This window comes from Ovis aries, chromosome 23 (assembly GCF_016772045.2).
Source record: "Ovis aries strain OAR_USU_Benz2616 breed Rambouillet chromosome 23, ARS-UI_Ramb_v3.0, whole genome shotgun sequence".
Classification (NCBI taxonomy): Eukaryota; Metazoa; Chordata; class Mammalia; order Artiodactyla; family Bovidae; genus Ovis; species Ovis aries.
In genome coordinates this window covers 33587440-33875797 of record NC_056076.1, presented here as the reverse complement: position 1 = coordinate 33875797, position 288358 = coordinate 33587440, and the positions used below count along the sequence as shown (strand labels likewise).

The 288358-nt window shown below is 45.2% G+C and overlaps 3 protein-coding genes and 1 non-coding gene across 16 annotated transcripts; 3 read left to right on the top strand and 1 right to left on the bottom strand.

Annotated features, from left to right (window-relative positions):
• Positions 1 to 27586: 27586 nt before the first annotated feature.
• Positions 27587 to 130362, top strand: CABLES1 (Cdk5 and Abl enzyme substrate 1). The gene is made up of 10 exons (XM_015103631.4): positions 27587 to 28511; positions 74737 to 74808; positions 81840 to 81932; positions 94813 to 94890; positions 109005 to 109101; positions 111216 to 111372; positions 112560 to 112663; positions 124952 to 125058; positions 127049 to 127256; positions 129237 to 130362. The coding sequence occupies exons 1-10, from the start codon at positions 27649 to 27651 to the stop codon at positions 129375 to 129377; spliced, it is 1920 nt and encodes a 639-aa protein (XP_014959117.3). The 5' UTR covers positions 27587 to 27648; the 3' UTR covers positions 129378 to 130362.
• A 16881-nt stretch (positions 130363 to 147243) lies between these two features.
• Positions 147244 to 263665, bottom strand: TMEM241 (transmembrane protein 241). Of its 12 annotated transcripts, XR_006057819.2 has the most exons (16): positions 263516 to 263665; positions 261138 to 261184; positions 254913 to 254990; positions 234086 to 234167; positions 219854 to 219931; positions 216484 to 216509; positions 212136 to 212187; positions 209638 to 209686; positions 208852 to 208897; positions 205902 to 205937; positions 202389 to 202423; positions 196160 to 196229; positions 191229 to 191322; positions 177415 to 177540; positions 174507 to 174605; positions 160732 to 160796 (listed from the first exon to the last, which is right to left on the bottom strand). XR_006057819.2 is itself a non-coding variant. In XM_004020478.6 (15 exons), exons 1-15 carry the CDS (start codon positions 263585 to 263587, stop codon positions 150015 to 150017), a joined length of 891 nt encoding a protein of 296 aa, XP_004020527.2. In that variant the 5' UTR covers positions 263588 to 263665; the 3' UTR covers positions 147244 to 150014. The 12 variants fall into 12 exon arrangements, 8 of the variants coding, with proteins under 8 accessions (XP_004020527.2, XP_011958878.2, XP_060261210.1 ...); XM_004020478.6 differs by lacking the exons at positions 174507 to 174605; positions 177415 to 177540 and adding an exon at positions 147244 to 150075; XR_006057820.2 differs by lacking the exons at positions 160732 to 160796; positions 177415 to 177540 and adding an exon at positions 149964 to 150075.
• On the top strand, positions 220695 to 220767 carry TRNAG-CCC (transfer RNA glycine (anticodon CCC)). Its single transcript has one exon. It is a non-coding gene; the product is annotated as a tRNA-Gly (tRNA).
• A 3359-nt stretch (positions 263666 to 267024) lies between the features above and the next one.
• On the top strand, positions 267025 to 287746 carry RIOK3 (RIO kinase 3). Of its 2 annotated transcripts, XM_004020476.5 has the most exons (13): positions 267025 to 267235; positions 272910 to 273025; positions 273650 to 273795; positions 273889 to 273996; positions 274183 to 274292; positions 275488 to 275631; positions 276289 to 276416; positions 280986 to 281183; positions 282414 to 282573; positions 284121 to 284201; positions 284290 to 284379; positions 285236 to 285343; positions 286196 to 287746. In XM_004020476.5, exons 1-13 carry the CDS (start codon positions 267173 to 267175, stop codon positions 286301 to 286303), a joined length of 1560 nt encoding a protein of 519 aa, XP_004020525.1. In that variant the 5' UTR covers positions 267025 to 267172; the 3' UTR covers positions 286304 to 287746. The 2 variants fall into 2 exon arrangements, with proteins under 2 accessions (XP_004020525.1, XP_011958875.1); XM_012103485.5 differs by lacking the exon at positions 267025 to 267235 and having other exon boundaries at positions 272908 to 273025; positions 273557 to 273795.
• The last annotated feature ends 612 nt before the right edge of the window (positions 287747 to 288358 follow it).

Here is a 288358-nt window from a genome sequence, read left to right as displayed (position 1 = left end):
TCCCTGGGATTCTCCAGGCAAGAACACTGGAGTGGGTTGCCATTTCCTTCTCCAGTGCATGAAAGTGAAAAGTGAAAGTGAAGTCGCTCAATCGTTTCTGACCCTCATGATAGCCTGAAACAAATTACTGTGTTTCTTCTAAACATGATTTTTTATTTATTTTTATTTTTTGACCTTGCCACACAGCCTATGGGATCTTAGTTCCCCCAGCAGTGATCAAACCTGGGCTCTCTGCAATGGAAGTACAGATTCTTAACCACTGGACAGCCAGGAGGTCCCTAAACATGATTTTAAAAAACTACGTATCATACATCTTTTCTGCCATAAGTTACTGCCATTCACAGTGCTGCAATTTAAAGAATATTTTTTTCCTCTAAAAATCAAAACTGTACTTCCTAGTAAAATACCCAAGTAGACACAAATTATGACAGGGTTGGCCACCTAACAAAAATGCAATAAAATAGAGTGCCCGTGGAGGCGGATGAGGTGAGGGCGAGCTGAACGCTGTGCTTTTTCTTTGTTTACCGGCGCTGCCAACATGAGGTTTGGGTTCGTGGGTTGGTATTTATCTGAAATCATGTTGATACAGGCATGAATGTTCTGAGTTTGTGAAGGATAAGGATGTGTGTATGTGTGTGTGTGTGTGTGGATGAGCTCTTATTGTTGTGCCTGCTGGAGCACATTCTTCTTTTTTTTTTAAGTAACTTTATTTCTTTGCTTATTTTTGGCTGTGCTGGGCCTTTGTTGCTGCACGGGCTTTTCTCTAGTTGCGGCGAGTGGGGGCTCCTCTCTAGTTGCGGTGCGTGGGCTGCTCCCTGCAGTGGCTTCTCTTGTTGAGGAGCACAGGCTCCGGGGCGCCTAGGCTTCAGCAGCTGTCGCACATGGGTCCAGGAGTTGCCACTCCCGGGCTCTGGAGCACAGGCTCCATAGCTGGGGCACACAGGCTTAGTTGCTCTGCAGCATGTGGAATCTTCCCAGATCTGGGATCGAACCTGTGTCTCCTGCATTGGCAGGAGGATTCTTTACCACTGAGCCATCAGGGAAGCCCTGGAGCACATTTCTCTTAATGAAGAGACTTGGAAAAGCTATAAACATTGCACAACATAGATACTTGATAACAACCGCATGTTTTCCTTGGGAAAAACAACTGGCAGCTCAAAGCAGTTGATGCTGTTTGTGTACTACCATTGAGAGAGAGAGAGAAAAAAAAAAAACAACACTCTGGGAGAGGGAAACTAGACAGTTTCTATGAAGACAGTTTTGCAGGCAGTTTCTGGGAAGATCACATCTTGGACACATCACTTTAATGTGCTGATGAGTTTTTAGAAAGACCATCCTCAGCTCTTTCAAGTTTATTTTGTTCCATATTTTAGTAGATTCTGAATTGCTAATACTAACGCAAATTGATGAAGGGATTTTTCCTGAACATGAAACTAGAAAGAATACTTTTCCATAGAGTCCCAACAGGACATGAGGTAATGATTCTAGCCTAGCATTTTCTACATCAAAGTTTCTTCAAGTAGTCACTCAAAAGTCTGTTGATTGATCATTAGGCAAAAAATAGATCAAAGACAAGTATTAAAATGAGTTATGAAGTTCAGGCTCATTCAAACCCCAAGCACATGGAGTTTTGCTCATTGAGAAAGCAAGTGTGCTTCTGTCTAAAATCTTGTTCTGGTTTCTTAAACATTCTTCAGCTATGGTTAGAGAATATGTTATGAACTCATCTTTGCATAGTGAACATACTTAATTCTAAGAAACATAAATTACAAATAGAATGTTATTTTTATATGGCATAAAGGTATGTGAAGAACTTTGAATGTTAGGTACATATTATGGACTTGTGAAACAGCCTCTGCTGGACTTGGCTTTTCTGCACAGGATGAAGAAAACAGATGAACAAACCACAGCAGTGCGTAGCCTCCCTTGGCCCGGCTGGGAAAACATTTTTCAAGCCTGTGGTCTACAGCCCAGCTGTTTGTCCAGCAGCATCAACGTAGCCAGCAGGTCACTTCTGGATCCCAGGCTGCAGAGTGTCTCCCACTGTTGACCAAGCCAGGACAACATCGCCAGCATGACCCCCACAACATGGTGTAGGGGTTAACAGTTATTTTATCTTAAAAAAAAAAAATAATAAAACCACTCCCCTTAAACCTCAAACAAACTTGACAGCCTTATCAAACCGGCTGTTTAAAACCATCTTCCTTTATCTGCTTGTCCAAGAGTGAAAGAACAGAAAGAGCCAAAAGGCTAATAATTGTCCCCAACTGCTTTATTCAAAACCGCAGTGCTTATTGCTTCAAGGTTCCAGAATTTTCAGTCCTCAAAACAGGACTCCTGTTAAACCTTTTTTTTTAATTGTTACTGGAATGCAGTTGATTTACAATGTTGTGTTAGTTTCAGGTGGATAGCAAAGTGAATCTGTTATACATATACATATCGTCTCTCTTTTTAAGATTCTTTCCCCTATAGGCCATTACTGAGTACTGAGTAGAGATCCCTGGGCTACACACTAGGTCTTTATCAGTTATCTATTTTATATACAGTGCTATGTATATGTCAATCCCAATCTCCCAATTTATTCCTCCCCCTCTTACCCCTGTTAACCATAAGTTTATTTTTTACTTCTGTAACTCTATTTCTGTTTTTTAGGTAAGTTCATTTGTAGCCTGTTTTTTAGATTCCACATGTAAGAATATCATATGATAATTGCCAAAAAAAGAATACTTGTAATGAGGTGTACAGTTTCCATTCATACCAAATCTACAGTAAATGAGGTTTTTTCACTTAACTCTGCACCAACCAATTTTCCAGCTCTTCTCGCATCAACTGGGTGTCCTACAATTCCATTCCATTCAGTTCTGACAGTAACCACACTGAATTAGTGCAGACCCCAGAGGTTTATAGGGCTTCCTAGGTGGTTCTACTGGTCAAGAACCCGCCTGCCAGGTAAGAGACATAAGAGACCTGCGTTTGACCCCTGGGTCAAGATCCCCTGGAGGAGTGCATGGCAATGTACTCAATAATTCTTGCCTGAAGAATCCCATGGACAGAGGAGCCTGGTGTGCTACAGTCCATGGGGTCGCAGAGTTGGACATGACTGAAGCGACTCACACACACACACACACTCACACATTCACACAGGAACAAAGCCCATAATTCCCTTCTTCTTGCTTCAATACTTCTAATCTCACTTGGAAAGCTGGCTGGCAGACAAAAGTTGGCGCTGAGAAATGGTTTCTAGAAACCTCCTTCAGCTTCCCTTCCCTTCTGGCTCTTGTGAGTCAATTGTCTCTTGATCGGTCATCTTGTTAAAAGCAGATCAAAAATGGGTACTGAAAATGGTCAGGATGCCCAGGCTTATTAAATCCCAAGTACAGGGAGTTTTGCTCATTTAAAGCCACCTTCATCTACAGATCAAGACCGCTTTTTTCACTGACACTGGTCTTCCCATTGGTCACCAGCTCCCAAGCTGTTCAACCAGAAAACTCCTATGGCCCTTCAGCCCCAGGAAAGTGGCGTTTAGACTCTCACGGGCTCAGCAAAGTCAGGAGACCTACCTAAGAGGGACAAAAGGAGAGAAGATGCCCCCTCCCTCAAATTATTTCTATAGATACTTTAAAGTCTCCTCCCTTCCTGCTCTTCCCAGCCCCATTCCCAACATTCACCAAAATTACTCGCAGATTCTCACCTGAAAGTGGTCATTTCTGAATTTTATACAACAGTAATCTCTAGACAATCTGGTCATATATTCACACATACACTTTGGGATTTGTTTTTCTCAGAGCCTTTGAAATACTTCCTGCTACATGGGGGGTTGCCTCTAGGTTCTTAAGATAATGTGAGTTTTAAGCTTAGGTTATTGGTCCCCGCCCAAATTGTCAGAGAGAACTGGGAAGATCCAGAAGCAAAAGACCCCAGAACGTGGGACTTCTCTGGCAGTCCAGTGGTCAAGACTCTGAGATTCCACTGCAGGAGGCACAGGTTCAATCCCTGGTTGGTGAACAAAGATCCCGCATGCTACAAAGTGCGGCCAAAAATTAACAAAAATGTAAAACATAAAGACCCTGGAACAGATGTGGGCTTTGAAACTCAGCAGGGCTGAAAACATTCCAAGAGCAATGTCATAGTCCTCCACTAAAGATCTCCCAAAAAAGCACCATGAGAAATAAAGTGACTGTGGAGACAAGGATGAGCCCTCACACAACTCTAGGGGGCACCATTCATGGGAAAACAGTGTGAGTGTCCCCCTGGAACTAGGCAGATACAGACCTCTGAGAACAAAAAAAATGCTTTTTTCCACAGTGTCTGTGTTGCCTGAGACAAACACCACAGGGAGCTTCCTGGGAGAGAGCTGTTTCCTGTCCAGAGCGCAGAAGCCGCCTGGCAAAGCTGAGAGGATGTGGCTGTCGATAAATATGACTTAGTTCGGTCCCTCACCACCCCCACCCCCTAGAGCCCTCCCTGAAGGCCTCCCCTTGCACCTTGGAAACAGTCCAAGCATTGGAATGAGGAATTTTTTAAAAAAAATTTGCACCGGGTCATAGTTTTTCTATGAGAAGAGAAGCTAAAGGCAAAGGAGAAAAGGAAAGATATACCCATTTGAATGCAGAGTTCCAAAGACTAGCAAGGAGAGATAAGAAAACCTTCATCAGTGATCAATGCAAAGAAATAGAGAAAAACAACAGAATGGGAAAGACTAGAGATCTCTTCAAGAAAATTACAGATACCAAGGGAATATTTCATGCAAAGACGGGCACAATAAAGAACAGAAATGGTGTGGACCTAAGAGAAGCAGAAGATATTAAGAAGAGGTGGCAAGAATACACAGAAGAACTATACAAAAAAGATCTTCATGACTCAGATAATCATGATGGTGTGATCACTCACCTAGAGCCAGACATCCTGGAATGTGAAGTCAAGTGGGTCTTAGGAAACATCACTGAAAACAAAGATAGTAGAGGTGGTAAAATTCCAGTTGAGCTATTTCAAGTCCTAAAAGATGATGCTGTGAAAGTGCTGCACTCAATATGCCAGCAAATTTGGAAAACTCAGCAGTAGCCACAGAACAGGAAAAGATCAGTTTTCATTCCAGTCCCAAAGAAGGGCAATGCCAAAGAATGTTCAAACTACCGCACAACTGCACTCATCTCACACACTAGCAAAGTAATGCTCAAAATTCTCCAAGCCAGCCTTCAAAAGTACGTGAACCATGAACTTCCAGATGTTCAAGTTGGATTTAGAAAAGGCAGAGGAACCAGAGATCAAATTGCCAACATCCGCTGGATCATGGAAAAAGCAAAAACATCTAGTTCCAGAAAAACATCTACTTCTGCTTTATTGACTATGCCAAAGCCTTTGACTATGCAGATCACAGCAAACTGTGGAAAATTCTTCAAGAGATGGGAATACCAGACCACCTGACCTGCCTCCTGAGAAATCTGTATGCAGGTCAAGAAGCAACAGTTAGAACTGGACATGGAACAACAGTCTGGTTCCAAATTAGGAAAGGAGTACATCAAGGCTGTATATTGCCACCCTGCTTACTTAACTTCTATACAGAGTATATCATGCGAAATGCCAGGCTGGATGAAGCACACAGCTGGAATCAAGATTGCCAGGAGAAATATCAATAACCTCATATGCAGATGACTCCACCCTTATGGCAGAAAGTGAAGAAGAACTAAAGAGCCTTATGACAAAAGTTAAAGAGGAGAGTGAAAAAGCTGGCTTAAAACTCGACATTCAAAAAGTAAGATCATGGCATCTGGTCCCATCACTTCATGGCAAATAAATGGGGAAACAATGGAAACAGGGATAGACTTTATGTTCTTGGACTCCAAAATCACTGCAGATGGTGACTGCAGCCATGAAATTAAAAGACACTTGCTCCTTGGAAGAAAAGCTATGACCAAGCTAGACAGCATATTAAAAAGCAGAGATTACTTTGCCAACAAAGGTCTGTCTAGTCAAAGCTATGGTTTTTCCAGTAGTCATGCATGGATGTGAGAGTTGGACTATAAAGAAGGCTGAGCCCTGAAGAATTGATGCTTTTGAACTGTGGTGTTGGAGAAGACTCTTGAGAATCCCTTGGACTGCAAGGAGATCCAACCAGTCCATCCTAAAGGAAATCAGTCCTGAATATTCATTGGAAGGACTGATGCTGAAGCTGAAGCTCCAATACTTAGGCCACCTTATGCGAAGAACTAACTCATTTGAAAAGACCCTGATGCTGGGAAAGATCGAAGGCAGGAGGAGAAGAGGGTGACAGAGGATGAGATGGTTAGATGGCATCATTGATTCTATGGACATGAGTTTGATCAAGTTCCGGGAGTTGGTGATAGATAGGGAAGACTGGTGTGCTCCAGTCCATGGGGTCACAAAGAATTAGCTATGATTGAGTGGCCGAACTGAACTGAACTGAAATTTTCTTGCACTGCGTCTTAGTTGTGGCAAGCAGGATCATTTGTTGTGACATGTGAACTCTTAGTTTCCACATGTGGAATCTAGTTCCCAGACTAGGGATTGAACTCAGCCCCCTGCATTGGGAACACAGAGTCTCAGCCACTGGACCGCCAGGCAGTCCTTGGAATGAGGAATTTTGAAGACTGGTTCTGCTGCTTGTGAGCTGTGTGAATTTGGCTAAGTTATCTTCCCTCTCTATCTCCAGGTTTCTCATCTGTCGGGTGAATTAACCATATCTAATACTTGGAGTTACAACACCCAGTAAGAGAATTTTATCTTTCCTGGTACATGCTGGGCTTTGTGTGTGGTGTTAGACTAAAGGAGGAAATTGAGAAAGGCCAAGGTAGGTTGATTTGATTTATAGCGGAAGAGCAGAGAGAAGGAAAAATCCATCGGAAAAAGATGAGGAAAAGGAGAGAGAAAAAAAGAGCCAAGGTAGGCCAGGCTGGGGGGAACTTGGGGAGAGTGTAGAGGAAAGCAGGAGAGAGATTCCTGCCTCTTATATGCGAACTATATTTAGAGAGAGGTAGTCGGGGGGACTTTGTGTGACCATTAAATTGTCCTTTAGCATTTTTAGAGCTGAGTTGAATAAGCAAATAGTTTTATCACAGAGGTGGTTGAAAACCATTTCCTTCTGCTCACCCAAGAATAAAATAAGAATGGAAATAGCCAGAAGCCTATTAAAACGAATGTCCCCTCTCTGGCTCCATCCTCACCCCCAACTATAAACTCCAGCAGGTCAAAGGCTCTAACACACCACACCATGAGAGTTTGTGGGTGTGGTTGCTGGCCCAGGGAAGACACCAGTCTGATTTGTCACTGAATTTATTGTCTTTTGTGGTGTTTCCAGTTTTCAAGTCCAAAGAAGGTTGAGAGAAAGCCTCCTTTGATTTTCATTGTCATGGGCCTTGGGTCCCATGAGGTGTGATGTGAGGCTGACCACTCTCTGGAAACTTCGAAGAAGAGCCATAAACCTTCTAGAAACATCTGTACAGAGTCATTTGAAGCTTCCTGAATCCAAAAGAAATCTCGTAAAATGTCAGCAAAGCCACTCACGCATTTGAAGACATTCCCTGAACTTTTATAGTGTGCTCAGTCGCTTGGTTGTGTCCGATTCTTTGTGGCCCCATGGACTGCTCCTCTGTTCATGGAATTTTGCAGACAAGAATACTGGAGCGGGTTGCCATTTCCTCCTCCAGGGGATCTTCCCAATCCAGGGATCTTTTATACTAGCAATAATAAAATGGAGAAAAGATCCCTTGGAGCAAAGGAAATGCTTTTGTTTGTACCTATACACAGGTGGTATTCTGCGTTGTGAACTGATCACATTTGATGTGAGCATCTAAACACACAAATTTTTTAAAACTTTTCCTTTTTTCTGTCCTATAATAGTCACTTGTTTTAGTGGTCCCCAGAGTGAAAAGGGATGGTCTTATACAGGGAGGTTTTATATAGGTTTTTATATACAGGGATTTACATTTGGAAACACGGTCAGAGGAATTCATGAAGGCTGAACCACTGGTGATGTTACTTTTTAGTTTTAGAGACTATTCCCATCAGACTTCTTTGTATAATTTTTGGGTATCCTTGTAAAACTAAAGGCCAAATGAAGGAGAAAACCAGTCAACTTTGCTTCCCCGTGACTGTCTCACTTCTCACACCCATCTCATTTTTACTTTGCTGCGGAATGTTGGAATTCACTGCAGCTCCACCCTCAAGTGCAGTACACACAACTAATTGTATCAATTCTTTATTTCCATCAGGAGCCAAAAAAAAAAAAAAAAAAAGCAAATCACTTGCCCATGAAACTGAAAAGCTCCTGATGGGGTTGGAGGTACATATAGACTAATGAAGCCCTCCGTTCACAGATCTTTTCACAAGACAGAGACAGACAAAGAAGCCTGACATACACTCGTCAGCTCTACAGAACGCAAAGCACCTATTCCCACAGTCCTAAAGATTTGCTACAGGTTGAGCTGCAAGCAAAAAACATTCACCCCAATTCCTCCCACACCCACTCTATCCTCAGGACAGAATGGGCTCTTATAAATGTGTGCCCATGGCGCCTTGAGAGATTTTCAAAGGAAGCAATCAGAACTGGCATTTCCACCTTCCCTGCAGGGGCAAACTTCTATACAGCTTAAAAGAAATAATGGTATTTTGTTTTTCCTGAATATAAAAGAGCATTAGTGTAGGAAACTTTAAAACGCAAAAAAAGGTAAGAAAAAATAAAATCACAGAATCCTAAAAATTTTGGTGTAAATCTTTCTAGGCTTCTTCTATGCATCTTTTTGATGATGGAAATATATACATGATGAAAAAGAACATGACTCTACATTTGCTCGACACATTGAATCTTTAACTGTATAACATGAATATGTTCCCACTTCACTAAATATTATTTCAGATCAGCACTTGAGATGATTATATAATGTTATATTACAGAGTGGTGTTATGATTTATTTAACCAATTAAATCCCAGCGGCTGGACATTAATCCCAATTTTCTGCTATTAAGATCAGTACTTCATGAAGTATCTTGTATACAGATCTTGGCAAACTTCAGCAATAAATTCTTAGGCATAAATTTGGGGATGTTAAAATGCTGGATGTTCAAATGCATGCCCATTTGAAAGGTTTTTGACATGCAACTTTAAACATCAATTTTCAGCCTTCCTAATCTTGCCAAACATTGCAGATTATCTTAAGGAAAATACTTTGCCAATTTGATAAAAGCAACATGTTATTTTAGTGTGGTTTTACTATGAATTTCTATGATTGCTAATGAGGTTGAAGGTTTTTTCCCTTTTGTTCACTATTTACATTTTTTGTTTGTTTCGAGTGGTTATATTGTTTCCCTAACTGAAAACTATTCATCTTTTTTTTTGACATAGAATATCTCTTGAAATATTAAAAATATTTTATATCCCTGCTAATATATTGACAAGTTTTTACTGGCTTTCCATTTGCCTTAAAAGCATATTTATGATTTTTTTAATGTGCAGAAGTGTTTCATTTTTATGCAGTACAAACAGTCTTCTCCTTTATATTTTATGACTTTGGTTATATAGGCTTAGAAAAGCTTTCTCTACATCCCACAAACTTTTGTCAACAAATCATAATCACATACTGCCTTGTGATAGCTCTTTCATTGTTGGGCAAGGCATAAACAGTAACTGAAGGCCAAGACCAGCTCTTATGCTTACTTCCCCCTTACATGTCCTGCAGTTAGTAGATCATGATCCAGTCACTAAGCACATGTATTAATTGAGCAACTGCATTCCAGGGTTATTAAATATAGGTAAAACACACAGGGGACACAATTGCTTCTTCATGAATTCCACCAGCACACACGGTATAATAGACACCACACATGAATAGTGCAAAGACCAGGGCAGAAAAGCAACAGAGATGAATCAAAGAAAAATTCCTGTTCTTGAGAAATTTATAGTCACTGGACTCCATGCATATATAGAGAGAGTTGGGCAAATCCATATATTCTCAAGAATATATATAAATATACTTGAGGGATTAACGAGATGTAAGAGTTTAAAGAGTTCCAGTGGTTAGGACACCATGCTTACACTGCAGGGGGCACAGGTTCAATCTCTGCTCAGAGAACTAGACCCTGCATGTTGCAACTAAGACCCAGTGCAGCCAAATAAATGAGTTTTTTTTTTTAAAAAGAAATGACCCCAAAACATAGCTTAAAAATCTATTTCATCTACCCATCAATTTTGGGGTTAGAAATTCAGAGGCAGCATATAGCAGGAAAGTTTAGTTCCTACTTTACCATTTTGGGGTCTGAGCTTGGAAGACTCAAGGGTTGGGAGCAACATGATGGCTGGGGCTGGAACCACCTGGAAATGTCCTCATTTATAAATCTGACAGTTGACTCTGGCTAATCACTGGGACCTCAGCAGAGACTGTCAACTGGAACACTTAATGTGGTTTCTCCATGTGGCTTGAGCTCCTTATACCATGGCATTGTTGGCGTAGTTGGACTACTTACATGGCAGCTCAGGGCTTCAAAAGGTGAGACTATCAGTAAACCAGGTATTTCCTAACTTAGCCTCGGAAATCATTCCCACCTCATTCTCTGGGCTACCAGAGAGTTAGAGCCTGCCAGGATTCAAGGTGGGATGAGAGGGTGGTCGATATAGATCCCTTCTCTCCATGGAAAGAGCGTGAAGACCACATTGTAGATGAGCATAGAGGGTGGAGACATCACTGTTGGGACCAACTCTGGAAAACACAATATTCTACAGACAGTATTAATTTAGGGCCTTGTCACTGGATGAGGTCACTTAGGAATTGAGTATAGGCAGAGAAAAGAGGTCCTGGATTGAGCCCTAGGTGTCAACATTTAGAGATTGGGAGGAGGAGCCAGTGGGCAGAAGCAAGCCTGGAGCAAATGCCGTATCTTGCAGCAGCTGCCACTTTCTGCTGAGATTCCTTAGGGACCAGGGTCAGAGCATGTTCTTGCATCAGCATCAGTTGCAAGCCAGGGCCAGGACCAGCCCTCCCCAAATGGACACTGCCTGGGGCCTCTGCTGAGCCCAGCTCCTCAGCCCCACCAAGGTGATCAGAGGGTCCCTACCTGTGAGCATTGACTCAGTACTCTTAATCTTTCATGACACAAGGCAAGTTAGAGAGGCTAGTGGAACTTAGAGCTCCCCTGTAAGGAGGGGAACACCAAGTCCAAACAAACCCACCCTTTGAGAAAACCTATTTTTGCCTCTTCTTCAAGAGCTAGAATATCCTCCAATTTATTCAAATCCAAAGAAAATTTACCATCCATACAGTAGCATCTGGATTGAGGTTCAATTTGACTTCAATTTTCTCTGAGAATAGTGGGCGGAGATTGACATATTGGAGAATTACCAAAACTAAGAGTCCACCTCCAGGAAACTAAACTGCCAGGAATCCCCTAAGTGGCAGGTCCCAGGAGATAATACAAAAGAATGAAGTTCCTCTTCACACGGACCCTGCTATAGCGGTTAAAAGAAACAGATCATGTGTTGGTGATGGAGATTCTGTTACTATATAAATGTCTTGCTGAAATGGGTCTGACCTCTACAGAGATTTATAAAGAACAAGGCACGTGCTGTTCCTTAAACGTTAGTTTTGCTCATGCAAATGATGCCCTGTTAAACCCAGTGATGCTTAACTACTAAGTTAAAAAACAACTACAGAGCACTTTGGACCACTCCAGGGTCCCCCTCACCGTTTTGAGGTTTTATGTAATTCGTATATTGTACACAAGAAGACTTGACCTGGAGCAGTCAGCAAGAAATGTGTAATTAGAAACACTTCCCAAGGAAATTAGGGTGACAAGTGAAGGCTTGAGGATTTCCGCAGAAGCCTGGAGCTGCAGATATTCATTATAGGTACTTGGGAGGCTCTGCTGCCCTGCTGAAAACTGTGTCTAATTGCTGTGTGGCTGGATTCAGGCGTGGAGGACAGCCCAGAGCCAGGAATGGTGTCTATGGCAACAAAACGCTCCATTTTTAAACTTTTCATTTCACAAAAAGAAATTGCTTAGGGTTTGGGGTTTTTTTTCCCCTCTTTCTTCCTGCTAATCTTAGAGTTTGTACCAGCACAGATTACCCTCCAGGTCTAACATTTTCCCTGGTAGCTAATGACTAGCTGGGTTAAGTGCCTTTGCTTTTACCTCTGGTGTTATCAGCTCCAGCTGATCATTAATTACTGCACCAGGAAGCATTTTTCCAATCGAATTGTTGTTTAACCAAAACAAAAGAAAATGAACACTTGCTGCTGTCAACAACAATTATCAATTCTCCTTGAGAGTCTAAATGGGAATAGTGAAGGTTTTATACTTAAGGAGATACGTCCTTCTGGGAGGGGGGTTTGGTTAAGAAGGGCTTTCTCTAGATACAGTGAAGATGCCTAAAACACTTCTGAGGATGGTTCACTATGGGTGAGAAGGATGCCGATCCCCAGGCAGGAAGACCCAGTCAGCTTATACTCACACTTCCCTGGGCCTCCAGTCATTCTTCTTTGTTAATGTCCATCTAACCTTGCTGTTGGGCTGGATACTCCAAATGCTTCTATGGGAGTGTCTGAGGGAAAAAGATTGCTTTCAGGAGCAGTAAGTGAAGCGTGCATGCATAATAACAACCATGTTTCCCGAGTGTAGACAGCGTGCCCCATGGCTTACACACACATGGTCCTGGGTGAATCTGATAATGCACTCCCACCCCAAGAAGAGTACATTGGTATCCCTGTTTCACAGATATGGAGACTAAGACCTAGAGAAGTTAACCTGGTCAAGATCTACAACAACCTGGTCAATAGCAGAGTTCATACTTGCTTCCCAGTCTTTCCATCAGTGCCTTCATTCTGTTTTTGAATTTCTTTTTGTGCTAAAGTACACTTGACATGAAATCTAACATCTTAGCCATTCTTAAGTGGCACTAAGTACAGTAGAGTGCAGTACAACGGCATTAAGTACCTTTCACGGTGTGGTGCAGTCCTGGCCGCTGTCCATCTCTAGCATTCTCTTTATCTTGCAAAACTGAAACTCTGTCCCCATTCAACAATAACTCCCCATTCCCTTCTCCCCAGCCTCTGGCAACCACCATTCCAATTCCTGTCTCTCTGAATTTGACTGCTCTGGAGACCGGAATCCAATAGTATCTGTCTTTTTGTGACTGGCTTGTTTCACTTAGCATGATGTCTTCAAGTTTCATTCACACGTTGTAGCATGTGCCAGAGTCTCCTTCCTTCCTAAGACTGACTAATATTCCACTGTATGTATGGACCACATTTTGGGGCCCATTCATCCATGGCAGGACACTCGGTTTGCCTCTACCTTTTGGCTATGGTGAACAGACTGCTGTGTTTAACTCCTCACCCTTAAGATATATTGAGACTTGGAGGGTGAGTTTTACAGAAAGGTGAGCAGCCATGGACTGCTTGACATGCCCCAACCTGAGCAGATCAACCAAGTACCACATGGCCCACTGGCCCTTGGAGAAGGTGCTACCTCACTGATAGGGGTGGAGGGGGCAGGGGAGAGTGATGCCAGAGGCCAAAACCTCCTGCAGTTCAGCCATCAATTGGAGAGCCACAGTGCCACGCTGGCACCCCTGATGAGGAACCTAGATATTCAATGCCTATGTGTTTTCTGAGTCTTCGTTTCTAGGAAAATCAAGGTTCTTCAATTCCAAACTGCTCAGTCCAGACCCAATTGCAGGATTCTTCAGCGGGACTGTGCATGCCCTGGGACTCCATTGCTCTTCCACCAAGCCTTGCCTTCCACTTGGTGGTTCTGAGGGTGGCTACAGATGAGCAGTGTGCCCACTCAAGGTTACCATCCTAAGGGTTTTAGAAATGGGAGGGGCATGTCTAGTTGTCATAATGATCTGAATGGGGAACACTACTGACATTTAACATGTGGGGCCAGGGACGAAAGGCGCCTGCCATGTGTGAGGCAGTCGCCTAGGACAACGGCTTGTTCTGCACCCTGAATCACTTCCTAACCTGTCATTAAAACATATATTGTAAGTAAACCAAAAAACCTCATTATAATCATATGGGCCTAAAACCTAACTGTGTTTTACAAAGGAACAGAAAATAATTTTGCATGGTTTTTATATGCACTAGATTTTCCAGGAATGCAGCTATTGAGTAGATGGAGGGAGACCTTTTTTTTTTTTTTTTTTTTTTTTGGTATCAGGACTTCACCTACAGTTACTCACCATTTTGGAAAATTACAGCAATGTCACTCCTAGTATTTGAGTTGCAAAAAAGTATATACAACTTTATCGGTTTCATTTGAATTGCCACCTTCAAAAGTCTACTTTGGGACTTCTCTGGTGGTCTAGTGGCTCAGACTTTGCACTCCCAAGGCAGGGGGCCTGGGTCAGGGAACTAGATCCCACATGCCTCAATTAAAGAGTCTGCGTGCCACAACTAAGACCTGGCATAGCCAAATAAATAAATGGATAAATAATAAAAGCACACAAACAAGTTATTAAAAAAAAAGTCCACTTTAGGGTCCACCCCCACCCCATAGGCTGAGAAGGAAATGGCAACCCACTCCAGTACTCTTGCCTGGAGAATCCCTGAGACAGAGGAGCCTTGTGGGCTGCCATCTATGGGGTCTCACAGAGTCTGAAGTAACTTAGCAGCAGCAACAGCCACCCCATAGGAGGGGTGTCTACCCCAGTTTGTGTTAAGCCTTCTGGTGTAGTCCTACCCTAGCATTTACATAATGAAATATGCATTCTATTTTTATACATTTCTATTCTTTGATTTCTTCTTCTTTTATACCCAGGGCATTATGCTATTTTTATTTTAGACATTACCTGTATTGGTCCTTTAGATCACAAATCCTGGCAAAACTCTTGGGGCTTAATGTGTTTCAGAACTCACAAGTTTCCAAATTTTAGAAAAGCAGCATGGTGCACCTGCTGCTGCTGCTGCTAAGTCGCTTTAGTCGTGTCCGACTCTGTGCGACCCCATAGACAGCAGCCCACCAGGCTGCCCCGTCCCTGGGATTCTCCAGGCAAGAACACTGGAGTGGGTGGCCATTTCCTAGGTTATAGAACCCCTCAGCAGTGTCTAGAATAACATCCTGTAATCAATCACACACAGCAGAATCTATATACAGACACATGGAGTGAGATCAATAAAGTCTATGAGTAGCTTCAGATCAGCTCAGGGTGGGTTTTGTTGACAAAATTTTAAAAACCAATTTAGGATTTTGAAACCATTTACAGATCGTAGCCCTCCATTATCTGTGGCTCTCAGAGATAGTATTTATAATGAAGGGGGCGGTTTACCAAGGAGGAACTGGACCTGATAGGCTGCGAGCTCGGCTCCGCCCACATCTCACAGTTAGCCTTTGAGGTGGGGATGGGTTCCAAGTGAGGCCCTCCCTTCCTGCAGCCTCCTCTCTGTTCAAGTGAATGCGACCTGGCTGTTCTCTTTCCTATCTGTCAGTTTTGGACCTTTTTGAGCTCACTTTGTCAGGTAGCTGCCAACACACCCAATGCCCACAGAGGTAACTGACCACGTGATGGTTGCCCCAAACAGGACAGGGGGCTTCCCTGGTGGCTCAGCGCTAAAGAATCTGTCTGCCAATGCAGGAGACTCCGGTTCGATCCTTGGGTTGGGAAGATCTCCTGGAGACGGAAATGTCAACCCACTGCAGAGTTCTTGCTTTGGGAAATCCCACGAACAGAGGAGCTTGGTGAGCTATAATCCATGGGGTGGCTAAGAGTCGGACAGCACTGAGCCTGCTAAGCAGGACAGATAGGTGTTCTATGAGCTCCTCTCCCTCCACTCTTCTGTCCAAAGGTAAGTTGTTCTCTCTGACTAAAATCCTGTTTTATCCCCCCTTGTCCGCCAGGTGTTTTGTTTTGTTTTTAAATTTCTGGTCAACCTTAGTTCCCCAGCCAGGGATAGAACTCATGCCCCTTGCATTGCAAGCACAGAGCCTTAAGCCCTGGACGCCAGGGAAGTCTGGGGGATTCCTCCTTAAAGCCCCAGGCTAAATGTCATCTATTTATGGGACTTCCCCAAAGCTTTCCAACAGCATTTGACACCACCCTTAGGCAAGATCCCCCCCGGTAACTCTTGGTACTTTCATTCACTCCGGAAATGCGAATGCTTTTTTTTTTTTTTTTTTTTTTGAGTGTTTACTGTGTACAGAGGACTGTGCTAGGTTGAAGAATGTGGACCCTATATGACCTTGGATTTCCTGGTCTCCCAAGGCGCTGCTCCCAGCACCAGCCGTTCATCAGCCTGTTGCCCTTGCCAGGGGAGCGGAGATTCCCTCCAGCTCCTCTCCCAGAGCATTTCCTTTCCCACAGACAGGAACTCACATTTGTAGGGCAGCTTCGTGACGTGCCAAACACCCTGCAAAGTTCTGTTCTCTTCCGAAAGGGGCTACTGCTGTTGTGCCCAGCAGACCAAGTCCCGGGATAAATGCGCTGTGTCTTCTCCTGAATTTTAATTTCAGAGATTTGGGAGGGGGAGTTCATTAGCATAACCTAAGTCAGTTAAAACCTTTTCACATTAAATCAATTGTGGATATACTTAGGGGCAGAATGCTCAATTAACCCACATTGTTCTTAATTTACTATTTGAAGAGATAATACATGTCCGTGAAGCAAAATTCAAAAGGTATCAAAGAGTTGAGAATGAAAAGTTACCCCTCTGTTCTCCAACCACCTGGCTTCATTCCCAGGAAGCAACCACCATTCCCATATTCTTGGGAATTCTCCAAGAAATCATCTCTACACAGTACAAGTAAGTATGTATGTGAGTTGTTATTTGTTATTTAGTATAAGGAGTATAAAATACGCATTGTCCCTGCAGCTTTCTTTTTTTCAGATGACACTACATCTTGGAGACTTTTTCATAAATATTCATAATGAGTTATTTCATTCTTTCAACAGCTGCACAATTTTTCATTATGTGGATGTGCCAAAATTTGTTAACCAGCCCTGTGATGGTTTTTTCCAATAGTTTCCTATTACAAGGAACATTCCAACAAATATAATCCTGAATATTCTTCATCTGTACATGTGTTAATATATCTGTAGGGCAGATTCCTGGGAGTAGGTCACAGGGCAGAGTGCATGGTCCACGTGCTCTCTGAAGAGTGGTCCCAGTCTACACTTCATCAGAGTATCTGTTTCCGATCCCTTAACCAAGGCACAACAGACAATGTGCTTTCAACCTTTCTGACCTTGGCCAATCTGATTGGTGAAACTTGTTTCCCGTTAGAGTTTTCTTTCTTTTTTTTTAAATTATGCAGAAGGAGGAGTAGCCTTTTATTTTCTGAATGTGCAAGACCCACTTGTATTTCTTATTCTGGGAGCTATTTCTTCATATCATTTGCCCATGTTTCTCCTGGATTTTTGGCTTTTCTTTAATTGACATTTAAGATTTCTTTAAATATTAAAGAAAGGTGCCTTTTGCAAAGTGAATTTGCAAATATTTTCCTCCAGTATGGTTGTCTTTTGATTAGTCTGGTTCCCTTGCCCCGCCCCACGTGTGCCACTTGTGGAATCTTAGTTTCTAGGCCAGGGACTGATCCCAGGCCACCAAAATGAGAGCATCAAGTCCTAACCACTGGACCATCAGGGAATTCCCTACCCATTTTGTTTTTATTATTTTAAAAATCTTTTAAAAATAATCGTTGCCAAGCCATAGGGCATGTGGTATTCTATAACAGTTCCTCTACCAGGGATTGAACCTGTACCCCCTGCATTGGCAGCACAGAGTCTAAATCACTGGACCCCCAAGGAAGTCCCAATTTACCTTTGCTTTCATTGCTCTTGGGTTTTATGTCATATTTACAAAGGCTTCTCCCCTATCTGAGCTGATTTTTTAAATATTCTTTCATTAATTCTTTTCACAAAAAATTTATTAAGTTCTGACACTGTTCCAAGCACTGCTTTAGGGGCTGGAGTTTCGGTGCTGAACAAGGCAAACCATGAGTACAGGTTCTGAGCTCTTTTGCTAAGGTCTTTGGCACTTTTCCTAACTACTTACGTGATTTCATTTTTTTACATTTAAATATTTCTTCCATTGGGAATTTAACCTGGTATAAACTGTGAGGGATCTACTTTTTTTTTTTTCCCAACTGGCAACCCAGTCAATCTTGGCATCACTGGCTAAATAATTTATCTTATCTTTACTAATTTGAGATGTCAGTTATCATATGCTAAATTCTCCTAGCTCACACATTTTTATGCTAAAAAAAGACCTCAAATAAATGTTCTGCTTTCAGCTTCACCAACAGACCCCTCAAACTATCAGTTTTCTCTTTTCTAACTTTTTTATTTATTTTATTTTTTGACATCATGGTGCAGCATGTGCGATCTTAGTACCCCCACCAGGGATTGAACCTGCATCCTTAAAGTGGAAGCACCAAGTCTTAACCACTGAATCACCAGGAAAGTCCTAGTCTCTTTTTTGCCTGCAGAAGCACTTGGTGGGAAGTGTGAGTACCAGCAATATCTTGTCATCCTCTCTGAAAGTGAAAGTGTTAGCCCCTAAATTGTGTCTGACTCTGCATCCCCGTGAATTGTAGCCCACCAGGCTCCTCTGATACCCCACCTGGGATATCCCAGGCAAGAATACTGGAGTGAGTAGCCATTCCCTCCTTCTCCAGGGGATCTTCCTGACCCTGGGTCTCTTGCATTGTGTGTGTGTGTCGGGGTGGGGGGGGGGTGGGGGGAGGTGTGGAATATCTGAGCCACCAGGGAAGCCTTTTCATCTTCTTTACTCTTTAAAACATTTTTTTTTTTTTTTTTTGCTTTGCTGGGTCTTCCTTGCTGCCCAGGGCTTTGTCTAGTTGTGGTGAGTGGGGACTGCTCTTCTTTGTGGTGTGAGGGCTTCTCATTGTGGTGACTTCTCTTATTGTGGAACACAAGCTCTAGGTGCACAGGCTTAGTAGTTTGTGGGGCATGGGCTTAGTTGCTCCACAGCATGTGGAATCTTCCTGGACTGGGGATTGAACCCATGTCCCCAGCATTGGCAGGCGGATTCTAAACAACTGGACCATCAGGGAAGTCCCATCCTCTTTACTCTTTACAGTAGTAACCTCCAAGATGCAGTGTGTATCTCCATTTTCCAAGCAAGGAAATTAGACCTAGAGAAGTTAGAAAAGTGTCCCAGTAGGCTAGACTTTCCTATGTTACCTGCCCCGCCCTTCCTTTCTTCTGGGAATGCACCTCCCGCTGTGACCATCCTCTGCCTCTGGGAGTGAATGCCTGTTAGCCAAGATGAGAAGTCCAGGGCCTGCTCCACACAAGCTCTGCCAATCAGTCCTCCTTTGTAAATTTGAGATGGAAACCCAGGGGGCCCAGACTCTGTAGGTTATAAAGGTCCAGCCCGTTTCTTGCCCAGTGGACTAAAGGAACAGAATCTGCAGAGGGAGTGTGTGAATCAGGAGCTAGGAAGGTTAAGGGGGCAAGAAAAGGCAGGCTCCCAAGTGTCCAAATCCACATACTCTCTGTGCCTGGGACCCACCTGTATTCCTATTTCTGTGTCTCTTGAGACCTTCATATACCCTTATTTTTTAAAGACTTTTTAAAAATATGAACCATTTTCAAAGTCTTCATTGAATGTTTTACAATATTGTCTCTGTTTTTATGGCCTGTTTGATGAGAGGTATGTGGGAGCTTAGCTCCCCAACCAAGGTCTGAACCCACAACCTTTTCCAACTCCCCCTGAGTTGTAAGGTGAAGGCTTAACCAGTGGACTGCGAGGGAAGTCCAGAAACCTTCCTATACCTTTAGATATTATAAATATAATAAATTCTCCTTAAGCCACTTTGACTTGGGTTTTGGTCACCTGTGATCAAAGGGATTCTTGAATGTGGCTGAAATGAGCCCAGTTCTAGAAAGGCTTATTTCTAACACCTTCTCTCAGGTACATCACAAAAGGGGGCCGGGATCCTGTTTTTACTCTGAACTGTGTCTCAAAGGGCAAATGAGGAGTGATTATGGCCAGCGTAGGGGCTCCAGAGACCCATGTCCTCTGCCATTCCCCTGCGAGCCTATCTGTAATCAGCTTAGGGGGTTGTGACAATGCAAACACAGAATCTTCTCATTCTATCTAATTAAGTTATGATTTAGTAAAATGAGACCTTCCGACCTTTCCCTGGGCCCCTGTATGAGAGTATAGACCAGGAACTCCTGCCAGAATGCAGCCAGCGTCTTCCCCTCTCATCTGGACTCCCCTTCCCAGGGTATTGTTGCCTTTTTCAGGAATTACAGCTGCCCCCCAGGTTGGAAATCTGGAAGCCAGTTTCTCCTCAATGCCTCATGCCCTTGACCCTTTTTTTCCATTCTCACTGCCAATTCCAAGCGCTACTGCCTCGGGCCCAAATTGTTGTAACAGAGTCCTAACATTATTGTCCTTGTGCCTTTGCGTGGCCTGAAATGCCCCTTCTCATATGTACACTAAAATCCAAGTTCAAATACCACCTTCACTGTAGGGCTTCTCTGACCCCTAGGATTCAGCTGCTCCCTGTGACATGGACCTGCACCCTAAGATGTTAAGGAAAAAATTATCCAGGGACCAGCTTAATTATCCAGTTAAGCATGACCCCAGAGGCTTAACTTGTCTGAGCCTCTATTTCTATACATATTCGATAGAATCAACAGCAGGGCTTTGATGAGAATTCAGTCAAACTATTAGGTAGAAATGATCGTCTCGGGGCTTGCACCTAAAAGGGAACCCATCCTCGTTCCCTTTGCTCTCTCTCGCCAGTTTTTTCACCAGACTGCTAACTCTTCGAAACTGGAACCTTGCATTACAGAGAGCATGGCATAAAGAAGCTCAAAGCACGCTGAGTAAATAAACACATAAATGAAAGATTGAAGGAAAAAACCCTCTCCACTCTTGACTCTCTGTTCAATCCCATGTGCATAGTTGCCAAATTAATAGTCCTTCTTATAGTCCTTCAGTTTGGCTCTCAACACATGCGTCACTTCTTGTTCAAAAAAAATCACCTATGGGTCTCCAGTACCCATAGGTTCAAATTTCTTCCTTTAGATTACGGATCCCTCATGATCTGGCCCTAAATACTGTTTTTTGGTGTTATTTCCCATTATTCACTGCCGCAGGTTTTGGGTTTTTTTTTGGTCATGAGGCATGTGGGATCTTAGTTGCCTGACCAGGGTCTGAACCTGCCCCCACTGCATTGGAATCACGGTATCTTTACCATTGGACCACCAGAGAAGTCCCTGCTACAGTCCTTTCAATGTCGCTGTTCTGGGAGGTCTGTTCATTGCCAGCCAGTTCCAAAAAGTCCTTTCCTTTCTTATCCCTGGCTCAGCACCTTCATTCATACTTGGTTTCCTTCCTAAAAGAATTTCCTTCTCTTTGGCTAACCACCTCCTACCCATCTGTAGCAAAGAAAGCTAGTTGCTTCCTAATATCCCTAAAGAAATTGAAAAAAGTTCCCCAATAATTCCACCAGTTAACATTTGACCATATTTTCTTTCAAGCTTTATTTCCAGTCATTTAAAAAATATTTTAAAAAGTATTCATTGGAAAGCAGCTTCTATAATGACCACACACTTATTTCTATTTATATAAACAAAAAGAAGCAAATAAAAATCACCATAACCCTTCCCGTCTTAGCCAGTTATTTAACCTTTTGGTCACATGCACCCTTTAGGCACATATTAATATTTAAAACTATTCTATTTTTTCACAAAGTTGAGATATTGTGATCTGTCTAGTTTCTATTCTATTCTGTTTGTGTTAGCATTGTTTCAAAAAAACATTTTTTCATGTCATTAAGAAAGCTTGGTAAAGATAATTTTTAAAAAAATAGAAGCACAATATCCCATTGTTTGAGAAAACCATTTTTTACTTACTTTTTCCATTGCTCCACATTTAGGGTTTCCTTTTTCCAAGTTTTCTTTAAACAATGCTGTGATGAATATTTTTGTGCATACATGTTTGACCTGGTTTCTCAACAGCTCCTAAGAATTATTACAGTACCTGCATTTCTTGAGTGGTTACCTTTTCCATGCATTAACTGCACCATTACTGCTCTGAATCCTAGTAACAATGCTATCAATGTTCAAAGTAGATATTACCATTCCCATTTCATAGGTGACAGAACTGAAGCACAAAGCATAGCATACTCAATGTTCTCACAACTGTGATGCTGCTGCTGCTGCTAAGTCGCTTCAGTCATGTCCAACTCTGTGCCACCCCATAGACGGCAGCCCACCAGGCTCCCCTGTCCCTAGGATTCTCCTGGCAAGAACACTGGAGTGGGTTGCCATTTCCTTCTCCAATGCATGAAAGTGAAAAGTGAAAGTGAAGTCAGTCGTGTCCGACTGTTTGCGACCCTATGGACTGCAGCCTACCAGGCTCCTCCGTCCATGGGATTTTCCAGGCAAGAGTACTGGAGTGGGTTGCCATTGCCTTCTCCGAAAAACTGTGATAGTGGGCCCCAAATTTAACCCGGGCAGTGTGACTCCCAAGGCCAAGCGCTCAAGCATGATTTTAAGGCTCATGATACCTTTACCAAATGACTTTCCAGAAAGGCTGTTCCAATAAGAATGTCCATCACTCATTTCTTCTTTCAAATGCTTGGTAGCCAATTGCATTTCAGTTGCTCTGAGCTGTCTCTTCATGTGGTTTGCCCACCTATCAGTGAAGGTTACTACGGACCACTAATTAGCCCAGCTATCTCCCCAGCAGCAAAGAAGTGATGTTTCCCTCAGAATCTGGCCACATTCATCCCACTCTGATGTGAGAGTGACCTGAGCAAACGCAAATGCTATAAAATAACGCTTTTATACTGGGAGACACAGAGCCTTCTAGTCCTGTTGTTCGGTGCACAATCTAGGGGAGCCTTCATCTAGAAGCTGGCACCATATGTAATTTGCATGTTCAGGAGTTATAATTACGTGAGAAGTGCTTTCTTTGTACATGTGTGCATGCTCAGTTGCTTCAGTCATGTCCAACTCTTTGCGACCCCGTGGACTGTAGCCCATCAGGCTCCTCTGTCCACGGGATTCTCCAGGCAAGAATACTGGAATGGTTGCCATAGCCATCCTCCAGGGGATCTTCCCCACCAAGGGATCGTCTTCTGCACCTCCTGCATTGCAGGTGGATTCCTTACCGGTGAGCCCCTGGGGAAGCCCCTTCTTTGTACATGATATGCTTATTCACGCATCAGTTCAGTTCAGTTCAGTTCAGTTCAGCCGCTCAGTCGTGTCCGACTCTTTGCGACCCCATGAATCGCAGCACACCAGGCCTCCCTGTCCATCACCAACTCCCGGAGTTCACTCAGACTCACATCCATCGAGTCTGTGATACCATCCAGCCATCTCATCCTGGGTCATCCCCTTCTCCTCTTGCCCCCAATCTCTCCCAGCATCAGAGTCTTTTTCCAATGAGTCAACTCTTCGAATGAGGTGGCCAAAGTACTGGAGCTTCAGCTTTAGCATCATTCCTTCCAAAGAAATCCCAGGGTTGATCTCCTTCAGAATGGACTGGTTGGATCTCCTTGCAGTCCAAGGGACTCTCAAGAGTCTTCTCCAACACCACAGTTCAAAAGCATCAATTCTTTGGCGCTCAGCCTTCTTCACAGTCCAACTCTCACATCCATACGTGACCACAGGAAAACTCATAGCTTTGACTAGACAGACCTTAGTCAGCAAAGTAATGTCTCTGCTTTTGAATATACTATCTAGGTTGGTCATAACTTTTCTTCCAAGGAGTAAGCGTCTTTTAATTTCATGGCTGCAGTCACCATCTGCAGTATAATTTTAAAAAACACAGGTTAATTTCAAACAAAATAAAATCAAGTTTGTTATAATTCAAGTATCAAAGTAATACAAAGAATTCATTGATTTTTAAATGCCAATATCATAAATATTCTGCAATTTTAGCATGATGAGCATAAACAATTTCCTTTCGGAATACTGAGGACACCTCAGGGAAGCATCTGAAATGTATTTTCTTAACATAGTCATCTCAAAGTAAATTTTCAGACTTTTTGGTCTGCTGGATTTTTTTTAAAAGGGTCAGTGATTATTTGTATGAATAGGCTCTTTTTCTCTCTTTTTTAATTGACTCCCATATATGTCAATCAAAACAGTTTGTGCATGCAATTACAGTTTTCAGAATGGGTGCTTGGAAGGGGCAACATGAAAGTAAATTAAAAAAAAAAACAACTTGGTAAACCAGAAAGAATTAGACTTCAACTTCTAGTTTTTTGTGGTTGCAGTCCACTAGGAATTTGCAGAATTTTCTCTTCCTGAATTGAACTTCTTCCTTCCTCCATTTCCCAGGTCTTGCCTGAGGCCTCGCCTCAAATAAAAACTACTTCAAACTATGATAACATGTATAGACAGTCCAGTCAGATTGCTCAATTGATCACTTAATCAGAGTCCATCTTACTTCAATGTGTCCTGGGCTTTTGGTTTTTACTACTTCCGGTGTCAAGGGCACAATGGTTAAAAGCTATACTTCTTTTTATCCCTTTTGTAGCGGGACAGTGCTGTGCACATAAAAGTTGCTTAATAATACTTAATCCATGTATAAATAGGTGAAAAATAAGTGAATTTGGAAAAATTCAGGGAGCAAGTAGATGAGTATGGTATACATAACAGACATTTGAAAAAGTACCTTAAAGTTTATAAATCTCATTTATACCTCAAAATAACCCAGAGGAAACTGGCTTGGAAAAGTTAAGAGACTTGCTCTTGACACCCGGATCCCTTCCTCCAAAGTTTGTTTTAGTGCCGTTATAGTTGACCTTCAGTAAGAATATGAAGTTAAATGTGCAGACTGCACCCCCCCATAAAACGTGCTCACCAGCAGAGGGCGCAAGAATATGCATGGGTCTTCGAATAAAATTTGCATCCTGGCCCAGGCTCTTTAAGAGCTACTGACCTTGGGCTAATCTAATTTTTTTGAGTCTCATTTGTAAACTATTGATGATAACCCCCCTCCCCCCATTGCAGTGTGGTCATAAACATAAGAATTAGAAATATTCTGTGGCTAGCACATAGTAAAGTGTTAGTTGCTCAGTCATGTCCGACTCCTTGCGACCCCATGGACTGTAGCCCACCAGGCTCCTCTCTCAATGGGATTCTCCAGGCAAAAACATTACAGTGGGTAACCATTCCATTCTCCCGGGGTCCTCCTGACCCAGAGATCGAACCCTGGTCTCTCACATTGCAGGCAGATTCTTAACCATCTGAGCCACCAGGGAAGCCCAGCACATAGTGGGTGAACAGTAAATTGTATCTCTCCTGATCACCATAAGATCACAGAACCAGTTAATTCTTATTTGATGCTTACTAAATATTTGATATTAGTTTGCATATTTAACCCTTAAAATAGCCTGAATGGGCAAATAAATGAATATTGATGAAAAAATCTAATACCCAATGCTGGCAAGAGTGAGGAAGCAGATTGTAGCAACTTTTCTGGATAGAAAGCCTTAAAAACATGATCGGGGCCAGATCATCTTGCCCCAGCATCTATTTAACCTAAGAAAATAATACTGGATAAGTAGCAAGATTTAGAAAAATAGAGGATGTCATCGTCACTCTTTATAACAGCAAAAGGGAAACATCCTAAATGTTCAATGTAGGGCATAGGTTTAATAATTATAGTTTCTCCATCAAATTGAACACTGTGCAGTCATTAAAATGATGCTAAATAAAAATAAATACAGTGATGCTATAGAAAAATATTCTTAAAAGGAGGATAATTGAAACACAGCAAGTAAAGATCACAAGAGACAAACAGCTTGCTTTAACCTGTTTAATAAACACAGGACAGAAATCAAAATTGTAATAGTTATTTCCATATGAGACGAGATTGTTAATGAAGCTTTTTTCCCCCTACTTCTCTTTACTTATTCTGTAAATGTTCTGCAATTAATATATACCACTTTTGTGATTTAAAAAGTCTTTCTTTTACATGTGCAGTGGAGGTGGGTTTTTTAAACACTGCCTGCCAGCACAACCAGAACAGTGGTCAAGTAAATTAAGTTAGTTGTAATAGAGTAACTTGGGAGTTTCAAGAAGTTAAACAGAGTAATTAAAAATCCTAATGAAATTACACAGAGCTGGTGACTTAGCTGCAATAAGGCTGCTCTATATTCTTGGTTCCAGTTTTTCAAAAGGCCTAAAAATGGCATAAAATAAAAAATGAACAATTGTTCACGTAAAGGGCCATGTGCCAAGTTTGGCCTAAGCCACTGTAACCTGAACTCGCCCATATCTCCTCCTCCAGGCTGGCTGCATGTCTCTGGAAGGGTGTATTTGCCCTGCATTACTCAATTTACTTTCCTGAACTTGAAATGGAGTGGAATTTCAATGTAGAGTTACCCATTAGCTCCAAGGCTAAATTTAAACCTTTAATTAAATTAATCACTTGATCTTAAACACATTGCTTCTCCCTCAGGAAAGTGTAGAGAGGTTTCTTAGATGTCAGAGAACTCGTCAGTGTGACAACTGTTACTACTGCCTTTGATAAGTCACCCAAACCGCAGAGGGAAATCTGCAGGCATTTTCAGATGGTCCATGGTAAAGCCCCCTCTACCCCAGAACTGAAGGTTGTTGGCGGTGGGGCTGGGGTACAGCATACTGCCACCCCTCCCAGATCCGTCCTTGCAGCTCTGGAAGGGTCACTGCATGCATCCTTGGACAGGCACTTATTTAATAGAAGACACTGGTAGGGTTTGGGGTTCTTGTGCACCCCGGGGTGTGTATTTATAACAGGAGCTGCGTCCTCAGCCTGCAAATGAATGAGACACAAACTCAACGGTCAGCGACCGCTTGCTGGTGGGACTGTCCACATAAAGGGGTGTGGCCTTACTCGTGTAACTATTAATAAGGACTTATTTCTCCGGGCCCAACAAGGGCAGCGCGGGATCCAGTTAACAAGTTCGCGGGCCAAATCGCTTCAATTCCAGTAACTCGTCCCGCAGACCTATAACCCTCCCGGGACCACATCCTCACGCGTGACTCGGAGCTCTGCTCACGCTCCGTAATTCCCAGTCCAAGCGCGACGGGGAAGCGTGCTCGCCTCCCGCACCTGGGCGCGCGCCCCGGCAGGGAGCCACCAACTCTCCCCGCAGTCAGCTAGGACTACCTGGACCGCCAGGCCGATCCCCGCCCCGCCACCCGCTCGGTTTTCCCTTCCTCCTCCTCTTCCTCCTCCGCCGTCTCCCCCCCGCCCCCGCCCCCGCCGCCTCCCGCTGCCTGCCTGCGCGGCTGCCGCCTGCGGCTTTGTTTTCCTCCCAGGTTTCACCCCCCCCACACGTGATACTGTGGTTTTTTTTGCATAGAGCTTTTCGCAGAGCGAGCGCGGGGCGCGCGCACCTATAAATACCGACCCGGGGGCCAGGGAGCCGGAGATCGCGGGGTCCGGAGGGCCCGGCACCGATCCCGCAGGCGGGCGGGCGGGCGGGCAGACGGCCAGCGAGCCAGCCAGCAGCCGCGCGCGTGGGCTGGGGCGGCGGCGCCCCCCGCCCGAGCACCGAGGGGCGAGCATGGCCCGCCCGCTGGGGGGACGGGCCGCCGCGCACGCCGCCCGCGCCCCGCGCCCTGCCCAGCCCGGGTCACCGGCGCTCGCGCCCGCCGCTTAGCACTCGGGCGCCACTCGCTTCTCCGGGGGCATCGCGGAAATCTCGCCGCAGACGGACACAATGGCGGCGACTGCCGCCACCACGGCCGCCACCGCCGGCACGGCCGTCCGCAGCAGCAGCACCAGCAGCGCCTGCACCGACGCCGCGGGCACTGGCAGATTGCAGCCGCCGCCGCAGCCCCGGCCCGCGGCCGCAGCGCCGGCCCAGCCGCCGCTGCCGCCGCCCGAGCCCCCCAGGAAGCCGCGCATGGATCCGCGGCGCCGCCAGGCTGCCCTCTCCTTCCTCACCAACATCTCGCTGGACGGCCGGCCGCCGCTGCAGGAAGAGGAGTGGGCCGGCGGCGAGGACAGCGGCGCGGCCAAGCCCGGCAGCGGCTGCGGCGCGAGGACTCGGCTCAGCCTGCTAGTCGCCGCCGAGCGGGGCGGCTGCGGCGCGCTTTCCGCGGCGGGCGCGGCGGCGGCGGCGGCGGCAGCGGCGGCTGGATCGGGCCCCTGCCTCCCGCCGCCCTCGCCGCTGCCGCCGCTCGTCCCCGGCGGCCACGCGACCGTGCTCGGCCCCGGGGCGGCCCGGGGGTTCGCTAGCCCCCTGGGCGCCGGCCGGGCGTCGGGGGAGCTGTGGCAGCCGCCCCGGCCCGCGCCTTTCGCCGCCGGCGTTCAGCTGCAGCCGCCAGACGGGCCCGGGGACGCCGGGCCGGAGGAGCTGGAGGAGGACGATGCCTTTACCGGAGTGCACGTGCCGGCGGCCGCCTTCCTGAGCTCCGGGACCCCCGGGAGCGGGAGCGGCAGTCGGGGCCGCCTCAACTCGTTCACTCAGGGAATCCTGCCCATCGCCTTCTCCAGGCAGACCTCGCAGAACTACTGTTCGCTGGAGCAGGCGGGCCCGGGGAGCGGCTCCAGTGCCTTCGAGCAGCTGCAGAGGTCCCGGTGAGTAGCCAGGACGCGGCGCGCGCCTCTCGTGACCCTGCCCGGCTGGCGCTCTGCTGCGGGACACCGGGCGCTCCCACTTCCCGCGCCCTGCTGGATCCCTGGGCTTCTGGCGCGAATTCCAAACCGCGAGGGCACTCGGAAGAAGGAAGGTCTCTGGGGAGCGCGTGTATGTGTTCACACGTGTGTGCACGAGCCAGCACTCACCGAGAAGCACCGTGCTCATGCAAAGGGGGTTGGAGGTAGAGGTTGCGGGAGCCCAGCACAAAAAGTGGCATCAAAACCTCTCATTGCAAAGAAAAGAGCACGAGCTTTCAGAAACCCGGGCCGGACCCGGATAAGCACTCTCCTCACGCCCGGCAAGACTAGGCAGGACGCAGAGTCCAGCAGTGGGTCCGGCAGCCGGCCGAGCGGCGCGTGTGAGCTTTAACTTGCCGCAGACACGCCGCCGCGAATGCCTTCTGAGAAGTTCTGCCTGCGCTCCAAGTATTCCAGTGTCCCAGGAGCGCTTGGTATTTTCCTTTGCTTTCCTAAGAAAAGGAAAGCCCTTCTTATGTGCCCTTGAAGGCCTTGAGGTTGGGGGACAGAGAGGAAATAGGGCTTGAGGATTCTATTTTGCATCCCAACGTGAATTCGCTGAAATGAGTGAAAAAGTTTTTCACCTTTCGAAAGGTTGTGTTTGGTAGCTTAAGTAATCTCCAGGTCTTAAGCATCTTAGCAAAACCGTGAAATGCTGGACACTTGCCCATTCAGGAAATGGCTAGAGCTTGTTCCAGGCACCCTGGGCTGCATCAGGCAGGTGGGATGGGGGCCGAACAGGAGAGAGCAATCGGGAGGAAGTGCAGGCCTGGTTCCTGGGAGGGAACGCCCAGGCTAGTTAGTTAGGAAGGCCTCCTATGGCTCAGTTATGTCAGCTTCCTGGGGCCTCAGTTTCCCTTTCTGGGATAGGAACTTGCCAGTCCGTTGCAGGCCTGGATATGAAAAAGGAGAACCTTTTCTGTTACAGCCTGTCTCCTGTGATGCTCCTCTGAACACTTAGGCTTTTTCTGGTCTATTAAGAAGGTGGTCTGTTGGAAAACTTAACTTCCTCTCCCAATGGACAGATGGTGATGAATGGACCAGGCTCCTTCAGAATTTTGTCCGGAGTCTCTTTCCTCCCAAGTGTTGAAATAAGGACCCTGTTTGGTGTGTAGCATCGTAGTTGAGTGCACATGTCTGCAGACAGGGGTGTGGACCTGTCAGCCAGCCTTGTGATGTCCCCAGATGATTAGTGATGCTGGGCACAGGTGACCATCTGGGTCTGAGTTTCTTGTCAGGGCTCACATCTCCCCCATAGCATAGCAGGCCAGTGGGCGGGAGGGAAGGAGGATCCCTTCCTTTCTGGGCGAGTGGCTCAGACTCAGCAGTTTCCCAGTGGCTTGACATCACACACTGTTTCCTAATGACTCTGTAGTTTGAGCCTGAGCCCAGCTTGTCCAGTGGGTCAGGGCAGGAGTGGTAATAAACATAGGTGTTATTCTAAGCCATGTGCCAGACTGGCCTGTGTCTCATGCTTGACAGATGTGTTGCCCTGCTTGCAACAGCTGGAGATCAAACGACCTCAGACTTCGTCTCTGAGAATCTCCTTTAGACGATCTTGTGTGTTAATATTTCTGATCCCCCAAATAGCCAGATTTAACTGCTGATCCTATAAAGATGAACCCTATGGATGTTTTATTGATCCCCTCCCCCACACACACATTAAGATGAGTGAGTCAGTGTGATGCTTCCTTACTTGACAGTCGCATTCATCTTATGACTTTGGAATTATCCGTATCTGGCAACTTCACAGGCTTTTTAAAAAATTACAGCTGTCAACAGAAACCGTGTCAAATTTAATATGCAGAGAGGAAATAAATCGGTGAGACTGAGATTGAAGAAAGGCCTTGAAGTGCGAGCATGGCCATTTCTCATGTCCAGAAACTTGGAATCTCCTAGGACACTTTGCTTCCTACACTGCACTGCTTACAGGAGTTTTGTCAGAAGTGCGTTGTTTTTTCTGATCCCTAGAGAGAACTTTCACATGCTTAGATGAATTGTGATGTGGCATATAGACTCATTTGAATCAGGCCCAGGGCCAACTTAAAGAACTTGGGGTAGTTTAAAGAATGTCATTTACTTTCCTGGTGTGCCTCGCTTTAAGAAATACTGCTTGCCTGGGTGGTTCCATATACTATTTCATGCATGTTCTCCTGGGGTGTCATTTTTAAATCATATATTTTCCTTGGATTTGTTTCTTGCAATTTAAAGAATTCCAAACAGCCTTGCTGCTCAAAAGTGAGTTCTTGGACCTTCACAAACCCTCAGGTCCCATTCTGGATTACTTGAGTACAAATTTGCATTTTAACAAGATCCCCAGGTGATTCAATACAAGTGAAAGTTTGGAAGAAGCTGCCCTAGTTCATCTGAAATCTGCCTCCTTTTTCCCCATGAACTTGGAATTTCACGTATTCAGTTTGTTAATGGCTATATAAAAATCAGAATCTCCTGATCCGAAATCTTATTTATTTTGTTACTTTCATCTGGACACTTACAAGACTAATCACATTTATGACTTGTACTTCAAAATCTTGAAATATGACAGGAAAATGTGTGTGCCCAGACCTCTGCACAGATGTGTTGATGGATTGATGACACCGTCTCTGTGCTCTGGGCTGGAGAGTTGATATTTGTCACAGTGAATTCTCACAGCCTCCCTATGTTAGATTCTTTCTCAGACCCAGTGTTGGCCAAGATAGGACTCCATATCTTTGAGATCCAAACCTGACATCCTTCTTTCTTTCTTGTGTTGTTTTTTTTAAAAAATATATATTTATTTATTTGCCTGCACTGGGTCCCAGCTGTGGCATGCAGGACCCTCGAGATCTTCGTTGCGGCATACAGAATCCTTTTAATTCCGGCATGTGGAATCTGTAGTTATGGCATGTGAACTCTTAGCTGCGGCAGGTGGGATCTAGTTCCCTGACCAGCGATCAAACCAGGCCCCCTGCTTTGGGAGCGCAAAGTCTCAGCCACTGGACACCAGGGAAGTCCAGGACTTGATGCCTTTCCTCTGCCCCTGCATGGATCACTGTGCCGGGCATGCATAGGCCCAAGGAGACTTTGGGAGCTATGCACCCTACTAGATGTTTGTCCAGGACACATAGCAGGCCAGTGGTGCTTGTGTGATTCTGCACACCCTCTCCGAGTCATCCTCCCCATATTTAGCTTTGCTGTTCGGGGTCCCCGGCTTTGCTGCTACTTACCAGTCTCTACTGAAGTGCATAGAGACCCCAGGACCACAGGCCTCATGGATGGGGCTCCAGGGATGGGAAGCCAGTGTGCTGGGGTTTATGCTGGGTTTGCTCTGTGGCTAGGTGTCAGAAGGGGAAGCCAGAAAGATGCCTTCTAGCTTGACACCCTGTTGTGTTCTCTGCCGAAGGAAGGCGTTAATAGGTGAAAGGGAGTGTGTTTCAAGGGTTTCTTTCACTTGAAAAGGTTCCCCTTAGGTAGCAGCTGGCAGCAGTCCTGGGTTCCTCCACTTCCTGGTGCTGCTGAATTGCAGAATGGGGCCCAGGTGAACACGTGTGCACCATGCGGCCTGATGAAGGGGTACGTGGGGACCAGGGTATTCATTTCAAACAAGGTGAGGATTTTGCTTCTTAGAACATCTCTGCTAACAGTGTGCCTTGTGGAGACTCCGGTCTTAAATGGAAACAGCCCGTGGTGCAGAAGAGCCCCAAGCCTTGGATTCCAGTCCCCCCACTTTGTCACCTGTCTGCATTGTGACTTTGTGACACTGTGTTTTAGCTGTAAGCCACCTGACCTTTCTGGATTTTAGCAATAAGCAAACCCAAGTTATTGTTGAGCCATCTTTCCAGCAATGTGCATTGTGGATGCCAGGGGTACAGCCCAGGCTGGTCTAGGCCTTGGTCAGGATGCTGCCCTGTGCCTCCTCCCAGGGCCTGAGACAAGAGCCCAAGGTTCACCTGCTGCCCTCTTCCTTACACTCACCAGGTTGTCAGGTTGTGGGTGAACTCGGAAGGGGAAGTGCATTGGAAGCCTGCCCACTGCTGACAAGTGCCCAGGGAGGCAGCAAGTTCAAGTGTGATCCTTTGTCCTCCGGGGAGGGTGAGGAAGCCACAACCTGGCTCTGCACTGTGTCGCCATAGCCACCCCAGGGAGCCCCACCTGCCTGGACTTTTTTCCCCCCGGGAAGGAGAGTTGTTAGGTAGGGAGAGGGCAAGGGGCAGGCGGCCTTTGAACACACTGGGAGGGAGCAGTAGGTGAGGCTGGATGAGGTGACAGCATGTCGACCAGGAATGCCAAGCTGGTACCCTGCCCCTCTAGGCTCAGAGCCAATCCCGGCCCTGGCTGGCAACCAAGGGCAGGTGGCTTCACCTCCTCACCTCAGTTTTCTTCTGGGATGAAAGCGCTGGGACAGTGCAGTGGTTAGTGCCCTGTGACCTGCCTTGGAGGCCGGGCATAATGCCTGGGGACGAGTGGATAACTGAATCTCAGCTTCAGATGAAGAGGTGGAGATAAGTTTAATCCCGGGTGGCTCCCACAGGCAGGATGTGCGCTGATGGATGAAGGAATGGGTTTCCCGGGGTGGCAGGGAGGGTCAGCTCTGCTTCTCTGGCTGCGGAGCTGTCGCAGCTGGCCTGCCTGCTCCATCCAGGCTGGAAGCCACAGCCACTGAGGCAGTCCAGCCCCATCTCTACGAGCCCCAGCACAGAAGCGATCCGTGGTGCCCTCCTCTGGGGAGGATGGACCGAAAGGCCATCAGGGTTACACAGTGCTTTAGTAGATGTTGATTTCGGGTCCCGACAGTGTGGAGAAGCAGGAATCCAGGGTCACAGAGTGAGCAGAGGATGACCCTATGTTTTAGGGTTTTATGTCCTGGAGGAAATTCTAGTTTGGGGACCTAAAGCCTTGTATGATTTATTCAACAACATAATGAATATCCTTGTTCCAGGAAACAAGGACAGGGGACCAGCCCACATCTCTAGGGACAGAGCCCTGGGCGGGGGCATAGGTCTCACCCATTTCTATAAGAGTCAGAGAACAAGCAGTTTATCAACAACGTGATTTATTCATGAACGTGATGAACATCAAGCAAGACGTACCAGTTATGGGAGGTACAGGCATGAACATAGTCTTCGTCTGTTGGGAGGCACATATCGACAAGACGGTTTTTCTGGTGATGAGAGCTTGATTAGAGCTGAGCCTGTTTTCTGAGCCCTAAACAGGGCAGAGACACTTCATGTGCCCTCTGTGGGACCTGGCTCAGCGCCTTGATGCAGTATTTGTATTTAACTACCACGTCCCAGGTATGGTTCTAAGGGAACAATGCATGAGCCGGTTCACATTTATAACAGCACTTACACAGCCTCACCCTTATTCTGAAGCACAGAGAGGTTAAGTTACTGGCCGAGGGTCGCTCAGCCTGCTTGTGGGCAGTCTGGCTCCAGGATATGTGTCTGAACGCGCTTGTCTCTGCTCTGCTGTGGTTTGAGTCAGGCTCCTAAATGCTTGTTCCACTGGCTTCAGCTGGACAGGGGTGAACGTGGCCTCCGTGATCTCTAAGAGCAGTGCTGGCCCTGCGGTTTCCTTATTTAGGCCTCTCTCCTCTGTCCGAGTCTACAGGGATCCAGTCTGCCACGCCCCTGTTTCTCGGCCACACCCGTCACCTTTGTTACCTGTTTAGTCCACCTGGGCTCTGTGCCTCAATGGGAGACAGGAGAACCAGGAGCCTGGCGCCCCTAGGAATTGGGTGTATGGTGGTAGTTCTCCCACTTCCTTAGTGCTGAGGGTCTCATCCGTGAAATGGGAATGATAATACTACCTCCTTCCTGGATGTGTTTCCTTTTTTTGGACCCTTGGTGTCTTTTCAGCATCGCCCCTTTTCCCCAGCTCAGGGGTCAGCACGCTGAGGCCCAGGAGCTGCTTATAAATGATTTTCTGGGAAACAGCCGCTGCTGTTCATCTCTGCACTATCTTGGGCAGCCCTTGTGCTACAAGCAGAGTAGAGTAGCTGTGGCAGAGGCCACATGGCCCGCAGAGCCTGAACTGTTTGTCCTCTGACTCTTACAGAAATGGTCGAGACCTACGCCCCCGCCCAGGGCTCTGTCCCCAGAGATGTGGGCTGTTCCCCTATCCTTGTCTCCTGGAAGCTCCTGGCTTCTGTTTGGACCCGCCATCCTTTCTTCCCAGCTGGCAGAGGGACCTTTCTGAGGCCCACATCGGATCCCGGCAGTCTTAAACTCCTTTTCTTTCATGTGTGGCCAGCACGCTCCCTGCTCCTCTGCACGCCTATCTTCTGCGCTGGCTTCACAAAGGGCACCTGGGTTCTGGCACCCACCGGCCTCTCCATGGGATGCTTCCCCACCAGACGCCCCTTCTTCCGTTGCATCACCCATCACCCTGCAGAGGCCCCAAGTATGGCACTGAGCACGCCCTCCTAGGGATGACTTTCTTCCTTCTCTATGGGTCTGAGTGCACCTGTCCCTGACTCCTTGGTGGCTGGGGGACTTGCTGGTGACAGGCCTGGAAGTGTTCCCCCCACCTAACTTTCTGGGTCTTTTATTTTTAACCAGAATCACTCTCAACATTTTATTTGGAAAATTAGCCACTCTACCACCTCCTCCCTCAGTCCTGCAGCAACGAACCTCCCTCCTTGAGTGTCTCTCCTCTCCCCCTGCGTCATCCACCCATCCACCAACCCCACCCCATCCACGTTGGCTTCTCCCCGCTCTGCAGGGAGGGGAAGCAGCACCTTCCTGCGTGCTATGGGCTTCATATACATTGTTTGTTTAGTCGCTAAGTCATGTCTAACTCTTTGCGACTACGTGAATTGTAGCCCACCAGGCTCATCTGTCCATGGGATTTCCCGGGCAAGAATACTGGAGTGGGTTGCCATTTCTTCCTTCAGGGGATCTTCCCAATCCAGGGATTGAACCCAAGTCCCCTGTATTGGCAGGTGGGTTCTTTACCACTGAGCCACCAGGGAATCCCCTCATATGCATTCTTTTGTTTTATTTGTGTGGCAATTCTAAGACAAAGGGCTTATACACATATTAGAGCTGTGGACCGTGAGGCTTGGAGGGCTTAAGGAAGCTTGCCAGAGGCCTCATAGCTGGACTCTAGAGTTAGAATTTGAGCCCTGGTCTCTCTGGCTTCTGATCTGGGTTTCTGCCAGAGCTGAGCGTATACTGGACCAAGGAATCTTCGCTGATGGGTAACTGAAATCAGTCATAGTGGGAGCATTTACACCACAGGAATCAGGCAGTGGTTATTACAAGCCAGGGCTTGGCTTTTTCCCTTTCACAGAGCTGGTTTGTCTGCACGTGTGCCAGGGCCTCACCACACGTCTCTTGGTTCCATTCTCCCCTGGGGGGCTGTGCAAAATGTGGTCATCAGAGGAAGAGTGAAAAAACAAACATTTTGATCAGAATCTGTTACTTGACATGATTCTGTGAATTTCTCAAAAGGTCACCACCATCACCACCCATTTTACACCTCAAAAAAATATCTAACAACCCTTCACCTCATGTTTCAAACTGCATGCAATTTAGAAACTAAACTTTCAGACACTAAGTCTCAAACAGATTGTAGTATTATCTGTAGAAGTCATAAAATCATTACCTGTTATTCTCCTTTACAAACTATGTGATACATTTTTATTTTTGTTTGGTTTTTAAAAGTCTCTGAGATAATACATTCAATCAGGGTTTCCTGTTTTGTTTTGTTTTTTTCCCCTCTTTTTGTTTGTGTTAGCATTTTGGATAATTGCACACTAGTTTATGTTTAATGGGATTATTATTAATGTGGTTTGGAGTTTATTGCTGAACATTTGATCACAAAGACAAAAGCTGATAAAACAGAGCTTGGGAATACTAGACATTTAGGACTTGGAATATTGTAATAATGTATGTGTTCGTGAAAGGATACAATCTTATCCCCAATTTAAAGGGTAGGAGTGTACTTAAATCTAAGTTTAACCCATGACAAATAGACGGCAAGCCATTCAGGAAGAGACTAACAAAATATTGGAGAATGCCAAAGATTTGTGTGTCTAGCACGCTGGTTTTTATTTTAAAGCATTTTACTCATTGACCCAATGATTTATAGAACAAAGTGTCTAGTTTGATCATCTTAGGAAGGGGATGGGGGGTTGTGAGAGATGGAAGAGCAGCCAAAGTCTATAATGTTTTGCTTAAGGACTAAAATTGGCATGTTGGCATGGGGGGTGTGGGTGGGCAAAATAGGTGAAAGAAGTAAGAGGTGCGCATTTCCATGTTTTTAAATGCCGAACCACCAGGTTGTACCCCTGAAACCAATGTAACAGTGTATGTCAACTATATTTCAATCGAAAATAATTTTAAAAATTGTGATATTAGGGGATAAATGGTCGATATGATGTGGAAAAGTGGTTCTTGATGCAGTTTTTTATGTTTTATTGAATCAAATAAAGTTTTCTATTAAAGAGGGAGATATGAGGAAAGAAGATGAGATTACAAATTACAAAGGTGATTGTGTAAATCCTTGAGGATTCAGTTTATCCACCACAAGACAAACTTCTGATTATTAAGTTCTACGTACTTGTTTGGGGCTTTGCAATTTACAAAGCGCTTTCGTATATACTAAATAGTTTTCAGAAAGGCAATGTGGTAGCTGTTTTATAGACTAGAAAGTTGAGACCACGAAGAACGAAGTGGTCATGTCCACGGTCACGTACCCCGCAGATGGCAGAGCTGGAATTTTGAAACCTGGGTTTTCTGGTTCCAAGCCGAGAGTTTTAAAAATAAACCACAAGTTCTAATGTACTTGTTTCACTTAAGAAAAACAGAGAACTCTATTAAATGCTGTAGAACTTTATTCTCCTTCCTGCCCGCAACTTCCACTTGTATATTAGTTAACCTCCAGAGAGCAAAAATACTAGGGCCTCATGTATTTCAGACCTATGGGCTAGAGTCAACCAAAGTCAGGATGTTCAAGTACAAAGAAATATTGTGCTGTAGTTTTGGCCAACAACACTGTCTCATCAAGCAAGGATTCTGACTTTCATATGATAACCTCAAGGGACAGGCCAACAGAGAACCTTGGTTTGGGGCCCGAGTTGTGGAAAATTTTCCCAATAACAACAGCTTTCTCCAAACAGTAGTTTGATGTTGGTTCCTCCTTTCCCACACCCCTGCTGCTCTGCCTCCTTCCCAGAAAATTGAGCAAATAGATTCAGGAGTGGATGCCTCAACCTTGGAGTCAGACAACTCTGCCACATAGCAACACATTTTGAGGAAACTCTTGCAACCCCTCTGAGCGTCAGCATCCTCACCTGTAGGATGGGGATAATAATCCCTGCCTGGGGACTTCCAGTGGCTGAAACTCCCCTCTCCCAATGCAGGGGACCGAGGGTTCGATCCCTGCTCAGGGAACTAGATCCCACATGCCATATCTACGAGTTCACATGCTGAAACTGAGACCCAGTGCAGTCAAATAAAGAAATAAAATTTTAAAAACTTCCCGCCCTTTTCAGGGTGTTGTGAGCATGAACGTGAGAAGCACCTAGCAGAGGTTTGGTCCTTGGTGGTTGACTGGTAAGACCGTAGCTGTTTTGTGCACGGTTGCCCTGCTCTGCCCTACACCATCAGTCAAAAAGCAGTTGGGAAGCCTGACAGGGTCTGCTTAGATCATCCAGAGGGGAGCTTTTTGCTTCCAGATGATTTACCGCATTGGTTCAATTTCATAAATAGTAAAATAAGACCAGAGCAGCTGAGGACACCACCACCCCCTCCCTTAGCGTTTTTGTCCTTTTGTTCACTGGAAAACAACAGTCTCGAGGACAGGGCAGCAAGAAGGAGGTGAATCACACATTCGGTGTCATCTGCTTAGAGCAGCACAGCGGTGCGGTCAAGAGCAAGAGCCGGTCCGGTCCACACCCAGGCGTGCAAGACACTGCCTTGCCCATCGGGACTGCAGGAGGGGAGTGCTACCTGCCAAGACAATTCTGGAAGATGCGTCTCTGCTCCCTCACCTCGCAGAAGCCGTGGCCCTCCTCCTGTGGTCTGCCTGCTGCCTGCTCAGCCGCCTTCTCTAGGCAGGACACCCCTGGAGTCTGAGGGCTCTTGGGGCACCCTCAAGGTCCTGGGGCCATGACCATGGAGTCGGTTGAATGCTGCTTTGCTGATGGACTTGGCATCCCCTCCCTGCTCGCAGGTCTCTCTGCACCTGGCTCTTGCCTTTGCTCTTGACCCCTTGGGAAGACAGAGGTGGGGCTTGTCCAGGTCCCCGGTGTAACCCATGTGGCATGGGGTCAGCAGCAACCTACGCCCCTCCGCATGCCAGGTTGTTCACACGCCTGTGTGTGAACCATCAGGTCACTTGGTGGTTCAGGGATCAATGGACCAGCACCTACCTTCCAGAAGAGAGAAGAACTACAGACCGAGGCAGCGGGGCTTCCTGGTCCCCCTCTGGAGCGGGCGGTTGTCCTGGAGGTGGCCTCGGAGCTGAGCCTACAGGGACTGGCGGCCCAGTGCTAAGCGCCTGGTGATGGAGATGAACTTCATTTCAGAGGAAGACGGGAGGCCTGTGAGCAAGGACAGGTGTGAACAGAGCCGGGGGTTATGCAAACTGGAGGCAGATTGGCTGGAGGAAGGAGAGCAGTGCCTTTTGTATTTAACCCTTTTGGCATCTTAGTCATCACTTCAGAAAGAGGAACTCATGCCCATGAAAAAATTTTCTGTTCTGGGACTTCATCTATTTTTATACAGAGAGAATTTTAGAAAGAATTTCAGGAGGTTCATGGACACTTGGAAACTTCTGGAGGTAGGGAGACCAGCGAGGAAGCTGGCGTTAGGAGCCCCAGAGAGAAGTGGAGACCGGAAGCCTCTGCCGTCACTAACCCCCAGCACTAACTTGTCACTGTGATGCTCGGCGACCACGTGGATTTGGGGCCCTGCCTGTGCTCCATGAAGTCCTTCGGGTCACCCATTTCCGCAGCTCTTGTGGGTATGGGGTTCCCACCTGGAACCTTAGAAACATTCTGACCTTATTTGCAAATATGGATGCACCTTGGAGATACTGCAGGTTCAATTCAAGACTAGGATGGAGACAGTGAGGGGATCACTGACTCAAAAAGAAGATAGAATCGACAGGCTCCAATTCTGGTAAAGAATCTGCCTGCCATCGCAGGAGACCTAAGAGACGTGAGTTCAATCTGGGTTGGGAAGATCCCCCAGAGGAGGGCATGGCAACCCACTCCAATATTCTTGCCTGGAGAATCCATGGACAGCGGAGCCTGAGGGGCTACAGTCTGTGGGGTCACAAGGAGTTGGACACAGCTGAGCATGCACGCACACGCGTGACTTGGGTAGTCGCTGCCAGCTTGTGTCCAGTTAGAGGCTCTGAAATAATCACCCGCAGGTGTAGGGCTGCAACTGTGGTGCATGGCCAGAGGGGAGGGCCTTGGTCCCCTCAGGGCCTGCGATGAGCACCATGGTGGATTTGACCTGCTTGTGGTGGGGAGGGCTGGCTTCTGGAGGTGTCTAAAGGGTGAACACGGGCTGGGAGGAGTGTGTAGACCACAGGACCAGCCTGGGCAGGGTCTCTGGTGGGAAGAAGCAGGAAATATGAAGGAAGTAGACAAAGGGCAGGCTGTGTGTTTGGACCACAGGCAGGATTTTGATGTTCATCAGCAGAGCAATGTGATGTCACCAGCCAGGGGGAACCAGAGTAAGACCTGTGTTTTGAAATGATTGGGCCAGCGGCAGCGTGGAAGGACAGTTAGATGAGAGAAGCCACAGATGGGAGGAAACCACAGTTTGTAGCTACTGTCCTGGCAGAGGATGGTGGCGACTGGGCTGGAGTGGCAGTGATGAGGGAGGGGAGAAGGGGGTGGATCCCATAGGGATTTAAGGTGCAGCGGAATGAACTTGGAGATGGACTGGTTGTGGAGGGCGGAGTGCAGAGGCATCAAGGGACCCCCCCACACACATACACAGGTTCCAGTGTGTGGACTGATGGGATAGCAGAGCCATCTCAGTAACAGAGAGGATGGATGTGAGCACAATCCAATGCTATGCGTTTAAGAAATACTCTCTAGAAGAAAAAACTGCAGACCTGAAGATGACCCTGTTTCTTTCTTTATTTAATATTTATTTATTTGGCTGTGCTGGGTCTTAGTTGCAGCATGCAAGATCTTTACTTGCAGCATGCAAACTCTTTTGTTGTGGCATGTGGGATCTAGTTCCCCGACCAGGGATCAAACCCAGGCCCCCTCCACTAGGAGCTCAGAGTCTTAATAACCACCGGACCACCAAGACTGTTCTGACCCTGTTTCTTCTTGTTGTCTTGTTTCTCATAACATTGTGCCTTTACTCTCCAGATAGCTCGAGGTGAAGTATATAGGGTCATAAATAATGTATTGGTTGAGGATGTATACATTTTCAGCTTCAAGAGAAACCAAGTTTTATGCTCATTGGTCTTTTGGTCTAAAAATTCTAATGTTACCTTTTAAGGTAAATGCTGAGCATGTCAATTAAAAAAAAAAGTCAGATTTTGTGCATTTCAGTTAAGACGTATAATTTCTTTTTATTAAAGAAAAAAAGTACCCTTGAGCAAGATCATGAGTTTTTTTTTTTTTTTTCAAACAGTTCCTGGGTTCAGCTTGTGCATGTTTGCAGCTAATTACCAGGTGTTGAAGTCTGAGTGATCTTGAGTGTGGAGGATAAAGATATGTTCTCAAGAGAAGGGAAACATGCCTTTGCAAAGCTGCATAATAGTCTGCTGCAGTAACTAAACAAGCACCCAGTGTCTAACGATTTTGTACTTACTCTGTTATTCAAAGTAAGGCCAGGATGCGGTCTTTTTTTTTTTTAAGTTATTTATTTATTTGGCTGTGCCGGATCTTAGTTGTGGCATGTGGGATCTGGTTCTCTGACCTGGGTCTGCTGCATTGAGAGCACAGAGTCATAGCCACTGGACCACCAGGAAAGTCCCAGGACACAGTCTTAGCATTCCAGTAGCAATCTCATCTTTTTCTTGTTTTACGGGTTGTTTTTCATAATCACGGTTTGCTTATTGCACGCTAACGTGATGAGCTGCAGAGCCATGTGGAAATAGCCTCGTATCTCAGATCTGCCATTTCCCGGGTGTGCCCTTAGGCAGATTCCAGAATCTCTGTACGAGTGGGACATATTAATAATTACAAACCCCATTTCAGTATTCTTGCCTGGGAAGTCCCATGGACAGAGGAGCCTGGCAGACTACGGTTCATGAGGTCACAAGGAGTTAGCTACAGCTCAGTGACTAAACAACAGCAGTTTCATGGCGCAACAGCCAGGATTAAATCTGATTTCTCTGAAGTACTTTGCACAACGCTAGGTACATATATTGTTGTTGTTCAGTCTCTTAGTCATCTCTGACTCTTTGCGGGCCCATGGACTGCAGCATGCCAGGCTTCCCTGTCCTTCACCATCTCCCAGAGTTTGCTCAAACTCGTGTCCATTGAGTTGGTCATGCCATCCAACCATCTCATCCTTTGTCATCCCCTTCTCTTCCTGCCTTCAGTCTTTCCCAGCATCAGGGTCTTTTCCAATGAGTCAGCTCTTTGCATCAGGTGACCAAAGTATTGGAGTTTCAGCTTCAGCTTCAGCATCAGTCCTTCCAGTGAATATTCAGGATTTATTTCCTTTAGGGTTGACTGGTTTGGTCTCCTTGCTGTCCAAGGGACTCTCAGGAGTCTTCTCCAGAACCACAGTTCGAAAGCATCAATTCTTCGGCACTCTGCCTTGTTTAAGGTTCGATTCCCACATCCGTACATGACTACTGGAAAAACCATAGTTCTCAGTAAGTATTCAATGTAATTATTATATCCCAACTCCTCTACTGATGCTCTTTCATAGAGGCTGACATTACTATGTAAATGAGGGAATTGAACTCCGTGGAGCTCACTTTTCTCTCCAGTGCACAATGGAGTTTGCAGAGCTGGGATCCTGTCTAATCCTGAACCACACTCTCGCCACTGAGTTTGATTGCCTTTGTCATGTGTTAAAAGTTCATCCAAACAAGTTTTGTGACCTTCCTGAGCAAAACAGGTTTTGCTTTAGGGTCCGGATGGTTTTCTGGACACTTGAACTGTCCAAGAATATGTGCAGGTCTTTATCAGGTACATATCTAGCCCATGTTTGGCTATGTGTCTGTGGGGAGCTGCCCTGGGTAGCTCAACCAGATTTTTTATCTGACCCTGTTTGTTCCAAACACAAGCAGGCAGATTGGAGGAGATGGTAAGGGAATATTTCAGTCCAGTCACTCATCTAGATACACCCTCCCTCTAAGCTGTATTTCACAGAGCTAGAATGAATTTAGACAGTAGATCTTTATTAAGAGGTGCAACATTTGTTATCTGTAACTTTAGTTCTTTGAAGCCAGAAAAAAGAAAAAAGAAGTCAAGACTGAAATATAAGGAAGTCGATAAGATACATGCTGGCTGGTGAAATATGGAATTTTTAAAATCTTTTTTTATTTATTTTTTAATTAACTTATTTTAATTGGAGGAAAATTGCTTTACAATGATGTGTTGGTTTTAGCCATACTACAACGAGAAACAGCCATATATTATATTTAATGCATATATATGAAATCTGAAAAAATGATATTAATGAGCCTATTTGCAGGGAAGGAATGGAGACACCGATGTAGAGAAGGGACTTGTGAAATTTTTTTTTTAAGTGTATTTACATGGGAGTTAGGCTTTGATTTTATATTGTCTCAAATTGATACCAGATGCCTGCCTTCCAGACAGACTCCCAAGCTGATCTCAGAGTGTCAGTTGGAAAACAAATCACTTTGCCATTTGGAATGCCAATTGATATTTTAGAAGTTTCCTTTTGTTTTCAAAGGGGAAATAATGCATATTCCAGACCCGGCAAACAGAACTTTTATAAATGGCAATTAACAGAGGATGCCCAAGGGAGGAAGTCTCCAGTTTCTTATTATAACGCTGGCAGATGTAATCGAAGTGACATGTTATTAGTATTGGCATCTCCTGCTTGCCCTGGGAGCTGGTTCAGCCTTGTGTAGCCATGGTCACAGCCAGGAGCTTCATCCCCATCCTACTTCAACCTCAGGTCGGAGGAAGAACACAAGAGCACTGTGTCCAGGGCAGCTGGCATCGTGTCGTCTCCGCAGGACCCCAGGCTCATGGGTTGACTTGTTCATTCCCTCCACCCCTCCCCGCAGTGGCTTAAAAAAGTGGCTTTTTGTTTTGAGTCTTACTTGGGTCTCAACAGTGATCCCTTCTCCTCCAGGCAGTTTTTCTCCCTGGCGCTGGCCTGGGAATGACTCATAGAGTCTTGAGTAGCCTGACACCTCTGCTGCATTCCTTGAGTGCTTTCTTAAAGGTGCCTCTGTGTAAGGATGTTTGCTGACTTTCCCATTCGAGGTGTTAGAGAATCTCCCAGATGACCGGGAAGGCCGAGTCTGATTCTGGGTCCTCAACCTGGACGCCGGCAGACTTGGGTGAGAATCCTTCTCGGCCTGGAAGAGAGGACTGGCAGAGCCCGGTGGCTTGGGTGTTCACAGGAGTGGAGTAGAGGGGAGTTGCCTAGAGCAAAGGGGCTCCACGCCCCCCAGGCCTTGGAATTTCCTACAGCAGCCGGGCTCTAGACTTTCAGATGGACGAGAAGGGACCTTGAAGAGGCGCAGAGTGGTAAGGTTACTGTGGAATGAAAGGATGAGAGCCCTTGACCCTGCTCGCTGAAGCTAATAGTGGCCAGAGGCTCCTGGTCTGTGGATGGATACTCAGGGGAGGGGCTGAGACTGAGCTCCAAGTACTTAAGTCTTAACTCTTTAGAACTCAACTTCATCCTCCTGTGTCAGCTGCCTCTACTCCAAGGGAGTAAATTTGTATTATTTATATTATTAATATAACTTGTATTATTAATATAAAACTTTGAACTGATATGGTGGTACAAAATTATGTTCTGTCAAGTGGCCCTGAACCCCGAATCAGCTGCAAACACTGACCACTGGACCATTGTTCCCAGGGAAATGCAGGGTGTGGGAGGGCGCCTTCCAGCCTCTTGTCATATTTTCATCATCCAGTCAATACACAACCTGGTTTTATGTGTGTCTCTGCTTGAAGATGCCTTGGGTGTGTATTGGATTGCATGCTCAGTCTTGTCCAACTCTTTGCAACCCCATGGACTGTAGCCCACCAGGCACCTCTGTCTGTGGAGTTTTTCAGGCGAGAATACTGGAGTGGGTTGCCATTTTCTTCTCCAGGGCATCTTCCCAACCCAGGGATTAAACCCAAGTCTCTTGTGTCTCCTGCCTTAGCAGATGGATTCTTTTATCAATGCACCACCTGGGAAGCCCTGGGAAAGGAAGATACCATAGTTAATAGATAGTGTTAATTCATTAACATTGAACTCACAGCCAGCAGTAACTCATTCCTGGACAAAACTCGCTCACAAATTTGCCCTGTTGGCCACTTGGTCTGGACACCGTTTTAAGCGGTGAAATCACCGACAGCAAGCGCAAAAGTACAATAAGTGAGGCACTCAAAGTACCTTGAGTTACTCGTGGCAGTCTGAGAGCTGAAAACAGGAAGGCCAGCCCTCCTTTTCACCTCAGCTGTTCAAAATTTTCCCTGCTTTGCACGTGCACATGTCCATGAATGATTGTGAAAGTCCTGTGAGTATTGATCTGGGGTTGCAAATAAATATTAACAGGTATGCAAATAAATGTTAGCAAGGAGATGAATGCACAGCTGCAAAATCTGTGATTAATGAGATTTGCCTGTACTTAATTCAGGTATAGGACTTCTCTGGTGGCTCAGATGGCCAACATCTGTCTACAATGCGGGAGACCCAGGTTCGAAACCGGGGTCGGGAAGATCCCCTGGAGAAGGAAATGGCAATCCACTCCAGTACTATTGCCTGGAAAATCCTATGGACAGGTATAAGTAGATGCTGTGTGCTGGGGGCTTCCCATGCTGATCTGAGTTGGGAGGTGTGGAGTTTTTCTGTTTGCTGTTTTACAGATGCCTGCCCCATCCATCTCATATTTATTCCCATTAATACCATTGAGTGGGGAAGGGCTGGAATTACTGTGTTCCCTTTATTGATGAGGAAACCAAGAACCACAGAGCAGACAGGACTCGAGTGTCCCCCAGAAGTGAAGCCCGACTTTCTGGCCATTTTCTTCCCACTCTGCAGGGCAGGCACAGCACAAGAGTACTTTTTTTTCCCCCTCTTAAAGTTTTTATTATGGAAAATTCTAAAACACATAAAAGTAAAAAGAAAAGAGATTAGCACCCACGTTTGTTGTTTAGTCGCTCAGTTGTGTCTGACTCTGCGACCCCATGGACTGTAGTCTGCCAGGCTCCTTTGTCCCTGGGATTTTCCAGGCAGGAATACTGGAGTGGGTTGCCATTTCCTTCATCAGGGCAAGAGTGCTTTAAACAACGGAATTGAAATGCTGACATCATAGTTTAATACTGTTGAAAAAGTTATCTTCCTAATGATTTTTCCGTGATTTAAGTACATAATGGCAGTATAGCATTGTGGCTAAGAACATAAATTCTGGAGCCTAAAAAATAAATCCTGGTTTTGCTACTCCCTATCTGCGTGACTTTGGGCAATTTCTTAAATAAAGTAAAACCTTTTCTGGCTTTTGGTTTCATCTTTTGTAAATCGAATATAGTATGAACACCCAGTGTGTGTGGTTAATGTGAGAATTCTGTGAATTCATTCACAGTCAGTGCTTAGACCTGTGCTTGCCTTAGACCCTCTGTGCATTAGCCGTGATGATTATCGAGCTGACAGGTGCTCAGGAAATGAGTGTCCGGTCATCAACGATGGCTCTTAAATTAGGCAAATGGTAAAGTCTGCTTGTAATTGCACGGCCCAGAGCCAAGAGGAGATTTTGCAATTTTCCAGTCCTTTTGATCCATTTGGGTTATGTAGTTCGGACCTGGAAAATCTGTTTTAGAGCTTTATTTATCCAGTTTGACTGTCAGCAGTCAGCAGATTAAACAGACTTTTGTCAAGTCCCCACCATTTTTGATGAGTGGACAGCTAATCAGATGAGCAAATATTAGCAGGCACCTGCTGGGTTCCAGGCACCCTGCTGGCTTTGATAGTCCCTGTCTGTGAACATTCAAGTGGCAGAGGACAAGAATATGAGATGTCACATGGGGGGAGCATAATTAAGGCATGTAAACAGCAAATTTCCATGTCACCACATACCTCCATCTTTACAGCTCCTCAAATGTATTTAAAACCACTAGAGTTTTCTTTCCCTTCCATCTGCAACTCAGCATCTGGTACCGATGCTAGTCAAAAGCAATCCTGTGTCCCACAGCGGGGGGGAGACCAGATCTTATGGGGCCCCCCAACCTGGATTCATCTCAGGGCCCATCACACATGCACCTTTCTAAGCAGACCCCAGGCAGACCCTGCCTGTTTCCTTCGTAATGCGTTTCATGTCACCAGCAGAAAATAAAGGATGTCGCTTCATTTCCACATCTGGGTAATCATGATATGGAGTGATTTGGAAAATCAATTTTTTTCCCTCTCCAGAATCTCAGCTCTTGGGCAGTCAAGTTGGTTTCTGCATTTCTTCCCTCCCTCCACAGACCTAGGCTTCACAGCTGAGTGGTACAAAATTAATCTTTTGGAGGAGGGGCTGCGGCACAAGGACAGACAGCAGCTGACTGTGAGAGCGATGTAGGAAACTCCTGTTTGCTTTCTTGAAGCAGAGTTTGGAAGTTTTTAGTCCTAGGGGGTTGGGATGGGGCTTTCTGTTATTTGCCTATAAAAAGTTGCAGCCCTAAATTCATATTTGTATTTGCATGGAATATTAAACTTGGCCTAATAGGAAAAGGAGTACATCAAGGCTGTGTATTGTCATCCTGCTTATTTAACTTCTATGCAGAGTATATCATGAGAAACACTCGGCTGGAAGTAGCACAAGCTGGAATCAAGATTGCCGGGAGAAATATCAATAACCTCAGATATGCAGATGACACCATCCTTATGGCAGAAAGTGAAGAGGAACTAAAAAGCCTCTTGATGAAAGTGAAAGAGGAGAGTGAAAACGTTGGCTTAAAACTCAACATTCAGAAAACTAAGATCATGGCATCTGGTCCCATCACTTCATGGAAAATAGATGGGAAACAGTGGAAACAGTGTCAGACTTTATTTTGGGGGGCTCCAAAATCACTGCATATAGTGATTGCAGCCATGAAATTAAAAGGCGCTTACTCCTTGGAAGGAAAGTTATGACCAACCTAGATAGCATCTTGAAAAGCAGAGATATTACTTTGCCAACAAAAGTCCCTCTAGTCAAGGCTATGGTTTTTCCTGTGGTCATGTATGGATGTAAGAGTTGGACTGTAAAGAAAGCTGAGCACCGAGGAATTGATGCTTTAAAAAAAAAAAATTATTTTAATTGGAGGCTAATTACTTTACAATATTGTATTGGTTTTGCCACACATCAACATGAATCTGCCACAGGTATACACGTGTTCCCCATCCTGAACCCCCCTCCCACCTCCTTCCCCGTACCGTCCCTCTGGGTCGTCCCAGGGCACCAGCCCCAAGCATCCTGTATCATGTATCGAACCTGGACTGGCTATTCGTTTCATATATGATATTATACATGTTTCAATGCCATTCTCCCAAATCATCCCACCCTCGCCCTCTCCCACAGAGTCCAAAAGACTGTTCTATACATCTGTCTCTTCTGCTGTCTCACACACAGGGTTATCGTTACCATCTTTCTAAATTCCATATATATGCATTAGTATACTGTATTGGGGTTTTTCTTTCTGGCTTGCTTCACTCTGTATAATTGGCTCCAGTTTCATCCACCTCATTAGAACTGATTCAAATGTATTCTTTTTAATGGCTGAGTAATACTCCATTGTGTATATGTACCATATAGCTTTCTTATCCATTCACTTGCTGATGGACATCTAGGTTGCTTCCTTGTCCTGGCTATTATGAACAGTGCTGCGATGAACCTTGGGGGTACATGTTTCTCTTTCAGTTCTGGTTTCCTCGGTGTGTATGCCCAGCAGTGGGATTGCTGGGTCATAAGGCAGTTCTATTTCCAGTTTTTTAAGGAATCTCTACACTGTTCTCCATAGTGGCTGTACTAGTTTGCATTACCACCAACAGTGTAAGAGGGTTCCCTTTTCTCCACATCCTCTCCAGCATTTATTGCTTGTAGACTTTTGGATCGCAGCCATTCTGACTGGCGTGAAATGGTACCTCATTGTGGTTTTGATTTGCATTTCTCTGATAATGAGTGATATTGAGCATCTTTTCATGCATTTGTTAGCCATCTGTATGTCTTCTTTGGAGAAATGTCTATTTAGTTCTTTGGCCCATTTTTTGATTGGGTCGTTTATTTTTCTGGAATTGAGCTGCAGAAGTTGCTTGTATTTTTTTGAGATTAGTTGTTTGTCAGTTGCTTCATTTGCTATTATTTTCTCCCATTCTGAAGGCTATCTTTTCATCTTGCTTATAGTTTCCTTTGTTGTGCAGAAGCTTTTAAGTTTAATTAGGTCCCATTTGTTTATTTTTGCTTTTATTTCCAATATTCTGGGAGGTGGGTCATAGAGGATTCCTGCTGTGATGTATGTCGGAGAGTGTTTTGCCTATGTTCTCCTCTAGGAGTTTTATAGTTTCTGGTCTTTCATTTAGATCTTTAATCCATTTTGAGTTTATTTTTGTGTATGGTGTTAGAAAATGTTCTAGTTTCATTCTTCTACAAGTGGTTGACCAGTTTGAACTGTGGTGTTGGAGAAGACTCTTGAGAGTCCCTTGGACTGCAAGGAGATCCAACCAGTCCATTCTAAAGGAGATCAGTCCTGGGTGTTCTTTGGAAGGAAGGATGCTAAAGCTGAAACACCAATACTTTGGCCACCTCATGTGAGAGTTGACTCATTGGAAAAGACTCTGATGCTGAGAGGGATTGGGGGCAGGAGGAGAAGGGGACAACAGAGGATGAGATGGCTGGATGGCATCACCGACTCGATGGACATGAGTTTGGGTGAACTTCAGGAGTTGGTGATGGACAGGGAGGCCTGGCGTGCTGCGGTTCATGGGGTCGCAAAGAGTTGGACACGACTGAGCGACTGAACGGAACTGAACTGAACTGAACCTGCTTGCCTTTGTAACATGAGCTTGCCAGTGTTCTGTTAGAAAACTCCTATTTTCCAGTTCCTCAAAAAACTAAAAATAGAGTGGCCATGTAATCCAGCAATCCCACTCCTGGGCATATACCCAGACAAAACTGGGACTCAGAAAGATACATGCACCCTTCTGTTCATAGCAGTGCTATTTACAGTAGCCAAGATAAAGAAACAACCTCAATGTCCACTGACACATGATGGATAAAGAAGGTGTGATATGCATGCACACACGCTGGAATACTACAGCTGTTAAAAATAATGAAAGAATGCTATTTGCAGCTACATGGATGGACCTAGAGATTATCATACTAAACAAAGTATGTCAGAAAGAGAAAGACAAATATCGTATGGTATGACTTACATGTGCGATCTAAAATATGACCACAGTGAATGTATGTACGAAACTAACCAACTCACAGACGTAGAGAACAGGCTTGTGGTTGCCCAAGGAGAGGAGAGAATTGGAAGTTTGGGATTAGCAGATGCAAGCTAGTAATATATAGGATGGATAAACAACAGGGTCCTTTTGTATAGCACAGGGAACTAGCTACATTCAGTATCCCGTGATAAACCACAATGGAAAAGAATATGAAAAAGAAAATGTAAAAACTGACTCACTTTGCTATACAGCAAAAATTAACAACACTGTAAATCTACTATACTTCAGTAAAAGTTTTTTAAAAAGAGAGAAAACTCCTGTTTCCTCAAGGGGAAAGGACACCTTTCCTATAAGCAAGTATTTTGTGACACATTTCAAGTAGACATTTTCCCCTCAATGGTTTTTTCCTACTGTGTACACTTTTATCAGTGAACAGTGATTCTTTCTTCCATGTCAGTGTTTATTCAGCCCAAGGCGTCAGTGCGAGATATGCTGCTAAATAGATTCCAGTCAGATGATCCTGGCTGTGTGAGCTTATAAAAGACATCTGTTGAAGTTTAAAAATAAATAATTAAAACACATGCACAGACAAAAAGTTGGTTGCTCCTAGCGAGATTAAAATTAGTCTGCTATTCCAAAGACTATATTTTTCTCAAGAGAATTTATGATTTTTTCACTATTTTTATCTCATCCTAAAAATCTAGGTAGAGAACATGATGAAGGTTTGACTGTTTTTTTAAAAACTCATTGTCAAGTTACACCATTAAGATAGCCTTACCCGGAGCTAGGTTTCTTTCTTGTCTCTGGAGAATTAATCAAGTAATACTTGTCTGTGGCTGCTCTTCTCTTTCTTGTTCAGTTGCCAAGTCGTGTCCAACCCTTTGTGACCCCATGAACTGCAGCACACCAGGCTCCCCTGTCTTTCGTTATCTCCTGGAGTTTGTTCAAATTCATGTCTATTGAGTCGATGATGCCGTCCAACCATCTCATCCTCTGTCATCCCCTTCTCCTCCTGCCCTCAATCTTTCCCACCACCAGGGTCTTTTCAAATGAGTCAGCTCTTCGCATCAGGTGGCCAAAGTATTGGAACTTCAGCTTCAGCATCAGTCCTTCCAATGAACACTCAGGACTGATCTCCTTTAGGATGGACTGGTTGGATCTCCTTGCAGTCCAAGGGACTCGAAAGCGTCTTCTTCAGCACCACAGTTCAAAAGCATCAATTGTTCAGCACTTAGTTTTCTTTCTAGTCCAACTATAGTCAGCAAAGTACTGTTCTGATTTTTAATATGCTGTCTAGTCTATGGGGTTGCACAGAGTTGGACATGACTGAAGCGACTTAGCAGCAGCAGCAGCAGGTTGGTCAAAGATTTTTTTCCAAGGCGCAAGCGTCTTTTAATTTCATGGCTGCAATCACTATCTGCAGTGATTTTGGAGCCCAGAAAAATAAAGTCTGTCACTGTTTCCATTGTTTCCCCATCTATGTGCCATGAAGTGATGGGACCGGATGCCATGATCTTAGTTTGTTGAATGTTGAATTTTAAGCCAGCTTTTCCACTCTTCTCTTTCACTTTCATCAAGAGGCTCTTTAGTTGGTTTTCACTTTCTGCCATAAGGGTGGTATCATCTGCATATCTGAGGTTTTGATATTTCTCCCGGCAATCTTGATTCCAGCTTGTGCTTCATCCAGCCCAGCATTTCACATGACGTACTCTGCATAGAAGTTAAATAAGCAGGATGACAATATACAGCCTTGATGTACTCCTTTCCCAATTTGAAACCAGTCCATTGTTCCATGTCTGGTTCTAACAGTTGGTTCTTGACCTGTATACAGATTTCTCTGGAAGAAGGTCAGGTGGTCTGGTATTTCCATCTTTTTAAGAATTTTCTGCAGTTTGTCGTGATCCACGCAAAGGCCTTGGCATAGTCAATAAAGCAGAAGTAGATGCTTTTCTGGAACTCTCTTGCTTTTTCTATGACTCAAGTTTTACATTAGAACTTGCCAGGAGGCGCTAGTGGTAAGGAACCCACCTGCCCGTGCAGGAAACAGGAGATTCAGGTTCAATCCCTGGGTCAGGAAGATCCCCTGGAGGAGGGCATGGCAACCCACTGCACTGTTCTTGCCTGGAGAATCCCCGTGGACAGAGGACCCTGGTAGACTACAGTCTGTGGGGTCACAAAGAGTCAGACACGACTAAAGTGACTTAACACGCACGCACACAACCCTCTTAGCCATTTTTGAATGTACAGTTCAGTAGTGTTCAGTTGCAGTTGATCTCCAGAACATTCTTCATTTTGCAAAACTGTAAGTCTGTACCCATTAAACAATAAGTTCCTATGCCTCCCTCTACCAGCTCCTGGACGCCAACATTTTACTTCGTGTCTTTATGAACTTGACTGCTCTAGGAGCCCCATATAAGTGGAATTGTGTTGTGTTTTGTGCTTTTAGAACTGGCTTATTTCCCTTAGCAATTAAGGTTCATCCATGTGGTACCATGTGTCAGAATTTCCTTCCTTTTTAAGGCCAGATAATATTCTGTTGTGTGTATATCACACTTTGTTTACCCATTCATCCATTGGTGGACACTTGGGTTGTTTACACATTTTGGCTATTGTGATTCATACTGCTGTGAACCTGGGTGGACACAACTAAAAGATTTTGCTGTTTTTTCCCAAACTGTCTGGAAGCAAACTCTCACTTAGAGGTGATTTACAGAAGGAAAAGGAAGGTTGGTTTGAATGCAGTGATTCCTCATCAGACTTGGTGCCTGAAAGTTCACAATTCAGGGGAAATGAGTGATTTCCTGTCTGCTGGAAAGAAGCAATTCTAGGGATTTTTTTGATATGTGTGTGTGAGCCACTGGCCAAGAAATCACTTAATCAAAAGGGTTGTCTTATCAACCTTTAATTTCTTGCCTTTCCACCTATTTTCTTCAATAATGGCACCAGTTGACTCTTCCCTATTGCCCAGAATGCAATCACAGTGTGCGCGCACACACACACATACACACACACACACATAATATATATTTATGTCTCTGTGTAATTATACATCTTTTTAAAAACTGTATTTTTTTCCCTGATAACAGAAAGGAATACCTGTGTGAAACATTTAGAAAAAAGCCAAAAATTCAAATTACCCATAAGTCTATTATTACCCAGAAATGACCAGTTACTGTTTTTGGTGTAGGGCATGGGGCTTCCCAGGTGGCTCAAGTGGTAAAGAATCCGCCTATAATGCAGGAGACACAAGAGACGCAGGTTTGATCCCTGAATCAGAAAGATCCCTTGATGGAGGAACTGGCAACCCACTCCAGTATTCTTGCCTAGAAAAATCCCACGGACAGAGGAGCCTGGCGTGCTACAAGTCCACGGGGTTGCAGAGAGTCGGATGGGACTGAGCATGCTCGAATACACAGAGCTGGGTGCTTTACAGTCTGTCAACTGGTTATAGTGTGTGTATATATTCTCTCTCTTTTAATAGAGACCAAACTGCACATACGATTTTGCAAGTTTCCTTTCTTCACTAAGTATCACATTATGAATACCTCCTCTTGTTATGAGGTCGCATCCTGCACCTGTCTGTTGGTGGCTGTGTTTGCGGGTGCTCATGGAATTCTCTCTGTGCTGTCAGAAGTCAGGGCATCCTCCAGGTTCTGTGTCGGGCACAATTTCTCTGCTGACAGTCTTCACGGAGGAGGAAGGGCAGCAGTTCCCTCGTTGTAAAGTAGAAAAAGCAAGGAGTAGGAGTTATTTCTGAATGACTGAACCAGGGCGCGGGAAGCTGGGAATAGAAAGCCGATCCCTTGCTCTCTGCCTGGTGCCTGAGTCACTCCATAAAACTGACCTCAAGATCACTATCAGCGGAAATTATTTTCCCTATTCTCCTGGGAGTGTGCTTTCATATTTTCATGTTTGCTTAATGTTAATTTCAATTCTGTGTCTATTTTTTTTTCCACTTAAAAAATAAAAACTTTCCAGGCTTCTTAGGGAGACTTCCTGGATTTTTCCCCTCATGTGTCAGGAAACAGAGCCTCAGAACAGACAGAGCCTGGGACCCTACCAGCACCACCCCCACCGAGAATCTTCCAGCTCTGAATGGTCCAGCTGCAGACTAATTTTTTCAAAAAGTTATTTGGAAATTCATGGTCTGTGTTATTTGCCAGATGCCCCTTTTTTGCAGTTGTGTTAGCTCATTCAAAATACACTTGAAAAGGCTAGCAAGGTGCCATCCTTAGGAAACACGTATTGGGTTGATTCTATCGGTGATAATTTATGTGGTGTTCATTTGGGGCTGTTTGGGGAGTTTTGAGGAGCCAGTTATTTTACCTTGTTCCATCGTTCAACAGTGCCTGGAGAATTCCGTGGACAGAGGAGCCTGGCGCACTACAGTCCATGGGATTGCAGAGTCAGTCACGACTGAGCGACTAACGTTTCAACGGATATTTATTGTGGACCTAAAATGCATTAGTGTTAGTCGCTCAGTCGTGTCAGACCCTTTGCCACCGCATGGACTGTAGCCACCAGGCTCCTCTGTCCACGGAATTCTTCAGGCAAGAATACTGGAGTGGGTTGCCATTCCCTTCTCCAGGAGACCTTCCCGACCCAGGGATCGAACCTGGATCACTCACATTGCAGGCAGATTCTTTACTGTCTGAGCCACCACCTTTGGTAATATGCGTTAGTCCTGGACTTCGGAAGCCCGGAGTCACCTAAGAGAGCCAGATGGGAAATCCACCAGGACGGTGCAGGGCTGCCGTGACAGAGCCGTGTCCAGGATGTCACGGGAGCTAGGAGGGGGCTCTGCCTGCAGAGGGGGTGAGGGGGAAGGAGGGAGGATGGAGATGCTCCACACCAGGGCTCCAGCCGCCCACACGTGCCCTGAGGGGCTCAGTGGGCGGCTTTCCTTTCTTGGATGGAAGAGTATGTTTGGGGCAGGGAAGGAGATGGGCATGTAGGGGCTTGTGCCCTTTCGCTCATTCCCACACTTAAAAGCACCAGGCCGGCTCCCATGAATACCGGAGCTTCACTGGCAGCTCGCCGGGAGACACCTGTGTCTGTGTGGGCAACCCCCTGGGGACTGCCTCCCTTCCTTTCACCCCTCCGGGCCACCCAGGGGCAACCCCAGGGCATCTGATAGGACTGATGCCAGTTTGCCCATTCAGAGTTCAAACAACAAAAAAGCCAGGCACGGAACTGGAACAGGTATTTGCCCACCCACGTGCATAGCAGCGTTATTCACGATAGCCGGAAGTCTCGGAAGTGATTAAAGTATCTATCAATGGATGTGTGTTTGTGTGCTCAGTGGCTCAGTTGTGTCTGACTCTTTGCGACACTATGGACTATAGACCTCCAGTCTCCTCTGTCCATGGGATACTCCAGGCAAGAATACTGGAGTGGGTAGCCGTTGCTTCCTCCAGGGGATCTTCCTGATGCAGGAACGCTTGTCCCCTGCCTTGCCAGTGGATTCTTTACGTGTGCCATCGGGGAAGGCCTATAATGGATGAAAACTCAACAAAACGTGATCTGTATTACTTATTCAGCTTTCAAAGGGAGGAGATTCTGGTACATGCGACTTGGATGAACTATGCCAAGTGAAATAGGGCAAATACTGTATGATTCCACTTAGATGAAGGACCTGGAATAGTCAAATCCACAGAGACAGAAAGGAGAATGGTGGTTTCTGGAGTGGGGTTGTGGGGAGGGGAGAGTTAGCGTTTAATGAGTACAGAGTTTAGGCTGGAAGATAGTAATGGTTTTACAACAATGTGAATGAGTTTAATGCCACTAAACTGTATGCTTAAAAATGGTTAAAATGCTAAATTTTAGGTTGTGTATATATGACTGCATGGACTATACCCACCAGGCTCCTCTGTCCATGAGATTCTCTAGGCAAGAATACTAGAGTAGGTTGCCATTCTCTTCTCCAGGGGATCTTCCTGATCCAGGGATCGAACTCAGGTCTTCTGCATTGCTTCTTTACCATCTGAGCCACCAGGGAAGTCCTGTATATTACCACAATAAAAAAATTTTTTCAGTGGAAAAACTAGGACACAGAGCAAAGCTGAGCCCCAGGGTGGGACTGACAGTTGAACCTGGAAGAAGAGCCCCCTGCCTCTACACTTGAGCCCTGCCCCCACCATGATGAGGTCCACAGTACAGGATCTCCATTAGACTCCAGCCTCTGAAGTCTAATGATTGATCTAGTGATGTGTTGATCTAATGATTCAACACATTAAGCCTGGCCTGTGAGGGACTTCTCTGACGATCCAGTGGTTAGGACCCTGTGCTTCCACTACAGGGGACCCAGGTTCTATCCCTTGTTGGAAACTAAGATCCCACAACCCAGGCGACCAAAAAAACAAAAAAGCCTAATCTATTAGGAAAACTCAGTTATTCCTAATGTGAATTGAGCCTTGGAGTTCCAAGAGTGAAGCTCTTCTATGCACAATCAAGGTTCCAAAGTGAATTTTTTTTTTTGAAACCACCATTCCTACATAGTTTGGTAAAGCTGTCTTATTTCTTTGACAACATAGCTTTCATTTGAAATAAACTTTGAAGTAAAAGAGCTTTCTTTCAAACCTAGCAGAAACTGTTAGAACTTCACTTCTTTTGAAACAAGCATCTGGAGAATGCATCAGAATTTGAAAGGACCATGGGGGCAGATGTCCTGGTGTTCAGATAAGTACATGAGGGGGTTTAAAGCTGCGTGTGACATGCAGAGGCTCTCCCAGACTCCTTTGAAACCTGGGGGTTCCCCCAGATTGAAGCCAGCCCCGTGGGATCATGGGAGACCTCAGAGCGGTGGCTCCTTGTGGGGCTTGGCGGTGACGATGATGAGCCGCCAGCCCTGTGGGAGGGGGAACCACTGAGCAGCCCTCCATCCCTCCTGACTCCCCTCTGGAAGACAGCCCACTCCTTCCTCCATCAGGCTATGAGCTGCTCCTTCTGGAAGAGATCCAGGAATCAATCTCCTTTGCAAAGCACCACCTCAGAGTGTTTTCTATGAAAGTTCCTTATCTGTCAATACCACCTCCCAGCTCTGGGACCGTGGGAAAGTTACATACCATGTAGGAACCTCAAGTTTCTCCATCTGTGAAATGGGAGTCAGAACAGTACCTACCTTATAGAGAAAGTGAGAATTAAATGCAGAGATGTCTTTAAGGGCTTCCCTGGTTGCTCAGATGGTAAAGAATCTGCCTGCAATGAAAGAGACCCTGGTTCGATCCCTGGGTCGGGATGATTCCCCGGAGAAGGGAATGGCTACCCACTCCAGTATTTTTGTCTGGAGAATCCGATGGACAGAGGATGTCTATAAGCCCTTGGAGCGCTTAGGATGTGATATTCCTGTAACAAGGCCCTGCCAGCCTTTTGGTCTGGTCTGATGTCCCTGCTGAGAGCCTGGTTGCTGTTGGAGGGACCGTCCCAGCCATACAGGAGGAATGCTTTCCACACCTTCTCTCTGGCCTCTGGCAGGGTGGGCGGTGGGGGTGTTTCTGGTTTCCAGGACCACACACCCCAAGCTTCTCGGGCTGCCTGTGGCTGGGCCGTGGGTCCCTTTATGCCTCGTGCTTTTTATTAGTCTAAACTCAGAAGCCGGACTGCTGCTGGGTTTATGAACCTGGGAAAGTGGGCTCCTGATGATTATGAGGTATTAAACCTTGGCGCCAATTTAATAGGCACAGTCCAGCCTCAGGGTGAGCCTCGCGTGTCCTGACGCCTGACAAGCTTCCGTTTTAAAGGACTCGGGTTGAAATCCAGACATAAAATCTCCCAGACTGAGTGGGGGGCAGTTGGAGGGGATGATTTGCGTTGCGGAGAAACAGTTAAGGTCGCCTTCTTAACCTTCATACGTGCTGGCTGCAGAGAAGGGCAGAGTTGCTGTTCCCTCTGGAGATGACCTGGTGGTGTGGTACATCCTTGGGAGCTCCTCCTGGGGCTTTGCTAACATGTGACTCTTGCAGCCGGACAGTGTGTGGTCTCCTCACCTGGATGAGTGATCTGCAGGGTCTGTCCAAGCACTGACACCCAGGAAGCCTTCCTGGGACTCCTTCCTGGCCCTGCCCTGGGGTTCCCCCTTCCCCTTGCCCCCACAACACATCCTCTCCCTTTTTATAATCTCTCTCTTTTTTTTCTTTTTGTTCAGCTACATCTCGCGTCATGTGAAATTTCCCCAACCAGGGATGGAGCCTGAGCCCCCCTGCAGTGGAATCTCAGAATCTTAACCACTGGGCCACCAGGGATGTCCGTAATCATTGTTAAGGTGTCTCCCCATCAGTTTGTCCTTGGAGGCGGGGACTGTGCTCCGTTCATTCTTGGTCCCTCAGCTCCTTGTCGTGGGTACTTAGTAAATGCTGGATGGACGTTTGAATGAGCAAATGAATAATAGTTTATAATTCAGGTGAGCTTTGTGCCAGTGATGGAGGAGTAGGTTCATGTGTGTGGAAACTTTCCATAGTATATATGCATGCTTCTTGTCTGCTCTGCGTGTCTTGATTCGTGCTTCCATTTCGTTGTTTTTTTGTTTTTTTTTTTGGCTGCACCGGATGTTAGTTGCAACATGCAGGATCTTTAGTAGGGCATGTGGGATCTAGGTCCCTGATGTCGACTAAAAAAGATGCACCATGTGAGAGTTGGGAGTTAAGTTTTAGCTGGGGCCAAATGAGGACCGCAGCCCAGGAGGCAGCGCCTCAGATAGCTCTGAGAGACTGCTCCGAAGAGGCACTGGGGGGAGGTCAATATATAAGATTTTGGTGAAGGAGGAGTTCAATGCAATTAAGTACTCATTTTATGAAAGGTTTTCTGCTTGTCGTGAGGAGCTGACATCATCATGAATGGATTTAATGCTTTTCTAGATAAGAGGAGATGCAAGGATTGGGATTACGAAATCAGTTCCTGACGATATCTAGCTATCTGAAGACCTGTCCCACCAGATTGCCTGGAGCACAGAGTGCCTCACTCCACCCTGAACGCCTGCAGTGGGTGTTGAAGGTCAACAGCTGTAGCAACATAGGGCTCAGTCTGCAGAGGCAGATGGCAGATGCCCTTGTTGTTCAGTCACTGGCAGTGCTTTTGGAAAGAGCCAGTTTGTAGTTGACATTGATCAGAGATCAAACCCAGACCCCTTCATTGGGAGTGTGAAGTCTTAGCCACTGGACCACCAGGGAAGTCCTGAGCATCCCTTTCTTGGTAACGTTTTTACAAAATCCTTCTGTTTTGCTACTCTCCTTTCGCTAGATCAAAGTGTTATTATTTCTCCCGGGATCTTTAGAGTCTACCCAGCTTTCACACTCTACCCTCATCTCTGCTTTGACCATCATCCTTCAGCTTTTTCCAAGATTCCTGCCACCTATAAAACCCTAGCCACCTGGGCTCCATGCCTCCCTCACCAAGCAGAGCCACAGGCTCTGCAGAGAGTCACCCTCTACACGCATCCTCAGTGGAACTCTGGTTCCCCACAAGCCCGTCAGCCTTGCCTCCCCTGCCAAGTGGGCATGGCTCAGAGCTCACCTGCATTTCATGCTCTGGCTTGTGAGTACTTGATCAAATTCTCCAAGCCTCAGAGCTGTGTTTGCCCTGTCTCCATTATAGTCATGAACCACCCAAAACAGGAACCAGGTCTTACATTTTGTTGCTTTTCTCTGTATCTCCACCACCCAGGACTGAATATTTGTGTGTATGTACTGATGACATTGATAATGGTAACACTGATATCTTGCTTCAAGTTACATAATAAGGTCAGAACTGGATCTGGTGCTCTGCCCTGTCACCCCTGCTGGCATCATTCTTTGCCTAGTAACAGTGGGTTCTAATCTTTTCTTGGGATCTCATAGATTCTCTTTTAGAAGAGAGTGTGGACACACATATATGCGTGCGTGCCTTACATCTGATTTTAAAGGTATGCAGGCAGACCCCCTAAGAGATCCCAGAGATTCAGCATAAGGATCCTGCCTTAAACAACACCAGCGAACATCCTTAGGAAGATAAAATGGCAACTGGTTGCATTTATTTTAGCCCATTGCTTTTGGAAACATTAGTTGAAAATAATATATCCCTCACCTTGGAGGTTGTTAAAAATATATTATTTGTTATATATCACACATATGGACACAATGGACTACTACTCAGCCGTAAAGAAGAAGTAAATTTTGCCATTTGCAGCAACATGGATGGACCTGGAGGGTGTTGTGCTTAGTGAAATAAGTCAGAGGAAGACAAATACTGTATGTGATCACTTATATGCGAATCTAAAAAAATGAACAAATGGATTATAACAAAACAGAAACAGACTCACAGGTATAGAGAGCAAACAAGTGGTTACCAGTGGGGAGAGGCATGATAAGGGTAGGAGAGTTAAAAGACAAGGATATATTGTACATCACAGGGAATATAGCCAATATTTTAATAATAACTTTAAATGGAGTATAACGTGTAAAAGTCTTAAATTACTCTGTTGTGCACCTGAAACTAATATAATAACTATGTGTGTGTACGTGCTCAGTCCTGTCGGACTCTGTGACCCCATGGACTGTAGCCCACCAGGCCCCTCTGTCCATGGAATTTCCCAGGCAAGAATACCGAAGTGCGTTGCCTTCCTCCTCCAGGGGATCTTCCCGACCCAGGGACTGAGCCTGCATCCCTTGCATCTCCTACATTGGCAGGTGGGTTCTTCACCACTGCGCCACCTGGGAAGCCCTCAATACAAATGTTTAATAAAAATATATTATTTTCCATAATAACCGTGGAGTATCACACCGAAGTGCTGGCATAAATTGCTGCTCAGACCTCTGGATTGGACTTTTGCCAGAGCATCCAATAAGCAGTTGGATCCACAGGACACTTAAGTGAATGTCCATGTGGTTTTCAGCATAGCTCTCCGACTGCACATTCACTTTGGAAACCTTTCCTGAACAGCCTGGTAATTAGAACTGCAGTTGCTAATTAGGTAGACAGTGAGACCGATGTGCTAATAATGTATTTTCAAAGGGTTCCGAATAAGCTGTTAAAAAATTAAACTACTTCCCCAGACGCTGACAGAAGCACCTCGGAGGGTGTTTTGTCTTTCTTCTTGCTTCTTGGAAGTTGCCCCCAGGCTCTGTCCTTTCTAGAAAACAGGATGAGCCAACTCATTGGAAAAGATCCTGTGCTGGGAAAGACTAAAGGCAAAAGAAGGGGGCGGCCGAGGAGGAGATGACTGGATGGCATCACTGACTCGATGGACATGAATTTGAGCAAACTCTAAGAGACAGTGAAGGACCGGGAGCCTAGAGCATCACAGTCCACAGGGTCACAGAGTCGAACACAATTTAGTGACTGAACAACAAACCACAATTCTTGGGTTTTAGTATATTCATAGACTTGTGCAACCATGCTCTAATTTAGAGCATTTTCATCACCCTAAAAAGAAGCCCTGTGGCCATCAGCAGTCATTTCCCATTCCTTCTGCTTCCCACACCAGCCCTAGACAACCTCTAATCCACTTTCTGCCCCTGTGGAGTTTGTCTAATTGGACTCATACACTATGTGGTCTTGTGCAGCGGTCTCCTTTCACTTTGCATAGTGTTTTCAAGGTCCATTTGTTTTGTAGCCTCTGTCAGTACTGCGGAGAAGGCAATGGCACCCCACTCCAGTACTCTTGCCTGGAAAATCCCATGGACAGAGGAGCCTGGTAGGCTGCAGTCCATGGGGTCGCTAAGAGCTGGACACGACTGAGCGACTTCACTTTCACTTTTCACTTGCATGCATTGGAGAGCAAAATGACAACCCACTCCAGTGTTCTTGCCTGGAGAATCCCAGGGACGGGGGAGCCTGGTGGGCTTCCATCTATGGGGTCACACAGAGTCGGACACGACTGAAGCAACTTAGCATCAGTACTTCATTCCTTTCTATGGCTGAAGAATATTGCATTTTATTCATCCATTCATCAGTTGGATGGAATTTAGGTTGTTTTCACCTCTTGGCTGTTATAAATAATGCTGCTGTGAACATTCACATACAATTTTTTGTGTGACTATAACTTTCATGTCTTGGATTATGTCTAGGAATGGAATTGCCACTTATATGGGGTAATGTTTAACATTTTGAGGTATAATGTTATACACTTATAATGTATACATATATATAAAGTGTTTTTAAATACTGCTGAGAAATACAAAATCAGTAGCTTTCTATAGCAAATCCTATCATGCTGGTGACTGCCTGTACATTAATTTTGCTTTAATTATGCTGCCAGAGTAAGTTGATTTTATGCAACTAAGTTTAACTGGCCACATCTATTTAATTGAAGTGAGTCTTGAGATGTTTGAAAATAGTTACCATAGGTACCTACTTATGTGTATCAACTGGGATTGTCTCCATACTGTACAACCACGATTAAAAAGACATAAACTAGACTCTGACATTGACCTCAGGTTAGAAATATCATCTGTAACTCCTCATTTCAGATTTGCTTGTGCATCAAAATAGCTTCACTGCTCTAATAGTGATGGAGTTATACATTTGAATGTAAAAAAATTACTTGTAAAACTTACCGTTACTCTAATCTGTTTTATATCTCGGGACCTGATTTAACATTTAGTTTGAAAAAAAAATTCTGCTGCTCAGAAGTTTGACCACCGATGATCTCTGTGGTCCCAGCTTTCATTTGGACCTCATTCATAATATGGTTTGGGCCTCTGCTAGTTTTTTGAGAGGACTCAGAAGAGCCCCCCTGAGCAGTGTTCATCTGACTCCTTGGAGCAGTTAAGATCTATCCTTGCTTCTTGTGAGCCTGCTGTAGCTGCAGACAGCTGTTATGACAAGGCTTTGTGCTAGTCATTAAGGAGGATTCAAAGAAGAGAAGACAGGATCTCCCCTCGTGGTCCAGTGGTCCTTCCAATGCAGAGAACACAGGTTCAATCCCTACTTGGGGAACTAAGATTCCACGTGCTACAGAACAACGAAGCCCACAGACTGCAACTAGGTAAAGTTTGCACACTGCAGTGAACAGCCCATACGCCACAGCAAGGACCCAGCGCAGCCAGAAAAATAGAAAATAGAGAAGGGAAGACATAATTATCTTTCCCAGGTATTTGCAGTCAGATTGGAGATACGGGGACTTCCCTGATACCTCAGCAGGTAAAGAATCCACCTGCAATGGAGGAGACACAGGAAACGCAGGTTTGATCCCTGTGTTGGGAAGATCTCCTGGAGAAGGAAATGGCAATCCACTCCAGTATTCTTGCGTGGAAAATCCCAAGGAGAGAGGAGCCTGGAGGGCTACAGTCCATGGGGTCGCAAAGAATCAAACACGACTGAGCAACTAGGCTTGCATGCATCATGGAGATACAGGGCGTAATAAGAATAAAATCAATCATTCTACAAGTATCTAGATATCAATATTTCCATGTAGTATGGTTGTAAGAACTCAGAAAATGTCAGAGACAGCTCGGCAGGGCAGGTAACACTGCACGGTGCCTTAGGAGGATGGTAGGATTTGGATGAAGAGCAGGTGAAACAGATTCTGAGTTTTCTTTTGAATTAAGATTTGGTCACCGTGGCACATTCCTTACTCCGTAAGCCCCTTATGAGCCCAGCGATTCTGTTGTGCCCAGTCCCCATCAGCTTTCAATAAAGAGACTAAACCTCGGTAGCCAAGGAAAAACAAGGGATTTTTTAAAAGGCTCCAGAGACAAATGAGGTCATCTGAGTCCCTCAGTGGGCAAGAGGAGGCTGATGCTTGAAGCTGGTAAGACAAGGGCGCATCTGTCTTCGTTTCTGTACGCTGTGACTGAGTGCAGGCCATGGTTAATCGGAAAAACCAGAAAATAAAGATTGATGAAACCCCATCCATCCCAAATTTGCTATAAATAATTGCCTGCTGTTTCCGAGCTGTCAGAATCCATTTCTACTGAAGGCCCTTCAGAGCAGAGAAAGGTCAAGCTGGAAACCAAAGGAGAAACTCAGGGGAACGATTAGGCTGGAAGGCGGCCTCAAAAGGTTCTGTGAAATACTGGCATGGAAGTCACCTGCCCCGCCTGTCTCTGCTGGTTCTAATTAAATCAGCTTCCACTGACATCCCAGCTCTTCAAACGGAGAGGCAGGGAGCGGACCTCACCTCGCGGGGTAGGGCTCGACTTCGTCCTGTCCGTCTCCAGTCTCTGTGCTGCAGACCCCAGAGTGCTGGGCATAGAGGCCCCACTCTGCCTTCTGATGGCTTGGAAGGTCTTCTCAGTGATTTCCTGTTTTGGCTGCACAGCATGCGGGATCCTAGCTCCCTAACCAGGGATAGAGCCTCTGCCTCCTGCGTTGTGAATTCACAGTCGTACCCACTGGACCGTCAGGGAAGTCCCAGAAGGTTTTTAGCATGGGAAGGCATCCTTGCAAAGCAACAGTTAAGTCCTAAGGACTGGGAAAGAAAGGTGAGGTTGCTGATAAATGCACACACAAGTGCACGCATGCTTCTGGGTGCGCATGTCTGTTTCATCGCACTGCGGTGCAGCTCCCAGCCCACCCATCTGCATGTTCTCTTGACTTTCGGGGTCTCACCAGCTCCTCCTGGAACCGCCATCTGATTGGGACCTGTCTGGCTCCTGGCTTCTGTTGGGCTTCTTCCCTGACGTTCCTTCAGGGAATGCCTCTATGTCTTGCAAAACCTGGTGCTCTGTCCTATCCAGCTCCCGTGAGGCATGTGTGTCCATCCTTCCTGAGTTTACCTTTGAACCTCCTGTCCTAGACCAGCTGCTCCTTCCAGGAGGTCCTCTCCCAGTTAAATCTTGGCTCTTGTCTGAGCTCACTAGCACCCTCCCCTGCCTCCCACACGCTCCGCACCTGGCTCAGGGCACCCTTTACACAGACATACCTGGATTTGATTCTTTAGATTCTGGTTCCTACCCAGGACAAACGTGAGTTGGCCCCAGACTCCTTGAACTGGTTCTTTTCGATCGACAGGGCTCTTTCCTTTCTAGTATGAAGCTGATTTTTTTATTTTGAGTGGTCTTTTTATTGCTCATGTTTCCTTTCCATCCTCACCCTATCCTGGCTTGGGCCCCCCTCTTCACCCCCCATGGGTATCTGGCATGTTCTTTTGAAGGACACTGTTGTTTATCTCATCAGTCACACAAAGCCTCAAACCTTTCTGGGTCCTGACTTTAAAACAAAAACACCTGCTCTTGGTTCCTTTTCTGTACATTTGGCCAACTTGCTCCCTCCAGCTGCAGTGCCAGGCCCTTCCCTCCAGGATGGGGTGGAGGGGGAATTAGAATGTGGCACTATCAGCTCGTGGCCCTGGCCGAGCCCCCCACCTCAATTCCCTGGGACCCCAGGAATGCCCCCAGGAGACCTGCTTTCAGGATGGCCCCTTGTGCTGTGTCTGCTCTGTCCTCTGACCTCTAGTCAGAGGTCTTAGTCCCTTTTTAAGAGGAGTTTGAACTTGTTCCCAGGGAGAATCATTGCGGATCTTCAAATTAGGGAATGACATGATGGAAAGGGGATTTTGTAAGATCAGCAGGGCCCAGTGGATAGGGTGGACTGGGAATCTGAGGTGTAAATACCTGGCCAGTTATTAAACCCTGCCCGCAAGTCTGTCTGTGCATAGCCCTCCGTGCCAAGATGACCTCACACCTTGGTTTTCCAGGTTTTGGTGAGTCTGATGAGAACCTTGAAACAAAAGCAGACTCAGACAAACTGAGTGCCTCCCTATTCCCTGTAAACACTTGGAGTTGCTTTGTTGACAGGAGTATAAAAATGTGGCAACAAGAACTAAATACGTTTACAGATGACTTAAATGTATTCTGAGAGTGTGCGTGCGCTCAGTTGCTCAGTCCCATCCGACTCTTTGCAACCCATGGCTTGTAGTCCGCCAGGCTCCTCTGTCCATGGGATTCTCCAGGCAAGAATACTGGAGTGGGCTGCCATTTCCTACCCCAGGAGATCTTCCCCACCCAGGGACTGAACCTGTGTCTGCTGCGGCTCCTTCTTTGGCGGGCGGATTCTTTACCACTGAGTTACCTGGGAATTCCATCTTCCTCGTAGCCCCACGGTATTATTAGGTCATTTGTTTTCTTCCCCCTTTGTGTTAATCTCTTTCACAACTAGAATTATTTTACTTGTTTCTTGTCTGTTCTCCTGATCGTAAATGTAAACTCCATGACGGAGGGGACAGTATTTATACACTGCTGTCTCTCAGCATCCAGCTTGCTGCTCGCTATTTGATATTCCATTAATAAATAAATGCTTGCAAAAACAGGAAATAAATGGCTGAATTTTTAAAACATAGAAACAGATCTTAGTTGAACAAGGTGATTGGCATCTCAGCATATTGATCTCAGTGTGATTCTTTGCCCAGCTCATCAACTAGAGACTCTTAAAATGTAGTCAGATTGAAAATCAGTTTCCTAGCCTTTTTTTTTTTTTTGGTCTGTTTCTGGATCCACACAGCTCTTCTTTTATTAAAGATGATCTATTTTCTTCCTTTGCAAGGAAACCTCCCATGATCCTCTGGAGGTGTGAACTGTGTCCATCAGTATTCTGAGGGTGGATCTGGCTATACATGCATTATGCTGCCACCGGGGAGAGGGTTTTTTCCCCTGCTCAAGCAAACCAGCCATGCGCTTTGCCTAATACCCCTGCAGGGCCTGACTGGTCCAGGCTGGGGGTTCTGCAGTCACCCCAGCTTAGTGACCTGGCCCAGCCATACTGTGATGTCTGAGTCCCCTGACATCACAGAAACTCCTCTGGAGTTTCTTCTACAGTCTGACAAGTAGCTGTTGCCACATGAGCAAGCTAGGGCCTCACTCAGTTCCACCAGCACCTTTGCTGTGAGACAGATCGCTTTAGATCTGTGGAAAGCAGAACTGAGCATGCGTCTAACGAACAAACACATCTTCTGGCTGAAGCCAGGGCCGTTTTGCTGTAAGATTCTGTAGCTTCTGTTGAGAGGTGGCAGCTGACTTCTCTTCCTTCATCTGTGAACACATATGTACTGGTGCAAAACAGTTTGCTTCTTCAAGGAGCACAATCTGACAATTTCTGCTACAGAAGCATCTGGGATCTTGGCTTTAAAATTTGCCAAATCACGACCAAAATCATCCCAATTTAGATGCTGAGTCTGGAGCTCGAGCTTCTGGTGCTATGACCTGGTGCTGTCAGAAGCCGTGTGAGAGAATGAAGGAAAGAGCAATGGAACATTAGCACTTGACCTTGAGAGCCTGGTGTTTGAAAGCCAGCATTTTCACAAAAGCTGTATCAATGAAAGTATGATTCTGGATTCATAGGGGTTCTTCTCCTTATGGCTTAATGAAGTAATAAGCCCTCTTTTGTAGGTGAGATATGTTGACCAAGGGATGGAATCTTATGACATTTTGCAAAGGGATTCTCTACCTGATAAAAAAGTCCATCTCTGGGACTTATCTTGTGGTCCAGTGGTTAAGGCCTTCTGATGCAGAGGACTTGGATTTGATCCCTGATCAGGGAACTGAGATCCCATGTGCTTCGGGACAACTGATCTCACATGTTGCAACTGCTGAGCCCGTGTGCCACAACTAGAGAGAAGCCCGAGCACCAAAGCCAGAGAGGCCCGTGTGCTGCAGCTAAGATCCGATGCGGCCAGATAAGTAAAAAGTGTACGTCGGAAGGGCTTTGCAGGCGGCTCTCGTGGCAAAGAACCCACCTGCCAGTGCAGGTGGACGTAAGAGGCGCGAGTTCGATCCGTGGGTCGGGAAGATCCCCTGAAGGAGGGCATGGCAACCCACTCCAGTATTCTTGCTGGGAGAATCCCATGGACAGAGGAGGCTGTGTATGTGTGTGTATATATATATATATATACACACACACACATATATAAATATACATATATATATACATACATATATATATATATATATATTTATGTTTACAAGTATATGTGAAACTAGGAGCAAGTCTGAAAGGACACATGCCAGACTCTTAGAGGGTGTCCTCTGGACCCTGGGGTTTGCAGGTCATCTCCTCAATTTCTACTTCACACATCTTCGAATTTTTTTAAACAATGAAACTTATTACTCTTATAGTCAAAAAGCAAGTGGGAAATGAATGTTTAATAAACTCATAAGAAATCCATTTTAAACAGATCAGGCCTTCTCCCTGCACACTGCTGGGCTGTGCTAGGGGCACTGGCCCTTCTCCCCATCCCCCCTGCCCCCCCCCCCCCCACCGTAGGGGTCGGGTCTTCTGCCGTCTACTGCTTCCCACTGTAGTGAGGCTATGGGATGCTTTCTGAGGATGATTTTTGGGCTCTGGTGATCAGACTGGGATCTGGTGGATTGAACAGAGAAATCCCAGTAATAACTGTGTATAGAGAAGCCTTGAGTGGGAGGCCACGAAAATGCTGTCTGGGAAGATTCCCCAAACACCCACCTGCTGATGGCGAACTCTATGAGTTTGTTCAGCTGGCCTCGATCGAGTCCCTGCTGTTGGCTAAGTACACTCCACCCCTGAGCCTGCACAGGTGAGGGGAGCGAGTGCTTCGCTGAGCAGCTCAGTGGCGGGAGGGGCCATTTTTTTTGTTTTTTTTTTTGTTTTTTTATAATTAAGTTTATTTATTTTTAACTGAAGAATAAATGCTTTACAATATTGTGTTGGTTTCCACCATATATCAACATGAATCAGCCATAGGTATACATAATGTCCCCTCCCTCCTGAACCTCCCTCCTACCTCCCTCCTCCTCCCACCCCTCTACATTGTCACAGAGCCCCAGTTTGAGTTCCCTGAGTCATATAGCAGATTCCTGTTGGCTATCTATTTTACATATGGTAATATATATGTTTCCGTGTTATTATCTCTGTACTTGTTTTGGTTTTTTAATTTTTCCTTTTTGGTCACACTGTAATGTATGCAGGATCACAATTCCCCGACCAGCAATCAAACCCAGGCCCCCCTGCAGTGGGACCACCTAGTCCTAACCACTGGACCACTGGGGAAATCCCCTGGAGTCGTCACTTTTTTTCCAACGGGAAGGAGGTGGTCAGCGTGAGAAGGACACAAGTAACAAAGCATATAAAGTACAACTGTATGGGTGTCTGGTGACTAGAGGGAAAAGTTCTTTCTGTGGTTGGAGGTTTTGTTTGTTTGGGGTTTTTTGATCATGATAACTGTCTAGATGGATTTGAGGTAATTATGACCTCAGCTGGCACATCCCCTGTGTAGCTGAGCGATCCGTGGGGCCTCACGCCCTGTCCAGCGGCCTGTCTTATAGCCGGGAAGGGGGTTCCTTACATGGGGAGAACCAGAGCCACACAAGATAGCGATGTGTTGGCCCAGGTGGTCAGGGTCCCTTCTTACTCTCAAAGCTTGAGTTTTTCTCCCAGAGATGGTGAGCATTCCCTGGGTGCAGCCAGGGTGGAGAGCATTGATCCAACCTGACTTACTTGTCGGACCAGGGATCACCTTCTTTATCCCCTCTTGGTCCTAAATCGGGGAGCGCTGTCCCTGCTGGTGCCCACTACCTGACACTGGATTTGGGGCCAAGCTGCTGCCCTGGGCCACCCCATAAGGGAATTACTCTGAGCCAAAGGGTCCAGGATGACCCTGCCCTGGCCTCACTGGTCAGCAGGGACATCCATGAGTCCAGTGTCCACTATGATGAGGCTCCACTGCCAGGACTTCCACTGTGACCAGCCCTGGGTACTAGGTGACTTACACCACCGTCAACCATTAGCCCAAACAAGAAGTGAATTATTCGGTCCATGTAGGTAAATCTAGGTAGACAAACACATCATGTATTGGCATTTCCTTGCCCCGGCAGAGTCCAGCCTTCAAAGGATAATATTCTAAAATGAGCCTGGGGGCTTTAGGGAGGCTGACTCACCTATGAGAGTTGAATGTGAACCACATCAGCCTCAAAAGTGTTGGTGGTCAGTGTGGAAGGACCCAGATGATAGTTGTCAGACAACACGGGGACCCTGAATTCTGAGGACTCAGCCATCCATGTAGTGATGTCGACGCAGAATGCTTGGGCTGTTATTGAATGTCTGCTTGGTTAATAAGGGGGCATGTTGTTTTGGTCCAAGACTGAGTATTCCTCATCAGTCATTAAAATATGCAAAGACCTCTGCTTGTTAACTGTTCCCAATGGTTAGGAGTCTGCACAGTCATGGACTTGGTTTATGAGGCAGCCACCTATTGTTAGCCGTCCCTTCCATTTGGGGCTTTCTGAGCATAGAAGGCAAGGGAAGAGGTTCTTACACAGCCTGGAAGGATGTAGCCGGGTGTTAGGGGGCAGAGATGAGTGATCACCACAGGGCAGGCCCTTTGTGGCAGGAAGGGCAGGGATCACATCTTTGTTTTCTTGGTGCCATATAACAATTTTTTTTAAACTTTTTATTTTATATTGGAGTATAGCTGATTAACACTGTGATACGCTGGTAGACAGCATATCCACCAGCCATACATATATACGTATATATGGGTCTCAGCCAAACATATCCACGTATCCATTCTCCCCCAGACTCCCCTCCCATCCAAGCTGCCACGTAACACTGAGCCGAGTTCCCTGTGCTATTTCGCGGATCCTTGTTGGTTATCCATTTTAAATATAGCAGTGTGTACATGCATATGATGGTTTCTTTATAAGGAACCGTGGTAGTTCTTTCCAAGCTCTATATGTGCATCTTAAAGAGTATATAGCTTGGTTCTGTTCATGAAGATGGGAGGCACGTTTGCTGAATTTAAAGGAACAGTTGGGCATTTGAGTTTTTGCATTTTTTTCCCTTTAAGGAATCCAGACCTTAAGAGTGCCTCTGTGTGTGTGAGAGAGAGAAAGAGAGAATTTATAGCTGTTCAACTCATGAAGAGAATCTCTGATTTAATATCTTTTAGAAAACAAATCCTTATAAATACATAGAAAGATGTATTCTAATTTGATGATTTTTCAAAGAGCATGCTGGGTGTGGCTTTTAGATTAGGAAATTGTCAGATTGTGTGCTTGTGGGAATGGACCTAGTTTTCCAGGGTGAACCTCCAGGTCTGAATGCTGGACAGGAGCCTCTGAGCCTCAGGGTACCCTACAGGGCTTCATGTGTCCTCTGTGGGTTCACTTGGCGTTCGCAACTGGAGGACTGGCCTCCCCATTTTAGAGCTGGGAGGAGGGGCAGCCCCAAATGCCAGAAGAGCTCAAGGGATTGTTAATGGAATTCCCTGCTGATGGTCCCACGGATTCCCCCTTGAATATGAGCCCTTGAGGAGACAGGAGTCAAGCCGGGGTCAGCTTTGTGGTCCCAACAGGCCAGGCTCGCTGTTGGTGTGGTCAGAAGTGTGGGCAGAATGCACTTGCTAGGCCTTTCCTGCAACCTTGGTGGTATCTTTGCTGCCCAGGGCTGACCACAGGGCTTCCTGGTTGACCTCTGTCAGGATGATTGTAGGAACGGAGATCTTGAAGCTGTACGGTCATTGCAGTCACCCTGGTTGCAGGTTGAGCCAAACATCAAATATCTGTTTACCCGTCACCTGATTTTGACGGAATTTGTTGGAATTTTTCAGGGTCCGAAACCCATACACTTATTTCTGCCTGTGAATAGGTTGTCTAATGACAGTCTAGAGATTCATACCTAAAATAATATTTCACTTTTTATTTAAAAACTCAGAACATTATCCAGAAGTAGACAGAGTAAATTATCATTTTAATCACATGCCCATTGGAGAAGATGTTGGTATTAAGTGAGAAGCAGCACAGAAGTGTGGGGGCGCTAGTTTTATAGGTGGCCGTTGCATCAGCACATGTGACACCAAGCTAGTTCTGCTTGGAAGGAGGGGTAGGAGTGGAGGAGCACGTGTCACCGGTTGACTCAGGCCCAGGGTGTTTGGAGTGACAGCATAGACACTGGCTGGGGTTGGAGGAGCTGCCAGGGCTAAGAGAGCCAAGCTGACCCCATCAACTGAGTGGGGAGGGTTATGGGTCAGGGTGCAGCCTCAGTGTCAGGAACTGGAGTGATAATGAAAACCCAGGAGCTCCTAGTCATGAACTGTTCTGTACCATGGACTTTATGTCTCTCTCTTAGTTTTTCTCATCTCCCCATTTCATAGATGAGGAGACTGAGGCTCAAGGATTAAGAAGTTTTCTAAGGTCCCAAAGCTTCCAGACTCCAGGATTGAAATCTATCTGCCCCAGCACACATGCTGCTTGTAGCATCACACCGTCCCTTGGGTGGGGAGCGTGGTGACGCCTATCTCTGGGAGCTCTGGTGGGTGGGACTGGGACTAACTAGGCCCCCATCCCAGCCTGCAGCTCCATTCCAGCCAGACCTGGCACCCGGAAGAACTGCACCTCAGTAGATGAAGTGGACCCTTCCTTCAACCACAGGGTCACAGGGGTCCTGGTGAGCCGAGTCCCCGGACTCATGGGGCTGCATAGAGAGGTCCTGCTTGCTCAAGAATCGGGTTCCTTTCAAATCCCCACCTATAAAATCAGTTCCCCACCCCTCAGTTAAGACCAGTGTCTCCCCAAGGCCATTGCCTCCAGTCTGGCTGACTGTTGGAAATCTGGCAACATTAGAGAAATGGAAATTCAGTGTAAGTTAACTGTGGAATAAAACTGCATATCTTACAAAAGGTCAGCATGTCGTGAAGACACTGAAGGTGATGTCGGAGTGCTTCCAGTTCTCACACGTGGACAGAGAAGGGTCACTGGAGAGAAAAGCAGGGAGAACATGCTGAGTGTTTTAGAAAGGACTTGATGTCAAAATATGAAGACGGGACTTGCCTGGTGGTCCAGTGGCTAAGATGCCACACTCCCAATGCAGGCGGCCCGGTCAGGGAACTAGATCCTGAATGCCACCTTAAAGATCAGAGATCCCATATGCTGCAACTAAGACCCGACATAGCCAAATAAATAAATACTTTTTAAAAAGATGAAGACAGGCTCTGAGAAAATCAATGAAGCCCTCAAATGGTTTGCAGAAATGACCTTTCTTATTTAATATGTGAAACAAAAAGGTAGCCACATGGTTGGTCAGAAACAATACACACGGAACAAAGCAAAAAACATTTCATTTTTTTTCTTTATGACAAATTAGACCGTGGTTATAATTGCATGTCCATTTTAAAGGCGATCAGCCCTGGGTATTCTTTGGAAGGAAGGATGCTAAAGCTGAAACTCCAGTACTTTGGCCACCTCATGCGAAGAGTTGACTCATTGGAAAAGATTCTGATGCTGGGAGGGATTGGGGGCAGGAGGAGAAGGGGACGACAGAGGATGAGATGGCTGGATGGCATCACAGAATTGATGGACATGAGTTTAAGTGAACTCCAGGAGTTGGTGATGGACAGGGAGGCCTGGCGTGCTGTGATTCATGGGGTCATAAAGAGTCGGACAAGACTGAATGACTGAACTGAACTGAACCTAACTGTTGTCAAGTGACTATAAAATAGACTTATCCTTCTAATTTTAGTCCTTTCCAAGGTAAAGACTGAATCAGATTTTTTTCTGATCACTACCACCCCCCACCATCAGCCAAATCAGCCTATTTTACTATGAAGTGATGGTCTTTGTTCAAATGGATTTACTGTGAAATTGCCAACCATCACCCAGCCTGGTCCCTGTGTCAGATATTCTGAGTTATCTAGGACCCATTCTTATTTCAGTTGGACAAAAGAAGATCAAGGAGGTTTGGACAGGTGGTCTTCAGTTCTTTAGCATCTGGAAAGCATTTGTGTTTTGCCTAGTTATGTCCTGATGTATATTCTTAATGGTCGCTGAGAAATTCTCCCGGGGGAATGATGTCATCTGTGTTTCTAGTTGCTTTTGAAATCGTGGCCAACCAGAGACCGTAAGTTTTGCTTGTTTGGTTTTGTTTCTCATCTTTTGGCTGTGCCACAAGGCGTGTGGGACCTTAACTTTACAAACAGGGATGGAACCTGAGTCCCCTGCATTGGCAGCATGGAGTCTTACCTACTCGACCACCAGGGAAGTCCCTGAGACCATAAGTTTTATTTATTGCCTCCTAATGATTTTGATATTTTATTTAGTGTGGTTTTAAAAGTTAATATTTATCAGCTAAAGCTGGTTCAGACCACTGATATTTCAATAATTAACAGTATTTTAATACTAAAAACATTTCTAACGCTTTAGAAAAAGTGCACTCAGTACCAGTGGGCTTCCCAGGTGGCTCGGTGGTAAAGAATCTGCCTGCCAGTGCAGGAGATGCGAGTTAGGTCCCTGGGTCAGGAAGATCCGCTGGAGGAGGAAAAGACAACCCATTCCATTATTCTTGCCTAGAGAATCCCATGGACAGAAGAGCCTGGAGGGCTACAGTCCATGGGGTCTCAAAAGAGTGGGACACGACTTAGCCACTGAGCACACACTTACACACACAGTACCAAAATTATATGCAGTAAGAGGCACCTTGTCCGGTTTTGTTATTTGGCAGCATAAAATGTCTCCGTCACGTCTTGTTTCTTCCCAGGGAGAACATCAGGATTCAGCAAGGCAAGATGGGCTTGGCATTCAGGGTACAGTCTGGGAGTATGACAGCCTCTTAAAGACACCTTTCATTTGATTTTTTTTTTTAACGGACTTTATTTTTTAGAGCAGTTTTAGCTTTATGGAAATTCCTGATCCATTTCATGACGCAGTTTTAACACCTAGATTTTTTTTTTTTTTTTCCTCTCTCTGCAGACGTCGCCTCATCTCCCAGCGATCATCCTTGGAGACCCTGGAAGACATTGAGGAGAATGCCCCTCTACGGAGGTCAGTTTTTCTGGTTGCGTTTATGTGTATGTGAATGGCCTGCAATACAAGAAGGAGGCCAAAGTTTCCTTTTCCTTTCCAGGTCTTGATTTACAGAATTAAATTCTAAAAATGACAATCTGATCCCCAGACTCAGTTTGGAAACCCCAACCCTTTGGAATATTAGAACGATTTCATGGCTGTGAAATCCCAACCGTGTACCAGAATAGCCCAGTTCGCGTGTGAATTCGGGTGCTATGACCCTTTCTTTTTGAAAATTGTTGCTGGATGGAGAAGAACGTGTCCCTGCTCTGGCTTTCCCAGAGGGAACACAGGCATTGCAGTCTCTGACTTGGTTAACAAGGGCCACTAAGTTCCTCCACGGTCAGGTTCTGGGGACAAGGTTAAGACAGCTATGAGTGCTCCCTCAGGGCTTAAAGTGTTCTGTTTCTCCCTCTGGATTAGAAAAGTGCTTTCAAGGCATCTTTTTTGGGGGGGCCGGTGGGCAACAGCAGTTGCGGAGCTGTGCCTGGCTTCTGACTGGCAGCTCTCCTTCCTGTCCTCTGTGCTCAGTTCCCCCACCCTCCTGGAGTGCAGGGGACCCACACCACGTTTCCCTCAGTCCTCACTGAAGCCCCAGCTGGGCTGGCCAGTGGAGGAGCAGCTGAGGGAAGACGGGGGCAGGGCCAGGGGGTGGGCAGGTAGGATGGTGTGCTGCGGGTTTATGGGGGATGCTGGCAGGCTGAGATGGAGGGAGAGTGTCTCCCTGGAGCCGGCCCCTTCCCTGCACGGAGCCTCACTCCCAGGCCACAGGTCATGTCCACAGACCACCTGGTTATAAAGCGTAGAGCATAGACAGGCCTGGGATCTGCTCCAAAGCATCCATGACTGTGAGTCTCATCACCGACATCATTCTGAACAGAAAGTCAGGGCCAGACAGTCCGGTTTCCACTTCTGAGGGCTTTTTGAAAACATCCAAGGGACTTCCCTCCTGGTTCTGTGGCTAAGACTCCATGCTCCCAATGCATGGGGGCCCAGGTTTGATACACAACTAAGCCCTGGCACGGCCAAACAAATAGTAAATAAAATAAATATTGAAAAAAGAAAATGTTCATAACTTCCGGGGCCACGTTAGGCTGATGGCGTGTGGCTGTGATCCATGTGGCCCAGGGGCAAGTGTTCTCCTGTCAGTCTCTGTTAAGTGGCCCAAGTTAATCAGCAAATGTAGAGGAGAAACGTCTTCAGGTGGCACCGAGTGGCTTCAGCATTTGAGCACAATTGATGCCCATCAGTGAACAGAACTGCAAAGGCCCTGGAGTTTGGAGAGGCTGCAGGGAGCATGGTCATTCGAGCAAGGTGGTACCTGTGACCAAGGAAACCAGGTTTAAAAAAAATCTCAGGCTCTAAATGTCACCTCCGTAGGGATTCCTGTGGTAGAGAGGGGGCGGAGGAGGACCCGGGTGCCGTATTCCTGGTCCGATGCCCCATCACCCCTGTACCCTCTCTCAGCATCGCCCAGGCTCATCCTTTGTCCTCTGGCTCTCAGGCCTATGATGCCACAAACGGTCAGAGTAAAGATAGAATGGCTGATTTGCCTTAACTGTAAATTCATCCAGCTTCTACTTACAGAGTGCTGTACTTAATTTCCAACAAATGTTGTGTAAATATAAAGTTTAAAAAATAAGTCAAAATCAAGGGAGTTGGGCAGTCTAAGAAGTTTAGATTTTCCCTAGTGGACTTCCTTTAATTAAAAAATTTCTGATGTTTACCATAGAAACAGACATAGACATCAAACTCATGGTTATTGCAGGAGGTTGTCTTGTTCATGTCCAACTCTTTTGACTATAGCTGCCAGGCTCCTCTGTCCATGGGATTTCCCAGGCAAGAGTACTGGAGTGGGTTACCATTTCCAACTCCAGGGGATCTTCCTGACCCAAGGATTGAACCCATTGGCAGGCAGATTCTTTACCACCGAGCCAGCAAGGAAGCCCCAGAGTGGGTAGGGGAGGGATAAATTAGGAATTTGGGATTAGCAGATACAAACAACCATGTATAAAATCAACAACAAGATCCTATTGTAAAGCACAGGGAACTGTTGTCAGTATTCTGTAATGAGCCACAATTGAAAAGAATAAATACACACACACACAGATACATATGTGAATCACTTTGCCATATACCAGAAACCAACACACAGTTGTAAATCAACTATACTTCGATAAAAATTTCTGATATGTACTTAGAATCTTGTTCCTAAGAGATAAAAGTCACAGAAGGGGCAATAGTTTGGGAGTCAGGGGATTTGAATTTTTGGCCCCATTTTTATACTAACTGCTTGGAGAAGGAAATGGCAACCCACTCCAGTATTCTTGCCTGGAGAATCCCATGGACGGAGGAGCTTGGTGGACTACAGTCCACTGGTCACAAAGAGTCGGACATGGCTGAGAGACTTCACTTTCACTTTACAGGGCTTTGGAAACTCATTTACTTATGCTGAGGCCTCCGTTTTCCCACCTGTAAAATGGAAGGGACAAATTGACTGATCTCTGAGGTTCTTACCAGCCTTTCCATTCTGTGAAATGAATGTACCAGTAATGACGCCAAAGTGTTTTGGGAACTGCGGGGGCGGAAGGCTATTAGCCCAACTTGCTTTCAAAGTCAGCACTCAGAACAAACTGCTCAAAGGCATCTATTAAAAACCTTTTGCATAATTAGGTGTATCCTGTAATCAGTGCTAACAAGAAAGAGCTAATCTTTCATTAAATTAGTTTTTAATTTAATTCTATCCTAATTTAATTTTGCATCACTTAAAATGTATGGTTTTAAGTGGGTATTTACATATTAATGCAGGCAGCTTTGAAATTAGTTTCTTCCTTGCTTAACCTGCTTAAACCTGAGTGCTCAGTCTTCCGGTTTCCCTGGCAATTGTTGCCAATGCCACAGTTCTCTTAAAGTGTTTCTTAGGTTGGGGGTGGTGATAGCTGAAGGCTTTAAAAACACACACACACAAGACAACAAACAGCTTGCAATTCCAAGGGCTAGACCATTAGCATTGTTGTTGCGTAGTCACTCAGTCGTGTCCAGCTCTTTTGTGATCCCATGGACTACAGTGGGTCAGGCTCCTTCGACGTGTCCACGGAATTTCCCAGGCAAGAACACTGGAGCAGGTTGCCATTTTCTTCTCCAGAGGGATTTTCCTGACCCAGAGATCTAACCCGCTTCTCCTGCATTGTCAGGCAGATTCTTTACCACTGAGCCACCAGGGAAGTCCCTTTGCAGTTAGAATTGTATGCTAATATAGAAATAAAGCACCTCTTCAGTTATCTTTTTGGGCCTTTCCCAGGTGGAGCTAATGGTAAAGAACCCACCTGCCAATACAGAGACGTAAGAGACACAGTTTCGATCCCTGTGTTGGGAAGATCCCCTGGAGTAGGAAATGGCAACCCACTCCAATATTCTTGCCTGGAGAATCCCATGGACAGAGAAGCCTGGCGGGCTCCAGTCTGTAGAGTCACAAAGAGTTGGACACGACTGAAGCGACTTGGCACTCAATTATCTTTTTAAAAGTTTTGCTTTTCTCTTGCACATCACAAGTTAGTTTCTTGTATCCGCCTTGAACTCCAAGACTTGAGCATTAGCCGTGAGAGCGTTTAGATTGGGATTTTCCACATTGTCTGGTGGTTACCTGGTCTCCCGGAAATAAGAACCTAGGCTGTCTGTTAGGTGTCCAGAAAAATCTCTGTTTGGCTACCGCAGGTGTGGCAGCCATCACCACCAGCCCTGTCTCCAGCCTGTCTGGGTTGAGGTGTGCCGTCTGCTGTACCATTCAGTAATTACCAGTGCCAACGCACACCAGTGGCCTTTTGCCAACTTCCAGCTCCAGCTGAAGACTGAAAGATTTTGTGTCTAAATCCGAGGGTAACAGCACCTCTTTCTGCAGGCATGGAGACTGGTTCATAGGAGGGCGTCATCACAGTGCAGCTTTTAGCCCACTGCCCTCATCTAGAGTCGGGGGCCTGGAAACTCTGCATCTGGTTAGGGGCAGTGGGGGAGGGGGGCGGGGGCACAGGGTAAGCGTGTAAGGTTGCTCCTGAACGCCTGTCTAGAAACCCGTGGAAGCAAGCATTTATGCCTTCAAGGACCCTCCTCTCTCCAGTGACTACATATTTCTAGAACTTTCTGCCATGTGTGAGAGAGACAGTGGGGGACCTTGAGTGGCCTGCAGACTCTAACAGTCATTCTGGGGGTAGAACTGAGACCCTTCAAGGTGCTGGGTGTGCTTCCGAGTGCGGCCTTGAGAAGGCAGAGTGAGGCTGTAGCTCCTTGGACCCCAGGAAGGCTGGATCTGGGTTTGGAAGCTCAGAGTGGGGAGTGGGACCAGTGAGTATCTTTCCTGATTTAAACCCTTCCTGAGGTCCACAGGAAGCATCTATAGCATCCCCTCAGGTAGGGCACTGCCTGTCTTTAAAAAAATCTATTTAAAAACCAAGAAATCAGGACCCTTAATAAAGGCTGCAGGTTTTTTTTGTTTTTTTTTTTTTATACTTTTTTTGGCCACATCACACAGTGAGTGGGATCTTAGTTCCCCAACCGGGGATCAGATCCCCCACACCGTATGCATTGGAAGCTCAGAGCCTTAATCACTAGACCATCAGGGAAGTCCCAGGACTACAGTTTTAAGAATATAGGAAGAAAATAGTAACAAAATATGCACCCTTTGTAGTTAAGTTTTAATAATAATCACAACACTTGAAATGTGTATATGAATATTTACCTGTGTGTACATATGGGCCTTCCCTGGTAGCTCAGACAGTAAAGAATCCACCTGCAATGCAGGAGACCTGGGTTTGATCCCTGAGTCGGGAAGATCCCCTGGAGAAGGGAATGGTTACCCACTCCAGTACTATTGGCTGGAGAAACAGAGGAGCCTGACAGGCTACAGCCCACGGGGTCCCAAAGAGTGGGTTTCCCTGACTGCTCAGATGGTAAGGAGTTCACCTTCAAGGCCAGAGACCCAGGTTTGAGCCCTGGGTTGGGAAGATCCTCTAGAGAAGGGAATGGCTACCCACTCCAGTATTCTTGCCTGGAGAATTCCATGGACAGAGGAGCCTGGTGGGCTACAGTTCATGGGGGGGTTCCAAAGAGTCAGACACAACTGAGCGACTAACACACGCACATATGTATGGACATGAACGTGTGTATTTGAACGTATCCCTTGACAGCATATGAAGCTCTTATAGAAATCTTCATGTGTAATTGTCACAAGAGCTGCAGGGGATATTACTAGTGATCGATCTCTAGGGTTGGTAGTGAGTTGGGATGGTTGCTGGCAGGGCCACTCGGGCTGTGGCCATGAGCTGTGGACACTTCATTCCAGTGAAGTGGGCATGACTGGCAGGGGATCTTCCTGCCTCTAGACCCAATGCCCAGGGAACCCCCCTTTCCTGAGGAAAGTCACCAGATACGCTACCATGTCATTGCTTTGACCACTCATTCACTTCACTGTATTTTTTCCAAGATAAATTATATTTTAAGGTGCTGTTTCTATGGGAAAAACATAAATAATTTTCAGTGCTCCCTAGGAAGCAGCTTCTAGGAAGACTGGCCCTTCCTGGAGGGCAGGTAAGGGGGTTTCAGGGGAATGTACACCCTGAGGTTCTAGACCGAGGCTGTCCCCTAATTTCCCTTCAGGCCCCTGCCTGCGTGCATGCTACGTTGCTTTTGTCATATCCGACTCTTTGCAACCCCCTGGGCTGTAGCCCACCAGGCTCCATTCCAGGGCAGCCATTCCCTTCTCCAGGGGATCTTTCCAACCCAGGGATCAAACCCATGTCTCTTAATGTCTCCTGTATTAACAGGTGGGTTCTTTGCCATTAGTACCACTTGAGAAGCCCGCGTCAGGCCTCCGAGGGAGAGTAAAGATCAGAGCTGAGGGGCAGGTGTGTGTGACTCTGAACATTCCTTAATCCCTTGCCCCCCAAAGGGCCCCCACACCCCACTGCCTTCAGCTTTACCTCCTGTTTGGGTCACCTTGCTGTTCTCTTACCTGAAGCCTCCAAGTTCAGAACTGACTGAACTCAGGTGACAGCCCAGCTCAGACACTCAGTGTGGCTTTGGAAACCTGGGCACCACTTCTTGACACGTCTGATCCCAGAAACCAGCCCTCGGGGTCTATGGTCAGAAAGGTTTAAGTAAACAAAAAATCTTGACAGCAAAAACCCAACTGGAGAGGACGTTGCTCCCTTTCTCAAGACAAGACCAAACTTCAGATTGTCATTTGTTGGGATTTTGCTTTTTATCCTAGCTGTTATTGCAGTTACGTGTCTAATTTTACCAGGTAGCTTTGAAAAAATATATACATAAATAAAACCTTTCTGTTCTGTTTTTCCTGCAGTGCATGTTCATGCCATATATTCTAGGGAAAATTAATTAGAATCCAAGTCAATTTGTTCAACAAATATGTATTTAAAATTTATCTAAAAAAACAAAAACAAACAGCCACTAGCCAGGTCTCTGATTCCCATTCAAAGTAAAGCTGTGACTTCCAAGCATAGCCTAGTTGAGTGTTGAGGCAGTAGTCCAGGTGATTCAAGCCAGAGTCCTGCTATAGCAGAAAATGATTTGGGGTTGTTTTTAAATTGAATTTGCCAGTGTTTTTCTCTGCCTCTGAATTCGTTGAATTTGCAGTTTTCCGTTCCTGATACCTGTGTTGATACGGGAGGATTCTTTTTAAGATGACAGAAACGAATAATGTCTTTGGAATCCATGTAGGTTATGTTATTGCAATTGAGGGCAATAGTTTTCATTAGCTGGCTCTTCAGAGCCATATAAATTATTATCAGTATTATCAAGGAAGTTGTCTGTCTTTTGGGTTGGTTTTTTTTTGTTGTTGTTGTTTGTTTTTTTAAGCTTCCTCGCTTCCAGCCGCAAGGTCCTCGTTATCCTTGGGGTGACTCAAACCTTTTATCTGGTCTTTCCTTCCTGTCTTTGTGTAGAGATGTCTCAGCTATCTAGGACCGACTGACTGTTTTTGAAATGGCTTTGTTTTTCAGATGTCGAACTCTCTCAGGTTCGCCCAGACCAAAGAACTTTAAGAAGATTCATTTTATCAAGAATATGCGGCAGCATGATACCAGGAATGGCAGGTACCGTACTGACAGAAGCTTTGGGAGGGGGCTGGTCCCGTAGGGCAGGGAAGGGGGGACGCTTTGCATGGCCAAACCTCACGGAGTGAAGCCCACTGTAAAGATGAACATGATCTCATGTAACCTTCCCAAACAGACCATTCTTTCCACCCCTCTCCCACCAGAATCATGCAAAGAAGTCTGTAGAAAATGCTGCTCTCTAATGGTAACCCAAGGCTTGGTTTTTTTAGACTAAAACTGAATTTTCAATAGTACTGAAATATATTTTTATTAGGAAACTTTGAACAGAAAAACAGTTGAGTTTTTTTGGCGAGGGTTTGTCATCGTTTCTTTTTCTGCTTTGTTGGATTTTGTTTTCTGTTTTCACCAGGGCTCTGTGCTCTGGTCAGTGAATATTCTGCTAGATCTTGGGCCTAAAGTCGGGTTTGGCTCTCTCTCTCTCTGATGATGTTCATTAAGAGAGGAGGATCCTGATTTTGCCAGCAGATTCGTCCCGGGCGCCAGTTCAGACTCCTGGGCCAGCTGACGTCTGGGAGCATGTGTTTCTCCAGCAAAGAGTTGCTCTTCGGGAAAGCGCTGTTAAATGAAAATTATGGTTAACATGTATATGTTGTTGTTGTCCAGTCGCTCAGTCATGTCCGACTCTTTGCGACCCCATGGACTGTAGCACACTGGGTTTCCCTGTCCTTTAACATTTCCCGGAGGTTCCTCAAACTCACATCCATTGAGTCAGTGATGCCATCCAACTATCTTATCCTCTGTCGCCCCCTTCTTCTCCCGCCTTCAATCTTTCCCAGCAGCAGGGCCTTTTCTAATGAGTCAGCTCTTTGCATCAGGTGGCCAGAGTATTGGAGCTTCAGTTTCAGCATCAGCACTTCCAGTGAATACTCAGGGTTGGTTTCCTTTAGGATTGACTGGTTTGATCTCCTTGCAATGGAAAGAACTTGCAATATGATCTTGGCATTAAAACTGTCCTGGTGACAAGTGGACATGAATCTTTGTTGCCAGCATAGATTATGATTGAATGGTGAAGCCTATTAATGGCAGCCTCACGGTAGTGCTAGGAATAGGGCTCTAAGGCCTCTTGGGATCCCCGAAGCTCTGTTCCCTGGGGGTCACTCCTCCTCTCTGATCTGTGACCTAGATCGTAGCTAGAGACACGTCCCAGAGTGGAGTTCCTGCCACAAGACCATTTCACTTAATCTCCTCCTGATTTTCAGAAGCTCATATGGGCCCCACTAATTTTTTCTAACCTATACCAAATGAAGATTGCTAAAAACTTAGACTCATGGCATGATTAAGGCCCAGCATCACTATAATTTAGTGTAAAATACACTGTACAATCTGAATAACTAACACTAACGATTACAGTGTGTGAAGACTTCTTTTCTTGAAGTTTTTAAACCTCTCTTGAATAAAGAACATAATTTTATAGCTAGTCAACAATTTCAGAATGGCACGATTGAATTCTCCCGTCAAATAATTTTTACGTAGTCAGTATGCATTCCTATTTTAAGTACAAAGCTTTTAGTTAAAATGAACCCAACAGTCATCCGTGAAATAGAACACACTCTGGGTTTCTTTCTCCCACCCTGACTTCACTGTCACAATTACTGTGCCTTATGCATTTAACCACCGTGCTTTTCTTTTCTGTTGTGGCTTTTACTTACTGAATCTGAACCTTACTTGTACCATTTTTAGTATAAATTACTCATCATTTATTTATGTTGGTGTTTTTGTTCATAATCTCTTGAACCATAAACAAACATATAAAACCATGAGTTCCTAAATAAAATCAATGACAAAGCCAAAAAGTGGGCCAAATTAATAGTATTCCCTGCTTTTCAATGCTGTCGAGGATACAGAGTCAGATAATCACCTGGCATGGTTTGCAGTGAGTGTTGTATTAGTCGCTCAGTCGTGTCTGACTCTTTGCAACCCCGTGGACTGTAGCCCGCCAGGCTGCTCTGTCCATGGAATTCTCCAAGCAAGAATATTGGAATGGGTAGCCATTCCCTTCTCCAAGGGATCTTCCCAACCCAAGGATTGAACCCGGGTCTGCTGCACTGCAGCCAGATTCTTTACTGTCTGAGCCACCAGGGAAGCAGTGAAGGGATGTAGTTAAAAGATTTGAACTAATGGGATCACCAGTGTCTAGCATATTTGGAAGCTGCCTTTCCGGGCACACTTTTGACCCAGAAACAACAGAAATAGCCCAGAAAGCATGCAGTTGCTGGTAGTCTCGCTGGGGAATTTTCAGACAGGACCAGGAAGACTTTTAGCTCATCTGAAGATCTAGGAACTGGAATTTCGGGCAGGAAAGCAAGCCCTCAGCACTGGCTATAGGCTGAGATGACAGCTGGTCATACCTGACTAAGTGAGAACTGCTTTTTATGTGCCAGCGAAGATGAAAGGACTGGAGATGCACTCTTTCCGACCTCCAGCTGATTTATTAGCAGGGACGGACCGTTCTTAGACAGATGAAAGGAAGAACTCAGGAGGACACCAGAAAGAGCCTAGAATTTCCGAGGTGACAGAAGGAAATTGTGGTCAAGAGCTGATAAGTGGGAGGAGAAGATCCAGCCTTTTGAGAAGGTCGAGGAGAGGTCTCCATTGCAGCTGAGCAGCAGGCAGAACATATCCTGCTGGAGGTGGCCGGGGCAGGGCTGAGCTCAGGGCAGCGGTGCTGGGTACCAGGGGGCCTGGGTGTGCTCTAAGGAGGGAGGGACTGGGAAGATGGCTGGTGAGGGGCGGGTGGTGGGTCTCTGATACCCCACCTCAGGCATGCTGGGCACACATACACCACCACACCTACTGCTTCTCGCAGTCCAGCGTTGGAGCCTCCCGACTCAGGTTCCTGCCATGTTGGGAGGAAAGAGGCTTTGCCAAGACGCCTGGAGATGGTCATTAAAGAACTCAAAGGGGGACTAGGATCCAGTGATTAAGACTCCACGCTTCCAATGCAAAAGACGAGGGTTCAGTCCCTGGCTGGGGAACTAAGATCCCACGCGCTGCACAGCAAGTGCATGCTCAGTTGTGCCCAGCACTGCAACCCCATGAGCTGTAGCCCACCAGGCTCCTCTGTCCGTGGGACTTTCCTGGCAAGGATTCTGGAGTGGGTTGGCATGTCCTTCTCCAGAAATGACATGAAGTCTTTAAAACAACTGTTCGCACATGTGTGAACAAACTATATGTTTTGGTAGAAAGGAGTCCAGGGCCCTGTGTCCTGGCATCTGGAGAGGACCCTTGAACATTCTGAGGATGGTCAGTGGGGACTGGGAGCTGCCGCTTGGTTAGTAGAGAAGAGCCAGTCAGCGTGCACTCTCATCTGCATGAGGAAGTTAACTGGAAGTGAAGACAGATCTCGGCCCTCAGGGAGGAGACACCCTTGAAAATAACGAACATTATGAGGCCAAGCAGGTGCCAACAGATAGAGCCAGGTAGAGCTAGGGCATCAGAATGGAAGGTGAGCGTGAAGACTGAAGACCAGCCACCGGCCAAAGACACGTTCATGTCCAGTGACCCTCGTGGTCCTGTTAGGACAGGACCTCTCCTCTGGGCACTTCCAGCCTCAGGACTCAAAATGTTTGAGAGCAATGGGAGACAAGAGCCATGGCTTCAGGTGGGCATCACCCTCCCCCAAACATTATTTCACATCCTTTTGAAGTCATCTGGTTTTCGAATGTCTGCCTTGAACACAGTCAATGGCTGCCACGTGCACTGGAAGTACTCCCTTCCTGGGTCTGCCATGGGAATTATTGCCTTATGCGCAGGCAAAGAAATACTTTTTTGCAGTGCGTGGACCTGTCTGTCTCGTCCGTTGACAGAAATTTTCAAAGAGACTTAAAAGATATGAGATAGTGGACAGAGATGTGTGCCAGAGGGTTCTCTCTCTAAAGTACGAACTCAGTAGGAAAAACAAAAATATGAAAGATTCCAACGCCTTTCATCTGCTTTGTAAAGTAAGATGTTTAAAAAAAAGTGCAGTAACTGAAGTCAAGTTGTCACTTCTCATTTTATACTGAAAATTGTGGAGGGAACTAGGCGAATGGGTAATAACTAAATTAAAACCTTGTTTGTCATCTCATCAGTTCCGATCTGTCAGCTTCGTTTAGTTTGAAAGATGTGTTGGAGGAAGTAGCACATTTCAGAAAACAAAACAGCTAGTCACCAGCTCTGAACGGGCCTTCTAGAAAGCAGAAATATGTCACCAGCGCCTTTTCTCCCTGAAACAAAGCCTTCTGATTTGACAGATGCACGGCATCTTCTGTGAGACTCCGTGAAATGTCTGCTTCTTCCCCAGCACGCTTTTCTCCTTCCCAAACCTTTGTTTTTTTAAAAGGCTAGACCCCTCCATCCCCCAGCAGCAGTAGGCTGGAAGAGAAGCATCTTTATCAGTGTCATCATCTGTGTTTATAACCAGTTGTCAGCAAAACCTCAGACCTAAAGGACATCATCGAGTGGATAGACTTGAAGGAAGTGGAAGAAAGGGTTAGGCACTTAGTCCTGTCTGACTGTTTGCAACCCCATGGACTGTAGCCCGCCAGGCTCCTCTGTCCATGGGATTCTCCAGGCAAGAATACTGGAGTGGGTTGCCATGCCCTCCCTCCAGGGGATCTTCCTGACCCAGGGATCGAACCCAGGTCTCCTGCATTGCAGGCAGATTCTTCCTATCTGAGCCACCAGGGAAGCCCTGAGGAAGCCTTTAGTAACCTCCAGACCTCACTGAGACTTCCTGGGCCCAGCCTGTTCTGCCACCAAAGTGTCTCCCAGAGATGCTCTCAAACTGATCCACTGATTTTCTTCAGCTTCTTCCCTGGTTCTCTGAGCCACCGGAGGAAGGAGGAGCCAGACCGTAGCCACCAGGGACAAACGGGGGCTGGCGCTGGCTCAGGCTCAGCACTGCATGCAGGGTTTACTACAGCCTTATTATCCTTATTTCTTGTTTGTTTCTTTAATTAAGGGTTTTGTTTTGTTTTCTGGCCATGCCGTGAAGCATGTGGGCTCTTAGTTCCCTGACCAGGGATCGAACCTATGCCCCTTGCATTGGAAGCGCAAGAGTCTTAACCAGTGGACTGCCAGGGAAGTCCCTGTCCATACCTCTTTAAGAAGCACAGCAGGTATGCTGGCTTTTTCTGTGACTCTGCCCGAGGCTTTTGAGAAAATGATTTTCAAACATAAGCAACCATGGTTCTCCTGAGCGGATGTATTAATACCTTGCTGTTAAGCGCTCAGCCTGAGAATGCTTGTTGCTTCTTTCTAACCAGTTTGATTTACAGGAAATAAAGTGAGTCACAGGAAAAAACAGAGTAAGGGATTGGAGAGGGCCTTCTCTTGGTAATTCTGTCTCAGCACTGCTTGATGAGAGGGCCTGGGAGAGACCAGACCTTGGTCTCCACCAGTAGTACCTGGCCGTCTGAGAGGGAAACCATCATTAGGGCTGGTGGGAGGCCCAAACCACACCCAGGACGTGGATGCCAGTGCTCTCCTGGAAAAGCAAGGATGAGAGGGCCCCAGAGGGGACTTCTGTGACACCGCACTCAGCTGGTATTCCTCCTGTCATTCTTTTGGGCTAGATGATGGCCCCCCAAAATTCTTATGCTGAGCCCCAGCCCTCTGTACCTCAGAACTCTACCTTATTTGGAAATAACGTCATGGCAGATGTAATGAGTCAAGAGGAGATTGTGCTGGGGGAAGGTGGGCCCCTCATCTAATGACTAGTATCCTTATAAAAGGGGGAACCTTGGGGACAGATGTGCACACACAGTCTTGTGAAGGCGCCTGTCCTGCTGCCCCAAGACAAGGAGCTCCCAGAAGCTGGGACAGATCCTGCCCTCGGGAGCCTTGGTCTCCACAGCCATGAGATGATTGACTTCTGTTGTGGAAGCCACAGCCATGGGGCAGGGCACATGGGCTCCTTGTTACGGCAGCCCCGGTGAACTCACACGCTCCCCTAGGCTCTCTCGCTGCAGTCTCTTGGGCTTTGTCACTTCCTGTCGCCCATCCCCTCTCCTCACTGCATACCCAGCCCTGGGGGTGCTCACCCAGCCAGGGCTCAGTCACCATCGCCATCTTAACTGCCCCAGGCCCCCCGAGCCCCAGGTCCAGCTCTGCTAAATTATTCACAGTAACTGCTTGGTTAAGGGGAAGAGGTCAGTAAACAGTGGGCAAAAATACTCACAAAATGACATACATCATTTTCACTTTGGGCCACACAAGTATGTGAGATCTTAGTTCCCTGATCAGGGATCAAACCTACATCCCCTACCTTGGAAGCTCAGAGCCTTAACCACTAGACCACCAGGGAAGTCCTAACTTACTTAGTTTAAATACCTCGGATTTCACTTCAGGCACGTTGGCGATCAGCCATTCCACAGACCTGTGATGCAGGTCTTTCTGTGCAGTGAGGCTCCTGAGCAGAGTGAGTTATGACGTTGACCTCACGCTTTCACTGTTCACACAGTGTTCTAGAGAGAGAGCCTACCAGCCTGAGCTTTGGGGGTGCCGTGGTTGTTGGTTAAAGTGATTTACAGAGGGGAGTGGAGACCATGGCGCGTCAAGCAAGGGAAGTCAGTGAAGGGAGTTTCACTGCACACTTTGTTCCTCCACTGGGCCTTCTGCTCCTCCGCTCAGCCCTGTGTGCTCAGCCAATCAGTAGTGTCTGACTCTGCAACACCATGGACTGTAGCCCACCAGACTCCTCTGTCATGGGATTTCTTAGGCAAGAACACAAATGGGTTGCCATTTCCTCCCCCAGGGGATCTTCCCAACCAGGGTTCGAACCCGAATCTCTTGCATCTCCTACACTGGTGGGCAGATTCTTTACCACAGGCATTACCCAAGAAGTGCAATCCAGTATGACCTCATACCAACTGATCACATCTGCAGAGACCCTTTTTCCAAATGAAGTCATGGCCGCAGGGATTAAGCCCTGAATATGTCTTTTGGGGGAACTCGATTCAGCCCACAACACCAGCATTTTTAAGTGTGTTCTCTCTTGCTTCCTTGGCCTGTAGAGAATGAAGTACAGAATTTGAGAATGTGCATCTACACCCAGTACCCCCCATGGACCCCTGGGCGGTGGGCACCCTGGCCGTGTTCATAGATCACTGTGTTCACCCTCTGCTGTTGCAAATGTGATTTTCTTTGCTTTAGACTTTCAAAGTTGGTTGCCTGTTTTTAATGTCCTTAAGTGAATACCATTGCTATCATGGAATATTCCACGTGGAAGAGATCAAAACTTCTCACAGCCAACAGAGACTCCCCAGGGGGCTGGAAATAGAACAAGAAGCCAGTATTTGGCATATGAGAGAACACTTAAGGATCTTGGGTGGTGTGAGACGTTGCCTGGTCAGATATTTTGAAAGCAGATGCAGTGAAAGTGATCTACAGTCCTGGATCAGCTGTGGTGACCCTCATGCATCTCCATGCTGTTTCTGAGGGCTCCCGCATCTCATGGGCAAAGTGTGCCTTTGGAGGCTTTGTGGTCTGAAGCTGTAAATTCCCTCATACCAGAAACACTTTCCTAAACCTGGAAATGGAGCTACATAAAGAAGAAGATCAGATGGTGTTCCAGCAGTTGAGCACACTCAGTGTTTCCTAAGGGCTCAGAAAACATGGTATGTCCAGAGGGAACTCTGCCCACGTGAGCTGCAGCCCTGGGGAACTTTTCCGCTTGCTATTTTTTTCCCCTCCAGCAGATGTTTGTATGGAAATGTGATCTTTAATTCCTTAAAGACCCATCTCCCTGGAGTTAATCCCTCTTTTGAAGTCCTAATCTTTTGTGTAATGCTTTTTGGTCATCTTGACTCCAAGTGTTATATGTTACAGATGGAAAATTCTGTGGGCTTCTTGCATGACATTTGGGCCCAGAAGAAGATAACTGTACCGCTGGAGGGGAAAACATGGTGAATTTCCAAAGCCCATTGGAAATGGAGTTTGGCTGTCTTAACATCATTCCAGACAACTAGCATATGATTTAATTCTTTCACAAATGCACTCAAAGGAGGCAAACAAATCTGACTTTCTTTGTGATTATCTCAGTTATGATGGACATTGCCCTGATGCTTGTAAAGAGCAAAGCTGCAAATTCACGTGAGCCCTCCAGGTTCTAGACACAGCAGTTGGTCACGTGGGACCCATCTTGAGACTCATGCCATTTGAAGTCACTAGAGCAAGAAACTGTCAAGAGCTGGCCACTTGTTGATACTTGTGTGCTCTGGCAAAGACTTCAAGTCCCCCCTTAACTCCAAAGATGTTTCGGGAAACACGTAGGATGTGTTCTTGGGAGCTCTACCGGCTGCTTTCAACTCTCCAGGGCGTGGAGAGTTGGAGACCTGTTGCAGGGTGCCGTGCAGGTCTCTACTCTGGATTCCTCCTCTGGTCCCTGCCAAGAGTGGGCATCTAGGGGTAGCTGGACCCAGGAATGGAAAGAAGGTGCCCCAAGATGTTGTCTTCTATCTTTCCTTCCTTCCTTCCTGCCCTCTCCTCCAGCTGCTCAAAAATGGCCAACCAGAGGAGGACCAACCCTCCTGTAATTGATGTAAAACAATCACCTTGTAGGAGTGAGACTTGACCGGGGCATTAGAATAAGTTTTTTTTCTGAATGGGACCCATGCTGCCAGCCTCTCCTGCACCTCAAAGTGAGGATCACACAGCAGGAGTGTGCGATTGAATCAATGTACCATTTAACTATGGGCACATCCCGGTTGAAACTTTAGAAAGAAGGTTTACATTTATAGTCTCTGGTTTTCTTGTTCAGGCTTCCCTGGTTGTTGAGACAGTAAAGAATCTGCAGGAGACTGGGTTCGAGTCTTGGTTTGGGAAGATCCCCTGGAGGAGGGCATGGCAACCCACTCCAGTATTCTTGCCTAGAGAATCCCATGGACAGAGGAGCCTGGCAGGGTGCAGTCCATGGGGTCGCAAAGAGTCAGGCATGAGTGAGTGACTAAGCGCATTTTCTTGTTCTATTGAAAGTGTCCAAAAATTCTAGAAAAATGGTACTGATGGACTTATTTGCAGGGCAGGAATAGAGATGCAGACATAGAGGACAGACCTATGGACACCGCAGGGTAAGGAGAGGATGAGACAAATTGAGAGAGTAGCTACCATGTATAAAATAACTAGCTAGTGGGAAGCTGCTGTGTGGTGCAGGGAGCTCAGCCTGGTGCTTTGTGATGACCTAGAGGGCTGGGATGCGGTGGGAGGTGGGAGGGAGGTTCAAGAGGGAGGGGACATGTGTATCAGTTCAGTTTAGTCACTCAGTTGTGTTTAACTCTTTGTGAACCCATGGACTGCAGCCCACCAGGCTTCCCTGTCCATCACCAACTCCCGGAGCTTACTCATGTCCATCCAGCCGGTGATGCTATCCAACCATCTCATCCTCTGTTGTCCACTTCTCCTCCCACCTTCAATCTTTCTCAGCATCAGAGTCTTTTCAAATGAATCAGTTCTTCGCATCAGGTGGCCACATCAGGACCCGTGGCTGATTCATGCTGTTTGGCAGAAACCAACACAACATGGTAAAGCTGCTGCTGCTGCTGCTAAGTCGCTTCAGTCGTGTCCGACTCTGTGCGACCCCATAGATGGCAGCCCACCAGGCTCCCCTGTCCCTGGGATTCTCCAGGCAAGAACACTGGAGTGGGTTGCCGTTTCCTTCTCCAATGCATGAAAGTGAAAAAGTGAAAGTGAAGTCGCTCAGTCGTGTCCAACTCTTAGCGACCCCATGGACTGCAGCCTACCAGACTCTTTCATCCATGGGATTTTCCAGGCAAGAGTACTGGAGTGGGGTGCCATTGCCTTCTCCCACATGGTAAAGCAGTTATCCTCTAATTAAAAATGGATTTTCAAAAAATGTCCAAACCGTTTCTGTGTGGGAAGGAAGGCCACATCAGCAGCGAGTAATGAAGCAAGTGCAGGACCACTAACTAAGCCTGTTGAGTCTGTGCAACACATGCTTTCCTCTGTATGTGGAGGGATCACGAGGGACTCGGGCTTTCCTCCTGCCTGGGTGGGTGCTGGTGGGGGAGCTGTGTGTGGAGAACCTCTATCCTTCCATCTAGAAAGGGGCCCAGGCTGAGCGGAGTGGGAGCAGGGGCCACCTGGGGCTCCTGCGCCTCCTGTGTGATTGTGATCAGGGCTATTGTGATCGGTCACCCTCTGGCCCCACCCCACACTCCTCCTGGTGACCTGAGGGCCAGTCTGGAAAGCTGCCCTAGAAAATCTTTGACAAAAGCATCCATGAGTGCCCAGTCAAACCTGAAGGAGCAGATTTTTCTAGTAAGTCATAGAGAAGAGCAAGGCATTGAGGCCCAGGATGTTAAAGTGCATGGTTCAAATCCCCAATCACACCAGCTATTACATCGGTTCTGTCACTGACTCATTCATGCCTCATCAGTTAAAGCATTTAGAATCTGATACCTAATTGACTTCCTTCGTAGCTCAGTCGGTAGAGAATCTGCCTGCTAATGCAGGAGACCCAGGTTTGAGTCTTGGGTCGGGAAGATCCCCTGGAGAAGGAAATGGCTACCCACTCCAGTATTCTTGCCTGGAGAATCCCATGGACAGAGGAGCCTGCTGGGGTACAGTCCATGGGGTCACAAAGAGTCGGACATGACTGAGCAACTTAGCATGCAGGCACCTAATTGACACTTAATAGGTGTACATTCAGTCTACCTGAATAAGCTTTCTTGGCTCTGTTCTCGGACCTGTGGCTAGGGTTTGTGTCTGTGATATCTGATGAGAAACATCTCCCTGGAGAGAGGAGAGACAGACCTCTGTGTCCCTGTTCACCTTTGTGAGGCTGCGTGTGTCGGCCTTCAGCTGTCCTTTCTCAGCCTTTCGCCTTTACCAGGCCTGTGTGTTTTAGGGTCTGAATCCACAGACTGTTGAGAAAACTTACCTCAGCCCAAGAAGGCAGTTCCTGGTAAAAACAGTGAGTATTTATTGAGCTCGTATTATTTGTCTGGCCCTGTTCTGTAGGCTTTGCAATATGGAAGCTCATTTACTCTTTACAACATTCCAATGAGATGGCTGCTGATTTTTCTGCCATGGTTTTGGATGAGGAAACTGTAGAATGAGTGAGTGCCTGAGGTCACAGAAAGGGGACAGAGCTGGTACTGGAGGCTGAGGTTGGAGCTTTGGTCCTGCCTTCCAGTGATGGGTACTCAAGGGCTGCTCTGAAGCTCCACCCAGAAGTGGGCAGCAAATGTTTAGCAGCACGTTGTGATCAGGATGTTCCTGGAAGTAAAAACATAGTGGAGGCCAGCCACACCATAAAGGGAAAGAGTAACTAGTGAAAGGGGAGGAAATTCTTCCTGGGGAGGTTACTTGTGAACTGGGTTTTGAAGATTAAAGAGGAGTTCACCCAGCATATTTAGTAAGACACAACAGTGAGAAGAAATAGCATGCAAAGGACGGAGATATGAAACAGCAGGGATTTTTTTTAAAGATGAAGGTGGAACTTCCCTGACAGTCCAGTGGTTAAGACTCAGTACTTCCACTGCAGAGGGCACAGGTTCAATCCCTGGTTGGGGAACTAAGATCCCACCCACATGCATGCTGCTTGACCAAAAAAAAAAAGTACCTAACAGGGACCTTATGAAAAAAAAGTGAGTGTACTCCAAGTACTTCTATCATGGATGAGCGATAAAGCGCAGGGGAAAATATTGTGTGTGTTGAGACCAGAGAGGCAGAAAGAGCCAGAAAACAAAGGGCCTGGGAACCTGCCATGCCAGGAAAAGTATCAAAGTATTAGTCGCTCAGTCGTGTCCGACTCTTTGTGACCCTGTGGACTGTAACCCCCAAGCTTCTCTGTCCATGGGATTTTCCAGACAAGAATACTAGAGTGGGTTGCCATTCCATTCTCCAGAGGATCTTCTTGACCCAGGGATCAAACCTGGGTCTCCTGCATTGCAGGCAGATTCTTTACTGTCTAAGCCACCAGGGAAGCCCCATGCCAGGGAACCTGACTTAATTCTGGGCATGTAGGCAATTGAATATCATAGTTTTAAAACAAGGTCAAAGTACCCAAAGCTTGAGTACTACTGCTTTATTCCCTGATAATAATTATTGAAGGAAAAGATAATCAAACTCAGTAAGTTCCATATCTGATGTGTGTTACCATCATGCTGAAGAATGTTGGTTTTTAATCTCCCCCACTGTTTCTTCATTTTTTTCATCAGCAATCCTCTTTGGCAAAAGTTATTCTAAGATGCCAAGATAAGTACTTTGGGGAGGTTTTTTGTTTCTTTTTTTTTTTTTTAATGTTTTTTTAAGTGCCTTTGATTGCATAAGAGCGTCATGTAGAACTGTTTCCAGTAGTATCTTTTTAGCAGGAATGGAGGCTAAGACTGATTATGTAATTGTTCCCTCAATTTATTCTCAGAACCTAACACGCCGCCAGTGTATGAAAAGCCCTGATGATCACAATGGCATCTGAATGTCTTTCCTGCTCACGGTTTCTGGCACCGTTGCTTTTTGCGTCGCTCATTGCAAAGTAGAAATTGATGATTTAAATGTGGCAGGACTGTTCACCCAGCATAGGGCATCCTGGACTCATAGCTCCATCTGCCCGTGCTGCCCACAGCCAGCCCCTCCCACCAGAAAATGCATTCACGCACATGTGTTCCTTAGAGACCCTTGCCGGGGTCTCACTGTGTTAACACTGAAATGAGGAGTGGCAGCGTACTTCTGCTGCCCTGAGGTTGCGTTTTTGCAAGCAGAACAGAGTACCATCTGTCGGAGGCAGTGGCGGGAGGGTGCAGATACTGCTGTGAATTCCATGAATGCTGAATTGCTATAGAATTTTTTTTTTTTAATTTAAGACGCTTTGCATTTAGTTTGTTTATTTGTGTTTATGTTTTTTATTTTTATTTTTTAGAATAGTCCTTATCAGTGGCAGAAGATCCTTCTGTAGTATATTTTCAGTGCTGCCGTATCGGGACAGTACCCAAGTTGGGTATGTATATGCATGCTTGCTTTGTAGCCCTCTGGGCGAAAACTTCTGACACCCTGTGTGTGATGTGGCCGTGCTTTACGTTTCAAAGAGCTTGCCTTGCCAATTCAGTATTTGTAAATTTGAAAGAAAAAAAAGAGTTTCACTTTCTTTTCAGCCAAGAAGCTTCCTTGTTGTTGCTATTTGTGTGTGTGTGTGTGTGTGTGTTTTACCATGTTGCCTGCTGTTTCTAAAACCTCTTGCAATACTATAAGGCAAGAGCAATCTGGGGCCCACCCATCCTGCAGGGTCAACTTTTGGAGAAAGGTAGGTCAAGAAAGGAATCAGACGAATGGGTGGCGTTTCTGCATCCTTGCCCTTGAACCGGGGGCTGGACAGTGACCAGTGAGCTGCAGCAAATATTAAGGCAAAGCAGTATCGGAACAGACCTGTGTGATTCAGATGGAGGAATGCACGAGTCTCGATCAACAAGCCCCTCCTTTGCTCTAAAATAGAACTAAGTGACGCTCTGACATGGCAAAGCCCCGCCTCCTCATTCTGCATCCCGGAACTCTGTGTTGTTTCTCCTCTCCACCCCCCAGCCTGAGTCTGACTCCTTCGCCCCCTCACCAGTTCACTGCATCCACCATTTGTCATCCCTGTGGAGGGTGACAGGAGTACTGTGAGATGGCAGGTCTGGTTTCTGCAGACCAAATCTGGTGTTGCCCTCTGGTCACTGTAACAGTGACACCCGACTATTGCCCCTTTTGAGGGCATTATGCCCCTGACCATTCACTCCTCTCCCACCCCCTTCCGTGGGCTCTGCCTGGTCATTTCCCATTCACTGTGACCTTCCCTTCCCTGCCCCCGTCCCCGCCACTACTCCCCCACAGACCTGTCAGACTTCCAGCCTGTTAAACTCACTCTGATCTTTATTCTTACTCTACACCACAACTTCCATCATGCATCTTATTCATGGAATATGGACTATTATCAGTGCTGTCGCTTTCAGTCATGTCCGACTCTTTGTGACGCCGTGGACTGCAGCACGCCAGGATTCCCTGTCTTTCACTCTCTCCCAGAATCTGCTCAGACTCATGTCCATTGATGATGCCATCCAACAATTTCATCCTCTGTTGTCCCCATTCTCCTCCTGCCCTCAATCATTCCCAGGATCAGGATCTTTTCCAATGAGTTAGCTCTTCAAATCAGGTGACCAAAGTATTAGAGCTTGAGCATCAGTCCTGCCAGTGAATATTCAGGACTGATTTCCTTTATAATTGACTGGTTTGATCTCCTTGCTGTCCAAGGGACTCTCAAGAGTCTTCTCCAACACCACAGTTCAAAGGCATCAATTCTTCCTGGACATAAGGGCATTGAGATTTCTCCTCAGGTATCCCCCAGCTAATTCATTAAAGGTCATCTGGCATGGACAATGCACCAGCTAACACCAGCTCATGTGATCTCAGTGACAGGGACTGCTCTTCAGCTCCCAAGATAGACTTTTAGAACTAGAAGGAACTTGGAGACTCTCTAGTCCTGTGGTTTGCAGGCTTTTTCTTTTTAGCTGAAGAAGCCATTCTTCCAATGCAAGTTTACACAAAGTACCAATAAATAAAATCCCTAACTGCAGAGTTATTCCAACAAAGTGGGAGTGAGGATGAGATGCCCACTCATGTCCACTCTGTCCCTCATGGTCCCATTAGGGAAACCATAGTCTTTATCCATCCCTCAAGCCAGGGAGTCATCAGGTGCATGGGAGAGAGGTGGCTCAGGCTGGATCCTCAGTCCCAGCAAGTTAACCAGCCTTTCTGGGCCCAGGCTTACTTGTCGGTAAAATCAGCTATAATGTCAACCTCAGAGTTTTGAGAACATTAGTGGAAGATTAACATATGAACCCTCCGAGTACCCTACCAGGCTACAGTAGATACTCATTGAATGTTAACTTTGGGAACGTGTTTGTCTGGTCACAGAGCTACTTCATCACACTTTCTAGATCTGCCCCTATATGGCAGTTCTCAGTCCTCTTCATGGTAAGTTAGCCAGTGCCTACAAACACAAACCCAAGGGATTCATCTGCTCTTGGAGTTGGTCTTTGTTTTCCTCAGTGATACATCGTTATTTTTAAAAATCGGGACTTCCCTGGTGGTCCAGTGGTTTTAAGAACTCACCTTCCAGTGCAGGGGATGCAGGTTCAATCTCTGGTCAGGGAAGATCCCACATGCTTCAGGGCCACTAAGCCCCAGTGCAGCCAAATAAATAAATATTAAAAGGACCCTGGTGGCTCAGTTAGTAAAGAATCTGCCAATAAAGCAGGAGATCCGGGTTTGATCCCTGGGTCAGGAAGATCCCCTGGAGAAGGGAATGGTGACCCATTCCAGTATTCTTGCCTGGAGAATCCCATGGACAGAGGAGCCTGGTGGGCTACAGTTCATGGGGTCACAAAGAGTCAGACAGAACTGAGCAAATAACACACTTCAAAAAGAAAAGAAAAAAAAATCTGGGAAGTACATAAAAACAAAAGGAAGATGAAAATTACTGAGCCTCACCTCAAAGCCATCATGAATATTTTGATCTGTTTCCTTCCAGTCTTTTTTTTTCCCCTCCATTGGAACATGTGCTTGTATGGAATATGATAAGATGATTGTTCTGTTTTGATCTTTCTTGCTGGTGGTAAGAGGCTCTGCCAGATCCCACCTTTCAAAACAAGCTATTGGAAGCTGGTTGCTGAGAAGAGGAACAGATGTTGCCTGTCTTTTTCACTATAACTGAAACATCAAACCTTCCCATAGCTGTAAACACTCTTCTCAGATTAAGCTTGTAAATTATACCATTTTCTGGGAAGAGTCCCAGCCTTAAACCAGCTCCTTTTCTCTCCACCAGTTGCCAAGGCCCAACTGAGTCTTGTTGCTTTTTATCCACATTACTCATTGCCTTCTCTTTCTAGCATGGATTTGTGGTTTGGCTTGGCGACCCTCCACTTATAAAATGAATCGTAAGCAAGATGCCCAACTTTCCTGAGTAGGCAGATCCTACTTGATAAACAGCTCATCCACGGTTCTAAAACCATTGCCCCTCCTCTTGCTTCGCAGCTCACACCCCATCCTCTGGGCTGGTGTGCCATCACCATGGGAGCTGGAGTGGAAAATCTGGGAGCGCTAAAGGAATCTTATGAGTTCAGAATTAGAGAGAGAGGAAGTTGTGAAACAGAAAAACAGCTTGGAAGAAAGGCTCCTGCAGTTCTGAGAAGAAAAAGCAAATTCAGAGGGGGAGGTGGGAATAATGCAAACTTGACCTCTTTTAAAATATTATGGAGGGTCAGCCCCAAACCAGGAAACCACAAGAGAAACCCAGCTTCATCTTATGTCTTCACCATCTTTCACCCTCTGAGCTGTTGCTCCTGCAACCATAGCTCTTGCTGGTGCTGTTGGGCTAGTTGAGTCACGCTGCAGGCCAAAAGGGCACTGTATGGGCTAATTGCCATTTATAACATTGCATCAGTAGAGAATGCATTCTGAGTCCAGAGGGCCAACTCGAAAGCTTTTGGATAACAACCCGCTGGTGAGTGAGAGATGCAGGCATTATGCTGGGGACCAGTCCGTGGATTGTCCCTGTGCATAAGGGGAGTGATGTGGGTGCCCGCATACTCTCACTTCCTAAAACATGTGGACATCCGTAGGTATTCCTGTATGTGTGTCTGTGTGTACTCAGTTGTGTCCGAGTCTTTATGACCCCATGGACTATCCCTTGCCAGTCTCCTCTGTCCATGGGGTTTCCCAAGCAAGAATATTGGAGTGGGTTGCTATTTCCTTCACCATGAAATCTTCCTGATCCGGGGAGCAAAACTGGTGTCTCCTTCATTGGCAGGCAGATTCTTTACCACTGAGCCACCTGGGGAGCTTTTATATGTATGGATCCAACCAAACGAAGTAGGAATGAATCCAATTAACTTGTGATTCAGAGCAATGTAAGAAGATGATCAAACTAGTGATTCCAGCAGAAACCAGTTTCTGAGACGTGTGTGGATACAGACTCATTCAGATAACCATATCTGAATGAATGATAGTCACTGGGTTAATTTTATGATAAATGTATCAGAGCGACATCCCTGGTAGTCCAGTGGTTGAGACTTTGCCTCCCAATTCAGGTTGCATCCCTGGTGGGGGAACTAAGATCCCACATGCCTCTTGGCCAGAAAACCAGAGCAAGGAAGCAATATTGTAACATTCAATAACGACTTAAAAAAGTAACAAATGTATCAGAAACCATATAATGAAGAAAATGGCTTCCCAGTGGAGCACAAGGTACCTCTGGGGGGGCGTGATACAAAAAAGCAGCTTCCACATGGTGTTTATGTGCTTAGCTTTTTGGCATTGGGGCGTTTTAGATGAGGTCATCCTCTTGGGTCCATTTCCTGAGTTGATCATTTTGTGACACAGAGAACAGCTTCTTCTATTCTTAGGGCCTCCAAGCCTAAGTGCTGCCTGCCTTGCTCCCGGCCCATCGCCCCTTCCTCCCCACCCATTTTCGCCAAAAACATCTCTTTTCATTGTGGAAAATTGCACATTCACAAATTGTGTTTCTTTCCTCACACCAAGCATATTTCCACACAGAGACAGATTCAGGAATGATCTCATGGGTGAATCATGCTATTACCCCGCTGTTTATAGGCATTGCCTTTAGACAAAGATTTTGGTATAAGCTGTGTTAAGGTCCCTTCATTGTCTGCCAGTTACCCAAGTGGGGAGGAGGGGTGGTTTGTCAATGAAGTGCTGAGTGTGAAAGAGGCTGGACTTCTGGACTAAAAGCTGCTTTGATTTCAGTTTTTCCCATCAGTCCTGGGCATTGTTCCATCGACTAAACCATGATTTTATATCGCTCTGCTCTGATAGAAGGGAGCAGGCCCAGTCCAAGATGGCGGCTGTACCATATCTGACGAGGTGACAAATAGGATCTCTTAGACGATGATAAATGCTGTGTGGTTGAGTTCCAGTGGATGTATGAGTTCTTAATTAAAATGAGCCCACAAGTGGTATTTTCTTTCCTAACCCAGCTTTTCAAGCTTTGCTTTCTGTACCACAAAGCTCTCTTGTTTTTGCAGGATCTGGAAATCCTGTTAATATTTAATTGGCTTTTAAATTATTTACACATAAGTGTTCAACCTATTGTGATCCTTTAAAGAGCAAGCGCCCAGTGGAGCTCTGGGCTGGCATTCCAAGGTCTTGAGTTTAGAGCACCATGAGCAGAATGACTAGGGATAAAAGGCCATCCCTACTCTGGAAGTAGAAAGCCATGGAAAACAGTTAATTGACCACAGACACCATTTTTTCCTCTACTTCCCAGGTATTAAGTAATTAAATCCTTTTTTATTGTGAAAGTAAGAGGAATATTGGGTTCATATGCTCCCTAAGGAAAGGGTCTTCACTTGAATTTCTTGTTATCTAGTAGGGAATCTTGTTTGATCAGTTTCATGTACTATGGCTCAGTGAACTTTAAAAAAGGAAACGAAAGATCATTTTGCCTGTTACATAAGGTGAAATCTGGAGTTGGCCATTGAGTGGTTAATAGCAACCTGGGTAACCCCCTTTGGGCATCAGAATATCTAGATTGGCCATCTGCTCTGGCCGGTTGACTTCACAACTGTGCAATCACGTACATTCACTTTATGCTGTGGGAGCCAAAACTAAGACAGAGGTCCAGGGGGTTTCCAGGCATGGAGCTTTCGGGAGAGCTACATTGAATGACTTCCAGTGCTATCCAGTGAAGGAGGGGTTTATACCCCCCAAAAGAACCAGCCTGTATTTCTGCTCCTTGTTTAAGGGTCCACCTGCTGATTGGATGCATCCCCAAATGCATTTTCATCTTCTGTTTTAGCCTCCCCCCTTCCCCATTCCCCCTCCTTGAACCAACAGCATCCACTCCCCATCCCCATTGGCCACACATTGTATAAAAAAATCTGTGCTGAGTTTTCGAAGCATGCTTCACGCCTACAGCTTCTGCAAAAGTTAACAGACTTGAATAGAATGAGAAATGAGCTCTTGTAGCCAAATAAGTGCAAGCTGTAGAATCCCCCAGGCCTGTGGAGGAGAAGGGATCAGACCTTTGCGTTGTCCGCGATTTCTTAACTATTCGTTTCTGTCGGCACATCTGCCCAAATGAGGTTTTCTTCTGTAATCTGATTGGCCCTGTTTGTCTCTGAGTGCATGCAACAGCATTTCAACCTTAATGCATACAGTTTTGGACAATATCCACATCTGGTATTTTTGAACCTGCCTCACTCCGTTTTCAGAAGCAGGTAGAACATAAATAAATTGACATTTGAACTCTTGAGATACCTGGGAAAAAAATAATCTCCTAGGCTTTTCAGAGAAATAGAAGTGTCTGACTTCAGGTTGCTTTCAATTACTTTCTGCTGCAGTTTTGTTATCCAGCTCAGTCTCCTGGTACTGGAGGGTTAATGCTGGCATTTGAGCTAAAAAGATATTTCTATTTTCATACGGCATTTTGATGAGAATTCAGAAGGATGATCTTAGAAAGAAAACATCAAGATTTTATCACTGCTCCTCTGGGACTTCTGCTTACTTCTTTTCCACTGCTGTTTCTAGAGGACTCTCTTTGGGTAAACCAGCAACATCATTCAGAACTCCTTTCGGAGGTCACCTTCAGCCCTTGAATCCCAAAACAGTGGGGCATCGAGGGCCACGGGTCTCTTCCTTGCTTTACACTCACATGTGAGCCCCGAGCAGTTGCTGTGTCTATAAATTAGGAGGTCACTATATGAAGTTGGCGTTTATGTGAGTCAGACAGACAACAGCAATTTCATATGCTTCCTATTAATGTAGTCATCCCACGGTATCCACGGGGGACTGGTTCCAGGACCCCTGGTGGATATTGAAATCCACAGAAGCTTAAGTCCCTTACATAAAATGGCATAGTATTTTTTGTGTAACCTACACACATCCTCCTGTGTACTTTGAATCACTTCTGTGAATATGCCTGCTAAGTCGCTGTGGTTGTGTCTGACTCTTTGCAATACTATGGACTGTAACCCACCAGGTTCTTCTGTCCATGGGGTTCTCCAGGCAAAAATACTGGAGTAGGTTTCCATGCCCTGCACCAGGGGATCTTCCTGACCCAGGGATCAAACCCTTGTCTCCAGCATCTCCAGTACTGGCAGGTGGGTTCTTTACCACTAGCACCACCTGGGAAGCCCCTTGAATCATCTCTAGGTTACTTATAATACCTACTGCTGCTGCTGCTGCTGCTGCTAAGTCACCTCAATCGTGTCCGACTCTGTGCAACCCCAGAGACAGCAGCCCACCAGGCTCCCCTGTCCCTGGGATTCTCTAGGCAAGAACACTGGAGTGGGTTGCCATTTCCTTCCCCAATGCATGAAAGTGAAAAGTGAAAGTGAAGTTGCTCAGTCATGTCCGACTCTTTGTGACCCCATGGACTGCAGCCCACCAGGCTCCTCCATCCATGGGATTTTTCAGGCAAGAGTACTGGAGTGGGGTGCTGTTGCCTTCTCCATGTATAATACCTAGTAAAATGTAAATGCTATGTAAATAGTTGCCAGCACTCAGCAAATTCAAGTTTTGCTTTTTGGAACTTTTTGGGTTTTTTTCCCCTAATATTTTTGATCCAAGGTTGGTTGAATCCATGGATGCAAAACCTGGGGTATGGAGGGTTGACTGTATATGGTTTCAGCAACTCTTATAAGAGCACTTAGCTAAGGCACCTCGAGAAGTTTGTCAGCTTCTTTATAAAAGATGTGCTGTTTAAGATCCCAAAAGTCTCAATATGAACAAATTCAAAAGCTGTTAAAGAGATGACATTATTGACATAGATATGTTTCATTTTCCGTGCACACGTGGCTGTGTAAATGGATGCGTATACGTGGGCTCTCTTAATTCAGTCCCACCAAAACGGCAGTCCTGAAGTTAATGACAACCTCTTCCTGAAAATGAGGCAGAAAAAAATGAACAAGTGTGCCCTCGGCTGCCACCACGAAGCAGTCAGTTTTTCTAGAGCAGTTGTGATATTTATAGCCATGTCAATGAAGTTTCTGAAATGTGAATATAGCCAATATTGGTGCAGCAGCTTCAGTCTGCAAGAAATATCTTCTTAGTTAATATAAACTCCCTTCTACAAAACTGACAGGAAATTCAGACTGAATTATCACTGGGCACCACCCTTCTCCTCTCCAGGATGCACAAAGGACCTGGAATGCTGTGGACTTGGGGAGCATCATTGCTCATTGTCCTTTGTGTGCTCTGGCATCACCGAAACCCCCACTGCCATCCCCCCTGTCTGCGCAGCCCCTCAGGGCAAAAGGATGTGCCACTCTATGCCTTGTATAAGATGTGAATTTTTATCTCAGCCGGGAGCTCCGTTCCTGGGGTGCTTATGGGGTGTAGGGCATGGGTCCCCTGTGACCGTGGGCATCACAGTCCTCATTTCCTCCCCACTGAGGACAGACCTGCTGCACTGGCTCCATCCACAGGGTCCTGCCTCTCTCCCATTCACTCCGGGGCTCCTAACATGGACTATTCTCTGAGCTGGGGCCTGGGTCAGAGACATCCCCGGAGACAATGGGCAGAAAGTGGCCAGGCCGCCTCGGGAAGGCCGACTTGCTAATCCCGTACAGTAGCCACACGTGGCTATTTAAATTTTAACCAAAAGTAAGAACTCAGTTCTTCGGTTGACTGGTCACACTGCAAGCGCTCCATTGCCACGTGTGGCTCGTGCCTGCCCTGTGGGACGGCTCAGTCGGAGGACCATCCATCGCTGAGGGAGATTCTGTTGGACTGTAATGAGCAGTGTGTGTTTTCTCAGTAGCTGTCAAGGGTGGACACACTCTTCTCCTGTCTCACTTTCATTCTCAGTGTGCCGTAGTTATTTAGAGAGTAGACTGATACAGGTGAAGCGCCAGGGGTGGAAAGTGGTGGCTGTGGTATGCAGGGGGCATGGTAATTCTCCAGAGATGGGTTCCTGTGGTCAGGGGTGGTGGAGTTTTGCCCATAGAGCTCTCTTTTCCATGTGGTCCAAAGTGTCCGTGAGGCACTTGGATAGGCTAAGAACCTCTGTTCCTTTAAATTTTTTAATAATTTTGTTCATTTAATTTATGGCTGTGCTGGGCCTTTGTTGGTGCTCACGGCTTCCTCTAGTTGTGGCGAGTGGGGGCCGCTCTCCGTTGTAATGCACGGGCTTCTTATTGCGGTGGCTTCTCCTTGTTGCAGAGTGCAGGCCCTAGGGCGTGCGGGCTTCAGTACCAGTGTTGCAGCACCTGGGCTCAGTAGTTGTGGCTCGTGGGGTCCAGAGCACAGACTCTGAAGTTGTGGCACACAGGCTCAGTTGCCCCACAGCATGTGAAATCTTCCCGGACCAGCGATCGAACCTGTGTCCCCTGCATTGGCAAGTGAATTCTTATCCGCTCTACCACCAGGGAAGTCCTCCCTGTTCCTTTTAAACCGGGCTTGGGGTTTATCTCATGGAGAGGAGTCTTGCATTTCATGTGCACTTAAAGTATAGTTTTTGTTATGGCTCCGTTTCTCACAAGAAGGGGAGTGTGTGGGAGCGTGGAGGGACTTTCCTGGTGGTCCAGTGGTTAAGACTTTGCCGTCCAATGCAGGGGACATGGGTTTGATCCCTGGTTGGGGAGCTAGGATCCCATGTACTACTAGGTGCTACCAAAATGTTTTGAAAAAAGAAGGGGAGTGTGGAGTAAAAGTGGCTGGTTTGGTTCTGCGAACTGGGATCTGTGCTTCCAGGATCAAGGGGCCAGTTGGCAAAGGCAGGGCTGCCCCGGGGAAGCACAGAGCCTGGGAGCAAACTGAGACAGATAGAAAGGGGCACAATGGAAAAACACCCACCATCGGTGCCATGTTTATGAACCAATAAGGAGTCAGTTGACCTCTGCTCAGCAAACACTTCTTTAAGCATCTTTACACATCAGATGCTAGGTAGACAGGATTCAGACATGGATTGAGACTCTGTTCCTGCCTACAGCCAGCTCTCCAGGTAGGAGCACTCTCTTTTTTTTTTTTTTTTTAAACTTGACTCTCTTTAAGTTTTTATTATTTATTTTTAATTGAAGGATGATTGCTTTACAGTATGGTGTTGGTTTCTGCCAAACATCAACATGAATCAGCCATAGATATGCATACGTCCCCTCCCTCTTGACTCTCCCTCCCATCTTCCTCCCCAACTCAACCCTCTAGGTTGTTACAGAGCCCGGGTTTAAGTTCTCTGAGTCATACAGCAAATTCTCATTGGCTGCCTATTTTACATATGATAATATATGTTTCCTTGTTACTCTCTCCATCATCCCACCCTCTCCTTCCTCCCCACCCCCACCATCGTGTCCAGGCATCTATTCTCTGTGTCTGTGTCCTGGAGCACTCTTAATAGGGACCTATTTGAATACCCCTTATTTCTTTTAATCTTCTCATCCCATAAAGATTTTTCCTGCTCTTGTATTAGTTTCAGTCCTAAGTAACATTCTCCATCCGGGTGAAGTGGAAACAAGGAGGCAGTTGTCTAGGAGCTGGGAATTTGAGGCACATGCTTGCTGGGTTAGACTTTGGGAAAGCAGTAAGTCTGAGGAAGCGTGTTGTTGGTCCTTTAACAAAATACAGGTTCTGCTTCTTTGTGCCAGCTCGCCTGGTCTTCCACCACTGGGCCACTCCATCCTTTGCCACCACAGCTATTTTTGCCTCTTGTTCTGGTGCTTGCTCTGAAGGCATTTCCCTTTTTAGGGCCTTTATGCAGTCATCATCTTCATCCTTAATTGCTTGAGGAAATCTGAGAGTTGCCCCCGGTGGCTCACGTAGGAGGCAAGGCAACCGTGCACGTGGTCTCCGGGGAACCTGAGGTTCTCGTGGTCTTGCTGAGCCCCACTCTGCTCCAGCCCACCTGGTCCTTCCAGCTTTGGATTTGAGGTCAATAACTGGGAAGCAGGGCTCTCTTTTGGTGTCACATGTTCCTAAGGTGATGTGACTTAAATCAGCCTGGCCCTCAGAGCCCTCAGGGAGTGTGGTCCCTAGCAGAGGAGCCACCCAAGGTGAACTCAAACACCTCCCCAGAGCACTTCTATGACTCAGAATATGTGAGGGGCTTTCAATGGGCTTCCCTGGTGGTTCAAACAGTAAGGGATCTGCCTGCAATGCAGGAGACCTGAGTTCCATCCCCGGATCAAGAAGATCCCCTGGAGAAGGGAATGGCTGGCTACCCATTTCAGTATTCTTGCCTGGAGAATTCCATGGACAGAGGAGCCTGGCAGGCTACAGTCGATTCAGACATGACTGAGGGACTAAAACTCATTCTCAGTAGCAAGCTAATTGCAATTACTTTGTATGCGGTTTATCTGGTGTCTCAGACGGTAAAGAGTATGCCTGCAATGCAGGAGACCCAGGTTTGATCCCTGGGTCAGGAACATCCCCTGGAGAAGGAAATGGCAACCCACTCCAGTATTCCTGCCTGGGAAATCCCATGGACAGAGGAGCCTGGTGGGCTACAGTCCATGGGGTTGCGAACACAACTGAGCAACTAACGCTTTCACTTTATGGGATACTATGCACCTTCTGACTACGTGTGTACAATTCTCCTGTTCTGTACTGTCCTGAAGGGGTAAGTTTGATGTTTGGAAGTACTTGAAGTCATGTACTGTCAAACCTGGTCAGTGGGGAGAGAGGTTAGGACACTGACTGAAGTGGTAAGTGTTCAGGATTAAAATAATTATATACATATAAAAGAATCGGAAAAAGAGTAGATATGTGTATATGTATAACTGATTTGGTTTGCTGTACAGCTGAAACTAATACAACATTGTAAATCAACTATACTCCAATAAAAAATTTTTTTAAGAAAAAATTTATATGTATATGGTGGCTCAGATGGTGAAGAATCTGCCTGCAATGCAGGAGACCAAGGTTCGATCCCTGGATTGGGAAGATCCCCTGGAGAAGGAAATGGCAACCCACTCCAGTATTCTTGCCTAGAGAATTCCATGGGCAGAGGAGCCTGACGGGCTGTACTGTCTGTGGGGTTGCAGAGTCAGACATCACTGAGCAACTAACAGTAACATACATATATATACACACACTAATATATATATATATGCATGCACACATATATACACGTGCACTATATATGTAAGTTTAAAGTTTGAAGACTGGGATGGGTTGGTTGTTTTTTTTCTTTCTGCATGATGTTAGTGTTGATTCCAAAAGGGGCTGCAGAGACCTTTTGATCTGGGCAGAACCATGGCCTCCCAAGGAGACTACCTTAGAAGGTGCAGTACTTCCCAGATGCAGGTCTTGGGTGTTTCTTTTAAAAACGGTCATCAATCAGATCGGATTAGGGTGCCAGTCCATGCCTGGAACGCCCGTAGACAAGGATGATTGCTCAACAAAGTGAAATGATACCTTTTTTTCCCTCCTAGAAGGTGGGAGGGACGGCCTCTTGTCTTTCTTCCTTATCACACATGGGCTCTCATTCTCTCTTCCCGTGATTCCGTCACCTTTGGCCTGGAGAGTCTGGCCTTTACATGGTGTTTATTCTTGCTTAGGTTGTAGGAGACGTCTCAGAGTGTGGCGGTTCCCTCCGGGCCACAAGGCTCGAATGCTGCCAGCCTGGGGCGGCTTTGACTAACAAGGCTGCGTGTGGAGCCCAGCTGGAAGAGGAAGCTTCCAAACTCAGTTCCAATCCAAATCACCTGGGAGTATTTAAAACTCAAGCCAACCAGGTTACGCCCCATTCAACTGAATCAGAATGAACATCTGGGGATGGGGGCCAGACACCATACAGGCACACCTTGTTTTATTGTGCTTTACAGACACTGCTTTTTTTCCCCCCTTTTATGGGTTGAAGGTTTGTGGCAGTCTGCATTGTCAGATGATGGTTAGCATTTGTTAGTATTTTTAAATTAAAGCTTGTACATTTTTTTTTAAAGACATAGTGCTATGAAAACTTCATAAAGTGCAAACATAACTTATGTATGCACTGGGAGACTGAACAATTTGTGTGACTCGCTTTGTTGCAATATTTGTGTTGTTGGAGTCATCTGGAACTGAACCTGCAGAATCTCTGAGATGTGCCTGTAGTTTGTCAAAGATCCCAGGCAATTCTAATACGCAGTGAAAGTCTGAGAGCTCCTGTAAGGAGGGATTAGCCTTGAAAATGTGAACAGTTACCCATGAGCAGAGCCACAGCCAGACCCAGGAAAGAATGCTGCATGAAATGCTGCACCGGACACAAAACCAGTGTCTACAGCCCACTGTCAGCGGGGACCTTGGTGAGCCGGTTACTTGCACTGGGCCTTGTTTTTCTCATCTGTAAAATGGGATAATAATAGCGACACATGTCCAATAGGGTGATCTTAAAGAATGAAAAGGAAGATGTGTGGAAGTAAATTAGGACGTGCTTGCTGGTAGTAGGGGTAGTCGTGTTAGTCGCTCAGTCGTGTCCGACTCTTTGCAATTCCACGGACTGTAGGCTACCAGGCTCCTCTGTCCTTGGGATTCTCCAGGCAAGAATGCTGGAGTGGACTGCCATTCCCTTCTGCAGAGGATCTTCCTGACCCAGGAATCGAACCTGGGGTCTCTTGCGTTGCAGGCAGATTCTTTACCATTTGAGCAACACAGAAGACCTTGCTGGTAGTACTGGACATTATTCTTTTATAGAGATAGTCATTGTCTGAGTGGCCCGGTAAGGTAGCTGGCGTGGCTGTTGTGGCATTAGTCCCTTCATTACTAGTAATAAAGCTGAGAACTGTTTAGGGTAAGAATTTCTTCCTCCTGTCTAATAAGGGAGTGGCAAGGAGAGGTGACCTTTTCTGGCTTCCTGTTAGCTGGCCATTTAAGAGCCGATAGCCTTGCTGATTGGGAAGGGACTTTGGTAATCCACTGGCTACTGAGCCTGGCTCTCATCTTCAGGCTCTCTGTTCAGTTGAATTTCATTATATTAATGTGGGTAGAACTACCAAGAAGCCTCGAAAGAGGGACAGAGAATCTTGTCAGGCACGGCGGGACCTCCTCCATCATTATTGTGAGAGTGACTCTGGTGTTCCGACAGTAAACATCTCCGTGGCTCCTTCCGATGCAAACAGAAGCATCTTTATCCTTGGCTTGTCCCTGCAGGGATTTGAAGCTGGACGGAGGGAGACAATCAGCGGGAGCTGTGAGCCTGAAGGAGATCATCGGCCTGGAAGGTGTGGAGCTGGGTGCCGACGGGAAGGTAAGACCGCCTGGCTCCCAGACCTCCGGCTTATGCGACAGACACCGCAAGGGTCAGGAAGCAGAGGCTGTGATGGACCACAAACCACCCTTGGGCTGGAAAACCTGACGTGGGGCACAGCCTGGGTGCGTGAGTGACGCCAGTCCAGAAGGAAGAGTTAGTCGCTCAGTCGTGTCCTACTCTTTACAACCTCCATGGACTATAGCCGACCAGTCTCCTCTGTCCAGGCGATTCTCCAGGCCAGAATACTGGAGTGGATTGCTATGCTCTTCTCCAGGGTATCTTCCTGACTCAGGAATCGAACCCAGGTCTCCCGCATTGCAGGCAGATTCTTTACTGTCTGAGCCACCAGGGAAGCCCCCTATCCAGGTGTGCAGATGGGTTAAATGGCAGCCCAACTGTTTCTCCATGAATGCCCATCCTGGCTAGTCCAGTCACCCACTCTTGTTCTAAGAACCCCCAGTGGATGCCTGAAACCTTGGGTAGGGCAGAACCCTACATATGCTATGTTTTGCCTTATATATGGGCTTCCCTAGTGGCTCAGACGGTAAAGCGTCTGCCTGCAATGTGGGAGGCCCGGGTTCAGGAAATGGCAACCCACTCCAGCACTCTTGCCTGGAAAATCCCATGGATGGAGGAGCCTGATAGGCTACAGTCCATGGGGTTGCAAAGAGTCAGACACGACTGAGCGATGTTTTGCCTTATGCATATATACCGCTAATAAAGTTTACTTTTTAAATTAGGCACAGTAAGAGACTATCCGAATTGTACTTTGTCACTGCTTTGTGCTTTGGGGCCATTAGTAAGTAAAATAATGCTTGAGCACGAGGCCTGTGATACCATGATAATTGATCTGATAACCGAGACGGTTGCTCCGTGACTAAAGGGTGGGATCGCCGGACAAAGGGATGGTTCATGTCCTGGGCGGGACGGCGCTAGATTTCATCATACTGCTCTGACTGACTCACAATTTAAAGCTGAGGAATTACTTCTAGAATTTTCCATGTAGTTTTTTGGGGCCATGAGTAACAAACTGGGAGTGAGGGGAAACTGCTTTCTCTTGCATACACACACCTGCGTGTGCCTGGATGAGGTGACGGGCGGTTTGAACAAGCATTAACTGTGGTGAGTAGCAATCCCACTACTAGACAGTGTTTAGTTAGGGGCTTTCCAGGCTTCCTCAGTGACTGAGTGGTAAAGAGTCCGCCTGTAATAAAGGAAACGTGAGTTCGATCCCTGGGTCGGGAAGATCCCCTAGAGGAGGGCATGGCAACCCACTCCAGTCTTCTTGCCTGGAGAATCCCATGGACAGAGGCGCCTGAGGGGCTACAGTCTATTGGGTCGCAAAGAGTCAGACACCACTGAAACGATTTAACACACACGTGTGCGATGCACCCGACTGGCGTCATGAGCCACGTCTCTGCCAAGCAGGTGAAAAGAAAAACACGTGTTGCAGCTTCATTCCTGAAGACTGAGTGTTCACGGGGAAGGAATGAGGATAGAATGAGATGAACACCTTAGATGCAGCATCTGCCAGGGGAACGGGGGAGGGCAGAGCCCTTATCAGAGACTCTTGAGGCCTGATCTTCTGGAATTCTACCCGTGGTGAATTAAACAAAGCATTGCAGCATATGCCTTCTGAGTTAGAAAACCTCCCAGCAGCTTCAGAGATGGTCCCTTGCTATCAGACATATGACTGTCTCTGCCCCATAACATGAATATTATCATGAGTGGGGTAAATTAAAACTAGGATGGCCTCAAGTCAGTCTAGTTTAGGTTTTGGCGCAAACATGTGTAAAAACAAATTTCATTTTTCAGATCTTGGATTTTAGAATTGCCTAGCTATGAGACTGTGGACCTAAACTTGGCGTGGCAATGCAGCTTGGTCAGAATGCAAACCTCACATTCAGTTCAGTTCAGTCATTCGTGTCTGATTCTTTGTGACCCCATAGACTGCAGCACGCCAGGCTTCTCTGTCCATCACCAGCTCCTGGAGCTTGCTGAAACTCATGTCCATCAAGTCAGTGATGCCATCCATCCAACCATCTCATCCTCTGTTGCCCCCTTCACTGCCGTGGGTTAATCACTGGCCTGTTTTTGTCTTCATCTTTTAGACTGTTTCTTACACCCAGTTTCTGTTGCCCACAAATGCCTTCGGAACACGGAGAAACACCTTAGACTCCACGTCCTCCTTCTCCCAGCTCCGTACCCTGAGCCATCGCAGCCTCTCCATCGGTCGGGCGAGCAGCACCCAGGGGAGTCTTGACACGGGTAAGCTGGGATCTGGCCACAAGAGGTGCCTCAGTGGACAGCATGGATTGGGTCTCCTTGTGTGCATGGGTGGATGGGCAGGCTCACTACCAGGCCACAGGGTAGGTTCTCTAATGAGAGGCCTCGGTCACCAGCCCCTAAGCTTCCATGAGGAAACATGCCCAGACCACCTTGCAGAGAGGCCTGGCTCCCTGGCTTCTTTCTGCCTCTTAGCTCCTCATCCCTCTGCTTACCTGCTTCTTACCTACATTCTCCTAGTGCTCAAGTTTGACCTTTCAGGCCTTTCCTGGTGGTCCAATGGCTAAGACTCTGCTCTCCCAATGCAGGGGACCCAGGTTTGATCCTTGGTCAGGGAACCAGATCCCACATGCTGCAACTTAAAGATCCTATAAGTCGCAACTAAGACCTAGTGTGGCCAAATAAATGTTTTATGTTGGCCCTTTTTCAAATAATTGGACCGTAAATGAACAGTCAGGTGTGAAAACTCCCTTAGTGACTCTCACAGCAGGTGAGCTTACTCAGCCACTGACAGAAGACTCCAGCTTCTCCTGTACAAGCCTCTGTGGGAATTGACGTGGAGAAAAATGCTTTATGAGGCAGGATTCTTTGCACTCTCAGAGAAATTCCAGGTGAACGTGAAGTTCCTCAGGCCCATCCAGGTGCTGTTCGGCCTCCTCCAGTCACTGACTGCTGTTTGCACTGGTATCTGCTCTGGTTTGCATGCATTCAGACCCCCAGAGCCTGCCCAGAATTATTCACACTGAGCGTACTTCTCACACGTGATAACTTGAGGCTCATTCGATCTGTAGGTTTAGAAAATGAGCCTTTTCCGGGCCTTGTTTTGCAGTCTGTGAGTGTTCACAGCACCATTCATGCTTATGAGGTTTTGTGCTCTGCCAGGTCAGGGAGATTAATATATAATTTTTTTTTTTAATGGAAAAAAATGTCAGAATGTGAAGTGTTTGACGAACTCCTTTGCCCAGGGCAGGGAGGGGTGGTGGGCACACGGGTGGGACACACTTCATTGGCATGCGGAGACATCTACTGATGGTCAGAGCGAGCAATGTGACTGGGCTCAGAAACCTGAAACCAGCCTTCCTACCGTCAAACTGTGTACCAGGCACTCACCTGGCCACTTCTGCTTCGGGAGGTCAGGTTCCTAATTATCATTTTGTGTTGATCCTCAGGTAGTGACCTGGGAGACTTTATGGACTATGACCCGAATCTCCTGGATGACCCCCAGTGGCCTTGTGGCAAGCACAAGCGAGTTCTCATCTTCCCTTCATACATGGTGAGTGGTGGTGGAGGGATGGTCAGGGAGCTGGCCCCCTCAGCCTCCTGGGGAACTTGGAGGTGCCATGCTGTTCCTGTGGATGGTGGTTCTTCCTGGGGTTGGGGCTTTCAAACACTGCTCCACGTGGTTCTTCTCAATGACCGCCCCCCCACCCCCACTTGCCCGGGAGGGTCACTCAGGGAAGGACCAGCACATGCATCATATCCAGGATTCTTCTGGCCACCAGGCCCAGGTACACCCCTTTAGAGGGTGTGAGATGGCTGAGTGGCCTGTGTGTGTGAACGCTGCCGGCTCAGGGTGGAACCGCACCTCTGAGGTTGTACATCCATGGACCCCAGTGGGTAGGGGACGACCAGCCCGCCCATCACCAGCAGCGCTGAGTTCAAGTTCAGCTCGCTGGGGTTCCTTGGTGACCGTAGGCCACTGTCCGTGCTCTGAGCAAACATTTGGCACCAGGCTCCGGATGACAGAATCATCTCCTGGGAAAGTGAAAGCAGGACAATGTGGGTGTTAAATGCAAAACCTTTCCTTGCTGTTTTTGTTTCACGGGCTCTTCCTGTTTTTCCCTTTGGGTGATTCGCTTTCTGCTCTTGGCTGACCACCGTTTCCCACCACTGCGGCCGCTGGGTCTCCAGACACCCGTGGGGCCTGACGGGGTCCCGTGTGCTTTCAGTGGGCAGACTTTCCCTGAATCAGAAGTGGGCAGAGCCCGGTGTATTGCAGGAGGAGGGCAGCTGGGCTTTGTGGGAGGCTTCGCCCATGCCAGGCCTGCCATGTGTGCCTCCAAGTAAAAAGCACAGACTCAGGATACCCCCACCACCCCCTGCCAGGCAGCTCTGGTTCCCTTCTCCCCCCGAGCCCAGCCTGATGTCAGAAGCCCTGGCCCCAGGAGTGGGCAGAGGATCCTTCCTCTGTTCTAGGCTGTTATGTCTGCAGAGGCCAGAGTCAGACCCCAGCCCATGCACTCACTGCTAAGCTTATCGTTAGCAGCAGAAGCCCCCACCCCCACCTCCACCCCCCAGCCTGTCCATCTGGCCAGCATCTGGCAAGTAGCTGACGTCAGAAAAGCACCAGACAGAACTCAAGCCCGCATTGATACTTTCAACATAGATCCTCTTGTATTAATAATTTGGCAAATAGCTCAGAGATCATTCTAAAATGCTACACTGAGCCAGGATGAATTGCCAAAGGCATCTTGTTTAAAATTGCCCCGGCTACTCTCTCCCATCCTTACTCTCCAACTCTTAACACAAAAGGCAAAACCAGGGCCATGTATGATTATTTTTTCCCTATGACCTATTGGCTCAGATGGTAAAGAAATTGCATGCAAGAGACCCAGGTTCCATGAGTTGGGAAGATCCCTGGAGTAAGAAATGGCAACCCAGTCCAGTATTCTGGCCTGGAGAATTCCATGGACTGTATAGTCCATGGGGTTACAAACAGTAGGACACGACTGAATGACTTTCACTCCTTTTATAGGTCTGGGCTTCCCTGGTGGCTCAGATAAGAATCTGCCTGCAGTGCAGGAGACCCGGGTTTAATTTCTGGGTCAGGAAGATCCCCTGGAGAAGGAAATAGCAGCCCACTCCAATATTCTTGCCTGGAGATTCCCATGGACAAAGGAGCCTAGTGGGCTACAGAACATGGGGTCCCAAAGAGTTGATCACAACTGAGCGAATTTTACTTTTATAGGTCGGTGTCTGGCCAGTGTGGTTCTGATTTTTTGTTTTTCTTTCAGTGATTTAATTGTGAGCTTCGAGGTTCTGGGCTACAGTCTATGCGGGCACACCTGTGCACACAGATCATTTCCCCTCTCCTGGACAGTGTGTTAGATGACCTGCCAGGTCAGCATATATTAATATGTCCTACCCTCGTTTTAGGATCCCAAGTGGGTCGTTTTTCAGTTCACCACGTTGAATCCGTAGCCTGTGCTTCCTGTAACCGTCCATTTTTTTTAGGGAATGAAATTGCTCGTGAGCTGCGCTTGCCTGGTCAGCTTCATAAGACCTATATGTCTTTCTGATCTGGCCACAGATATTGATAATATCTTTAATAAAATAAGGCACATCTACTTTGCAGCCCTGACCTGCGTGTGGAGGGTTGTAAAGAACAGCCTGGCTCCCGAGAGAATGCTCTCTAGTAGACATGGGTTCTAGGTCAGTTTTTACATTGAACTTGCAGGAGAAGAGGTGGGGTGGGGGGGGGGGGCAGGGGTTGGATTTTGGTTTGCTCGCTTTATTTTGTGTGTTGGGTAACAGGTATAGAATGCGTCCATTCGACCAGTACTGTGAGGCCCTACTGTGTGCCAGGCCAGGTGCTGCCTTCTACGGCAGAGGAAAAACCAGCCACCTCCCCCCATGGTCCTCGACCTTAGAGTGAGTGAGTGGAGGAGTCAGCAAGTCACTGTAGTGAGGAGGGGGAGGAGAGAATCACCTTAGAACAGTGGTGGGAAATGACTGACAGGGTGGGTCAGGACTTGGACGTAGGTTTCTAGGAAGGCTGCCCTGAGGAAGTGGATCGAAAGTGAACGCTGAGGTGAGAGAAGGCGCCGGCCTGCTGGGCCTCGGGAAGGAGGCCCCACGTGCCAGAGCCTGAGGTGTGCGAGAGGTTGACCTTGTGTCAAATGGGTATTTTGAGCAGTGACAGTTGCCACCCTTAGCACACACATGCACACCCGGAGGCACACACACGGGGAAGTCCATAAACTGATGATCCTGACAAGGTTACTCCACTAACTTGACCCCATGCACAGAGAGCTGCGCTTGTTAATAGGCGCCAACTACCAAGGTGGATGGTGGCGCTAGAGGTAAAGAACCCGCCTGCCAGTGCAGGAGACATGAGAGCTGCAGATTCGATCTCTGAGTCTGGAAGATCCCTGGAGGAGGAAATGGCAACCCACGCCAGTATTCTTGCCCGGAGAATCCCATGGAGAGAGGAGCCTGGCGGGCTGCAGTCCACAGGGTCACAAACAGTCAGATGTGGCTGAAGCGGCTGAGCACACCTGCACCAAGGTGGACAGGTCACCTGATCCAGGCTGCTGAGGGTGTGGGGCACCTGTCTCTAGGTGGGCAGGAAGAACTGACACAGCTTGAAGCGTTCCTGATGCCAGGAGACCCCTCGTGATTGGCAGGGCGCCCCCTGCAGGCAGACATAAGTCCTGTGAGCCCAGCCCCTCTGACCCCCTGCCTGGCTCCCAGCTGTGGAGTCTGGGCAAGTCCCTCACAGGCTGACCATCTGAGCAACACCACCCACTTCCCTAAATATCAGCCTCCAAGGCCTCTGAGGTCCTGCCACCCTAGGCCTGTCCCTGTTAGGCTTCCAGCACAGTTGAAGTTTAGTCAGCCCAGCAGAGGCCCATGTTTAGGAACCAGGGACTGTTCCGGGTTTTGGGGTGATCCTATACATGTGGAATTTCAGGGTCTGAGGTGTTGGTGTGGCCTCTACAGAATCAAGCCACCTTTACAGTGACGAGCTAGACCTTTTACCCCATCAAATCCTGCAGCAGTCATTGTTTTTCTCTTTTCATTTTAAGATATAATTTTAATCAAATGTATCCATTGAAAGTGTATAGTTCCATGAATTTTCCATCCTCCACTCTGACCACATCTGTCCATTTAGAAAGTTCCCTTGGGATTTCCCTGGTGGTCCAGTGGTTAAGACTCCGTGCTTCCAATGCAGGGGACATGGGTTCAGCTCCAGGTCAGGGAACTAAGATCCAGCTATGCAGTGTGCCCAAAAAATGTTTTAAATTTTAATTAAATTAATTAAAAAAAAAAAAGTTATCTGCTTTCCATCCTGTTCTGCATCATGCCGGCTCCCAGCAAAGATAACTGCCATTCTGACTTCTGTCACCAAAGTTGGTTTTGCCTCTGCTGGGACTTCATGGGAACGGAATTGTGCCCTATCAATATGTGCTTTTTAAAAAATCTGTCTTCATTCACACAACTTAATATCTGTAAGATTCGCTCATGTTGCATGAATCAGCAGTTTGTTTTTCTTAATTGCTGAGTAGGGTTTCATCGTCTGGATAGACCATCACTTATTTATCCATTCTGCTTTTGATGGACACTTACATTATTTACATTTAGGGATATTATGAATCTTGCTGATATGAACATTCCCATACAAGCCTTTCTGTGGACATACATTTTCATTTCTCTTGGGTAAATACCTGGGAGTGGGCTTTCTGAGTCATGTCTACCAACCAGGGTGTAGTTGAAGGTTCACATTTGTTCTCCATAGACGATAAAAAGGCCACTCATCACCACCAATGGGATATCCCTCAAAATGGGAGGGTTCCAGAGTTGAACGTTCCCTGAGGCTGAGAAAGAAGGCTGTTATTTACAAAGTTTAAAGCCAGCCTTGCATTCCTAGTTAGAGTTGTACTTTTTAACTTTGATCCAAGCAAGTCACTCCAAGTACTTGCCTCTGTGAAAGGGCAAAGAAGTTTGAACCAAAAAAAAAAAATTCCTGGGACAGGTATGGAAATCAGATTGCAGCTGTCCCTGGGTTTTGGCCTTAAAGTTTCTAGAAGGTGATGCCAGAACATGAAAATCTGTTGAAGAATAGTTATGTGTACATGATGGCTGAGTCCATTTGTCCTCACCTAAAACCTACCACAATATTTTTATTTGGCTATACTCCAATATAAAATAAGTTTGTTTTCTTAAAAAAGCAAGCAAGCAAGCCTGTCGAGTCTGCTGGCTACAAGCAGGTTCCTGTAGGGCCTGAGCTTCGTGGTGGTTTCTTAGTGAGAAGAGGGAGGGCCAGAGCCCTCCACCCTGGCTCTCCAAACTGGTGCTTCCTGCCCTGTGCGCCTCCTGGCTTGTAATTTACGTTTCACTTGACAGCGGTTATTTATCATTAGAACCTGGCAGCCAAGTTGGTAGTGGGCTTCTTTTTTTTTTTTTTTCCTCTTTATGGGTGTGGAGAGCAATTCAGAAAGAAAGTGAGTGAAAGAGCTGACTGAGATAAAGCCAAAAAACTAAAGTTCTGTGAATGGACGTCTGGATCCTTCTCCTCTCTCAGAAAGGTAGCTCTCACGAACTGCTTTGACATCAGAAAGAATGCCAACACAACCTTTAATATACCTGTAGGTATTTACATCTCAGGGGCTTCCCAGGTGGCAGTAGTGGTAAACAACCTGCCTGCCAATGCAGGAGATGCAAGAGATGCGGGTTTGATTCATGAATCGGGAAGATCTCCTGGAGGAGGAAATGGCAGCCTACTCCAGTATTTCTGTCTGGAGAATCCCATGGACAGAGGGGCCTGGCAGGCTACAGTCCATGGGGTCACAGAGTTGGACACGACTGAGTGACTTGGCATATTTACATCTCAGAGGACATCCCTTGGCTTGACCTCTGTGGTAAAGTGCCTGTTCTTTGAGATACTTAATATTACATTCTAAAGACTCCCAGAAAAGGCCCTCCTCCTGTCTCAGCATCTCCCCAGGTTTATGGGAATATATCTTAGAACTTAATTTTTCAGGACAGTGTGAGATGCTGAGCAGGAGGGAATAGAAAGCAATAAAAGGCAGATTAACCCAGCCTTCCGTGAGATTGGATTCTGCTTTCCCTCCTTATTTCTTTTTCGTTGAAAGCTGTCTGGGTGATGTGGGCACTTACTTACCCGTCTGCAGGTGGATTTATTGAGAAGCTAGAGCAGTTTTGAGTCCAAGGGCCCCTCCCTTGCAAGGCTCTTTCCAGGCCCCCAGGTTTCAGAGTGTCTGGAGCTTATCTAATTTGGGAGACCCTTTCTAAGGAAAGTAATTCAGCGTCACCAACACACCATTGCTAGGCCTCTCAAGATTGAAAGGGGCCTGGGAGCTTCCCCGCCAGTCACTTGCATAGACATGGAGCAGTGGGACTTTGAGGCCTGCTGGCTTTTGGTGTAAGTGTTAAAATGCCTTATTGTGTCATGGTGGGTTTTGTTTCCCACTTTGGGTTTGGGGTTTTCTTTTTTTTTTGGTAAGAGCTTTATTTGCTTTTTTTTGCTCTTGCTTTGCTCAGCTGCTCAATCGTGTTCAACTCTTTGTGACCCGCATGGACTGTAGCCCACCAGGTTCCTCTGTCCATGAGATTCTCCAGGCAAGAATACTGGAGTGGGTTATCATTTTCTCCTGCAGGTGATCTTCCCGACCCAGGGATCAAACTCGAGTCTCCTGTGTCTCCTGCATTGGCAGGTGAATTCATTACCACTGAGTCACCTGAGAAGCCCCAGAGCTTCATTAGTTATATAGTAATTCACGTATTGTACAACTCACTTCTCTAAAGTGTGCAATTCAGTGGTTTTTAGTATATTCACAAAAGTGTGCAACTATCACCACAGTCAATTTCAGAACATTTTCATCATCCCCCTAAAGAACCCCCCGTAGCCTTAACCAACCGCCTCCATCCTCTAAGCCCCAGGCAACCACTAACATACTTTCTGTTTCCATAGACTTGCCTATGGTGGATATTTCATGAAGATGGAAGCATGCACTACGTGATGGTTTGCCTCTGGCCTCTTTCACTTATGCTTTCAAGGGTTATCTCTGTGGCAGCATGCATCAGTCTTGTGGTTTGGGTTGTTTTTAATCTGTTTTTTCTTGTCAAACTAATGTGAAACGTTGTTTTAGGTTTTGCCCAAGGTGTTGTAGCATCTGCTCCCTTTCTCTGTATTTGTGTCAGATTTTCGATGATCACACTATGAATTTGATTATAACACTGCACACACGGGCAGCAGCTCGTGCTCTGACCGCCATCCTAAGAAGCGAGTGTTTAGAAGTACATCCAAATGCAAGCTGGCTGGGTGTGACCTCGGGGGCCTCATCAGCCAGTGTCAGTGCGTGATTCCATCTTCATGAAGTATCCACCATAGGCAAGTCTATGGAGACAGAAAGTGCATTAGTGGTTGCCTGGGGTTTAGAGGGTGGAGACAGGACTCTAGAAGTTTCTGTGGCACCACGTGAATACCTGTCACACATCTGAGACTGCGGACATGCTTTGCACACCTGCCCACCCCACGTGATGGTGTAATTCTGACAAAGGCAGCTTTCCCTGTGTGGCTCTCCTCGAAGCAACGCATTTCATTTCAGTGAAAGAACCTGAAGAGCTGCTCACCTTCAGGGGACAGGAGAGAGGTTAGATCCAGGATCCTGTGTTTCGAATCAGTGGGTAGAAATAGCAACAAATGCAGCCCCAGGCCGTGTTGTCCGTGCACTCATTCCTGAAGTTTCTTTGTGACTTGCTTTCCTCTCCCTTCGTGGCACAGCGGTGGAGAACCTGCCTCCCAATGCAGGAGATGTGGGTTCGGTCCCTGGGTCAGGGAAGATCCACTGGAGGAGGAAATGGTAACCCCCTCTAGTAGTTTTGCCTGGAGAATACCATGGACAAAGGAGCCTGATGGGCTACAGTCCACGGAGTCACAGAGAGTCAGACGGGACTGAGCACAGAGCACACAGCACAGGGAAGAGGTGTAAACAGAACAGCCGGGAGGCCCGGCTGTGTGTGGTTTCAGAGATGTCATGCAGGGCTGGGGCTCCGCTTTCCTTAGCGAGCACGTCACGTCTGCTTTCTGATGCCCAGTTGGGCTCGGAGCCCCGTGGACGGCAGGTGAGTGCCATGGAGGCCGTGGCTCTAGGTGTTGAAGGAGTTGCACCCATCACTGCCTGTGTCCTCCGGGTCACAGGCCCTGGAAAGTGAGTTGCACCCATCACTGCCTGTGTCCTCCGGGTCACAGGCCCTGGAAAGCGAGATTCAGGGTGAAGGGGTGGCTGCACGGCTCCCCAGGCTCCCCGTGCCTTCTGGGTGACAAGCAGCCCTGCGGCTGGAACGTGACTCCTTAGGAGTGTTCCTGCCCCCGGGGACTCCTCTGACCCAAAGGCGAGCGCTAGCAGAGTCAACTGCAAGCTCACGTCTGTTCAGAGCTGCCCTAAGAATTCCCAGGGAGATGTGAGGCCTGGAAGTGCAAGCAGAAGGAAGGAGAACCCTACCCGGCCCCGGGTCGAAGCACCTTTTCTGTTGTTTCTCTGGGAATCAGACCAGCAACTTGTTAGCTCCAAGCCCCTCATTCCAGCACTGCTCCTGGGGCACACGTGCCCTCCTTGACGTGCTCCTGCTGCCTCTCTTTCCCCCCTGCTTGCCCCCTACCCCCACCCCGAGAGGCCTTCACCTTGGGGCATCGTGGCGGCTGCCGTGGGCCAGAACTGGGCCCACGTTCAGCTCCTCCGTGGAGGCTCCCTCCCTTCTCTCAAGATGAGTCAAGCCTTTGTTTCTAAATAAAGCAAAGTCGTCTCAGCGTCTCCGGTAGATGTGGTAGACCCTTCCAGCTGGATCACTAGGTTGTGGCCTTACCGCCATTTCCTGTTATCTGAGAAGGGGTGCAGGCATCAGCCCCCAGGCTGGCCTCCCTAACTCTGCCATTGTCCCCGACAGGGCAGGCCCAGCATTGCTCCTTTCTAAATTGCATCCCCCTGGACCTTCTGCATTTTGGATGGTCTCCTCCTCCCAGCTGACCTCCCTTCTTCTTTCTGCATCTGTGCACATACAACGTCCCTGCAGCCAGGCAGCTGCGAGAAAGCACACGGAAGCCATCTCAACCCTCCTCTGCAAATTGTGGGCGCCAAGGACGGAGCTGCCTGTCCCTCACATAGCCTGCCTGGCCCAGCTGTTGGCTATTGCTGGGGCCACAAGGACCCCTGCACTTGGCCAGTCCCCTGGCCAGAAATTTGGTGGCACTGGACGCAGTGGTCACCCACTCTGTCCGAGGCCAGGAGGGGCCCACACCCCGTTTTCTAGCACTTTGATTCCTAGGGACGCACATGCAGTGGCAAAACCTAGACAGCGTGAGCCTTCATAGACCATGCAATTAAAGGGAGAGGGGACTTGCAACAAAGCATGGGCCTCCTGGTTGATTCATTCTCTCTTGAGCCTTGGGCTTCGCAGGTGGCGCTAGTGGTCAAGAACTCGCTACCAATGCAGGAAACATAAGGGACAAGGGTTAGATCCCTGGATCGGATTGGGAAGATCTCCTGAAGAAGGCAATGGCAATCCACTCCAGTATTCTTGCCTGGAAAATTCCATGGACAGAGGAGCCTGGTGGGCTACAGTCCATGGGGTCACAAAGTTGGACATGACTGAGCATGTGCACACACACACACACACACACACACACCCCATATGCACACAAGCCAGAACAAGTGAGTGGCTGGGGTCGCCTTGTGACTCAGCCTTGAGTACTGCCCCCTCGGCTCACCCCCCATCACTGGGAAGAGAACAGCTGTCTCTTGGGAGGGGGAGGGAATGTGGGGAGGTCAGCCTCTAGAGGATGTCGTAGGCTCCCTCAAGACACACGGGACCATAGCTTCTATGTTGCCAGAAAGTGTTCCCTCGAGGGAACCAGGGCTGAGGACAGCGAGGCCTGTCGTCCTCTGAAATCTGACGGCAGGGTCTTCCTAGGCTCTGAGCAAGTCTTCCCATACTTGGCGCCTGGCCAGTCTGGAACTGTGGCCCACAGGCACACTGTGTGTGCAGGGTCCTGTCTGGGCAAGGGCCTGGGAGCAGACTGTCACTTTGGGGGCCGCCCACACAGCCACCGTGATTGCATGCCCCGAGCACCTAATCGTGAGCAGCCTGCACAGCTGGTGCCTGCAGCCGTCCACATAAAGCACGTGACAGAGAAGCCAGAAGAAGCAGCAGGCACAGGGAGCTGAAACCGCCTGAACTAGTGCCCAGACGTCGAGGGGCTGCAAACCTCCCCCAGAAGGCATCAGAGAAGGCCACCTCTGCAACGCCGGGTGGCAAAGCCGGAATTCAGAATTCTGCCACCGAGAAAATGAATTTGAGGGCTTGATCATGTGCAGCCCTCGCTGGGGGCCAAGTGCTGAGCCAAGGGCCTCATAGCATCAACTCACTGGTCTTCCCTCTACCCTCCTCTCAAGCATCCAGCATGGAAACAAATATACATTTCCACTCATCCTGCTGCCAAGGAAACTAAGCCCCTAGCTCTGTACCCCCAAGAGCGCGAATGAGGCTGCATGTAAAAATAAAGGACATCTCCTGTGAGGTCCAGGCTTGGGATGGCCTGAGCCCTCCTGGCCCCACCTTCAAGGCTGCAAGCTGGGCTGGGTTGTTGCTGTTCACTGGGTTGTTTTAAAGCTAGGGCTGGTCAGGAAGTGGCGTGGGAGGTCCCCAGGGCTGTGGTGAAGAGATGACATTAGCGCCTTTAGGGGAAACAGCTCTGCTGTTATCCCATGTCCCCACAAAGATGTCCTGTTACAATAGAGGTAAATGCCATCAACGAAGACAGTGTCTGCTGGTTCAGTTATGCAGTGCAGCATCCACCCAAGCTAGTTTAAGAAGAAAGGCATTTTTTTACAGGGTACTAAACAGCCTGTCGTCACTGGGGAGGCTGGTGCAACAGCCTGAATTGGGATTTCAGGAATGATCCCCAAACTGTACTGCAGAACCAGGTCCCCAGGGGAATGTGCACCGGCCATCAGCTCCAGGCATGACACCCCTGCCACCTCCAGGGTCAGGACGCTGCCACTGCTCCCAGCTCCGGATCCATGCTGCCCTGCTGTGGTTCACACCCATGTTCCCAGCTCCGGATCCATGCTGCCCTGCTGTGGTCCACACCCATGCTCCCAGCTCCAGATCCATGCTGCCCTGCTGTGGTCCACACCCATGTTCCCAGCTCCGGATCCATGCTGCCCTGCTGTGGTCCACACCCATGCTCCCAGCTCCGGATCCATGCTGCCCTGCTGTGGTCCACACCCATGCTCCCAGCTCCGGATCCATGCTGCCCTGCTGTGGTCCGCACCCATGCTGCCAGCTCCGGATCCATGCTGCCCTGCTGTGGTCCGCACCCATGCTCCCAGCTCTGGATCCATGCTGCCCTGCTGTGGTCCACACCCACGGAATGGAAACTGGGACTCCAGGGCTTCTGCCATCACTCCTCTTGGCAGCAGAAAGAAGCCCAGCCTCCGCTTCCACTCTGCTTTCTGACCTTTCTGACACCAGTGCATCACCCCAGAGGAGCTGGAATAGTGTGTGGAATCCTAGCTGCAAAGAAATCGGGAAGGACAGCGCGGCGTCTGGAAGGGGCTGGCTATCCAAGCCATAGTGTATAGCGAAGGGGGATGACTGGGATTTAGGCAAGTCCACCCAGGGACTTAGGGAAGATGATCCTGCAGAAATAACATTGCAGGCGAGGCAAAGGAGTATCTGATTTGCATAAAAACCACCTGGGCAAGATCACAGTGCTGAGAGCAAGGCCCTGTCCTTAGACACTGACTCAGTGGAACAGGAGCACAGCCCAGTTGGCTCGATAAAATTCTCCAGTGTGCTTTAGATACATTGGGTTCTCTTTGTTTGATCTTTGAGAGAAACCTGTGAAGCAGCCCGACAGGTGTTGTTATCTTGTGTAGCAAAGAGGAGGGTGAGGCTCAGGTTAAGCCACTTTTTGCAAGTTGCCTGACTCGCTGGACATGGAGCCTCCAGCCTCTGCCCCCAACCCTTTCCACCTTCAGCCGCCTGGAGCTGCTCCCGGCTGCCACTAACCACTACTCTTTCAGTCTGATTCAGAACAGGAAAGCAGTGCGCCCTTCTTCAGTGGGGACAAGCCTGGTCACCTCTCTGACCCTCTGTTTCCTCCTCCATAAGGTTAGGGTGGCTGGAAGGCACTTGCAAATTTTTCTTTCAGCAGTGGGAGGCTTCTTTCAAGAGAAGTGTTGTGCTGAGACTTCCCTGGCAGTTCAAGTGATTAAAACTCCACGCTTCCACTGCAGGGGGCCCAATTTCTATCCCTGAACAGGGAGCTAGTATCCCACACACCAAAAAAAGGGTGGAAAGAAGCATTGCATGTATCTACATGTAAGACAGAAAACAGCAGAGCTGCTGTGATTGCCACTGGGTGAGATCCAGTCATCTCTCATCCCTCCTCCAGCTCCTGGAATATCCTCGCTGGGGGCTCACCCAGCTTTGGCACCCAACGAAAGATGGAGCTTCTTTGCTCGAACCTGCTGACATCATCACAAACCTCGTGACTGTCTGCCAGGCACTGACTCTGGTGGCCAGGGCTGCTAAATGTCACCGGGTCCTGCTGATGACTGGACTTTCGTTTCCATCCACCTGCAGGGGTCCTGCCCCAACGGGCTCCTGCATCCGGCAGAGCCCTCAAGATGGCTCTAGCCTGGGTTCCCCGTTGCTGGTGGTGGGGGTGTTAGAAGTTGGGTGTGACTTGCATGTGACTATGACCCATGACCCATATTTTAAGGAGTGACTTGTGTGGCCCGATCTGTTTCAGACCACAGTGATTGACTACGTAAAGCCCTCCGATCTCAAGAAGGACATGAACGAGACCTTCAAGGAGAAGTTCCCTCACATTAAGTTAACACTCAGCAAAATTCGGAGGTAGGTGAGGACGGAAAATCCCATGGACAGAGGAGCCTGGCCGGCTGCAGTCCAGAGGGTCACAAAGAGTCGGACACGGCCAAGCGCACACACACACTGGGGCTGGGCTCCCACCTGAACTTCCCCCAGGCCCTTCCCCCAGCACATCCTGAGCTCTTGCTTTGTATGCCGGCTCTTCTGTTGTTCTGGGGAAGTGAAACAGGTCATGTTCAGCTCTAACTAAAGAGGCTCGTCCGATGCTGGCTGACCAGTGCCCGGAAGTGTGAGAGCCGAGGGAGGCTGGACACGAGCTAAGGATCTGGGCGTGGGAGAGGAGGTTGCTCGTGAAGGAATCATTTCATACTATTTGTGGCTCACAGTTCAGTAAGATTTATGTTATGGAAAACTCAGAATAGGAAACGTTCGGTCCCCTGCTTCCTTAAATGCAGGCAAAACAGAAAAGAGCTGCCATTATAGGGTTTGAGATAACTCTACCCACAGTCGTCCGCCCAGAGGTGACAGCCAAGCCCTATCTGTAAGCCATCAGCCAAACGGCCAAAGCAAAATCAGGCCCCAATTTCCCCTGCAGAGGATTGGATCAGCCTTGCGGTGACCCACATCTGCCAGTCTTGCTGGCCTGGAGAGAAGCTGACCTGTGTTGTGGTGACTGTGTGCCGGGACAGCAAGATTTCAGGGTGTGTGTGTGTGTGGTAGGTCGTGGAGGCTAAACTGTACACAAATACAGTGTTGGAACATGTGCCAACAACGTACATATGAGCACGTATCCCAATACTGATTTGACTCTGGCATGTTCCGAGCCAAGAAGTGAGAAAAATAAACTATTCATCCTGGGTCTGCTGGCCAGGCAACTCTTATAAGAAGATTGGTTGCTGCACTCTTTTTTAAAATTTTTATTTTTAATTTTGGCTACCTCTTGAGAAGAGCCAACTCATTGGACAAGACCCTGATGCTGGGAAAGAAGGGGGCAACAGAGGATGAGATGGTTGGATGGCATGACCAACTCCATGGACATGAGTTTGAGCAAGTTCCAGGAGATGGTGAAGGACAGGGAAGCCTGGCATGCTGCAGTCTGTGGGGTCGCAAAGATCGGACATGACTGAGAAGAACAAGAACATGAACTGAACAAGAACAAATTAGAGGATAATTGCTTTACAATCTTGTGTTGGTTTCTGCCATACATCAGTATGAATCACTCTTAAGTATACATATGTCCCTTGTCGGCTCCCTCCCCTGGTTGCTGCACTCTAGTTGAACCCCTCTTCTGCCTTAGTTAGTGGCCATAAGTGATCTTCAGCAGAGCTGATACCAAGTACCTAGTTTATGTCAGTGACTATCTCTCTGGAATGACCTTTGTTTCCTCCTGTCACTGTGAACAGCTCTATTCCATTTCCAGACCCTCAGCCATCCACTTGAGTTCACCATGGTCCTGAACTGACATGGTCTATACAGGCTGACCAACAGAGAAGGGTTCAAAGTCCCAGTGACTTAAGTCTGTTGTTATTGTTCAGCCACTAAGTCCTGTCCGACTCCTTGCAACCCCATGGACTGCAGCACGCCAGGCTTCCCTGGTCCTTCACTATCTCCTAGTTTGCTCAAACTCATGTTCATTGAGTCAATGATGCCATCCAATCATCCCATTTTCTGTCACCCCCTTTTCCTCTTGCCATCAATCTTTCCCAGCATCAGGGTCTTTTCCAATGAGTTGGCTCTTTGCATCAAGTGGCCAAAGTATTGGAGCTTCAGCCTCAGCATCAGTCCTTCCAATGAATATACAGTGTTGATTTCCTTTAGGATTGACTGGTTTGATCTCTTAGGTGTGTTGCCCACATATAACATAAATCTTGCTTATAGAGATCAATTCCTATTCCACATCACCCTTTTGAGATTGAGAAAGAGAAGATGCTTTCAGGACAGGATAGTCTTTTTCTTTGCAGTCTTCTGAAACTCCACATTCTAACAAGACTCTTCCCTCTTTCCCGCCTTTCTGTAGCCTGAAACGAGAGATGCGGAAGCTCGCCCAGGAGGACTGTGGCCTCGAGGAGCCCACGGTGGCCATGGCCTTTGTCTACTTTGAGAAGCTCGCCCTCAAGGGAAAGCTGAACAAACAGAACCGGAAGCTTTGTGCCGGCGCCTGCGTGCTCTTAGCGGCCAAAATCGGAAGCGACCTCAAAAAGCATGAAGTCAAGCATTTAATTGACGTAAGTAGCCTGAGTCCTGATTGGCTGGAGTGGGAGCACATGCTCCAGGCCAGTATTGGTCTCTCAGAAAAGCCTGACTGGTGACCCTGCCTGGGAGAATTCTGATCTTTAGTACCAGCTGAGGGACCAGGACCGTGAGGTTGGCCCTTCTGCAGCAAATGTCAGACCCCACATCTTGGGCTGTCCTAGAACAGAGAGATGGATGGGTCCCTTTGACAAGACTGAAGATCCCTAGTATTGAGTCTGGCGATAAAAATCCGTATTCAGGCACTGGGAGGGGTGAGCTTATTCTCAAAAGCCACAGAAGCCACTGTGATGGCCAGGGGTCTTGTGGGCATTGTGACCAACAGTGTCCATCAGTCACATCGGCTCAGCACACCTTGGCCTCCTGTAACCTCGGCCACCTCCTTTTTGGGGAAGGGGGGAAGGGCGTGGGCTTGATTGAGTGATAATATCTTTTTTTTTTTGGGGGGGGGTATAGTTGATCTACAATGGTGTGTTAGTTTCAGGGGTACAGCGAAGTGAATCAGTTATACATATTCATAGTTTGTGCGTGTGTGCATGCTAAGTCACTTTAGTCATGTCTGACTCTTTGCAGCCCTGTGGACTGTAGCCCACCATGGGATTTTCCAGGCAAGAGTACTGGAGTGGGTGGCCATTTTGTCCTCCGGGGATCTTCCCGACCCAGGGATCGAACCTGCGTCACTTATGTCTTCTGCATTGGCAGGCAGGTTCTTTACCACTAGCACCACCTAAGAAGCCCCCACATATACATAGTATCCACTCTTTTTCTAGACTCTTTTTCCGTATAGGCCATTACAGAAGTATTGAGCAGAGTTCCCTGTGCTGTACAGTAGGTCCTTGTAATTTATCTGAGTTATATGTAGTAGTGTGTATATGGCAGGCAAAATCTCCCACTGTATGACTCCCTTCCTTTCTCCCCCGGTAATTATAGGTTTGTTTTCTACACCTGTGACTCTGTTTCTGTTTTGTACATAATGTACATTTTGTACAAATGAGCCTTACCATTGTTTTTAGATTCCACGTACAAGCAGTATCATATGCTGCTTGTCTTTCTCTGTCCGACTTCATTCAATAAGATAATCTCTAGCTCCACCCATGTTGCTGCAAATGGCATTATTTCCTTCTTTTTATGGCTGGGTAATATTTCTTCTTTATCCATTCCTCTGCTGATGGACATTTAGGTTGCTTCCATGTCTTAGCTATTGTAAATAGCACTGCAGTGAACACTGGTATGCATGTATCTTTTTGAATGATGATTTCCCCTGGGTATACACCCAGGAATGGGATTGCTGGGTCTAATGGTAGCTCTGGTTTTAGTTTTTTAAAGAACCTCCGTTCTGTTCACCATAGTGGTTGTACCAGTTTACATTCCCACCAACAATGTAGGAATGTTCCCTTTTCTCCACACTCTCTCCAGCATTTATGGTTTGTAGACTTTTTGATGTCCTTGCTTTTAAAGTAGAATGTCATCAAAGCAAGGAAACACCGACCTTCTTGGACAGTTATATGAATGCCTGTTTTAAAATTCAGTGTATTCAGGGACTTTCCTGGTGGTCCAGTGGCTAAGACTCCATACTTCCACAGCAAGGGGCCATGGTTCGATCCCTGGCCAGGGAACTAGATTCCACATGCTGCAACTAAGACCTGGTGCAGCCAGATAAATAAATAAATAATTTGAAAAACCACTGACATCGTGAGATTATTGAGGGATTAAATGAAGTCATGGGATGTATGTCAGGCTCCCGGCAGCCTGTGGATCCTCAGGAGGTATGAGTCCTGCCCTAGGACTGCGAGCAGGAAACACAGCTGACGCCTCCCTTTCTTCCTCCACAGTCTTGCCCGTAACGGGTTTCTCTGTAAATGCTGGCTGATGGATATAGAGACTACACATGGAGAAAACCTAGGATTTTTATTTCAAGGCTAAGAAGCTTTTGGTTTTCTTACATTTTGTTGCAGAAACTGGAAGAGAAGTTCCGGCTGAATCGACGAGAACTGATTGCCTTTGAGTTCCCAGTGCTGGTGGCCTTGGAGTTTGCCCTTCACCTCCCAGAGCACGAAGTTATGCCCCACTACAGACGCCTGGTCCAGAGCTCCTAGCACAGGCCTCCTGGGAGGGCCAAGGACCATTTCTTCTGAGCCCAGAGTGGTAGCGCCATACTACTGGAAATGCAAAACTAGAGCTCAACATAGCAAACTTTTATCCTCTCAACATTTGTTTCTGTACAGAAGCCGTACCAGGAACTTTTCAGGGAGTCTTCCATCTGGCCAGACGAGATGGACAGTGAGTGTATTACTGCTCAGCCAGGAAGGGGAGACCCGTTCAGAAGATGGCTGCCCCCTAGCACGAGTATGAGTTCCTTGCTGGCCCCTCTGGGACTTCCTCACAGCCACACCCAGACCTTGCAGGCGTGGTCCAAGGCCTTCTCTCCGGACCCGTTCCAAGTCGGAGTGCGAAGTTCTAGAGCAGATCGGGGTAGAGAATTCGTGGAAGTAGGGGAAAAGCTTCTAGAAGATTCCCTCACTGTATCAAAAGAGCGTGCCAACCTATTTTTGTAGCCGCTGTTGGAAGTGCACTTTCCCTAGGAGGAATGTATGGAGAAGTGTGAGAGTCTGTGTGTTTGAGATGCCGAATCAGCCTCCACCTGCAAAGCCAGCTCTAGCCGCAGACCCCAGTCTGGAGGCATACTGACCTTCAACAGTTATTTCTAGATAAATCTCTGGATAACCATCACTCTCTCCAAACCAGATGGATATCCTCTGCCCTTAGAAAATCACATAGTTTCTGCTCCTGCCCCCATCACCACTAGTGGGACAGAGGCGACAAGCTGTCACCGTCAGATGGGCTGCGTGGAGAGGTGTGGCACGCGGCACTCTGTACCTTTCCACTGTCGGACCTTGTGTGCACATTGAACCGTCACACTTTCCTCCTGTGGACACGCTGGGGTTGGGCTCCGTGGTGTGTATTCCTGTGCTCTATGTTAGAGTGCATCGCAGGCACATTTCTTGTGCTATCTATCTATATCTATATATATATGTATATATATAAAGTGTTTTATAAAATCCAGAATAGAGGTAAGACGCATGATTGGTGTTTCGAGACTTTTTGACAGCTGGGACAAACTGCATTTTGAGCTGAGGTAAAGCCAATCAAAGAGGCAGCAACTCTTAGTATCACCATGTCCCCGGGGCTGTTAGTGCAGAAGTTTCATTGCAACTTGTACCGATTAACTGGGGCGACCTGTACGGAAGCCCCTCAACATGCCATCACCTCGTAGCTTCCAGAGAGAGGTACCTGCTGGGATTCACCTGACACAAGGAAGCCTGTGGCCTTGTAAAAAGAGCATTAAAATATTTTATGATTTCTATACCCATGTATGTGTAGACACGTAAGTCTCAGCAGTCACCCCTCACCATGGATTACAGATGCCACCAGCTCCACGTCAATCCCACATACAGATTCGGAGCATCTCATCCCAGAGAAGGGACAATGGGGGTAACAGAGTGTACCCAGCTTTACTTAGCAGGGTTTGAAAGAATCTGACTGTCACAGGTTGGAGGAATTCAAGGAGTGGCAGGGGAGAGAGCAAACAGGACATGTAACCAAGTTTAGTTCTAAATATTTTGCAAGCAGATTTCCTTAACTGCGTTCAGTTGTGAGATGATGTTGTCAGGAGGTATGATGCACATGACCTCTTTGGCCCAATTTGTCAATTACTAGTTGAAAGTGTTAGTCACTCAGTCATATCTGACTCTTAACAACCTCATGGACTGTAGCCCACCAGGCTCCTGTGTCCGTGGAATTCTCCAGGCAAGAATACTATGTGGGTAACCATTCCCTTCTCCAGGGGATCTTCCTAACCTAGAGATTGAACCCAGGTCTCCTGCACTGCAGGTGGATTCTTTACCATCTGAGCCACCAGGGAAGTTCTGCAGGTGAAAGGCCTTACTTAGAAGCCAGGTCACTTGCATCTAGAAATTGCCTCCAGGTGGTTCCCTGCCATCCATCCACCTTGAGTCTCCTGCCAAGCTTGGGGGGATGTCCAGTGGGTGACACAGCCCACCAGCTCAGATGTGTGTTGGGCTACACCCTACAGCCTCCCCCTGTCTTAAAGTCAGGCTAACATTCTTTGGTTTGGGGCAGTTTGGATTTTGACATTTAGGAGGTAGACTTACAAAGTTGTGGGTCTGTTTTTTTTTAAGACTTAATTTTAAAGTTTATTTTGACCTGTGGGTCTGTTAAGTGAGGAATTTATTGGTTTTAATTTAGTTGGGAGGGAGGATTAGAATGAAAGATGTCCAGAGCTCTCTTTGTTTTCCTGTCCATTTCATGAGCTTTCTGAAGGGAAAGGAGAACCAGGTGGAGATTGGGGGACCAGGGTCACTGCTGGAGCTTCCCTGTGACTTGGCGCCTTCCAGCCACTTCCCATCTTTGCTCGGCCTTTGGTCCAGAGTCATGGAGGCAGCCTGAGCCTCTGTGGAGAGAAGGCAGACTATTCTAGAATATCCTGAGGCTCTGCCCCCTTCCACCCTCCACCACAGGGGCAAGTTCAGGCCCCTTGCAGGCCCTGCTCCCTGAAGGGCTGCCTGAAGCCCCTGCAGTTCTCCCAAAGGCCACATGTGTGGGGAAGCCCACCACAGCCATGTGCCCCTCAGGACAGCAGGGAGCCGCTCCACCTGACTTAGTTTCCCCAGCCTGGCCTGGTGGACCGGGGGTGCCTCTCTTCTGATGGCCTGACTGTGACGTCTCATTAGAGCCGGAAGCCAGCGAAGCAGCCAGCTTGTCCCAAAGCTATGGGCCCCACTGTGTGCCCTGCCAGGAAGGGTCAGTCTCCCGCTCCCTAAAAGCCTTGGAACCTCAGCCCAGTGACACTTAGTAGGGTCCCTCCTTTCCCTTCTACCCACACCCTTTCCCTCCTCAGTCAAACCTACCCTCAAGCAAGCAACCCACACACAACACAAAGCTGTTTATTTTCCTTGGCTTTTTTTCTTGATCAGAAACTCCTCTGTTCTTTCTGTGGTCCACCCAGCAGGCCCATTTGGGGCCACCCCTTACCCTACACAAACTGCTCCATAGCCCAACCCTGCCTTGCTGATGCAAGCACAGGGGTGGCAGAAGGTGCCAGTCCCCTGCATATCCCAGCAGCAATAGGTCTGGTTACTGCCCTCACTGCTGAACTGTCTCTCCCAGACATTTCTGGTGCAGTGCTGAATGGCCAGCCCTCATCCCCCACACCCTGGCTGCCTCTATAACTCATTTTCCTGAAGCCTTCTTGTCTCCCTTGCAGTCTGCACGTGAGGAGGCGGGGCGGGCTGGGACCAAGCAGGTTTGAGCCAAGTAGTTTCGTTACCCATTAATTGCAGTATCTGTCCAGAAATAGAAGGAGTTCTTTAAAGAGAGAGGTTTCTGGGGGAGCAGCGCAGGGTCTCCCCTCCTCCAGAGACAGCTTGAGTTCATCTGGGGGCTGTCAGGACAGTTGCTGGCCAGGTCCCAGCTGAGGGCCTGATGGGGGAGGAAACATCTACATGATAAATCTGGGTCACATATTGTCAACACTAATGCAAACGTGGCTTCCAGGAGGGCAAGTGCAAGGCAAGAGATGAGCCAAAAACTCTTAGGGAAGAAAATAATAATTGAAGGGCATGGTCCTCTTACTGCCCAAGCAGTAAGCCTCTGACAACCCACACTGCATCAAGACTTCTAAATAGATATTCTAGAAGGTCTGCAAACACAGGGCTGACTGAACCTTGCAGACACACCTGGCGAGGACGGTGCTATGTATCATCTCCTCCTTCCATCTTGCTATTCAAAGTGTGGTCTGAGGGTCAGGGCGTCAGCATCCCCTGGGGCCTTGTGACACATGCAGAATCTGCATCTCAACAAGGTTCCATGGACATTTGTATGCATTAAAATCTGAGAGGTACAATTCCTCCATATAAGCATGTGAGTGAAAGTCACTCAGTCGTGTCCAACTCTTTGCAACCCCATGGACTATAGCTTACCAGGCTCTTCTGTCCATGGACTTCTCCAGGTAAGGATACTGAAGTGGGGAGCCATTCCCATCTCCAGGGGATCTTCCTGACCCAGGGATTGAACCTGGGTCTCCTCCAGTAACATGACCAGGGCCCCCCAAAATTAAAGGGGACTTCCTCAATGGTCCAATGGTTAAGACGACTTTCCAGTGCAGGGAGTACAGGTTCCATCCCAAGTTGGGGAGCTAAGATCCCATGTGCCTCGTGGCCAATAAACCAAAAAAAAAAAATCCATAAACAATACTGTAACAAATTCAGTAAAGACTTTAAAAATGGCCCACATAAAAAACAATCAAGAAAAGAAAAGTAAGAAGATCACAGTGAGGGTAACATGGCCAGGCTGGGTGTCCGCCAGCGTTCAATCCATCAGCTTCTCATTGTGCACGTGTGTGGCTTTTCCACAGGCGGTACAATTAACACAAATTCTCTTTGCCCCTCTGCTCCGCATGTTACTTGGCTGCTGTCCCTCGGCTGCTGTCCCTCTGGTCAGTGTGTGGCTAGGAAATACACATTTGTTTTGCTCTGAGGCGAAGCCAAGTTCACCTCGGGCAGGCCATCAGCTGGCGGCGAGACCCAGTTCACGAGGTAGAGCCAAGGAATGGCTTAGGGGTTACGAGCTGTTGGAGACAATTCGTGCCTCAGCCCCCAGGCGTCATGTACAGCACTTGGGCCTGCATCAGAGGTGCAGAGAGGCCCTTTCACAGTCATTAACTGTTACTCTAGACCACAGGTCTCATGAGGGCAGGAATGGTATCTGCCGCCATACCCCTAGGCACCCAGCACAGCATCTAGCACATGCAATTTGCCACGTAAATATTGGTTGCGTCAAATAAACCATCACAAAAGAGTCACCTCCCCCCCCCCCCCCGCCCCGCCCACCACCCTGAGCAGGCTGTTCTCAGCGTGTGATGATGCTTGACACATGCTTGCTGAGTTGCTTCCAACTCATTGTGACCTGATGGACTGTAGACCCCCAGGCTCCTCTGTCCATGGAATTCTCCAGGCCAGAGTACTGGAGTGGGTAGCTGTTTTCCTTCTCCAGGGGAGATCTTCCCAACCCAGGGATTAAACCTGGGTCTCCTGCCTTGCAGGCAGATTCTTTACTGTCTGAACCACCAGAGAAGCCCATTAGAAAGAGGCAGGAGCAGTTTTCTAGGGGAGACAACAGGCAAGAGATTTTTCTAGGAAGAGCAACAGCCAGAAACAGGAGGGCCCAGATCAGAAAGGATGACTTGCAGCAGCAGCAGCCAGTTGAAAGTCGCGAGGGGGCAACCCTGGGAGAGGAAAGCAGAGAAGCAAAGGAGAAGACTCGGGCCAGCAGACCAGGGGACCCCCAGCCAACCACTGAAGGGTGCTGGCCTGCTGCTGCTGCTAAGTTGCTTCAGTTGTGTCCATCTCTGTGCGACCCCATAGACAGCAGCCCACCAGGCTCCCCTGTCCCTGGGATTCTCCAGACAAGGACACTGGAGCGGGTTGCCATTTCCTTCTCCAATGCATGAAAGTGAAAAGTGAAAGTGAAGTCACTCATTCGCGTCCGACTCTTCGTGACCCCATGGACTGCAGCCTACCAGGCTTCTCTGCCCATGGGATTTTCCAGGCAAGAGTACTGGAGTGGGTTGCCATTGCCTTCTCCACTGGCCTGCTAGGGGCCTTAATACCTTCCATCAGAGGAGTTCTGGAGGCTCAAATGAGATGCTACAAGAAATACCTGTAGGTGCTCCATAAATGGCCATCATCAATTTTATAACTGAACTTAACTGAGTTAGCAAAAAATAAAAAGTCCTGCTTTATAGGGGAAGCTATTGGAGCACAGATATGATGTCTAGGACCAGAGAAGGAAGGTACACTGATTCATTTGGGTTCCCAGGGTAGGTGACCCAGCGTCTCCATGTAAGGTACAGCTGTGTGGCTGCACCCTGCCCAGGTGCCCAGTTGAGGAGGTGCTGGGAGGCTGCAATTCAGCCGTAGCTTCACTCACCAAATTGTGTCCAAGGCACATGTGTCCCTTCCAAGAGAGGAAAGGACATCTCTCTGACTGCTGTGCTCAGGCAGCTGGGTAAAGGCAGGTCTGCTCCTGACCCTTCAGAGGATCTGGGTGATGGGAGGGCAGCAGGCAGAGGGTAGAGGTGGAGGGATCACCAGAGGCCCTGTGAGTCCAATGAGATGAGCCCCATCCCATGGGGCAGTTGGCTGCTAGAGCCCTGAGGTGCAGCTGGGTTACATGGTCCCTCAGAGGGAGAGACAGGAGGCCATGCCATCTATGGTCAGAGTGTGGTGTAGAGCGTGGACAAGCTCCCTAGAAATCCAGGGGAAATGGAACAGGTCTGAGCAAGGCAAGCAGGGGTGGGCTGGGGCTGCAGAGCAGAGACACAGCAAGGAGCCACCTGCCTTGGTCACCAGCTGGGGGGAGAAGAGGGTGGTGGTGGAGGCCAGAGCAAGGTGGATATGAAGGAGTGGGGCGGGGTGCAGGGCCCAGCTCTTGAAGCATCTTTACCTGGTGGAGGCCGGGCAGGTGGTCACCTCTTGGAAAGAGTTTAGAGAAGCCCAGTGACACAGGGAGTCCTGTTTCAACTTGACTTTCAGACGCTCTCCCAGCACCTCCCCGTGCCCACACAAGGTCACTTTCCTGAAGGCTAAAGAGGGAAAGATAAAGACCTGAAGCCAGCACTTTAGTCCCTGAGATTGAGGTGGGGGCACAGATATTGTCAAGGAAGGGCTTTCTGCTCACTGAACCCCTCAAGCAAAGCCTGCACTGCGCTTGGTCACTGGGTCAGTTTCACCCAGAGTTCCAGGCCCCACTCACCAGCTTGGCCTGAGTCAGACCAGCCAAGCCCTGGGCTGCAGAACTTGGAGTAAGAGGCAATGGCTAAGACCGCCTGCTCTTGCCCACGACAGACCCTAGGCAGGAGTTCAGATCTCAGGAGACATGGAGAAATGACAAGAAAGTGTCTTTCTGCAACAATGCACTGTGTGCTGATTCCATTTCCTGCTCCCAGCCTGTCTGTTTTGTTCCAGCCGGAAGTGTCCTCCTGATTCCCATGGCATTTCACTCACTGACTCTCCCCCACTCACCCCCAGGGAGTTGCTCCTTTCTTGTCCCCACTGCTGGTGCTGACTGCCCTCTAGGGACCCAGGAGCTGGGAGAGGCAGCAGATGGGCACTAGGTGCCTCCGCTGCTTCTTTAAACCCAAATTATCCCCAATCGCTGACCTCTGGTACCGGACGGGGAGATAATGAGGCCTCTGTGGCATCCAGGCTTGGCTCAGTGAGTCCTGCCTCCCAAGGCAGGTTGCAGGAATGAGTAGGAGGGGAGGAAGGGGCATCAGCAGGCAGAGAAGAGTTTTTTTGATTGTTTCTTGTTTTTTTTGATTTTTTGAGAAGTGGAGTCGTGAACAGGAGGAAGGAGCTAGGGCAGAAGTTTGAGGCTGAGAACCAAACCTTCTACCCGCACTCAGCCTGGACAGAGGGAAGTGAAACCACACCTTACTGCCTGAAGTCACAAGTCACAAGACGGGGCTCTTCCACTGTCTGTACTGGCATTTCTTTACTCATAGGGGACTGTCCTCCCAAGCAGTGTTTCCTTCAGAAACCTCCCTCGCAAGACAGCTGTTCTGTGAAAAGCATCACTTGTTTGTCCCTAAAGATTTTTCCCCTCACCTTGCCATCTCCACCCGGCCTGGACTGTGGGATTCTGACCCAACATTGTTGTTCAGTCCCTCCGTCTTGTCCAGCTCTTTGAACTGATCCGTGATTACCTGATTCTACTCCCCACCTGAGATACCCTCATCAAACCAAACTTGCAGTTCTTGGCGAGCTCTGACCTTGTCTGCCTGGTTTGGATTCCAGATATTGCTGTTCTCCCCTCCCGGCCAGGGCAGCAGCTGGCGCCCTCGGCTTTGTCTCATTAGTGGATATGCTGCTGATACCTGGGGAGCTTGCTGGTGACTGGGTTAAAAAAAGAAGTCAAATTCGGCATTTTTTTTGTTGTTTTGTTCTCCTGTTTTGTTGTTGTTGTGTTGAAAGACTTGAGGGTGTTTAAAGCCAGTTGTCAGGGAAAGTTTAAATAATCAAGAGAGGGCAGCTAGGCTTCCTGAGGAGGCGGGGGTGGGGTGAGGGGGCGGCGCTGGAATCAAAATGAACAGCAGGGAGGGACTTCTCCACAGGGAAAAGCAGGGTGAGGCAAGCTCAGGGGAGCAGGCTTGTCCGGAAGAGATTGGGAAGGTGACAGTTCTCATCTGAGAGCTTCCATTTTCCCTTTAAATAAGAAGTAGGTGTTGTGTTAAGTCTCTCAGTCGTGTCCAGCTCTTTGCGACCCCATGGGCTGTAGCCCGCCAGGCTCCTCTGTCCGTGGGATTCTCCAGGCAAGGATACTGGATATTGGAGTTGGTGGCCATTTCATTCTTCAGGACATCTTCCCAACCCAGGGACTGAACCTGGGTCTCCTGCATTGCAGGCAGATTCTTTACCATCTGAGCCACCAGGGAAGCCCAAGAGAGTGAAAGTGTTTGCAAAAGTTGGGAACATGAACCAGCCTGAGCAACTGTGATTTTGGTGGTAAAATCATGAGATTGGCGCTTGTGAACGTGTAGAGAACACAATCCACCCTGTTCTATGACTTCCTAAAGAAATGAATGAAGCTTTCTAGGTAACCTTCCACATTCACTGGGATATGTGAGTGCTAAGAGATTTTAAAGTCACTTTGCCTCATTGTCACACTCCATTTACTTGGATACCCCAAGTCCCTGCCACAGAAAGCCAACCACTAGGGAAAGTCCCCGATGATGACAAGGTTCAACAGTAACATTTATGGCTTATGATCTGCTGGGTGCCATGCTAAGCCCCATTCATTCACAGACGGTCTACACATGGTACACGTACATATGCAGTGAATATGTTTCACATACTTATACACACACACATATAACTTTTTCCCATTTAAGTATTTCTACAAATCTATGAGGAGACTAGTTTACCCCTCCTGTTTTAAAGAACTGGGGCTCCATGGGGCTTCTCCACTCCTGCCCAGAACCCACTGTCCCAACAGAGGCAGCTGTGACCCCCCTAACCAAGAAAAGGCAGGTAGAGAATTCTCAATATTGAAGAATCAGCTTCAGAATGAAAGTGAAGAAAGAAAATAAATTCCATCTCTAAGGACAAAGTGGATTTACTGTCTGGTCCCCCACTGGGGGCAAAGTTGATCTGATGGAAGGCCACTGAAGAGTCCCTGGGGCGGGGTTGGGAGGGGGGACACGCAACAACAAGCTGCCAGCCCTTCCCCTCCCCTGCTCTTCCCTCCCTCCACACCCCCTCAGGGAAGTACAAGCCCTCAAGCTTCCTCACCTCAAGGGCCAGCACAGCCCCTGCCCACAGGCCCCCAGGGACTGTCCCCAGTGTGCTCAAGGGCCAGAGCAGCGCTGTACCCTCCAGGAAGTTGGGAAAAACTCCCTCAGTGTCACCTTTGATCCCACTGTTCACGGCCCCCGGGGTCTTCTAGAACACATTTTTGATTAATAGCTGGAGTAAACCTCTCACCTCAGGCTTTAAAAACATAAGTCCCCAAGGCAGGTGTGCATGAGTGTCTGTGAGTGAGCAAGTGTGTATGTTTGTGTGTCTGTGTTAGAGTGAGGGAGGAGCAGCAGAGGGTGGAAACTTAGCAATACTCTGCATCTTCCCCAGCATCTCCTTGGCCTCACCAACCTTGGACAGACAAGGTGTCTACAGGCCTCAGGTTCCATCGGGTTGTTCCAGTTCCACAGGGCTGGTCTGATTCCAACTCACCTCAAGTCAGGGCTTCGGCTGCTGAAGCTCAACTTACTCGCTGAGCTTTTGACCTCACACTGGGTGGGCCCCTTGGAGCTGCTCAAAGAATGTGGACCCTACTCTCTGGGGGTTGCTGAGACAAACCTGAGGCCCATGGTGCCATCCATGCTGTCCATCTACCTGCAGTGGGAGCAGCCAGGGCTGCAGAGGGCATGGGTGAGAACAGCCGGACTCAAAGGCAGAGAGGAAAATGCAGGGCAGGGCATCCTCCCAGGAAGAGTGACTTGCTTGTTTTGTTTGGGGATTTGATGGGAACAGGGACGCCTCAAGGCCAAAGTCATGCAACCCAACTCTTGCAGGCCAAAGGAAGGGGGATGGGTATTAAAGACAGTGCAAGAACTTGCCTGGTGGCCCAGTGCTGCTGCTGCTGCTGCGTCCCTTCGGTCGTGTCCAACTCTGTGCGACCCCATAGACGGCAGCCCACCAGGCTCCCCCATCCCTGGGATTCTCCAGGCAAGAGCACTGGAGTGGGTTGCCATTTCCCTCTCCAATGCATGAAAGTGAAAAGTGAAAGTGAAGCCGCTCAGTCGTGCTCGACTCTTAGCGACCCCCTCGACTTTGCAATTGCAATGCCAGGCTCCCATGTCAGGATCCCTGGTCAGGGAACTAGATCCCACATGCTGTAACATGTGGCTGATTCATGTTGATGTATGGCAGAAACCAGCACAATATTGTAAATCAATTAATCTTTCTATTAAAACTTTTTAAAAAGAATAAAGTGCTGGAGAGATGCAAAAGGACAAATATATGACTCCACTCACATGACATACCTAGACTAGGCAAATCCATAGACACAGAAGGTTGAATAGAGGTTACAAAGGGGGTTGCTGGGAGCTAGGAGACAGGGAAGGAATAGAGGGAATGGGGAGTTATTATCTAATGGGTACTGAATTTCTACTTGAGATAATAAAAATAAATTCTGGAAATGGACATCAGTGATGATTATACAGTCCCGTTCAGTTCAGTTCAGTTGCTCAGTCATGTCCGACTCTCTGTGACCCCATGGACTACAGTACACCAGGCTTCCCTGTCCATCACCAACTCCTGGAGCTTGCTCAAACTCACGTTCATCGAATCGGTGATGCCATCCAACCATCTCATCCTCTATCACCCCCTTCTCCTCCTGCCTTCAATCTTTTTCAGCATCAGGATCCTCTCCAATGAGTCAACTCTTCACATGAGGTGGCCAAAGTACTGGAGTTTCAGCTTTAGCATCGTTCCTTCCAAAGAACACCCAGGACTGATCTCCTTTAGAATGGACTGGTTGGATCTTTTTGAAGCCCAAGGGACTCTCAAGAGTCTTCTCTAACCACAGTTCAAAAGCATCAATTCTTTGGCACTCAGCTTTCTTTATGGTCCAACTCTAACATCCATACATGACTACTGGAAAAACCATAGCTTTGACTAGACGGGCCTTTGTTGGCAAAGTAATGTCTCTGCTTTTTAATATGCTGTCTAGTTTGGTCATAGCTTTTCTTCCAATGAGCAAGAGTCTTTTAATTTCATGGCTGCTGTCACCACCTGTAGTGATTTTGAAGCCCAAGAAAATAAAGTCTGTCGCTGTTTCCATTGTTTCCCCATCTATTTGCCATGAAATGATGGGACTGGATACCATGACATTCGTTTTTTGAACACTGTGAATGCACCTAAGTGTACACTTACAAATGGTTTAAAATGATAGATTTTATCTTACGTATCTTTTACCACGATTGGCCAAAATAAAAAAGAAGAAAGGGCTGAGGAGGTGAGAGAAGCTGTGCGGAGAACAGTAGGTCCAGGCGGGGGGAGGGGCAGACTGGGAGGAGAACATTCCAGGGGTGACACCAACCTGAGGCTCTGCTGCTGATAATGCAGACTTCTTCACCTGCTATCAACAACTCAGTCTTAATGCCTTCACTTGAAGGGATTTGGAATACAGGACTTGATTGCTTCCCAGCTGGCACATCCCAGGAGGGCAGCCCCAGCGCTAGCCGGTCCCTCCCTGCCCGAGGCACCTCTCTCCCTCCCTTCTGTGTTGTTGCCCGGTGGCTGCAATACCCAAGCAGTCAGCTGCAGCTCTATTCCCTCCTTTCCGGGAACAGTGGCCAAAAACACACGTTTGCCCCCTCACTAATGCCACGGGAGCCATAACACCCTGCAGGATCCATGGTGCTCAGGGCAGAAGCTCTTTTTAAAGGTCCTTCTGCTCTGCTTTTCTTCTCTGTGAGTGTTAGTCACTCAGTCATGTCAGACTCTTTGCAACCTCAGGGACTGTAGCCTGCCAGGCTCCTCTTCTGTCCATGGAATTCTCCAAGCAAGAATACTGGAATGGATTACCATTTCCTTCTCCAGGGGATTTTCCTGATCCCAGAGTTCAAACCTGAGTTTCCTGCATTGCAGGCAGATTCTTTACCATCTGAGCCATATTGCTGAAATTAATTCACTGTAAATCATTGTGGAGTGAACTATGGGACATTTACTCTTTCTCAAGAGCCTCAGGGTCCATCTGATCTTGACCTGGCTTGTTAATGTGACTGCAGTTATCTGAGGTTGGGTGGTCGAGAATGGCCTCAGCTGGGAGGACTTACTTCTGTTCCACGTGGTCTCTCATTTTCCAACAGGTCGTCCAGACTAATTCTCACAGTGGAAGTGGTCAATAAAAATATGCATTGGGGAGAGTTAAACAGGCAAGAAAAACTTAATTTAAGACTATTGCAATAGGAGTCAAGACAGCTTGAGATAACAGGAGATAAAGACTGAATGTAACTTGGAATACAACGGAAGCAGCTGGGGATTTATAGCCAGTGGGCAGGGCAAGGGAGTCAGTGGATGGAAAAATACCAAGAGGAAACTCAGTCAGGTACCAAGTGGAGGGAGGGGGCATTCTTGCTAAACTGGCTTGGCAGGATTCTTGCTGAACTGGTCAAGAAGAGGGTTCAGAAGGGAAGTCCAAGAAAGCAAGTGGAAGTGTCCAAGACTTCTAATAAGGCATTAATTCAAAATGGGCAGGGTCACTTTCACTGCATTTATCATCCAGAGCAAGTCACAAGGCTGACTCAGATCTGAGCAGTGGAGAATTGGCTCCATCACATTGCAAATGGCCTGGGCTCTTGGAAAAGTGGGATGCTAGGGCTATCTTTTCTCCTCTCTCCATGGAAGACCCTCTTGGTTCTTGTCCTCTGTCACCTGTGGGCGTGAATCTGTTCTGTAGGAAGTGAACCCTCAAATGGCCATGTGGGTTCTCTCCTTCCTCCCAGGAAAGAGCACTTTACTTAGAGAACACGTGATAAGTAGTCAACACACACAAGTATAATGACGAGTTTGACTCCATTGTACCTTCAAGACCTCCGGAGAGAGGAGGACAGTTTTGGGAGCTGACAGCTTTTTAAAGTGGAGCCACCGGCTGGACAGTGGTGACCACTCCTCCTCTCCCCTGTCCAGTTTCACCACAAATGGGAGATCCTGGCCCTTTATTCCCTGGAGGACAGCCAATAGCAGGCTATGATGGGAAACAGACTTTACTGAAGGCCTGAGAATCATAAAGGGCTTTGGCTAAAAAATGAACCTTAGATGTGGCCACTGGGCTCTGCAAGAGTGTGGACCATCTCTCTCCTGCCGCCTCTCTGGAGCTCCCTCGCCCACCTGCAGATGCCTGGGCAGCCTTCTTCCCACCTCCAGCTTTTCTCCATGTTCAGGACACCCGTCCCACCCCTCCAGGCAGATGCATAGCTACCAGGGAGGGCAGCTTTGATAGAAGGACGTGAACTACTCACAAACCTGATTCTAACACAAAAGGCCACCTACTGCATAATCCCTGTACATACAGAATCTCCAGAACAGGTAGATCTGCAGAGCTAGAAAGTGGATTACCTGGGTCAGCAGGAGTGGGGCAGGGAGGGAGGAGTGATTACGGGTACAGGGTTTCTTTTGGGGCTGATGGAAATGTTCTAAAATTAGATAGTGGTGGGACTTCCCTGGTGGTCCAGTGGCTAAGACACTATGCTCCCAGTGCAGGGGGCTCAGGTAAAATCCCTAGTTAGGGAACTGGATCCCATGTGCTGCAACTAAGACCCGCTGCAGCCAAGTAAATAAACCAACTGCTGTTTTTGTTTGTGCTGTCACTCCTGTCTCTTTGTGGCCCCATGGACTGTAGCCCTCCAAGCTCTTCTGTCCATGGGAGTTTTCCTAGGCAAGAACACTGGAGTGGGTTGCCATTTCCTCTTCCAGGGGATCCAGGAGATTCCTGACCCAGGGATTGAACAAATAAATATTTTAAAAAATAAAATTAGGTACTGGTGATGGTTGCACAATTCTATACATATTACTAAAACCCACTGAATTGTACACTTTAAAAGAGTACATTTTAGGGCATGTCAATTATATCTCAATAGGGCTGTTATTTTTTTAATTAAATAGAATTTTTAAAAATTTTACATTTTTAAAAATTTAAATTAAAAAAAAAAAATCTCAGTCTTGGGGTCTTCTTGTAGACTCGGGGCATCCCTAAGAACAGGGAGGGTGTATCTGCTGTAGTTTATAGTCACACAGAAGGTCACCACAGCACTTCCCGCCAGGACAACGGAGCTCCTGCCTCCAGGACAACTTACAGCTGCCACCATGGGAGGCTGACCACCCACAGCCTCACCTGTGTGAAGAGCCAGGCCTCACATGTAGCAACAGAGATGGCAGGTCAGCTCTGCTGGAAGACATGGAGCGTTCTGGAGACACTTGGAGATAGCAGAGACAAGCAGCCAGTGCGCATTCGATGGTATGTGATGAAGAGAAGAGGCGATCGATAAGGAATGATCAACAGCACTTGCCGGGGTGGTGAGGGAACATGGACAGAACCTAGTGGTCTGTCCCCCACTGAGACGGCCCTTTTCAATAACAGCTCCCTTTAATCGGCCATGCAGATCCATGGACCCAGGGAATGGTGCCTGGATTGAATCCCCACGTCTCCAAAGTCTCCACTGCTCTCCCAGGGGCTCCCTCAGAGTGACGGTTTGAAGACAAAATTGGGCACAGCGGCCTTGCATACCCCAGCCCATGGCCTTTTCACACAGTCATCGAAATAAATGACTCAAATGCTCCTTTTGGCTCAGGCAGTTTAAATGGGATTCCACCCTCCGCAGCCAAGGGAAGGGGAGCTGGGGGGTGGAGCGGGGCACCATTCCATCAGTGTGTCCTGGATGGAACTGGATGAAGGCCTGTATGCCAATGTTTGCTTTGCCAAGGGCAAGCCGCTGCTAGTCAGGCCACTGAAAAAAACAGCTCACAGTGGGAGCAAAGGATCCCTCATTTCACCGGGAGCACAGGATGGCCGAGTCTCTGCAAGTCTCCAGAACACAGGGAGCCTCACGCAAGCTCCACTATGGACTCGGCCTTCCCAGTGGTCCACTGCCCAGGTCACAGGACCTGGGAGCTGCCGGAAAGGCCACCTGCATGGGGCCAGGGCAGGTGATGCCCCCGGGGGACAGCACTCCCCTCGGCCCTGCAGAAGGGCTGCCAGTGAGGGGGCTTGCCTCTTCTGGTTTGTTCAGACCCTAGTGGTGTGGAGTGGGGCTGAGGTGGGCAGAACCCACAGACAACCCGTAACACGGGAGGGGCCAGGGCAGAAGGGTCATGAAAGCCGCCTTGGAATCTTGGTTCAGGAGCGGTGAGCAGGCTGTTTTCCTTCCCTGTCAGGCTCTCAGAGGTGCCATCTTTAAGTCCGGGGGTATGAAGAGCAGGCGATATAATGTTGGGGAGCGCCTGCACCCCATCTGGAGCATCACGGAGCTTACAAACATGACTTCCCAGCCAGGCCTTCAAAACACCCCAGCCTCAGCCCAGCCCACTGCCTGGCCTCTTGAGTCTTGACGCACCGGAGGTCACTCCCTGAGCGTGGCCAGACTTCCCAGGTCCATCTCTGCTCCCTCCAGCCCCTTGTCACCCACATGGGGAAGGCAGACACCGTGGGTGCTGAAAGGCAGGGCTGCGAGGTCACACAAGCCCCTCCAATCCCTGCACCCCCACCCCCCACAGGGAGGCGACTTACCTTCTCCTCTGAGGAATGAGGCCAATGGCAGCTCCTCCACCAGCGGCTCCTTTGAGGGTTAGGTGAGAGGCCGCAGGAGTGAAGGCCTTTGGGAGACACTCTGCGAGGCCCACAGTGAGCCTCGATGCTGGGCCTCACAGCCGGACGTCTCCTCCCAGCATCCCTCAGGCTCCTACCAGGTGCGTCAGGTCCTTGACACTGACCACAAGATCCATCTTCAGGTCTGCACATCTCTCGCACACCAGCTGAGGGCAACTCTGAGGCAGGGCCGAGCCTTCCAGGGCACCGTTATCTGCACGGGGCCCATCTGGTGTAGTGATCCGGCCACCACTCAGACCCGTGGGGGACATTCCACTATGGGGACAATCGACTATACCCCATGCCCCCCAAAGAGATTCTCACTCCTTTGTCCTTAACTGGAGTTGAGTCCAACAGAGGCCCAACAGATGGACTTCATGGAGAATAAACCCCCTGACTACATGCTTAATTGTGTGTGTGTCAGTAGAGATGTGTGCGTATATACGTGTGTGCGTGTCTGTGTGTGCACACAGGTATGAGACTGCACGTTTTGGAAGAGATATCCTTTACTTTTCATCAGACTTTCAGAAGACTGTGTTTCCCATCTGGGCAATAATAAAGACTGAAGTTTCTTCAAAGCACTTAAGTCTCTCTGAAATTTCATTATTTACTTGTTTCTTGTCTCTACCACTAGAAAGCAAGCTCCAAGGCACTCATCTTACTCACAGTCGTATCCACAAGCCCCAGAACAGAGTCTGGCACATAGTGGGTTCTTGGTATCTTTTGAATGAATGAATGTGAGGTTCTTTGACCCAAAGGCATAGATCCTGCCCCATAATGGGTATCTGGGCAAGCCCTGGACAGTCAGGGGGGTCCCCTCGTCAGAGCAGCTCTGGGGTGGAGGGCACCTGGAGCAGACACCGGTTATTCTGCAGCAAGAGTCCATTCAGGGGAGGGATTGAGAGTGCTCAGATCAGATCCACCTGAGAGGAGGAGAATGCAAGGCTCTCTACTGTGTTTGTGTGCATGCAAAGTCGCTTCAGTTGTGTCTGACTCTTTGCGATCCCATGAATGTAGCCCGCCAAGCTCCTCTGTCCATAAGATTCTCCAGGCAAGAATGCTGGAGTGGGTTGCCATGCCCTTCTCCAGGGGATCTTCCCGACCCAGGGATCCAACCCACGTCTCATGTCTCCTGCATTGGCAGGCCAGCTCTTTACCACTAGGGCCACCTGGGAAGCCCCTATTGTGTGATAAGTTTCCCTAAAACATAGTGGCTTGAAACAATTATGCTGTATCTCATGATTTTGTGGTCCGGCATTCATGCAGGCTCTGATGTTTCTGCACCACGTGGCACTGACTGAGGCCACTTGTTGGCGTTAGGCAGCTGGTAGAGTGGCTGGGTCCAGAGGGTCCAGGGCAGCTCCCCTTACACGTCTGGGCGCTGTTACAAGGCTGGGTGCAGCAGGACCGCCTGTGGGGCTCCTGTCCCTGGTCTCTCCAGCACAGCCGCCTCAGGGGAGTCAGACCTCTACACAGCAGCTCAGGATTCCCAGAGGCTGCTCAAGAATATCGAGGCTGCTTTCAACTCCACCTTGGAAGTCTGGCAGCTTCTATCACCTCCTACTGGCAGCCAGTATGTCTGTCAAAGCCAGCCCAGACTCAAGAGAAAGACAAGGAACTGCAAGGTGTGTAAATACCATCACAGTGCTCAGCAACCACACCTGACTGGTGGTTACCCTACGGGACAGGGCAGGTCCACAGGAGGAGCTGGGTGGAACTCACTCTGCAGTGATAAGAGGCCTGGATGCTGGTAGAAGTTTGGGCCTGTGTTTTGGCTTTATTATTATTATTACTGGTGTATTTGGATCTCTTTCTTTTTGGCTATAGGGCATGAAGGATCTTCGTTCCCCAACAAGGGATCAAACCTGTGCCCCCTGCAGTGGCAGCACAGAGTCTTAACCACTGGACCACCAGGGAAGTCCCTGGGCCTGTGTTTAAAATGTAAGAACTCACTCCCCCAGGATAACATTTTTTTTTGTACTCTACTCTCCTGTGAACATTGAAGAGAAAGGCAAATTATCAAGAAAATAAATGGTTTATTTTTCTTTATATCCATGGCAGATTTGTAATAATATACCACCAGACAGAACCATGCCTCTCTTGACAGAAATCATATTCATTATTTGGACAAATTAAAAAAAAAAAAACAAACTAAAAACACCCTGGCTTTGACTTGCAGCCAGCAAGGACATGCCCCAGATAGGTCTTGACCAAATGGATCGTTTCAGGTAAAAGGGAGTGCTAGGGTTATCTGTGGATTCCCTGCCTGGGGGCCCAAGGACCAAGAGAGCCACAAAGATTAAGAGCTAAGGAGACAGAAGTCCCTTGATTTACAGAGCTCTAGGTTCATCCTCCTAAAGGAAATCAGTCCTGAATACTCATTGGAAGGACTGGCGCTGAAGCTGAAGCTCTAATACTTTGGCCGCCTGATGCAAAAAGCCAATTCATTAGAAAAGACCCTGATGCTGGGAAAGATTGAAGGCAGGAGGAGAAGGGGACAACAGAGGATGAGATGGTTGGGTGGCATCACCAACTCAATGGACATGAGTCTGAACAAGCTCCGGGAGATGGTGAAGGACAGGGAAGCCTGGCGTGCTGCAGTCCGTGGGTCTCAAAGAGTCGGACACGACATAGTGACTGAATAACAACAGGGTCATCCTCAGATCAGAGCTGAGCATGTGAACTTGGGCATAAAAGATGGTGGTTAACGCTTGAAGAAAAAAGCCCATGAAGAAATGGATGTAAAGTAAACAGAACAATATATTGAGGTAACACCTATCCTCTGCCTCTTGCTGGTGTCAAACTAAGACCTGAGATTTTAAAAACAATGGAATTCTTGAACGCAGTTTTTAAAAAAAATCACACACACAAAAATCCTAGCTAGAGATTCTTTAAAAAGAAAAACAACTTGCTGCTTGCTAACTTTTGTTATTGAAGTCAGTTCTGCTAGAACAGGGGAGGGGGATTGTTAACCTTGCACAGCTCTTTCCAGCCTCAGGAATCTCATTTGCTCAAATGACACTTGGAAGGACAGACATAAGATGACATTTGGACAGATGTCACTTTCCGCAAACAGGGAAGCCTCAATAGTACAGAGAGGGTTTTACGGGAGTAAAAGACCAAGGGAAATTCTAAACCCAGATTTTCTATTTGATCCTCAGTAGCAAGTCTGACTGGAGAAGGCAATGGCACCCCACTCCAGTACTCTTGCCTGGAAAATCCCAGGGATGGAGGAGCCTGGTAGGCTGCAGTCCATGAGATCACAAAGAGTCGGACACGACTGAGCGACTTCACCTTCACTTTTCACTTTCATGCATTGGAGAAGGAAATGGCAACCTACTCCAGTGTTCTTGCCTGAAGAATCCCAGGGACGGGGGAGCCTGGTGGGCTGCTGTCTATGGGGTCGCACAGAGTCGGACACGACTGAAGCAACTTAGCAGCAGCAGCAAGTCTGACATCACAGGTTAGGAACAAAAAGCAAAGTGCAACTATATATGTATAAAGGTCACTCTGAACATCTTTATCTTAAATGACAAGCAGAGACCGGGAAAAGACAAAGAAATGAATTTAAGGTACTCAAGGTCTACATATACTAATCCATTCCTATTTGTTTCATCTTCTGTTGCTTTTTGCAACAGCTTGGAGAAAAGGTGTGAGAAGAATGTCCTAACTCAGCTGACCTTAGTCTTCACAAGGCCAAGAATGGACAAGGCTTGTTTCCCAGATGCTGGAGATGCTCCTTCGTTACTGACATGAGTGTCCAATCCTGCAATGCCTGGATCTGGCCCAGACAGGACTCTCTGGACTTCACTACCTCTGACATCTCAAAATGACCAAAACTGACACCTAGCAGAGTATAATGTATTCAGAAAACCTCTTATGAGCAGGAATATTTACAGTTAGACATTATTTTCTTAAACCACCATCTTCAGAATCAAATGACCATTCCATGCAAATTCATTTCTTCGGACTCACATAAAGGCAAGATTTAGAGTTTTACATTTGTAATCTGGCCTGAAAAATATATTTCAGGTTCCAATGATTTGAAAACTGTATCAGGGAATTACATGGGTTATGAATAAAAATATGTGTGTGTTTACATACTTATGTTTGTTTCATCCATCAGTGCTTATTCATCAGTGGTAATCATTACCCTTGGGTAATCATCAGTACCAATTTAACCTGATGGTGGGCCCAAAAGGGTGTTCAGAATTCAATACAACACACAACCACAGAAAGTCTTCAGTGCTGGAGAGAAACAGTGTCCTTGCTGGTGTGTTACTTGGCCTAGGACTCCCATTTGCCCCCCAACTCGACCTCCAGGGGAAGCCCCCTCATGGAATTCTGTGTGTGCCCCTAAGTGAGTGAGTGTGGGTTTGAGGCAAGCCAACCTGACAGCAAGGAAAGGACATCCTCAGAGAAGACTTCAAGGTTGTGAAATTACAAAACAAAGGCAAAAATACGATACAATACCTCCACTACCCAGCAGTGAAAGCTTGCTTGCTGAAGGGTATTTAATAAGGAGCATGCGCAGCAATCCAGGAAGGCGGAGCCATCCCCACACGGGTGAAACCCTGCATCTCTCTCTGCACACCTGCGCGCGGGGCTCATCACCCGGACCTGGGGAGCCTCTCGACACCGTCCACTCACTCCCTGAAGCATCCTAGAGACCCCAGAAAGAGAGTTCTCCTTGCCGCAGCGAGCAGTGGCGCCTCTCCATCCTCGCTTTCCTCTATCACCTGGACAGCGCGATGTTCTCCACTACAGCCTGGGATCCACTTTTCCCGGGTTTAGGAGCCCTTCCGCTCTGAGAAAACCAGCAAGGCCTCTCCAAATCCGCCGAGCAGGAGGCTGCGAGAAACAGCAAGAGGTCAGCTTTGCCCTCTCTGGAACCTAGAGGCTGTGGACCTCTGGAGTTGCCCGGTGTCCACCTACCACAGGACAAGTGATGCTTCCTCATCATGCAGCTGAGCATCCTGTCCCCTGCCCACACTGCCTGACTTCAAGTCAGGTCCCGGACTGCCCAGCCGTCCAGGGTAAACCTCAGCTGTCCCTCAGGGAGAAAGGTGATGTGTTCCAACCATCCTGACCATGTGATGCTGACTGCACTTCCTTACTGCTCTCTGGCCCAAACATAGGAGGAGGGCTTCCCACTGGTGCATTTTGCTACAGTGATGGATAAGAAACCATGCATGTATCCATAATCCCATGGTTGCTGACAGTCTCTGAGTCCTTTTATTTCATTTAGACTAACAACATTTAAAGACAAAATACAAATGGAGACTCATGAATTTCCCTCAAGAGCAGAAAGATCTATGAACAGTGAAAATGAAAAAGAGCAGAATGGAAGACTGAGAAAGAGGTGGATTTTACACACCTAAAATGTAACACATTCAAAGGTTTGCACATTTTCTATTTTAAACTTCTCACTAGACACTTTAGTATCTGTCTGAAGCCCCCATCATTCTTCCCCCAAAGCACCTCTGAGGCCTGGGCTGGGCCATGAGTAAAGGCTTGTGATGGGGGTCCCTGAGGATAAAGTGCTTTTGTTCAGAGGTGCCAACAGCCCTTCTGATGCCTTCTTCTTCCTTTTTTCTCCATTTAACCCCCAGCATCGCACCCTTCCTATATACCCACTCCTCATGCATACCCACACACAACACACTCATACTTGGGTAGTGGCACCTCCACAGTCCTAACATATGTCTAAGGCATAAAATGTATGAGATACACTTAGGCCGTGTATATTCTGTTCTCAGTGAAAAAAGTCACCTATGGCGGTGACTGTGACCTAAAGATAACATCTACCGTGAACCATTTCCAATAAAGGAGTGAACTAAGTGGGAGTTCAAACTGTGCTCAGGTGTTTCTTGCTTTTTGGGTTTTTTTTTTTTTTCCTTTGGCTGCACCACATGGCATGTGGCATCTTAGTTCCCCAATCAGAAGTATTACGAACAGTGACAATAAGTCAATGAATTCTCTCTAACACACACTGAATTCATAATAATGTAGCCGAAGTTTGTTACAAACCAAACAGATTTCAGAGGACTTTCCTAGATCTATACTCGTCATTTATAGCATTGCTTCTGGGAGAAACTGGGGACCAAGTTCCAAAAGACTGTATTTTTAAATACAACCCCATTGGACTTGTCCCTGGCGTAGTTTGGGGACAGACCTAGATGCTGGTGGGTTCTCTCACTTCTTCTTTTGGATGAAGAAGGACCCAGGAAGGGGAAGCCACTTGTTCTGTACACAATGCATTTGTGCTGTCGTGTCTGAACTCTTTGCAACCCCATGGACTGTAGCCCACCAGGCTCCTCTGTCCATGGAATTTTCCAGGCAAGAATACTGAAAATGAAATGAAATGGCAAAATCACCATTTCCTCCGCCAGGGAAGATCTTCCTAATTCAGGGATTGAACTCGCGCCTCTTGCGTCTCCTGCATTGGCAGGCAGATTCTTTACCATTGAGCCACCTGGAAAGCCCATTCTGCACACAGGCTCACCTCTAAAGACCCAGTTTTGCCTTCTAAGCCGATCTGCTCTTTCCTTTTGCATTCCTTCAAGAACACACACACCGTCTTCTTAAATCCCTGGATGAGCACAGAGTCACCGTGACCGTTCTGTATTGATGCGAGATCAATACAGAACTCCGACTTGGGAAGAGTTTTATTTCTGCAAATGTAACAGGGGGTCAATCATTTCCACTAATCTTCCTTAATCACCGGGGAGAACAGGGTTTTGGCTGGCTCTTTGCCACCCTCCTTCCCCAGCCTCAGAACAATGCTGCAGTGTAATAACCTTGCATTGCATCCCTTGGTTTAGCGATTTAATAAAACACCGAGCAGCTTTAGAGAATGCTGACATGAAAACAAACCTGGTTCAGTTTACCCTTAAGAGCGCCAGGGAGGTGAGCTTTGATGCTGTTTTCTAAACAGCAGGAATCTTAATAGCATTACAGCTGTTTAAGTCAGAGCTTTACTGAACTGTTTGCAAATCTTGTAATCCCCATCATTCCTGAAATGAACAAACTTCATGTAACGAAGGCATAAACATTCAGATTGCAGAGCCAGCCAGAAATAGTCATCACTCAATTCTCTTCCAGGGGGTTATTTATTTTCAGCGTCTCTCCACTCTTCCACTTCTCTCTTATCAGGAGCCAAAGGCCCCATCTCGAACTTACATTTATTATTGTGGTGATTCAGTGAATTCCTATGGAACTTTCCAGACTGAGGACAGAGACTGTATCCTTTTCTCAGCTGTAGGCCTAGCACTTAACACAACACCCAATAAATATTTGCTCAGTGAGTGATGGAATTCTTATACCTGCTCCCCACTTTCCCATCTGGATTCCAAACTATTTTTTTCTCTCTTCCTCACCAAAATAAATGCACCGCTCCCTTGGGGACTTGCTTTGTGACGATTCACAATCTGATTAATTATTCTGTGTGGAAAGATAATGAGTGTAGTTATTCAGAAGAGCTTTCTCAGCATTTTAAAGAAGAGGTTTCAGATTCTTAATTCCGCTAAAAAACTGCAGACACTGTGATCCTAGCTGCACTTTGGGGTATGTTGGAGGAAGTTCTTTCTTCACTCTGAAATTCACTCTTCTACAAATAGACTTAGGCAGTCTCTAAGCATTCCCCTAAAACTAAAGGCAAAGACATCTTTACTCAGAGATGATATAAGACCATTCTCTAAAGGTGAGGTTGAGACTAGGATCAAGTTGAAGTGACCACCATGTTTGTAACCCAGGGTCAATAGCAAGCCCAGTGAATGATGGGCAAAAATGAGAAGCTGATCACCAAATCCTACAAAGAGGCTGTGTTTTGGTGATTCCTTTCTCTCCTTGTACTTAAACTATTTCACAGGGAAAAGCGACTCTCCTCATCTAAAGAGTATTCAAAGAGGAAGCACCAACAACTATTAATAATTCTACTCAACAGAAACACCACTCCCAGTTCAGAATTTTTTTTTTTTTTGAATGGGTTGAATTCCCTTTGCCAAAATTCTGGAATACTGGGAATTCATATTGATACATAACCTAGAATGTTGTTAATTTAAAAACAAATAACTAAATATGAGTCTGGATATTTAAATTACTGAGCTTGCAATAGATATTAAAATGCTGGGCTTTTATCATTAAAAAGAAGATAAGATAGCTGGACAAGAGCAGTTGCTTTTAATTAAAGGCTTTAAAAGTTGACCGACGTTGGGGGTGTGGGTTTATCCTTTTTCTAGAGTACAGGATCCATTGATTGAGCTAACAGTGCCAGACAGAGAGATGGAAAGGTGAATGAAACAGCCCTTTCCGGGAGGATCTTCAGGCAGCAGGCAGGCAGGAAGTGTGGTACCTGCTGATGGAGGTGCACAGTGGGGGAGGCAGGGGCTGCCAAGGACCTGAGCCTGGAGCTGACTGAAATCTCTAGTGACGAGATAAGTTCTTTAAGATCTTGCTGAAATTTCAAATGGCATTTTCTCCACAAATCACCACAAACCTTTAGATCCGTGACTCCCAACTGTGGTGATTCTGCCAACGAGAAGACCTTTGGCAAAGCCTGGACATGTTTTTCGGTTGTTGGAATTGAGGGTGCGTTACTGGCACCTGGTGAGGTGGGGCTTAGGCTTGCTGCTAAAAATTCTATGTGGTACAGGACGGCCCCTCACAGCAAAGAGGTCAACAGCACTGAGGGTGAAAAACCTTCTTCAGACAATGAGCTATTTTGTGCATCTAAGCTGCTGCCCATCCAAGAAGATGGACAATGACATGTACCCTGGTCTCCTAGATGGTGACCTCACTGGGGTCTTGAACTGTGTCTACAGAACCCCATAAGCACTTCTGGTAGAATGAATGAACATACAAGCAATGGAGGTGAGGGTGTCAGTGGATACAGGGTCCTTAGCCTCAGCTGGACTGCAGAGGGGTGGCTGTACAGCTTCTACTCACCTCCACCCACTCCAGCAACTGCTGCCATGTGGGCGTGCAAGCCCAACTTAAGCTGCTCCATATTTTTGAAAGAATCTGGAGATCTGGACTTTTTACAGAGAAACCACCTGATTTCTAAATGTTGAATAATTTGAAAATTGAAAATCAAAGGGAAAAAAAAAGAAACGATAACTATGCAGACAAACACAGTTGGTCCAAACCAAACAGCCTTTGTGACTTCTGATCAGTCTAGGCTCCCACAGGGCAGAGACGGGCCATGGATTCCTGCCCAGGATCCGATTAGCCAGTCACCCAGTCACAGCTTGAACACACCCAGTCTACGGACAATGCAGACCAGCCCTGTGCAAAAGACAGGAAATCTGAAACACAGTCTGACACTCCTCTTCTGGTGGTTCACTTTGTGGTCGGAAAATTCTTTGAGGCTGAAAACACACCATCCTTAAACTCAAGAGTTCTCAAGAATCAGGAAATTCCAAAGTCAAGGTTCCTTTTGCAATGATCACACATGCTGTTTCCTTGACTTGGGTACACACAGCCCTTCTTTCCATCATGTTCAGGGCATACCATGAAGTCCACAGGATGTGGGACAGCCTGTAGGCACGGCTCCCACAGACGACTGTGGGAACCTTCAGACTAAGCACGTCCTCCCCACTGCAGAGCATCTCATGCTTATTTCTTACACTCAGTTCAACACCTGGGTGTTGGTTTTTTTTGTTTGCTTTTTTGAGTTCATTCTGAAATTATGTACAAAATATAGTCAATGAGAATTATTTGAAAAAAAAATGCCATCAAGAATTGAGATAGTCACTATAAAGGCTGCTGTTGTTGTTCAGTCACTCAGTTGTATTTGACTCTCTGTGATCCCATGGACTGCTGCACACCAAGCTTCCCTGTCCTTCAGTATCTCCCAGAGTTTGCTCAAACTCATGTCCATTGAATCAGTGATGCCATCCAACCATCTCATTCCTCTGTAGCCCCCTTCTCCTCCTGCCTTTGGTCTTTCCCAGGGTCTTTTCCAATGAGTCAGCTCTTCGCATCAGGTGGCCAAAGTATTAGAGCTTCAGTTTCAGCATCATTGGTCCTTCCAAGGAATATTCAGGGTTGATTTCCTTTAGGATTGACTGGTTTGATGTTCTTGCTGTTCTAGGGACTCTCGAGAGTCTTCACCAGAACCACAGTTCAAAAGCATCAAATCTTTGGTGCTCAGCCTTCTTTGTGGTCCAACTCTCACATCCATATATGACCACTGGAAAAACCATAGCTTTGATGATATGGACCTTTGTTAGCAAAGTGATGTCTCTTCGTTTTAATTTGCAGTCTAGGTTTGTCATAGCTTTTCTTCCAAGGAGCAAGCGTCTTTTAATTTCATGGCTGCTGTCACCAGGCACAGTGATTTTGGAGCCCAAGATAATAAAGTCTGTCACTCTATTTTTTTCCCCATCTATTTGCCATAAAGTGACGGGCCCAGATGCCATGATATTAGATGAAGGTTAAGGTATAGAAACTGGGGGAACAGTCTCAAGGATGCACCCGGATACCTTGGTGGTTGGGTTTCTGGACGTCAACCCACCATCTGGGTTCTGCCTTCCCGGGAGGACAGGTGAGGGGGAAAAGGAGGGACTGTAGGGTCAGCTCCCACCCCCGGCCCCAGCTCTAGTTCCAAATTGCTAAGTCTCACCATAGGTACCTTTTGCCCCTCTGTTCTTCCCTGTCTTCCCAGGGCCAGAGGGACCAAGTCCTCCTCCACCCACAGCCTGGCTAAGCCTCTCCCTTCTGCATCAGGTCCAGTTTCAAGCCCCTCCCTATCACCCTGGCCTCTCTCTCTCCTCTGTTCTTCACACCCACAGTGCATACAAATACTTACTATCCAAGACTTCCCTGGTGGTCCAATGGCTTAAAAACAAAAAACAAAACCACCACCAGCAACAAAAACTCCACACTCCCAATGCAGGGAGCACAGGTCTGATCCCTGGTTGGGAAAGCTCGCACATGCTGTGCGGCAGTGGCACGGCCAAATATATAAATATATATTTATTTTTAAAAACAGTTACTATCCTACCTCAGAAATTATCTTTATGACTTCTCCTCCTGAAAACTCAAGGGCTGGATGGTGTCTTATGCTCCTTAATGACTTCCACATGCTTTGCATACACCAGTCACTCAATACATATTTTTTGTCAATTCACAGAAATATAACTTATAGTATTAAAAATCCAAGGCAGTGAGATCCTTTTCCTAAAAATGTTCCACTGCACATTCCTAGTTCACTGTGTCAGTCTCTGAACAAGAAATAGGGCCAACGTGTCTTAGGTAATGCTCCTTCTGTATTGCTGCCGAATCATCCAGATACCCCTTATAAATGATCAGACTGGTGGGAAGAGAAACATTAGAGGTTGCCTCAAATGGTAAAGAATCCACCTACAATGTAAGAGACCTAGGTTCGATCCCTGGATTGGGAAGATCCCCTGGAGGAGGAAATGGCTCTTCACTCCAGTATTCTTGCCTGGTGACTCCTGTGGACAAAGAAGCCTGATGGGCTACAGTCCACGGGGTCGCAAAGAGTCGGACATGACTGAGCAATTAATACTTCCTTTCCTTTCTCCCAATCACCTAGTAGCTCTAAAATCTTGGGGAAAAAAAACAGTTAAGTGTCTGAACCTTAGCTTCTCCATCTTTAAAACAGGACTAGGGAACTTCCCTGGCAGTCCAGTGGTTAAGACTCCTTGTTTCAAATGCAGGGGTGCAGATTCGATCCCTGGTCAGGGAACAGAAATCCCACATGCCATGCACAGCCAAAAAAAAATTTTTTTTAATTAAAATGGGGGCTAACTTGGAGGGCTGCTGTGAAATTTAATGAGATATATAATATTAATATGAAAATGTCTGAAATATAGTAGTTGGTCAATAAATGGTTAGTTATTACTAAAAAGAAGAGAAGAGATTATGAGGAGGAGGAAGAGGATGGTGCAGAAGTGTTTCTTAACTTTTCTTTCCCTTCCATTTTTCTTCTTAGGGCAGGAAGTGCCCCATTAGGGGCTCCTGAGAGAAGCTGAAAACCACTTTCACAGAATGCCATGAGCAAAAAGATTCATTTCTGTCAGTGTGGATGGTTTAGATACAGACCTGCTCCCTGGAGAAGGGAAGGGGGTGGCAACCCACTCCAGTATTCTTGCCTGGAGAATCCCATGGACAGAGGAGCCTGGTGGGCTATAGTCCTTGGGGTCTCAAAGAGTCAGACATGACTGAGCAACTAACACCAGGCAGGAAGATAAGTAACTACGGACATCCCAGGGGCAGCGACTTTTCACTTTTATCCAAGAGTTGGCCCTGACACTGGGTCCCAGAAAATATCTGTTTATTGAACAAACCCCTTCCAGCCCAAAGCCACAGGAGATGCAAAGTTGCCTCTTGGACTTCCTCATCATGGTATTCCCAGAGCCTGGTTCTGCCCCTCACATTCATCTTGCAGGAACCTCATACTGATGTTTAAACTTGATACCATTTGTGTGTGTGTATGTGTGTGTGTGTGAGAGAGTTGGGGCGGGTGCGGGGGGGCTATGACAGCACAAGATGGGGGATTATTTACAAGTTGTCCTGGGGGGCAGGAGGCTGCCTTGGACACATGGGGCCTAGTGGTGGCCCCATCAACCTGCACTGTGGCCTTGGAGCAAAAGGTAACAGTTCTGCAGGTCCAATGTGAAAACCAATGCAAAAACTGGGGGAAGTGAAGCCAACCCTTAGGATTACTCTCATACCAAGCAAGAGAGGCGCTTCCCTGGTAACTCAGTGGTAAAGAATCCGCCTGCACAGGCAGGAGACACAAGTTTGATCCCTGGGTCAGAAAGATCCCCTAGAGAAAGAAATGGAAACCCATTCCAGTATTCTTGCCTGGAGAATTCCAGGGACAGAAGAGCCTGGGAGACTATAGTTCATGGGGTTGCAAAAGAGTCAGACACGACTTAGCAATTAAACAACAAGCATGAGAAAAAAAATACGGATTTTCTAGGACTATCCCTTATTTCAGCAAAACTAAATAGAATGCTTTTCTTTTCATCATACTGGTAAAGAAATGTAAAAACCTCCAAAACTTGTCTGCAATTCAGTTCTGGAGTGCCATCCTTGGTGCTGGGAGTCGGGGCGGGTATTGCCAAATAATATATTCAAACTGGAATGGAAATAAGCATTATATAACTTCAAGTGGACCTAGGCTTGTTTTTCATTTTTAAAACAGAGGTTAAGAAACTAAGTAGCGAGAACCAACATGAATTATTCTCCTTAAGGTGCTGCATTAGTGATTTAGGCCATATAGCAGGTAGCTGTGGTCTCAGGAAAGGAAAGCTGTGGGTCATCAGGCCAGCAGCTGGCAAGCTGGGTCAAGACTTGGGAAGGACTGACCCATGTCCGGGTCATTGAGAGGCTCGGCAGGCTTGGCGCGACATCAGCTATGTCTTCCCACTCTGTCTTTCCTGCCCCTCACCCCAACACTTCCTAGTCCCAGGTGTTTCACAGAAAATGCTAAGTCCTCGTCTATTTTGAGATGAGAATCTTCAAAGAAGCATTTAATTTCCAAATTTTTCAAAAGAGGAGGCACACAACTAAAATCACACTCCTCAGCGTGGTTTCATTTTATAGACAATAGAGCCCACCTCCCTCCGCACAGACTTCCCTGGCCAAACAGTGCATTGTCCTCACCATCAGACCAAACTCGTGCGACTTCTGGCAAGTGGAGACCATGGAAACAGAGGGTTTATACTTTTTGCTGGATGCATCTCTGTATTGTCGTAAATGTCTCCTACTGAATCTTTATTCATTAGGAACTGATCTTCTCGTCAGCTGATGGATTCTGATTCTGAGAACTGACTTGGGTTTGAAAACTGGCCAAGAATTGTCATTTTAAATTAGGTAAATGATCTCTGCTTTCTGCTTATCCATTTTTGATATATTTCTATTATAACTTGTTAAGCAACAGTCTTGATGACTCTCCATCCTTTTCCTAAGTTAACCCTACACCGACTGCCTTTCAATTTTGTTGCCTGTTATGGTAGTTTTGACTACCTTGCTTATGGTGCAAATAGCATACATTACTATATAGATTTTATATATATATATATATATATATATACACACTTATATATATAAGTATAGGACTTCCCTGGTTGGTCTGGAGGTTAAGAAACTGCCTTCCAATATAGGAGACATGGATTTGATCCCTGGTCCCGGAACTAAGATCCCACATGCCATGGGGCAACTAAGCCTGCATGCAGCAACCAAGACCTAGCATAGCCAAAAATTATAAAATAAAATACCTAAGTATAAGTGTGCATGCCAAGTCGCTTCAGTTGTGTCCGACTCTTTGCAACCCTATGGAAGATGGCCCGTCAGGGTGGGATTCTCCAGGCAAGAATAGTGGAGTGGGTTGCCATGCTCTCCTCCAGGGGATCTTCCTGATCCAGAGATCGAACCCAGGTCTCTAACGTCTCCTGCATTTGGCAGGCAGGTTCTTTACCACTAGCACCACCTGGGAAGCCCCACCGAAGTACATAGCCCCCAAAATAGCATGCCCACTGATTGAGGGGAGCAACAGCAGTCCTAACAATTTAAACTCACCATCATTCCCCACCTCACCTTCACCCTCCCTGAAGATGACAACCACGACCCTCGGTGATCATCATGTCAGCTGGTTTGAATATTAGTAAGCTGGAGTAGATCAAAGTTTTAATGTGCTCAGCCGCCGATCAGCAGTCTGTGTACAAGGTTCAGGGACAGAACCCTACCACCTTATCTTCCACACAGCAGACCGGGAAACGTGATTTTAAAGTAGGAGCGTGTGGCTGCTCTGCTCAAAAATCCTTGGATCACTCCTCCCCGCCTCCACTCATGGTAAAGCCAAGCCCTTATAATGGCCTTTAAGAACCCACATGGTCAACCACCTACTACCTCTCCAGCCTCATCTCCTACCACTCTCGCCCAGCAAGCTGCTCCGGTCACATTGCTCCTTGAGCAAACAAAGCATTCTCCCACCTCAGGGCCTTTGCAATTTCTGTTATCCCTCAGCCAGTGTCCCCAGGGCTCACTCCCCCACTTCTTCAGGTCTGTGCTCAAATATGGGAGGAAGAAGCAGTGCTGTCTTTAAGCAAATGGGTGAGTGCATTCTAAACGAGGATGGTTTGGAGCTTAAGAGAAAAATGAATTGAAGGATCAAAGGAAGAAACACAAACAGTTATAGTCACAGTTAAAGTTATAGTTATATATTTATAGTTACAGTTGTAGTTATATATACACACATAATTAGTGGTTCATCCACAGTGGTTACTCTTGTGTGGATGAGTGGCTGAAAGGTGTCCTGGTGAGGCTCTGCTTCCTGAATGCTGGCTGTACTAGATATAATATATTCAGTTTGTGAAAACAGTCATGATATAAGTACTCTTCTGAATGTATGTTTATTTATATATCCATAGGACATACACCCTAAACATGCGCACTAACATTGGAGAGCAAATGTTAGTATCCCAAGGAAAACCAAAGAACTTATTTTCTCTCCTCTCTCTGCTAAAGACTTACCATCCCATGGTTTCCCTGGTCAGAATTATATCAAACAGCAACATCGATAAGCCAGACGTGATCACCTGCAGAAACAATTTTAGCAAAAGGTCATCAGCGCAGCAGGACCTTGGTGACCTTCTCCAAAGCCATTAGTTGGTGGCAGTGCAGATCCCAGACATCAGCTATGTCTTCCCACTCTGTCTTTCCTGCCCCTCACCCCAACACTTCCTAGTCCCAGGTGTTTCACAGAAAATGCTAAGTCCTCGTCTATTTTGAGATGAGAATCTTCAAAGAAGCATTTAATTTCCAAATTTTTCAAAAGAGGAGGCACACAACTAAAATCACACTCCTCTCTCTCCAGGGCAATGGCAGAGCAAGAACACCTGTTTCCATCTTGTCTCAGCTGCACAACAAGAACCCCCAAGGTCAGAAGTATCTATTCACCCATTTCCAGATCCTCCAGCTAAAAACCGAGATGCCGACCCACCTTCTCCAACAGCACTGTCTCTCGCCCTGTCCTAATGTACCTGTCTTTCTGGCCCAATGCACATATTCTGAGAAACCAGGTTCTTCCTAAGAGAGGGAGCAATGAAGTCATTAATTATTTGCAAACATCTAGGAGCCAGTAAATGGGCTTCCCTGGCGGCTCAGCAGTAAAGAACCCATCTGCAACGCAGGAGGCAAAAGAGATGAGGATTTGATCCCTGGGTCAAGAAGATCCCCTGAAGGAGGGCATGGCAACCCACTCCAGTATTCTTGCTGGAAAATCCCATGGACAGAGGAGCCTTACGGTCTATGATCGACGGGGTCACACACAATCAGACATGACTGAAGCAGTGACTGAGCAGAATACATGAGGCAAAGGAGAGAAAAGAGTTACTCCACATTTCTCAGAGCTAGAAATTCCAAAAAAAACCTTTTAGAAGTGGCAGTGATGGGACTCAGACCCCCGAGATGCCTCTAAAAAGTCAACACAAAAAGTTTTGAGAACCAAAGACCAACTCTGAAATGCCGGCTCAGGTAAGATTTTTTTTTTCTCTCCCAGGATTCTGCACTCTGGAATGCAAAGCAGCTTCTGTGAGGAAAGTTACCGAAACAACTTGCCTCTCTGCGATGAGAAGTAAAAAGCAGGCCGTATCAGGACAGGTCACTCAGGCTGCGTGTCCTCAGAGATATCAACTACCAACTCACTCAAAGGGATGTCATGTCCTGTCTTGAAGGCCTCTTCAGGCCCCAAGATGGGAACAAGGCAGCAAGCAGATGGTCAGAAGAAGGGAATATGGAGTATGGTGGTTCAGTGTTTAAGAATCCATCTTCCAATTCAGGGGACATGGGTTTGATTCCTGGTCAGGGAATGAAGGTCCCACGTGTTGTGGGGCAACTAAGCCCGTGCAACCACAATGAATGAGCCTGTGCACCATGGCTAGAGAAAGACCACGCTGCAAAGAAGACCCAGTGCAGCCAGACATGTTTTTAAACAATTAAAAAAATAAGAAGGAGGCAGTATGTTTGATGAGTCTCATCTTCACTCATTTACCATCTCAAAAAGAAGGCTGTAAATATAAACCTGGAACTCTCAGTATAGAAACCTTGTGAGATCTTAGAACCTTTGTAATAGTTTATTCATTTAAGGTCACTTTCTATTTGCTTCCCTGTATTGATTTGCACCTAAAAACCTTGACAACAAAAAAGAACCTGTGGTGTCTTCAGGAACAAAAAAGAAGTGGCAACAAAGTCAGAGAGACAGCTGCAAAGCAAAACGCAAAGGACGAGAGGAAATATTTCTCAAAGTGAAAACGGAGTGCTGGCTTTTATCTTAAAGAGCTTTTATCTCAAAGAGTACCTCTTCTTCCCCCATCCCCCCCTCTTCTTGTTTGACATTTTATTTAGGACTTCTGCATCTATGGTCATAAACGAAGTGGGCCTGAAATGTATTATCTTGCAATGCGATTGTCTAGTTTGAGAAGCAAGGTTATACAAACCACATAAGTTAATATATCAGCCTCCCTGCTTCTGTTCCTGTAAAGGATAAAGATGGTCTTTACTGGGGTCTCCACTCTGACCTGACCACCCCTGGACCTGGAGGTTCTAGTTGAAAGTGAAAAGTGAAAGTGTTAGTCACTCATTCGAGTGTGACTCTTTGTGACCCCATGGATGTAGCCCATCAGGCTCCTCTGTCTGTGGGATTTCCCAGGAATAATACTGGAGCGGGTTGCCATTTCCTTCTCCAGGGGATCTTCCCGACTGAGGGACCAAACCCAGGTCTCCTGCATGGCAGGCAGATCCTTTACATCGGAGTCACCAGGGAAGCCCTATTTGGGGTGGCCTTTAACGGCCACTGTCCTAATCACATCCTCTCTTTCTCCTGGATTCAAGTTTGTTATTTTCAGTTTTTCCAAAAATATTTTTCATCTAGGTTTTCCACTCATTAACATTCAGCAGTCTGTAGAAATATTATTCTATCTCATTTGTGCCCATTTTTATCATCTTCCCTTTTATTCTTCCTTTATCATTTTCTCATACTTTTTTTTTTCTTTCCTTCTTCAGTCTCAACCAAAGTTAATCTTAATCTCATTAATCCCTCTTCACTTTTGCAACTTCCTGCACATTTCCTGGGAGAGTGCCAACCGAGATTTATTTCTTGGGATTGCTGAAAAAAGCCTCTGTGGTACTGAGGGAGGTTAGCGATGGCAGCTTGGCGTTAAGGGAACAACTTGGGAAATTTCTGAAGCCTTTCTTAACTCTTCACCATTATCTTCATCTCCTTTACCCTTTTTACCAGCTCTTGTCTCTTTTTTGCGAACTTTATTCCTCAATAAAGTTGGCAAATGTAACTGTGTATATTTCACTTGCACACCATAACTAGATATACATACACATACATGGCCTGCTCTGATTGGCTTCTCTAATGGCTTAAAAAATATATTTTTTTATTTATTTGATGGTGCCAGGTCCTAGTTGTGGCATGTCAGATCTAGTTCCCTGACCAGGGATGGAACCGGGGCCCCCTGCCTTGGGAGCTTGGAGTCTTAGCCAATGGACCACCAGGGAAGTCCTTCCAGTGGCTTTTTCCATATGACCTTCAGTCTCCTCTGTGACACTGTCACCTCCCACATGCCCTGCAACAGTCATAGCCGAGATCTTACGTCTCTATTCCTCTGCAGGTTTCTTTTAGCTCAGAAGGAATCTTGTCTGCCGTGAAATAGACAGCTGGCCTGCTTGTTCCTATTAACCGCACCTTTTGCCAAGAAAAACACCTCTGAAAATTTTCAAACCAGTTCTGACTTGAAAATAAGGTTGGTTTAGTAGCCAGACCGGTGCCTTTCCATCTGCTGCTTCCTGGAAACGTTTGCATGGTCTCTTGCCTTTCTCCTGGGCCCCTCTTTCAAACATCTCTATATTTTCCCCTCTCGTGGAGCAAATTTTCTGCTGGCTAAGACACTCAGTGAAATCTCACAAAGAGATCTGTCTTATTTCTGTAGGGAATTTATAGTGACCTTGTTTGTTCTATAGCACTCCTGGGGAGTTAGATGGGCCATTTTTTAATCTGTTTCCAGAAGGACCCTTAGTTCCTTAGGCTTCTCTGATTTCTGGGTTTGGTTTTGTTTTTTAGACTTTTTTTTTTTTTTTTTTTTGGTAATGTGAACCATTTTTTAAAAGTCTTTATTGAATCTGTGGGCTTCCCAGGTGGTGCTAGTGATAAAGAACCCACGTGTCAAAGCAGGAGATGTAAGAGACATGGGTTCGATCCCTGGGTCAGGAAGATCCCTTCGAGGAGGGCATGGCAAGCCACTCCAATATTCTTGCCAGGAGAATCCCATGGACAAGGGAGCCTGGTGGGCTACTGTCCATGGGGCTGCAAAGAGTTGGATACTACTGAAGCAACAAAGTGCTCACATGCATTGAATCTGACAATATCGCTTCTGTTTTTTATGTTTTATTTTGTTGGCCACAAGGTATGTGGGATCTCAGCTCTTCAACCAGGGACTGAACCCTTACCCCCTGCATTGGAAGGTGAAGTCTTAACCATTGGACGGCCAGGGAGATCCCTTCTCTGCTTTCTTTACTTCCATAACCAGCCCCAACCATCAGCTCTCTTTTTAAAGCAGCTCTCTTTTCTCATTCTCCCCGCCTCCTGCCCCATGCCACGTGTGTGTGTGTGTGTATCACACACACGGTCACCAAAGTTCGACTACTTCACAAAAGTCACTGTATAAGGGATGAATAGCAGCCGGTCACACTTCACTGAGGGGCGGACACTGGGCAGGTAGCCAGCCCAACTTACCCACACACCGACCTCACCCTGTATGAACTTCAAATTCATGCCTCAGCAAATTGACAGCTTTCCATATGCCATGGGGCTTCAGGGCTGCTCAAAAACACTGGAAAGTGCGAATGATAAATCTGCTTGTGCCAAGAGTCCACTTCACTTCTAATTCCACTGAGGAACAAATAGAAACCAGGAATAGCTAACTGTGCAGGTCTGGGTACTGAATGTCCCACGCACATACACCTGAGGGCAGAACTTGAGAGGTGCAATCAACCCCCTAAGCTCAGAGGTGGGGAAACTGACCCAGAGACAGTGTGTGACTTGACTCCAGGGCCTGCCAACTTCATGTCAGGGAGCCATGGAGCCCAGGCTCTGACTCCCAGGTCAGCTTCCTCTCACAGCCAGAGAGGACCCAAGGGAGCTCCATATAGCCTTTTCGAAAATAAGAATCCATGAAAAGCCGGGACCCAAATATCTGCAAACCCATGTTTGCAGCAGCATTATTCACAAGAGCTAAAATCTGGAAGCAACCCAAGTGTCCATCAAGGGATGAATGAGTAAGTTAAACCTGGTATATATGTACAATGGAATGTTTCTCAGCCTTAAAGAGAAAGGAAATTTTGACATATGCTATAACATGGGTGAACCTGGAAGACATTAAGCTCAGCGAAATCAACCAGACACAGATAAGGACTGTATGATTCCACTTATATGAGGTACTTAGAACAGCTGAACTCATAGAGGTAGAAAGCAGAATGAATTTTACCAGAGTCTGAGAAGGACAGGAGTGGGAAGTTAGCATTTAATGGGTACAGAGTTTCAATTTAGGTTGATGAAAAAATTCTGGAGATGGATGTCAGTAAAAGCATAAACTTTTTTTTTTTTTTTTAACCTTTAAAATGGCTAAAATCTGCTCATGAGAAAGACTCCAAGTTACTCTTGGGACTTGCCATTCAAGAGATGGGAGTAGCAGCCATTACTGCCAATTATTGTTCTTGCGCTCGAACAGCATTTTAAAAAATACAAATGTTTCCCCAAAGAAGAAAGAGTCCTGTGGTCTCAGGAATGTCTCCCTTGCGCACATGCAGACCTGAATGACAAACACCAGGACCTGCCGCAGTCTGGGCTGCCAACAACAGCAGAACCCAATACATTGTGTCAACGGCGGGGCTTTGAACTTCCTGGCTTTGTCAACGAATGTCACAACCTCTGTGTTCTTTAAACAGATTTTGGTATTTTAAGCAGATCAGGTTTGTCTTTTAAACATTCATTTCGATCCCGAGACAAATTTCCTGTTTGTTTAAAGGAAAATAAAGAGGAGCAGTTGTTAGTGGAAACTGCCAGAGTCAAGGATTTGGAAGAGAATCAGAAATTTAGCTTTATTGTTTACTATTGTTTTGATGTTGTTGTTGTCTGTTGAAATACATATGACTTAAGGAAAACGTGACCACGTCAGAACATGTATGACGCCTTTCACCATAACTGCCCCAAGTTTCAGCCAGGCACCTCCCACATAAATAGGTTATAGTTTTTCAAACACTGTTGTATCCCATCTCTTGCCTTTGCCCAGCAAGTTCTCTCCACTTGGAATAGTTTCATAAGCTTCCTTGACCAATTCCTACTCACCTTTTGAAAATAAATTTCTAGAAATATTTTCCTGACCCTGACTGCCATTCACAGATCCGAGTGGATCAGGAGCTTCTAGGGGCTTCCATAACCCCTTATCACTGCACATGCCAAATTCTACTGAAATGGTAGTCTCCCCAACCAGGATGTGAGCTATTCATTTTCTTATGTTCGGGGCCCAGCAACAGAGACTTGCTTATGGTAAGTGCCTGAAACATTTTATGCAAATACACTCAATCATCGGAGCTGCTAACATAACCCCAAAGGTCACGATGTTGATTTTCAAATCAATTTTCATATATTAGGGACCATTGGAACTCAGACCTGAGAACCATGAAGACAAACCCTTGGTCCCTCATCTGTGCTTCTTAGACCAATTAGCTCCATTGAGAAGATCTGAGATCTTGGCTCTCTGGTTCCAAGTTTAAAAATGCCAGAGAAGATTCTGACTGGTCCCTGAACTACCTGACTATGGCCTGGGAAACAGAATAAGGTAAGAACATGGAAGCTTACCCTTGAACTCCATGGTGGGAATGGAGGAAGGAACATTTCTCTGGAGGAAGGTAGGGAAAGTGGTGGGCAGAAAGAAGAACAGCTGTCTTCTACACCTTTACCATCAACACCATCTGGGAGCCTGGAGGAAAGGCCGGATCTCGGGCCCCACCCCAGACTGAGCACCCTCTACAAGGGAACAGCCCTTCCTCCCCTGGTGAGACGCATGCACACTAAAATGTGAGGAAGTCTGCTCCATACTGTTCAGCTCTAACACTGTGCAGATGGTGCTGTCCCATCTCCAGAGACAGGCGGACTCCAGCTTTCTCACACGCTGTAGACACATGTGTCAGACCGTCCGGGAGTCCATCTGTGACACAGATTCACGTATGAATGTTCCCAGCCGCGCCTGTCTTTTAGGTTCAAGAGTAAATCTAACAAAAATGTATAATCTGAGAGCAGGCTCTCTTTTTCGCCTAGGACCAAAGAAACTATTCCAAATCCATTAGACAGAAACCACAGCTAAAGCTGACAACTCTGGTCGCTGTTTTTAAAATACTGAATTAATTTAATATCAGTCCTGTGATTTATTCCAGGATCAGTATAATTATTAGTGACAGACAAATCATGCTAAACTCCAGGCACAGCTATTAACAGTGTCTGGTATCACCTCATTAAAATATACAATTCACCATTGTTTTTCCAGGTATTGAAAAACAACACTGGGGATTTCCCTGGTGGTCCAGTGGCTAAGACTCCGAGCTCCCAATGCAGGGGGCCTAGGTTCGATCCCTTGTCAGGGAATTAGATCCCACATACTGCAACTAAAAGCCAGAGCAGCCAAATAAATAAAAATAAACAAATATAAAGTAAGAATAAAGGAATAGCGTTTTCAGATTATCTAATTTCTCCCTTAAATTTCAACACTTTAAAGATGTCATTCCATGCTGTTGGTATTCATAGTTTCAGTTGAAAAGTCACTTACTTTTTAAATTTAAGGTGTCTTTTTCCTCTGGTTGATTTTAAGATTTTCTCTATCTTTGGTTTTCAACAGTTTAACTAGGATATGCCTACAGATACTTACTTTTCTTTTTTCCTAAATATTTATTTACATATTTGGTTGTCCTGGGTCTTAGTAGCGGCATGTGCAGTCTAGTTCCCTGACCAGGGATCAAACCTAGTCCTGCTGCATTGGGAATGTGGAGTTTTAGCCACTGGACCACCAGGGAAGTCCTGATACTTACTTTTCTTTGTATTTTTTGTTTGGGGTTTGGTAAGATTCTTGAAACTGTGGGTTGATGTCTTTCAGCAGTGTTAGAAAATTCACAGCCATTATTCTTTCATACATTGCTTCCCTCCTCACCTTCTAGGACTCCAATTACCTATATATTAGACTTTGAGAAGTAAAGTGGTTTATGGGATTCTCAAGGCCAGATAATCATAATGGTGTGACCATTCACCTAGAGCCAGACATCCTGGAATGTGAAGTCAAGTGGGCCTTAGGAAGCATCACTACAAACAAAGCTAGCGGAGGTGATGGAATTCCAGTTGAGCTATTTCAAATCCTGGAAGATGATGCTGTGAAAGTGCTGCACTCAATATGCCAGCAAATTTGGAAAACTCAGCTGTGGCCACAGGACTGGAAAAGGTCAGTTTTCATTCCAATCCCAAAGAAAGGCAATGCCAAAGAATGCTCAAACTATCACACAATTGCACTCATCTCACACGCTAGTAAAGTAATGCTCAAAATTCTCCAAGCCAGGATTCAGCAATACATGAACTGTGAACTTCCAGATGTTCAAGCTGGTTTTAGAAAAGGCAGAGGAACCAGAGATCAAATTGCCCACATCTGCTGGATCATGGAAAAAGCAAGAGAGTTCCAGAAAAACATCTATTTCTGCTTTATTGACTATGTCAAAACCTTTGACTGTGTGAATCACAAAAAACTGTGGAAAATTCTGAAAAGATGGGAATACCAGACCACCTCACCTGCCTCTTGAGAAACCTGTATGCAGGTCAGGAAGCAACAGTTAGAACTGGACATGGAACAACAGACTGGTTCCAAATAGGAAAAGGAGTACGTCAAGGCTGTACATTGTCACCCTGCTTATTTAACTTACATGCAGAGTACATCATGAGAAATGCTGGGCTGGAAGAAATGCTGGGCATGGAAATGCACGAGCTGGAATCAAGATTGCCAGGAGAAATAACAACAACCTCAGATATGCAGATGACACCACCCTTATGGCAGAAAATGAAGAAGAACTAAAGAGCCTCTTGATGAAAGTGAAAGAGGAGAGTGAAAAAGTTGGCTGAAAGCTCAACATTCAGTAAACTAAGATCATGGCATCCGGTCCCATCACTTCATGGTAAATAGATAGAGAAACAGTGGAAACAGTGGCTGGCTTTATTTTTCTGGGCTTCAAAATCACTGCAGATGGTGACTGCAGCCATGAAATTAAAAGATGCTTACTCCTTGGAAAGAAAGTTATGACCAACCTAGATAGCATATTCAAAAGCAGAGACATTACTTTGTCAACAAAGGTCCATCTAGTCAAGGCTATGGTTTTCCAGTGGTCATGTATGGATGTGAGAGTTGGACTATAAAGAAAGCTGAGCCCAGAAGAATTGATGCTTTTGAACTGTGGTGTTGGAGAAGACTCTTGAGAGTCCCTTGGACTGCAAGGAGATCCAACCAGTCCATCCTAAAGGAGATCAGTCCTGGGTGTTCATTGGAAGGACTGATGTTGAAGCTGAAACTCCAATACTTTGGCCACCTGATGCGAAGAGCTGAAAAGACCCTGGTGCCGGGAAAGACTGAGGGCAGGAGGAGAAGGGGACGACAGAGAATGAGATGGTTGGATGGCATCACCGACTCAATGGACATGGGTTTGGGTGGACTCCGGAGTTGGTGATGGACAGGGAGGCCTGGCGTGGTGCAGTTCATGGGGTCACAGAGTCGGACATGACTGAGCAACTGAACTGAAGACTTTGAGAATTTCCTCCATGTCTCTTATGCTTTTTTCTGTACTTCCGAATTTTTTCTCTCTGTACTTCACTAATCCTGTAATACTAAGTCCAATATGTTCTTAAGTCCATCCATTAAGTTATTAATTTGACACCTAATTTTTCAGTTCAGTAATAACTTTGATTTTTTTTTACAGATTCCAATTTTACAATGAAATTCATTTAATTCATAATTTCCTCAATTTTCTTTAGCATATTCTTCATAGTCACTTTAAGTTATCACTAGCTCTAAAATCCAGATCCTTTGTGTTTACATTCTTAGTATTGTTTTCACTTATAAGTCAGTGTTCCTGCCTCTTCACATGTCTACAACCTTGATTTTTTATTTATTTATTTTTTTGACCATACCAAGTGGCATCCAGAACTTCTCTGACTGGGGATCAAACCTGTGCCCTTGCAGTGGAAGCATGGTGTCTTAACCACTGGATCATCAGAGAAGTCCTCTACAACTTTATATGTCAAACACTGTGTATAAAGGAACTATAATCAGGGATGAGTGAATCAGATGGGCTATAGCTCTAGTAAGGCTTAATTCACCTCTTGTTTATCTAGGCCTTCAGGTGGTGGCCCTCCAAGACTTATGCTTAAGAACTTCGTCTGTCTTCTCATTCCTGTAAGTTCTGCCTTTCAAAAATTTTGACCTTAGCTTTTTAACTTCTCATCCCACGTAGATTCAAAATCTGGCAACAGTCTTTAGGTGAGACTCATCATATACTTGCTTCAGCCTCCCCCTTCTAGCAAGATTTTGTCTCTCTTAGAGAAGCAACTTATGATTGCAAGGGATGAGGGGAAGGAACAGTTAGGGAGTTTGGGATGGACATGTACACACTGCTATATTTAAAATGAATAACCATCAGGGACCTACTGGATAGCACAGGGAACTCTGCCCAATGTTATGTGACAGCCTGGATGGGAGGGAAGTTTGGGGAGAATGGATACAGGTAGGTGTACGGCTGAGTCCCTTTGCTGTCCACCTGAAACTACCACAACATTGTTAATTGGCTATACACCAATATAAAAGCTAAAAAAGTTTGAATGCTGCAAAAAAAAAACAAAACCAGAATTTGTTTCCTAGTACCCCCAATATTATGAGCTTTTGCTTTGCCTTCCTGGGCGAGCCTGCATCCCCCAGAACTGCTCCAGGCTCAGCAAATTTCTCGTGGGAATACTGGACTTGCCTTTGGGGCTCCTCTCCTTTCCAACCCATCAAGCCAGTTCCACACGACTGCCAAAAGATCTGCTAGTTTCTCCTTCCCACAGAATATTTCCTCTTCTTGGATCAAGTCAGATCCCGAGGCCACACCCAGAATCAGCAATTATCCTTCACCCTCCAACCCCACTCTGGGAAAAACAATAACCTGTGTTACTTAGTATACCTAGGCAGGGTTCTTCCTTCTCTGGAAATATATCTAATTTGCTTCTCATTGCCTTCATAGGTCTCTGATTTCTTTAAAAATATGATATTTTGCAGTTGATTTGTTTTTCTCCCAGTTGTTTCAGTTGAATGTTGGCCTGTCACAATGCACAACATTCTGCTCTGAAGCAGAGGATTTCTCTTTGTTACACAGATGAGAAAACTAAGATGCAGAGAGATGGTAAGGCACTGCTTTTCAAACCAGGTTTGGTTGACCACAATTTCCCTAGAGCCACCTAGGATGCCATGGTAGGGTGGGCCAGGGTTAGGGGTTAAGAAATAATTTTGTTCATTTATTTCTGGGTACGCTGAGTCTTCACTGCTGCTCGGCCTTTTCTCCAGTTGGGGTGAGAGGAGCTACTCTTAAGCTGAAGTATGCGGGCTTCTCACTGCAGTGGCTTCTCTTGTTGCAGAGCACAGGCTCCAGGGCAGGCGGGCTTCAACAGCCACAACAAGTGGGCTCAGTAGCTGCAGCTTCCTGGGCTCTAGAGCACAGTTTCAATAGTCGAGGTGCATGGACTTGGTTGCTCCTCAGCATATGGGGTCCTCCCTGATCAGGCATCAAACCCCTGTCTCCTGCACTGGCAGATGGATTCTTTAGCAAGGTAAGGTTTTATTTGATCTGTTCTGAACACCTTCTTGATCAGTAACAACCATATTAACTCATTAGTACGACTTTAACTGGCTTTGTCTTTTTATTATAGTCTAGAATCTTGCATGTAGCGGCCAGCAGCACCAGGACTTTCTCAAAGACCCAGTCTCCTTCTCTTCAGACACAGAGTCAGATATGATGCAATTGACGATGATTAATCGGGCAAACTGGAGGTGAGAGGAACACACAGTTTCTTTCCTCATGATTGTCTCTGCCTGGGGGGGAGGGAAACCTTCTGCCTTTCATCCTTTCAATCTCTTCCAAGATCACTCTAGCGGGAAAAATTATTCATCTGATTGTACACTTGATGAGGCTCATTACACTAGTTAGTGGGACTCCAGCCTTTAAAGGCAAGAATCCAAACTCCACATGGTTTAGTTCTTCTGTGGAATCCATGCAGTAAAATTCTCTCTACCCTCTGTCTCCACCTGTTGGGTTGGGAGTGGAGGGTGGAGAGGAAGGCATGCCTCCTACAAGGAACAGAAAGCCTTATGTCTCTAAACCAAGGCTGAGTGTTTCAATTCCACTTGGGATCACTTGCCTACTCTTCCTTGTCCATATGTTCTCTTTCTTTCTTATTAACATAATTTATTTATTTATTTTTGGCTGTGTAGGGTCTTCGTTGCTGGGCATGGTGTCAGACAGCAGATGCTACGTTCTAGTTGCGGTATGCAGGCTTCCCATTGCAGTGGCTTCTCTTGTTGCAGACCACAGGTTTTAGGTGCACAGGCTTCAGCAGTTGCAGCGCGGGCTCTGTCGTTTCAGCTCCCTGGCTCCAGAGCACAGGCTCAGTAGTTGCAGCACATGGGCTTAGATGCTCCGAGGCATGTGGGATCTTCCTGGCTCAGGGATTGAACCCGTGTTCAGTTGGCAGGCAGATTCTTTACCCCTGAGCCACCAGGGAAGTCTCATATGTTCTCTCAGTCCACATCTCAAGAAGGGAGGACAAATGGACAGAAGAATTCAAATACCAAAACTCTGAAATCTTTAACACATGCTGTGTGCTGCGGAGAAGGCAATGGCACCCCACTCCAATACTCTTGCCGGGAAAATCCCATGGATGGAGGAGCCTGGTGGGCTGCAGTCCATGGGGTCGCTAAGAGTCGGACACAACTGAGCGACTTCATTTTCATTTTTCACTTTCATGCACTGGAGAAGGAAATGGCAACCCACTCCAGTGTTCTTGCCTGGAGAATCCCAGGGATGGGAGAGCCTGGTGGGCTGCCATCTATGAGGTCGCACAGAGTCAGACACGGCTGAAGTGACATAGCAGCAGCAGTGTGCTGAAAAGACCTGTGACTTTTCATACCATTTGAGACTGGTCCTTTGGTTTTACTTTTAGAAATCTATGGACCTTCAGACCTTTTATCTGGGACCGCAATCTTTCTGGATCAGCAGTGCCAGAAAGTATCAGCTCTCCCTGAGAGCTGGGTGTCAGACTTTTCTCTTGAGTACTCAAACATTTCTCAAGAGGCCATATTAATATCATGTCTGCTGAAGCGGTGTTCCTTGGCACCTTTGGGGTGGTGCCTTTCATCTATCTCTGTGGGCGTTCCACTTCTGCTCATCCAAAAATACCTAATGTTGTTGATTGTTTTGTTTTCTATAACATACTATAATTCTTTAAATAAAGGGGCTATTGGGACTTCCCTGGTCATCCAGTGGTTCAGATTTCACCTTCCAGTGCAGGGGGTGAAAGTTCAATCCCTGGTCAGGAAGCTAAGATCCCACACCACTCAGGGCCCAAAACCAAAACCTTACACAGAAGCAGTACTATAACAAATTCAATAAACACTTAAAAAATGGTCCACAGAAAAAAAAATCTAAAAAATAAATAAAGGGGCTACAATTTGCCAAGTATTGCTTCTCCCCCCCTCCCCCAGTATTGTTTCTTTGCAAGAAGTATAAAGGGCAAAATTATATACTCAGAACATCCAATTGTTCTGACAAAAGAAGAATTTGAGACTACTCTAATTTTCCTTCAATTCAGTGACAGCCTGGTATAGACTTGATAGATTCTTCATTCTAGTACTTTTTTTCAACTTTCTCAGTCTCATTCTATCCAGTGTGTTAGTCGCTCTGTCATCTAGGACTCTTTGCAAGTCCATGGACTACAGCCCACCAGGCTCCTCTGTTAATGGAATTCTCCAGGCAAGAATACTAGAAGTGGGTTGCCATTCCCTTCTCCAGGGGATCTTCCTGACCCAAGGATTGAACCCAGGTCTCCTGCATTGCAGGCAGATTCTCTACCATCTGAACCACCAGGGAAACCCATTCTATTAGTAGATGTACTCATCTACTGACAGACTTACTTTTGTAAAGATGGATTCCTGCCCAAGTTATTTTTCAAACTTCTGTCCTATTGATTAAAATGTTGTTCAGTCTCCCAGCTAAGCAGTTACTCTGTGCTTCTGTAAAGAAGAGGACACAAGTGTTTTTGTTTTCTAAGTTATTTTGATTCACTCAAAGAATGGATCTAATCACTGCCATCAAATTTCAGGAATGAAATGAATTTAAGCTCAAATAAGCTTTAAATAAAAACACCATAATTATACTTATTCCAAGGCCATGAGGATTTTTTTTCAATCTCCATTTAATTTAACAATAACTTCACATTATTGTTATACTTAATACTTGGGCTTCCCTTGTGACTCAGCTGATAAAGAACCTGCCTGCAATGTGGAGACCTGGGTTCAATCCCTGGGTTGGGAAGATCCCCTGGAAAAGGGAAAGGCTACCCACTCCAGTATTCTGGCCTGGAGAATTCCACGGACTGCGTAGTCCATGGGGCCGCAAAGAGCTGGACACAACTGAGTGACTTTCACTTTCATATTGTTATACTTGGAAATAATGGAAGTGAAAGAATAGATTTGCCAAAAGATATACAGCAAGACCCGCTTGTAGGGAATTCCCTGGCAGTCTAGTGGTTAAGACTCCATTGTTCCACTGCAAGGGGCATGGGTTCAATCCCTGGTTGGGGAACTAAGCTCTTGCATGCCAGGCAATGCAGCCAAAAAAAAAAAAAAAAAAAAGAGAGAGAGAGAGCGAAAGGAAAAAAAAGAGAGAAAATCTGCTTGCAATGTTTCAAGATAGGAAATGTGGTACTCCTCTGGTAAAAAAAAAAAAACTTTTTGCTACTTTTAATCTGCCTCTGTTCTTAATCCCAACAATTCCTGAAGGAGGATCAGTTGGGAGAAGGGAGTCCATGATGTCAAGGGCTGTATGCCAGATCCAGGTCTGATCACACCCAGTTTCACAAGACCAGAGTGAGAATGCCTTAGAAACAGACAAAGCTTGCACAGGACTCACTCCACCAGCTCAGTTCCCCCTGAGGGACTTCTGTAAACCATGAAGACTTTCTAGCTCTTGCCATCCAACTCTTGGCCCTCACTGCAAAATGTCAGTGGGTCACCCGTGCACTCTTTGCCTAGGAATTAAATTGTGTGCCTGTCCTCCACCCTAAATTCATGTTGAAACCCTACCTTCCAATGTTATGGTATATGGAGATGGGGCCCTTGGAAGGTAATTAGGGTTGGACGAGCTCACAAGGGTGGGGTCCTCGTGATGGGCTCAGTGACCTCATAAGAAAAGATCAGAGAGCTCGTGCCCTCTCTCTGCCATGTGAAGATGTAGACAGAAGACCACCACCTGCAACCCAAGGAGAGAGCTCCCACCAGAGACCGACCCTGCTGGCACCTTGATCTTGGACCTCTCAGTCTCTCAAACTGTGAGAAATAAATGTCTGTTGTTCAAGCCTCCCAATCTATGACATTTTATTATGGCAGCCAGAGCTAAGACATTATTCCTTGCTCTTTTGGAGAATTTAAAAAAGGAAAGCTGAAAAAACAACAAACTGCTTCAGAAGAAGCTTTCACTGAACTAGAAAGGAAAGAGGAAAAGGGCTTTGAATTATTGCTGGAATGAAGCTAAGGTCAAATTCCCTTTGCTAGGAACTAAAGAGATAAAAAGGAAAGGTAAGAAACTCCCCCTAGCACCCCTATTCTAGGTCAGTCATTTCCGAAGGTTACTAAGAAAATGCTTTCTATACCCAATGATAAGTGCTAAGACATGGGTATGGGATTCCCAGGAGGTGCAGTGGTAAAGAATCTGCCTGCCCATGCAGAAGGCAGGGGTTCGATCCCTGGGTCAGGAAGATCCCCTGGAGGAAGAAATGGCAACCCACTCCAGTGTTCTTGCCTCGGAAGTCCCACGGACAGAGGAGCCTGGCAGACTACAGTCGCAAAGAGTTGGAAACAACTAAGTGACTGTGTACAAACTCATGCCAAGACATGGGTGTACCCAATTACGGGAACAAGTCCCATAATTGAGATTATTCCTGAGCTGATGCTGAAAGACAGTTAAGAATTACCAGGTGAGGAAAGGTGGAAAGGGCTTTCTACATAGAAGGAACAGTATGAGCAAGCTCACAAACTCTAAGCCATGGGGTGTTAGTACTAACAGAAATGGAAAGTGTGAGGCAGGTGGAGGCCACCATTAAAGCCAAAGAAAACCTGAAGAGAGAAAAAACCCAGTGGCTGAAACCCCTTTTTCCTTGCAAGGTACTGAAAACAAAAATCCCATGGGAATTCTATTCGCTTAAAGACCATGGGCAGGAACCTCCCTAGCGGTTCAGTGGTTAAGACTGCACTTCCAATGCAGGGGGTGAGGGTTTGATCCCTAGTAAGGGAACTAGGCTCCACAAGCTGCACAGTGTGGCCAAAAACACAAAAAAAAATCCCCAAAACCATGGGCAGCCAGGGCCAGGACAATGGGGCGTGTAGTTTCATCAGATGTCCAGACTTGGACTTCAGAAGAGCTCACCTTAATCTGTTCTTGTGCCATGTCTATGAGACAGTTTCGGGACTGTGAGAGTCCCTAGTATCCCCTTGTTGCACCACAAACTCACTGACTAACCTCAGGCCGGCCATTCCTCCCTCTGAATTTCAGTTTCCCCATCCCTAAGACAAAGGAATCACCTATAAAGCATTTCTCAGGGACTGCATTTTACTCTTTCACTTACAACTTTTTTTGAAAAGGACAGAGGGAATTTGATTTACTCCTTGACTTGTTCCAGTGAGAATTTTCAGGAGGCTTAAAAGACAGTGTTACAGACTTGACATGTCTGTAGGAAGTAGATAAGAGAGATGAAGGGAGCAGGAAAACAAAGATAGGGAGGCAGAGATGAGGCTATTATGCCAAATCCACGCCAGATGCATCTACCTTTGCGGTGGGGAGGAGGCTGCAGACAGCAGAGGAGGCGGTGGCTCAGGAATTTCACTGCAGCAGAAGCCAAAAAGGTCCATGATCAGACACACAACGTGTGTCCCCAAGAGGCAGGCAGACCGACTGCGTGAGAGAAGCCGCTTAATGTTAGTCAGCTTTTTTTTTTTTTTGGTAATTGGAGTATAGTTACTTTACAATACTGTGTTAGTTTCTGCTGTACAATAAAGCGAATCAGCTACATGCGTACATATATCCCCTCCCTTCTGGACCTTACTCCCCACCCTCCACCCCACCTGTCTAAGTCACTGCAGAGCACCGAGCTGAGCTCTCTACCCTCAGGTTCCCACCAGCCATCCATCTGACACATGGCAGTGCACACAAGTCCACCCCAATCTCCCAGGCCATCTCCCCACCCCGTGTCCACACATCCATTCCCTACGTCAGCATCTCTAGTCCTGCCTGGCAAATAGGTTCATCTGTACCACTTTCCTAGATTTCACACGTATGCGTTAATAGACGATATTTGTTTTTCTCTTTCTGTGTATGGGTCCATCTATGTCTCTACAAATGATCCAGTTTTGTTCTTTTTTAAGGCTGAGTAATATCCCTAACCAGTCAATCGTAAAGAAAATCAACCTTGAATATTCACTGGAAGGACAGATGCTGAAGCTGAAGCTCCAATACTTTGGCCACCTGATGGGAAAGATTGAAGGCAAGAGGAGAAGGGGATGACAGAGGATGAGATGATTGGAGGGCGTCACTGACTCAATAGGCATGAGTTTGAGTAAGCTCCAGGAGTTGGTGATGGACAGGGAGACCTGGTGTGCTGTGGTTCATGGGGTCACAAAGAGTCGGACATGGGTTGGCAACTGAACAACAAAAACAAAATATCCCTAATGTTAATCTGTCTCCGAAATTTAAACTGTAAACATAGTTACACACACACACACACACACACACACACACACACACATATATATATACCTTTTTTTTTTTTTCCCCAAAAATCAGAGATCAGTTAACTTAGAAAACCAACTCTAACCAACCTGGGCAGCTGGCTAGAGTGAGGTGGTCCCCATGTGATTTACAAGGAGTATCCCCTGAACAATTTAGAAAGCTAAGAACAGAGCAATCTGCACTGTGGTCCTGCCTGGGTTCCATCAAAGACACCAAGAAGCCTGAGTGCAGGTAGCGATCATGGACCCACCCTCCTCCAGGTGCAGCCAGGAGCCTACCGAAGGCCCCCCTCCATCAAGGAGAGAGGGTTCAGCGGAGGCTACTACTTACTGAAGAAACAATGAAGCCTGTGGAGCAGAGGCAGAACAATAAATACTTCTGCAATGCTACCAGGAAGCCTGAGCTCACTTTCTTTGCCTTGGCACTGAGCTGAATATTGATTAGAAATCCTCTCCAACCGTGACATTCAAGAGAACTGGTGGCCAGGGCTCAGATCAGCAAGGCATCAGCCTCTGGGCTCTGCTCTTTCTTCAGTAGTGAAACCCATGGCCATCTGCAGTATAAAGACAGGGTCAAGGTCAGAGTTGGGAGGGTCTGCTGGCCCCAACACCTGGGCTTCCCAGGGACCAGCTGGAGAGGCGGCTCAGCTGTGTTTTCAGAGGACCGCACCCTTGCAGCACCCACGTTAAGACTTGTAAAAATCGAATTATAACACAAATACAGTAAAGTGCACGACAAGCTTAAATTTTAAGTGTGGGGCTTGTTGAATGTTTACATCTTTAAATACCCATGTTACCACCGCCAGATAGAAAAGAAACCCTTCAGCATCTCACAAGGTTCTTTCCCAATCAATACACCCAAATCACTTTTGTGGCTATAGGCACTTTTATCGCAGTGTACGGGTCCATTGTATGGCTAGACCAAAATTTATTTCTCCTTGACTGATGTATGGACTACTTCCTCCAGGTTGAGGCTGTTATGAGTAAAACTATTGTGGATATTCCTATTATAGATTTTTTAAAAAATGAGTCTTACTGGCATAGAATGTGCATATTATAAAATTCACCCTGTTAGAAGTGTACCATTCAACAGTTGTTCAGTATGGGAAATTCCGTGGAGGTCCAATGGTTGGCACTCGCTGCTTTCACTGCCATGGCATACGTTCAGACCCTGACTGGGGAACTGAGGTTCCACAAGCTGCATGGTGTGGCAAAAAAAAAAAAAAAGTTTTTTTACTCTATTCAGAATCATGGGACCATCACCTCTAACTCCCTACCACCATACGTGCCTTGCTGCGGGTATATGTCTTCATTTCTCGTGGGTATAAACCAAGAGTGAGGCTGCCTAGTCATAACAAATCTTGTTTAGCGTCAGTGTTTTCTAAACCAGGCATTATTTCAAATCCTCACCCACACTTGGTATTGTCAGTCTCTTTAATTTTAGCCATTCTGGTGGGTGTGTGGCTCTAAGTCACATTTAAAACCATTTCTGTCTCAAATCCCCATTCTCTGACAACCAATCTAGCACAGACTGAAAGCTGCATTTCCCTCCTGAAGGCTCATCCATCAACCTTTAGGACTGCTGCTTCCTCTTTTGCTTTCTTTTTTAGAACAGACATCTGTGACTTCCAAAATGTTAGATCAAATGATAAATTAAGTTCCTTGAGTTACTTGAAAAAAGAACTTTAAAACCTATGATGCCACTTGAATCTGGTCATTTTAAATTCCTCTTGATACTAGATTGTCAAACCGGAACAAAGCAGAAGTGAAGGTTTTCTAATGATACAAGTCAGCAGCGCTCAAATTGTAGCCAAATCCAAAATACAAAGAGTACTTCAAACATTTCCCCATCTGCAAGGGAAAAGCTTATTCCTTTCAATTAATATGAGCAAACTTTAATTGCTCAACATACATTATTTCCAGCAAAGGTCCGTGTAGTCAGAGCTATGGTTTTTCCAGTAGTCGTGTACGGACAGGAGAGTTGGACCAAAAAGAAGGCTGAGCGCCGAAGAATTGATGCTTTCAAACTGTGGTGCTAGAGAAGACTCTTGAGAGTCCCTTGAACAGCAAGGAGATCAAACCAGTCAATCCTAAAGGAAATCAACCCTGAATATTCATTGGAAGGACTGATGCTGAAACTGAATGTAATACTTTGGCCACCTAATGCGAAGAGCCCACTCATTGGGCAAGACCCTGATGCTGGGGAAGATTGCAGGAAGAGAAGGGGATGACAGAGGATGAGATGGTTGAATGGCATCACCGACTCTATGGACATGAGTTTGTGCAAACTTTGGGAGACAGTGAAGGACAAGGAAGCCAGGCGTGCTGCAGTCCACAGGGTCGCCAAGAGTCAGACAGGACTAAGCAGCTGAGCAACAACAACAGTACATTATTTCATATAATCCCTGTAATATTTCTGTGAAAGTTGTACAATTATTCCCATTTTACAGATGAGAAAACTGATACATCCAGAGGCTAAGGAATCTTTTCAGTTACATTGTTGGAGAGTGGGATATTTTTCCAATCCTCTGTCTCCAAAATGCTGGGCTCTTTGTCACTTCCCTCTGCTGTCTCATCTTCTCAGCCTGGACTGTGACAGGTCACTCTATGAATCTCTGTTGAATATATCAACTTCCCACAGAGCAACTTGAAAAAAATTTTTTTTCAGGGAAAAGAAAACCCTTATAGGAGGTGTGAGTATTGAAATGGAGTCACGATTATATAATTCTTAGAGTGAACAGTCAACTGTCTAAGCATAACTTGAAAATAAGAATAAGCGTGACTGGCTTCACAAAAGATACGTTAGGACTTGACTGGATCTGAGTGGTTCACATGGTGAAGCTCAGCTCAGATGTCAGAGCAGGGATACACCAGTAGAAGACACACCATTTCCCTGGGCTCAGAACTGGGCTGGCTTTTCCCTTCAGGTGAGAGTCAGCGATGTGCTCACCACCTCAAGGCTTGCATTCCTATCTTATAAACCCTCCTGTAAGCAGTGTCGTTACTCCTGTTCCAAACTGCCAAACGTATGCTCCCACCTGACCATGCCAGAGCTGTTTACTTCTCTCTGTGCACCCTGAAAATGTTAGGATTTGGTGGGAGCGAGGTTCAAGAGAGAGGGAATACATACATACATGGAGCTGATTTGCTGTATAATAGAAACTAACACAACATTGTAATGTAATTATACTTCAATAAAAAATAATAAATGAAGAAACTCTGTAGGAGCCTATGGGGAAAAAAATCTAAGAAAGAGTGGATACATATGCTAATACAGGCACAACCGATTCCCTTTGCTGTAGAGCAGACACTAACACGACACTGTAAATCAACCATGTCCTCAGGTGCATGCTAAGTCCTGTCCGACTCTGAGACCCCATGGACTGTAGCCCTCCAGGCTCCTCTGTCCATGGGATTCTCCAGGCAAGAATACTGGAGTAGGTTGCCATGCCTTCCTCCAGGGGATCTTCCTGACCCAGGGATCAAACCTATTTCTCTTGCATCTTCTGCATTGGCAGACACATTCTTTACCACTAGTGCCACTTGGGAAGCCCTAAATCAACCATACTCTAATAAAAAAAAAATTCTTTTTTTAAAGATAAACAATACAGGTTTGTTAGGATTTGGGAGCTCAACACTTTGAGAGGGAACATTTTGGCAATTATTCCATTTCCCTTTTCATTGGAATACACTTGATATGTTCTGTCCTTCACAGATAGCTAAAACACTCAAGACATTAGCAAAGAAGTTCATTTCAAATAACTGAAGGAGGGGTGCCTCCTTGTATCCCCTGCAACACCCCCAGAAGTCACATGACAAGAAGACAGATGTGGGAATGTAGCCAGAGACAGCCTGTTCCCGTCATAATCTTCTCATAATCACTACCCCAAATCCCCAGATGTGCACAGAAACAATCAAATACAATTACACCTGTGTTCTAACACGTGGTCAAATGTGGTCTAGCTTACATAATATCTGCTTCCCAGATGGCGCCAGTGATAAAGAACCCAACTGCTAATGCAGGAGATGCAGGTTCAATCCCTGGGTCAGGAAGATCCCCTTGAGGAGGGCATGGCAACCCACTCCAATATTCTTGTCTGGAGAATCCCATGGACAGAGGAGCCTGGCAGGCTACGGCCCATAAGGTCACAAAGAATTGGACACAAATGAAGCGACTTAGTACATCTTACATAACATCAGGCAATTAACTGCTGATTGTAAAAAGCCTTTTCTGCCACACATTTGACTAACAGACTGGCTGTTTTGGTGTCACATAACAGCTTGTGTTCAATACTGAACTGCCTTAGAGAAAAACAAAAACAACATCAGAAATCTTAACCTAAAGAGCCACTGGGTCACTTTAAAGTGCCGATAGAGTCGGGGTGAGGGGGCAGCGGCGGGGTGGGGGAAGCAAGTTTGGACTAGTTTTTGTAAGGGAGGGCATTTTCAAGAGAAAAAAAATGAGCAAATGACTATGCGATGTTAGTTGCTCAGGCATGTTAGTTGCTCTTTGAGACCCCATGGACTGTAACCCGTCATGCTTCTCTGTCCATGAAGTTCTCCAGGAAAGAATACTGGAGTGGGTTGCCTTTCCCTTCTCTAGGGAATCTTCCCTGACCTGGGGATCGAATCTGGGTCTCCCGCATTGCAGGCAGATTCTTTATCATCTGAGCCACTGGAACTTTAGGTAAATTCCACTTTGGGGGATAAAACAGGAGAACAAGTATGGGGCAAGATCCAGTGGGGTACTTGGGGGCTCCGGGGAACCAGGTCACCAAGACGTTTCTAAGGCACTGTGGGAGAGAGAAGTTATTTGCCCCAAATGGCACCAAGTAGATGTCTACTAAGTTTTTCAAATCCACATGTCATTCTTTTCTATTATCACGTGTCAAAACTTAGCTTTCCCAGGACTTCCCTAGTGGTCCACTGGTTAAGACTCCAAGCGCCCAATGCAGCAGGCCTGGGTTCCATCCCTGGTCGCAAGTAAGACCTGGCACAGCCAAACATTTTAAAAAACAAAACAACAACAAAAAACTTAGCTTTCCCATAATGAAAGTTTGCTCCTTCTGATTTCCCAAAAACTGCTTTATTTTATTAGCTCTGACTGCCAGCTCGTTCTCCAATGACACAGGCCTGAAGCTTGCCCTCTGGTTTGGGCACATGCAGATGGTGACGTACACCCTGCTAATTACCTTGTGTCCAGCCACACCCTGGGGAACTTGGATCTAATGACTGGCACAAAAGATCTTCATAAGGAAAAATGAACTCAAACAGGATTAATGGCACAGCTAAAGACAGAGGCACATACATTATAAGAGCATAACTGGGGGCCGTGGAAGGGACTTTACAAGAAGTGTGCAGAATTGTACACTTCTGATCTGAGTGCACAAGCCTGCAAAGAGGCATAAAATCAGCATTCACCCAGCCATCATTTATTGTATCCACAATGAACCAAGGAAACACCAATTTATTCCCACAGCGGAGGCCTTGTAAACTTTCCCAATTAACTGCCCTTTGTATTGCCAATAACTTTAATTTCAGTTCAGTTCAGTTCAGTCACTCAGTCGTGTCCAACTCTTTGCGACCCCATGAATCGCAGCACGCCAGGCCTCCCTGTCCATCACCATCTCCTGGAGTTCACTCAGACTCATGTCCATCGAGTCCATGATGCCATCCAGCCATCCCATCCTCTGTCGTCCCCTTCTCTTCCTGCCCTCAATCCCTCCCAGCATCAGAGTCTTTTCCAATGAGTCAACTCTTTGCATGAGGTGCCAAAGTACTGGAGTTTCAGCTTTAGCATCATTCCTTCCAAAGAAATCCCAGGGCTGATCTCCTTCAGAATGGACTGGTTGGATCTCCTTGCAGTCCAAGGGACTCTCAAGAGTCTTCTCCAACACCACAGTTCAAAAGCATCAATTCTTTGGCGCTCAGCCTTCTTCACAGTCCAACTCTCACATCCATACATGATCACAAGAAAAACCATAGCCTTGACTAGACAGACCTTAGTCGGCAAAGTAATGTCCCTGCTTTTGAATATGCTATCTAGGTTGGTCATAACTTTCCTTCCAAGGAGTAAGCGTCTTTTAATTTCATGGCTGCAGTCACCATCTGCGGTGATTTTGGAGCTCAAAAAAATAAAGTCTGACACTGTTTCCACTGTTTCCCCGTCTATTTCCCATGAAGTGATGGGACCGGATGCCATGATCTTCGTTTTCTGAATGTTGAGCTTTAAGCCAACTTTTTCACTCTCCTCTTTCACTTTCATCAAGAGGCTTTTTAGCTCCTCTTCACTTTCTGCCATAAGGGTGGTAGGTATTATAAATTATCTTGGATACTGACAGAATTCCTATAAACCTTGCAGTCAGAATATGGGCAGAAATTCCGGGTATTTCCTTTAAAGCAAATTCATTCAGGTCAAAAGTTGAGAAGTCCAGAATCGTTATCACATTTTTGCAGCAGAGAACACTGTGATGATCAATAGCACTAAAAATAGCCCAGAAAAAAATCAGGAGTTCATAATGGGAAACAAGAAAAAACAACAACCTTATCCAAAATAGCAAAATGTCCATTAACATCACTCACTTCCCTAGGAATTATTTTGACAAAAGGAAATGGAATTTAATTTCCCCCCCCTCAGTCCAAAACTGTATTTCCCCTCTCACGTGTCCTCTGGGAAAACCTTGCTTATAAACGAATAATTCCCAGATAACCAGCTTCTTGCTGACTGTTTCCATATAGTTCAACAAACACAGAGCAGCTTCTGAACTTGCTATTTCACGCTCCCATCGCCTCAGCGGTGATGTCATGGAAAGACATAGACATGTTATTATTGCCCAGTTAGAGACTGTAAAGGAAATTATGCTGCTGCCTCTAAGTTTCCATTTTCCATGAAAAATTTTTTCTCATTGCCCTAGCCACTTAGACTGTGAAAAAGAAAAATGATTTAATTAGGAAACAGTCATGATTAGATTTTGTAAGCGCACTCTTTCAACATAAAAGTTACAGCTAAAAAGAAAAATTGAAAAAAAAAAAAAAAGCTACAGCTACATTGGGTTGAATAATTTCTTTTCATCAGACCATTCTGGAACACATCAAGGTGCTGAATAACAGCTTGAGGAAGAAAATAAAGAAATATGAACTGCTACCCAGAAAGTAATCTGTTCAAATGAGATTTTAAATGTGACAGGAAGAACGAGTGAGGAGTCTAAAGAAGCTGAGAAAATAGGAAGAAATGCAAATCCCAAAGTGAGGGGAAGGGCTTCCTAGGTGGCACAGTGGTTAAAGAATCTGCCTGCCAATGCAGGAGACACAGGAGACTCAAGTTCGATCCCTGGGTCGTGAAGATCCCTTGGAGTAGGAAATGGCAACCCATTCCAGTATTCTTGCCTGGAGAATCCCATGGACAGAGGAGCCTGGTAGGCTACAGTCCATGGCATCACAAAGAGTCAGACATGACTGAGCACGCAATACCAGTAATCAACTGAGGGGAGTAACCTTCTCTTTGGGGATTACCTTTTACCACCTAGGAAGCGGGAAAGACAGCAACAGGCTCTCCACACCAACAGATGGTGATGAAGATGATGGGGATGATGATGATAAGGAAAAAGAAGTAACAGTGTTTGTTTCAGCAGCACATATACTAAACCAGAATGACATGGAGAAGGATGACAGGCAAATTCACAAAGCAAATCTATATTTTCTGTAACTATGGGAGGTAAGGGATGTAACTAAATATATTGTGGTGATCTTTTGTATATATGAATATCAAATCACCGCGTTGCACATCTTAAACTAATACCATGCCATGTGACAGTTACATTTGTATGAAACTGGAAAAAAAAAAAAAAAAGTAAGAGTTGTAACAGAATAGGAAGTAGAAGACAGAGGAGAACTAACACTCTGTTCAGTGTAGACTAGAACTAGAGAGAGCAAAGTGTGATGGGGATCACAACTGTACTTCCAGGACCTTTCTGCAATCTGTGTGTGTGTGTGCAAATAAGCATGTATGCACCAGAAACTGAATCTACATCTATTCCAGAACCTGAAGGATTTGTTTACTTGTCACTTTCTCAGAAGTTCAAGGTATGACTTCATGTTAAGCTCTGAAACTTTCCTGCAAATACATCAGAAAAAAAAAATTTGATGGAAAAAAATTATGTTATTTAAAAGTTATGAAATCTGTGTGATTCCATTATAAAAGACACTAGGCTGCTGCTTCTTTCTCATTTTTTGCAGTTCTACCAGAAACAGCAAGCATTTCCCCCATGGTCTTGGGAGACATTTGAAAATTCCAAACACCAAACCATCACAGCATCTGTTGAGGACATTTTCACAAGTTCATCCTATACTTAAAACACGTTGAAACTCACTTAGCCAAGCTTCCTTCTCAGTTCAATATCTTGGCAATAGGTCAAGAGAAATGTCAACATGTGACTGGGAAAAAGGAAGATGCCAGGTCATGCTCCCGAGACCTGGCCAAACACCCTGAGCAAGAGGAGGTCAAAACTCAGAACAATTCCTATCCACTCAAGAGTTCTTCCTAAGGATAAATCAAAAGAAGGCTGCTACTTCCCAGCACAACTTTCTCAACTCTTTTAAGAGAAACTCCTAAATGGAAAACAGTTCAGGACTGCGGTCCTTTTACTACACAAGGATGTGTTGTTATGGAGACAGCTCTGCAGGCTCCCTTGGCAACCCCAGTGTATAATTAAGTCTGGTGGTCACAGAACAGCCAGAGGTGGTCTCCACGGAGACCAAAAAACACACATTTTCACAGGCACAGCAACTGCTCTGAATCAATGACTCTTTATATAGGCAGAAAAACATTGTGAATGTTACATCAATTGCATCTTTGTTAGGCAGTGTCTCATGAAATATGCTGTGAGAGAGTCTATTCTCCTGAGCTTTGATCTCTGAGCAGAGCCTGGAGCATGCAGTTCCCAACTCAATTCACAATCTAGAACCAGCAAATATAAATGGGAAATGCAGACTCAGGAAAGCATGGGTTAATCTGGTGGAAGAATTAAACCAGGGGTCGACAGGGCCAAGGAGGGCCTATCAGCTGCTCAACACTCACTATTCCAGGGCTGTCTAAATATTATCCAACCCTCTCTGAAAGTAGACCTTATTATTATATTTGTTTATAGATGAGAAAACAAAGCACACACCTAGAAAGTATGGCCAAGCTGGGACTCAGAGCTAGTTCATAAATTCAGTCTTGGTCAGGGTTTAAGCGATTCTATGCCATGCTCTGTGTTTGCATAGCACTCTGTGGTTTATCCTTACATGCATTATCTCACAGGGGCTTCTCAGGTGGTGCTAGTGGTAAATAACCTGCCTTCCAGTGCAGGAGATGCTGGAGACACAGGTTTGATCCCAGGGTTGGGAAGATCCCCTGGAGGAGAGCATGATAACCCACTCCAGTATTCCTGCCTGGAGAATCCCATGGACAGAAGAGCCTGGTGGGCTACAGTCCATGGGGTCACAAACAGTTGGATATGACTGAGCATGCATGCAGCAACAACAAAAAGCAATAACAAAGACTCTAAATAAGAACACAGATGAACATTCTGGTATAATCTTTATACATATCTTATGGCCTTTATACATAATGTATGTATGGCCTTTATACATTATCTTCCCAAGGAGAAGATGGAATTTGATAATAGAGATGAAAGAAAGTCCGATGGCTAAGTGGCTTGCTACTTTATTCTGATCAGTTCTATGAAAGACTTTTAAAATCTGGCACACGTCTTACTAAGTAGGCACTGACGATCAATGATATGGTTCCCAGCAGATCTTCATAATAGATAACCCTACAATTGGATGTAGATGCCATCAGCATTTAGTCCCAAGTATGAGCCATTCCCTGTCAGAATCATGTTTTTTAATTATCTTTCTATCTTCTGGTCCAGATCCCTTGCTTTATGGACAAAAAAACTGAGGACTAAAAGGGTTCAATGCATCGTGATCAAAGTCAGTCTTTCCTCCCCTGAATTCCCGGGAATCCCAGTTCCTCTGCCACGTGACTCAGAGAACAGCCTGTCTACCTTCCCATGAGTGCATGTGTGCTCAGCCATGTCTGACTCTTTGCAACCCCATGGACTGTAGCCCACCAGGTTCCTCTGGCTTGATTTGTCATTTCCTCCTACAGGGATCTTCCCAACCCAAGGATGGATCCTGCATCTACAGCATCTCTGGCACTTGCAGGCAGATTCTTTACCACTGAGCTACCTGGGAAGCCCTCTACCTTCAAGTAAAGCCCAGGATAAAGGTCTTACATTTCCCTCCCCCCACTCCTTCCACTTCCCTTTGAAACTTATTTTCCAAAATTTCTCCTCATTCTCTAGCATCATGAAATCTCTGTATCAGGGTGTCTCCTTTTCTACTTTCAAGCTCACCCAAGTCCCTCTTTTCCTAGAAAAGAAGTTATCTTCATTAGCTCTGCCCACCACCAGTCACAATCTTCTCTCCACATCTTAGGTATTGTTGAGTGTTTATGATCCCCCCTGCCCCCCTCCCACTCCTGCCCTTTTCCTTAAACTGTTTCCACATAGCCTAGCAAAGTGTCTGCTCTAGACTCTTCTCAGTGTGATCCCTTTGACCGTCGGGTGGCATTCTGCTTTACTCCTTACAATTCTCCTTTAGACTTCCCTGCTCTGAACTTCTCTGATCCCCTCTACCTTCCAGCTATGACTTTTCTTTCCTGCTCATTATTGGCCCTGGTATCTAAGTTTCTCCCAGGCTAAGTCCTAGGACTCTGCTCTGCTCTCCTCAAATCCTTTCACTCTCTTAGTGGATAGGTTTCACTCTCTTGATGGATAGGTTTTCTTGATTTCAACTGCATCTTTCTATAGGCGAAGCCCAAATGGACAAATCCCTGAACACTCACCTACGTTTCACCCCATGTTTCCAACACAAAAGAGCTCCATGAAGATGTTTTATCACTATACACATCTGTCTAAAATATATATTGCCAGCTTTCTTCTAAAGGATGTTCTTTCATAATCACCCCCATTTCTGTTTATTAAGGCCACAGATCTCGTTTGTCTCTAGCAAAAACTTTGGAGCCATCTGTCACCTTCCATATTCATCACTGGGCTTCCCCCGTGGCTCAGTGGCAAAGAATCCACCAGTCAATGCAGGAGATGCAGGTTCTATTCCTGGGCTGGGGAAATCCCCTTGAGAAGGAAATGGCATCCCACTCTAGTATTCTCATCTGGGAAGTCCCATGGACATAGGAGCCTGGTGGGCTACAGTCAATGGGATCGCAAAGAATTGGACACGACTTAGTGACTAAACAATAACAAACAGCAATATTCATCATTCCTTTGTCCAAACTATCCCTCAAATCTGTTCTAAAATGATCTGAGTCTTTGTTAGCTAATTGTATCATATCACATACCAGTTATAGGACAAATTGTATAATTAAAATTTATTTTCCTTCTAATTATAAGTCAGGCTTCCCAGGTGGCTGAGTGGTAAAGAATCCACCTGCCAATGCAGGAGATGCAGGACACTCAGGTTCCATCAAATTGTAAGTCAAGTCTGACCTTTCACCTTTCTTCCTGCCATCTCTACCTTGATTCTCCTCTCTTCTAAATGCTTGGACGTCATTTCCAATCTGTCTTAAGCACTGTCACCTTATTAATCTGCTTAAAACATTACCTTCAGGGGACCTCCCTGGTGGCCTAGTGGTTAGGATTCCAGGCTTTCACTGCCATGACTCGGGCTCAATCCCTGGTCAGGAAACTGAGATCCCACAAGCCATGAGGTGCATCAAAAAAAAAAAAACCCTTGGTCAGTCTCATTCAAAAGTCCACAATGGTCTCTGTGGCTTGGCTTTTAGGGACTCCTATAAACTGACTCTTCTGTGCCCAATTTTCTCCTACTCCCCCAAAGTTCCTCCCAGTCTAGTTAAATGTATTTCTTCCCATACATGCATACCAGTGTTCACTGCAGCATTATTTACAATAACCAAGACATGGAAGCAACCTAAATGTCCATTGACAGAGGATGGATAAAGAAGATGAGGTATATATATACAGCAGAATATTACTCAGCCATAAAAAGGGAAATAATGCCATCTGCAGCAACATGGACGGACCTAGAGACTCTCATACTAAGTGAAGTAAGTCAGACAGAGAAAGACAAATATTATATGATATCACCTGTATATGTAATCTAAAAAATAATACAGATGACTCTATATACAAAATAGACTCACAGGCAAAGAAAACAAACTTACGATTACCAAGGGGGGAAGGGGAGGGATAAACTGGAAGATTGGAATTGACACATACACACTACTATACTCAAAATAGATAACTAGTAAGAAGCTACTACACAGCACGCATTGAGAACTCTACTCAATACTCTGTAATGACCTATATGGGAAAATAATCTAACAATGAGTGGATATATGTATAACTAACTCACTTTTCTGTACAGCAGAAACTCAACATTGTAAATCAACCATGCACGCATGCCTGCCAAGTTGCGTCAGTCTTGTCTGACTCTGCAATCCCATGAACTGCAAACCACCAGGCTCCTCTGTCCATGGGATTCTTCAGGCAAGAATACTGGAGTGGGCTGCCATGTCCTCCTCCAGGGGATCTTCCCAACCCAGGGATCAAACTTGTGTCTATTAACAGGATTCTTTACCGTCTGAGCCACCAGGGAGGACTAACATAGGCAGAAGCCCTCAGAAATTGTACCCCAGAAAAGTGAAGGATCAGATTGAGGGTCAGTAACTAGAGATGAGTCCCTGAAGACCAACCTGAAGCACATGGGCTCTGAGAACCCTGAACACAAGAGCTCCTGAGGTGGGTTCTCCACCCTCTCCCTCCCTCTTACCTTAGCAAAGAAAATCCAGGCTGCGCACTGCCCCGGGGCCATAAGGCTTTTTAGCTTCATGGTGCTGAACATGAGAAAGAATCCTAAAAATCCGCTGCAAGGAGAAAATAGACTTTTTAAAGTGAGACTTATCTTCCTATAGCCAGTAGCTATTTTCTGTGACATTTTTAATTTACCTTTACAAACATTAGTCAATTTTTAGTTATTACAACACCTCTATCTCACCTCTGTTTTCTAGTGATCTCTGGATAAAAACATCAAAAGTTAAAAAAACCCATTAAACTCTGCTATGCCAAGGAGCTATGATGAGATCATTTCCCTGGAGGTGGGGAGTGGGTACATAAATCTGGGAGATATCTGGGTAAATCATGAAAGAAAAAAAAAATCTGGAGGACAGTATCTCCTGCTCCCTCCTATAATACTTCTGGAGCTTGGTGTTTGCCAAGGCAGAGCTTCAACTTTTTTTTTTTTTTCAAGCAAACAAACTGTTAGGAAAAGACTTCCAAGGAAACACTCATCATATGAAGTCAGAGGGTGTGGACTGGCCCCTAGGTTCAAGGTAAGAACTGAGGGAACTCTGCTCAATGTTAAGTGGCAGCCTAGATGGGAGGGGTGTTTGGGGGAGAACAGATAAATGTATGGCTGAGTCCCTTTGCTGTCCACCTGAAACAATTATTTAGTCAGCTATACTCCAATGTAAAATAAGAAGTTTAAACAAAAACGAATCTAAAGGGGTTGTTGTTGTTCAGTTGCTAAGTCGGACTGCAGCACCCCAGGCCTCCTTGACCTTTACTATCTCTTGGAGTTTGCTCACACTCATGTCCATTGAGTTGGTGATGCCATCCAACCATCTCATCCTCTGTTTCCCCCTTCTCCTCCCACCTTCAATCTTTCCCAGCATCAGGGTCTTTTCCAATGAGTCGGCTCTTCGCATCAGGTGGCCACAGTATTACAGCTTCACCTTCAGCATTGGTCCTTCCAAATGAATATACAGGGTTGATTTCCTTTAGGATCGACTGGTTTGATCTCCTTGCTGTTCAAGGGGAAGGCTGCATAACAGAAGTCCCCCAAAATAAGGGGATTTACACAGAAGAGATGCATTGGGAATAAAGCCTGAAAGAGCCCTCACTTCCCAAGGGGACCTGAGACTGGCCTTCCAGGGGTTTGACCTCTATGTATCTCCTCCTGTGTACTTTCAGGGGTGTCGGGTGCCATCCTGCCATCTGACCTCTATTATGGGCTCTGGGGTGTGGCTCCCACCCAGCTCATGAGCCCTGAGAGGGAGGGGTCCCATCTTGGGCGTCTCTGTATTTCCTGAACAGACTCAAACAAGGTGCCTTGGTCTCAGCAGGCATTACATAAGTGTCTTGACAGGTGTACTTAGAAGTGAGTTGAACTGATTAAACACACCTAAGGCCAGATTTCACAGACATACGCGCCTTCACTTCATTAGATTTGATGAGCTCACATTTTTGGGGCAGAACCAGAGACGGGGATTAGGTTTCCTCTGTGTACAATCCAGCCCGTTTGGCCGAACAGCCTGCAAAGTTTCCACAGGTCTGTCTCTGCAGGCATGGGAGCCAGGAGCCCAGCCCGCTCTGGATTAAGGCATTGAGTCACCCTGACAGGATCCCCTGTGGGGAAGCAGGAGCCTGGGAATCCGGTGACCTGCAATTCTGTTCCTGGCTGTGCTCACCGACCCTTGTAACCTTGACCAAATCCCCATTTTTCCCCCTTTTTTTCTTGCCCCAGGTTCAGTTATATGTTCTCAAAGCAGGAATAAGGATGGTCATTTCATCCCACCTGAAGGGAATCAGATCTCCAAAAGAGAAAGGCTCCCCAGCCCCAAGTCTCATTTCACTAACAAGCAAACTAAGGCAGAGACACAATTAGGGTCCAGGTTTCCTGGCTCTTCCAAAGCTCTCCGTGGCCCTTCAGACCTGTGGAAATGTGCTCTCGGCTGGAGAGACGGAGTGAGACGCTCCGGGTGCCTGTGACTGCAAGGCTGGCAGGGGTCAGTGAGGTGGCCGACCCTCCAGGGTTCCTCTTGGTGGCATCCATGCCCCGCAGCCCCATCATCACAGGTGCCTGGCTCTCACCCGCCATACCTCAGTCCGCTTGGGGCTCCTCCTGTCCTCTCCTGAGGGCACGGTTCCATGTCGACCCTTCCCCTCAGCACAGACTCTGCGAGGACTGAGCTACCCCTGGTCTGTGACCAACATGCTCCTGAAAGTACCCATGAGTCCTTCCCATCACCTGACTTCCATGTCGGTTAATCATTTCTAAATGATTCATGGATCCTGCCCTCATCCAGCTCTTCTACTTCCAGCTTGCCTACCCCTCGATGTGGAGGCAGTCTTAAAAAGCACTGGGCGGACCCCCAGGAGTGAGGGAGCCTGGGGCTCCCTGTTAATGGGGCCTCTGACCCCTCAGGCCTCCATGACCCCTCCTGAGCTCCCCCAGGACCTCTGAAGGTGACCGCTTGTAGTCTGAGATACAGTTATAGGGGAGCCTTGAGGTGATGTGGGGAAAACTGAGACATTCTTTTTTTTTAATTTTACTTTTTTTTTTTTTTTAAATTTTTGGCTGTGCTGGGTCTTTGTTGTTGCACACAGGCTTTCTCTAGTTGCAGTGAGTGGTGGCAGTGGGAGTGCTACTCTCTCCTTGTGGAGCAGGGGCTATAGGGCATACAGGCTTAGTTGCCCCATGGCACGTGGAATCTTCCCAGATCATGGATTTAAACCCATGTCCCCCGCATTGGCAGGTGGATTCTTAACCACTGGACCAACAGGGAGGTTCCGACACATTCTTAAAAGAGGGTAAGCTCTGTGTGTGCTAAAGTGAGATGCAGAACGTAATAGAGAGTCAAACTAACTCAAGTAAAGATTTCCAAATCTTTTAAATGAAAAAACCTGATTTTTCATGTTGGGTTACGAGACAGCTTAAAAGGGACAGAAATGGAGGCAGAAGATCACCCCACAAAGCCATCACCCATGGGCCGTGAACTCTGCTGCTCTGATCAAATTAACCAAACCTGGTACCCTCCCTCCACATCCTGGTCACCCAATACGGCCAAATAACCAGGCTCAAAGGGAAGCAAGCCCATGGACACTCGCACCACAAATCCTAGCTAACAGGCAAGTGACAAGGCCTGAGCAAAGAGACAGGAACTGAGCAGATGAATTCTGTCAGTGCTTTCCTAAAACTTCTCTGAAGATGATTTTTTTAAAAAAATCATTCTGAGCCTCAAATGCAGAAAAGTGTTAGCACTCAGCCATGTCCAACTCTTTTGCGACCCCACGGACTGTAGCCCACCAGGTACCTCTGTCCATGGGATTCTCCAGTCAAGAATACTAGAGTGGGTAGCCATTCCCTTTTCAAGGGGATCTTTCCCACCCAGGGATCGAACCTGGGTCTCCTGAAACTCCTGCATTGCAGGTAGATTCTTTACCATCTGAGCCACCTCTATAATATTGAGTCTGTGTGTGTGCTAACACACCCCCCATCAGAAACAGCACCTAGCCTGCATATTAGCTTTTGACTCTGTGAAGAATCACTGCTTCATCACTCTTCTGTGTGGGAACAAGTAGTCTGGCTTTCATGCAGCAATTGCTCCTGGTCTGTTGACATTCTATTTACAGATAATAATAATGCCCACCATTGCTGGGCTGGGCAAGATGCTTAGAACTTTATGTACCTTATTTAATATACACAGTCATCCTGTATTGGTTTGATCTTTTCATTTTACAGATGAGAAAACTAAACTAAGGTTTGAGAGAACTAGGATAACTTGCCCAAAGACACAAAGGAGCAAACAGCAAAGCTGGAATTCAACCCTAGTCTTTAAATATATCAGAATCCATGTTTTTGAGACTTCCCTGGTGGTCCAGAGGCTGACTCTGCACTCCCAATGCAGGCAGCCTGGCTTTGATCCCTGGTCAGGGGACTAGATCCCACATGCTGCAACTAAGACCTGGAGCTGCCAAATAAATACGTCAGAATAATGTAAAATAAAAATAATGATAAAAAAAAAGAACCCATCCTTTGAGATTATCCACAGAAGCTTTTCCATTTCTCAGCACAAGAAAGTCAAGTGAAGTGGGGCTCATGCAGGAAAGAGGGTGGGTAGGAGGGGATGAATTTCTGTTTATCTGTGATGCTCAGACATTCAGTCATGTCCAACTCTTTGCAACCCCATGGACTGTAGCCGGCCCCGTTCTTCGGTCCATGGGATTCTTTAGGCCAGAATACTGGAGTGGGTTGCCATGCCCTCCTCCAAGAAATCTTCTCAATCCAGGGATTGAACCCATGTCTCCTGCATTTCCTGCACTGGCAGGTGAATTCTTTATCAGTAGCACCATAAATGTATCCATCTAATTGGTCCACATCTCTGATCCTTCCCAAAGCCAAATATTAGGGATCACCTTGTGGTCTAGATAGCTCCTAGCTGTTGGTTTCAAAATCTGTCTCTCAGAGTCTTAGGGTTCAGTCAAGGTTTTTTGGAGGTCTCCCCTTAGAAACAAGAGAGAAGTCAAGGCAGAAGCTGACAAGGTGTGAGTCTGCACCCGAATCTCGCCTTGAACTGAATCAGTTTCATCATTTTTACACACTGAAGTTCTGTTTAAGAACTGCTTGTGGGAGAGAAAAAAAGTGGGAGAGTTTGCTCACTCCTGCAGTTCTGAAAACCACTGCTCTGGCCAAGAAAATTATTCAGGACAGGGGACCTCGCAGGTCCCAGGCCAGCTCTGAGCATCCAAGAATGTCCTTTAACAGCCCTCTGATGGCCGAGGGGGGAATCTTCCTCATTGGCACCAGGTACCATTTTCTTCTGCTGCACATTCAGGCAGTGAGCCTGGGCTTCACAAAGACACAGGTGGTAGTACAGAAACATAGAGATCCACAGTGTGAGGGGCTTTACGAGCTGGGATTACCTGGCACAGCAGCTGCCGTGGAATCTGTAGAAATACAGGAACGGAAAGTCCAGGACGCTGAAGAGATCACCTGGTGGAAACAGCAAGAGTTGACCCACAAGGCCCGAAAGCCCCCTGCCCCCAGCTGCCCAGAAATGCACTATATCAGCGAATTCACTCCAGCATTTGAGGGTCTCTATGTCATCAGCACTGTCTTAATATATTAATAGGAGTATGATGTGCTGTGCTAAGTCGCTTTAGTCGCATCTGACTCTTTGCCACCCCATGGGCTGTAGCCCACCAGGCTCCTCTGTCCATGGGATTCAGGCAAGAATACTGGAGTGGGTTGCCATGCCCTCCCTCAGGGGATCTTCCCAACCCAGGCATCGAACCTGCGTCTCTTGCATCTCCTGCACTGGCAGGCAGGTTCTTTACCACTAGAGCCACTGGGAAGCCCAAGTATGATGACAGTTATCACCCATTTAGTGAGAGCCTGCCCTGAGCAGGACTCTGTGCTAAAAGCTTTCCGTACATTGGTTTTTCAATCCTTGTAGCAATCTGTGAGGCTTTCTTATCCCCATTTCAACTGGAGCTCAGAGAAGTGAAGCGTCTGAGATTGCACAACTCTTGAACTCTGGAGCCAGACCATGGACCCTGGTCACTCCAAACGCTAAGATCTTTACTCTTCACCCGGCAGCCACCTCTGCCTCAGCCAGAGTATAGGACAAAAAGAATCTTTTTTTTTTTCTAAGATTTTTCTTTTTTTTTTTTTTTCTTATATCTAAAAAAGGATCATGAGTGCATGCCTCTGACATCTTCTCTCATTTTTGTGTTTTAATTACCACACAAAGAGAGCAGGGGCCAACGGCCATGCATACTCATTTTAGTTTAAGGTCCAAAGGGTACATTTATTTCTAGTGAAGTAAGTTCATTCTTTTAGTTCCACTTGGTGCAAGAGGAAAATCACACATATTGGCTGCTTCCCTCTCTGGAATTTGAACTTGGTCACAAACAAGAAGTCAGGAGATTAAAAAAGCAGAAAGCCTTCCAAAAATGTCCAGAGAAAAGGAATTAAGCATTTCCACGGCAGAGAGCCTAATCCTTCCAAATCTCGGGTTTCTGAGATTCTGGAGGCGCCAGGCCTTCAAGACCCCCAGGCCTGGGTCTGTCTCTCAGTTCTGGATGGTCTGGAGCCAGAAAGGCTGATTTTCCTGAGTATTCACAGCACGGTAGGGGCAGAGGAACATTCTTCATCCCTTTTTCTTTTTTTAATTTTTTAATTAGAGGATAATTGCTTTACAACTGCTGTGCTGGTTTCTGCCATACACCAGCATGAATCAGCCATAGGTATACACACGTCCCCTCCCTCCTGAACCTCCTCCTACCTCCCACCCCATCCCACCTCTCTAGTTTGTCACAGAGCACCAGATTTGAGCTCCCAGTGAATTTCCACTGGCTGGTACTAATGAACCTATTTGCAAGACAGCAATGGAGAGGCAGACATATAGAACAGACTTGTGGACAATCGGCGGGCGAAAGAGAGGGTGGGATGAATTGAGAGAGTAGCATTGAGACATATACATTACCATATGTAAAATTAGATCACTAAGCTTATTAACCAAGAGTTTCAGAACAAAAGACACAGTGCATGCTACACTTCCTCAGCCTTAGATAATCTCGAATGGTCCCTTCGCTGTTCATCTGAAACTATCACAAGATTGTTAATTGGCTATACCCCAATACAAAATGATTTTGGTGTTAAAAAATTTAAATTTAAAAAAATGATCTCAAATATTCCACCATCAATTGGGAAAGAAAGGTGTGAATTCCATTTCTCTGGAAGGTTGCTTTTTTTCTACCGTAACTATCATGATTTTGTTTGGTTTGGTTGATGCATATGTACCTCCATTTAAAGTGAGAGGGTCTTCAAGGATCTGGTTTTCTTACAGCCCAGCAAAAGGCTAAGAGTTTTGTTTCTCTTTATATTCGGCCCCACTGAACACCTCTGTCGTCTACTCTAGACTTATTTGGGTGGAGGGACTTTGTAACCAACATCAGGCCCAGACGTGCAAAGTGCATGAAGAGCTCCGCTGCTTCTGAAGGCCCTTTTCTTCCAGAAGCGACAGCCAGGGTATCCTTGAGCATCCGGATCCTAGCGGGCGGCCCCAAGCCCCTGCCTGGAGGGAGGGTGGAAGGATGTTCTCCAAGGCTTTGTTCTGTCTCTTTGGCGGCTGTTGGTTCTTGGCTTTTTCCCAACCTCCCTTTCAGAGTGAGGGAGACTGCAGTACAGTCAGTGTGATCAGGAGGACTAGGCAGAGAGGAATACATTAAACGCACACCTCATATTTCCTTGGGTGCTACCACCTCACTCAGGGGAGGTGAACTGGGCTCCTGGTGCCCAGAACAGGGAGATGGGAGCAAGGGGTGGTCTTGATGGCCCAGCCCAAGCTGTGGAGAGATCTGAAGGGCAGTGGAGTGGTCATGAGTAGATAGGGAGGGAGGAAGATAAAGCAAAAAAAAATCACCATCCCAAGGAATTGACCAGTTACATAATAATCCTCACCCAAATCCTAAAAAATTGATCACATACATTACTGAGAGCAAGAAAGAGCATAGCTGGCTCTTCTCGTTGAGCCATTTCTAAAACCTCCACACATTTGTCATGTAGTTGATCCCATGACGGTCTCTTCTAGAACCATCCCGTTCTTGACAGCAACGATTCTGTGATTATTCATCACTTGTATCCATTGTGTTAGGGCCATCTCTGACAAATAACAAGAGCTAGTGAACCAAGAGTATCCGGGAGACCTCAACACCTCCTGCTTTCCCTACAGAGAATGTTCCAAACACCTTCCACTTGGTTCTGCTGGTCTTCAATCTGAAGTTTTATGTTAGTCGCTCAGTTATGTCCAACTCTTTGTGACCCCATGGACTGTAGCCCACCAGGCTCCTCTATCCCTGGGATTCTTCAAGAAAGAATACTGGAGTGGGTTGCCATTTCCTTCTCCAGGGGATCTTCCCGATCCAGGGATGAAATCTGGGCATCCTGCATTGCAGGCAGATTCTTTATGGTCTGAGCCACCAGGGGAGCCCAATCAATCTCAAATCGACCCCCAATGCTTCTCCTCTGATGACTTTAGTTGGCCTCTTTTTTCACTTTAACAGAGAGGGTGTACACCAGCTTCTCAACTATGCTACAAAATTAGCCCTAAAGATCTTACAGTATGTGGCTGGCTGGACCCAACCACAAAAGAACTAAACCCAGGAGCCTAAAAAAGGTATAAGGATGCTCAAAAGACAACATTCCTTCACAGCAAGTGCAGAACACCCACTTTAAGCACAAAGTAAGTGGTCTAAGCACTGTAAACTTATCTTGTGGCATCAACACACTGCTTACACACCAAGGTCTGAGTTAAGCCTTCATCCTCATACTCCACGGTTAAAATTCTGCTGACTCTCTGAGGGAGTGAATCCCATCTCTCTGAAGATAATGGAGCATGAAATTGCTACAGTGAAAAGTGTGGCAACGATCTTATTACATCCAAGAACAATTGATATTTGAACAGCAGGAAAATTTCCTCTCACCACATTTCAGTCCTCAGAATCAGTGGGAAAGCAGAAGGTCAGTTCCAAGATGTAGTGAGTACTGTTGGCTTTATCTCAGTACTAGCAATAGACACCAGGTGACAAGGTCACTTCTGGTCAGATTCCTGCAAGTCCTCCTGCCCTTCTGGTTCTAAGAAATGTTCTCTCTTGAAAATGCCACCGCAGAGGGACCTCACACAAAGAGGAAATGCAAACTTTCAAACAGAGGAAGAATTTCTTTTCCCTACTCTTACCTAAAATAGTCCCAGGGGAAGCAAGGTTCCAAGATTCTTGGAGCTTCTGCATGAACTGTGACTTTGAAAGATTAGAAGGAGATGTAGACCCCACTCACCAAGAAGCAAACCAAATGCCTGAAAGGGGAGAAGCATCAGGGTCTGCACCCAGGACACAGAGAACTGGTACCTGGTCCCTACCTACCACCCCATCTCAGTGCACCCCAAAAGTGTGTGTCTAAGCCACACCATCTGCATCACAGGAAAGCTTATCCTTCTAGCTACTCAGGAGTGAGTGAGAAGGGCAGGTCAGTCAAAAGCACTACTGAGAGACCATCACCCACCTAGGAGAGCAGCTAACATAAGACAGACAACACCAAAGGCTGGTGAAGACATGGAGGAACCGGAAGCCTCATGCACTATGGTGCGTGCTACCATGTTAAGTCACTTCAGTCATGTCTGACTCTTTGCAACGCTATGGACTATAGCCTGCTAGGCTCCTCTGTCCTAGGGATTCTCCAAGCAAGAATACTGGAGAGGGTTTCCACGCCCTCCTCCAGGGGATCTTCCCACCCCAGGGATCAAACCTGCATCTTTTATGTCTCCTGCATTGGCAGGCAGGTTCTTTACCACTAGCTGCTGGGTGGGAGGTAAAATGGTACAAATGTTTTAGAAAACTGGCACTTTATTTCAAGGGTAAACATATGACTACTCTAAGCCCCAGAAATTCTACTCCTAGGTATTTATCCAAGAGGACTGAAAACTAAGTCTACAAAAAGTCTTTTATGAGAATGTTAATGGCAACTTTATTTATACCAGCCCTAATCTGGAACAATTCATGTGCGTATCATCGAGTGAATGGATAAACAAAAGGTTCATACACTGGCACACTTATCAGCAATAAAGGGAACAGACTAGTGAGACACACAACAACCTGGATGAACCTCAACACTCTGCTGAAGGCAAGAGCCAGACACAAAAGAATCCTTCCTATGTGTTTCAATTTGTATGAGACTCTCAAATAGACAGAACTTATGTATGGCAACAGAAATCAGATCAGTAGGGGCTTCTGGTGGTTGGTAAGAAGGGAGTGACTACGAAGGGGCACGAGAAGACTTTCTGGAGTAACAGATGTTTTCTATATCTTGATAGAGGTGTGAGTTACATGGGTGTGTACCTTTGTCAAAACTGATCAAGCTGTACATTTAAGAATATGCATTTCCTTTGTGTAAATCATATTTCAATTTTAAAATGTTTTGAAAGTACTACCAAATAATGAAGACACAAGTAAAAAAAAAAAAGAGGTAAGACAAAACCAAAAAGGATAAAGCCCTGTTTTAAAATGTCAGAAATTAACAGAAGGTATTCCCTGGCAGTCCAGTGGTTAGGACTCAGCTTCTACTGCAAGGAGCACAGGTTCCATCCCTAGTTAGGGAACTAAGATCCCACAGGTGGTACAAAATGGCCAAAAGGAAAAAAGAAGGAAATTAACAGAGCCTTAAAAAAAAAGAAAAAGACTGCACCCATGGGTCCTGACTCTTACTGTATCTTAATTGGTGCAGATATAAGGGGTCTTGAAAGCACTCTGGCTGACCCACACCCAGTCTATGAGGTGGACATTTCACACGGAAAGTGTAATAAGCAAGCAGGAAAGAATGAAGTGTCCCCTCTGTCTTAAAAATGGGCTAGACTACCCATAGGGCTGGGTCCTATGAGAAAGCTAACACACCGGCAGGAACCGGAGCTGCTCAATCAGGGCAGTACTTGGACACTTCTGGAGGAGAGGGAGTTTCCTCCCGTTTCAGTTGCTTACACTTTGTAATTAACCTTATGGTCCTATGAGAAAACATCACCAAGACCCATCAGAGAGTTTAGGTCAAGTGACCAGGCTTTATAAAACTGGGAAAAACTGATCTCCAAGGGATCTCCTAGATGCTGAGCTTCTGTAATCTCGCACACCAAATTCCTACCTTAATATCTACCTGCCTTAATTATCTAGTCTAACAAACCTGTGTGCTTTTTGAAACAGGGGGCTGCTGTTTGAGCTGCACAAAGTTGTGCATTACACAACTTTGTTCCAAACAACTGCACTGTTGATATAGACCACAGTTTTATTTGTTACCAATTCACATAAAAGTAGGAGGAAATGGCAATCCACCCCAGCATTCCTGCCTGAAGACTCTCATGGACAGAGGAGCCTGGTGGGGGATACAGTCCATGGGGTCACAAAGCGTTGGACACCACTGAGTGACTGAGCAAGCGCGCACATGCGCAGGGACAGTGAATTCCATGACGGAACATTAAGAGCAGTTCAAGTATGGGGGCCATTCCTGACACCACTTTCTCTTACAAAATTTCCCTCAGAGATATAAGCAGGGTCAGAGCACTGGGTCAGTGGGCAATGTAAGACAAACAAATAAACAAAATCTTACCTGTGGGGTGAGCTGCTAAAGCCAGGAGCACCGCACTGAAAAAGAAACAGCAGACTGGTGAAGAAAGCTTCGCCAGCACTGAGAAAACAACATCCATCCTACTTGGAAACAGTGAGACTTGCCTAAAAGCAAATTATCCACACTGAATGTTCTCATTCTGATGAAATCTAACTCATCAGGAAGAGTGTGAGAATCTCCTGAAATATCTCAAGTTTTGGTAAAAGGGCTGGATCTCCTGTGATGATTCTGAGGGTCCACACTCTTCTCTGAGCATCAGCCATACCATGAATGATCACCATAGCCCGATAATCTAAAGAGTGTCTTTGTCAGCGAAACAAAGCAGACTCTAAATTACAAAGAGGCTGCAGCCTAAACGCTAGCTGTTCAATGTGAGCTAAATCTACTTGTGAGCTAAATCACAAAATTAACTACAGAAGGAGTGTTAGATTTCCAAGAAACTAATCCACAACATGATCCATGCCACCCACCCTTGCCTGAAAACTTCCTGGACCAATCTGTAGTTGATGCTATAAGGGACAATGCAGGTCATACCTGTTCGGCTCTCTCCCATCTTCCTCTCTGGAAACCTGTGCCATCTCGCAGTGCCTGTCTACAAGCACTTTTGTGTGGCCCTAAGCCCACATTCCATACCCTCTTCTATCAAAACTCACGCTACCAGGCAGCTGGTTTAGTTGGCGGTAGGAATAAAACCTTGTATTCAAATAGAAGAAAGAATGTTTGTTTTAATGTTGGATGGCCTCACTCTGATTCTTAACCCTGCAGACACATCTGAATAGCCCAGTATCCTGGCTAGTATCTCTAAGGGGCATCCATGGTTTCACTTTGTCACGGCTCCTGGAAGCTATAAAGTACCAGGGCTGAGAACCACTGCCTCGGATCTGCAGTTGGTGACATTACAGGAAAGTAGAAGAGGCCAGTTTTACAGGGAAACCAGTGTGAGTTCATCAGCCCTGCCCTGCCCTGCTCTTGAGTTACCTCCCAGCACCATTTCTGATTTTCTGACAGCTCCCAGAGGAGCAGCATCACAGAAAGAAGCAAGAAGAGAGGAGGGTCAGGACAAAGGCCATGGAGAATAGCCACATTCTGGCCATTCAGAAGTTGTAGGTTTGTAAGATAAGTGTTTACATGCAGCTGTAAAAAAACATACACCCCACAAACAAGACGAGCTTTTCTATCCTTCACACAGGCTGTCTGCTTGCTGTCTCTTCTTTCTCCAGAAAGCACATACCCTCTACATACCCCATTATTCTAGCTCACTGGATCCCCTTTCACTTATAACTTCAGCAGCGGAAGTTACTGCTATTATGGTAGGATGTGAGGGACCCCTTTTCCATCCCAAAATATCTCCCAGGGCCTGGCATGGCATCCCAAATGCCATCATCAGCATCACCCTAAATGGTGACTCTAAAAGAAAAGACTAGGGGGTAAAAATAAATCATTAAATAAAAGAGTTGGTTCTCTAGCCCACGTCTGAAAATTTGTAAATATAATGTCACGCCTTCCTAATTCCTACACTGTGATGGCCTTGGGAGCAAGAACCATATTTTATTCATCTTTGGCTCTCAAGGATTTAGCGGGGCCAGAGGCATAGCAGGTTCTCTCTGTGTTTTCAAACCAGCAGAGAGATCAAACCAGCAGGCAGAGGTCCAGACAGATCTGACCAACTACAGATCTTTGGGTTTGGATGCTCAGGGCCTGTGGCAAATCGAATCTCAGCCCTGGTTCACCTTCTTCACTTGTACTGAAAAGAAGACTTAGAAACAGAATCAGCAGTCTGAGGCAGGAAGCCTTGAGCATCAGGCTCCCCGGCAGTGAAACCCTCACATGGCGGGGAGGCAGAAGAACTAGCAGGTGGGGGTGGTCACAGTGGCTTGATTTTCCATCCCCTTAACCCTCTGCTGCTGCTTGAATTGGCTATAAGTTCGGGGGGTGAGGGGTGAAGAACTGTTTAAAGTGGTACGATGTCATGGAAACATTTCAAACACCAAGAGCCTTTCTGCATTTTCAGAAACATCTTTTGAAAAGGCAGCTGGTGGGTCTGTAGGTGGAGAATACAGCTCGTGTTGAACATTTCAAGCTGAGTAACTTCCTCCAGAAATCCATGAGGCCAAAACTGATAGGGGCTTCCCTCACAGTTCAGTTGGTAAAGAATCTGCCTCCAATGCAGGAGACCCGGGTTCCATTCCTGGGTTGGGAAGATCCTCTGGAGAAGGAAATAGCAACCCACTCCAGTACTCTTGCCTGGAGAATCCCACGGTCAGAGGAGCGTAGTGGATTACAGTCCATGGGATTGCAAGAGTAGGACACGATTTAGCCTAAACCACCAAATGCTGAAAGGCACCTCTGTGAACTCAGTCCTCTGGACAGAATGCTGTCGCATTAGGCAAACTTGAGCTTCGGACAGCAAACCTCGTTCTCAATTAGGTCCCGCAGGGTGCCCTGGGGACTCTCAGGATTCAAGAATGCTCCCAGGCTATTCTATTGAGTGGCTAAGCCCTACTCTATGCCTGTTTTGGGGCAAAGGTACAAAAGAATCCACATATTCAATGCATGCATATGTGCTAAGTCGCTTTAGTCATGTCCAGCTCTTTGTGACCCTATGGACTGTAGCTGCCAGGCTCCTCTGTCCATGGGATTCTCCAAGCAAGAATACTAGAGTGGGTAGCCATGCCCTTCTCCAGGAAATCTTCCCAACCCAGGGATTGAGCCCTGGTCTCCTACAGCTCCTCCAGTGCAGGTGGATTCTTGACCACTGAGCTACCGAGAAAGCCCATATATTCAATATTACACTTGATTTATGACATTTAAGTGAAATCTACTCAATACTATTCAATGCCACACTTAAATGTCATAAACCAAGCCTCAAACTTCATCCTTCCTTAACAAAAACACCTTCAAAACAACCTGGAACTCCAAATTAAAGCAGAATTCTCAGAGTCCCTAGAGCTTCATGTCAGAAGGTGGCAGTGTGGGGAAGGTCCAGCCTCTGGCTCCCGACCCCCAAAGCACCCTCTTCTCTCCCAAAACCAGGCTCCATCCTGCACCCAACTACATATGTGTTGTGTGTGGACATCTCAGCCTGCAAGTCCATCCTCCACCCACAACCTTCCCACTAAAATCCTTCCCTTGGACATCCACTGGGTCTAGGAAAGAGTTAAGAAGACAGACTTTGGAATCTATCTGGGTAGGAAATTTCAGGGCCCGGTCTATAAGAAAAGGTGTGGGTTCTTACTAGCCTTACAGACTCCAAAAGCCCTAGGGAGAGGCATAGCCCTCTAAAGTCTGAGGCTGGTTGGAAGCCCTGCTTGTCTGGCCTGAGGGCAGAACTACTGTTTAGCTTCCTCAACTCTGATCATCTTACCAATTATTTAGGTTGCCTTCCTGGCAGGCACACTGGCTCAGATCTCCCCAATCAAGATATTATCGAAAATAAAAATCCATTAGCTCTAGAAGAATATAAATTATTTTTTGAAATTTTAAATTATATTTTACCTGAATAGATAGTTTAAGTACTGCTGGTCAATGTCACTAAGGAATAAGAAAAAAAAAAGATAAAAGATGAAACAATAGATGTGTTTTACATATACAGAATAATAATTTTCCTCTATTAGTAAATTATACCTATGTACAGTTACATTTATAAATTATCAAGAAATAATACAAAGAGTACTTCATTTCCTGGCTCATTTTTGAAAACCATTTCCTAAGTTAGTACCGTCACATGCATTTTCACTTTGGTTGATTATTTCCTTTGGGTACATCTGCAGTTTTAAAAGCTGTGTTGGGACTTCTGTGGTGGTCCAGTGGTTAAGACTCCACCCTTCCAATGCAGGGGGCAAGGGTTTGATCCCTTGTCAGGGAACTAAGATACCACATGCCACTAGGCTTGGCCAAAAAATAAAAAGAGTGTCAGCTCTCTCAGGCCACTGGACTGACTTCTAAGGCTACCATATTTGGCAAGTAAAAATACAGCACACCCAAATAAATCTGAACTTCAGGTAAAGAATAATGCTTTAGTATGAATGTGTTCCAAATGTTACATGAAACATACTTCAACTAAAAAAATTATTCGCTGAAATCCAAATTTATCTGGGTATCCTGTATATTATCTTAACAAGTCTACCGACTTCTTGCTGCAAAAACACTTTATTCAAAGAAAATATGGTGCCCTAGGACCCATCACACACCCTCAGAGTATATACCAGAGCCTTCTCCCAGGAGTTAATCCCTTCAGACCTTTCTCTGTGGGCCTCAGTTCAGTTCAGTTCAGTTCAGTCACTCAGTCGTGTCCGACTCTTTGCGACCCTATGAATTGCAGCATGCCAGGCCTCCCTGTCCATCACCAGCTCCCAGAGTTCACTCAAACTCACGTCCATCGAGTCAGTCACGCCATCCAGCCATCTCATCCTCTGTTGCCCCTTTTCCTCCTGCCCCCAATCCCTCCCAGCATCAGTCTTTTCCAACGAGTCAACTCTTCACATGAGGTGGCCAAAGGAGTTTCAGCTTTAGCATCATTCCTTCCAAAGAACACCCAGGACTGACCTCATTCAGAATGGACTGGTTGGATCTCCTTGCAGTCCAATGAACTCTCAAGAGTCTTCTCCAACACCACAGTTCAAAACCATCAATTCTTTGGCGCTCAGCTTTCTTCACAGTCCAATTTTCACATCCATACATGACTGCTGGAAAAACCATAGCCTTGACTAGACGGACCTTAGTCGGCAAAGTAATGTCTCTGCTTTTGAATATACTATCTAGGTTGGTCACAACTTTCCTTCCAAGGAGTAAGCATCTTTTAATTTCATGGCTGCAATCACCATCTGCAGTGATTTTGGAGCCCAGAAAAATAAAGTCAGCCACTGTTTCCACTGTTTCCCCATCTATTTGCCATGAAGTGATGGGACCAGATGCCATGATCTTTGTTTTCTGAATGTTGAGCTTTAAGTCAACTTTTTCACTCTCCTCTTTCACTTTCATCAAGAGGCTTTTTAGTTCCTCTTCACTTTGTGCCATAAGGGTGGTATCATCTGTATATCTGAGGTTATTGATATTTCTCCCGGCAACCTTGATTCCAGCTTGTGCTTCTTCCAGCCCAGCGTTTCTCATGATGTACTCTGCATGTAAGTTAAATAAGCAGGGTGACAATATACAACCTTGACGTACTCCTTTTCCTATTTGGAACCAGTCTGTTGTTCATGTCCAGTTCTAACTGTTGCTTCCTGACTTGCATATAGCTGCCTTTTCTAAAACCAGCTTGAACATCTGGAAGTTCATGGTTCATGTATTGCTGAAGCCTAGCTTGGAGAATTTTGAGCATTACTTTACTAGTGTGTGAGATGAGTGCAATTGTGCAGTAGCTTGAACATTCTTCAGCATTGCCTTTCTTTGGGATTGGAATGAAAACTGAGCTCACCCGGCCCCAAAATCCAGCTGATCACTAGGGGACTTTGACTTGGCAGCTCCAGTCTGACCGAGGCCTGAATTCTCATCTTTTTCATTTATATTCAGCAACTGTGCCACTGACTGCCTTCAACAAAGGCTTCATTTCATCTCAGAACAGAGCTAGTGATGGGAGGGACTTCCGGGTCTAGTTTGGAAGGGGCTGGAGAAACAAGAAAAAAGACTTGCGCTTCTGAGCTGCAAGAAGTGAACTGGGGCCCAAGGAGGCCAGTCACATAAGTTTTGACAAAATGTCATCTAAACAGCTGACCTGAGGCAAGAGGAGAGACTTCCAGGCTCTTCGCACATGGCTGGCAGCTGGCACATTTCAGCTCCTGGTGGACCCAGACTGCTGCCCTCGCCCCATCCTGGACTCTCAGTCTCTTTGATGGAAGAAGCTCACAACCCCATGGGTCTCCCCCTTTCCTTTAGTGAAACACTGACTTACCAGACTTCAAAAGTTCCCTGGTGGCAGAGTGAGTAAGAATTCGCCTGCCAATGCAGGGGACATGGGTTCAATCCCTGGTCTCAGAAGAGTCTGCATGCCACGGAGCAACTAAGCCCTTGAGCCACAACTACTGAACCTGAGTGCTGCACCTACTGAAGCCCGTGTGTCTAGAGCCTGTGGGCCTCAGCACAAGCAGCCACGGCAATGAGAAGCCCGCATACTCCAACGAAGAGTAGTCCCCGCTTGCCCCAACTAGAGAAAGCTGCTGAGTAGTAACCAAGACCCACTGCAAACAAAAAAAGTTTAATCATAAAATATATGTGTGTAAGTCACTCAGTCATGTCCGATTCTGCAACCCTATGGACTGTAGCCCGCCAGACTCCTCTATCCATGGGATTCTCCAGGCAAGAATACTGGCCATTCCCTTCTCCATGAGATCTTCCCAATCCAGGGATCGAACCCGCGTCTCCTGCATTGCAGGCAGATTCTTTACCACTTGAGCCACCAGGGAAGCTCCATAAAATATATACATGTATTTTTTTTTTTTAAGTTTACCTTAACTTGTTGAGTTTCTGGGATTTCTGTAGTATCTTATAAGCCCCTGGAGAGGAAGCAACAGGAGTCACTGGCACAGGGAATTCAGAGGGCACGAAATCCTCAGGGAGAAGGGACCCTCTTCCCTGCAAGGGTCACCCGCAGCCCACAGAGGGTGACAAACAGCACTCTGGAGGACTCCAAGGATGCGCATCTGATAATCCCCCAGATGATGCAGTTCACAGAGAAAGGGCCGGGCCAGTGAGGCTCATGGTCCACAGAAGGACACAGTTAACAGGAGGCCTGGGTTTCCTCTGATGGTGCCATGAGAAACATCACTGGATTTCTGAACTGCGTGTCATAAAGTCAGGGCACTGTTTTCCCTCTAAGAGAGGAAACACTGGTTTGAAATAAAGTAGACAGTCCTATTATTTCACCCACATTTTTAAAAAGTGTACTGCTGAAAGAGAGTTTTTATGGACACAAACTTCTGGATATGGAATTCTTCCCACCATTTTTTAGAGAGGAAGCTAGCACTACACAAGTGGATCTGAGGAATTGGACCCTAGGTCCTGGTGAGTTAGCTAACATTTGTCATGAGAAAGAAGAGACTCTATGGGAACTGGAACCATTTCGGGAAAACTCCAAAATAGGAAAATCAAACCAGAAAAAAAATGCCCATTTAATTTTAATCTTGACATCTTGGATTTAATCTTCCTATTGTCTGGGATCACTAAAAAGTGGATATATGATGAGGTCTAAATAATAAGTCTCAGTTGTTTAAGCAAGAATTCTTAAAAAACTTACCTACACAGAGTAAGTGAATTACAGCCCAGAAATATCCATCTGGATCAAACTGTAACACAGGGTTTAAAAAAAAAAAGGGATGTAAGTACAGAATAGGATCCAGCATGGCAATTTTAAATGCCAGTACATAGCACCAGGCATGGTGCCAGACAGGACTCTGGGACCTTGGGCCAGCCCCTTCTTATTCCTCACCCAATTGGCCTACATGACATCTTCCTAACAGGGCTCTCTGCCTCCAGCATCTCTTTCCCTACCCTCAACACTCCCTAGCATTGCATCTTTAAAAGGCAGATCCAAGGGGCTTCCCTGGTGACTCAGTGATAAAGACTCTGTCTGCCACTGCAGGAGACACGGGTTCGATGCCTGGTCTGGGAAGATCCCACAGGCCACAGAGCAACTAAGCCGCTATGCTACAACTATTGAGCCTGAGCTCTAGAGCTCGAGAGCTGCAACTACTGAGAAGACGTGTCGAAACTACTGAAGCCCCCGGGCACCCTAAGCCGTGCTCAACAACAAGAGAGGCCACCGTAATGAGAAGCCCACGCACCACAAATACAGAGTAGCCCCTGCTCTCCACAACCAGGGAAAGCCCAGGCAGCAACAAAAGCCCAGCACAGCCAAACATAAGTAAATAAAAGAATCTTTGTTTTTTTAAAAAAGGCAGATCAGATGGTGTCACCTATTGCTTAAAATCATCCAACAGTCCCCCAGTGGCTTTAGGATGAAATCCAAACACGAGGCACCCAAGAACCCCCATGACACTCCCCTGTCAACCCAAGCAGTCCCATCCACTGCCCATCCCCTCTCCAGAGAAACAGAACTTGCACTTCCCCAGCCAACTTGGCCAAGGGGCACTCCCTCCTCTTCTTCCCTTCCTTACTTTTTCCATTTATCTCACCTGACACATTCCATTCAGCTTATGATCTGTCCCTGTCTCCACCCTCCATGAGATGGTCAATTCCAAGAGGGCAGGAATCAGCCCAGGGGCACACGCATGGTGGGTGTGCCATGAAGCTGAGTCACAGAACACACTTAGGACACCTCCATGACTCTGGCCGCCCCTGCCTTCTTCTCCTGGCTCACTCCTCCTCACCCTTCAAGATTTAGGTCCAGAGACTTCCCTGGTGGCCAGTGGTTAAGAATCCACCTCCCCATGCAGGGGATGAGGGCTCAGTCTCTGCTCAGGGAACTAAGATCCCACATGCCACGGGGCCACTAAACCAAAGCACCCCAGCTACTGAGCCTATGTACTCTAGACCCCATGCCACAACTAGAGAGAGAACTCCACGAGCCACAACTAGAGAGAAGCCCCCAAGCGCTGCCACGAAGAACAGCCAAATAAATAAAGATTTAGGTCCAGTCAACAGCGCCTGGCTCCAGCATCAGAAAGATCTGGGTTAAATTCTAAAATCTCCACTTACTTGTTAGCTGGTGACCTTTTGGGCCTCGCTATTCTTTAACTACAAAGTGGAGACAATAATAGCTGCTACCCTTGTGGAATTATTGTTGAGATTAAATAAAATAAGGCACTAAAGCACTGGCCCAGAGCCTGGCACCCAGCAAGCTCAATATAATCGTCAGCTCTTCCTCCTCTGAGCCTCCAAGTCTTCCCAGGCGCCTAGCAGGATCCCACCCCTCCCCAGACAGAGCCTCCCCGGGATTATAATTATCTGTTCATCGTCTGCCCCCTCCCCTCTGCTCTGACTAGACTCCGGCTTCTGCCCGGACGATGGCAATTTCTCTTTGTGCCCCCAGAGCCTGGCTTGGTGCCTAACACTTGATGGGGATTTAATCAACGCTGGGGAAGGAAAGAAGCGAAAAAAGACCCAGGAATGAGATGACTCCTGGAGGTGGGGGTGGGTCCTCAGTGCCTAAGAAACAAAAACTCAGGAAAACAAAGTGAAAATCACTGTGTAAGATGAGGCCCTTGGGATGAGAAAGTGAAAATGTTAGTCGGTCAGTCATGTCCGACTCTTCGAGACCCCATGGACAATAGCTCGTCAAGCTCCTCTGCCCATGGGATTTTTCCAGGCAAGAATACTGGAATGGGCTGCCATTGCCTCCTCCAGGGGATCTTTTCAACCAAACGATCGAACCCGCGTCTCCCGTGTCTCCTGCATTGGTGGCAGATTCCTTACCCGCTGAGCCATTGGGAAGCCCCCTTGGGATGAGAGGGGAAAATCAATTTTGCCTCGGTGTGTGGGTCATTTGGGCTCGCAGGTCCTCCAAGCTGGTACAGAGGGTGGACTGTCCCCATCACAGCACCCAGAGGTCTGAGCTCTGTGAGCTACCCTGCCACACACAGAGAGAAGGCAAAGACCCATGAGGAGGTGCTGGCCTGGCCAATGGATCCCCTAGGCCCTGCCCGAAAGTTTGCTTTTACATGTCTTTGGACAGGCCGGGGTCATACTGCTTCTCAAAGGAAGGACTCGGAAATTCTGCTCATCCAGGCAGGCTTCAGAGATACTTGAAGGCATAGTGAGTCCACCTGAACTTACCTGGGAGTCATTGAAGGGCAGGCACCCAGCAGCAGCCAGCAGGAAGAGGGCGCTGTGGAGAGGAGGTGAAAGACACAGCTTTACTGTCCAACACGAACGGCGTCCCAGAGAGGGTGGAGGTGGAGCTCTCGTGAGGCAGAGATCCCGAGAGACCACACCCAGCTGCCCTGTTCATCCTCTCAGCGCCACATTATCTGTCTAGTTTTCAGTTACGTGCTCTGCTGACACTAGACAGCTCCTTCTCTGGGGCTCAGTGAGCCATCTTCCCAGAGAGAGGCATTTGCAGGATATGTATAAAACCACAGCTGGCTCACTCGAGAACAACAGTATATACAGGAACTTCCCTGGTGGTCCAGTGGCCAAGAGTCTCTGCTTCCAATGCAGGGAGCATGGGTTGGATGGCCGGTTGAGGAGCCAAGATCCCACATGCCACATGTCGAGGCAAAAAAAGAAAGGTGTACATAAAAGAAGATTTTTTTTAAACTACCGATCCCAACAAATACCCTAGTGGAAAACTGGCCAGTGAAAGTGTTAGTTTTTCAGTCCTGTCCAACTCTTTGCAACCCCATGGACTACAGCCCACCAGGCTCCTCTGTCCAAGGGATTCTCCAGGCAAGCACACTGGAGTGGGTTGCCATGCCCTCCTCCAGGGGATCTTCCCAACCCAGGGATTGAACCCAGGTCTCCCACACTGCAGGCAGATTCTTTACCATCTGAACCACTAGGGAAGTGGAAAATGTGGCCAAGCAGACTACAGTTTTGCTGCTTACCAAAAAGAAAACATTGTAGAAAGCACATTACAGTCTTACCAACTTACTCAAATAATCAAACTTAACATCTCCAGAAGTGGGACAGATCAATACCATGTGCCTCCTGATATGATGTACTGAGAAGCATACAGTGTCATTCAGGTGGTAGTATGCGCGACCTAGACTGAATCTCAGGGAAACGCTGAGACAAACCCAAATTCAGGGACAGTCCACAAAACAATGGGCTTACACTATTCAAAAATCTGAAGGCAATGAAAGGCAATAAAAAGCCGAGGAACTGTTCCAGATTAAAGGTTATAGTAAAAAAATAAAGATTAGGAAGAGACATGGCATCTTTGAGGGAGGTGAATACTACAAAAGAAAATATCAGGATAATTGACCAAATTTGAACATCGACTCAATTACATAACAGTATTATATGAGACATTAATTTTCTAAGTGTAATCATTGTACTGTGGTTATACAAGAGATTATTATCTTTAGGAGAAACACTTTTAAGTATTTAGGAGCAGAGTCATAATCCCTGCAACATATCCTCAAATGGTTCAGAAAAAATAAGAGTAAGAATAATTATATATATTCTTATATATTTTGTGTGATACATATATTGCTTAGTCGCTAACTTGTGTTCGACTCTTTTGTGACCCTGTGGACTGTAGTCTGACAAGCTTCTCTGTCCATGGAATTCTCCAGGCAAGAATACTGGAGTGGGTAGCCATTTCCTTTTCCAGGGTATTTTCCTGACCCAGGGATTGAACCTGTGTCTCCTGCATTGGCTGAGGCACTTTAATCCTGAGCCACCATATGAATATATATATATATATAGAGAGAGAGAGAGAGAAAGCAAACACAAAAAATGTTATCGATGAGTGAAACTAAATAAAAGGTATATGGGAGTTAATTGTAATACTCCCGCAACTTTTCTACCAGTTTAATTTTTTTCCCAAATAAGGGAATTCCTTGGTGGTCAGTGGTTAGGACTCTGACCACTTTTTCTGCCAAGGGCCCAGGTTCAATCCTTGGTCAGGAAACTAAGATCCTGTAAGCTGCTGGCACAGCCAAATAGTAATAATAATTAAAAATTTCAGTAGAAAAAATCTCTTACACATACCAAAATATTTATGGAGGTAACCCTACAGAGCCTGTGATTTGCTAAAATGAGGTGTTGGGTGCAGGCTTAAGTTGAAAACTATTGAATCTCAGAGATGAGTCTTTAGAAATTCATTTTACTATTCTTTTTATTTTATATATATATTGAGAAATTGCCATCATAAAGGCTTTTTCTAAAAAAATTCTTGCACAAAAAAGTAACATTGCCAATCGCAGATATTTTCAAATTTTCTCATTCATTAGAAAGTTAATTTGGAGTTATTTTTTGACTTAGAAATAAATGGTTTTTATGTGGTATTTGGGTTTCCTACACCAAAATACCTTGCCCTCTATCTTGTACCCCAGTCATTCTCTCCTCTTAAAGGAAGGCAGCAGAAAACACAAAACCCACATGATCACACGCTCTTTCTCCCTCTTTCCATTTATGAAGCAACAATATATTTAGAATTGGGTCCCTTCTGACCATTGCATCAGGCGGCAAACAGCAAAGGATCAAGGGCATGAACAGGGGCAGTGAATACAGCATTTTCACCGTTAGGGGATTTTATCATGGGACATCTCAGACCCATATATACTCTACGCGTACTCAGTCGCTTCAGTCGTGTCCAACTCTGTGCGATCCCATGGGCTGTAACCCACCAGACTCCTCTGCCATGGGATTCTCCAGGTAAGAATACTGGAATGGGTTGCCATGCCCTCCTCCAGGAGATTTCCTAACCCAGGGATTGAACTCGCATGTCCCGTGTCTCCTTGCATTGCAGGTGGATTCTTTACCCACTGCGCCACCTGGGCAGCCATATATTCTATATACGGATTGAATTCTGTATTACTTACATATATATGTAATACACGACAACAGGCTCTTCATAACTTAAGTACATTGGCAATAGTGATGCTAATCAGTTCTGTCCACACACTGTCCCCCCAAGTCCTCAGTGGTGTCATGACACACACGTGTACCCGACAGACTGGCCTGGTCAGCCCAGCCCGGAACAGGAGGACGGGCACGGGGGAAGCCTTGGACCTGGGGCCTCAGGTCCTTGGGAAGGGCAGGATGACACAGCAGAGGTTCTCCACTCCAGCCCACCCACTTCTACAGGATCGCCAACTTTCGAGGCACACACACAAACGGCCTCAAGAAGACTCCCTGGCACCCGACTGCAGAGCAACTCAGAGGCCAGGGTAAGGCGAGGGGAGGGAGGCTCACAGGGCGGGTTCCTGTGACTGCACATGAACAGACAGGTTGCAGGTGTGGGGAGAGGAGGACCTCCATGGCTTCAGTGTCTGCCTGCAGTGGACAGAAGGCTTTGGAGCAACGGTCCCCATCCTTTATGGCACGAGGGACTGGTTTCACAGAAGACAATCTTTCCAGGCACCAGGGTAGGGGGATGGTTTCAGGATGATTCTAGCACCCTGCAGTTACTGCGCACTTTACTGCTATTATTATTATATCGGTCCCACCTCAGATCATCACGCATTAGATCCTGGAAGTTGGGGACCCCTGCTTCAGATGCAGGACACTTCACCATCCACAGGCAAAGCCCTCAAACAGACAGGCCCTTGGGACTGAGGGGAGAAGGGGGTCAAGCCAGGTGTGGCACAGCCCAGGTTCCCACCAAACTTGGCCTTGAGCAAAACCTGATTCCACCAGGCATGGCATGAATGGGTTTTAATGCCTCTCTTTAACATCTGCTAATCTCTTAAACAAGAGGAAGAGTCCTGACTGTGGGTTTTTTCTTCTTCTTCAAGTAGCAGCTTGTAATAAAGGCAAAAAAACAAAAAAATGAGATTGGATAGAAGCCCAGAAATAGCTGAAACAAAAAGGCCCAAATCCATGCATCAAAGCATTTCTGCTGATTTTCTATCTATAGGACTGAACTTCGCAGCTACTGCCGAGGAGACAGCAACTCATCAGAAAATGAGGCACTCAGATCAGAATTTGCACATCAGGGGGCACAGGGAATGGGGGGGGCAGGTCACTGTTCATGTTTCAACTAGGGACACCGAGAAACAGAGGGGTGTGCGGCCTGTCCACGGCCATGGTGCCATGTGGCCCAAGACCACGACTCAGATCCCTGGATGCACAGGTCAGTGCTTTTTCCACCGTGGGAATTCTTAAAAACTCAATAAACTGCAAACCTTATTTTTAAAACTTTAAGTCATTTTCATTTTTCCATTTTCATTCTTCATCAGTATTGCGTAACTCAGCGAAATTCTGGGCATCGGTGGTTGAAACCTAGCACGGGTTGTTTTCCCCTTAGAAATAAAATATTTCAGAAAAAAAAAAAGGAAGGAAATTTTTGAATAAGACATGAAATAGGGATATACAAGTGTTTGTAAGAAATTCCTCTGTCAACTCTCAAGTATGAATCATCAATAGACGGTTTCTCATCAGAGTTTAAAATCAGGTTAAATCTTCTATTTTAGAGGTTTGTGGAGCTTTTTTTTTTTTTTTTTTTTTAACTTACCTACAAATCTTTGCAGGAGAAGTTTTCTGTATGAAAATAAAAAGACTTAGCATTAATCTTAAAAATTTTTTTTGTTCTCCTTAAAAGAAAATATTTAGATCAAGAGGCACATAAATTATGAGTAAGTTTATTGGGGTCTTTACAAGTTGCCGCACTTTGGTATTTACTGAGGCTTTTTCTGCTTGGACCAAATGAAGGATGACTCAGAGGTCCAGAGGTGAGTCACTTCTGGATGAGTAGTTTAACCACTCTCACCATTAGAACTCTGTTTACCCACAAAAAAGCACAATGCCGCCACGCCCAAGCCTTCAAATATCTCACGCACCACGAAAAGGAGATAGAAATCGATGTATTCTGTGCAGGAAAAGAAATCAGGCTCTGGTTCAACTTCTATTCCACTCTGTCTCTTTAAATTTTCCTTTCATTAATCCAGCTCTGACTCTGAGCAGCGCTATAAATTCTCTGGTATGATGTGTAAATTAGGAAACAGAAAAAAAGGAGCAGGGACATTTGATTCCACCCCTAGAGAGAAGGAAAAAGGGCAGATTGGGGAAATCGGAACTTGGCTTTTAAAGCTCCCTGAAATGAAGAAACAAAGAAATTCTAACACAGACTCCACCTTTATTACTTCCTTTTTTATTACTTTAAGGGAATCAGGCCTTGGCACTTGGGAAGAAATCTCTAGCAGGGAGAAGCATAGATTTTTCTACATTTGATAAGGAAAATGGCCAGGTAAGAGATTATTTCTGTACATTTCAGAAGGATTACTTTGCTAGTTGAGGACAAACTACAGTTGTGGGGTTTCTTCCTCCTTCCGGCTCAAAGTGTGAAGGATGACCATATTATTCAAAAGTGAAGCACTGGGCTTCCCTGGTGGCTCAGAGGTAAAGAATCCGTCTGCCAGTGCAGGAGACAGGGGTTCAATCCCTGATCCGGGAAGATCCCACATACAGGGGAGGAACTAACTACTGAGTCTGTGCTTTAGAGCCCGGGAGCTACAACTACTGAAGCCCTGCTTCCCAACAAGAGAAGGAACTGCAATGAGAAGTCCCTGCACTGAACTAGACAGTAGCCCTCGCTCTCCACAAGAGAAAAGGTCGTGGAGCAAAGAAGACCCAGCACAGCTAAAAATTAAATAGATAAATAATACTCTAAGAGTGACGCACTTAAAAGGTACAAACTTCCATTTACTATAAAATGAGCAAGTGCTGACGATGTAATGTATAGCACAGTGCCTATAGTTAACAACAGTCTATTGCCTATTTTAGAAGTTGTTAAAGAGAGTAGATCTTAAAATTCTCACCACAAGGAAAAAAAAAATGTAACTATGTATGGTGACGGATGTTAACTAGAGTTACTGTGGTGATCATTTCGAAATATACAGGTTAAATCATTATCCTGAACACCTGAAATGAACATAATTTTATCTTTCAAGTATATCTCAATTTTTTTTTAAAGAAGGTGAAGCACTGGCAAGAGAATTTTGTGGTTTGCTGTGAAGGCTCTCCTAAGTTTTCACGTGTGACTAAATCCCCCGGTTGGTGCTGGTTTTATAAATGCGAGATGTCTGTGTACAGAGCAGGGGCTACCCTCTTTCGATTCTTTGTTTCCTCTCATTTGTTCCCTCTCATCTCTGTGGAACCTGCCTCAACAGTTCAAAAGGCAAAGCGGACCTTGACTCCACTGCCCCCTGGTGGAGACTCGAATCCCTTCGGCCCCAGAAGGATGGCACGCAGACGTAACCTGGCTCCCACCTGGATAACTGCCCCCAACTTGGGAAAACGTGTCACTAACAGATTCTGAGCTAAACACAGCCGACATCTCCAGAGTTTGGAGGAAGAGCAGGAATGAAGATGAGAATGAAAGGGATGCTCAGGACTTCCCTGGCGGTCCACGGTTAAGACTCTGAGCTTCCAATGCAGGGGCATGCGCCCACGTGAATGGCCCAGTGGCTTCGTCATGTCCTTAAGAGCAGAAACTATGCCTCTTGCTCATGACTGTAGACCCAGGGCCTGGCAGGGCAGCCACACACCCAGGGACATAGAAATATTCACAGAATGAATGGGGTGGGGGTGCGAGAAGAGGTTTCCTGACAGATCAGAGGAGAGAAGCATCAAGATATGGTCTAGGTAACTGGAGAAGTTTAGCTGTGGCTGAAATTTCTAAAGCCAGACGGATGGGGCCCAGGTGGTGAAGGGCTTTGCATGCCTCCAGGTAGGTTCTGGGCAGTCCTGAAGAGCTGTATGTAGGGGAACATGATCAGATCTGTGTGTCAGAAAGGTCCCTTGGAGTGTGAGGAGTGGCCTTGGGTACAGGAAGGCCACCTCTCTTCCTGGCATACCTATAAAAAGTGTGTTGCCTGAATGACCCACTAGCCTCCCTCGAGTTCAAGAGTTCCAAAATTTTGATGAAAGTCATTTGAAACAGGCAGATATTAGAAAAAAGGAACTCTCAAAAGAGGTACCAAACTAAAAGCACCACTGGGCATCCCTGGTGGCCCAGTAGTAAAAAGTCTGCCTGTCAATGCAAGAGACAGGGATTCAATCCCTGATCCAGGAAGATCACATGGAGCAACCGAGCCCATGCTCCACAACTATTTATCCTGTGCTCTAGAGCCTGGGAGCCACAACTACTGAAGCCCTAGGGCCTGTGCCCTGCAACAGGAGAAGTCACCGCAATGAGGAGCCTGGGCCCCGCAACTAGAGAAGAGCCTGCACAGAAACCAAGATGCGCACAGCCAAAGATTAAATAAAATTATTAAAAAATAAAACTCCCACTCATAATATTAAAAATCATAGCTCATGAGTACAAAGCACCTACTATGTGTCAGAGTGCTGGGAGCACTTAGCAGTTGATAGGGTCCTCCTACAACTCTTGGGTGGGTGACATTTCTCTTCCCTTTGCACAGATGGAGGCCCAGAAGGTGAGGGAAGCTGTTCTAGGTGGTGGAAGGCAGAGCTGGGGTGGGGAAGAGAAGAAGTTTTCCCCGGGGTGGGCTAAAGCTCCCAGCACCCTATGGGAAGCTTGCCATCGATTTCCTTGTGGTGCTGGGATGCGGTGAGGTAATGCCCACTCCCCCACGTCCCCCCAGGCCCACAGGCATCTCTACCTCAGCCCCCGAAGCCCTGGTTCATTGCTGGCCTGGAGGTGAGTTCCGTTCAGACCCACAAGCGTCTCCATGTATGCTGGGTGACCTGAAGGGATGTCGAAACTGTGGTCCTTGAAATTAATTAATGACCACTGTCAGGCAGCCTTGACTGGAAACAGATGGCAGGAAAAAGGCAGGCACTAACCTGGGCCGTACATAAAAAGCATGTCTTTGAACTTTCAAGCAAGGGAAGTGAAACTAGCCTTTTGCGTAATCATTTACCTCTTTCCGAAAACACTTCTGGTGCCCACAGATGATAACTTCGGCTGCATTATGCAAAGTGAGAAACACAGGAATGGCCTGAAAGAACACAAAGGAATAAGCATGAGAATATTTCTTTGATCTCATAATTACATAATTCTTGATGTCTGCTTCAAAATAAAAGATCTGTGGGAACTGCTGGCATTCACATAGCTACTCCTCTCCAGCAAAAACTCTTGCGTGGATCAGCGCTGTTGTTGCTGGCATGATACTCGGTAGGTGTAGAGACTCCCTTCCTATGGGTTTTCTCATCACTTATTAAGCACTTACTGTGTGTCGGGCACCGTGCCAGGTGTAGGGGACACGTCCTGTAAACAGCTGCACATGTGACAGATAGGCTGTCTCTAGAGGTGAGAGCTCTGACCAGATGCACAGAAAGGCATAACCAATCCAGCGTGGGCAGGGCACGCCTTCTTGGAGGAACTGAAGCCCGAAGTCTAAACAGGAACCAAATGATGAACTAGAATGAGCCCAGCAAAAAGAGACAAGGTGAGAGAGGGCTGGAGGCAGAGGGGCACACAAGAGTCCAGAGGATCAAGGCAGCTTACCTTCTCGGGGAACTGGGGGGAGTTGAGTGGGGTGGAAATAGCGTGGAAGGGGGAAATGGGGGAGGGGGAGGGGAGGTGACGATCCCGAAGGCCAGAGGAGATGCTGAAGGGTTTAAAGCCCGAGTGACATGACTGCATCTGCATGTTTATAGGAACTTGGGCTGCTGGGTGCAGGAGAAGAGACAGAGATGATTACAGAAGTTTAGCGGCGTGGCAGATTGAAAATCGACCCTCAAAACTCTAGCCGCAGCACTTCTCTGGTGGTCCAGTGGCTAAGACTCTGTGCTCCCAATGCAGGGGACCTGGGTTCAAATCCTGGTCAGAGAACCAGATCCCAAATGGTACAACTAAGGATCGCGCATACTGCAATGAAGACCGGGAAGGCTGTGTGCTGCAACTAAGACCCAGCACAGTTGCATACATACTAATACATATATATACACACAAATACATATAAACACATAAAATAAGTATTAAAAAAAAAAAAACTATACCCAAGTCCTAACCCCTAGGATTTGTGAAAGTGACCTCGTACAGTAAAAAAAGGGCCTTTGCAAATGTAATTAAATTGAGAATCTGGAGATGGAGCGAATACCCGATGATCTAGGTGGGCCCCAAATGCAAACACATGTATCCTCCTAAGAGAGAAGGAGAGATATGACACACACAGAGGAGAGGCAATGTGGCCCCAGAGGCAGAGACAGGGGGATGCGGCCACAAGCCAAGGCATGTCAGCAGCCACCAGAAACCGGAAGGGGTGAGGACCGGATTCTCCCCAAGAGCCACTGGAGGCAGCACAGCCATTTCAGAACCCTGGCCTCCAGAACTAGGAGAGAATAAGTTTCTGCTGTTTTAAGTCACCGAGGGAAGTAGTCATTTGTCACAGTAGCTACAGGAAACTAACAGAAGGAATCACCAGACGGTGGCCTGAAGCTGGTAGTGGCTGTGGAGATGGAGAAAAGTGGACACAGGAGGGAAACGTTTAGGAGACTGGAGTCAATGGTGGAACAACTGGGATCAACACTGTACCCCTTCTCCCAAAAAGGGGGAGAGGAGAAGATATTTTAAAAATGTAACACTCCAGTGGGACAAACCTAGGTGGCATATTAAAAAGCAGAGACATCACTTTGCCGACAGAGTTCCATATAGTCAAAGCTAGGGTTTTTCCAGTAGTCATGTATGGATGTGAGAGTTGGACCATAAAGAAGGCCAAGCACTGAAGAACTGATGTATTCAAATTGTGGTGCTGGAGAAGACTCTTGAAGAGTCTCTTGGACAGCAAGGAGATCAAACCAGTTAATCCTAAAGGCAATCAGTCCTGAATATTCATTGGAAGGACTGATGTGGAAGCTGAAGCTCCAACACTTTGGCCACCTGATGTGAAGAGCTGACTCATTGGAAAAGACCCTGATGTTGGGAAAGACCGAAGGCAAAAGGAGAAGGGGGCAGCAGAGAATGAGATGGTGAGATAGCCTCACCAACTCAACGGACATGAATCTGAGCAAACTCTGGGAGATGTTGAAGGGAGCCTGGGGTGCTGCAGTCCATGGGGTTGCAAAGAGTTGGACACAACTTACAGACTGAACAAGCAGTGGGCTGTCAAGATACACAGAGTACCCACTGTACACTGACTATTGCTGAGCTGTTTGCTAAGAACAGCAGTCTTTCCTAATTTGATAGATGATCTTGACAAGGCCAGGGGAGGGATTGAAGGGTGAGGGATATTTGCTATTATCTTGTTGTTGCCAATGGTGACGTTTCCTGGAAAGCAAAAGAAAATCAAGAATATGCATGGGTTTTGGCATCAGCCTGGGTTTCGGGCTCCAGCTCCACCATCTGCTCATGGAGCAGGGCACTTATCCAAACAGTTTGCTCCTCTGTAGCATAAGGATAACAATACCTGCAACCTGAAGCTATTGGGAGGAAGGGTGGAAACCATGCAAGAGCCGCACATGAAGGCTGTCAGTGTTAACGGGCACCAAGCCTGCACTCAGTGGTGTTGATCGAGGACCCTGAGCTGAGAAATTGTTCCCACTTCAAGGACCCTTAAGTGGGCCTTTAAGCAGATGCTACTGCCCTAACACTTCCAGATGGATTTATTCTTTATCTTTGGGGAAGATATATTTTTACCTTGTCATTAAGACTTTTATAAGTTTATAGCTCTGCCCTATTTTAGTATTTTGTTCTAACTCACATTGTTTCATTTCATTCTGAGCTCTTGCTTTGCATTTTTCTTCCTTTTTTAATGTTTTCTACTCTTTTTCATTAAAAGTTCAACTCAACTCTTTTTTCCCTTTAAAAATCATAATTATTTCCTATGTTTTTCATGTCTTTTGTGCTTCTTTTTATTCCTCTTAAGCTTTTATGTTTTCTATTATGTTTTATGTATTTTAAGATTACTAGAGATTTTTTTAATTGGCCTCATCCATTAGGTTCATGTTGGGAAAACTTGGGCCCTGGCCTTCTAGGTCTGAGCCTAAGAAGACAGAACAGAAAATCTTTAGGTTAATCCTGTGGTACATGACAGTGAAAATAAAAGGGCCACCTGGATCTTATTTATTTAAAATTAAGACCTGATCCCTGGGTCAGGAAGATCCCTTGGAATAAGAAATTGGATCCCACTCCAGTATTCTTGCCTGGAAAATCCCATGGACAGAGGAGTCTGGCAGGCTACAGTTCATGGGGTCACAAAGTGTTAGACAAGACTAAGCAACTGAGCACACAACAAGAAGCCCTGATTTTAAATGTTTTTGCCTCCTTGACTATAAAATCAGAAAGGAGATGAGATTTAGGGTTGACTCAGAGTCGGACATGACTGAGCGACTTTCATTTTCACTAGACTCTAACTCTAGACCTCAAAGAGGTTTTATTTTCTCAATTTTATAAACTGTCGAGAGGTTCCTCCATCACCCTAGCAGAATCTGAACAGATTCTGTAAAAGGATCTATCTGTACATATAGACAGAGAAGGCAATGACACCCCACTCCAGTACTCTTGCCTGGAAAATCCCATGGACGGAGGAGCCTGGTAGGCTGCAGTCCATAGGGTCACTAGGAGTCAGACACGACTGAGCGACTTCACTTTCACTTTTCACTTTCATGCATTGGAGAAGGAAATGGCAGCCCACTCCAGTGTTCTTGCCTGGGGAATCCCAGGGATGGGGAAGCCTGGTGGGCTGCCGTCTATGGGGTCACACAGAGTCGGACACGACTGAAGCGACTTAGCAGCAGCAGCAGTATATAAAGAACTGATCTTAAAGTTCACTAATAATAGGTACCAACAATGTGTTCAGCACAGTGCTAGTTATTTTAATTGCATTCTCTTATTTAAATCATCTCTCAGCAACTTTATCCACAGATGCTGTTACCCTGATTTACCGACAAGGAAACTGAAGCTCAGGGTGATGGGGCAGCTTGTTGGTGAGTTCACAGCTGGTTCAGGGTGGGACTCCAGGATTCCAACTGAGTGACGGAAAGCCCACACTCCCAGCCTTGATGTTTGTTGTTTAAGCGCTAGGTACGTCTGACTCTTCTGTGATACCATGGACTGTAGCCCACCAGGCTCCTCGGTCCATGGGATTTCCCAGGCAAGAATATTGGAGTGAGTGGTCATTTCCTTCTGCAGTGGATCTTCCCAGCCCAGGGATAGAATCCACGTCTCCTGCATTGGCAGGAGGGTTCTTTACCACTGAGCCACCAGGGAAGCCCCATCCTTGAAGTTATAGGATCCAGATTATGGCAAGCTCCCAGGATAAGCTTCCTGGATCCACATCTGTATGAAGTCCAACACAACTGTGTATTATTCCAAACTCTGCCAGTCTGTGTCCTCCCGTGATAAAACTGGTATGATCTAAAACGGATGACCTCGATGTAAACTCCATGCCACTCTTTAAGGGACATCATCCATTTCTACTTTAAAATGGTCTAATCTGAATTTCTCAAGCCATTTTTCTTGACTGAGGAGCTAGCAGACTTTAGAAACAGTAACTCTACCATTGACTTTTATAGGCCTCCAAAGAGATCTATCAAGAACAATATTAAGGCAATCTGTAACTTATAATTACTGACTTTCCCTTGGCCTCCACCTCTGTGTACCAAGCCTTAGTCTGAACTATGTGATTAGTTCAAGACACCACAATGACCAATTATTTCAGAAAACCTGCCCTTTACAGACTGAAGTTCAGCAGACTTACTTTTGTGAAATCAGATAAAAGTTGTGAGAAGTGAGGACTTCCCTGGCTGTCTAGGGGTTAAGACTCCTTGCTTCCACTGCAGGGGGCATGGGTTTGATTCCCGGTCTGGCAACTAGGGTCCCACAAGCCACATGGTATGGCCAAAAAGAAGTTCTGAGAAATGATAATAATAATAACAGTCAAGATACCCTGAATGCTTCCTATGTGCCAGACGCCGTTCTAACTGCTTTCACATATTGAATCATCATAATAACCCTTTGAGAGAAATACTAATAACATCCCCATTATACAGATGAGGAAAAGGACGGATATACTTCGATTCTCTTTTTTAACCTGCCTCTTAATAATCTGAAACCACTTTTAGACCATCTAGATACTAGCTTGCTGCTAAAAAGAACAGAAAGTCAAGTTTGTTCTTCCACACTGTCAAGGCACTAGGAACGGCCTCAATAATAAAAGGTCCCACCATCTTTCATTAGGAAAAATGGCCCAAGATCAACTACCGTGAAACCCAAATCATCATTTTTAACATAAAACGTAATTGACCAAATTCAACTACACTGCAGTCCAATTCGTTTCATGACTCAGGGGCACAATTTGCAATTAATTTATTCTTGGAGTCCATTCACTTAAAATTCAAGATTTTGTCCATGCACTGTTGGAAATTTTTCTCTGGCTGTAAAAAGACATCAGTAACTTTTACTTCAAATTTTTCATTATTCCCATGCTTCCCAGAGTGGAATTTTCAAGCCTTGATTGTTGTTTGTTCAGGTGTTGGGACTGACTTGAAACAGTTTTCTACGGAAAGCCCTGGCCCTGTCCACAGGCACGGCCTTGGGTCCCTCTGCAGGAGTGTGGACGGCTCGCTTAGCCAAGCGGTGGGCTGGCTTCTCAGTTTTGTAGAACATCAATCCTACCTTCAATTTGGGTGTGTGTGACTTCAATCTACAATATATTATAGAATAATTAATTGCCAGGCTCTTGCCAAAGAATATACCTTTGAACATTTGGCTGCCTAGTTTTTTATCGAAATCATGCCTGTAGAAATAAATGTTCCTAAAGGAAAGGAAAGGAGTCAGATAATTGGAGAGCAGCAGTTTTAATCCCAGAGAACTGTTCCTACTGAACCATGCTGTCATCATGCTACCAAACAGACTAGGAATCCCAGAAACTAGGTTACCATTGGGTTTATTATAAGGATGTGACCAAAGACCCTACGTGGCCCATCCTACCCTTAATGAGGACTAAGTAACTGAGAGTCCAGTGGGTAAAGAATCTGCCTATGATGCAGGAGACATAGGAGATACGGGTTTGATCCCTGGGTTGGGAAGAGTCTCTGGGGAGGAAATGGTAAGCCACTTCAGTGTTCTTGCCTGGGAAATGCCAGGGACAGAGGAGCCTGGTGGGTTATACAGTCCACTGGGTCACAAAGAGTTGGCCACAACTGAGCACAGAGCACACAGAAGGAATTGAGAGCAAAGAAGGACACTGCATTTCTTCAGCAATAGCTTGCATTTATCTTACAAGCATGGAGAGTCTTGTAACTTCTTTACTTCACTGCAAAAAGATAAAGAGCTAAAACCAAGGCCCAATTATATTTGTTTCATAAGATATCATAGCATAAATTTCTATGTGCTAAGTCTCTCTGTGGCCTTCTTCTATTTCCCTTGACCTAGAATTATTTTATTTTTTCCATTTTAAGATTTTATTTTATTTTTTTAATTGGAGTATAATTGCTTTACAATGTTGTATTAGTTTACAACAACAGGAATCAGCTATATGTATAGATTTATTTTAAAATCTCTTCTTAAGAAATGTTTATCTTATCAACTCTACCCCAATGTAAAATAAAACTTAGGGACTTGCCCCAGTGGTCCAGTGGTCAAGAATCTGCCTTGCAATGCAGAAGATGAGGGTTCGATCCCTGGTCAGGGGACTAAGATCCCAAGTGCCATGGAGTACTAAGCCTGTACGCCACATGTAGAGTCCATCTGCTGCAACTAAGACCCCATGCAGCCAAAAACTAAATTAATTAATATTTTAATAAACTTAAAAAAAGAGGCACAAACTATTATATATAAAACATACAAGAAACAAGTATATATTGTACAGGGGCTTCCCTGGTGCCTCAGTTGGTAAAGAGTCTACCTGCAATGCAGGAGACGTGGGTTCAATCCCTGGGTCGGGAAGATTCCCCCAGAGAAGGAAGTGGTAATCCACTCTAATATACTTGCCTGGGAAATCCCATGGACAGAGGAGCCTGGTGGGCCACAGTCCATAGGGTCACAAAAGGTCAGATATGACTGAAGCAACCTACCACACACGCACACACAGAAGGCAGAATAACTACACAGCTCCTCTCCCCTTCTGCCCACTCCATCCTGATAGGCTCATCTCCTTGGCTTGTTATGATTTAGGAAGGAAAGAGGGTAAGCATTGTACTGCTTTGGTTTTTAAAAATAATTGTATTTATTTATTTGGCTGTACAGGGTCTTAGCTGTGGCATGCAAACTTCTTAGTTTCAGCATGTGGGATCTAGTTCTCTGACCAGTGATCGAACCCTGTCCCCTGCAAGTCTTAACCACTGGACCACCAGGAAAGTCCAATGCATTGCAGATGAACCACTATCGTTGGACAGTCTTGAGTCTGCATCTCTGCTTTTTGTAACATCTACCAGTTGGTGACCTTCGCCAAATCTGCATCTCAGTTTCCTCCTCTGTAAACGGGAGTAATTAAGTCCAACTTCATATGTCATGAAGGTTGGCAACAGGAAGTGCCTGGCTCACATATATAACACTGAAAATTCACAATGGTTGTTCCCATGGTGAGTTGTGTGTCTTTCATGGATTCCCCTATAAATTCTTCAAGGTCAGCTAAGTGTGTGTGCTCAGCCTCTTTGCAACTCCTTGGACTATAGCCTGCCAGGCTCCTCTGTCCATGGGATTCTCCAGGCAAGAATACTGGAGTGGGTTGCCATTTCCTTCTCCAGGAGATCTTCCCGACCCAGGGATCGAACCCGCATCTCTTGCATCTTCTGCATTGGCAGGCAGATTCTTTACCACTAGCACCGCCTGGGAGTCCCCTCATGTTCAGGAACCAGGTCTTATTCCTCATTAAGCCCCCAGTAGTAGACTCCCCAATAAATATGTGTTGAATGGAGAGCCACAAAAATAATCTCCTTGCCTTAATTCTATCATTTGGTTGTGAGTTTGAGGTGGAAAAATCAATAAAGAATGTCCCCACCTTGCCTTTGCAGAGTGAAGTCAGCTTCCTCTCAGGAGCCACACATCAGAAGAAAGGCTTCAAAGTTTTGTTGGATAAAGGAGGCCTTTATGGAGCAAAGCAACTCCGTAAGTGTTTTGCATAACAACACGCCCACGGATTGTAACTGAGTGCTTTCTGCCCCAGTTCCTCGTGGATCCATGAAACTGACAGCTTGGCACCAGCATGTTGACGCCTGTTTTCCATCTAACACAAGCTGTACAAGTACCGCGTGTTTCATCCACTCTGTTGTAGATTTTTAAGCAACTATGTAAAAACAAAAAACTCAGAAAACAAAGAAAAGATGCTGGGTTGTGTTATTTCACTAAAAAAAGAAAAAAATAAGTGTCTCCTTTCTATCTTCCTCCTCCTCTAACCGGGTGTATTTGGTTTGGGGTTGTTTCTCTTTACTTGGGAGTTTGAAATGCAGCAGCTTCCTTCTGCCCATGAAAAAAATCTGTGGTCTAGGTCAGGGCCATTCAAATGCAGTCCCCTCAGAAGAAAAGGAGCTCCAGGGAATTCCCTGGTGGTCTAGTAGCTAAAGACTCCGCTCTCCCAATGCAGGCGGCCGGGATCACGGAACTAGATCCCGCATGCTGAAACTAAGATCAAAGATCTCTCACTTTGCAACTGAGACCCAGAGCAGCCAAATAAATTAATTAATTTTAAAAAAAGAAGACTATAAGAAGCTCACACACAGAACTGTAAGTCAGTGCCCTACTTCCTTCTTCAAAAAGTATGGCTATGAAAAAAAAAAAGTCAGCTCAACTAAACAACATGTTTAGTGCCAAGCTTGATGTTTACTCTGGCACAGTCTCCTTAGGGCCAGGTAACAAGAGCTCTTGATGAAAGTGAAAGAGGAGAGTGAAAAAGTTGGCTTAAAGCTCAACATTCCGAAAACTAAGATCATGGTGTCTGGTCCCATCACTTCATAGCAAATAGATGTGGAAACAGTGGCAGACTTTATTTTTGAGGGGCTCCAAAATCACTGCAGATGGTGATTGCAGCCATAAAAATAAAAGATGCTTACTTCTTGGAAGAAAAGTTATGACCAATCTAGATAGCATATTAAAAAGCAGAGATACTACTTTGCCAACAAAGGTCCATCTAGTCAAGGGTATGGTTTTTCCAGTAGTCATGTATGGATGTGAGAGTTGGACTATAAAGAAAGCTGAGCGCCGAAGAATTGATGATTTTGAACTGTGGTGTTGGAGAAGACTCTTGAGAGTCCCTTGGACTGTGAGGAAATCCAGCCAGTCCATCCTAGGGGAGATAAGTCCTGGGTGTTAACTGCAAGGACTGATGTTGAAGTTGAAACTCCAATACTTTGGACACCTGATGCGAAGAGCTGACTCATTGGAAAAGACCCTGATGCTGGGAAAGAATGAAGGTGGGAGGAGAAGGGGACGACAGAGGATGAGATGGTTGGATGGCATCACCGACTCAATGGACATGAGTTTGGGTAGACTCCAGGAGTTGGTGATGGACAGGGAGGCCTGTTGTGCTGCGGTCCATGGGGTCACAAAGAGTCAGACACGACTGAGCGACTGAACTGAACTGAACTGAACTGAACTGAACAAGAGTTCACAGGCTGTTACCACCTGTGGACTATACTTCAAGAGGCACTGTTCCAGGTTAGAGAGCTCTCCATGTGCCTGAGACGTACAGGACTGACATTTACTATGGACTTTGGAGGGTTTATTGGCTACCTCATCTCTTCATCTCTTTCTTTGATGAAAACCCCAGTATTGAGGATGTGCCTCATTCTTTATCAGTCTATGGGTATGGATGGGGATCCTGTGTGACCAGGGCTGGACAAATAGTGCTCTCAGTCTTTCCAGTCACAGTGAATGGTTTAGGGAAGACATGATCCAGGGCTGGCCAATCAGCCTAACTCCATCCTGGTTAGTTTTTAGTTTTTAGACCTGGGATGGGCAGTGGCCCTAACTGATGCAGTCAGAGTGAATCCTGGAAATTATGCAGAAGCTGCAAGGAAGACAGTCTTGTTCCATTAGACTTGAAGTTGTGAAGATGTGAGCCTGGAATCAACAAGACTCATGAGGGGAAAGCTGAACTATGAGATGAAGCAAAGACAGAGCAGAACTGACAGACAGACAGCATCTGGATTCTAAGTAGGTCATTGGAATCTCTCAATCAGTTCAGTTGCTCAGTCATGTCTGAGTCTTTGTGACCCCATGAACCACAGCACACCAGGCCTCCCTGTTCATCACCAACTCCCGGAGTCCACCCAAACCCATGTCCATTGAGTCGGTGATGCCATCCAACCATCTCATCCTCTGTCATCCCCTTCTCCTGCTCTCAATCTTTCCCAGCATCAGGGTCTTTTCAAATGAGTCAGCTCTTCGCATCAAGTGGCCAAAGTATTGGAATTTCAGCTTCAACATCAGTCCTTCCAATGAACACCCAGGACTTATCTCCTTTAGGATGGACTGGTTCGATCTCCTTGCAGTCCAAGAGACTCTCAAGAGTCTTCTCCAACACCACAGTTCAAATCTCTCAATCAAGCCATGCCTAAAGCAGTTTCTACCTGATGACTTTTCATTAATGTAAACCAGGAGATTTCCCCTTTGCTTAGACCAGTTGGTGAGCTTTCTAACACTTGCAATCATAAGAGTCTCAAGTCTATGCAAGACTATTATACCCTGGGCTCATTTGAAAATCCACATACACTGACTCTAAAAAGACAAATCAGAAGAGGTGAAAGGTAGGGAGTCAGAAGAGCTTCCCATTAGGTGGAGAAAGTCTTGGTACCTTCCCACACCTAAGTTCCTTCCTCTGTCTGGTGATTAACATCTGCCTCGCCTGTCAGGTGACTAGAAGAACCACACAGAAAGATACAAAGGAAATCACTCCAGAAACATATGAAAAAGCACTGTACAATAAGAAAAATCATTATCATTATTAATACAACACCTTACTTATTCAAACTTCAAAATTCTGGCATCCATAACTATCCAGAGCCTACGAAAAATTTTAAAAGCTTTTGTACTCCCGCACCTCCCCCATCAACTCCTATACTCTGTCGTTAGAGAAGCAGCTCCCCCTACAGGCCAGAGGGCATAAAGTGAGGCCACAGACCCGAGGAGCTCGACCCCATCAAGAGGGGCAGCGGTGAGCCAACCTGGCCCCTATTCCAGGATCAGCACCCACCATCATGGTGTGGTGGCTCACTTATTAGGTCAGTCGGGCTGTTTTCTCCGGCATCACACACAACATCCCATTTACTCAAGCTTATGAATCACGAAAGAAAAATGATGATTTCATTTAGAAATTACCAGTACTAATTCTCAACCACTATTTTGCAACTTTGGAGTTGTCCTAACAACACTATCATTATCCAGAGAGGCAGATTTTGTCTGTTTTTGAGAACAGCTACCATAACACATTTTCATATCTGACTTCTAAGGAGCCAGCACAATAAACTTTACATTAAAAAACAATATGGTTTTGGAACTTCCCTGGTGGTCTAGTGGTTAAGACTCCATGCTTCCAATACAGGAGGGCACAGATTCAACTCCTGGGGGAGGACTAAGATCCCACATGCCATGCAGCATGGCCAAAAAAAACCCCTAAATTATTTGGAGAAGCATCACGGCTTAGGTAGCGATGACCGCTCCCAACAAGTCTGAACCTCTTCAGCCTCTCCCCCAGGGGACCATCGCAGTTGGCCAACCCTCTGATCCTTGGAAGGTTTCCCTGGTAGCTTAGCTGGTAAAGAATCTGCCTGCAATGCAGGAGATTCTGGTTCAATTCCTGAGTTCGGAAGATGCCCTGGAGAAGGGATAAGCTATCCACTCCAGTATTCTTGGGCTTCCCTGGTGGCTGGTGGTTTAGATGGTAAAGAAAGTGAAAGTCACTTAGTCATGTCCAACTCTTTGCGACCCCATGGACTATACAGTCCATGGAATTCTCCAAGCCAGAATACTGGAGTAGGTAGCTATTCCCTTCTCCAGGGGATCTTCCCAACCCAGGGATCAAACCCAGGTCTCCTGCATTGCAGACAGATTCTTTACCAGCTGAACCACCAGGGAAGCCCAAGGTTCGATCCCTGGGTTGGGAAGATCCCTTGGAGGAGGGCATTGCAACCCACTCCAGTATTCTTGCCTGGAGAATCCCCATGGACAGAGAAGCCTTGTGGGCTTCATCCATAGGGTTGAAAAGAGTTGGACACAACTGAGCGACTAAGCATACACACCGTTCCTTGGTAACCATGTGTGACCGAAAGGCCATGATCAAAAATGCCAATATGCGGACTTCCCTGGTGGTCCAGCGGCTAAGACTCCATGCTCCCAATGCAGGGGCCAGGATCAGGGAGCTAGATTCCACATGCCAAACCTAAGAGTTTGCATGATGGTGATTTAGTTGCTAAGTGGTGTCTGGCTCTTGCAACCCCATGGAGTGTAGCCCAATGGGCTCCTCTGTCCACGGGATTCTCCAAGCAACAATACTGGAGCGGGTTGCCATTTTCTTCTCCATGGGATCTTCCTGACCCAGGGACTGAACCTGAGTCTCCTGTATTGCAGGCAGATTCTTTACTGAATGAACCACCAGGGAAGCCCTAAGAGTTCACATACTGCAACTAAAGATCCCACATGCTCAAACTAAGACCTTGCACAGCCAAATAAATAAGCTTTTTTTTTAATAATCATTTTTTAAATGCTGATATGCCAGAGGAGATGCAATAGGACTTAGCGGAGTGTGCTACTCAGGCATTGGAGAAATATAATACAGAGAAGGACATTGCTGCCCAGATCAAGGAGTCTGACAAGAAGTACAACCCCACCCGGTAGAGCATCACGGGGAGGAACTTTGCTGGTTACGTGACACATGAAACCAAACACTTAATTGACTTCTACCTGGGCCAAGGGGCCATTTTCTGGTTCAGATCTGGTTTAAAGCATGGACTGGGTCACATACCCAGTGATCCATCCAAAAACAAGGACTGCAGCCTAAATTCCAAATACCAGAGACTAAACCTTCAGTCTTGCTTAAGGGAACACCTCGATCTCTGAACCTTTATTGTGTTGTTTTGCCCAGAACATTCTCTGTACTAGTTTGTTGTGGTTATACTGCAATTAGCAAAATAGCTTACATCTGCATTTATTTTCTATTCCATACCTCTCTGCCCCATGTTTCTTCTCCTCAAAACCCATTCCTTTATAGAAATAAATCTGTTGGAGAAGTATGCATTTAAAACAGAAAACTAAATTGTGTGAAAAGTTTGCATTTTTCCAACATCAGAATATAATCATTTTCTGATAGATAAAAACAGCAATTAGGGGATTAAAAAGGGAAGAGGCCTTAATACTGTTCCTGATTTTTAAGCCACATTTTGACTGTCTGGTCCATAGTGATATTTGTGGGCTCTCTTTTGGTGGCAAAATAAATTTCTGGAGTTCCACATACTATATAATGTAACTGGAAGGAATCTGTTCCTCACAGTAGCCTCCTTTGAGGAGCTCAATTCTGGGGGCTGGGTGGGAGGACAGAATGAACACTAGGGTCCAAGTGTCGTGGGCATCAATTTCATGCCAGGCATGTGCACCCACGAGTAAGCCCAGTACGCTCAGGCGGCATTACTGATGGGTGGAGTCATGGTTCCTGGAAGTAAGGAGCAGACTGAGCCCGCCCTCCCTGCTCCCAAGGACAGCCTGCATCCACACAGAGGAGGCTCCACAAATAGCCCTACTCTGGCTTTCTGAGTCTCCACCTGCGTCTCTCTATTTTGTAACACAAGTCTGTCTTCCCTGTTACATGTGTATATGTGTGTTAGTCCCTCAGTAGTGTCTGACTGTAATCTCATGGACTGTAGCCTGCCAGGCTCCTCTGTCCATGGGATTTCCCAGGCAGGAATACTGGAGTGGGTTGCCATTTCCTTCTCCAGGGGATCTTCCTGACTCTGGGATCGAACCCAGGTCTCCTGCATTGCAGTCAGATTCTTTACCATCTGAGCTATAGGGAAGTCCCTTCCCTGTTATGTGGTTCCCTTCAAGTCAGGAAGAGGGGGTAAAAGGCTCCACACTGGCCTCAGCCCCAAGACTAGTTCCCCAATCTAGCTGTACCATCATTAAGGCTGATTCTCTATCCACTATTGATCCAAGGTGCAACCAGTTAAAAGGCAAAGAGGAAGACGAGAAAAGGACTGTCCCCCTCAAAGCCTCTCACACTTACCAGTCTGGACAGCGCTCTGGAACCAGCATAGATGATACCCACAAATAGCACTGAAGCAGGAAGCCATGTCAAAACATCAGATCTGGAAAAGAGGGAAAGAGGCCATCATATTTCTGTCCAAAAGACCTCCCTGGAAGATATGACCCTCCCATTCACCAAATACAGCACCCGTGGCTGTCTAAGCATCCCCAGGTGACTGGTGAAGCCTGACACAGTGTGTATCATCAAGCTGGATGGTGGCTGACCAAAGCATTCTGCCTACAGCCCATCACTCAGCCAATGATGTGGCCCCACAATCAGCCACAGACAAGCTGGAGATAGAAAAAGGCTTCCTGCAGGCTGGGAGACAGAACAGACCTGATTTTTTTTTAAGGACCAGGGAACATTGTTCTTTGAAATTTAAGAGGTCAGATGCTTTGAACCCATACCAAATTCCTTTCAATTTTTTTAAAAAGCTATTTACCTAGCAAAGGGCTTCCCTGATGGCTCAGTAGGTAAAGAATGTGCCTGCGATGTGGGAGACATAAGAGATGCAAGTTCAATCCCTGGGTTGGGAAGATCCCCTGGAGGAAGAAAATGGCAATCCACTCCAGTATTCTTGACTGAAAAATCCCATGGACAGAGAAGCCTGGCAGGCTACAGTCTATGGGGTCACAAAGAGTCAGACACGACTAAGCTACTAAGCACACACACACCTACCAAGGTACCAAACAGCTCCATCGAACCACGAAAGGAGCCACAGGATTAAAGGATGGAATTAAAACGAGTGCTTGAACTTGAGCTGGTTGGCCATGTGCTGAGCCTCAACAGTTAACCTGGGATGCCAGTTCAAGAAATCTCTAAGGACTTCTCAAGGGCACATTTCTTCAATTACACTGTGGCCGCACCAAGAACTGCTTTTTCAACTCAGCTGAGGATCTTGTTTACTCAAGAAAAGCAAAATCCCAGGCTTTACATAGAGCACACATCACTGAGGGTGCAACTTGCTTTCCCCATTAGTTACAAATGCATTCGGTTCACTAAAGCAAGTTCCCAGAATCATTCTAATAATAAATATGAATTAATGAAAGTATTCCTGAAGGATATAACATAATAATCCCAAGTAACTCAATGAACTGCTCTCCTCAGATGGTGCCTGTTCAAGAAATGTTCTTTGTTAATTCGATTAACATAAGCAGGGACTTTATCTATCATCAGACCTGCTTTTTGCACAACCTCCCAGAGAATGAAGCATGAAAATGCTTTTAGTCTCAAATAAGGCCTTCAACCCTACCTTCTATACACATTCATTCAGCCAAAACTCATAGCAACTGACAAGGTGCTCACAGCAGAGTTAATATTACCAGCATCATCGCTGACATTGTTTGAGCCTTCCTACAAACCAGGCCCTGTGCTAAATATTTTCTATGCTGTTATCATTTTTTTTAATCTGCACAATAGGGACTTCCCTGGTGATCCATCAGTTGGGAGTCTGCCTTCCAGTGCAGGGGACGTGGGTTTAAACCCTGGTTTAGGAATTATGATCCTACATGCTGTGTGGTGTGGCCAAAATAAATAAATAAACAAAAACAAAACAGTATTGACTGCTCAGCTTGAAAATACCACCAACATTTTTAGGGAGGCAGTCCTAAGATGGCAGAGGAATAAGACGAGGAGACCACTTTCTCCCCTACAAATTCATCAAAAGAACATTTGAACGCTGAGAAAATTCCACCCAACAACTGAATGCCGGCAGAGGACATTAGGCACCCAGAAAAGCAGCCCATTGTCTTCGAAAGAGATGTTTTATCAATAGTGCTGTATAGACGGAGAAGTCTTGAGGCTATTGTAAAAATAAGACTGAAAACCAGAAGCAGGAGGCTTAAGTCCAATTCCTGAGAACACCAGAGAACTCCTGACTCCAGGGAACATTAATCGACAGGAGCTCATCAAACACCTCCATACATACACTGAAACCAAGCACCACCCAAGGACTAACAAGTTCCAGAGCAAGATATACCACGCAAATTCTCCAGCAACACAGGAACATAGCCCTGAGCTTCAATATACAGGCTCCCCAAAGTCACTCCAAACCCACTGACATCTCATAACTCATTACTGGACACTTCAGCACACTCCAGAGAGAAGAAATCCAGCTCCACCCACCAGAACACCGACACAAGCTTCCCTAACCAGGAACCCTTGACAAGCCACTGATACAACCCCACTCACAGCAAGAAAACTCCATAATAAAGAGAACTCCACAAACTGCCAGAATTCAGAAAGGCCACCCCCAAACACGGCAATATAAACAAGACGAAGAGACAGAGGAATACCCAGCAGGTAAAGGAACAGGATAAATGCCCACCAAACCAAACAAAAGAGGAAGAGATAGGGAATCTACCTGAGAAAGAATTCCGAATAATGATAGTGAAAATGATCCGAAATCTTGAAAACAAAATGGAATCACAGATAAACAGCCTGGAGACAAGGATTGAGAAGATACAAGAAAGGTTTAACAAGGACCTAGAAGAAATAAAAAAGAGTCAATTTATAATGAATAATGCAATAAATGATATAAAAAACACTCTACAGGGAACAAATAGTAGAATAACAGAAGCAGAAGATAGGATTAGTGAGGTAGAAGATAGAATGGCAGAAATAAATGAATCAGAGAGGAAAAAATAAAAATGAATTAAAAGAAATGAGGACAATCTCAGAGACCTCTGGGACAATGTTAAACAACCCAACATTCGAATCATAGGAGTCCCAGAAGAAGAAGACAAAAAGAAAGACCATGAGAAAATACTTGAGGAGATAATAGCTGAAAACTTCCCTAAAATGGGGAAAGAAATAATCACCCAAGTCCAAGAAACCCAAAGAGTCCCAAACAGGATAAACCCAAGGCAAAACACCCCAAGACATATATTAATCAAATTAGCAAAGATCAAATACAAAGAACAAATATTAAAAGTAGCAAGGGAAAAAAAGCAAATAACATACAAGGGGATTCCCATAAGGATAACAGCTGATCTTTCAATAGAAATTCTTCAGGCAAGGAGAGAATGGCAGGACATACTGAAAGTGATGAAAGAAAATAACCTACAGCCCAGATTACTGTACCCAGCAAGGATCTCATTCAAATATGAAGGAGAAATCAAAAGCTTTACAGACAAGCAAAAGCTGAGAGAATTCAGCACCATCAAACCAGCTCTCCAACAAATGCTAAAGGATCTTCTCTAGACAGGAAACACAAAAAGGGTATATAAACTCAAACCCAAAACAATAAAGTAAATGGCAATGGTATCATCAGTTCAGCTCAGTTCAGTCGCTCAGTCATGTCTGACTCTTCACGACCCCATGAATCGCAGCACACCAGGCCTCCCTGTCCATCACCAACTCCTGGAGTTCACTCAGATTCACGTCCATCGAGTCAGTGATGCCATTCAGCCATCTCATCCTCTGTCGTCCCCTTCTCCTCCTGCCCCCAATCCCTCCCAACAGCAAAGTCTTTTCCAATGAGTCAGCTCTTCACATGAGGTGGCCAAAGTACTGGAGTTTCAGCTTTAGCATCATTCCTTCCAAAGAAATCCCAGGGTTGATATCCTTCAGAACGGACTGGTTGGATCGCCTTGGTATCATACTTATCAATAATTACCTTAAACATAAATGGGTTGAATGCCCCAACCAAAAGACAAAGACTGGCTGAATGGATACAAAAACAAGACCCCTATAGATGTTGTCTACAAGAGACCCACCTCAAAACAAGGGACACATACAGACTGAAAGTGAAGGGTTGGAAAAAGATATTCCACGCAAATAGAGACCAAAAGAAAGCAGGAGTAGCAATACTCGTATCAGATAAAATAGACTTTAAAACAAAGACTGTGAAAAGAGACAAAGAAGGACACTACATAATGATCAAAGGATCAATCCAAGAAGAAGATATAACAATTATAAATATATATGCACCCAACATAGGAGCACCGCAATATGTAAGACAAATGCTAACAAGTATGAAAGGGGAAATGAACAATAACACAATAATAGTGGGAGACTTTAATACCCCACTCACACCTATGGATAGATCAACTAAACAGAAAATTAACAAGGAAACACAAACTTTAAATGATACAATAGACCAGTTAGACCTAATTGATATCTATAGGACATTTCACCCCAAAACAATGAATTTCTGAAGCGTACATGGAACCTTCTCCAGGATAGATCATATCCTGGGCCATAAATCTAGCCTTGGTAAATTCAAAAAAATTGAAATCATTCCAAGCATCTTTTCTGACCACAATGGAATAAGATTAGATCTCAATTACAGGAGAGGAGAAAAATTATTAAAAATTCCAACATATGAAGGCTGAACAACAGGCTGCTGAAAAACCAACAAATCACAGAAGAAATTAAAAAAAATCAAAATATGCATAAAAATGAATGAAAATGAAAACACAACAACCCAAAACCTGTGGGACACTGTAAAAGCAGTGCTAAGGGGAAGGTTCAAAGCAATACAGGCATATCTCAAGAAACAAGAAAAAAGTCAAATAAATAACCTAACTATACACCTAAAGCAACTAGAAAAGGAAGAAATGAAGAGCCCTGGGGTTAATAGAAGGAAAGAAATTTTAAAAACTAGGGCAGAAATAAATGCAAACAAAATAAAAGACACCATCGCAAAAATCAACAAAGCCAAAAGCTGGTTCTTTGAGAGGATAAATAAAATTGACAAACCATTAGCCAGACTCATCAAGAAACAAAGGGAGAAAAATCAAATCAATAAAATTAGAAATTAAAATGGAGAGATCACAACAGACAACACAGAAATACAAAGGATCATGAGACTACATATCAGCAATTATATGCCAATAAAATGGACAACGTGGAAGAAATGGACAAATTCTTAGATAAGTACAACTTTGCAAAACTGAACCAGGAAAAAATAGAAAATCTTAACAGACCCCCTCACAAGCATGGAAATTGAAAACTGTAATCAGAAATCTCCCAGCAAACAAAAGCCCAAGTCCAGACGGATTGACAGCTGAATTCTACCAAAAATTTAGAGAAGAGCTAACACCTATCCTTGGAGAAGGCAATGGCACCCCACTCCAGTACTCTTGCCTGGAAAATCCCATGGACGGAGGAGCCTGGTAGGCTGCAGTCCATGGGGTTGCGAAGAGTCAGACATGACTGAGTGACTTCACTTTCACTTTTCACTTTCATGCATTGGAGAAGGAAATGGCAATCCACTCCAGTGTTCTTGCCTGGAGAATCCCAGGGATGGGAGAGCCCAGTGGGCTACCATCTATGGGGTTGCACAGAGTCGGACACAACTGAAGTGACTTAGCAGCAGCAGCAGCAGCAACACCTATCCTACTCAAACTCCTCCAGAAAATTGCAGAGGAAAGGAAACTTCCAAACTCATTCTATGAGGCCACCATCACCCTAATACCAAAACCTGACAAAGATGCCACAAAAAAAGAAAACTACAGGCCAATATCACTGATGAACATAGATGCAAAAAGCCTTAACAAAATTCTAGCAATCAGAATCCAACAACACATTCAAAAGATCATACATCATGACCAAGTGGGCTTTATCCCAGGGATGCAAGGATTCTTCAATATCCGCAAATCAATCAACCTAATACACCACATTAACAAATTGAAAAATAAAAGCCATATGATTATCTCAATAGATGCAGAGAAAGCCTTTGACAAAATTCAACATCCATTTATGATAAAAACTCTCCAGGAAGCAGGAATAGAAGGAACATACCTCAACATAATAAAAGCTATATATGACAAACCCACAGCAAACATTATTCTCAATGGTGAAAAATTGAAAGCATTTCCCCCAAAGTCAGGAACAAGACAAGGGTGCCCACTTTCACCACTACTATTCAACATAGTTTTGGAAGTTTTGGCCACAGCAATCAGAGCAGAAAAAGAAATAAAAGGAATCGAAATTGGAAAAGAAGAAGTAAAACTCTCACTCTTTGCAGATGACACGATCCTCTACATAGAAAACCCTAATGATGCCACCAGAAAATTACTAGAGCTAATCAATGAATATAGTAAAGTTGCAGGATATAAAATCAACACACAGAAATCCCTTGCATTCCTATACACTAATAATGAGAAAACAGAAAAGAGAAACTAAGAAAACAATTCCATTCACCATTGCAATGAAAAGAAAAAAATACTTAGGAATATATCTGCCTAAAGAAACAAAAGACCTATGTATAGAAAACTATAAAACACTGGTGAAAGAAATCAAAGAGGACACTAATAGATGGAGAAATATACCATGTTCATGGATCAGAAGAATCAATAAAGTGAAAATGAGTATACTACCCAAAGCAATCTATAGATTCAATGCAGTCCCTATCAAGCTACCAACAGTATTTTTCACAGAGCTAGAACAAATAATTTCACAATTTGTATGGAAATACAAAAAACCTTGAATAGCCAAAGCAATCTTGAGAAAGAAGAATGGAACTGGAGGAATCAACCTGCCTGACTTCAGGCTCTACTACAAAGCCACAGTCATCAAGACAGTATGGTACTGGCACAAAGTCAGAAATATAGATCAATGGTACAAAATAGAAAGCCCAGAGATAAATCCACACACCTATGGGCACCTTATCTTTGACAAAGGAGGCAAGAATATACAATGGATTAAAGACAATCTCTTTAACAAGTGGTGCTGGGAAAACTGGTCAACCACTTGTAAAAGAATGAAACTAGAACACTTTCTAACACCATACACAAAAATAAACTCAAAATGGATTAAAGATCTAAACGTAAGACCAGAAACTATAAAACTCCTAGAGGAGAACATAGGCAAAACACTCTCTGACATACATCACAGCAGGATCCTCTATGACCCACCTCCCAGAATATTGGAAATAAAAGCAAAAATAAACAAATGGGATCTAATTAAAATTAAAAGCTTCTGCACAACAAAGGAAACTATACGCAAGGTGAAAAGACAGCCTTCAGAATGGGAGAAAATAATAGCAAATGAAGCAACTGACAAAGAATTAATCTCAAAAATATACAAGCAACTCCTGCAGTTCATTCCAGGAAAATAAACGACCCAGTCAAAAAATGGGCCAAAGAACTAAACAGACATATCTCCAAAGAAGACATACAGATGGCTAACAAACACATGAAAAGATGCTCAACATCACTCATTATCAGAGAAATGCAAATCAAGACCACAATGAAGTACCATTTCATGCCAGTCAGAATGGCTACTATCCAAAAGTCTACAAGCAATAAATGTTAGAGAGGGTATGGAGCAAAGGGAACTCTCTTACACTGTTGGTGGGAATGCAAACTAGTACAGTCACTATGGAGAACATTACGGAGATTCCTTAAAAAACTGGAAATTGAACTGCCATACGACCCAGCAATCCCACCGCTGGGCATACACACCGAGGAAACCAGAATTGAAAGAGACACGTATACCCCTATGTTCATCGCAGCACTGTTTTATAATAGCCAGGACAAGGAAGCAACCTAGATGTCCATCAGCAGATGAATGGATAAGAAAGCTGTGGTACATATACACAATGGAGTATTACTCAGCCATTAAAAAGAATACATTTGAATGAGTTCTAAATGAGGTGGGTAACACTGGAGCCCATTATACATAGTGAAGTAAGCCAGAAAGAAAAACATTAATACAGTATACTAACACATATACATGGAATTTAGAAAGATGGTAACGATAACCCTGTATGCGAGACAGCAAAAGAGACACAGATGTATAGAACAGTCTTTTGGACTCTGTGGGAGAGGGAGAGGGTGGGATGATTTGGGAGAATGGCATTGAAACATGTATAATATCATATGTGAAATGAATCACCAGTCCAGGTTCAATTCATGATACAGGATGCTCGGGCTGGTGCACTGGGATGACCCGGAGGGATGGTATGGGGAGGGAGGTGGGAGGGGGGTTCAGGATAGGGAACACATGTATACCCGTGGCAGATTCACGTTGATGTATGGCAAAACCAATACAATGTTGTAAAGCAATTAGCCTCTACTTAAAATAAATAAATTTATATTTAAAAAAATAAAAGAAATAAATGAAATGGAAAAAAATTTTAAAAGAAAAAAGGAAATACCACCAATATTTTTAAAACGTGTATTTTTTTAAAAAAAAAAAGAGAAAGTTTAGGCAAAATTGGAAGATATGTACAAATAAATATTTTTTTCTGCATAAAAATTGTTAGCAGATTCTGAAAAGCAACTGGGACCTCTGGAAAGTTAAGGTTGTACTGCAAAAAGTTTTGAAACACAAAAAATGAGGGAAAATCTCTCAATTGTAGCAAAGTATTAACAGCCAAAGACTTGTCACCCCAAGTGAAGCCATCTTAGACTTTCAGACTCCAGAAGTGTAAGATAATAAATTTGTGTTATTTTTAAGCCAAAAAAAAAAAAAAAGGAAATTCTGTCTCTGTAAGTACTCTAAGTATGGAGCATGGCATAAGGTCTGACTAAATTTTCCTCCATATCTTACTACTAGAGTAGAATTTTTTTCTCTCAATAAAACATGTTTCTTTTTGTTGTTAAAAAAAAAAAAGAGAAAGGGGACTTCCCCGGTGGTCAGGTGGTTCAGACTTCGCCATCCAACACAGGGGGTGCCAATTAGACCCCTGGTTGGGGAGCTAAGATCCTACATGCCTTGTGGGCAAAAATCCAAAAAATGTAACACAGAAACAATATTGTAAGAAATTCAATAAAGACTTAAAAAAAAAAAAAAAGAAAGAACTTCAACCAGAAAAAAATATATACAGGCTGCTTCAGGAATTCTAACTTGGATCTCTGGCTTCCAGAGTTTTCACAACTGTTGAGTGGGGTCTCATAATATGGAGGGGTCAGACCTTTCAACTGGTCAGACCCCAGCTACTGGGGCAGATAAAATTCAGGACAACTGAAGCTTCCATGCTCTTCCAGGCAGTGTGGAGACAAGATGAAGATGTGAGCTGCAAGGGTGGTGCTTCTCAGCGTTTTTGTCATCTCTCGAAGCAGTTCTTTAAACTCCTTTCTTCAGGAAGAAAGGAAACTATACTTTTGATATCCTAGTTAGCTCAGCTAAAACTGAGGATTCTTTTCTCAGAAGATATAGCAGTAAGTGATGGAAATCGTATCTAATTCTGGGCACTGGAGACTATAATCTTATAATGGTCACATGGTTGCCCAAATCTTGGAAATTATGATTAGCTCTCTTTACTTCCAAGGACTGTTCCAGCAGTCAGCTAACTTTAACCAATAGCTCTAAAAGACAGATTTCACTCACATTTCTGGGTGGGCTGTGTCCTGTCTTCTAGGTCAGGGCATCTAGGACAGGGGCTATCCAGGGGTCATAGAGGTCATCTAGGGGTGGGGGCAGGAAGGATGCACAAATACAGAGCAGGGGGTTGTATGTAGTAGGAAGAATATGGTCAGGCAAACCTTCCTACTTAGCAGGTCTATATCCCAACTCTAAAGCTAGTTTGCAGTGAAAGCTCACTTTTTTCATTTATAAAATAGGGATAATAATGCTCAGAAGGCTACTGAGATGATTAGCTAAGAGAATGAATAAGCAGCACTCGGGGCAATGCATGGCACGTTAAAAAACAATATTCAATAAATGTTCTGCTTCTGGGTTTTCCACACACAACTCCAAGGACAGACGCCTCTAGGAAAGATTGAGAGATCTGCCTATATAAAATGGCCAAAAATATCATGAAGAAAATGAAAAGATGATTAACAAACCAGGAAAAATATAGGCAACACATAAAACCGGTTGGAGTTTAATATGCTTGATGTAGGATGCATGTTTATAAATTGATGACAGAAAAACCAACTCCCCAAAAGAAAAAAGAAAAATAGTCAAATGACAAAAATAGGTAATTTTCTCTCTCCTGCTTCTGTTTGTGTCTCTCTCTCATACCCACATACACACAAGAAATACCAATGGCCAATAAACATATGAAAAATTATTCAACATCCATTATACTACAAGAATTTTAAAATAAAACAATGATATACTGGACTTTCCTGGTGATACAGTGGACAGGAATCCGCTTGCCAATGCAGGGGACATGGGTTTGATCCCTGGTACTTAGGGAGCAACTAAGTCCATGTGCCCCCGCAACTACTGAGACTACGTGCGGCAATTAGTGAGGCCCGCCTGTGCCCTGCAACAGGAGAAGCACTGCAATGAGAAGCCCATGCACCGCAACTGGAGTAGCCTCTGCTCTTTGCAACCAGAGAAAGCCCAAGCACAGCCACAAAGACCCAGCAGAGCCACAAATAAATAAACAAATAATTTTAAACCCTAAGCCAATCTTTTGAAAAACAATGATATACCAAGTTTTGCCCAAGAAACTGCTGCTGCTGCTGCTAAGTCACTTCAGTCATGTCCAACTCTGTGTGACCCCATAGACGGCAGCCCACCAGGCTCCTCTGTCCCTGGGATGCTCCTCTGTCCCTGGGATTCTCCAGGCAAGAGTACTGGAATGGGGTGCCATCGCCTTCTCCACCCAAGAAACTAGCAGTTTTTAAAAAATGATATGTAATGGGGAGGGAGGTGGGAGTGGGGTTCAGGATGGGGAACACATGTACACCTATGGCACATTCATGTCAATGTATGACAAAACCAATACAATATTGTAAAGTAGCCTCCAATTAAAATAAATAAATTTAAATTTTAAAAATGATATGTAATATAGGGGGTCATAAAATTAATGCCTTCATATACTGTTGTGGGATGTGTGTGTGTGTGTTAGTTGCTCAGTTGTGTCCAACTCTTTGCACTCCCATGGACTGTAACCTGCCAGGCTCCTCTGTCCATGGGATGGATTCTCCAGGGAGTAACACTGGAGTGGGTTGTCATTTCCTTCTCCAGAGGATCTTCCCAACCCAGGGATTGAACCCAGGTCTCCTACATTGCAGGCGGATTTTTTACCATCTAAGCCATCAGGGAATCTAAATTGGTATTTTTTTGGAGGCTATGTACTTTATTATTTACTATTACTGTTGATGAAGTACTTAAAGATATCTATGATGATGTTTCCACTGACAAGTGGAATAAAACTGCATTGACCTGACTGTTGATCATCAAATATTCTTCAGCCTGTAGCCCTCACCCTCCAGATACCTGCATGGTTCACACTCACATGTACTCAGATCTCTACTCAAAAGTCATCTTATCCCTGAATCCTTCTTACCCATGCCATACAAAATAACAACCATCACCCCATCACTGGCCCACACTCAGGCGCACACACACATACACACTATCCACTTATCCAGCTCCATTTTTCTCTCCACCTATCACGTCATCCATTTACATTTCATTTGTTTCTTGTCTGTCTACCTCCATTAGAACATAGCAAGGGTGTTTGTTCTGTTCCTTGTTTATCCCATACATCTAAAACAATATCTGGCTTATACAACAGATGCTCAAATATTTGCTGAATGAATCGCCATGAATTATTTTTGTAACTTAAAAAAAAAAAGGTTTCCCTGCTCTTGCTAGTTAGGTACAAAGCAACAAGATACATCAGGAAACTGAAGTCACGACCCTAATTCACATTTCTTCCTCTGTTTTTCTCAAGCCCTTCAGAGACTTTGCTCTGAACAAAATTGTTGGTGCTTACAGCTACTCAGTTTCCAAGGACAGGGATGAAAGCAAAAAATTCCTATATCCTGTCATCTGCCTCTCTAAAATGGCCCCAATGGAGGAGCTGTAACAATTTCAAATTCAATAAACATTTACAACAATCATGTTGTAACCTACAACCGTAACAACAAAAGACTGCATTAAAAAACAAACATGTTTTTCTTCAATAGACAAGAACTTAGAAACTTGAAATAGAGGCAGTTATTTTGTTTCCTATGATAATTTAATCTCTTTTTCTTATTAAAAAATGGTGCCTTCCATGTTGGAAAATTTTGAAAACACAGATTATCAAGAAAAATGTTATAATTATAATACTACTATCCAAAGACAACCACTGTTAATATTTTGTTTCATCTCTTTCCAAACAGTAGCCATATGCACATATACAAACACTTCAACAAAAATTGGATCCAACTATACAGGTTGTTTTATAACTTGCTTAACACCTTCCCATGTCAAAAAGGTCATCCCCAACTCATTAATAATTATATTCTATGCTGGCGGGCTACAGTCCATAGGGTTGCAAAGAGTCAGACACAGCTGAGGGACTGAGCACACATGCATATCCCATGCTACAGCTGAACATGTAAGTTCAGCCTAGGTTTTTACTCTTCTAACGCAGTATTGATTATCCTTGACTATATTCTCCTCTCGTATTCATGATGTTCACAATATTAAGAATATATTTCCTGAAGTAGGATTGCTGTTCAAAGATACACCTATTAAAGTTTGCAACTGGTTATATAATTGCCTTCCAAGGACCTATACTGATTTATTCTCTGCTATGAACTGCATGTTAATGTCCTCCCAAAATTCATATGTTGAAATTCTAATCCTTAGTGTGATGGAGGGAGGCAGGGCCCTTGGGAGGTAATCAGATCATCAGGGTGTGGCCCTCATGATGGAATTAGTGCCCTGTAAGAAGAGCATGCCTCCTCTATTCTCTCTGCTTCATCAGTCTCTCTCTCTCTCTGTTTCTTACACACACCACCACCAGGTAAAGAAACAGCAAGAAAGAGTTCATGCATGCATGTGCGCTCAGTTGCCAAGTTGTGTCTGACTCTTTGTGACCCCGTGGACTGGAGCCTGCCAGATTCCTCTGTCCATGGGATTCTCCAGGCAAGAATACTGGAGTGGGTTGCCATTCCTCCTCCAGGGGATCATCCCAACCCAGGGATTGAACCCGCGTCTCCTGCACTGGCGGCAGATTCTTTACCACTGAGCCACCGGGGCAACCCAACAAGAAAGCAAACATCCATAAACCCAGAAGATGCCTTCCCCAGAACCCAGCCACACTGGCACCTTGATCCTGGACATTCCAGCTTCCAGAGCTGTGAGAGATAAATGTCTAGTGTCTGTTGTTTAAGCCCACGGTCTTTTGTGCCAGCAGCCTGAGCTGATGGAGATGCTCCTTGGCAGCTTCAACACTGCGTGATTCAACACTACGTGATTCCAAGACACTCAACAGCCTACTAGGAACAAAGGAGTACCTCCTCTCCACCTGTAATTCATAAGGTGGCACCATCTGGGCCTCCTATGCTGGTTTACCCTTGCATTGTTCTATCAAAGGAGGCAAGACAGGATTAAATCCTGAGAAGGTCCTGGCAGAATCTTAAGTCTCTGTGGTTTGAGGGCCTCTGGGGAGCTGTTAAACCAGGAAGTGCGTGTGTGTGTGTGTGTGTGTGTGTGTGTGTGTGTGTGTGTGTGTGTGTGTGTGTGTGTGTGTGTGTGTGTGTGTAGGAGGGATCTCATAGCAACTCCTTTTGAGAGAAATTGCAGACTGTACTCTGTTGAAGGACTATTTGCTACGGGGTCTGCTTTAAAAAGAGTGGTGACACCCAGTTTTTCCTACATGATTTATTAGCACAAATGCTGCATCTTGTTTGCATCGTGTACTTTTTGTTTTCTGCTTCTGCACACTCTACTGTCCCTAAGAACCCTGATGAATAAAGCATTTTGCAAGAAGCTAACAATAGTCTGTTGGCATGAATCTTAAAACTGTTGTTACTGAGATGAAGGCTAATTAAATTAAATCACTTGTTTTTCAAATAGAGCATGCATTATTGAAGGAACATCTGCTCTCTGAAAACACTCAGTTTATCTGTTCATGGGAGCCTGGCAGGATCCTTGAGCTGAATTCTTGAAAACTCTTGTGTTATACTGACACCTAGTGACCCAAAAGCTGTTTCCAAACTTGAAAATAACCCTTGACCAAGATATTAGGGAGCTTCCTTGATGGCTCAGAGGTAAAGAATCTGCCTGCCAATGCAGGAGACCCAGGTTTGATCCCTGGATCAGGAAGATCCCCTGGAGTAGGAAATGGCAACGCACTCATCAGTTCAATCCCTAGGTGGGGAACATCTCCTGGAGTAGGAGATGGCAACCTGCTCCAGTATTCTTGCCTGGAGAATTCCATGGACAGAGGAGCCTGATGGGCTACAGTCCATGGGGTTGCAAAGAGTTGGACATGACTGAGCACTATGGACAGAGGTCCCCAAATATGAAGTGAGGCAAGACAGAAGAGGTACATATCTCATCTCTAATAGATGGGAGAAAGAAAACAAGCACCTTGCTCATGCACAGGGTCCAGGGGACTGGAAATCCAAGTTAATGTGTGAGACATAACAGTCTAAGGATGTTTACATTTCATACCACAGATTTAAGAGGCCAGAAAGAGCCATGTGGACTGGGAGTGACAGTGCCACATGGTGAGTCGATCATAAATGAGTTCAGCAGATTCCTTTGCACTGAGTGGTGTGGGCATGGCCTGCAGTGTCAAAGGTCAGAAAATCCCATCCAGAGAAAGACCAGTACTGCATGGTATCACTTATATGGGTCACCTTTTTTTAGAAAGTCAAACTTAATAGCAACTGAGTAGAAGAGTAGTTGTCAGTGGCTAGGGAGTGGGGGGAACAGCTCCGTTTGATAAAAGGACACACACTTTCAGCTACAAGGTGAATAATGTGTATTGATTATTGGTGAACAATGAACAATGTATTCTATGAGGATCTAATATATCATACAGTGATTACAATTGCTCACATTGTACCCTATAATGAAATTTGCTAATAAACTTAACTGTTCTCATAAAGCAAATAAATAAGTGAGGTGATGGATGCCTTTATTAACAGCAAGGTGGGAATCTTTCACAATGTGTGTGTGTGTGTGTGTGTGTGTGTGTGTGTGTAATTACATCACCACACTGTTTACTTTGTGCATGTGCATGCTCAGTTGCTCAGTCATGTCCAACTCTTTGCGACCCCATGGACTGCAGCCCACCAGGTTCCTCTGTCCATGGGATTCTCCAGGCAAGAATACTGGAGCAGGTTGCCATCTCCTACTCCAGGGGATATTGCCCACCTAGGGATTGAACCCATGTCTCCTGTGTCTCTTGTATTGGCAGGTGAATTCTTAACTCACTGAGCCACCTGAGAAGCCCCACTATATACTCTGAATAACTTTAAATTGTATTTGTGAAGGATACTTCAAAAAAAAGCTGATACTTCAGGAAGACTTCCCTGGTGGTCCAGTGATTAAGAATCCATCTGCCAGTGCAGAAGACACGGGTTCAATCCCTGGTCCGGGAAGATTTCACATGCTGTGGGGCAACTAAGCCCACGTGCCTCAACTTCTGAAACCCAAGGGCCCTAGAGCCTGTGCTCTACAGCAAGAGAAGCCACCACAATGAGAAGAAGCCCTGTGCCACAGCTAGAGAAAGCCCACGTGCAGTAATGAAGACCAAAAGCAGCCCCCAAACGCTGATACTTAAAAATATCTTGTCCTTTTACTATCACTGGCCTCCTGGACTTCCCCCAGGTACCACCCCAATCACCAGACCAACACCAATCAGATTTTATTCCCTATTTTATTCTTTTGGTGGTTCTTAGCATATTTCCTGAGGAAGTTTTGAAAGCTGGCTTTATTATTCCCCCAAAGTAATTCCAACATATGCATATATGTAAAGTATTCCTCTGGAGCAAAAACAACAGGGAAGAATATCAAAAACACATGAATTTGAGTGCTAACTTTCCTTCATGAGCAAAGATCACTTTTTAGAAAACTATGAGTCATTCAAAATGAAATGTCAATACATTACAACACTATTTGGGAAATTTAGACCACCAGTAGCTTTGACAAACATGGGCTAGCTCACTGAAAAACCAATAAATAATCGATAATTTAAAAGAAGCACAATCTCAACCCTAGCTGGCTGTCTCATTGTTCATTTCTTTATGGACAGGGCTGAGTTAATTTGCAGGTTTTATCAAAGATATTTGTTAAGGTTCTCCAGCAAAGACTCTCAGTGCACAATTAAGGGGTGGGGGCTTCTTCATCTATTAGAAATCTCTGGTCACAAAGATATTATGACACACGTTGTTGTTTTCCTAACGTAGAATTTCTCTTAACTGAAAAGCTTGAGAGTCAAACTTTTTTCTCATATATATTGTGGACAAAAAGTGACAAGTAAGCTAAAGGTTACTCTCAAAATATTTTTATTTAAATATACAGCCTAGTAACACAGGAGCCAGGAGATGACATCTAAAGTCTCCAGTGAGAGACTTCCCTGATGGTCCAGTGGTTAAGAAAGCGCACTCCCATCACAGAGGACATGGGTTCAATCCCTGGTCAGGGAACTCAGATTCTGGATGCCCCAAGGTACAGCCAAAATAAATAAATAATTTTTAAATAAAATACAGTCTCCAGTGAATTTACAACTTAGTCTGTCCTCAGCAGTGGTTCTAGAATCTAACAGAAGGACATAGTCTCGCTGTGCTACGATGTTGTCAGCTGAAACAGGTCACAATGTTCATTCAGGATCACATTTTGTAAATACAGAAAGCTTGCACTCAGGCCTTCCAACATCTGCTAGAAAACTCACTGCAATGTTCTGCAAAGGTCTGACAACAGCAGAAGCCACTGTAGAATGAGAAGCTTGTGACTGAAAACCAGTGCTATCTTTCCCAAGATAGAGCCTCCCAGGGTATCATCCAGCACCCGGTGATAACAACTGGGTGCTGGGCAAACGTCCTGGGAGAAGAACGATTCCATCGGGTCAGTTGGTGGAGTCACTACATGACATGGCCAGAGGCTGACCCACACAGCAGTCATGGCTCTCTGCAATGGAAGAAGCGTGGTGCTAGTTTCTGTGACTTGTTTGAGAGGGAATCTAGGATTCTCCTGTACTCCCGGCTACAAGGACAGTTTAAATGAACTCTCAATGGCATAGGCTATTAAAGACCAATTTGGAGAGGGTGGGATGAATTGAGAGAGTAGCACTGAAACATATACACATGGTGCATGCAGGCTAAATCACTTTAGTTGCGTCCTACTCTTTGCGACCCTATAGACTAGACTATAGACCGCCAGGCTCCTCCGTCCATGGGATTCTCCAGGCAAGAATACTGGAGTGGGTTGCCATGTCCTACTCCTGGGGATCTTCCTGACCCAGGGATCGAACCCATGTCTTTCATGTCTTCTGCACTGGCAGGCAGGTTCTTTACCACGAGTGCCACCTGGGAAGCCCATACACATGGTAAATATATATACTTACCATGCGTAAAATAGATAGCTAGTAGGAAGTTGCTATATAACACAAGGCTCAAGAGGGAGAGGATAATATGTATACTTAAGGCTGATTCACACTGTTGTATAACAGAAACCAACACAACATTGTAAAGCAATTATCCTCCAATTTAAAAAAAAGAAGGACCAATTTGGGGCCTGCCCTCCATGGGTGAGGGGCTTTCCTTGTGGTTCAGCTGGTAAAGAATCCGCCCACAACATGGGAGACCTGGGTTTGATCCCTGGGTTGGGAAGATCCCTGGAGAAGAGAAAGGCTACCCACTCCAGTATTCTGGCCTGGAGAATTCCATGGACTGTATAGTCCACGGGGTCACAAAGAGTTGGACACGACTAAGTGACTTTCACTCTCACTCCATGGGTGATGGGGATGTCCATGATGTCACTGGGAACTCCAAACTGTCTTCCTGGGGTTGTTTCCTTTCTGAGTAGAGCCCAACCTATACTATCTCTGCACAAGCCCACAGTCACACAGCGAACAAGTCCAGTCACACAGCAAAGCTGGACTTTGGTTCTCTGCTGACATCATCAGAAAGCCAAGCCTGGTAGGAAACAGCAGCCACAGCAAACACAAACCCAGTTCTGCCCAGCCCATGAACTGCCCTGGTCCTGGGTCCCTGCCGCTTGCTACCTGGTAACACCCTTCTGTCCAGGGCCCGGGGTGACTGGAAATTCTGAGCTGTGACACCCGTTATCAACCACAAAACCCACTACAAACTAAGACACTAGAATCTTTCCCAAGAAGCTTAAGTGGGCTGATATCTTGTGTGTGGCTGTGAAACCACCAAAGAAGTCCAGGGAATAAAACTGAAAAAAATCTCTGGGAGCTTTAGCAAGGGGACTAAAAAGAAATATGATGACGGCTCTTCTGAGATGGGTAACACCTAACATCATGTGTATTCAAGGGACAGCAGTGTCTCGTGGGTCTCAAACTTCTCTGTTGAGAACCACTTCTTTCAAGGAAAGAATCTTGAGTATCTTTGACTTTACTAAGCTCTACTGGTCATTTTCCCCTTCTCTCCTCCAAAAAAAAGCAATAAAAATATGAAGAAATCCATCAACAGATAAACGGATACACCAAATGCAGGATACAATGTGGTATAAAAACAAAATGTGGTCTATATACACAACGAAAAGCCTTAACAAGGAAGGAAATGTTGACACAATCTTCAACATAGATGAAGCGTGTAGGTATTATGCCAAGTGAAGTAAACCAGTCCCAAAAGGACAAGTACCCAGAGTAGGTAAATTCATAGAGACAGAAAATATAACCGAGCTTTACCAGGGCCTGGGGTGGGTAGAGAGAGAGGGGAGCTATCATCTATTTATTTTTTATTTTGCCAGTCTTCGAGGTATGTGGGATCTTGGTTTCCTCACCAGGGACTGAAGCCATGCCGCCAATAGTGGAACCGTGGAGTCTTAATTACCAGATCACGAGGGAAGTCCTGTAGCTATATTTTTTAAGATTTTTTTTTTTAATGCCAGAGCTATGCCATGTAATGGGTACAGAGTTTCTGTTTGGAATGATAAAAAGTTCTGGAAATGGATGGTGGTAATGGTTGCACAATATTATGAACGTACTTAATGCCACTGAACTATATACTTTAAAACTATTTTAAAACAGTAAATGTTATCTATCTTTTACATGCCAAAAAATGTTCAAGTATGAACAATGGCATTGCTTTTAAACAAATATGAGTAAGGTAATATTTCCAGTCTTGTGTTCAGTCACATCTGACTCTGAAACCCCATGGACTGTAGCTGGCCAGGTTCCTCTGTCCATGGGATTCTCCAGGCAAGAGTACTGGAGTGGGTTGCCACTTCCTTCTCTAGGGGATCTTCCCAATCCAGGGATTGAACCCGTGTCTCTTGAGTCTCCTGCACTGGCAGGCTGATTCTTTACCACTAGTACCACTTGGGAATCCCTAGGTAATGTTTAAATGACCATTGTGAACAAGTAAATAATTCTCATCAGAAACTACAAGTTAATCATAGTCAGGAATGCTGTAACAGTGGAAGACCCATGTTGATCAGCCCTGGTAGACCCTAGTCCAAAATCTGACAGCCAATTCTCTTGCTTCTGTGGAGGAATACATTCAACTATTCAGAGTCCAAATGCTTTATTATTTAACTAAATCATAGAACTATCACACGCTTTGCGAATTCAGGGCCCACATTTGTTTAAATGGAGACCCAGTTCTCACTGAACTATCCACCATAGTAACGGAGTATAAGACATATGCTCAATATGTATTTTATCAAGTAGAGAACACTCTATCATGGAAATGCAAGAGTATGACTTAATGAACTATTCCTTCAGATTAGTTAAGCATCTCATGTGGGATATTCTTTCAGAACATGAACTATGATGTAATAGGGTCAGGGAAATTGATCCACACCCAAGTTCCCAGGGCCTCACCTTTGTCAAACCTCTTCAGATCAGTATTTTGCTCTCCAGTTATATGTTTTCAGGAGAAGCCAAAATTATTAATATTTTTACTGGTCTCATTCCCAAAGCTTCTCCAGTATGCTAAGCCAAGGGGTGACTTAGCAAGGAAGCAGCTTTACCTTCATGGAGAAGGTGGGCAGATAACTCGGACCACAAGGCAAATGACTTAGCCTGATCATTCAACTGGGATATTTACCTAATTTATGTAAATCTTAACTTCATTTTCTTTTCATTTTCTACATCATTTCAGGTGAGGCATGATGTTCTCAAAGAATCATGAGGCTTTACCTATGTGAGGATTTATCTATGATTCACATAGCCAATTCAGATGATCATTTTGGCTGAAAAATATCATGGTCTTTGACATTTCTTTTAAATCTATTTGAAAAGAGGTCTTAATAGAATCATAACAACAATGTGTGACTGAATTGGACCCTGGATCAGAATTTTTGTGGAGAGGGTTATAAAGAATATTATTAAGGAAACTGGCAAAATAAATATTGGTCTACAGATGAGATAACAGTATTGTATCAGTGTTAATCTCCTCATTTTGATAACTACAGAAGTCATGTAAGAAAATCCTTGCTCTTAAGAAATACACACTCAGCAATTTAGAATTAAAGAAAATCTGCTATTTACTTTCAAATAATTCAGAAAAAAATTACTGTATACATATATATGTATATATCAAGAGAAAATGATAATAGAAGCAAAGTAAAATAGTAATTGGGAAATCTGAATAAAGAGCATGGGACCTCTTTATACCACTTTTAACTGTTTTGTAAGCAGGAAATAATTTTAAAATAAAAATTTATCCCCCAAATTTAAAGTTGATTTAATAACTTACTCATAGTGATCCTATAATCTAAAACAAAGTCAAATTAATATGGCATTATAATTTTTATATCTCAATTTATTTTAACATTACATTAGTGGCACTAACCAGGAAAACTCTACTTGAGTTCTACTTGATTATAAAGCCATTGAATCTCAAGATTAGAAGGGAATTAAGAGATCATACAACTCAAATAAACATGAGTATTTCCCAATGTAACACCATGCAATACAAATAACATACAAGGAAGCAGGGAATGAATCATGAATGAGGCACAGAAGAGGCAATTCTACCTTGAACGGCTGTTGATCTCCACCCAGCCCAGTTTCCATGACACATGAAGCAAAAGTCCACCAACCAGTGTCTGCCACCTGAAAAGGAAAAGGGCCAAGGTGAATTTAAGAGTGCCACGATCTCATGGTTCACCCCCACAGATGTGTTGACTGACAAATACACATATGTGAGCCTTCTTACAACTCTTTTCTACCACTTTCTCCTAACCATCACCCCAGCTCTAGACCTGTCCTTCTCGACCTCCGCTATTCCCCTGAGTCCAGCTGTACCATTCCCTGCTGACACTGACCATCTCCTCTTCTTATTCTAGACTTTTCCTGAACAATCTCACCCACTGCCAGCACGTCTCCATGACCTTGCACTGGTGAGTCCCAAACCCCCCTTCTCACAGGCTACAGCCATCCTGACACCTACCCCCAAGCTCCTGAGGATAAAACATAACCTGGAATTTCCCCTTCCCCATCCTGGCCATCCTCCTACTCTTCCTAATCAGCCAAACCAGAAACCTAGATGTCATCCTAGCCCTCCTCTGCCATCACCTCCCTCATCGACTTACAAAATCCTGTTGACTTTATCCCCATAACAGCTCTGAGACCCAAGGCCTACCCTTCCATCCCTCTGCCTAATTCAACCTCCCATCATTCCACATCTAGACCACAGCATCAGTTCCTTAACGGGTCCCCTTTCTCTCCAGGGTTGCCCTGTACTGTCCATTTTCCATGCTGCAGCCAAAGGGTTTGTTCTAAAATGCAAACCTAATTGTGCTCCTCACTTGTTTTAAGAAGAGTTGATTCCTCCTGATGCCATAGGCAGCAGCTCTCAGCCCCCTTGCTACACCAACACACCTGGGGACATGAAGTTCTCAGGAGACACATTTCCTCAAGTGCAAAGTTCAGGTTGCGGGGTTGGGGGCACAGGTAACAAAATAAACACCACAGAAAGCAGAGCAAAACGCCAAATGAATGATGGGTATTATAGGGTCTTCCCTGGTGGCTCAGACAGTAAGGGAGCTGCCTGCAATGCTGGAGGCCCAGGTTCAATCCCTAGGTCAGGAAGATCCCCTGGCGAAGGGAATAGCAATCCACTCCAGTATTCTTGCCTGGAGAATTCCATGGGACAGAGGAGGCTGGCTGGCTACAGTCCATGGGATTGCAGAGTCAGACATGACTGAGTGCCAAATGTGTGACAGGTACTATAGGCCCAACTTGATCCCATTCTGCAGTAACTGCTTTTACTCTATTTTTGCTGAGTCATTCATAAATTTCAAAACCTTATTTTTAGTTATGACTTGAGACACCTCACCTCCAGAGGTGATTACAACACATCCACGCGTTGGGACATGATAGTGGAGAACCCCTGGCCTAAAGGACAAAGTCACTTGCATGGGACACACAAGCCTCCCAGGACCTGCAGCCGCCCCTCCCAGGGTCAACTCCTGTTCATCCGCCAGCGGCAGCCACATTCCAGCTACACTGAACTGGCCACAGTCTCAGCAATGTGCCAGGTTATTTCACACTTCTTAGAGTCTGCACATGTGGTCCTCTTGACCCATAACGTCTTCCCATCTCTCTGTGTTGGAGGACACCTGCCCATCCTATAAGATCCAGGTTTTATGTCTCCCTTGTGGAGCCTTCAATGACTCCACCAGGCAGCATGGAAATACATGGGGTTGTGTCCTCCAACAGCTTGGTCTAGAGCAGTGGATCTCGATCGTGTGGATCTTCCCCCCAGGGGACACTTGGCAGTATCTGGAGACATATTTGGTTGTCACAGCTGGGTGTGAGGGAAGCATTGCTACTGCCATCTGATAAGTAGAAGCCAGGATGCTGCCAAACACCTTGTAACATGTTGGACAGCCTCTCAGAAGAGTTTACCAGATCAAAACATCAATAGTGCTGAGGCTGAGAAACCCTAGCATAGTGGGAAGTAAGCGCATGAACTGGTAAATACAATAAGGTGTGATAAAGTCCTAAGGGGAACAGTACCAGGTAGCACAAAACACCCTAGCAGGGAGCAATTGATCTAGTCTAGGGAGCTGAGTAAGTTTTCCGGGAGAAAGTATTGGGTTGGCCAAAAACTTCATTCGGGTTTCCCATGCAACAGTACGAAAACCCAAATGGGCTTTGTGGCCAACCCAATAAATCTGACCAGATGCCTGTTCAAAGCAGGAGGCCCAGAATGCACAATGGCTCACAGGTGAGAGAGAGTGGCTCCAGCAAAGCTTCTTGTTGTTGAACTGCTCAGTCATGTCTAACTGTTATGCCACCCCATGGACTGTAACCGGCCAGGCTCCTCTGTCCATGGGATTTCCCAGGCAAGAATACCGGGCCCTTTCCCTCTCCAGGGGATCTTCTTGACCCAGGGACCAAACCTTCGTACCCACATCGCCTACTTGGCAGGTGGATTCTTTACCACTGAGCCACAGGGGAAGCCCACAGAGGAGGAGGGTAAAAAGTAATTCAGGTGACAACAACATCCTCTCCCACCTAAATTCCCTAAGTCCCTCGACCTGGACAGAAGTGAAAGGACACTCAGGGTCAGAAAAGGAGAAAACAATATCCCAGCTTTATTGACCAAAACATACACAATCATGGATGATATCTTTTAAAGTTTTGCGATGAACTACTAGGGAGAAACTTGACAGTGATTGCAAAGTTCACCCGAAACAACATATTGGTGATAATATAAGGAACAAAAATTCAAAAGCATAAAACAGTAAGTGATGATAAATCTTCTCCCTTTCCCTGCCTGCTATCTGTACCATGTCCATCTTTCCCTATGGAAACCACTCTTACTAGGGGCTTCACCTTTTTAAGATTTTTTTTTTTGATGTGGACTATTTTTAAAGTCTTTATTGAATTTGTTACAATATTTTATTTGTTACATAAAGTGGAGTCACCGGGTGAAGACCCTATAATGCCCATCATTCATTTGGCCTTTTGCTGTGCTTTCTGTGCTGGGAGGGGAGGGGTGTTTGTTTTATTTATGTTTTGGCCAGGAAGCATGTGGGGTCTTAGCTCCATGACCAGGGATCAAACCTGCACCCCCTGCATTGGAAGACACAATCTTAACCACTGGACCACCAGAAGTCCTCTGATTTTTTTTTTTTTCTTTTTTTTTTGGCCACACCATGCAGCTTTAAGATCTTAGTTTTCAGACCAGGGACCGAACACAGGGCCACAGCAGTGAAAGCACTGAATCCTAACCACTGGACCATCAGGGAATTCCCAATCTTTTTTTTAAATGAGGAAAACATACACGCATTTCTAGAATGGTAGTATACTACACTGTTTTGGACTTTCTCTTGTTCCCCATTAAATGGGAAACAAAATCTTGAAGATCTCTCTTTTTCAATACACAAGAGTTTCCTTACTTTTAAACGTTTGAATGGTATTCCATGAGGAATACAATATAATTTATTTAATTGATTCTATATAGATGAAAATTAGGCTGATTGAAAATGCTTGTCACCAACGGCTGCAATGTTTCACATGTATATCTCTGTACATATTTTGTTTAAATAATGCAAGTAAATCTGTTGGGTAGATTCCCAGAAGTGGAATTGCTGGATTGAAGGATTCAAACCATTGCCATATTGCTATATTTTACCAAAATGCCAATCACTGACATTGTGCCAATTATCAATAGTTTTCCACCTATAATCAATGTATGACAGCATGACAGTACCTGCTTTTTTTTTATTGTTTTGCTGTGGACCATTTTTAAAGTCTTTATTAAATCTGTTACAGTACTGATCCTGTTTTTTCAGGTTTTGGCTTTTTGGCCAAGAGGCATGTGGAATCTTATCTCCCCAACCAGGGATCAAACCCACACCTCCTGCACAGGAAGGCGAAGTCTGAACCACTGGACCACCCGGGAAGTCCCTAGAGCACCTACCTGCTTTCTACATCCTCATCAACACTATATTATCAAACTTTAAAATTTTATTTTTCAAATCTTGTTAGTAAAAATATGTCTAAATACAGTATAAAATTATATTTTCTCATTAATGAAGAATAGCTTTTTATATGTTCAAGAGCCCTTTGTAGGCAGGACTTTTTGGGAAATAATTGATGCTTTATTCATGGTGAATACTCTATGGGCATTTTAAAAGGGGGCATAATCTCTATTTTCAAGATAGTCAGTCTGATATTTATTAATTGCACTATTTATGTTTTTTTTTTTCTAGTTTTTTTTCTAGTTTGTCCAATTGATCCGTCATGGGAAAAAATAGTAGTAAGTTTGTCTCCTACTAGTAGTATGTTTCTATTTATCCCTGATATTCTTGCCATTTTTATTTGACAAAAGATGATGCTCTGTTGTTTGGTTGACAGATATTCATTCCTATTTCATTTGCACTTTGAACTCCATGCTCTAGCATTACAATGCGTCTTTTCATTTTGAACTGCATTGCTTAGCATTGTAACACATATTTCTTTGTTTACTTAATGATTTTTGTCCTGAATTCAACCTTGACTGATATTAAGATGTCTATCCCTGCTTTTCTGTATCCATTTGTGATACTTAAAAAAAAAAAAAGGAAGAGGAGAATGAAGGATAGTGTGCTCTATCACATATTTAAATGCTATAATAATGAAAACAATTTAGCACTAGCCCCTTTTCATAAAAGCTGACAAATAAGCGCTCAAAAATAGACCCTAGGAAAATGACCTCACATATGATATTAACAACATAAAAGCAAAATGAAGGATTATATAACAAAATTTAATAAATGGGGCTAGCATAAATAAAAAGCATGAGGAGGACAATGATCTCTTGACACTGAACCATACACTAAAATAAACAGATAATAATTAAGAACTGAAAAAAGTTTTAGTGACATATAGGTGAATATCTATATGATATAGTGATGAGAAGAATAAGCATATAAGCAATGGTGCATGCTAAGTCACTTCAGTCATGTCCGACCGAAATGTGACCCCATGGACTGTAGCCCACCAGGCTCCTCTGTCCATGGGATTTCCCAGGCAAGAATACTGGAGTGGGTTGCTATGCTCTCCTCCAGGGGAATCTTCCTGACCCAGGATCAAACCTGCATCTCTATGTCTCCTGCATTGGCAGGCAGGTTCTTACCACTAGTGCCACCTAGGAAGCCCCTGAAAGCAATGGTAGCTATCACAAAAGAAACAATCAATATAAAAATAAAATATTTTTTTAAAAAGCTGGGGGGCGGGTGGTTAAGGTAACAGAGGGAAATGTGAGCGCCAAAGCACTCCATGCTGTTGCTACAGTATCTACTCTATTGACCTGACTCTACAGCATTTTCTGTCTTCTTCCTAATAATAGCATCCCTCAGTTTACAAAACTACATTCTGGATTAATCTGTGTTTCTCTCTGCTGCTTCATTCCTATGTTCAAACAATAAATTGTCTATAATGTTACTTAAAAAGTCCAAATAATCAAAATAATTATAAACAAAATGAAACGGCAAAGAATAAATTAAAAGGGGGCAGGAGGAGAAGGGGACAACCGAGGATGAGATGGCTGGATGGCATCACTGACTCGATGGACACGAGTCTCAGTGAACTCCGGGAGCTGGTGATGGACAGGGAGGCCTGGCGTGCTGCAATTCATGGGGTCGCAAAGAGTCAGACATGACTGAGCGACTGAACTGAACTGAACTGAACTGAACTGAAAATAAAAGGATAAGAAACCAATGCAATACTATAAAGCAATTATCCTTTAATTTAAAATAAATAAATCATAAAAATAAAAAGATAAAAGGCAAAAAAAAAATTCACTGAAAAAAGAGATACAAGTGGATAACATAAGAAAACCATCCAACTTCATGAATAATCTAATAGTAAGACAAAGCAATGTGCTATTATTTTTTGCTCATGAAATTAGCAGAGAGAGGAAAAAAATGAGCCATACTTTGAGCGCAACTCAAAACATCATAGAAACTTTCACACACAGGCTGGGTTACAATGTAAATTGATAAAACAATTTTGAAAAAGAAATTTTTAATATTCAAGCAGTCGACTAAAGAAGTTCATGTTCTTTAATCTAAATTTAGTCCAAAGAAATAGAAATTTGGCAGATTTGAATGCAAAAAAATGTCTGATAATATTGCTGTGTTTATACCCCTCAAAGGGGGCACAATTTAAATGCCATTAACAGACGGACTAAATAAATTACAGTATGTCTATCTCATGGAAAATCTAGTTGGACATTTCCTACAAATGTATATAAAAGATACTCACCCTTGGAATAATGTAGGGTAGGTAAATTTCAAGACAGACAGGACATACTGAAAAACAAATATCAAATTAATGGACATTTTCAAATTATAGAGAATTGGTAGACCATATAATCAAGGAAAGCCTTACTAAAGAAACATAAATACACTCAAGTTTCAAAAAGGCCTTTTTTATCCCTCCCCAAAGAAATCACACAGTGGGGAAAAACAATGACCTTCCAATTTATACTAAAGAGAGGGGCTAAGGGAAGTCAGACAGAGAGACAAGTATCATATGCTATCACTCATATATGGAATATTTTTTTTTAATGACGAATGAACTTATAAAACAGAAACAGACTTACAGATATTGAAAAGAGAAACCTGTGGAAGAGGGATAAATCAGGGCTTGGGATTAACATACACATATATAGGAAATAGACAACCATCAAGGACCTACTGTAGAGCACAGGGAACTCTACTTAGTATTCTTTTTTCTATACGAAAAAAGAAGCTGGAAAACCATGAGCATATGTATAACTCAATGACTTCACTGTACAACTGAACCTAATACAACACTGTAAAACAACTATACTCCAGTAAAATTTTTAACAAGGGGGTGGGGGAGCTGCTTTCCCCAGGGTCACCAGAAGCCTGACCACCTCTCAGCTGGGGATGGAACAAAGTGGGCCAGATACTGTGGACAGCTGATCCTGCTCAGCATTCCCAGACCTTGGCAGTGCCATGCTATAACTGTGGCAACTCCAGAGTAAACTGGAAAAAACCCTGGACACAGTCGGTTTTCTCGGAGTATCCACTTTATCTATTGCCCAGTTTACCTAAAAATTCACTGCCTTCTTTGTTTATCATCCTATTCATTCTTTCCTTTGTTTCCTTTCCACTTTTGTTTGGTTGGCATTCTTGGGGTTTTTTTCCTAACTAATTCTGCTCAGGTATCTAACACGTTAGGTGTGTTTTTTTAAGTTTGTTTTTTCTTTTTTTTAAAGCCAATTCAACTAAGATCAACTTGTATTTCTATTATGTCTTTTAACCAAATTTACAGCACATTATGAACAGGAGAACTGTATTTTGTCTTTCTGGGTATCTTTTTCTATTTTTTCTATGATGGAACACTTTAAGAATTTTTTAAAAGCCTAAAGACCATTAAATGGCTTTAAGCAAGGACTCCACTGATTCGTCACATGATCTGAAAAGTGCAATAGACTGGTGTCATGCAAGTTTACATTTCTGTTTTTTCCCCCCCATGGATTAATCAACCTGTAATTCCCCTTGTATGAATTCCTAAATATCACAGGTGTAGTTACCTGCCTGTGCTCTGGTGTATGTATCCTAGAGACGGACCTTCATTCTTCTTTGAAGCCTATTTACTCACGTTGAGTCAATATGTTCCTCTCCACTTTCCTCTGATATTTTATTTGTAACATTGAGACAAGGGAAGGATTATGTTAGCATCTGGACCATGTCTTCCATCATCCTGAACAACCTTCATGAAGACAATAAATGCTCATTCATTGCTATTTGCTAGTAGTTCTTTTCCAGAGAAAGAGGGTTTTTGGTTTGCTTTTTTTTTTGTCCCCCAAGGGGGAGTGGAAAGAGAGTAGCAGAGACTCTACAGTGGGGAAAGGTGGTCCTGAGCCCCCTATCATCCCTTTGGCTTGGCGTCTACCCCAGAGTCCAGGACAAGGGGTGATATCCCACACTAGCTCACAGGGATCTAACATTTCTCTACATGGTACCAAACCCAAGGCTCCCTCCTAACAAAACAAAAACATAGTACCACTGATTTTCTGACTTTTCATCAATAGGGTTTTATGACATTAAACAAAATTAAATTTACGTTTTATTTTTTAATAATTTCATGAAAAACTCTTCAATATATTCGAAATGCCTGGGATGGAGCCACAAGAAAAATAGGTTTGAGAATCAATGGTGTGAGGCAGAGATGGAGATGGACTGATATCTTCTATTTAAAGGCTTCTGGAACCTTGGTGGTTCTGGGGCAGGGGTATGTTTAGAAGAGAGAGCAAAATGTGCGTGATTTCTTCTCCTACTCTTCCTCCTACTAGAGGGTACAGGGGCCAACAGCTTTCCCCTTCCCGAAAAAGTAGTCCACATATCCAAAGATGAGGTTCCTGGGAATTCACCAGTCAAAAATCCAGTTTCCCCGTAGATGTAAAGGACGTATCACAGCACGAGAAACGAGGACAGTACCGTCCAACAAATCTTACTTCTAAAAGAGCATCGTGCAGAATTGTTTTCTTCTCCATCACCATCAGGAACAAATCAGATAAAAATCGGGAGGCAGTATTTGGTCCACACACGATCTGGGGACTCAGATCCCCCATGGGCAATCATCACCACCCCGCACCCGCCCCTCCTCACCTTGTTCGTGAGGTAAGCAGCCAGGTAGCAGGTACAAAACGTGAGACCGACCAGACACTTCCTCATGCACATCTGTTAATTTGCGCCCCTTCCCAGGGACACACCCAGAAGCCCCACTGCCGCCACCAGAGCCGGGCCACAGCCCTTGCTGCCCGACACGTGGCTGCGAGCTCCGCCAATCGGCGCAGCGACCGCCCCCGGTGCCTGCCTCTTAAAGGGGCAGCGCCTCCTCAAGAACTCCCAGCCTCGCGGTGGGCGGGGCCGGCTCTCCAGGATGTGGAGGGAGGAGTAAGGTTCACTAGAGCTGTGACCACCTGTAGAGCAAGAGCGGGTAGTCCTTGTAAAAAGGTAGAAAATGGTATAAGAGGGGAGAAAAGCAGCTGACAGAACAATTCACAACAGTCTATTAGCACTGAAAGAAAAATGTTCAGAGCTAGCCCACTGAATCGTGAGCAAACTAAATGAAAAGAAATCCACTTAGATATATTTACATATTAAAATTCACATTTTTATTGTATTAAAAATATCAACATATAATTTGCTATATAACCATTTTAACCATTTTTAAGTGTATCCTAGTGTTAATTACATGTACATTGTTGTGCAACAGATTTCTAGAACTTTTGCATCCTGCTAAACTGAAACTCTACACCCAGGAAACAATTTTCCCCAACCCCTCCCTGCTCCTCCCCCCCATAAACCCCCCTCCCGGTCCCCTGGGAATGGGAACTACCATTCTATTTTCTTTCTACTGCTGGGATACCTTATCTGAATGCAATCAAGAATATATATTTTATTAAAAATTATTCTATCTTTTCTCTTTCTCTTTATCTTTTATAGTCAGAACATTCAGTTCAGTTGTGTCCAACTCGTTATATCAATTTAAAAAATAATTGTGCAGTAAAGGGAACAAAACAAAATATTTGTTGTTAGAAAATGGCAACCAGCAATTCCCTAGCAGTCCCGTGGTTTGGACTCCAGGCTTTCAATGCCAATGGCCCAGGTTCAGTCCCTGCTGGGGGAACTAAGATCCCACAAGTCACACGGTGCAGTCAAAAAAAAGAAAGAAGGAAAATGGCAATGGGTTGCATAGGGTTCAAAAATCACTGTGTCCCAATTAAACCTAACCAACCTATAACACCCCACTCTAGAAAACAGGAAAATTCTGTCATCACTAAACATATAATAGACTTTCCTACCCTTATACCTAGTTTTATGCTGTTCATTCCAGCTAAACTAGCTTTATAGCTTCTCTCCAAATTGGTTGTCTAATTTGGTAGCACCTTCTCCATGCAGCCTTTCCAGATTTCTCCAACCAGCAAAGAATCCTGAAACATTCACTGTCTATAGCTTCATGTGGCAATTAATCATGCAATCTTTTGAGACAGAAGTGTTGTATTGTCATTCAACATTGTTATGTGAATATGTTATCTCTCCAACTATATCTCAGTTTTCTTCTTCTCCCACAGGACTTTAGCAATGTTGTAAGTAGTTATTGAATATTTGTTGATTGCTTGAATTTACTTTCAAAATTGACAACTAATTTCAATAATAAAGAATTTTAATTCTGTTCCCTTTAGAGACTGAAGAATCTGCTGACTCCATGTGCTTACTGCTAAGTCACTTCAGTCGTGTCCGACTCTGTGCGACCCCATAGACGGCAGCCCACCAGGCTCCCCCATCCCTGGGATTCTCCAGGCAAGAATGCTGGAGTGGGTTGCCATTTCCTTCTCCAATGCATGAAAGTGAAAAGTGAAAGTGAAGTCGCTCAGTCATGTCCGATTCTTAGCGACCCCATGGACTGTAGCCTACCAGGCTCCTCCGTCCATGGGATTTTCCAGGCAAGAGTACTGGAGTAGGGTGCCATGTGCTTAGGGAGTACAAATTCTAGACTAGCTCATCTCAGCTGAGCACCAGTGAGTTTATCAGCAGAGATGACAGTAAAAACTGAAACTAAACCTTTTAAACATTGTACTTATTCCACTTCACAGCAAAATGCCCATTATCCCATTCAAGAACTCACTATTTAATAATATAGGACTAAACAAAAAAACAAGTAACATGCAACAACATGCTGTTGTTGGTAAACCACATTTGTCCTATTAATAATATTTGTAAATGTAAGTTGTAAATATTGTAAATTTCCATCCTCCCTTTTAAGGAGCACATAGTTGATGGCATCAAGTATATACCTTAACTTGAGACACAACCATTATGATTGTTAACTCACAAACTCTGTTCTAACCTGGAATTCCAACTCAGGATAAAGAAACTTCCCTTGTCCCCACAGCCTGCCCTCTCTCTTCCCTGTCTGAAGTAAAGCCTGAGTGTCCTCTGAGACTATTCATTTCTGTCTGGTGTGCAAGGCAGGGGAGCCAGCTGGCACGCCTTGCTTTGTCCAGCGCATCTACCAAAACGTGACTCCTGCTATAAGGCTGTCCTCTGACATCTCTGCCTGTCCCTAAGATTCCGCAGCAGAGCATCTACCGACCTTTCTGGGTTACAGTCTGAACATTTTCTGAAGACCAGCACCTACTTACACTCTTCCATTCCACCCCAAGCCCTGCCGTCTTGCTGGGTAATTTCAAGGTCCACGTGGATCACCCACCTAACATCCTGGCATTTTACCCTGCTCCCTTAAGCTTCCCGACCTCGTCCTCACCATTGTTTCACCGTGGTTTCCTCTGATCTGAGAATAGCCAGTATCTGCTTTACCCCTAAAACACTTAAACGATTCATTCACACACTCTTTCTCTGAGGTAAAGTGTAATCATTTCAAAGTGTAAAATTCAGTGGCAATGTACAGGTTCACAATACTGTCCAACTATCAACGATAACAAGTTCCAAAACCGCTTCATCACCCAAAAGAAAACCCTTTACCCCTTAACCAATCACTCCTTGTTTGCCTCCTCCCAACCCTGTTCCCTGGCAACTACCAGTTTGACTTCTGTCTTCATAGATTTACTTATTCCGGATTTTTCCGGTCACGTTATGAAAAGCTGAACCAAAACGTTTATTACGCAGTCTTATTTTTGCTCCATATTACATAACACATTTTACAAAATTTCACACTCCTCGCCCCGCCTCCTACCGACAACTGTAATAAAAACAAAACCCGACCGGAAACTTCTCTCTTCTGTAAACCTGACATTTTCTGTCTCCCATCTCATCCCAGTTTAGAATCCACCGGGGAAATAATGAATGAACAGAGTCTGTTCTGCTTGTTTTACAGTCCACGAACTCTGATTCCGTTTAACTTGATCCAGCTGCCCTCTCGCGCAGCCAAAGAAGTGGTTCAGGGTCACCGCAGAGCCTGGCCAGAGGAAGCCACACCCGGCAGCTGCCCTGCTAGGAAAGAGCGACAGTGACCACCAGCCTCCAGCCAGAGCAGCGACCGGAAGTGCGGTCCGCTAGGGCGGAGAAAGGTGACCTAACGCGGAGCCCCGGTAGGTGGCCAATCGGAAGCGAGCGTAGCGGCGTAAAAGGCGGAAGAGACGCGGTCTAGTTCCGGACGCGGCCGCTGCCGCCGCCATCTGTCATCTGAGCTCCGGCACCAGCACCCTACCGTCCCAGCCCTCCCGCCTGTCTCCTCGGCGGAGCTGCTTCCCGGTCCTTCCACCTCTCTGCTCTGTTCTCGTCGCTAACTTCTTCCCCTACATGGATCTGGTCAGAGTGGCATCCCCTGAGCCCGGGCCAGCCGCGGCCTGGGGACCCAGCAAGGTGAGTGGCAGTCGGGGCTGACGCACCTGCCGTAGCCTCCTGGACTGGTCCTCTCGGAGGACCCGGAGAGGATGGCAGGCGCCGAAGCGGCTCCCCAGGCGACTTGGGAAGTTTGGGGCTGAATACCAACCGCCTGGGAAAGGGAGGACGGGCGGCGGGGCTGCGGGTGTCAGGGAGAGAGAGGCAGGGAAGGGGCACAGGCTACCAGAGGCCACCCCGGTTTGGAGTCTGCGTCTAGTTGTGCGCCTTGGTTTCTGAACCCCCGTAGCATGTATTTGGGCGGGACTCGCTTAGAGATGCTGACGTTTGAGGGAAGGCAAGCACGAACTTGTTTTTCTCCAGCCAAATGAGTCAGGCCAATTATTCACAGAAAGCCAGACGGAAAGGTGGCTGAGGAAGCTGTTTCCTTAACTTGTCAAGTGTGGTCATCCTACTTAGGCAGTTAGTTGTTTTTGAAGTAGTAAGTTTAGGAGATAAGTCCAGGCGCACCCTTCCTCCCCTCCAGGCTAATACTCAAGTGTTTACAAACTGTAAGATGGTTGTGTCTGAGTTTCAATGTTTATGCTTTTTCCTGTAATGGCCAACTGAAATGCTCATTTAACATTTGGTTTCTGATTTCGGGCTGCTGCTTTTCATGACACTTTCATTAGAAGGATGAAAAGATTCTTTTGGCACTTATGGAGGGTTTTCTTGAAAGCAGAAGTAGGTCAATTGAGATTTTGTGTTCCTCAAATTAAAGTTGTGAAGGAATCCAACTTTTTTAGCTTCCTAATTGTTCATTTTTTTAAAATAAAATGGACATTTACCAACATATTAATTTAAGATGTACAACATAATGAACAACATCATGATACGTGTATGTATTGCAAAATGCTCACCACAGTAAGTCTAGTTAGCATTCAGGATTATGTTTTGTTTCTTGTGATGAGAACTTTTAAGATTTACTCTGTTAGCAACTTTCACATATACAATACAGCATTATTAACTAGTCATTCTGTATAGTACATCTCATGCCTCATTTATTTTGTTAACTGGAAGTTTCTATCTTTTGACCGCCTTTACCCGTTTCACCGACTTCTTTACCTGTTCACACAGAACATCTGTTCCATTTAAAGGGTCACTCATTAATCTTATTAGTAATATCTTCATACCAGGTCTTAACAAAAAGTGGGGGAAGTATGAGCTATTAAGTACTATAAAGGAAATTTTTATAAAAGTTCTCATACAACCATAAGGAGAATCTAGGATATTTAATTGGCAAATGTGGTTACATCTGTCTTTTACATTGTTTTTTTTTTTTTCTTTTTTCCTGTCAAAGCTTTGTTTACAAGGTCAAGATCAGTAGATGTAAAAGCACAAGTCATTAGAAAGACACTAATAAATATATACTATACATGTTAAAATTCTCCAGGTAAGCTTGTAAAGCTTATAAAAATGTCAGATGAGACAAACTTTGCTCAGAATACCTAAGCTCAGAACAAACTTCACTTCCAAAACTAATTCAATAATAAAATATTTGACATCAGTCATATTGTCATTTAAATGTGCATCATCAGAACTATAAAATTTCATTTTCATCTTGCAATAAAAGATCATCTTGGGGTTTACTGATGTTCTTTTGAGAAGACAGCATTTTCATGGGGGAACCAATAGAAATACACTGCAGGTATCACACTGCAAGTATCATTTCCTTCTCTAACCTCTTGGAAGATGGAAGTGATTATAGAAACCTGTGTGGAGTAAGTGGAGATTTGAGGAAAACCTTGGAAAATGGAAAGAATGTTAAAGGCTAATGACTCTCAAAACTTTTCCATCAAGACTTCTTTATACTCTTAAAAACCACTGAGAACTCCAAGAACTTTTGTTTATATTGGTTATATTGATTGATATTTGTCATATCAGAAATTAAAACTGAGATATTGAAAAACTTTATTAAGTGATGTAAATCATGATGTTTATATAAATAATATGTTTTACCAAAAAAAAAAAAGCTGTTTTCCAAAATGAAAAATTAGTGAAGTAGTATTTTGGATTTTTGCAAATTTCTTTAATGTAGTAACTTAGTAGAAGACAGCTGGATTTTCATAGCTCGTTTTTCTTCAGTCTGTTGCAGTATGTATCAGTTGAAGTATATGAAGAAAATCCATCCTTACAAATAGGTGGATTTTAGCAGGCATAATTACAGATGGGTAATAAGAGCACGGTAGACACACTGAGAATGAACTGAGTTAATCTTTAAAAATGCACATTAAAAAATGTTATTCAAGTATAGTTGATTTACAGTGTTGTGTTTAATTTCTGCTGTACAGCAAAATGATTCAGTTATACATATACATGCTTCTTTTTTATGTTCTTTTCCATTATGGTTTATCACAGGATATTGACTATAGTTCCCTGTGCTGCACAGCAGGACCTTGTTGTTTGTGCATCCTATATATAGTAGTTAAAATTCACATTCATATTCTAAACCCACTACCTTTGAAATTTTTGGAGAACACAGTTCACAGGCACTCATTCTCGTAGCCACAAGAATGCTGCCGTCTTATCTGATACAGACTCTGGAACACTCTACACTCTTGAGAGAATGAGAGTGGGAACTTTTTTAGAACTATTATGAAAATAATTTTGACCTCTTAGACACCCCGGAAGGGACTTGGGGGTCCCCAGTTACAAAATGCCAAGCTGCTGTTATGAGCAATGAATTTTAGGGAATATTCCAAGAAGGGAGAATGGACATACTGTACGTAAAAGGGAGGAATGTGTAGCTCTGTTGGAAAGAGCTGTAACATTGGATTAGTGGTACTCCTCAGAACTGTTAAGGTCACCAAAAAGGAGGAAAGTCTGAGAAACTCACAGCCAAGAGGAGACGAAGGTGACATGATGACTAAATGTTATGTGGTATCTTGGATGGCATTCTGGAATAGAATAGAGACATTAGGAGGAAGCTAAGGAAATCTGAATGAAGTATGGGCTTTAATGATTGAGCTCATTAATTGTGACACATGTACAGTATTTACACGGAGATGCTGGGTATAGGGATTCTGGTGACTCTACAGTCTTGGTGATTTGTTGTTGTTGTTACTCTAAAAATACTCTAAAATTGAAAGTTAAAAAAGTAGTGTTGTTGTATAGGCTCAGATCACATTTTGCAGAAATCCTTGTTTTGAGAAGTAAAATTACCCACTTAAATATTTTGCCTAGATCATGTCTTCCAGCTGCATGAGCAGAAAAGGAACTTTCCTGTGAGTTATGGTTCCCTTGACTGGCTTCAAGTTGAGGACAGAATTTTTGTTATTATGTACCTCCTTCGTGTTTGCTGATTTTTTTTGTTTGTTTGTTTTTTTGCTTTAAAGTTGATTCTTTCCCTGTGGTTGTGTGCAGTAAAATCTTCAAAAAGAAAAAGCGAGATGGGCAGCTTGTGATGCATCTTGAAGAGTAGAGGAAGGGGGAATGATTTCCCTCCCATCTGCAGCCAGCCAGGTGTGGGAGGATAGTAACTGTGAAGACCCCACATTGCTGCATTCAGTGGTTGCAGTTTCCCAGGAGAGGAAAACAGGGGAGGTCAGGGGTCCTCAGCGAACAGGAGGCAGGGAGCTAATGATGGGCTTGGTAGATGTCACTTAAAGCAGAATAACTAGCTGGAAGTGGTTGGAGTTTCCCATCAGATCTTGATGCCCTGGTGAGTTTAATTTGTTGAAAGCAGTAGTGGGAAATGATGTCGGATTGCTTGGGTAGAACAAAGGCCTTTTATTCTTATCTCCTTAAACATTTGACAGAGGGAGCCAATGACTTCCTGAAGAATCGCAAAATGACGAAAGAAGATTCCCCTCCATTCACCCTATAGTGCCCATTTGGAGAAGGGGCCCCAGTGCCTTTTCTAGTCCCCCCTCGGGATGGTGACCACTTGAGCCTGTGGAGAGCTACCATGCCTGGCAGCTGAACCTCACAGCCTGGAACATTTTAAGGAGGGATTTTGGGCTACTGGTTCGAAGATGTGATTTCAAAGTATGGAAGTTGGCAGACTTTCAGAAATCTTTGCTTATTTACCCCACACAAGGAAGAAAACTCAGTGTGAGGTGGCCCAGCTGAGCTGGCCAGCAGGGGTGCAGAGAAGTCCAGCTCTAGAGCCTCGGGCTCCTAGGAGCGCGGTCAGCAGGACTGAGTAGTCCTGGTGCCTTGTTGGTGCTCTCAGTCTCTGCTCGTTTCCCTTTCCCATTCAGTCAGTCTTGGAAGTAGGTAAATCTCTGCCTCCAAAATAACACAGTGACTGCCTTTCATCATTTACCTCTCTGAGAGATTGTCCACAGACGTCTTAACATCTTAGGAGAATTAATTGACTGCTAGCTAGAGACTAGAAGCCTGAGAAGTGGGTGGGCAGAGCGGCTGACAGCACGGTGGGGAGGAGGACTTTAACCTAGGAGCGGTGTAGAAAGAAATCAGACCTCTCCAGCCTAGGGACACCCTGGCAGTTCCTTGACATATCCCCAGGTTTCCTTTTGATGCCTGTTCAGTAAAGAACTCGAATGCCTCTTTAGGTCTGAAGCCCTGTGCTGGATTCTGGCTAAAACACTTATCATCACATGCTATTCTAAATTAGACTCTCAGGAGTGGTAGTAGTTAAGAAATGTTTGGACTTTATCTTGAAGGCAGTGGGAAACATTAAAGCAATAAAAGGACTTTAATAAGGAAACTGAGCCAATCAAATCTACATTTTAGAAAAACCATTGTGTTGTAGTGTGGAGAGTGGAAGCAAACAGAAGGCAGTTAGGGGGCTCTTACAGTGAGTCACCCAGCGATGGGAGGATGACACCTCAGAAAGGGGATAGAGAACAAGTTCAGGAGATACTTAGATCTCTTATTAGTATTAATGGTCTTAATCACTGGACTGTCATGACTATGATGGAGTCATTTGCTGCTGCTCAGTGAAGCTTCTCCCCTCGAAAATTAGGAATTGTGAAATAAAGCTGCAGTTTATACACATTGCAGAGGGGCTGAGATGGTGATGCCATTGAGGAGGGCTGACCGGCCAGCTGTTCTTGAAGAGTCTCACAGAAAACTACTTTGCTCTAGTAATAATGTTTCAGAAATCCATTTCTCAACTTCTAAAGTTCAGAAGTATAGGGTTCATTGTTTGTCACTGCTGGGGGTATTTTTTGTTTTAGCTTATCCCAGGTTATCTTGAAAGGGGCTGCTGTACACTATTTATTTGTTGAAGACTTACTGCTTAAATTAGAAGGAAGTGTAGCTTCTAAGTGGGCTTTGAATTGTGGTAGTTGGTATAGCCTGCTCCTCTAAGAGAATCTACCCAGGAAGCCAAATTATAAGTGGAAGGTGAGCAAAGTGTAAGTTGCTTGGTGAGCATGATATCAGAACAAGGGGCATCACATGAACTCAGTGGCTAGTCAGGTGATGCTGGCGTAGCCTGTGCTCCCCTCCACTATAAGGACAGTCCCACCAAGCAGGCTGGAAAGTGCTCTTGGCTGTCATAGTCTAGGTGTGTCTTTGATTAGATTTGAGCTAGGAGCTATTTTTACCTTCAAGATGATTTCTGCAAAAAACTAAACATTCCTTTTGAGTTTATTTAATTCCTCTAATTCTCAAAAGATAACCTTATTTCCAGGTTTGGAAGTCACTTTAATTTCATTATTTTGAATTGCCTTTTTTTTTTAAACAGTGTCCATGGGCTACCCCTCAAAATACAATATCTTGTTCTTTGTCTGATGTAATGAGTGAGCAGTTGGCTAAAGAATTGCAGTTAGAAGAAGAAGCTGCTGCTTTTCCTGAAGTTGCGTAAGTAAAAGTCACAAAGAATCTATTTGACCTAGCAACTGACCATAGCCAAGTCTTAGGATTTGATTAGTGATTGTCATGACAAATGAGTCAGATTTAGAAAAGCAGTGCAATAGAAGGAGCACCGTTTTAGGAGTTCACTGATATTTGGGTTTCGGTCCCAGTTTTGTGACTAGTTTTCAGTATTATCTTGGGCAAACTGCTCAGTTTCTCTGGGTTTCAGTTACTGCAGCAGTTGAACTCTGTTATCAAATAGATTAACAAATAATAATCAAATAGATTGATTAACAGTTTTGATTAAGTGTTTGTAGTTTGTCTTTCCATGTATACGTCATCCCCTCTGATCAGAACACAGAACAAATGAATTTGGGGTCTGCTTGGTTCTTATGATAGGCCCTTTAGCTTTCTGTTTCTTAAAGCTCCCTTAATCCTGTTGGGTGCTCTCACAGGTGCCTGCTGTTGGTCAGAGGGCAGCTGGGCAAGAGGGGGTGAAGGGTTTGGTAACGTTCTTCCATTGTTTCTTCAATACAGTGTTAACACTGAAAAGGCACACGTCACCCAAAATTGGTAGCATCTGTTTACACCAGCACATTATATTAGTCTATATTGCCTTATTTTGAATAGTGTTGCTGAAGGACCATTTATTACTGGAGAAAACATTGACACTTCCAGTGACCTAATGCTGGCTCAGATGCTACAGATGGAGTTTGACAGAGAATATGATGCCCAGCTTAGGCGTGAAGAAAAAAAATTCAATGGAGATAGCAAAGGTACTATGACCTTATTGTGACAACCCCATTGGGTGGTAGGAAATGCTTGTAATGGGCCCTAAATAAATCTTCAACTGTTTTTGCCTTTTTAAGTTTCCATTTCCTTTGAAAATTATCGAAAAGTGCATCCTTACGAAGACAGTGATAGCTCTGAAGATGAGGTTGACTGGCAGGACACTCGTGATGACCCCTACAGACCAGGTATCAGGGCTTTGACCTTCTAGGGGCATAGAATGGGGAGACAGGAGGACTAAGTATTGTATATTAATCTTTGACTCTCATTTGGTAATTTACTATTAGATTCAGATATCTTTTTCAGACAATAGTGAATGCAGCAATTTAGTCTCTGCTGTTTTTACATACTTGACTTGTCTTAATCACCTTTAGCAAAACCAGTTCCTACCCCCAAAAAGGGTTTTATTGGAAAAGGAAAAGACATCACGACCAAACACGATGAAGTAGTATGTGGGAGAAAGAACACAGCCAGAATGGAAAATGTAAGTTACAGAAAGGGTTCCCCTGGATCATAAATATCCTAAAGTTTTATTAGGGTTAGTTAAAAACATAGGATTCTAAATACACTATCTTAAGTTTCTAAAAATATCCTTCATCCTTTCTAGAGATATTTTAGAAGACAGTACAGCAACACCATGGAAACTCAGCCACTGATGAGAATATATTGTACCTCAGAATAAAATTCTCCAACAATATTAAGAAAACTAGTTTGATTGACATTGATTCTAAAATTAAGAAACTGTTCTTAAGAAAGTAACGTTCTTCAGTGTCTTAGTTTTCCATGAAATACTCAAGAAACATAACCGTGGCGATTGGAGGGTAACATTGGGAGGCGGAAACCCTTCCTACTGTACACCCTGCTGTAATTTTTGAATTTTTTGTCTTGTGCCTACGCCTGCAAAATCAGAAACAAAATGTGATTTTTGAAAAATAGAAAAAATGGCATTTTTTCCTCCTTCACAAATATCATGGTAAATATAAAACATTTAGACTTAAGAACAAAAATACTTGTTAAATAAACATATTATTAAATTCTAGAAATAATCTAGATCTGACTCTAGAACAACTCTGTCCAGTATAATTTTTTGTGATAATACCACACACTGCATGTACCAGTGCTATCTAATATGGTAGCCATATTTGACAACTGAGTACTTGAAATTTGGTACAACTAAGGAACTGAATTTTTAATTTTATTTTAATAATTTAAATGTAAACATCCACATGTGGCTAGTGGCTTCCATATTGGGCTTAATTGTCATGGTGTGAGCATAGCTTGCTGTTTTATCCTACTCTTCAAAAATAATTGACTGTGAAATTGTTTTTTTTTTTTTTTGGTAAGACTTGGTATGATTTCAAAATATAATATATCCTTTGATATCAAAGCAAAGTTCAGAGCATATGCTAAAATACCTTAGTTTTTAGATGTGTTTGGATGTTTTCCATGCATAAAATAAACCCTCCCTTCCTTTGGGATGAAATTTCTTTAAAAAGCCTTGTTTCCCTTTCTGTTGAGCTCACTGCTGAGTTATTTTGGTTTTTCCTCTGTAATGTCTATGGATTCTGCTTTCATAGCATTATCATCTATTGAGTAGGGAACCTAATCCAAGTAAAACTGTTTATCTCTGTCCCATGTTAAAGTATTCAGATGCTGATTTTTCTTTTCCATTTTGGCAGTTTGCACCTGGGTTTCAGGTAGGAGATGGAATTGGAATGGACTTAAAACTATCAAACCATGTTTTCAATGCTTTAAAACAACATGCCTACTCAGAAGAACGTCGAAGTGCCCGCCTCCATGAGAAAAAGGAGCATTCTACTGCAGTAAGTATTCTTATGTTTAATGGAAAGATTCATATTGGAAAACTTCACGTTTGGAGGAAAAAACAAGACAGAAGTTCATGTTTGATATTTTTTCATGAGATTGACTTTTCAAAACAAAGATGTGAATAAAACCCAAGTAGCTTTGCCATTTGACTTTCAGATTTCATGTAATGGTTATTAATCAGTTAGTCAAGACTAGCCTTTCAGTGGTCATAATTACTTTGGACTATGTTGCTTTCATTGCATATGATAAATTGTTTTCTGTCATGACATATTTATAATAACATAATGGTTTATAATGTTTTAATTAATGAAGTTAGTGTCTAGTATCTTGAGAATAATTTTTAAACTTTTAGAAAAACAACTAATGGTAGGTACATCAGGAGAGCTATTTAAAGTTTGGAGATAAAACTTTGACTAAGCTAGAGTCTGATTTTTAGTAGTTCTTTTAGATATTCACTTTCAGAGACAGTAGAGTTATAGGAATGGATGTTATCTTAACAGTCCTCTTTTAAGAGCCTGTTATATATACATCTAAGTAAATGAACAATAAAAGTTTTAAAAAGTGTATATTTTGAATGTTGGATATTAGGAATGGCTCAGAAAATGTTTTGTGATTTCCAGTCATTATCACTTACAGCACTTTATCTTTTGCAGGAAAAAGCAGTTGATCCTAAGACACGTTTACTTATGTATAAAATGGTCAACTCTGGAATGTTGGAGACGATCACTGGCTGTATTAGTACAGGAAAGGAATCTGTTGTCTTTCATGCATATGGAGGAAGGTAAATAAGCAGAAAACAATACCGTGATATAAACCAAAGCTTAGTCCCTTGTTCTGAATTTACATAAGATCAAAGTTTAAAGTGTTATTTTAGGAAGTCTCAGCAATATAGGGACACAAAAAGAAAAACACAGTCAAGGGAGTTCCCTAGTGGTCTAGTGGTTAGGATTCGATACTTTCACTGTTGTAGCCTAGGTTCAGTCCCTGATCTGGGGGACTGAGATCCTGCAAGCCTCGCCATGTGGCCAAAAAAAACCCTAGTCATCCCAATTGTACCATCAGGAGAGAACCGGTAATAATTTTGTGTAGACTCCTCCAGTCTTTTTTCTATGAACATATTATTTTTCATATTATTGTAATTGTTCTATATCATACAGGCAGCTGTAGTGGCATAGCAAAATTTGAGCCTGAGTTTGATTCAAAACTTTTCTCTATGGGACTCTGATACCAAGTTGGGAGGGTTATACTTAAGAAATGTCTTTAAAGCTTTTTTTGTCATTTTAGATCTTACCCACTTTACTTTTGTTACGAGATCTTAGTCGAATAAAGGATGGCATGAGGAAGAGAAAACATTTTAAACATGGAGCCTGTTGAGAGAATGTGCAAACCAGGAATATGATATCATCTGGTTACTTAGCTTTGAAGTCTTACTAGTTCATCAAGGCTTACTAGCTCAGCTAATCCTTTATGTTAGCAGTGTTTATAAACAAAATTGTTAAAATAGATTACAGATTATTCTAGTTATTTTTAGCTCTAGAAGGTATTTATTATATGCTTAAAGGGATTCAAACAATTACTGCTCAAGTACTTGCCTTTGGTTTTCTTGTTTAACTTGTTTCCCTTTCTAGATGCAACATACACATATAATCATGTATTGAATTACACTAAGTTCCAAAATGAAAGGGATAAAAATGAATGTTAGGTTAAAATGACTCAACATTTTTTAAGCAATGTGATCTGGAGCAGCCTACTAAACTTACTTGAAAATTCACCCTCCCTTCATAGGATTTTAGTTGGGGTGATTGAGATCGTATTTGATTATACCTGGTATAAATTACTCTTAATAAACCTTTTTTTTTTTTACTCTAAGCTCTCTTGCCCTCTTTCCAAATTTCAGCTGAGGGTTCCCTGAGATCAGGCAAACATAACTTAATGGCACAAATTATTTTAAAATGAAAAGTTCCTCACAATAGAAATTAAACTGTACAAAAAGGATTAAAATGAAAGTAGCCTTCATCTTACCAGCTGTGGCCCCCACAGGTTTTTCCTCTAAAGTTTACCACTATTAATAGTTTTTGGTCTACTAGAAGTTTTTATCAGCATCTTTTTTTTCAATTAATATATCTCTCAAGTCCTTCTAGTTTACTGGTTTGTATCGTACCATTTTTATAGTAGAACATTCCACGAATATACAGGAATATCTTTGTACATAAGCTTTGCTATGCTTTTGCAAATAAATCCTTAAGCTAAATTCCTAACACTTGGAATTGCTGGGGCAAAGACTACATGCATTTTTCCCCTTTCTGTTAAACAGTGGAAGACCTTACTGAAAAGAGAGTACCAGATTTTGCTCACTGTTTGGCCCGCTGACCTGGCTGTTATATCAATCAATGTTTCTTGATTTCTGTTATTCATTAAAATTTTTTAAAAAGACTTTTTTTCTTATGTGTCACACCAAAGGCCAGAAATCTTAGATTTGTTTATTTTTTAATAGTGGAGCAAATACACTTTTCCCTGTGAGCTAGTTAGGTCTGCAGGTTGCACAATTCTGAATGTCAGTAGGTGTTGCCAGATTGCCCAATAAGACGGTTAACCAGTTTATGCCACCACCAGTAAGCAGTATGAACCTTTGTCCCTCATTCTCATCAGTGCCTAGTCTTATCAGACTTAATATTTTTTTCTCAATGTAAAAGATAGAAAGTACCTTTTTAGTGTTTTGGTGTGCATTTATTTAGAATGATTAGGGTTTGGTTTTTTTTTTTTTTCACATGTATTGGCCACTTGGGTTTCTTTTTCTTGCCATTTTCCTTATTTATTCTTTCTCCATTTTCTGTTCAACTTAATGATCCTTTGATAGAACAAGTGGGCTCCCTTTGCTTATTGTGGAATTGGTATTATAATCTATACTTTGGCATTTGTAAGTTAGTAAAGCTAGAGAGCATTTGGTTTTCAATAGCTGAGAGTAAATATATTTTAAAGTATAAGTTAGTTTTCTCTGCTACATAACAAATTACCACAGATATAGCAACTTAAAACAACACCTATGTATTATCTTATGCTTACTGTTGATCAAGTTCAGGCAGGCACGGCTTAGCTGGGTTCTCTGCTTAGGGTCTCCCAGGACTGCACTCTTGCGTGTCAGCTGGGCTGTGTTCCTTACCGGAGCATGAGGTCCTCTTCCTTAGGCGCAGTTCAGTTCCTTGTGACTATAGGACAGAGGTATCCACCTTCTGGTTGCCTGCCAGCCAGGGACTGCTCTGAGCTCCTAGAGGCCCCTGTAAGTTCTAGTCATGAAGCCCTTTTGTACAGCAGGTTGCATCTCAGAATAATCAGGAAACTCTCTGCCTTGGGTCTACTAAGACTGAGTCTTAGAGGATGGAAGATAATCCTGGCAATGACTGTACTATCACTTTTGCTGTAATCTAGTCAAGGGAGGGGCTTATACAGGCATGTACACCAGGGACTGGGATCTTGGGGACCCTTTTAGGTCCTGCCTGCCACAGAGCTCTTCTGGGTTCTGTCATGCTCACACTGACCAAGTAATCAACAGTTATTTGAATAGTAACATGTGCTAGATTTTTTCAGGATATAACGTGGTATATTCAAGAGGAGGACATTACAGTAAGAACTGGTAAAAGTTATACAGAATGTAACATACATAGGTTGGTCTTTTTTAATACATATGTATCTTTTTTTAAAGATTAAAAAAGTACTATTCATGATTGTGACTGTCTCAAGAGTTGAAATGGGGAATGAAACTAACTACCACAGGTGGTAATCAAAGGAAAGTTCACCTTTATTTGTAAAGTTTAATTCTTAAAAAAAAAAGTGGAGGAGGGAGTGCTGAAAATGGGAGGATTGAAATTTAGACTATGAGATTAGACAGAAAATTAGAAGTTACATATTTAGAGGTAATAAGGTATAAAATTGTGTAAGCAAACCAGAAATTGGTAAGGAGGACCTTAAAAGCTCGGCAGAGGGTTGTGTAATTTACCGAGAAACATGGAAGCTTTTTTTAGTAGGAGAATGACAAGATGAGTCTTATAAATTAGATTCTATCCTGGAGACCTTGCAAGTGAGGAATCTCCTCAGTAGTATTTTTGATAGGGCCTCATCTACCTATGGTTAAATTATTTCAGTGACAGAGAACTTATCTCAAAATCCAGAGATGTCTAAAACATCTTTAAATTATCATTTCTTCCTTGGGGAGAATCTCTATTCTGTTTCACTGAAAACTGTTTCGTTCATTCACCAAGTGTTTATGCAGCTACCATGTTCCAGGCATCTTCTGTGTACTGGGGCTATAACAATGACGGGTACAAGGGAGGTCCCTGCTTTCATAGACTACTTCTTCCCACCCCTCTCTCCAGTCCCCTCCCAAGACTATCAGATAAGTGCCATGCAAATGGATAAAACAGGGTGATGTCATAGTGACTGGGTGACTGCTTTTTATCAGTAGGACTGGGAAACCTCTGATGAAGTGACATTTAAACCTGGATTTGAATGACACACCTGGATTCAGTATCACATATCAGAAGGAAGAACGTTCCAGACTAAAGAACAGCTAGTGCTAATGCCTTCAGACAGGTGTAAGCTTGGTATCTTTGGGAGGTTAAGAAAGCCAATTTCTCTGGGGTGTATTGTGTGAGGAGGAGCCAGAAGGCTGGAGAAGCAAAGGGTGTATCAGGCAACACTCTGTAAGTCAGGGTAAGTAGTCTGATTTTTCAGTGCAGTGAGAACCAAAGCTCAGATTCGAATCTCATTTTCAAATGATTACTCAGATTGCTGTGTGGGAAATGAATTCTAGTCAGGCAAGAGAAGAAACAGATCAGTTAGAAAGTTGTGGTGATGGTTGAGAGATGACTTTGGTCAGACTAACAAGTGATGAAGATGAAGAGTAGGAGACTGCTGGTGTGTGTTTGGAAAGTGAGAGTGGACAGTCTGTGCTGTGGGGTTGGCTGTGGGAAGGGAGAGGGACTCCAGGCAGACTGCAGCCTATTTTAAAGTGTATGAAAAAAAAAAAAGGAAAAAAATTCATTAAGGAAATTTGAATAAACTTTGGGCAAGTGTATAGGTCTTCATTGTTCAAGTTTAATTCCATAGTCATTAAATGAAGATTATATTATGGGTTGTTGAAAACCGTGGACAATTTATTTGAAAGTGTGTCTTATTAAAAAAGCTAAAAGCTAGGGTTTTCTTAAGACCTAAAACGTGGAGGCTTAAAACAAAACACCCCAAGGCTTCCATTCTCAGAGAAGATAGATCTTCTTTCATGTCGTAAAGTTTTTTATTTTGAAGTTGTTTTTACCTGGAAACCGACACTGACTTAATGTTTGTTTCTTCCACTTAGCATGGAGGATGGAAAGGAAGATAGTAAAGTTATACCTACAGAATGTGCCATCAAGGTATTTAAAACAACCCTTAATGAGTTTAAGAATCGTGACAAATATATTAAAGATGATTTCAGGTTTAAAGATCGCTTCAGTAAACTAAATCCTCGTAAGATCATCCGCATGTGGGCAGAAAAAGAAATGCACAATCTCACAAGGTAAAGAAAATCATTGTGCTGGAAGTCATCTTGGGTGATCACCTCTTTGTATTAAGTCTACCAGCCCAGCAAAAACACCCATGCTTTCTTTTAAATTCATTTGTAGAAAGCATGAAAGGCCTTGAAATTCTAGTATTTAAGGAGAGCTTCTATAAGAAAGCATTTCCATGCATATAACCTGAATTTGTACTCATAGGGTAAAAAATCCATTTTGTTTTTTCTTTTCCTCAGTAAAGTTTGAGGGAAATTAAGTCATTTTCTACTGAAGATATTTTGTCATATATCTAAATGTTATCTTTTCCAGCTTCCAGTTAGGCAAATTATAAATAATAATTTCCTTTTTTGTTTCAGAAAAGGTTTATCCCATCTAATATTTGTTAATTTGGTGAGGGCAGGATTTTACCAGTCTGATTGCGTTTGCTTTAATTTATTAGACTTGTTGCCCAATTTTCAAAGCAGAATTTATCAAGGAAATTGTTTTGTCAGCCAAGAAATTGACTAATAATCTTTCTTATTTACAAACCTTCCTATATTTGAACTATTAAAAGCTTTTAATTTTAGTTTGATTTTCCTAAAGTTGTTTGTTTTCAAACATAATTATCCATATTTATTAGTTGCAAGGCTTGTATTTAGTAGGACTTCTAATTAGGATAATTTCCCAAGAGGCCTTTCTGCCCTACAGGTTGTTTTCTGTATTACTAAGATCTCATCACTGCCTTTCTTAACATTTTCCCGTAGCTCCCATAGTCTTGAGTGTAAAGTTCAAAGCTGTTTTGTGACGCGGAGCCAGCCGTTCTCTGTGGGCTCAGCCCACTTGTCCTTGCTCCCACTCAAGATCAACCAACTAACTGTGTTGATTTACACACACACACCCACATGGACTGTGCACCCCGATGCCTCTGCATCTCACAGCAGCTTCCACACCACGCCTCCCCACAGTTAGAACCTGGCTGGTTCCTATCTGCCCACTTCTTCCTCGATGCCGCCCACCCGTGCCTCTGCCAGTGCCCGTACCACACTATGCTGTTATCATCTCCTCACTCATCTGTTTCTCACCAGGCCACAGGCTGTGTGAGGGCAGAGGCTGTGTCATACTGCCTTTGCATTCCAACATTCCCCAGAGTGGAACACAGTGACAGCTCATTGCAGGACCTCGTTAGATATTTGTTGAATGAATGAAATATTCTCTCCTGCTGATCTTTACCTTCTTGATCCTTTCTTTCTGTGTAGGATGCAGAGAGCTGGAATTCCTTGTCCAACAGTTGTACTACTCAAGAAACACATTTTAGTTATGTCTTTTATTGGCCATGATCAAGTTCCAGCCCCTAAATTGAAAGAAGTAAAGCTCAGCAGTGAAGAAATGAAAGATGCCTACTATCAAACTCTTCATGTAAGTTGTGCCATACAGAGCATTCAGATACCGATTTTTAAAAATACTTCCTCTAAACTAAAAAAATTCCTAACAGGACTATTTTAAGGCGTTATTACGAGGACAAACTGAAGTTTGTGAAGGAATGTTAATATTGAAGAGTGGTCTTTCTATCAATATGCATGTGTTTTGAGTTGTTTTAGAAAAACCATGGACCTGTGCAGCAAGTGAAGGGTCAGTGTTAGTGACATGGAATAAAACTTCATTAAATAAAATTTGAGGTTGCCATATTTAGCAGATACAGTGCCTTGTTAGTTTGTATGCCTTCTTGAAACAGTGAAGGAAATAACCGTTAGTGTTGGGAAATTAGAAGGAAGCAGATTCACTCTCAGTGTAAGGAAGTAATGATCAGAAGATGGTGAGGTGTGGTTTATCCATCTGTGCAGGCATTAGAAGGCATATGTCAGGAGTCTTGAGGAAGCTATTTATGTTTTGGGACAGAAACCAACTTCAGTCTGGGAGACTTCTAGCTCAAGAAACTGCTCCTGATACTGTTATGCCTCTGTTTTGTAAGACTTCCCTGGTGGCTCAGATGGTTTAGTGTCTGCCTACTCTAAGGGAGACCCAGGTTTGATCCCTGGGTGGGGAAGATCCTCTGGAGAAGGAAATGGCACCCAACTCCAGTACTTTTGCCTGGAAAATCCCATGGACGGAGGAGCCTGGTAGGCTACAGTCCATGGAGTTGCAAAGAGTCAGACACGACTGAGTGACTTGACTTCACTTCTTTTTTTTTTTTTAATTGAATCAGAGAAACGTTTTTAGCACAGTGTGTGCATGGAGCTCTCATGTCATGCAGCAGTTGATGTGAATATGAACGTGTTATCCAAATTAATTTTTTAAGATATGGCTAGAGAGTTAGTCCAGTTTTCTCTGCCTTTAGTAGGAAAACAGTCAACAAAAATCAAGCCTACCTTTCTGGTTTCTTTTGGCCGTGGTGTGGCTGGGGAAGAGATGAAGTAGTGATGAACTTCATATTTGATTCTGTTAAAGCTGGGAAACAAACATTAGTGCTGACTTCTCTAAGGCTAGGGATCACCACTAGTCATATAGTATATATAATATTATGTAATACCACTTAATTTAGAAGACTGTCTCTTTTTCACATGTCTGGCAGGAAGGACTTTTTATCTTGGAGTTGTGTGCACCCTTGGAACTCTCAGTGAGATGTTTGCCCTTTTATGAAGGGTAAGCCTAGGTCCCCTGGTGACCACAGCTCTCTCACATGCGTGGGAACCCAGGTCTGCCCTTTGGCTTCCTGATCGCATTACTATCACATGGGCGGGGAAGTAGAGTGTCATATCTCTTCCACTGTTTCATTGTTCTCCCATTGTTCCTTGAGGTTGAAAAAAAAAAAAGGCATAGCCTTGACTGTAGCACAAAAAAGAAGTTAAGTTCTTTACCCTGGTTTTGCTCTTTCTGGAAAATATTGGTTGATGTGGATATTTTAGTTGTATGAGTGACTTAGAATGGTTCCTCATGTCCTAAATGTCTGTCCTTTCTCCTCACAGTTGATGCAGCACTTATATAACGAATGTACTCTCGTACACGCCGACCTCAGTGAGTACAACATGCTCTGGCATGCCGGGAAGGTGAGGAGCATTTTGTTCATGTTCAGACTTAGTGACTTGATGTAAATGACTGACTATAAAGAAATCACTGTGCTGTGTATTTAAATAGGTCTGGTTGATTGATGTCAGTCAGTCTGTAGAACCAACCCACCCTCATGGCCTGGAGTTCTTGTTCCGTGACTGTAGGAATGTCTCACAGGTGGGAATGTAAATTGTCTTTTTTATGGGTGGGCTGTAGTAGATTGAAATATTTTTCTGACCCCTAAGACCAGTAAGAAGACACTATTCTTAGAAGTTAAAGGAAGGGTTTAGTTCCTCTTTGCTTTCACGATAAAGAGACAAAGATTGATTTGTCAGGTTTCATTTTTTGCAAGAATTTGATTGCATGCCTCACATTTGGGCCAATGAATTAAATTTCTGAGAGAGTAAGGTTTATTTTGGTTCTAAATATTTAAGCTGTCAAGTAGACATGTAATCCATGCACAGTGCTTTAAGGGAAGCTGAACTATAGCAACCCTGCATGCTTCCCACCATTGTTACTGAGAGAGTCTTGCTAGTGGTGTAGTCTGGACACTGTTTCTCTGAGGCAGAGTGAGTAGACGAGGGCAGGTAAAACTCAGTCATCACAGAGTTGAGACACATCTGTTTGCTATTTTCTGAAGGAAATGAATTGTCAGCAACAGATTCAGATAGGAATGTTCTTTCTAAATACGATAGAACAACTTCATTGGAAATAATGTCTGAGTTTAATTCATGAAATTTAGAGATTATTTTGTGTCTACTTAAAGCAATGCCAAGCAATTTTATATATACCACTCATACTTACAGGTTTAGAAGGTGCAATATGACAGACTTATTATTAAATCCAGAAGACAGCCCACGTGTGTGAGAGGACAGTAAGCAAGTAGAACCTGAGCGCAGTTTTATTTGAGTTGGAAACATCTGCAGCTAAAAAATTATGGAGGGAATTCACCAGTGTCTTACAGTACACTGTTTGCTGTTTCTGAGAGAACCTGGCTAATATCTCTGCTGACTTTCTCATGTTTCTTTACTAGTTTTTTCAGAAAGGAGGAGTAAAGGAAGCCCTTGGTGAACGAGAACTCTTCAATGCTGTTTCAGGCTTAAACATCTCGGCAGATAATGAAGCTGATTTCTTAGCTGAGGTAAGTGTTGTAAGGCTGTTTTTCACCTCGCTGATAGTGAGGAGCTGGATGGAGTAGATAATGAAACCCAGAGCTGAGTTTATCCTCTCATCCCCTCAGAAACAAAATTAGAGATTTTTCTTTTCTTGAGATGTTTTTGATCCTTCCTTGGAAATACCCAGTCATTGCAGTGGATCTCAGTTCAGTTGCTCAGTTGTGTCCAACTAACTCTTTGCGACACCATGAATTGCAGCACGCCAAGCCTCTCTATCCATCACCAGCCCCCAGAGTTCACTCAGACTCACTGCCGTTGAGTCAGTGATGCCATCCAGCCATCCCTTCCTCCAGGGAATGTCTCTCAAAACTGAACAAAAACCGAAATGTGAAACAGCAACAAATTATTCCCAACAACCTACCAAAGCAGAGAATGATTGTAAAATCTGTTCCAGAAAGCCCCACTGTGACTTGAGTTTGGCCAAGCCATGCTGGAGTCTAAGGCCAGAGGAGAAGTGACGGGAAGTTGGTACGTCTAGCCTTTAGTTCAGGACAGTTACATGATGTTGCTGCTGCTGAGTCAGCTTTGGGATTTCCTTTTTCTTGTTCCCTGAAAGCTGTATAGATTATATCGTAAGACCTATCTGATGGCAGTGGCTAGCTTGATAAAGACACTTAGCATCAATCCTGATAATATAATCAAGTAAAAACATACACGTATGTATCACACTGTGATCTGTGTCACACACTATAATTCTGATTCAAGTCCAGTGTCATTAGGAATGTCATTTTAGGAGAGTAAAAATACCAGTTCAATCTCAAGCATGACTTCTGTGAAGTAGCATTTTGACCAATGGATTCAATGTATATATTTTACAGATAGAAGCTTTGGAGAAAATGAATGAAGATCATGTTCAGAAGAATGGAAGGAAAGCTGCTTCATTTTTGAAAGACGACGGAGGTCCACCAGTCTTATATGATGAATAGCACTAATGCCCACTGCTTTCAGTGTTGACACACTGGTGATTGTCAGCTGCCAATGGCAAATGAAGTTATGGGTGACTTGAAATATCAAAACATGAGGTGTGTACAATGGTGCTTCTGTGCTTCTTTTCCCTTGTAACCCATATACCAGATGCGTGGAATTTTTAGCTCAGCATTGAGAGAATAAGATGTCACTACCTCTCATGATATGAATAGGGTAATATAATTCTTAACAGCTACAGGTTATCTAGCCGAAATCAACCTGATTTTACAGGATTTGTGGCATAAAATGTTTTGATGAGAATTTTTAACATTTCCAAATATGGAAGGAAGGGACAGTTGTGTTTACAAAGGAGACATTTATCACAACACACTTGGTTTTTCTCACCTCCCTCTTTTGTGTTGCATCTTTCCTCAAATATTTTATCGGCCTAAAATTAGCCCTTCTTAATTCCTTTTCCAGATTGTGACCATGATTCTAAAGGGAAATTTCTTTAGTAGGTGACGTAAATGGAAATTTGGTTTCAGAATGGCTGACAGAAGTAAAGTGCTTTTTATTGGTACATCATGAATTCTTTTCCCACACTCATATGCAAGAAAAAGGCATCATCAATTTCTGAAAGAGATAAATAAGTACTTCTCAACTATCCACAGTTTTTAAATTTAACTTCCAGCTTTTCTACATTTAGGTGAAATGATTAGGATGTAACTCACGGTGCAGCTGCTCTGCATTTATAATGAAAATGTAAATTATCTGGAAGGACAGAATAAAATCTTCAACCATGTTTAACATTTTTAATGAAGTCATTGAAACAAAGTTCAGTTTACACATCACTCAAGCTGTATACTTACTGATTTTGAAAGAAAGATAGCAGGCTACCTAGAAAGATTATATAATCAAAGGATGAAAAGTACATACAGAACAAGTTGGGTACCAAATCACCAACTAATTTAAACTGCCTGATCTCGCTTTTAATAATTTTTAGTACTGTTGGGGTGCCACTTCTTAATGCAGACGAAATACACTGACTCTATTAAAGACTGAAGCTCATTCAGAACAACACAATCGTTCGTAGAAAGTAAAATCCGAACATTAGTTACACAACATTATTTTAAAATGCCAAATACATTCTCTCTAGAAAAATATTTATTTTGTTTCTGTTGTATAACTTTTAGTTGTGTTTCAGAGAAGTATGATTTGGGGCTACTCATTGCATTTCATGAAATGTTTACCACTATGAAACAAATATTTAAATGACTGGGAATTATTGACTTTACAGAAATTTTAAAGAACTAATTTTTAAAACCATTAACCATTAAATTTTGTTTTATTTTGTTTTCTGACATACTCTGTTTGACAGTAGCAGCAAACAGCTGCTGTGTGGCATTCTTGGAGTGTGCTATGAACATGCTTTTTAAGGAATTAAAAGTGAAGAGATCATTTTAGAATTGGTTCTTTGTGTGTATTCTTCCTGTTCCTTATATTAACATAGGCCCTGGCATTGAGTTACATTAACCCTCCTGTTTAAATTCAGCAGTGCTATTTTAAGCAGTGCCCCCCCCCCCCCCGCAACCTCCCATCTTTAAATTTCACTTTTAAATGACCTATTTCACATTACAAATAGGTTTTTCCCCTCATGCAGAGCTAAGAGTAAATTTCTCACACCGTGGAAAAATGTTGATTTGCTAAATAGTCAAATACAAATGGGAAATAACAAAATCTGGAAGCAAGGATCTTTTGCCTCACTTTAATGGAAGTGAATATATGAATATGAGATAAATTATCAAAATAAGATTATGTGTAGAGAATTTTTATTTCAACAAGATAATTTTTTCTCAGTTTCCTTTTATTAAAAAAAAAAGAAAATCAGGGACTTCCCTGACAATCTAATCCACTTCCCTGGCAGTGGTTAGGTTCTTGCTTTCACTGCCTGGGTTGAATTCCTGGTCAGAAGTTACGGAGCAGCCAAAAAAAAAAATCCATTTTTCTGCTTACAAAACTAAGACATGCATGCTTACTTACATTTAAATATTACAGAAATCAGAAGTGCTGAAGTA

Excerpts from the sequence above, each read along its gene's own strand:
- TMEM241 (XM_060405226.1), bottom strand. The coding sequence starts at position 263,587 with ATGTGCATGAGGAAGTGTCTGGTCGGTCTCACGTTTTGTACCTGCTAC. Across the intron at positions 212,188-216,483 it reads TCTCCTGCAAAGATTTGTAG|CGCCCTCTTCCTGCTGGCTG; the intron begins GTAAGTTAAAAA and ends TCCTCTCCACAG. Across the intron at positions 160,548-160,731 it reads ACCAGGGAAACCATGGGATG|TACAGCCAGCATTCAGGAAG; the intron begins GTAAGTCTTTAG and ends TATTATATCTAG.
- CABLES1 (XM_015103631.4), top strand. The coding sequence starts at position 27,649 with ATGGCGGCGACTGCCGCCACCACGGCCGCCACCGCCGGCACGGCCGTC. Across the intron at positions 81,933-94,812 it reads CATGATACCAGGAATGGCAG|AATAGTCCTTATCAGTGGCA; the intron begins GTACCGTACTGA and ends TTTATTTTTTAG. Across the intron at positions 94,891-109,004 it reads CGGGACAGTACCCAAGTTGG|GGATTTGAAGCTGGACGGAG; the intron begins GTATGTATATGC and ends TTGTCCCTGCAG.
- RIOK3 (XM_004020476.5), top strand. The coding sequence starts at position 267,173 with ATGGATCTGGTCAGAGTGGCATCCCCTGAGCCCGGGCCAGCCGCGGCC. Across the intron at positions 274,293-275,487 it reads ACACAGCCAGAATGGAAAAT|TTTGCACCTGGGTTTCAGGT; the intron begins GTAAGTTACAGA and ends CCATTTTGGCAG. Across the intron at positions 285,344-286,195 it reads AAGCTGATTTCTTAGCTGAG|ATAGAAGCTTTGGAGAAAAT; the intron begins GTAAGTGTTGTA and ends TATATTTTACAG.